At 36.4% G+C, this 288,358-nt stretch overlaps 1 protein-coding gene and 4 long non-coding RNA genes across 6 annotated transcripts in view; 3 read left to right on the forward strand and 2 right to left on the reverse strand.

The window, feature by feature from the left end:
- Positions 1-11,419, reverse strand: part of LOC134199823 (uncharacterized) — a 22,065-nt gene extending 10,646 nt beyond the window's left edge. The window contains exon 1 of the long non-coding RNA XR_009974463.1: positions 11,268-11,419. This is a non-coding gene — a long non-coding RNA (uncharacterized LOC134199823). The remainder of the gene's footprint in view (positions 1-11,267) is intronic.
- A 41,694-nt stretch (positions 11,420-53,113) lies between these two features.
- LOC101745596 (uncharacterized) lies at positions 53,114-53,769 on the reverse strand. The gene is made up of 2 exons (XR_005245329.2): positions 53,638-53,769; positions 53,114-53,401 (listed from the first exon to the last, which is right to left on the reverse strand). It is a non-coding gene; the product is annotated as an uncharacterized LOC101745596 (long non-coding RNA).
- A 24,919-nt stretch (positions 53,770-78,688) lies between these two features.
- Positions 78,689-216,720, forward strand: LOC101738491 (cadherin-86C). 2 transcript variants are annotated; one of them, XM_038014421.2, is made up of 15 exons: positions 78,689-78,951; positions 132,912-133,005; positions 192,403-192,590; positions 194,217-194,461; positions 196,072-196,155; positions 198,574-198,699; positions 199,746-200,010; positions 208,710-208,902; positions 209,315-209,558; positions 210,274-210,859; positions 210,940-211,288; positions 211,735-211,915; positions 212,642-212,772; positions 213,350-213,673; positions 213,812-216,720. In XM_038014421.2, the coding sequence occupies exons 2-15, from the start codon at positions 132,965-132,967 to the stop codon at positions 216,276-216,278; spliced, it is 5,424 nt and encodes a 1,807-aa protein (XP_037870349.1). In that variant the 5' UTR covers positions 78,689-78,951; positions 132,912-132,964; the 3' UTR covers positions 216,279-216,720. The 2 variants fall into 2 exon arrangements, with proteins under 2 accessions (XP_037870349.1, XP_004929460.2); XM_004929403.5 differs by having other exon boundaries at positions 78,689-78,913.
- Positions 216,721-237,147: 20,427 nt separating this feature from the next.
- Positions 237,148-238,438, forward strand: LOC134199906 (uncharacterized). Its single transcript, XR_009974567.1, has 2 exons — positions 237,148-237,299; positions 237,882-238,438. It is a non-coding gene; the product is annotated as an uncharacterized LOC134199906 (long non-coding RNA).
- A 7,959-nt stretch (positions 238,439-246,397) lies between these two features.
- LOC134199921 (uncharacterized) lies at positions 246,398-248,283 on the forward strand. The gene is made up of 2 exons (XR_009974585.1): positions 246,398-246,916; positions 248,057-248,283. It is a non-coding gene; the product is annotated as an uncharacterized LOC134199921 (long non-coding RNA).
- Positions 248,284-288,358: the final 40,075 nt, after the last annotated feature.

The following is a 288,358-nucleotide window of genomic DNA, read 5'->3' on the forward strand; positions in this document are numbered from 1 at the left end:
CGTTACGACGTAATAAAATAATAATTTTGCTTGTTTTCTTTTCTTTAACTTTTTTAGGAATACGATTCAATATATAATAAAATTTAGTATAAGCTATTTCTCTAAACGTTGGGGTGTACGAGTTCTGGAGGGCATCTGCCCAGTAAGAAGGTGGACAATATAGGCAATGGATGCCAAAGACCGAGAGGCCAAGGACCGGGTCGCGTGGCGTTCCTTGAATGAGGCGTACGTCCAACAGTGTGCTAAAATAGACTGTTAATGATGATTACGTTTTGTTTTTTAATTTTGTTTGACTGTTAATGATGATGAAACGCGAACAAGCTTATGTACAAGAAAAAAGAAAATTTGATGGCAATTGTAACGATTTGCGTGATAGTACTGAGCAAAATGTATTCTTAAACAAGAAGTTTAAATGCAAAAGGTTGACTATACTAGGACAATAGATATTAAATTTTTTATTGTAACCTTTGATTATTACTGGACGTGGGGAATACTATGAGCTCGCACTGATAGCTACTACTATTCTGCCTACTTAGGGTGCAAAGCGTTCCGATTTATAGATTGGCATAGTCATTGAATTAATTCAAAATTATATCAGCATTCACAACAGCAAGAAGTTTAATAAATACGACAAATATGTTTGGTGTTAATAACTAAAGTGATGCTTCTTTATTTCTCTATATTTCTATATTTTATAAGTTGTAACAAAAAACAAGATAATTTGTGTCTGAAATGGATATCTCCTAAGTTGATTCTCTTTCTAACGTGTATTGTATTTACATATCACGATTCTACCATGATTACATTGTGTAATTATAATTAGTCGTAATATCAGGAACAGTTGTTGTCTAAAGCATGAGACGCCCGGTATATTCGTATCGACTGATGCTATTGGGTCGGTATTCAAATCCGGCAAGCACCAAAGTTCCTAATGAAATACGTACTTGACATAACATAAGAGCAAGATCGAGGGACTGCTGATCAATAGCCTTTGCAGTAGGCACTTGGAAGGAGAAAAAATAAAATAAAAAATGTAATGGTATAAAATGTATATATATAATGATAGTTATGTGTTAGATTTTTTAAGTCACTAACATAGATATAAGTAATTACTACTAACAAAATGTTATGGTTTTAAAAAAAACTGAAATAAAGTATTAATAATAATAATAATAATAACATGACGTTTTCTGTAGGCAGCGGCTAGGCTCTGCCCCTGGCATTGCTGAAGTCCATGGGCGACGGTAACCACTCACCACCACCAAGTATGGTCATCGGCCTACAAAGGAAATAAAAAAAACATAATAGGTTCAGGATTGACTTTCACCATTAAGGCTTAATCATAGCGTAATAAAAATCCACATTTTTTTTTAATTTTTTTTAATTGCGAAGCAGTTATACGTCTTGAGGTTGACTGTAAGCGAGATAGCCGCTATCCAATACATTTAAAACTTCGTTTTCACGAGATAAATGAACGACAGTAATAATTTAAAATCATGTTTTGTCTATGTTTAATTACTTTGAAGGCAGTCGACCATACGACGCATCTAATTACCACTCCGTTAAGCCTTACCGATATTAACGTGAGGTACTTTGTCTATCTACAAATAAAAACTAAAGAAATATTGAAAAGTAGCCGAACTTGAACCAGAAACCTGTCGGATGACGGATACACGGGAGATCTTTAGGATTGGGGTTGAATTTTTAATTGTATCTTAGTGTAAAAATTACATAATAAATAACCATTAGAATGTCTTAGAACGTAATATACTTACTGCTAAAATATCTTGAATTCTCAATAAGCTCTTAATAAATGTTACTCAGTCGATAACACACAGAGAAACTAATTTGAAATTGAATCAGCACTTCACGTGTATAATGGATTGAAACTAATGTCGGGATCAGCAATCTGAGCGTTGAAAACATCAATTTACGTGAGATCGCTATTCCAATATTTCGAGAATTGTGATGATCACAATACAACAAAAATTTCAGCATCAGTTAACATTAAAATTCGAAACTGTCAATCAAATTGAATGCAAACATGCTGTTCGAGATGATACCGGCATCTCGTTTTTACCATCGCACCGCCCGCCACCGGAGTAGAGTTCATCAATACTACTTGGAGCCACTGCGGTCATCCACAGTGCGTTTCTAGAGGTCTTTTTTGCCACGTACCATCCGACTATGGAATGAGCTCCCCTTCAGCGCTTCCCGAGCGCTATGACACGTTCTTCTTCAAACGAGGCTTGTGGAGAGTATTAAGCGGTAGGCAACGGCTTGGCTCTGCCCCTGGCATTGCTGAAGTCCATGGGCGACAGTAACCACTTACCATTAGGTGGGCCGTAAGCTCGTCTGCCTACAAGGCCAAAAAAAAAAAAAACATTTGTGCTGGAATATTGAACGTTACATAATTGTATCGTAAATGTACCGTAAACAAAATAACAACAGCTAAATCGACAAAAAAAATAAATTATCGTGTATACTGAAACTGTTTGAGATCGTGCAATATTTCCGGACCGGTTATTACGTCATTCGGCTTGCGCTTTTTCGGATGGGCGCCGATATTCATAGGAAATTCATCGACTCAGTGAACCGTAGCCGGCGTTTGTATTGTGATAGATTGCCCTTTTAGCTGAACTGCTCTCCGATATAAGATGATGACAAACGAGTTACAAGTTCGGATTAAAGCGATTGAGCTTTTTGAGAACAACACCTGTGCCGAGTTTTCAATTAAATTTAGCCAAACAACGAACCGTCTATGTACACTAAAAATTTTATCATAGACTAGCTGACCCGGCAGACTTCGTAGTGCCTCAATAGATAAATAAAAAACCTGAACTTTTGTATAAAATAAACTTAAAATAAACAAAAGGAATCTTTCCGACGGGGTGGACATCAAAGGAAAAACAAAATTGTTATTTTTATTTAAATCCGAGCATTTTCACTTTTATCTACCTTTTAAACCTTCTCTGGACTTCCACAAATAATTCAAGACCAAAATTAGCCAAATCGGTTCAGCCGTTCTCGAGTTTTAGCGAGACTAACGAACAGCAATTCATTTTTATATATATAAGATAAGATAACGCTTTCATACTTAGCGTTCAATGTAAAGTAAAGTACAGTAAAACCAGAGAGCTTATGAGAATTCACTGTTGATCGAAGTATAGCTTACGCCAATAATATGTTACGTAATTGCGATAAAAATAAGGTCCATTAAATTTTATTTACTGCTTTTTGCTTTTGCTTTTTATATTTAAAAATAAGATTCCATTGCTTACACGTGGTAAGGCGTCTTGCGATCCCGCGAGGGTAGGTACGACCACCCTGCCTATTTTTGTCTTGATATAGTAACGCTTTTCGGTTTGAGGCAGCCGTTGTACCATAAAACTAAAACTTAAGACTGATGTCTCAAGGTGGGTAGCGACATTTACGTTGTGGACGTCAAAAAAATCCACATAAAAATTTATAACTAAAATGAAAAAAGGAAGTACGAACTAAGTTATGACCTTAAACGAAGTTAACGAATAGATCCAAGAGAATCGAAATATTCATTTCATACATTCTGTCGCTGTTATTTATTAAAAACAAACCACGATTTTTGTTATGTAACAGTACATGAACAATGTTTTAGTAATAAACTATTCTGTGCGTAAACTTTCCTAGACGCGGGTATCACAAAGGGCTCGGACCTAACTTTAGGTAATTATTGTTGTTACCGAGTTTGGTACATTCTTCGATTTTTGAATAATATAAAACAATTTTTTATTTATTGCTTAGATGGGTGGAAGAGCTCACAGCCCACCTGGTGTTAAGTGGTTACTGGAGCCCATAGACATCTACAACGTAAACGTGCCACCCACCTCGAGATATAAGTTCTAAGGTCTCAGAATAGTTACAATAAGTTACAATAAGTTTTCTTTGTTAGTTGGTTATTATTTTAAAGTTGGGTAATGTAAGTAACAATTCTAGTTTGTTTGTCAAATGTTGCTCATCGCAAAATTAAGAACTACGGCTTATAATTCCAAAACTAAGATCGTTAACTTTATAGATGGTGACTTGTGTATTAGTCATAAAAAAATCCGTGGTGTAATTTTAGTGTTTTCAATCACATAGCCGCGCTCATTACTTTTAAGATAGTTCATTGTCTTATTTTAGGTTATGTTTCAGTTTATTAAAACTATGTACAACGCCTACCAAAAAATAATGAAGAAAAAAAAACGTATGTCATAAATAAATATTCGCCTAAAGAAATTACCTTAGTTTCAAAACGAATTCGAAATTTCTTTCTCTGCATTTTTCCAATCATTCCAGCATAGCATGAAATAAAAGCGTTTTACCCTTTTGCGAAAATCGTAGGATACACGACATTTAACGTTCAAAGAAGACACGAACGTCTCGAAATGGCTGTACACGAAAAGCAATAAAGTGAGTGAAAATACCACGTAGGCTTTAATGGAGAGTAGTTTTTGTAAAGGAAAATTCGGTGCCAGGCGCGGCCGTGAGCAGTGACGCGGATGTTACACGCGTATAAAATGTATGGATGTATCGAACGATAAAATATTACCGGGATCATTTACACTGTCGTTACTACTACCTACTAACGTTTATGTAAGTGTTATAAAGTATCCTTTACTCTTTGAATGCTAAACACAAAATGAGTACAGTAGTAAAAATAATTTAATATTAAAGCAATAATAAAATAAGGCCACGCTATATTTATAAATATTAACAAAAGTAAAACATTAACTGTCTCCTTCACACTCATAAGCTAGACCGCGAGAAGGAGAGAGATGGGCAGACTTTTCATAATGCGCATCCAGTGCGACGTCACGGCGCAAACACACATTATTCACAAACACTACACAAGCGCAACGTGTGAATGTGTTGAACGCGGGCTACATGGTAGGCGGAGTGGGGGTGTTAGGTTTTATTTTCGTTACGGAATTTCTTGATTCGGTCTCTGCGCTCAAAGCCTGCGATAAAAGCTATGCAATCGCTTAAAAATGAATAACTGCATATTTTGTTAAAATCTGTAAAATTTATTACAGATATATTTGGCGGTAGATAAGAAATTCTCGTTTATTAACAATAATAATAAAATATACAATACATTTTTTTCTACTCCATTTTTGTAGTCGTTGACTTCCTTAATACGTAATCGCTTTGTTAAGTATTGTATCTCGAAATGATAAAAAGTAAAAATAAAAATAAATGATAAAAGTCGCTGCTCCGAATCTGAGGCAACTAAAAACGTGAAAAGCGACGTGGAAAATCTCGTTCTACAAACGGAGATGTTACAATTACGTTTTTGTTGGACGGCTTAAGGGCAGAACCTTTTCGGATACACGGAACGCATTCTGAATTGAGGACTGGAGAACTCATAATTCATTCGATGTACTGATAGACATAAACTTTGCTTTTTTTTAAGAGATATCTTAATTGGATATGTGCTGTTATTTTTAAGTAACTTAAACATTGTATGTGGTTAATAATTACTTGATGAAGTTGTTTTCATAACATTTGGAGAGTACTCAAGTTTTAAAGATTTGTATAAGTAGTTATAAAGCTTTATTTGAATAATGATTTTTATTGATTTGTACCCAATATTTTTTAGGGGTGAATTTGTCATAATTGCATAAGCAGTTATATGCGCCTCAAAATTGAGCTTCCTATTTTTCAATGTACTGAAACTCTATGAAATTAAATGTCTTTAAAGGTAGGCAGGGGTTTGGCCGTCTTCCACGTAGTACCCGATATTCTTGAGCTTTTCTGTTTTGTGAGTTTACGATGTTAATAAAATATAAAGATTAATTTTCTAAATAATATCTGATAATAATAAAAAATTAGACACTCAAAGCTAAATGCTAAATACAAAGACTAAATGTTGAGATGTCGAATGTTTTCGTAAGCGCACGTGTATGCCCAAGGTTGATCCAAGCGTTGGTATACTATTTCCAATTTAATTACTTTCTCGAGATGCTATGAAGGTTTGCCAATTACATTGGGGATAACATTTATTTGGAAAGAACAGCGGGTTGAGCATTTTCTGGTACTGCCCCTCACTCATTCCCTCTGCTATGATTCCTATATCAGGACAGCGTGATAGTTGTCATAACTATATATTTTTCTCAGTCGTTCACTCCTGGCGGAGTGGTCGTGGTTACCTAAGTCTTTATGTTTGGTTGCGGCTTTTAAGAGACTTCTCTATCTTTCTCTATTTGTGGCGGTACGTGTACACTCAGTAAGGGAACACTTCGTAGATAACTTAACCAAGTCTGTCCACCTTGTGGATGATCGGCCGCGAGAGCGTTGACCGTCTACTCTTCCTTGAACCACTAAACGTTCCAATGAGCTTTCATTACGAATGATATGTCCAAACATATTAAGGATTATTATATTATATAAACATATTAACTATATATACATAACTATATATAAACGAAAATACTCTGTATATCCTGTACTCTGTAACAGCAGGTAAGGTTCGGGATAACGGAAAGCTACTTTACCTTGTATATAATAAGAAAAGTACATACAAGTGTAGGAAACATAATTTCACTGCAGTTGAAGCATGCTAAGCAGCTAATGTCTCAAGTGTATTTCACTAATTTCAGCTAATGATATTACGTCATCATCATTTATAGACATCCATACCTGAGGTACATCCGGCTTGTAGCTTACCCTTAAGGTTTACTGATGGTAGGACCTCTTGTGAGTCCGCGAGGGTAGGTACCACCACTATGCCTATTTCTGCCGTGAATCAGTAATGCGTTTCGGTTTGAAGGGTGGGGCAGCCTTTGTAACTATACTTGAGACCTTAGAACTTATTTCAAGGTGAGTGGGTACGTTGTAGATGTCTATGGGCTTCAGTAACCATTAACACCAGGTGGGCCGTGAGCTCGTCCACTCATTTAAGCAACAAAAAAAAGGCGTCCTTTTAAACGTCACGTTAAGGACAAATGCGCTGGGGAAAATTATTAAACCAGCGAACGTGTTATATAACACGTAATTTTAATTACAAGAAAGTATCTTAATTACATAGTACTGAAATTTCTCATTCATTCACTTTATATGTTAAAATATAAATTAGGAAAGTTACGTAAATCAAAAGATAAACAACTTTAAGCAAAAAACTTTTCCGTGTATCGAAATGACATTTCAGAACGAATAATTTTCAAAGCATCTTGAAATCGTCATTGATGTGAAAACTTTGTTGAGACGTTTCTGTTACAAATTTTTTTTGCTAGCATAATCTATCTTTAAGCTATCTGTACTAACTTTTGTCTGTGTGTTGTCGATCTAAAATAACACCGTTTAATTCTCCAATTGAGTGTTCTAAAAAGCTTGTGAGTGATTCGCTGGAGAATGCGCAGCAGTGTCATTTGAGTATTATGCTTACTGCGATTGCTATTTAACATTTTGAACAAACTCACGACCGACCTAGTGTCTTAAGTCGGGTGGAGCCCATATATATCAAAGCATCAGTGCAATCCCACTCACTTAGGTCAATATGTTCAATAACATGACTGTTTGTGTTGTAATATCTCGATCGGCGCGTGCTTCTTGCGGAAGCTCATTATTAAAGATAAATAACCTATGTCTTATACACATTTTCTACATAATATAATACTGTAGGTGCATTTGATATTTTTTTATGTATATAAATTTGATAGATTGACTGAATCATATCAAACAATTTATCAAATTGAAATGAGCAAATTCACATTTATAACAGTTGAATTTATAAAACGCTCGATGGCCGAATGGGCGATTGATATAATCGATTTTGGCTAATGAAATAGAAAACATGTTAATCTCGCACTCTATTTGAAGGGTGGGGCAGCCGTTGTAACTATACTTGAGACCTTAGAACTTATATCTCAAGGTGGGTGGCGCATCTACGTCATAGATGTCTATGGGCTCCAGTAACCACTTAACACCAGGTGGGCTGTGAGCTCGTCCACTCACCTAAGCAATAAAAAAAGAATACGCTACGGAACATTTAATATGTGAATTATACTTTAATCACCATACAACGGGCTAAAAGTAATGTAACTATATACTGTAACAACGGCTGAAATCTCATTTCCGCTAAACGATAATACCTTTGTTGATATACAGCAAGCGGTGGCTTAAAGCTTTAATTAAAACTATTCCTAATCGAATGGCATTTCACATAGACATAGTTGTAGAACTTTATCAGTAACGACTGACAACGCCACGATACATTGACGATAATTTGGGGAATATCACAATGCCAAACGTACAAAGATTACACACATCATAGTGCAACTATAAATTGCCACAATTTTCTCTGTTAACATAAGATAAATACACAAATGTAAATAATATTGTAATACTAGTATTTGCTTATTGGTCAAACTGAAATCAATATTACTGACACCATGAGAAAAAAATAGATGTATGTATTATATTTTCCTTAATGTTTTGTAATTGACATTATTTTTCCGTGGTATGTGAGGAATGTAGATCTTCAGGACGAACTAAACCTAGTACCGATACGTAAGTATTTTAAGGAAGCGTCAGAACGTTACTTCGACAAAACGACGCGATACGAAAACGATCTTATCGTGGCCGCTGCTAATTACTTATCCGATTGCGATCGGCAACGTAAAGCCGCCGTCACCCGAAACATGTCTGTCTTATCGGATCCTCAGGATTCACTCTCGGTACTTTTGGACACTTCAGCACCGGTCACCATCCTCGTCGAGCTCATCGTAATCGACGAACTAACCCATAGACACGGCCCACTGAGTTTCTTGTCGGATTTTCTCAGTGGATCGCGATTCCAAACCGTCGGTAGATTATGCGAAGCACTGCTCTTGGTAGGGCTAGTGTTAGCAAATTCTCTCAAGTTAAACTCGTGAGCTCGTGAGCTCACCCACCCGTCCGGGCGTAGCTGAAATAGCCTCTTAGGCTACCAGCATAATAGAATTATGAGTTTTCAAAAGCTGTAGGTATTTGGAAATTTCTTTTTCGTCGAACTTGATTGCGGCAGAAATAGGCAGGATCGATCGTAAACCCTGCCGCGAAGGCTCACAAATATGGCACTGCAAATAAAAATATAACAGACGTTGATTCCACAAAATACGAAAAAGTCAAGAAAGATATTTAAGAGAATTCCCTTCACGAAATGGAATGCTAACACGCTAAAGGTGAAAGCTTCCGGCGATGTTGTCGAGCTGCTAATGAAATACGTCTCAACATCGATGTCTGTACATCGCAAAACATATTGGGACCCTAAAACAATAATGTCTTGTTTGATTGACATTTTTCCTGTTAGAAAAATCCGTCATATCGTTTTAGTTATTTATTTTCAATAAACAACTAAATTTGGAGTTTTTTGTAACGAATTTTATTGAAATCTAATAATACGTTTTCAACATGTACTTTTATGGTCTTTACATAATACATATTATAATAATACGTAGAAGAATAAATTAGAGAATATATTAAGTATCTGTCAATCTAATCTAATGTACCTAATACTTACTCTCTTGAGAATAATTGACGTTAGTCCCAAAGCCTATCGAAATACTGTCAGCTAAAGTCAATTAGACTACAGACAAACGTTATTGTTACGAAAAAAAAAAAAATTTTTTTAGTTATTGAGGCCCTTTTTTGATTGACTGTAGCTTGATCAAGTTATTTACAATACTATAATATTAACGTAACAGCCAGAATAAGACATTTTTTTTTTCTTAAATTCGCCTTAACTCTTGTACATCTACTATATATTTTATCCATTAAATTCAGTTATTTTTTTTTTCATATATGGGTGGACGAGCCCACAGCTCACCTTGTGTTAAGTGGTTACTGGAGCCCATAGACATCCACAACGTAAATGCGCCACCCACCTTGAGATATAAGTTCTCAGGTCTCAAGTATAGTTACAACGGCTGCCCTACCCTTCAAACCGAAACGCATTACTGCTTCATGGCAGAAATAGGCAGGGCGGTGGTACCCACCTGTGCGGACTCACAAGAGGTCCTACCACCAGTAATTACGCAAATTATAATTTTTTTGCGGGTTTCATTTATTGGAATGTTAATGTAAAAGTCGGTATCCGAAAGTATCTGAGAATAAATTTTAAACAGGTAATATGTATTTTTTACCACAAATACACCTACATATATATACTAATGGTATATATTACAATTTGTGTTCTGACTATTAATAATGAGTAATTTTCCAATTATTTGTACAAAATACGTCGGTTCAAAATTCTGAAAATACAGAGTTTGTTAGACAATTTGCTTATTCACAATGTCTATATGGGAATGCCAATTTTATTTATTGGTTCGGATAATCTAATGAAAACAAATTCGGCGGGTCCAAATTAGAACAGAATTTCTCACCAAAATAGGATTCATTACGCGTGCCTACAGTCTTTGAATATTAATCACATCGAATTATTTAGACCGTCAGGAAAATTGTAATTGTATTTGTGAAGCATAAAATATTAGATAATAGCAAATACTTCAATAGGGAACGTGTTCACTATTGCCAGCGATTCATCATCTGTTCTTAAGTGTCACTCCGGAAGGGTACCTAATGGTTGTGTGAAACCAAGCTTTACCTGCGTCATAAGTAAAATCTGACAGTAAATCAAGCAACTAGAACGCGAGTCGTTGCCATCAAAACTGGTAAAATTATTAAAGTATTAGTTTATATTAAATTATGGTTGGTTTCAATGATTTTCGTATTGACAAATATAAAAACTATATCATTATACTAAGAGTCATCGATGTAATAGTATAATTTGATTAAGTATGACGAATTTCTTTTACACTTACATTAGTTGATAATTTTAATGAAAGTCCATAGACGGAATCACAATATACAGCTAAACGCTTAGTAATAAATAGAACTAATAAAAATATTATAAAAACCAAGTGATCTAGAAAATACTGTAAAATTTATCACCTATTTTACGATAAATGAAAGTTTGTTAGGTGCTAGTAAATTATTTTTCGGTAACCTTTTCAAGAATTAAAACGGTTTTTTTTCCTTGCTTGAAAACCGCTTTTATTTGTCAAATAAACAATTATAATTAAGAGACAATTTCTTTAAATGATATCTAAAGTTGTCGTAAAAGTTGTAATATTAATAATAATATAAATCTAAAGCAATCTTTTTCAAAACTCTCTTAAAAAAAAAAAACTTACGGATCACCTAAATTAATATTATTATACTTACTGAATATATATTTCGAAAAAAGAACATCGACACGGTTAATTTACCTGAATATTTTTAGGAAACTGCACGATTACGCACTTCCATAGTGTTTTGAGGAGGAGCCGGCGGTCGGTTTGTTCACGCGAGCCGGCGACACGAGACTGACGACTGCCCGCCCGCCCAACGCCGCCCTACCGCACTGATTCACGAACACCGATGCGAGTGTGCCTTGCACTGCATGCCGTAAATTACTGTTCCCTTTTAAAGTAATTGGTTCAGAAAACGGTTTTAATGTTTAGTTTGTTATTGCGTGTTTTTTAAAAAGGTTTTCTGTGGGTTTTTTTTTTTTGCTTAGATGGTTGGACGAGCTCACAGCCCACCTTGTCTTAAGTCGTTACTGCAGCCCATAGACATCTACAACGTAAATGCGCCACCCACCTTGAGATACAAGATATAAGGTCCCAGTATAGTTACAACGGCTAAACCGAAACGCATTACTCAGTATAGTTACAACGGCTGTCTCACTTTTCAAACCGAAACGCTTCACGGCAGAAATAGGCAGGGCGGTGGTACCTACTCGTGCGGACTCAAAATAACCTACTATCAGTAAATTAATTTATAATATAATATTATGTTATATAAATATTTAGTATTAATAATAGTTTTGTAATTTATTCGGATGCTTTTTAAATATCCATAGTTATAATATTGATGCACTTCCTCAGTTGCAGCAGACAACGTTTTGGCTGTTCCATTCACATTGCAATTATAATTGTAACTATACTGAGACCTTAGAACTTATACCTCAAGATGGGTGGCGCATTTACGTTGTAGATGTCTATGGGCTCCGGTAACCACTTAATACCAGGTGGGCTGTGAGTTCGTCCACCCACCGAAGCAATAAAAAAAATTGCTGCTCTTTTTTAACGATTGTTACCACTTACTATCAGGCGGGCCACAATTCTGCCACAATCGAGTTAGTAAAATAAGTAAATTTGAGATATGACGAAACGACATCACATTTGTATGATGACTATTCGATGAATGGTAGTGCTTTGATATCTTTGCTTAATCACAATACACGTTATTTTCAGCAATTACATAATTGTCATTGATTGAATATATATTTTAAAATATTATTGCACAAAAGAATTCTTCATTGTGTAATTCATTCATGAAAAAATAACAATTCAGTCTTCATTTTCGTTGACCGTTCTAAAATGTTATGAACACAAACATGCTAGAAATTTATTTTAAGCTTACCATACAAAAACACAGATAAATCTAGCTAGTTCCAAGTAAAACTTCTAGAGCATTCAACACGTTTGTATAACTGTTGAAGTTAATTAAAGTCGATGTCATCTAAGCGTTCCTGATGCTTTCAATTTTGCCCTCGAAAACCGATAATGCTCGTAGGCGGTTTTCTAGTATGCACTGAAGATTGTTTGGTTAGTTTGAAATGGATTGTAATTAAGTTACCCGCTAATCCGATTTGAATATCTACGTAAGTATAAATTTGGGAGTTTTATAACAAAAGTCCTGCTACTTGTATTCCAGATTCTACTGGATTCTAATTGTAACTATACTGAGACCTTAGAACGTATATCTCAAGGTGGGTGGCGCAATTACGTTGTAGATGTCTATGGGCTCCGGTAACCACTTAACACCGGGTGGGTCTTTTTTTTTTAGTTTCGTGAAACTAGTTCCAAACTGTTAAGCTGTTCTCTTATGATGCTGATAAAGATATTATGTTTAACTTAAAATCTATACACTTGTTAGAGGTAGGTTTCCTTAGGTTTTTAAATTTTGTTGAAATAATTCAAGCTTATAAAAACGTCTCTAGGGTAATGAGAACTGAAACTACACTTTTAAAATGTAACTATAATTCGAAATATTGGAAATGAAATGGCAGTTATTCTTTAAATATAGTATTTATATTTTTTTGTTTTTTTTGTTGCCCTTGTAGGCAGACGAGCATACGGCCCATCTGATGGTGAGTGATTACCGTCGCCCATGAACTTCAGCCATGAGCCAAGCCGCTGCCTACCGATCATGCTGCCTGCCTAATCATCATTATAAAATCGATGGAATTAAATGTACATATTTTCGGAAATGTAAGTTATAAAATATGTATGTATGTCCAGTTGTTAGTCATTTATCACAGCTCACGCACACGTTACAACATAAATGTAATTTATTCAAAACAGTGAAGCATTTCCACAATGATTTTCCATGGTCACGCGAAATTTTTTACTGTACAAAAATATTTTCTATGAAAAGAATAAAGTTTGAATTTTGAATTTGAATTTGAATTTGTTTTAATAGCATTAAGCTTTGAATAAACGACTAGGAGATTTTGGTGTTCTTAAGCATGAGTTCCAAGCCTCAAATATATAAGGAAATTAGACTTCCTTGAACAATTACTTTTTTCGCGCTTGCGCTGTTTGAAAAGTAGTTCGAATTAATGTAGAATGTCAATAAAACAGCGGTCACAGAGATGAAGAAGTATGAATTTACAAAATTAATTTCTGTGTAGAATCGTGAAACAGTCTATCTATATTAAATATAAAAATGAATTGCTGTTCGTTAGTTTCGCTAAAACTCAAGAACGGCTGGACCGATTTGGCTAATTTTGGTCTTGAATTATTTGTGTTAGTACAGAGAAGGTTTAAAAAGTAGATAAATATGAAAATGCTCGGAATTAGATAAAAATTACAATTTTGTTTTTCCTTTGATGTGTCCCCCGTCGGAAGGATTCCTTTTGTTTGTTATAAGTTTATTTTATACAAAAGTTTAGGTCTTTTATTTATCGATTGAGGAACTACAAAGTCTGCCGGGTCAGCTAGTTTATTATAAAATAAGTCTGTTTGTCGTTTTATAAGATCTATGAACTTCTAATGGTACTTATGATATGTTCTTAAAAAAGACTTCAGTATGGTTCTTTGTAAAAATAAAGCAGCATAATGAAGTATTTTTTTTAAATTATACCAAGTACAATTAGAAGTTCATAAATCTTATATAATGTATAACGGCTCTTCGAACTTTCAAACCGACTGAAAAGCGGACTTAGAATCCGACTTAATACTTCATTGCTTTTTCTATTTTTTGTTTCAGCTCATTCAAAATCCATGCAATTTCCGATGTTATATTCTGTGAGCAAATAAGTCCCGACACAGTACCGACAGATAAAAAGAAACAGACAATAAAGTTGAGTTCGCGTGACGAGGGTCCTTCATGGGAACTGACCCGACATATTATGCTTTTACCCCATGTCTTTTTTGTTAAGAACTTTGTATGTCTGGGATATAAGACGTCTTATTCAAATTGAGCGAGGGGTATTGCTTTTTAATTCCCTCGGGTTTATTTTTATTGGGAATAGGTTTTTCGTAGTATTTGTGTCAATTCTATTTTATTTAGGAAACGGTATTAGATTTGCGATGTTTTCGAGACTTTGATCAATGGAGTCTTTCGATTTGTTTCACTACTTTTGAGTTCTTTTTGGGTTAAAAGGAAATCTGCGGGCCTCGGCCTACGCGTTGGACGCGATTGGCGAGGCATGTTGAGGTTTAATTGGATAAAACTCCCTGTGTTTTGACATTTCTCGTCCAAACCTCGTTAACGATCGGTAGTGAATGCATCCGTCTCCAAGACAGCCAGCCATATTTCAACTCTTGCTGCCTCAAAGGTTGAATAGCTTGAAGCATGATCGCGGTCGATACAACGATTCTGATGGTGGACCCTAACAGGAGATCTGTGTAGGACCATCAATCGCACCACCAACATGTAGAGACAGCGTGTCCCGTCTGGGTCTCTGTTACGGAAGTGCCCACCTAGTGTTAAGTGGTTACTGGAGCCCATAGACATCTACGACGTAAATGCGCCACCTACCTTGAGATAAGTTCTAAGGTCTCAAGTATAGTTACAACGGTTGCCCCACCCTTCAATCTGAAACGCATTACTGCTTCATGGCCGAAGTAGGCGCGGTGGTGGTACCTACCCGCGCGGACTCACAAGAGATCCTACCACCAGTAATTACGCAAATTAAAATTTGCGGGCTTGATTTTTATTATACGATGTTATTCCTTCACCGTGGAAGTCAATCGAGAACATTTGTTGAGTACGTATTTCATCAGAAAAATTTGTACCCGCCTGGGATTCGAACACCGGTGCATCGCTCAACACGAATGCACCGGACGTCTTATCCTTTAGGGCACGACGACTTCTAATATACGGACTCTGATATACGGAAATACGGGCCTAAAAGTCACCTAATTGTGATTACTTCCCGGAGTGAATGTTGTGGCCGATATGAAACACGAACTCGATGTTTTGATTACAATTTCGCGTAAATCTACTAGTATGAACGATTTTTCGGATTGAATAAGAACGAAAAAATTAACGTATTTAAATTTACAGCTTATGTAACTTCCTTAGGATAACTTCGAATACACATTCCTTTAATAGGGCTGTAAAGTTTTTTTTAACATTTTATTTGTCTATATTAGTGTAGGTTTTCACCAAGATTTGTGATGGAAAAATTAGCATGCGTAGTACACGTCACGTAATTTTGAAGCCATTTGCTTATTATTAAGCTGAGTGTACTCTTAGGACGTGCCTTTCGTTCTGTTCCGAAATTGGGTCATCCCTCCCGATAGACTGTAGGTGCCATTATAAAAGGGCTTACAGATGAATCGATATGGAGTTTTTGTCATCCTGTAAATCCCTGATTTATGAAATGAAATTGAGCGAATGTGGTATTATGATTGAATTATTGGTGGTAGGACCTCTTGTGGGTCCGCACGGGTAGGTACCACCGCCCCGCCTATTTCTGCCGTGAAGCAGTAATGCGTTTCGGTTTCAAGAATGGGGCAAACATTGTAACTATACTGAGACATTAGAACTCACATGTCAAGTTGGGTGGCGGCATTTACGTTGTAAATATCTATAGGCTCCGGTAACCACTTAACACCAGGTGGGCTGTGAGCTCGTCCACCTATCTATGCAATAAAAAAAAAGAATGACATTTAGTGCATTTAATATTTTTTTCTGGACTTGTGACATCCTTATTAATTTATGTACAATAGCTTAGCTCTAAAGTTAGGCCTAGTGGTATACGTCATATGCTTTCGTACTACCTTCCAATCTTATTTCGTTTTAATGGACGTGTCCGTAAATTATAAAAAATTTGAGATTCTTATAAATATTTTGTATATTGCGTAGCACAGATTAAATTGGGTCTGTATCATTTCAATTTATAAACAGATGCCATTGATGTATTTTAGAAAACAGAATATTTTTGTTTTTCGAACAATTAACCTTTAAGATATCAAACGAAAAACCTTTTCTTTGATCAATAGAATCGTCTGTCTGTTTTGTAACAAAGTCTTAAAGCAATTTTTTTGGGGATAAAGGGTCTTAATTTTTCGTTCGATTCCCGGACTTTTGAAGGTTTGTTTTGTTTTAGAATTGAAGAGATTCAGCTCATTGACAACAAAAAAACAAATCGACGTCAAAGCTATAATGATATATGTGGAAAATTTTTACGTCTCATAGTTTATTGAATCGATCAATGGGAATTTAAATTAAGTTTATAAAATTCAACATTTTTGATCTTGTTTTCTCGGAACTTTAATTAGTTACAAAATTTATCAAGTATTATTATTATTCAATATTATCCTCAAGATTCGTGGGTCGTGGACTTGATTAAAAGTACCTTTCTTTACCCAGTCCATTTAGTTTCACGCCGGATCTTGTCAGTGGGTCGCGATTCCGATCCGGTGATAGATTCAGCGAAGTAGGTACTACTCTTGCTAAAAAGTGAAGCTAGTGTAATAAAAAGGTAAATTAAGGAAAAAAAATTACCTTTGAATTTCGCGTTTAATATCGTTGACGTTTAGAATACTAATTGAAATCTATATATTAATACGCGAAGCAAAAACTTTGTATCCCTTTTTACGAAAATTGCGCGGACGGAGGAGTATGAAATTTTCCACATTTATAGAGAATATAGAGAAGAAGTGCACAGTGCTAATATTTTTTTTAAATAATGCATAAAAGATATCTTAAATCAATAAAGAAAACATTACACACACTACATACCATGTATTTGACGCACACACGCATGCATACTATTTATTGTCAAACTTTTGTTCTTGACGTCTGTTGTCAAATTGAGAATAGATTAAATATTGTTTGTCTTTGTTAATATTTTTTATAGTGTAGTCTTGGCGAAATTTGTGATTATAGACGTATAAAATACAATCATAATAGTGTACAAACTTACAATTCCAATTAATTATAGTCGAATTTCGACTACTGCGGGATCTCTAGTTATGAAAGATTTATGAAAATAATAATCTCATAATAACGCTCTCTTCCCCGAGTGTCTTATCGTATGGCGCTACTAGGTTTTGAGTAGCAGATTTTACATCGGCCCTTGGTATTTTTAATGTGCCCAACTCTCTAATCCTAGCACCTTTGTTTGTATCTAGATGTCGATATCTGCCGCGAAGTACCCAAGAATTCCAATTTGTTGGATAGAAAGCTTCATTTTGTTTTTCATTCGAGAAGCAGCTGCCCTTGAGTTGTTAGGTCTCCTTCTGGAAACTGGAAGGGCCACCAGTAATACTTCAATCATAAAAAAAGCTTTTATAAGTGTTTTACTCTTCATATCAATACACATTACTACTTCGCCAAGACCATGGGTTCACACTGAGCCTCCTATTCGTCAAATAAAAAAAAATCACACATTCTAAATCGAACTGCGAGAGCTGTGCATCGAAACTATGTTGTTGCTCTAGACCTTTGATAGATTCAGTTTAAAAAAGGCTATTTTAGGGTTTTCCATAGGTTTCCTAAATTGACCACCGTTGTGATTCCACGGGACCCATTCACTTCGATGTACAGGTGGCAAGTGAGTTTGTCTGTCCAACTTACCTGATAATAAAGGCTAATGAATTTCACAAGGTTAAAGTCTGAAGATATATTCCCTTGAAGAGTTCGGGCACGATTCTCTTAATCAACGTCTTCATAAATTTCCGCAAATATTTTAATTGAAAATTAGCGGGCCTTTATGACCGGGCAGGTTGTGCAAGTATTCCAGTTTAATGAAAGGAATTCCTATACCTGCACCAACACCAACGGGGCTACGAGTCGGGACAAAAGAGTGTGTCACGTTTCAGAACAGGAGTCTTCTTTATGAAGGTCAAGTTTAAAATTGATTAATATTGAAACGTAATATTCTAAATTTAAATTACAAAAATTAACGCCTCACTGAACGTTAAACGGATACCACATCTAATAGGCATTACAAAGAGAATTCCGAAACCTTAGGGTTAATACGGTTAATTAATACATGGGGTTAAATTAATATTATCCATTGTAACTATAACCGCTGTTTTTTTTTTTTATTGCTTATTTGGATGGACGAGCTCACAGCCCACCTGATGTTAAGTGGTTACTGCAGCCCAAAGACATCTATAACGTAAATGCGCCACCCACCTCGAGATATAAGTTCTAAGGTCTCAGTATGTTGCAACGGCTACCCCTTTTTGTTTTTTGCCTACCTATGCTGATAGCCTTGAGAGGCTATTTCAGCGTAACCCTAACGTTTGTAGGTGAGCTCGCGGGGCTCAACCGGAGAGTTGCTAACACTGACCCTAGCAAGAGCAGTGCTTCGCAGAATCTACCACCGGATCGGAAACGCGACCCACTGAGAAGATCCGGCGAGAAACTCAGTGGGCTGGGGCTACCCCACCTTTCGAACCGAAACGGATTACTGCTTCACGGCGGAAATAGGCGGGGTGGTGGTACCTACCCGTGTGGACACTCCCAAGAGGTCCTACCACCAGTGTTACAATTAGAAGCGAACCGAATGAGTATCTCGCGGCAGAAATAGACAAAACGATGGTACTTTGCGTTAGCTTCCAACAGTTTCCATTCCAGCATTACTACTAGGCAGACACGTCCATTAATTTCAAAATTCTTTGAGTTGAAATGTTTGTTACCTTGTATGTATGTATGTCGACCTTAAAACAATGGCTTAGAGAATGCTATACCCGTTCTAGCTGCTTCTGTAGGCAATATAAAGGTTTTTTTTGCCAACCTAATCGCTGGTAGCCCAATGGGTTATTCCAGTTACGTTCGGACATGTAGATGAGTTCATGGGTTCAATCTGAGAGAATTGCTAATATTTATCCTAGAAATCCTAGAAAGAGCAGTGCTTCGCGGAATCTACCACCGGATCGGAATCGCGACCCGTTGAGAAGATCCGCTAGGAAACCCAGTGGGTTAAAATATTTGTTTTCAAAATTACCAATCGCATTAAAATCAAAATGAAATCAAAGCCAAAGGCTTATTCAGTTACAATTATCGAGACTCAATCTAATTTATGTTTATTGGTAGGATTTTTTATTCTACAAATAACGAATTGTACTTGTAGGTTAGTTACGTTTTTACTGGTGGTAGGACCTCTTGTGAGTCCGCACGGGTAGGTACCACCACCCCGCCTATTTCTGCCGTGAAGCAGTAATGCGTTTCGGTTTGAAGGGTGCGGCAGCCGTTGTAACTTTATTTGAGACCTTAGAACTGATATCTCAAGGTGGGTGGCGCATTTACATTGTAGATGTCTTTGGGCTCCAGTAACCACTTAACACCAGGTGGGCTGTGTGAGCTCGTCCACCCATCTAAGCAATAAAAAAAAAAGATCAAGGGCATCCTCCACGTTAGTAATATGTTAGTAGTGTAATTGTTGTATTGTTTAATTTTATATTGTGAATAAAATTATTTCCTTACATTATAAGTAAGATTAGTTTTCGTTGTCGTGTTGTTTAGTCGTATAAGTAAGGAATGTTGTTATACAAATTCAGCACTATGTCTTGTTTTGTCGTGCGCACATAACTTATGTTTGCAAGCCAGATTTTGTTTCTTTTTACTTATGTTTTTTATGTATCTTCTTAGCTTGTAATGTGTATTGTGAGCCTAATAAATAAATAAATAAAAGGAATTAAAATCAAGTAAGTACTATTTGTATATTTTGAATGATAACAAGAAATGCTTTTAGTGTGATTATGTCGTTGAATCTTTTGCTTTTCGCTCAGCGAGAGCATTATTAGAAGTCATTCCAGGATGAAGCTTGTGATAGGGTTGCAATGTAATGAAAAAAGAAATTCTAAACGATATCTGTTGAATATATTTTCTAAAGATTATTCTATTGATGAATCAAGAAGGAAGAAGCTTTTTGTTTTTAATCCAATAAATCATATTTGAGGTAATAATAAATCATTTGTAACGCCTAAAGTTTTAACTGATCGAAACCAACCAAACAAGAATTATTATGCGTTTTCAATCCAATTATCATAACCAGGGATTTACATGAAATCGTTTGTTGATGAGTAAACTCAAGAAATATAGGAAAAAGAAAGAGAATAGATACAAAATCGTATTAAGTACTAGCTGACCTGATAGACTTCGTAGTGCCTCAATCGATAAATAAAAGACCTAAGCTTTTGTATAAAATAAACTTAAAACAAATAAAAGGAACCCGTCCGACATGGGGGGGACATCAAAGGAAAAACAAAATTGTTATTTTTATTTAATTCAGAGCATTTTCATATTTATTTACCTTTTAAACCTTCTCTGGACTTCCACAAATAATTCAAGACCAAAATTAGCCAAATCGGTCCAGCCGCTCTCGAGTTTTAGCGAAACTAACGAACAGCAATTTATTTTTATATATATAGATTAAGAGCGTTAGTATAGTTAATCCCTGAATTTACGTTCTTTGGAAGCATCCCGGAAAACTTCACTCAAGGAAAAGGCGCTATTAATACGCTTTTATTAGCTTCAGACGTATGTATGTTTGTAACGGAATCTTTGAACATGATTTTGACCCCCTTCAAAACGTCGGATTAACTCGAAATTTGGTACTTGGATACTTATTAATGACCGATTACAACTCAATATTTAAAAAAAAAATTGAAAAAAATTTAAATTCCCACTATAACATAGAAAATATATTTTAATAAATTTGAATTAAAAATACTGTAACAAAAATGATTTTATAGTAAAAACTAAAAATAAAACTTTTATTTAGTTGAGTTTTCTATAAAAGCGTATTTTGTTAGTTTTTTTAAACTATTATTTATTTTACATACTAAATGCTATCTATATTATATACGTAATGTCTTTTTAGAACGTTAACGAGTTTTTGTCACTTAATGAAGCACTATATTAAATATGCTTTTTGAATTTCATGAAAAATCCTGGCAACACTCATTAGGAGTAGGGAGAAATTGCACAGTAATGACAGCCTCACGAAACGCGTACCCCGTACCTATTCGCGTAATGAGACCATTGCCGGGATTGTTAGGTGCACGACCTAATACTTTTTAATTCTAGTAATTTTGTGTTTTTCAAAACTTGTGGATAATTTTCCGAACGAATAAAAACCTTATTTGTTTTATTTTCTTTCGAAAAAAAAAATCAAAACAAATAGGTTTTTGAAGTGAAAACTTCTTTAGCATCGTTATGATTCGAAAGCCGATGAAACGAAAAAAACGACAGTAAAAAGAGACAGACATCTAAATAAGATTTAACGTGGGAGAAAATGAGATAGGAAGCATTATAGTATTTCTTATATTCGTGGTTCTCTTTGTACTCTGCTTCGTATCTATTATTCATACTTAATACATTCTGAATAAATCTCTATAATAAATAAAAATAAAATGTAAAATAATTATCTAGCTCTATGAACATTACTAAAACCTGCAATTATTCTCTTCCCAAAATTTTACACTCGTCTTATTATCTTGAAGCCAAAACTGCTGAAAGTTTTGCACACCGTGTGAATTGCACATATTTTTTTTATATTCGGAAAAGTATCCTAGATTATTGATTTTAATTGCTATATCTATTTACATTCATTTATATTAAATAAGCAGCGATACTTGAGAGCCATTGAAAATCACGAGAAAACCTAAATTTCTTTGTATTTTTTGCTTAGACGGGTGAATGACCTCACGCCCAACCTGATGCCAAGTGGTTACCAGAGCCTTGAGCACACCCTGAGGCATGAGTCTAAGTCTCAGATCTATAGCGAATATCTATAGGAATGCATTAATGCTTCGCGGCGGAAATAAGCAGAGTGCTGACACCCGTAGGGTCTTACGAGATGCTCAACCAACAAAAATTACGAAAATTATAATTATGCGAGTTTGATTTTAACTACACGATGTCACTATGCCTTCACCGTGGAAGTCATACGCAAACATTTGTTAAGTAAGTATTCCATTAGGAAAATTGGTAGGTACCTGTCTGCGGGATTCGAACACCGGCACAATCGCATTGCTTGAAGCGAATTTATCGGGCGTCTTATCCTCTAGGCCACAACGACTTTAGAACTAGTGTTTTCTTCCCTCGTAGACCTGAAGGCACCAGAAAGATGTTTCTACCAATATGAAACACGTAAAAGAAAGTATTTACAACAGTCGTTATGCAAAAAAATGCTGATAACACTTGAATGGACAAGAAGGAATAATTAGATCCGGAAAAAACATAAAGATCCAACAAGGTTTATTAATTAAACTATTATTTTAAGCGCGTCAAGCCATCATATGGAATTCAAAGCCTCGACTTATCGACATTCCAAGCATTCGACATTGATAATTTGGAAACATAAAGCGCCTTACATTGAATGTAAGCAAGACATTGTGAAGTATATTTGCTTTAATATTGACGTAGGCGCTCGTTTTAGTGGCATTACAATAAAGGTGGCTTACATTAAATGTAGCAACAGATGGTAACAAATTTACATTTTACTGCTTTATTTCACGTTCCGACGAGTCTCGCGCAAATATAAATGATTTAGGCATTTCAATGTAATGTTTTCAGCTTTTGGATAATTTTAAATTGGTTTCTTTTATTTCAAAAATAATTGTTACGTGTGCGTGTATTGTGTACGGTACATAAATATTATAAAATCAATGAATTCATCACATTTTTAAATTTTTTTTTATTTTATTTAATTATAACAACCTATAATAAAATAAAATAAAAAGTTTCTAAAAATCCTAGGTCTTTTATAAAATTATTATTAATGATATAAAATGAATCATGCATTAATATACAATGACGTCTGAGGTCTAAACTACAACTACCTATATAATAATACCTATTTTAAAAAAAATTAAATGTGTGCAATTCACACGTGGTAGAAGTGAAAACTTCCAAAATTAAAATACAATTATCCTAAACGTCTTAAGTATATGTAAAATTTTGTGATTAGTAAATAATTGTAAGGTAGCGCCCTCTGTGAATTGATATTTTAATTTCACGTATAATCCTAAATTAAAATTCACTACAAGAGCTTTCATACACACGTTACTATTAAAAAATCTCACAGATGGCGCTGTATTAAATAGTATGTATATTTCTGTGTCATTCTTTGCTGGCTTCATCCTACACATTTATAAATTTGTGTCTCTTGTCGTTTTTTCGGTTGCATCCGGTTTGAAATCACAACGATTCTAAAGAAGTTTTCACTTCAAAAACTACATGTATCTATAGGTATGTTAATTTATGCCCCTCTGCAACCTTGCACATGAGATATTACAGGAGAATCAAAATTTACTGGAAAACCTTTCATTAAAAGCACGTTTAATTGCAACTTAAAGCACATAATTGGACACGAATTGTATTGATGTCTGATGACATCGAAAACTCAATGGACAATACTTAATTATTTTTCCCCTAATTTGTACCTTGTGAATAGGTACGTGACTAATTGTCAAATCTATTCACTCACTTATTAGGATACAATATTTCTCATTTTATGTTTTTTTTTCAAAATAAATATTATCTATACTTAGACAAATAAAAGAATCATTAGAGAAGCATTCTAAGGTAGCACATAGTCTTGATTAATTAAACGACCAACAAGCGGTAACAATTACGAATTCAATCAGTGCAAATCAGCGAATGGCTGGGAATTATGGCGCCAAAGATACAGATCAAACATGGCGGCGGGTCGAATGACCGTCGACCGCTTAGCTGCAATGTCGACCTCTATTGCTTAGTTTATGCGTACTAGAGAGGTGCGTGAAATAGCTTCCATACTAGGTGACTATAAAAATAAAACGAAATTTCACCAATATAAAAGGTTGTCAATTAAATCGAGCTCAAGAAAAGCAGGCTCATTGAGACAATGTCGATTTCTTTCACATGCAACCGATTATATCGGATATTGTGATTTTTCTAGAAATATTTTTAAGCGTCCTCAACTTGATTTGATACATATTTTTGGTAAAAAAGTTACATTTTTTCGCGTGAAATATTTTTCTGTAATGTTATCCTGTTTATTTTTGTGCGATTGAATAATAATTTAAATTACATTTCAACGCAAATATCACTGACCGTAGGTCTGGTCCGTAAGTTCAAAGTCGCTCAGCGTGCTATGGAAAGGTGTATGCTCGGAGTTTCTTTGATGGATCGAGTCAGAAATGAGGAAATCCGTCTAAAAACCAAAGTAACCGACATAGCCTTTAAGATTAGCAAGCTGAAATGGCAATGGGCCGGACATAGGTACGTGTCGCAGAACCGATGGCCGTTGGAGCAGACGTGTTCTGGATTGGAGACCAAGTACCGGTAAGTGCGGCGTTGGGCTTCCCCTTGTCCGTTGGACCGATGGCTTGCGGCGATATGCTGGGAGAGATTGGATGCAGAAGGCGGAGAATCGTTCATTGTGGCGGACTATGGGAGAGGCCTACATCCAGCAGTAGAGAGATACAGGCTGATGATGAAACGCAAATATTATGTACTTATTTTAGATTTTTTTCATGACTTCTTTGTCATGCGAGGTTTTTTTTTCCTACCTATGCTGAAAGCCTTGAGAGGCTATATCAGCGTCGCCTTAACTAGTGGGTGAGCTCACGGGGCTCAAACCTGATGACGTTGCTAACACGAACCCTAGCAAGAGCCGTGCTTCACAGAATCTACCACCGGATCGGAAACGCGACCCACTGAGAAGATCTGGCGAGAAACTCAGTGGGCTGTGTCTGAGGGCTATGCGAGGTTCGGACGTGGGTTGTTGATATAGTCAGTACGACTCCGACATGCCCCGCCCTCCATCCCCAATAGAGGGCGGAAAAAACCTATGCTGATAGTCTTGAGGGGCTATATCAGCTTTACTAGGGTACTACAGTGGCTAGATCCAGTGCAGGAGTGGATACAGGCGCTGGATCGGAAACGCGGCTGTAGATTCTGCGAAGCACTGTTCTTGCTAGGGCCAGTGTTAGCAGCATCTCCGTTTTGAGCCCCGAGAGCTCACCTACACGCTAGGGTAAAGATGATATAGCCTCACAATGCTATCAGCACAGGAAGGAAAAAAAAGTTAGCTGCTGTTAACCCAAATATTGATTAAGTATTATCAACGTCTACTATCGCCTGTAATTCGTCGTCGTTGACTAAGTTTTCGGGCGACCACAGCGTCGGAAGCATTCAGACCAATAACGAGTCGTGCGTTCGTTTGTAGTGTATATACTCTGTACACGTCATTAATGTTGTGAGTCGTTTGATCGGAATTGCTACCGCGACGAAGCTCATGTTTTATAATTACTCGTATTTTTGGCGTTTTCGAATGTGGTGAAAACAAAACACTAATCAACAAACAAATAACTGCATATTTTGATAATTCCATAATCTCTATATATAAAAATGAAATGAAACTCGAGAACGGCTGGACCAATTTGGTCTTGAATTATTCGTGGAAGTCCAGGGAAGGTTTAAAAGGTGAGAAAATATAAAAAAACTCGGAATAATATAAAACAAACAATTTTGTTTTTCCTTTGATGTGTCCCCTTGATGTGTCTTTTATTTATCGATTGAGGTACTACGAAGTCTGCCGGGTCAGGTAGTTTTAAAATAAAATTCATTTTAATTTAGAATTTATTAGCAGTCATACATAAATTACAATTCCAATGGCCAACATTGTGGAATGGTAACGTCATAGGTAAAGAGATCTTTTATTTTAACCACTTAAATCAATCAAAACTTTACAATATCCCACACGAATCGAAGCTCACACAACAGAATGCTTAACCCCGACTCAACTTTGCTCCGCGCTCGCCAATACTAGGCATTCCTGCGCCCTGTGCGAGCAATAAAGGCGGTAATTACGGAATAACTCCGCACTACAACACCGGTACTATTTATTTAATCACTTTGACGGGATAATAATGCTGCCGTCCCCTTCCATGTGGAATAGAGGCCAATCTATCGTCGCAGCGTGTCGGTTTTGATGGAGGCCCGTACGTTACCGTACGAGATTAAATAATTTTCGTGCTTAGCAATAATGACGGAGTGACCCTAGAAGCTTCGTTGTTGTGTTACCGTACTGTATAACGGGACATATAGTTTTACGTTGTGTAAATATTGTAAAGAAATTTATGTATTTATTAGATTTTTAATGCGAGAACCAATCAGGAGATTCGCAGGAGAACCATTATAACCGACCTAGGCAGAAAGCTTGCGAAGTTGAAGTGGCAGAGAGCAAGGCACTTGTCTAATAGATGGTCGCTGAAATTGGAAATGGCCTTCCGGTGGGTCGGCGATCTGCAGGATATAGGCAGCTCATGTCTTCTACTCCGAAGAAAGACATAGGATTTAAGATGAACAACACCAAAATTAAGAGAATAAATTAACAGATACCTCTGAAATAACTGGGAACAAATCACGCACGGTCATTCGGCCCCATATTACGATTCCCTGTGTTATGGGTACCAAAGGCTGATATAAATACTTAAATACATTCAAATATTAAATGAAACATATACATAAATAAATTTTAAATATCCAGACAAAGAGCAAACAAACCTGTTCATCACACGAATGTTTGTCCAATGTGGGAATCGAATCCACGACCCTTGGCGCAACAGTCAGCGACGCTAAGTACCTACTGTACCACCGAGTCCGTCAGAGAATACCGTCTCAAGCTCCTCTAAAACCCTATACTTTTTCACTTTTACTTTTGAAGTTTAGACGGAAATGTATCTAGGAAGTAATCAGTAGTCGGCAATGATCCATCTAGCTATAACCGTCATGTAAAAAAAACTCATAAATAATAGTTGAATTAGATTATATTTGATGGAAAAGGTAGCAAGAATAATTCTAATAAAAGATGCATTAACTAGATATTCTTTTTTTTTATTTTATTGCTTAGATGGGTGGACGAGCTCACAGCCCACCTGGTGTTAAGTGGTTACTGGAGCCCATAGACATCCACAACGTAAATGCGCCACCCACCATGAGATACAAGTTCTAAGGTCTCAAGTATAGTTACAACGGCTGCCCCACCCTTCAAACCGAAACGCATTACTGCTTCACGGCAGAAATAGGCAGGGTGGTGGTACCCACCCGCGCGGACTCACAAGAAGTCCTACCACCAGTAAATTCGATATAATGTCTGCTTGTGTTGAGAGCGTTTAAGCGTTCCGGTTTCAATTTAGTATTTTTATAAACTTAGAATGTAGATGAGTCCATTTATAGTCCAACTGGTCGTTGTCTTCCTGTCAATGTCATCCTCCAGCTATCGATAAAATAATTTTTTTTTTTTTTTAATTCTTAGATAGGTGGACGATCTCACAGTCTACCTGGTCTTAAGTGGTTACTGGAGCCCGTAGACATCTATAACGTAAATGCGTCACCCACCTTGAGATATAAGTTCTAAGGTCTCAGTATAGTTACAACGGCTGTCCCACCCTTCAAACCGAAACGCATTACTGCTTCACGGCAGAAATAGGCAGGGTGGTGGTACTTACCCGTGCGGACTCAAGAGGTCCTCTACCACCAGTAAAACGCATACGGATCCACCAATATTTTTTTATTAAATGGTAGAATATTCATCAAAATCTGTCTATAATTTGGTCATTGTGTTTCACCAAGCCCAGCTGACATGAAGCGACAACCCATCATCACGCATGCTGACTCGCTATAGATAGCAATAACAAAAATATCTTTATTTTAGTTTAACGTCGAAAAATCAAGGTTTTCTATATTAAGAAACATATTTAGAGTTTGACGTAACTCTGAGAAATGGCCAAACCGCCCTTTGGTTGTCCTTGACAATACTGACCTGGTATCTAAAATCTACCTGTGAGACCCGCGGCCCTATTATTTGCGTTTTACGTCTGGCCTTCAGACGAAAAGAACAAAACGCCTAACGTTCATTATAATGTAGACTGATAAAAAAAATGAAGACTTGATTCTCAAGAAAAAAAAAATGTTTGACTTTTTTGAATTTGATATTTTTTTCAGTTTTCTTTTATATGCTCACAAGAGATAGCATCTTCTTTAAAAGAAACCACTACTAACTTCATTAGCAATACTGTATAATATTTCACGTTGCGTAAAATATGCTAAAAATATGATTTTTAGAAAAAAACTGTAGGTAAATTGTAATGTTTGATGTCTCAAGGTGGATGGCGGGATTTACGTTGTTGATGTCTATGGGCTCCTGTAACCACTTATCACCATGTGGACTGTGAGCTCGTCTACCATTCTAGCAATAAAAAATAAGAGCAAATATGGAGTAGGTACAGAGTACCCTATGAACTGACTATACGCTCTAATATCACTGTTTCCGTAGATCTTTTGTGAATGTTTCGAATAGAAGAACTAATACCGAAAAGACAAGTATACTTCGTAGATATACATACACTTGGTGTAATAACAACTGAGCGACGAACTCTTCGACATTTAAACTCTTTTTTTATTTATTGCTCAGATGGGTGGAGGAGCTCACAGCCCACCTGGTGTTAAGTGGTTACTGGAGCCCATAGACATCTACAACGTAAATGCGCCACCCACCTTGAGATATAAGTTCTAATGTCTCAAGTATAGTTAGAACGGCTACCCCGCCCTTCAAACCGAAACGCATTACTGCTTCACGGCAGTAATAGGCAGGGTGGCGGTACCCACCCGCGCGGACTCGAACCTAAAGTCTTTGATAATATTTAACAATAACTTAACGGAACTTAAATTTGACCTCTGTTAATTTACAAGCATGTCACATTTAACTTGACGCATTTTGTGTTACGAATCCTTCGTTCATTACATTGTGGTTCGAAAAAAAAAAAGGTATAGTCATATTTTTAGACCGCAATCTCGGAAATATTTAAAGGTCAGGGACGAACGAGTATTAGGGTAAATTAAGCGTGGCCGTTCCTTCAATTTTCATGTTATAACGTTTTTATTGCGATTCGCAAGATAAGAGATTTTCGACAGCCGATTTTTTTAGCGTTTGTTTTTTCCTTTATTTATCTATATATGTATATACAAGAATGAATTGCTGTTCGTTAGTCTCGCTAAAACTCGAGAACGGCTGGACCGATTTGGCTAATTTGGGTCTTGAATTATTTGTGGAAGTCCAGAGAAGGTTTGAAAGGTAGATAAATATGAAATTGCTCGGAATTACATAAAAATAACAATTTTGTTTTTCCTTTTTTTATTGTGTTGTGAACGGAGTGGCATCTCCTTCTTGCCTATTGCATTCGTGAAACAACTATTACTATGATTTTTAGTTCAAATGTTGTAATGTTTAGTGATAGAGAAGTACTTGTAGCTATCATAGAATGGTGGTAGGACCTCTTTTGAGTCCGCGCGGGTAGGTACCACCGCCCTGCCTATTTCTGCCGTGAAGCAGTAATGTGTTTCGGTCTGAAGGGTAGGGCAGTCGTTGTAACTATACTGAGATCTTAGAACGTATATCTTAAGGTGCGTGGGGCATTTACGTTGTAGATGTCTATGGGCTCAGGTAACCACTTAACCCCAGGTGGGCTGTGAGCTCGTCCATCCATCTAAGCAATAAAAAAAAAACAGAAATCCTGAAAAGAGACGAATCGGGCTACCTACATTTTCAAGGTAAGATTGCAAATGCTTACATATTCTGAGCAACGGCATTCGAAACATTGAACGTCGACTTCTTTGTCGAAGATCTTTCTTGTGTCATTTCTTATAAGCCAGTCACTTGCGACAGATCAACTTCACACTAAAACTAGCAATGCGACATCAACGTCGACCGACACGGACACTTTGAAGGGCTTCGCACGATAACTAAGAGAAAGTCATTACTAAAACTGTTTATAATAGCCGGCAAACTTCTTGAGCATTTGTTGACGTAGTGGGGGTAAGTTTGCGCATGGTACACTCACGTGCAAAAACATTATTTACTCTGCGTCATAATGCAATTAAATTATTAAAATCAACATATGTATTTATTTATATATTTATTAGAACATCAACAAAAAATATAGGTTAATAATTATAATAATTTAATCTTGGGGTAAAATAGATATTCCTTCTATTAAGTCAAAACTAGAGCTGTTGCCAGGTCTTCGTTCAGTTGAAGCGAAGCTGGTATTTGTAATTTTTTTTCGTTATCATAATCTTGACCATTATCATCATCACTGTTTTCATCACCCGAGTCGCCATCATCGTGATAAGTCGACATAGGGCTCATCGGTGTAGTTTACGACTCGGTCGGTTCGATCTTCTTTTTTGTCTATAATTAATTATTTTTTGAAGACATTCGATTCGTAGTAATCGAATGTTACTTTTTTCAATTACCAGCTTCCGATTATTTTCTGTTTTTTTTTTCCATCTGAAGCCTAGCTCTTTCATAATTCGTCGTAAACTTCATTCCGAGCCATTAAAATGTATATCTTCTTTAAAATTTTCGAAGCCTTTCTACGGTACGGAGTTTCGCTGCTTGTTATGTAGTTATTATGATTACATCTTTTTATTACAGATTGAACGAAACTATCCATTCCGGTAACTTTCTTCTTCCCTGATCTTTTCTTACCCGGAGTCCCAAGCACGATGAGCAAGCCAGAGCCTTTAGCTTCGTTAATAATGCACCTAACAGTACTCACTGATGTTTTTGTTGCTTCCGAAGTCTGTTTTACTTTTTCCATAATATCATTCTTCCCCTGTTTTATAATGAAGCAATATACGTCGTACACAATTTTTCTACCCTTTCTTTTGAATACTACACCAGTTTGTCGCGGCATAGTGTATTTTTTATAAAAAATCAACAAACACTCAACAAATAGCAATGGCAACAAAGTCAACAAGCAATTATAACAAAATATAACTTAACGATTAGTAACGATAGACTTTTCACTGTACGCTAGCGTACTTTTGGGAGCAAGCGGAACGAAGGCGCGGTGCGGGACGCAAGGTTCGACTGATCTACCAATAACGCGCTCGATACGATTTCCCCTGCCGTCGCGCCTCACCCTCACCACCAAAGTGATCTAAAATTCGGTTCTGCGCAGTCAAGGTCATTTGCTCACGATGTTTATCGGTTACTATACCTAACTTACTTAGAATGAGAGAAAAAAGAGATGTGTGGTGTCGTGGGACACCGCATAGGAACGAAGTTCCTTGTTATAAAAATATTAATTTTAAGTTCAATTCGAGGTATAAAGAAAATAATTATTCGGGTATAAATTTTTTATTAAGATTTTTTTATTGATAAAAAAAAACTACATTACAAAGCTATCAACTTTATTTTATTTACAATGATTTATAAAAATATATATGTATAATAATAATATACAAAGAAACAGCTATTTATATGAATAATAATAATAACCGTCATCGCGTAGACTATAACAATACATTAGACACTGTATAGCCATCGTATTAAGACTATACATAAATAATAAAAATCTTACGTTACGGACGTTTTTTCCCGGTTAGGGTACCCCTCCTCATCGCCCCATAAAGAACTTCGTTCCAAAAACTCACATTTAAAATGTCAAAGTGTTGAAAGTCCCGTTTCTTGTTAATAGTTCGTACCTCGTTAATGGTTCACAGGAGTAAGCCCTAAGGCGCAAACCTTATAAGGATAGACATCTCCGGATTGCGAACTAGTTCTAATCGCATACACGTTCCTGTTATCTCGGACTGTTATTTATTCAATTATAGGATGATTGGAATATGTTTCTGCATTTCCGGATTGTAAGACGAATAGCCTTATGAATTTGTGTAGGTAGATTTAAGATTTATTAGCCGGTCCATTTGTTTGGTTTTCTGTATGTAGATTTTGAGGACTGTCAAGTATTTTGGAACGAAGTTCCTTATGGGACGATGCGGAGGAGTACCATAACCGGGAAAAAACGTCCGTAACGTAAGATTTTTATTAGTAATGCACACAGTGTACGAATTAACTTTGTAATAACGTACAAAAAATAACATATTTTTTTATCATTAATTGACCACGATCTCAGAGCGTTCGTTTGCGCAATACATTAACTCTTATGCAAACAACCGTGAATGAAGTGTACCACAATAAGTTCGCACGTTACCGAATGACCGTGGGTTGTTGCGAAACCTCCAGTTTTATTTTCTTTATACCTCGAATAGACCTTAAAATTAATATTTTTATAATAAGGAACTTCGTTCCTATCCGGTGTCTCACCACACATCTTTTTTTAAAAGGCTTAGGTTGTTAAAGAACCCACGTCACTTTGTGATGTCATTATCATCATGATCAGCTTATAAGCATCCACTGCTGGACAGACATCTCGCCTAAGGCGGGGCTACTGCCCACATCCAGTGGAATCCCGCGACCTTCAAATTTCGCTTCAGTGTTTCTCATTCCCTGTTCTATCGTTTAAGGCAATTTTCTTTTTTATTGCCGTATAAGCAGACAACCCACCTGATGGTGAGTTGTTACCGTCGCTCATGGACGTCAGCAATCCCAGAGGCAGAGGCAAGCCGCTGCCTACCGTGTAATACTCTCCACAAGTCTCGTTTGAAGAAGGACATCTCATAGCACTCGGGAAACACCGTGGAGGGGAGTTCATTCTAAAGTGGTGGTACGTGGCAAAAAATATCTCGCGTTATATAACGCGAAAATGTAGCTAACATACCTTTTTGAATCACAAACTGATTGCGTGAAACCGCGGGGCCGTCTAATCTGCGTAAATATGTATTTTAATTTGTTGATATTAGCGAATCGTAGGCATAATTAATATGACTTGTAAAGCTTAATCTCGTGTTTAATTATTTGTCATTATTTCCTAATTTTACGGGTGGTAGGACCTCTTTTTTACTGGTGGTAGGACCTCTTGTAAGTCCGCACGGGAAGGTACCACCGCCCTGCCTATTTCTGCCGTGAAGCAGTAATGCGTTTCGGTTTGAAGGGTGGGGCAGCCGTTGTAACTATACTTGAGACCTTCGAACTTATATCTCAAGGTGGGTGGCGCATTCACGTCGTTGATGTCTATGGGCTCCAGTAACCACTTAACACATCTAAGCAATAAAAAAAAATAAAAAAAAATCCATCGCTTCGAATACTCTACAATTTTCGTGGTCACTGTTCACTGAGCGTACTAAAAGCTGCTTTATTAATGTTTTATTTACCATAAATTGAAAGAAAGCAAACCGAAAAAGCTCTAGAGTAGCACGAGCCTGTCAGAAATACATTATAGGGATGTAACCCGCCCCCCGAGCTTCAAACCCGTCCATCAAAACGTTTTGTATAAGTAATTGATTACTCAGCATCCATCGTACAAATGAGATGTAAATGTTCAGAAAATTGCTTATCACAAATTTATTAATCGAAGGATCACTCAAGCTATATCCGTTCTAAAATATACATTTTGTTAAATTACTAAGTGATGTGAATAAAACTTTTCAATTTATTTTTCGTTAGCATTTTTATAGAGAGCTGTCGAGTATTCGAAAAAATTAAATCAAAACCTAAAATGAAATTGTGGAATCAGACCTGCTTGTGCACTGAAGAAGAAAAAAAGGGAAAACCTAAGAGCTTAAACTTAAGTTGGCAATTTGTAAAATTCCCTTCTGTCTGTTTGTGTGTTCGTTCACATCTCCAGAAGTACATTTGCTATTAATTTGGAGTAGAATATATTTTGGTTTTATTACAATCGGTTGCAAATACTGAAATACAAAATTTAACGGTATTTAAAATTTTTGGAATCAACATTATACTGTTATATGAAAGCAAGTACGTAACAATTATTGAGAAAGATAATGTCTGTCTGTTCTTTTTCACACCTAAACTACTGAACCGATTTTATATAGTAATAGTTTAGTTTAGTTTTATTGCTTAGGTTGGTAGACGAGCTCACGGCCCACCTGGTGTTAAGTGGTTACCGGAGCCCATAGACATCTACAACGTAAATGTGCCACCCACCCTGAGATATAAGTTCTAAGATCTCAGTATAGTTACAACGACTGCCCTACCCTTCAGACCGAAACACATTACTGCTTCACGTCAGAAATAGGCAGGGCGGTGGTACCTACCTATTCGGTATAATGTCTGCTTGGGTTGAGAGCGTTTAAGCGTTTCGGTTTCAATTAAGTATTTTTATAAACTTAGAATGTAGATGAGTCCATTTATAGTCCAATTAGTCGTTGTCTTCCTGTCAATGTCATCCTCCAGCTATCGATAAACTAATTTTTTATTCTTTTTTATTTCTAAGATGGGTGGACGATCTCACAGCCAACCTGGTGTTAAATGGTTACTGGAGCCCATAGACATCTACAACGTAAATGCGCCACTCACCTTGAGATATAAGTTCTAAGGTCCTAGTATAGTTACAACGACTGCCCCACCCTTCAAACCGAAACGCATTACTGCTTCACGGCAGAAAAAGGCAATCATTCTACTACTGAGCTCGGGATTGCGCCCAAGCTACTTAAAGTATAGTCCTCGCAGACGAAGCCGCAGATGGAAAGCTAGTGAAATAATAAAATGAGTTTAAGCCGTTAAAGTTGTTTTAATTATGCCGACGACTCTTATGACGTTGATTTGCTTTGAAATGAAGCTAGACGATCGTAAAGCACATTTAATGGTGCTTTTTTGTGTTTTTTTTTACACGCTTTATATTAGCTTCACTAGTATGTATGTTTGTAACTGACTCCTTTAGACGCGATTTTGACCCACTTTAAACGGCCAGATTTCATTCAAACTTTGTAGATTTGTCGAGGACCGATGACAATACACTAATTTGATAAGATTATTCCATTATTCAATTTGCAAAATAAGATTTTTGCCATTTATATCATTTTTATCTATAGCCGATAAGGCAGGAATTGATGTTAAAGTACTTAATAGCTTTAAAAATACGCTTTTATAGAAAATTTAACTAAAAAATGAAAAATAGATAATAGTTTAAAAAAGCTAAAAAACACGCTTTATATAAAATTCATTAAAAATAATTTTAATTTTAAATTGAAAATAGTGTAAAATATATATTATTTAAAAAAAAGCGAGGGGTGCTTTTTAAGATATTATTGAAATAATAATTCTACTACGCATATCTATTTCAGAAAAATATTTATAACTAATAACACCATGCACCCCACACTTTTTTTTACAATAAAATACATTTTACACTTATTTCAATTTAAATTTATTAAAATTTATTTTCTATTTCTTTAGTTGAATTTTATATAAAGCGTGTTTTTTAGTTTTCTTAAACTATTACTTATTTTTCATTTTTTTAACTTTGTAGGTAGAATAACTCACAGCCCGCGGAGTAGCTACTGTGGCTCATAGACGTAACTGATGCCAGGGGCACAATGAACTGCTGCCTCCCGTAGCGATAAATTATCAACGAAATTGTCGCCTTTCCTCTTAACACATTGAGGTCAAAATATCTTTTTAATACGCTTTTATTAGCTTATGTATGTTAGTATGTAACGGAATCTTTGAACATGGTTTTGACCCCCTTCAAAACGTCGGATTAACTCGAAATTTGGTATACCTACTTATTAAGGACAGATGACAATTCAATGTTAAAAAAATTTGAAAAATAAATAAATAAAAATTGAAATTCAACTAAAAAATGATAAATAAATAATAGTTTAAAAAAAACTAACAAAATACGCTTTCATAAAAAATCCAACTAAAAATAGAAAATAAATTTTATTAAATTACTATCAGTAGTTATAAATATTTTATATAACAGATATGAGTAGAAGGGTTATTTTGATAATATCCTGAAAAGCACCCCACGCCTTTTTTTACAATAAAATCATTTTTGCTTACACTATTTTTAATTCAAATTTATTAAAATTTATTTTTTATTTTTTTAGTGGGATTTTCTATAAAAGCGTATTTTGTTAGATTTTGTTAAACTATTATTTATTTAATATTCACGGCATAAACAAGTGAAAAAATCTTGAGTACTTCCTACCTACTGAGCGTAAGGTATGAACGGGTTGAATGAAACGATCGTCTTATCAATTTAAGGCGTTTAGCAATCAAAAGTTCCGATTTTTTTACGACACCTGGTCATCATCATTATTCATCTGGGGCTTCAGTAATTGTTTTTCACTAAGTATATTATCCATCAAAAGTGATTGGTAAATTGATTGATTGATTGATAAAAAGATTGACGCCCTTGAGACGTGGTGCTGGAGACGCTTGCTGAGGATAAAATGGACTGCTCACCGCACCAATGTATCCATTCTGAAAGAGTTCCAAATCAAACAAAGGCTTTCGTCAATTGTGCAATGGTGAAGCCTTAATATGTTTGAACATATTATTATGATCCGTAATGAAAGCTCATTGGAACGATTAGTGGTTCAAGGAAGAGTAGACGGTCAACGCTCTCGCGGCCGATCACCCATGTGGTGGACAGACTTGATTAAGTCATCTACTAATTGTTCCCTTACTGAGGGTACACGTACCGCCACAAATAGAGAGAGATGGAGAAGTCTCTCAAAAACCGCAATCAAGCAATAAGACATACTTAACCACGACCACTCCATCAGGGAAGGTATATTATATTCTCGTCTGCCAGCTCCATATACCGAAAAAATTCCGATATCTCATAAACTAAACCAACTAATCAAACAGACAAACACTGAACAGTTTGAACTCAAATTCGAATTATTATCAAGATTTGCGTACCTTTGTTTGCTTCTCAATTATATCCGAGATGTTTGTCTACCTAACTATTGTTTGAATTCTCGTACTTCGTGAAAACAAACTAAGCTCGACTTGAGCTGTTGGTAATTGAACCAGAAAAGCGAGTGGTTTTATTAGCTAAAACCCATATTTTGCTAGAATCTATACTAATATTATAAAGAGGAAAGATTTGTTTGTTTGTTTGTATTGAATAGGCTCCGAAAGTACTGAACCGATTTGAAAATTTCTTTCACTGTTTGGAAGCTTCACTATTCCCAAGTGACATAGACTATAATCTTTTTTGAAAAAAATTAGGTTTCCTTACTAAAACTCCAATAATGTAACCCAAGTTGTAAAAAAATTACCTAAAATAATCTTTACATCGCGTGCTCTGTGAAAACTATTGATGATAGCATATCTAACTATTATAGCTATGCCGCGATAAGTGTTCTTTTATTTTAAAAAAATAAAACAACGTCAAATATCGTTGAAATTTTTGTTAGACCCGAGCGGAGCCAGAGCCGCTAGTATCTGATAATTAGATCGATTTAAGAAAATGCCTTAAGTATTGTATCACTGTTTATGTATGATTATGTTGATTGAATAGAAGAATGTAGGTATTATATCTTTAAGTTCTGTTATGTAGGTTGTTAATTTCATGAATCACATAAACACAATAACAAGGTATGAATGATTTTTCGTTGCGGATCGAAACTATTTAAGAAAGTGTTCCAGTATAATATGAGGACTATACTCAATTCCATTGCTTATATGAGGAAAATATTAGACGCACAAAAACTTTCGCGTCACGTTTTTCTCATAAGCCCACGCTTTAAGAACTATGAAACACTCTTGGGGCCATCAATTTGGCTTAGGATTTTCTTGACAGGACGTGTGAAATATTTAAGTCGATCGACACTCATTGTCAAACTACATTCAGTATTCGATTTATTATTGAAGTCAATTTATTATCCTGTATTTAACCCACAGACACAGCCCACTGAGTTTCTCGCCGGATCTTCTCAGTGGGTCGCGTTGCCGATTTGGTGGTAGATTCTGCGAAGCACGGCTCTTGCAAGGGCTAGTGTTAACAACTCCTCCGGTTTGAGCCCCGTGAGCTCACTTACACGCTAGGGTAACGCTGATATAGCCTCTTAAGGCTATCAGAATAGGTAGGAAAAAAAACTTACCATAGAATCCACATTACCCTCTATTTTGATATTTTACATAACTATCACTTAGAATATGTACCATCAAACCTAACGCTACTTACATAACATGACATGGCTTTAATTAAAAAATCCAGTATCCAATTTGTTACTTTAATGGTCAGCCGGTAGTCGCATTTCTCACTACTCAGTGCAACAGGCTCGTTTCATACTAATCTCTCGGTGTGATCGTGTTCTGTTCACTGCTAATAAATGTCGTACTTGATGAGGCTCTTAAGATGTAAGAATATTAAGGAGTTTCGTCAGCATTTCCGACTTTATCCGAAAAAATTATCAGTAAAAGTTTGATATATAAAAAAAGTGTTTTGTTAAAGATATTGAAAAGCATCGTCGTTATTATTGAATTTATATTATCAAAGATGAGTCCTATTTTCAATGAATCTTTGATAGTTCATCATTCTCGTCACGCACGTTCACGACGACGAGTGAATTAGCCCATAGACACAACCCATCAAGTTTCTCGTCGAATTTTCTCAGTGGGTTGCGATTCCGACCCGGTCGTAGGTATACGAAGCACTGCTCTAGGGCCAGTGTTAGCGAACTCTCAGGTTGAGCCTCGTGAGATCACCTAGCAGCCATGGTGTAGCTGGAATCTGGTAGTAGATTCAGCGAAGAACTGCCCTTGGTAGGGCCAGTGCTAGTAAGTCTCTCAGGTTGAGCCCGGGAGCTCATCTACCGGTACGTTCGAAGTTGAAATAGCCCCTTAGGCTACCAGTCAATAGGTAGGGAAAAAAGCTTTGTAGACATCTCACTCTCGTTACGTCTCATTTACGCGTTCGATATATTTTGAATGCAGTTTCAATACTTTGTGATACTATTCAGCAAGTAGCTGTTAGCTTAAGAATTCGTTTTCTAAATGGAAATACCGTATTCAGACGGGTAACTGTGGTTAAAGTAGATTAATAAGATTAGAAATATTAAAGCGTTTATGATGATTTGTTGAATTAAGTTTACGAGATGAAAAAAATTAACAGCAACCATAGATCTATGTCAAGCTTACAAATATCTGGGAAATTAGATGACGCGATGAAGGCTGAAAGAACAAAGGTTTCATCTGCTAATTGCAGCAAATATTTTTTAATAAACTTTATAGTGTGCAAAATAAAACAAGACCAAATTCCTTGGTTTTGCGATCAAACTTACGTAACGTGAGGATTTTGAAACTAAAACAAGTCCACGTCACTTCTGGACCATTAATATATGAAATGACAAATGAAAGTCGACAATCGATTAAATCAGTACTGTCCATTGTTTAATATCGGTCACGCGCAAATATACCTATATTAGGCGCTATGGTTCTGTACATTTAAAATTGAGAAGACTTTATTTATTTATTTTTATTGCTTAGATGGATAGACGAGCTCACAGCCCACCTGGTGTTAAGTGGTTACTGGAGCCCATAGACATCTACAACGTAAATGCGCCACCCACCGCGAGATATAAGTTCTAAGATCTCAGTATAGTTACAACGGCTACCCCACCCTTCGAACCGAAGCGCATTACTGCTTCACGGCGGAAATAGGCGGGAATAGGCGGGGTGGTGGTACCTACTCGTACGGACTCCCAAGTGGTCCTACCACCAGTAAATTCGGGACGATTTAATTGGGGTGGGTGGCGCATTTACGTTGTAGATGTCTATGGGCTCCAGTAACTACTTAACACCAGGTGGGCTGTAAGCTCGTCCACCCATCTAAATAATAAATTTTTTTTTACTTCAATTGCCATGTTCATTAAAAAAAAAATTGAATTGCGTTTTCTAATTTATTGTGTCCGTTGTTTAATTACCAAAGAGGTCGCGTGCTTTAAGTGAGAGTGAAAATATAGTGGAAACCGATCATGTCCGACTGATCCCTAATTGCTGTCTATTAATGTAACTTAAAAATTATTATGTAACTAAGACAAGTTAGTGGTTTAATCTCTTTTTATTTATTAGTATAAGTAAAGATTAAATACCATTGTACGTTAATAGATACATAGATGGATATTTCATGGTGTTCGCGATATAATGGGTAAAAGGCCGATGCATTTCTATCGGGTTATGCGACTGTGCTTGGGATTCAATCATTTTTTGTCTCTACCATTGTTACTAAGCAAATATGTGCCTCTCACGGGTGACTTCCTTGTTGGGTAAATACAAATAACAAAATATTGGAAGTCTGTTAATTTTTTCGGCAAATCCATTCGATTTGTAGAATAGATAGCACTCATTAAGGGACTTGGGACTTCGATATAATCTCTTAAGATAACCGTATTAATTTTTGGGCTAGGTATTTAGGTACTTGAGGCGCGGTGGACAAAACATACACATTTTTATTAATTTATGCGACCTATTAATGCTTAACTTAAAAGATTTTTTTAATTTTTTTCTATTGCTTAGATGTGTGGACGAGCTCACAGCCCACCTGGTGTTAAGTGGTTACTGGAGCCCATAGTCATCTACAACGTAAATGCGTCACCCGCCTTGAGATACCTAATATAAGTTCTAAGGTCTCAGTATAGTTACAACGGCTGCCCCTCCCTACAAACCGAAACGCATTACTGCTTCACGGCAAAAATGGGCAGGGTGGTGGTACCTACACGCGCGGACACACAAGAGGCCCTACGACCAATAATTACACAAATTATAATTTTCACATAGAAAACAGAAATAAACTACAAATCTTGGGTAGTTTAATATCGAATTTCCAAAGTATGACCTCTCCCATGAGAGTTACAGAGAATATTTTATAGTTACGCTGTATCACGATTCCCAGAAATTTTTATTTAGTGTGCGACATATTTTCTCGTTTTTTAAATATTCTTCTTGCTTATAGTTTATATGAGACAATTAATTAAAACTTATTTTTGTGCTGTTCCGCGCTTAATGTGAATACATATTTATAAAATTTCAAACTAATTTATTGCCAATCAATGAAAACGGTTTGAAAGGTTGGACCACACACCGAATTCCGTGATTACGGTGCCTTCATCAACACTTGGAAATAGTTTTAGATCAACGTTTTTTTTTTTAGTCTGTGTTTAAACAAAAGGGCCAACACGTTTCAAGATCTGTTATCGTATTAAAGTGCTAAAAATCGATTGAAATCGAAACATCGTAAGCCCGCCGACTAAAATAGATTAGGTTGGTATCCGAGCGAGATAGGTTCAATGCGGGAAGCAGTTTTTTGTTGCAGGATGGCTTGTTAATTTACATGGGAGGGCTGAATAGCTAGTGACGTGGAAGACTCAATAAATTACTATTTATTTGAAATAATAAACACCAGAGACACGAATGAAATTGTCCATTATATGAAATATATACAGATCGTATTAATTGGGGTAATTTAGCAAGTAAATGAATATCCAACAACGGAGAGTCCCACAATATAAATTTCTCCTATTTCATAGGTACTGAAAATAAAATATTAACAGATACGTGACAAAAATGAGAACGCTTAAACTCCAAAGAAAAATAACGCGCTGTAATCGAATCCAAATCAGTGGTAACGTAGACAACTTCATGAGTAGTTCATCCAAGACTATCACGTGTAAAATATATTTAATTAAATATTTGATTATACCAATAAAATTCTGTATAATTCTGAGAGCTGGAACTTTTTTCTATTATTTTTTTTTGTTTGGATAGGTGGACGATCTCACGGTCCACCTGGTAATAAGTGGTTATCGGAGCTCATAGACATCAATAACGTAAGCCACCACCCTTCAAGCGGAAAGACTGGCTCATGGTGGAAATAAGCAGGGTGGTGGTACCTACCCGTACGGGCTAACAAGACGCCCTACCACCACTTATAGAAACTGTGTCATAAACTTTTGACTATAGTTACCAAAAAATAAACAGATCAACACGATAAACAGTATCGTTGGATAAAACAGCTTGACAAAATCTCCTCACTATTTCATACCGAAATCAGTATCGGATTGTCCACACCACTCGTGCTTGACGTCCGTGAACGATGACTATTGTATTCCGAACGCAACTCGAATCGGATTCATTCGAGGATCGTGTTGAAAAAACCCGATAAAAACTGTGAGACTCGTTCAGGCTTCACTGTTTGGGTGACACTCTTTAGCGGCCTTGTTACGAATTGTTCGACAAATGGGTGTTCGAATGTTGTTATTTCTGTGATTACTTTATATTGTAAGATTGTGAATAAAAACTATCGTTTATGTCATAACATATTACTAAGGTAGATAATGTCATACTGGTGGTAGGATCGCTTGTAAGTCCGCACGGGTAGTACCACCATCCTACCTATTTCTGCCGTGAAGCAACAATGCGTTTCGGTTTGAAGGGTGGGGCTGCCGTTGTAACTAACTATACTTGAGACCTTAGAAGCTTAGAACTTATATCTCAAGGTGGGTGTCGCATTTACGTCGTAGATGTCTATGGGCTCCAGTAACCACTTAACACCAGGTGAGCTGTAAGCTCGTCCACACATCTAAGCAATAAAAAAAAAGAAAAAAAAAACTATAAGACTTCCGGATGTACGCAAGGTACAGAAAAGTTACATAAGCATCTTCAGTTCTTTAAATTTTTGTCATCAGATTTGACACTCTCCTCTTATTCCAAATATAAATGTAGCATATACGCAGCATATGATCAGTGGTCATGTGAAACAAAATAGTGTAATAAAATCTAAGTTGCAAAATTCGAATTTTGTGCAATACTAAAAGCTAGTAGGGACAAAGAGAGATCTGAGTTGTGGGCCTCTGGAGACATTGCCATCACATTGCGCGTTTTTGCTACTTTCTGGATATTTTAACTCGATGCTTATTCTCCGGTGAATTCCTTAGGCGCGGGAAAGAGATTCTAGGCTAGTCTTCACGCAGCAAATATATGAAGTCTATGAACCAAAAGCTACAAAACATTACGTGCACCATTAATTAGGTCGTTCACTGAACGTAATTAAAAAATACAGAGCATATATCATGATAAGATTAATAGGAACAAAAGAAAACGACAACATTAATATGTGTGTGCACCTTACGCGGTTCTAATTGCAGAACCATTAGAAACTTTGTGTCGGGTGATTAGCCGCAGTAATCACACAAGTTTTGTAATGCACCTTTGTCGTCGATATTTTCAATTTGGAAAGTAAACAAAAGCTATATAGTTTAAGAAGACACAGTAAAATTATTAAATGCAGATATTACATAATCTACAGATATGTACAATTATTATTCTTAATCTACTTTGCTATATTGTTTACTCTATATTTACATATATGTATCTACATTTGATATTTGTATGATTTTGAAAACTAAGACGTCTGGTGTGTTTGAATTGAGCGATACGACTATGTCATATATTCAAACTCCACAAGCTAACCCGCCATCAATTTTTCTAATGAAATACGACCTTAACTTATGTTCACGAAATACTTCCACAATTAAGCATCGTGTAATAAAATAATCAATAACCGAGGCTACAAAGACCGCCGAGGACAGGAAGACGTGGAGAAGCATGTCTGATCAACACTTTAAGCCAGACGCTACCTTCAGCAATGAAGAGACTGATCAAGGTGAAGAAGAATAAAATTGAACTGGCAAAAAATATAATTTGCGTAATGACTATACAATTGAGACATACCTTAACTCTTAAAATGGTTAGCGGTATTCATGTTGTTATGTCTATGGGCTTCGATAACCATTTAACACTGGGTGATCTCATTTACCCGTAGGTATAAGCAAAAAAAGGTAACAAGATAATCTTGATCCTCTGTATCCAATTTTTTATTTCTGATGAAATCCATACTGAACTCCGTCAAGTAGTGTACAATTTAACCTATCGTACGGCAGGAAATTGCCTCTTTGTTAAACATTGTTAAAACTTTAGTATTACGTTTCATCGACTTACCACCACATACATATCAGTGTTTATTTAAACAACGCAATTATTATTCACGTTGTATTCAACGCAAAATCACAATTTACCATACAACATTTACAATTAGATTATTAGGTGTGTAATTTTAAATATTTTAGTTTTGGCGGGCTTTCCGTTTTTCTGCCACAGACTATATCAATGTATGTAGAAAATGCTGCCAGTGGCTGTATGTACACTTATAATACGCCATACCCTTTTGATCAACTATCCATAAATAATTTTACAGTCGTCAAAATTCTTTTTAAATTTAAAAAACACTTGTTTCATAAGTAGCAATTTTGCAATAAAATTTTAAAACTTTTAATTTCTAAAATTTTCGTAATATGGTAAGAAGACTTATTTGTCAAATTAGTCGTAGTTTGGCTGCCTAATTTAATTCACTGGCTCAATGTGTGCGATTAATAATATTATTCCGCGTGAACGATGAAATAGGGTAAGCTAATTAAAGAGAAGTTAGGCAAGACTGTTTTCGTGAATTTCCTGCTCACCTTGATTTAATTGTGGTTTTGATCACGTATTCTTGGATAATAGAGTGAGGCAAAGATTTTGTGCCACTTCGAAATAATTTACCGAATTGATTCTGGAGGTTTCTTGTTTGAGAAAGCGTGAAGAAGGTTTACTTCCAAATTCGAATACTAAAAATAAAAACTTGCGTTTAATTTTCACCAGCTATAGTTTTGCCCCTCGAATTAATAACATTATAACATAATATCTAAAACTGAATATGTGCGCGAGCGTATACTTAAGTGATATTTCACAAAAGTTTAATCTAGCGCATGGTTCATTCATCAATTTGGCTTAGTGCCTTAATTAACGTTATACCTATACTAAGATAGACTCTTTACTATGTTAGTATAAAAACCGATGCGGAAGTAATTCATGGTGATGATACCTTTCCTGTAAGCAAACACCTTGTAGAGAAATAGTTGCAACAGTTTTACGCCTATTACGATGGAGCGGTGAGTGATGTAGTCAGCAATACCAGTGACTTAGGGTTGTGCAATGTGATTTTTTTTTTATCATCGGAAAACAAAATGGTAGCGATTTCTGACGGAGAGTGACTCCACTTATTGAAGCTTGCATCAATCAAATTAACCTAAACATAATGTTTAATCATAAACGCATTGCTTTGTTTCTTTATAAAACATATTTGTAAAACACACAAAGAAATAAGGAGATGTATGGAAATGGTAGTGCAAGGTAGAGGGGGAAGAGGTCGACCGAAGAAGACATGGATGGAGTGTGTGAATGACGATATGAGAGAGAGAGGAGTGAGTGTTGAGATGACGGCTGATAGAAGAGAATGGAAGAGAAAAATTAGCTGTGCCGACCCCACCTAGTGGGATAAGGTGGTGAAAAAGAAGAGACACAAATAAAGAAATAAGTTGACAACAAGGAAACTAACAGAAAGGTTTTGTGCTTACTTGACTTACACGTTAAAAAGCGAACGCTATCATTAGCTGTATTAAGCTTAACGCTTAATATTATTTTAATTGGATTATACTGCTCTTTAGTCAGTGACACAAATGTTTTGCGGTAGAAATAGGTTGGTTCGTGGTGACATCCATAACCGCAGATTAACTCCATACCATAAAACGTAGTAGACCTAATATACCTACTAGATTTTTATCTGGTATGAAGGGATTGCTAGTTTGCTACCGCCCTGCCTGATTCTGTCGTGAAACAGTAATATATTTCGATTTGGAGGGTGGGGCAGCCGTTGAACTGCAAATCTAAGACTTAGTACTCATGTCTCAAGATGGGTGGCGGTATTTATATACGTTGTTCATATTTATGGTCTCCGATTACTACTTGGTACTTAGCACCAGATGGGGCGTTAGCTCGTTACCCAAGAAAGCAAGAAAACCAGTTGGACGGTCGTTGGAGCTCGTCCGTGATCCCGTGAATTTGGTTGAAAATAATATTAATATAATAAAAGATGATAGTTACTTTTATGTTGATTAATAATACTAGCCATTGAAAAATTAAGTTTTTTTTCTCCTACTTAAACTTATAGCCTTGAGAGGCTATTTCAGCTTCGCCTTGACGTGTAGGTGAGCTCACGAGGATCAAACCGGAGTGTTGCTAACACTGGCAAGAGAATCGCGACCCTCTAAGAAGATCCGGCGAGAAACTCATTGGGCTGTGTCTATGGATTAATAATATCGTGCGCAGCCCTAACTGTAGTTGCATTCTGACAACATTCATTTGTCGATGGTCTACAGAGGAGCTGTGCGAAAGCGAGAGTCCGGCCCGACCGGGTAATTAACCTGGTAATTAACGAATGCCTATGAATAGAGGCAATCGATTTACATCCGCACTTTGCTACTGTACTTGAACACTTGAAGTACTTAGATCATTACGTGTATTCAATATTTTCGTAGCTCGTTTAGATGTTGATAAAATGATTGAATTCAGGACGATGACCTTAGTATTAATGAACAATTCATTTGTCACTACTCGGGAGTAAATGTGAGTTACAAAAATCTACTGTAGGGATATATTATTTACCTTATCTTATTTTCGATTCTCGCATCGGGCAAACATTTGTGGACAAACAGGTTTGTTTGTTCTTTGTCTGGACGCTTAGTACCTAAATATATATTTAATATTTGTATATATTTAATTGTCTAGGGACTCTCAGATCATTATTAGACACTGGTCGCATATCAGGAACGTAATAGGCCATGTCAAGCGCCTACAAGCCCTGTAATAACACTTTTAAATATGTATGCGTTAGAAGTCACGTGATTTTATTTAAAAAAAAAACTGTATTTAATTTGTGAATAAAACAATTTTATTTTTTCCTAAATTGTAATCTATCTACATAAATAAAAAGGAATTGCTGTTCGTTAGTCTCGCTAAAACTCGAGAACGGCAGGACCGATTTGGCTAATTTTGGTCTTGAATTATTTGTGGAAGTCCAGAGAAGGTTTAAAAGGTAAAGATAAATATGATATGGTAAATGAAATGGATAAATATGGTAATTGCCAAGGCGAAGTTGGAGCACGTCGCTAGAGTTGGCGAGCGATTGAAGAGCTATCCCTCCGGGAGCCGTGCTTTTTGGTCGCTCGCCAAAGCTGCAGAAGGAAACTTCTGCAGGTCTAGTCTCCCACCACTGCGCAAGTCCGATGACAATCTGGCCCACAGCGCGAAAGAGAAGGCTGACCTTCTGGTCAAACTCTTCGCCTCGAACTCGACTGTGGACGACGGGGGTGCCACACCACCGAACATCCCCCGGTGTGATAGCTCCCTGCCGGAAATCTGCTTCACACAGTGTGCAGTCAGGCGGGAGCTCAGACTCCTGGACGTCCATAAGTCGAGTGGGCCAGACGGCATCCCCGCAGTGGTTTTGAAAACGTGCGCCCCTGAGCTGACACCTGCGCTAACGCGTTTGTATCGCCTCTCTTATTGCACTAACAGGGTTCCGTCTTCATGGAAGACCGCCCACGTCCACCCTATCCCCAAGAAGGGTGACCGGTCGGACCCATCGAGCTACAGGCCTATCGCGATAACTTCCTTGCTTTCCAAGGTGATGGAGCGAATTATAAATACACAACTCCTGAAGTATCTTGAAGATCGCCAGCTGATCAGTGACCGACAGTACGGTTTCCGTCACGGTCGCTCAGCTGGCGATCTTCTTGTATACCTTACTCACAGGTGGGCTGAAGCCTTGGAGAGCAAGGGCGAGGCTCTTGCTGTGAGCCTTGATATCGCGAAGGCCTTCGACAGGGTCTGGCATAGGGCACTTCTATCGAAGTTACCATCTTACGGAATCCCCGAGGGTCTCTGCAAGTGGATCGCTAGCTTTTTGGATGGGCGGAGCATCACGGTCGTTGTAGACGGTGACTGTTCTGATACCATGACCATTAACGCTGGCGTTCCACAAGGTTCGGTGCTCTCCCCCACGCTTTTCATCCTGTATATCAATGACATGCTGTCTATTGATGGCATGCATTGCTATGCAGATGATAGCACGGGGGATGCGCGATATATCGGCCATCAGAGTCTCTCTCGGAGCGTGGTGCAAGAGAGACGATCAAAACTTGTGTCTGAAGTGGAGAACTCTCTGGGGCGAGTCTCCAAATGGGGTAAATCGAACTTAGTTCAATTCAACCCGTTGAAGACACAGGTTTGCGCGTTCACTGCGAAGAAGGACCCCTTTGTCATGGCGCCGCAATTCCAAGGAGTATCCCTGCAACCTTCCGAGAGTATCGGGATACTTGGGGTCGACATTTCGAGCGATGTCCAGTTTCGGAGTCATTTGGAAGGCAAAGCCAAGTTGGCGTCCAAAATGCTGGGAGTCCTCAACAGAGCGAAGCGGTACTTCACGCCTGGACAAAGACTTTTGCTTTATAAAGCACAAGTCCGGCCTCGCGTGGAGTACTGCTCCCATCTCTGGGCCGGGGCTCCCAAATACCAGCTTCTTCCATTTGACTCCATACAGAGGAGGGCCGTTCGGATTGTCGATAATCCCATTCTCTCGGATCGTTTGGAGCCTCTGGGTCTGCGGAGGGACTTCGGTTCCCTCTGTATTTTGTACCGTATGTTCCATGGGGAGTGCTCTGAGGAATTGTTCGAGATGATACCAGCATCTCGTTTTTACCATCGCACCGCCCGCCACCGGAGTAGAGTTCATCCATACTACCTGGAGCCACTGCGGTCATCCACAGTGCGTTTCCAGAGATCTTTTTTGCCACGTACCATCCGGCTATGGAATGAGCTCCCCTCCACGGTGTTTCCCGAGCGCTATGACATGTCCTTCTTCAAACGAGGCTTATGGAGAGTATTAAGCGGTAGGCAGCGGCTTGGCTCTGCCCCTGGCATTGCTGAAGTCCATGGGCGACGGTAACCACTCACCATCAGGTGGGCCGTATGCCCGTCTGCCTACAAAGGCAATAAAAAAAAAAAAAAAAAAAAAAATGAAAATGCTCGGAATTAAATAAAAATAACAATTTTGTTTTTCCTTTGATGTGTCCCCCGTCGGACGGATTCCTTTTGTTTGTTTTATGTTTATTTTATACAAAAGTTTAGGTATTTTATTTATTGATTGAGGCACTACGAAGTCTGCCGGGTCAGCTAGTATAGTATAAATATTATTTTCGCCATTTAATCGCCATCGTCATTTAAATTCACGATAGCGCGTTGCCACCCATTGCAAGTACGCGACCAATATCCCCGTTTTAGTCAGACCATTAAGAGGAAGTGACGGAAATGAAACGGAAATGCGTTAAATTTCGAATTTGAAATGAAACGAAACGATACGCACGCTACTTAATTTTCTTTGAGAACGTTTTGATGTTTTCAACTTAATTTAAAAACAAACATATAGTCTAAGCTGCGGTGAGGTTTTGATATTTGATAAAAATATTATGGTGTACTGGTGGTAGGACCTCTTGGAGTCCGCGCGGGTGGGTACCACTACCCTGCCTATTTCTGCCGTGAAGCAGTAGTGCGTTTCGGTTTGAAGAGTGGGGCAGCCGTTGTAACTATACTTGAGACCTTAGAACTTGTATCTCAAGGTGGGTGGTGCATTTACGTTGTGGATGTCTATGGGCTCCAGTAACCACTTAACACCAGGTGGGCTGTGAGCTCGTCCACCCATCTGAGCAATAAATAAAAAAAATATCGAGAAAGAAATTACTTATCAGTATTGAACAAAGGGACCGAAAATTTTGAGTATTATTTCCCGTTCAAATACTCGAATGAAATCACAAATATGATATTGGAATAAAATCTCGTATTTAATTTACACTATATTTTCCGTGAAGCACTTAGCGTACTTGCTTGACGACCTCTGGAAACCCATCGCAACAAGGAAATTGAACCAGATCAGCACAAAATCGCTTTGACGTAATATTGGAGTGTCTATAGTTAGAATTTATTTATTTATTTAATTTTTAAGCTGGGAACGAATCACGCACGGTCAGCCAGCTCCAATTTAGGATTCCCTGTGTTATGGGTACCAGAGACTGATATACATACTTATATACGTTTAAATATATACATATATAGATAATAAACACCCAGATGAAGGGCAAACAAACCTGTTCATCACACGAATGTTTGCCCGATGCGGGAATCGAACCCACGACCCTCGGCGCAACAGTCAGGGCCGCTAACTACAGCACCACCGAGTCAGTCAATATACCAAACATTTAGTGCATTTTTAGATTTTTGTGTAAAAATCTCTCTGATTTTGAAAATTTCGATTCTCTTATGGATTGAATCGATAGTTGACTAAAGAAAGTTTCGCAGCTAAGCCGTATGAGAATATTACGCTAAATATACGTGTATTTTTGACTGTAGCACGAAATTTTCAAGTGTTAAACATCTTTGTTACTACTGGTTTAAGTATTATTAACTTCGAACAATTATCTTTAGGTGCCTTCGCTCAGCAGATATTACTTCAGAGATAATTTCGCCTACGTGTGAGCGTGTGTTACTACGTAAAGTTAATTTGACGTTAAAATTATCCCTCAGACACGTGCAAGATGAACATTAAAGGGATATTACGTGCCGTTTTGACATAAAAATAGTTGGGTAATTTCATGCTGAGTATCTTTAGGGAAAATAAATTTCTAGACACTTTACGGTTTGATCTCGCTCTGATTGTTTCCGATGTTTTGAATACTATACAGTTTTCGTGGTCGGGGAAAGTGTTATATAACTTATATTAACTTATATTACGTCGTTGCCTGCGTATTCCGTTTTCAATTAAAATTTAAGGGTAGTCGTCGCAGTATTTTAGCAGAATTACTTTAAATTAATTTTTTTTTTATGTAAAAAAATAAAAACATAAATCTATATGGGTGGACGAGCTTACAGCCCACCTGGTGTTAAATGGTAACTGGAGCCCATAGACATCTTTTTTTATGTATTGTACTTTATGTTTTTGTATTGTATAGGCTATGTTCCATTCTTCAAACTAAAACATGACACTGTTTCGCGGCAATAATGGGCAGTATATCCTTCGTGCAGCTCATCGCTTGCTCAGGTATCATCCTTTATTTTTGAAGTACTACTGGTGGCCGGGAGACCTTTTCACTTTAACCGGGACAGGTGGGCGAGCACGGATTCACTTGGAAAGCTACCTTTAATACCTGTAAGGCTACTTACTATTAAAACTCTTGTTTTTTTATTTTATTTTTTTATTGCTTAAATGAGCCCACAGACATCCACAACGCAAATGTCGCCAGGCACCTTTGAGATATGAGTTCTAAGGTCTCCGTATAGCTACTACGGTTGCCCCACCCTACATATCGAAACGCATTACTGCTTCACAGCAGAAATAGGCAGGGTGGTGGCCTACGCGTGCGGACTCACAAGAGGTCCTACAACCAGTAATTATTCAGATTAATACGCAAAAGTAGTTTTAATTATGTTCACTACTACAAAGAAAATACTATTACACATCGTCACGGTACGAAGAAGCCTTTCGAAGTTGATAAATTAAATTAAATCGTTTTATTGTATTAATAATTAAAATCAACTTGTGTTACCCTGGCAACTCAAGGTACTAAAAGTGTTATGATTAATCGATGATAAAATTTACAGTGAGGAAAACTGTGACATAATCGATTTTTAAAACGGCGGCATATAAATTTTACTAAATCATTAAGTAAAAATGGAATTGAACCAGGTTTTTTTTGTAATTAAATCTTTGAATATAGTTTATGATCGATCCGAATCAGGAATTATATCACAAAATCAAATATACAATTGAACTCACTTGAAGAGATACCTTTTAACTTTTCGCGTTCGACAATGCCAAGTTAGATATGATATATTACTGGAATAAAGCGTTTATGGTTACAATTTTGTGTTTCAAATATAACTATAGTACTTTGTACTCAAGCGATTCATCTATGCCAGTTCAACAGCTTGGCGCCAGATAGCCGCGTGAGTGATGTATCAAAAACAAAACCTGGGAGCAAGTAATATTTTTTTTTTAAACTTATCTGTAATGATATGTGTAAACGTTACAATAAATTTATTTGTATAAATTCATAACCAATGGTAAATTGTATAGACTGACTAGAAGTGAAGGTAATAGCATCCTGCTCATTTCTGATTTCTGACACGAAGCGTAGAAGGATTGGATGGTAAATATTTAAACAAAAATCTACTATTTGTATTGTATTGCTTAGAATAAGGCTGGGCATTCAATTGTATATTAAACAACAGCAGCTAAAATACTACATACATCTTTGTCAAATTAAATTTCAGAATGCGTAATTTTTTTTCTCGATTACAAATCATACTCATCCACTCACGGTACCTAGAATCATCTGAAACAGGCAAGTTCTCTTCCAGAGATAATATTTCTCACGCTCCCGTGAGCTTAGCTGGGAACTTTCCTCCGGTGTTTATTCACAGTATTCTGACCAGTATCGATGCTCATATAAAAACTAATATGAGTAAAAGAATACAGAGCACTATTGGATAGTAAGCAAGAACGAATATTCTAAAATTGATAATTTTACGGGAACGTCAAAAAAAAGTAATGATTTTATGCAGAAAAGTCTAAATTCCTGCCTTTACTACGACTGTAAATTTTGCACAGACAAAATGACGGCACACCGTCCATAAATGAATGGTTGATATCAATGATGTTATAGTAAAAAGAGGTAGATACGTTATATTAGTACTAATACGAAGTCAAGCTTGTCCGCGGCGTATGTACCTATATATATTTATAAACACACTAAACTATACGATATTATGCGGACGAATTAAATCGACAATTAGTTGATGATAATATCATATAGCCGCGTGAGCAGAGTTAACTTGACAAGGTTGTAATGTGTGAAAAAGATAGCATGCTAACTAGCAAGACCGTAAACAAGACGAATATATATTACGCAGTGTCGTTGCGATGTCACGACTTACTTCATAGATTAACAATTAAAATGTCACAGAACTAACATAAAATTATTTGATGCCTACGGTTTAGTAAGCAGAATTGATATATTTAAAATGAACTCCTGACTCTTCTTTTAAGAAATAAAACAGCAAAGGACAAATAATTTAATTTTTTTATTTTCATTTAGTTCATTATTATTTGGCCGCCAATCCGCTTCATGTCTTTGTCTACGTACAATATTTATCCATTGGTTACATCTTAATACATTTGCCGGAAACCTTTAAAAATAATATCAAATTTGTTAATTCATTTCTCGGTTGTTGTGAGCTAATGTGTAGGCAATATCATGGAAATGTCCTTTCTGTTACATTACTCTTTTTAATCTTGACAGACATCTCTCTTACACTCGGTGACCGGAGTATATGCCGTCGCACTCGAGCCTTTTTTAATAAATTTAAGCTAATATTTTGGATTTCTTAAACAATATAAAAGCAAATCAATTTAAAATTAATACTTTCGCATGACATGTCATCCCTAGACTTTTGGGAGTCTTTCTTGTATAGTTTCTACAGTGTCGCATAACACAGGACGGCATTATAAAGAAATTTCGCGGAACAAAAAACACAGTCAACGTTACCAATGCTTTCACGAGACTAAGCTTGAGTGCGCTAATTAGCTCAGTTTTACGGCGCCACTTTACGAACTCAAGTAACTTATCTACCTCTTTTTACTATAACATCATTGGTTGATATGCAGTACAAAAGCGACATTCGCATCAGAGTTCTCAGATCAAATTCGATGGTGACCAAAAAGCTTCTCTTTGCTATAAGCAATAAATACTGTAATCCAACGAATAGGAGATTGTTTCAAAGCTTGACAGGTAAAGTGACGATGATGCGGAGAATCCATTACTTAAGAACTCGTTTTGATGACGTCCTTCTCTTGGATTAACAAGACCTTTTGTCCGTGAGAACCTCGAAATAGATGGTCAGTAAATAAAGGATTTCGATAATAACCTCTAGCTCATAATACTTTTTACTTTAAAATATTTGTAGTACTAAGGTGGGTGCTTAACATTAAAGTGTATTTAAAGCACTATTTACAAACGCACTGCCATATTGCGATATAGTACCTTTTGCACGGATAATTAGTTCCAAATTGGATCGAAGAAGACAAAGTACAGGGACTTGAAATTACTGACACTGAGCTCATTAACTACAAAGATATCGTTTTAGTTAAAAATTAATACTACATTATATTACTAAACTAGATCCCTAACTATGTTTTTACTTTTAATGTTTTTATGTAACTAGCAACTATTTCTTAAAATGCTAAATTACTAAATAATTGAATTAAAAAAATGTACAAGTCTATACTAATATATAAATCTACAGTGGTTTTTACGGATGTTCCGTTATAGCTACTGAACCATGTATCCGATTGACTTGAAACTTGGTATCCATGTAGAAAATACATGTACTTAATGGATAGGCTAATATTTATATGAGGGTTGGAGTCCCTAATAATAATGACAATAAATAATAATGTTAATTTTAAATGCGCAGCGAAGCGGGCGCGAGCACGGCTAGTACGAAGTTACGCTTTTGAAGTCGTCGTGGCCTAAAGGATAAGACGTCCGGTGCTTTCGTATGAAGCGATGCACAGGTGTTCGAATCCCGCAGGCGGGTACCAATTTTTCTAATGAAATACGTACTCAACAAATGTTCACGAATGACTTCCACGGTGAAGGAATAACATCGTGTAATAAAAATCAAACCCGCAAAATTATAATTTGCATAATCACTGGTTGTAGGACCTCTTGGGAGTCCGCACGGGTAGATACCACCACCTCGTCTATTTCTGCCGTGAAGCAGTAATGCGTTTCGGTTCGAAGGGTGGGGCAGCAGTTGTAACTATACTTGAGACCTTAGAACTTATATCTCGAGGTGGGTGGCGCATTTACGTTGTGAATGTCTTTGGGCTCCAGTAACCACTTAACACCAGGTGGGCTACGAGCTCGTAGACTCAGTAAAGCAATAAAAAAAAAAAAAAAAACAGTACGCTGACAACACGTTCTATAATTGAAGTACATTGCGTTTTAAACACGAAATGTTATCCAACCGTTGTTTATTAGGTTCGATAAACTATCGATTGGACCGATCGCACAGCAGGAAGAAACCGTAAGTTGTCGTAAGTAGAAATCCAGCAAAATCTGTACATTACGGAACAGATTCTAACTAAAACAGTCAACTCCGAATACGGCGTTGTGCGTTGTCGTTTCAATAGCATTATGTTTGTTTGTTGTCGCTGAGCACGGCGCCGATTCTGACTGACGGACGCCAAGCGTGAGCTTGTGGCAAAACGTGGTACCGTATCTTCATTCTTTCGATAAATTAACAAATTAAAAATACTTTCTTAGTTTGATTGATTTTTTTATGCTATTGCATAGCTTTTATCGCGGGACTTGAGCGCGGCGACCGAATCATGAAATTCCGTAACGAAAAAAACCTAACAACCCTCACCCCGCCCACCATGTAGCTCGCGTTCAACACATTCACACGTTGCGCTTGTGCAGTGTTTGTGAATAAGCGCGTGGCGTGACGTCACACTGCATGCGCATCATGAAAAGTCTGCCCATCTCTCTCTCGCGCGGTCTAGCTTATGAGTGTGAAGGGGACAGTTAATGTTTTGCTTTTATTAATGTTTAATATAGCGTGGTCTTGTTTTATTATTGTTTTATGATTAAATTATCATTGTCTAATTATAATTGCATAAGTTGATAAAAAATGCTATGCAATAGCTTTATCGCGGCAGTTCCCGAGTGCCACACGTTTTTTTTTTATTTCTTAGATGGGTGGACGAGCTCACAGCCCACCTGGTGTTAAGTGGTTAATGGAGCCCATAGACGTCTACAACGTAAATGCGCCACCCACCTTGAGATATAATTTCTAAAGTCTCAGTATAGTTACAACGAATGCCCCACCCTTCAAACCGAAACGCATTACTGCTTTACGACAGAAATAGGTAGGGCGGTGGTACCTAACCGTGCGAAGTGGTCCTACCAACAGTAAAAAATATAATTCTATAACTTTTGTTCTGTTTTACGTTCATTCCACATGACGTAACTTGATAACAAGCTATGAAAAATAATACCTTCATTATGTAATTGTATCATTTTTATATTGTACCATCAGATACTCCTATAAACTCCGCCACATAATAATCCGAGTGCGCTATAATATGTCAAATGAGATTTGAAAATATTATAATATATCTGTCACCATAGCATTTTTGATAACAACAAGAGTCGCAATGTAATGTGGGCCAGTCTACTTTTCAAAAAAAAAAAAAAATATATTTTATTAATTCAAATTTCAACTTTCAACCTTCTTAATACAGTTTTAAGTAATTTCGTGAAGTGGCACATCAACGGAAAAAACATTGTTTTTTGTATGTTTTGAAAGGTAAAGCCGTATTTACTAAAACTTATTCATCATATTTTTGCATTATGTTTGTAATTGCGTTCGGTCAACCACCAACACTTACTGCAATTTTATCTGTAAAACTGTCTACTGTGCAATCGGTTGTATTTGAATTGGACACGACTTGGTTGGTTCGTTTTAAAAGCATTCGTTTATTTGTTTATTTTCGAGTACGTGTTTTCTTTGATTGCTGAACTAAACGTGAAGGAATGAATCTTAATACTTATTTTCTGAGGTTTCGCGAATCAACATAATAAGTCTCTACATATGAAGTTGCCGTTTTACAATACTGGTCATCATTTGAATCGCAATCTATTTGTGGTTACCCGCCGTAGATTCTAATTTCAAATGAATTGTCATTTCAATCGCAACTTATCTGTGGCTGCCCGCTACATATTATAGATTCCGACTTTTTGGCGGGAACGCGAGGAGTTAAGTTATGTGAATTGTTTTATTTTGTCTATTTGTGTTTCTTCGGGTTTAAATGTGTAATAATGGTGTAATAAATTAACTGTTTAATATCTGTGAAAGTGCACAAATGTGGGAAAATGAAACAAAGCCACTGGACGTAACTTCTCGGGATCCTCCAAAAAGTCCACTGAAAAAATCTTAGTAAATGACCACCATTTTACTGAGATTATATTTCATCCTATTTCATTTCATTTAATTTCATCCCAGTTGATTAATGTCTCAAATTAATCATCTTCATATCATTCACTCCATAATATCATTTTTCATAAAAATATGATTATAAATTAAAATAAGTCATGACTTAAAGGTTTCAGTTACCAGGTCATAAAATCTTTTAAAAAAAATTATAGATTCCAATTTCAAATGAATTTTATTTAAAAAATATGGAATCGTATTTAAAAATTTAGTCCCTAGTTTATTGATTAGTGTTTTTTTTTCATTACATTTGCATCTATTCAGTGATATAGACAAGATAAAAATACGAGTAAATATGGAACACAAGTTCCGTCGTGGTAGCAATGTCGCACAAACGACTCACAATATTAATGACGTGTACAGAGTGAACACTATTAACGAACGCACGACTCGTTATTGGTGTGAACGCTTCCGACATGTAAATTTTGATTTAGAAAGAGAACCCCGTGGTCGCTCGAAAACTAAAGTCTACAACGATAGTGGATACTGACGGTACTCAATTTACCACTAAGTCAGCACTAGCTTTCATCGTTAGCATCAAATCTATATTGGTCCATTTGCGTTAAATAGGCAAGATAAAAAAAGACGATCGCGACGAATGCGTTAAGGTATGTCCTTGCCTTCCGCGGAGACCGACGTCGTTGGTCGTCGACTATTGCCGGGTGGCGCCGCGTGTCTGGTTGTTGTGTTGACCGCGGGAACCCCCCTACTCTGACCGAGTTTTGACCCCGGACGGAGATCGGACGTCGGGTGTAAGAGTGCAGGGGAGTCGTTTAGTGGGTAGGGCCCTAAAATTCTTTGGGCCCGCTGTCTGCTCCCAACACCTTGCAGATCGTCGAGTCCCACATACACCGCGCGCCCCCAGGCACGGGGACCTCGTAGGAAGTTCAGCCCCAAGTCCGAAAAAAAAAATTCCTTGCCTTGCTTAACAGACACAGAAATGAAGGGATGGATGTTGAATCGAATGTCACTTGCCATGAAAAATGGTTTCTGCTTATCATTCGCGAAGTAGCTGCTCTTGATTTGTTAGGTCTTCTTCGGAGGCGCTCGGGCAGCGGTTAGGTTACCCCTCCTGGCTGAGCCTTTACTCGCCCACCTTTCCTGGTGAAACTGGAAAGGCTTCATATAAGGCACAGTAGACGATATCTAGGCTACAAGAACTAGGGTTGGAAATTTTGGATTATCCACCTAATTGAACCGACCTTGCAGCGACAGACTTCTACATTTTCCAAAGTTTGGACAATTTCTTGGCTGAGAAAAAATTACAAACCCAAGAGGCAGTACAAATTCCTTTGAAGAGTTTCTAAGCTCTCCTACACTTTACTCCTTCAAGAAGGGCTTTGAAAGACTATCGTTGCGCTGGCAGAGATGCATCGATATGGGTGCATATTTTGATGAATGGAAATAAAGAGTATTTATTAAAAAATACGACGACGACTGAAATTATTAGAGAACCAATTACACTCCACCAACATGATTGTGATAAACTTTTTACTTTATACAAAAACTTGAAAAGTAAAAGGAGTTTGATACTGTTTTTCTCAGCGTTTGAAAGAATATTTTATTTTGTTACCGACTGTAACAAACGAATACGGCATCTTTATCATAGAAAGCACTCAGAAATCTCATTTAAAAGCTTTTTTCTTCAGTGTAATGTTCATTATAAATCTGATTCCATAATAGTCCCCCAGATTTCAATATCAGCCGGCTTGTTTGCCTATCATGTTTACATTCGTTGTGAGCTTTTTGCCAGCAATCGGCTTGTCACCTTAGGGCATAAATCTGACCTATCCACTGACGGGACCACTCTACATTGTCATTTGCTCATGCAAGCCTTTATTACTGCAGCGATATTAAATTTTAAATTAGGTTCAATAATTTTTTTGTATTTTTTGTATTGTACAGCTTTCAGTTACGTTTTCTTTATTGTATTCATTTGATATTTAACATAAATTAAAGTTTATGGTTTTGTTCGAAATTCGATTAGCCAGGCAGAGAATGAACTTTTGATTCTATGGAATTTTTAACGTATCTGATAATTACGTAAAACTAATTAATTGCATATCATTAAGCGAATAGTAGTTCTTGTAATTAGAACTAAATTTGATTATACGTATTATATTGTGTTATATTATTATTATTATTATATTATATTATGTCCAGCAGTGGACGTCTGTGGGCTGATAGAAGAAGAAGAAGAAGAAGATTATACGATGTGTTCATTCATCTTTGAAATCGGGTGAACGTCATCGGCGAGGCTGCCTTGTCTACCGCCTCTAATCGTCATCACACCTGAGCCGCTAGAAGTCTGTTCATGTCTCCTATTAAGAATTATTCCCAAAACATTAAAGCCCTAGTTTCGACTAGATCGTAAAACAGTTTAAAGTTAAGGAAAAAATAATCATTTTAATTTTATTATTGCTTAGATGGTTGGACGAGCTCACAACCCACCTGGTTAAGAGGTTACTGGAGCCCATAGACATCTGCAACGTAAATGCGCCACCCATCTTGAGATATAAGTTCTAAAGTCTCAAGTATAGCTACAACTGCTGCCCCACCCTTCAAACTGAAACGCATTACTGCTTCCGGCAGAGATAGGCAGGGTGATGGTACCTACCCGTGCAGACTCACAAGAGGTCCCTACCACCAGTAAATCTAATCTCACGCTCTCAATTTAGTTTTCTATCACAGTTCTGTTGAGCATTCTCCGTAAAGATCGTATAGTAGTTGATTTGTTGATAATTGCGTATCTGATGACAAAACGGGCTAATGGCCCTACAAACTCATTTTAACGGACCATTGTCTCATTGAAAAGAAACAGAGTGAAAATTTATTAATGTCGCTCTTGGTGCTAATCTGATCTTAGAATAGATCCCGTTAAAGAAATAAAACTGTCTCTTTATTATTTCAATTTTAACCGCGTAATTGTACCGTTGGTAATGACTTTGAACAGATATGATTTTGTGCGTTATACTTAGAAAAGTTTTTCTTTTACGCTTAATATTTAACTGTGTATAAGTTAACATTTAAGTTTGTGAACTCTGATACGAATGCACAGCATGGGCCATGGAGTAAATATTCAAAGGTTTTCCTCAATAAACTCCTGTTTCAAAACAAGTTTTATTAAAGCAAATTTGAAAAGCAGAACAAATTTAACATCAAGTATAATATTAAAATGGATTTGGATGAAATTTTCTCATAAACATGATGTAGCTTGGTATAACAGAATGCATACAATATTTATCTTGAATGCCGACACTTGGCTCATGACATGAAATCCAAGCCTCAAATGTATTGTATAGCCCATGTTCCATTCTTCAAACTGAAACGTGACACTGTTTCGTGGCAATAATGGGGAGTATATCCATTCGTGCAGCTCATCACTTGCTCAGGTATCATCCGTTATTTTATTTTATTTTTGAAGTAGGTACTACTGGTGGCCGGGAGACCTTTCCACTTTAACCAGGACAGGTGGGTGAGCACGGATTCACTTGGAAAGCTACCTTTAATACCTGTAAGGCTACTTAATTGTAAAATTCTCTTGTAAATTTTTGTCTATTCTATAATATTTCTACGACAATTGATTAGCGGTTTTATAGTCGGATACAATAAGCACAACGCCGACACTTATCATAAATCGCTAAAATAAGGATTCGTGTGTAGTTTTACGAGTTGATTTTTTTATTTAGAAAACATTAAACACGTCCTAATTTCTTGAGTGTAAAGAGGTGATTGTGACCTTCTGTGGTCTATGAACTACGAGCCGATCTAGCTTACACTCTGTCCAATAAATTGTAGTTCATATTCCGGAGGCAACTACTGATATTTACAATTACTAAAAGTATATTTTCTATTTAACACCAAGAAGGACCAACTAATCTACCTACTATTTATGTCTACCTACTCCTCTTCCTTGCGACGATAACCCTCAGTGCTGAGGGTCTTGGCCTCCTGTAATAACTTTCTCCTGGATTATCCTGCGCCAGTCCTATCTATCTTACTATATTTCACTAAATAATTTCATGTGAACTTTGCTCAATCGCATCAAGTAAGACAAAAGAAGATGGATCTCAATTTGAAGCCTATGTTCTTGACAATTTACAGGGTAATAAAAAGACAGGCCTAGATGGAGTTACTTCACTTCGCCCTCAAAAGGTAATTCAAGATCCTGGAACGAACAATCAATCAAATAGACGCTGTCCTCGCTTTCTGATTCAAACGAAATGCAAAATGATCTTTGAATAGCCGTTTGGTAATATACACGAAACGTGTACATTAATAACAACAGTTTATCGAAATGAGAATGTCTCTGTACCCAAGCAGTGACACTGCAGTGACAACACAACATTATCAGTGGCAGTGTTCCCACGGGAGATAAATTGTTATGTAGTTGTATTTGTACACAAATTGAATTATGACACAGGGTAGAATACCGTTACGCTCCACGTCACCTATGGAACTCGAGAGAGCACTAACTCAAGTACTCTAAGTACATTTCATATTGCGTGTCCAGTCACCGCCCACGGCGGGCCAGATTCAACATGAAGCCAAATAAGTGGTTATAAAAACCTATATCATAACTACAGGCGTTCCAAATACAGCTCTGGGGTCACTGGCGTTAGGCTGTTTTTCCTGTAAAATTGAATACGGTCTTAAAGCATTTCATAAATAACTGTCATAGGGCTTAGTACAAAAATATGGAACAATTGCATAAACATCAAGCGGATGGGTATACCACGACTTTCCTTGAGTAGATGACCTCTTCTGTCTTCCGAGAGACAATGGGATAAGTAGTGAGTGCTTGTAATTTTCTTCTAGCTTTTGTGGAACAAAAGGAAACTAATGGACTTGTGGTACTCTTGTTATTTATTCTCACGAACGTTCATCAACATGACGCGGAGGTTAAAATTCTATTAACTTTTTGCGTTAATATCGTGACACCATTCATGTGTTACTCTGTGTTTTTTTTTTAAGTTTTTTCGACATTTTATTTCAATCAATATGGATGAAATAATTACACTCCCTAAACATTTCAATTATTCAATTAGAGCTACGTGTCTAAATCAGACTTTTCAATGGTATGTTTCGATGAATTCCAAAACATCCAGTAGTTGCATTCAATTACATTTTACTTATTTACAAAGACTAAGCACCTAAGTATTTGTTAATGGTAAACTATGTATACAGAGCTTGGTCCGTTGTCCATGCTATCTCAGAACGGATAGCTAGTTTACAAATGTGAGGAGTCACGCAACAAAACATAAGCTAGTTTTAAGACAAAACGGCAGTAGCGGTGTTCTAAAATATATCCCGCGGGATAGCCAGCTTTGGCGGTTTGCAATGGTAATTTATAATCGACGCCACGGGATGTTTGGAACGGAATACCTTAGTTAGGTTGTGCTCGTATAAGGCGAGTGAACTAGTGGATTTTCGTGTTTGTTATAAACAATTTACGGTATTTTGGTTTTGGAAAAGAAATAAAACATCCAGTCAAATTACAAGGTATATAAATATTACATTATAATATGTAATAGTATTTCAAAAGTGTTTAAGATTTACGCTTCTTGAGGCCACAACGCAGCAAAGCTTTATTCAAATTCTTGGATGAATAGCTTTAATCCCTTAACGTCTTCACTCGCGTTAAACCAGAAATACAAATCTATCCCTCTGTAACAGTTTTTTTTTTAATGCTTAGATGGGTGGACGAGCTCACAGCCCACCTGGTGTTAAGTGGTTACTGGAGCCCATAGACATTCACAACGTAAATGCGCCACCCACCTTGAGATATAAGTTCTAAGATCTCAAGTATAGTTACAACGGCTGCCCCACCCTTCAAACCGAAACGCATTACTGCTTCACGGCAGAAATAGGCAGAGTAGTGGTACCCACCCGCGCGGACTCACAAGAGGTCCTACCACCAGTTTTGTTTAGGATGAATGATACTAGGTTCTTTAAAACGTGAAATAAGCAAAAAACAAGCTTTTGCATTCATAATATTGGTATGAAAATTGATCAAATGAAATTGGACCGACAAACATTCAATAGTTTTCAAAGATATGAATTAGTTACTAAAATGATGTAGGTTCTTTTCACTGTGGCTCATTCCTTTATTTCATTTATTAATGTTAGATTGAGCTTGTCTATAACATGCTTTTTTTGCTTCGCCTGTATGTAACAAAATACTAAAAAACGTTAGATTAAATTGAAATTTAGCAGAATTAACAAGAAACAATCATAATGGATAAAAAAAAATTAGTTCGTTCAGTAGTATAACATTCACTTTTTTACAATTAAATCATACATTTTGTTGATGACCATATTCGTATATAAAAAAAATAAATACGAATATATCCGTGCTTAAAAATAGACTTTTAGTTCGGCTACTTATATAAGCGTGTTCCTTGTTTTTTTAGAACTAATCTCAATAATATGTAAATATCTCTATTAAACAGATATGTGGTAACGGTGTTAATATTGTAATAACCCATCCCAATTAAGACACAAAACAACTAGGAATGGTGCAGCTTTCTTTGCTTGCTTGTCATTCGATGTAGCTTGCCGAGGATGAACGCGGCATGATCACGAATTCACTTTACGTAAAGTCGGAAGGTCATGTTGCCATCTTTTCCTAAACGAATGAGACAGCTCACGGCCCACAGACTTGACAAGTTGAATGCCGCACCCATCTTGAGGTATATGTCTCAATTGTTCAGTAAATATGCATACGGTATACAGTAGACAAGCTAAAACGGAGTCACGATCCTCAGTAATGAGGGAGCGATGGAGAAGAAGAAGAAGAAGAAAGAATGCATACGGTATATTTCTGGCCGAAAAAGGTGATTGGGATTTACTAATGCACGTGTGCAACTTTTTATATGAAATGTGCGCGCTTAGAGCCCCGGAAACGGATTTGCTGATTTGAAATATCAATATTGAATTTGAATCAAAAATGTGTAGTAGTACTCTTTCGTTTATACAAAAAAAAGGCTCACGTCATTTCGGATCCTCCTGGTCTACTAACAGTGCTTTTAAGTACCCCAAGCACCGGTCATCGTTCTCGTCGAACCAGTTGCTTGCGACGAAGGGCTCGACGAGTAAATTAACCCTCAGACACACCCCACTGAGTTTCTCGCCGGATCCTCTTAGTGGGTCGCGTTTCCGATCTGGTGGTAGATTCTGCGAAGCACGGTTCTTGCTAGGGTTCGTGTTAGCAACGTCGTCAGGTTTGAGCCTCGTGAGCTCACCTACTAGTTAAGGTTACGCTGAAATAGCCTCTCAAGGCTCTCAGCTACGTAGGAAAAAAAAAGCAATACACAATTAGTATGTTCTGTGCTCGCTTTATGCATGTTGTGGTTGTCAGATGTTCGGTAACCCAATATCCAATTTTATTATATCTGTATATTAATAAGTGAAGTAAAAACTTTGTATCCCTTTTTACGAAAATTGCGCGGACGGAGGAGTATGAAATTTTTCACACATATAGAGAATATAGAGAAGAAGTGCACAATGGTAATATTTTTTTAAAATAATGCATAAAAGATACATTGAATCAATAAAGAAAACATTACACACACTACATACTATGTATTTGACGCACACACGCATGCATACTATTTATTGTGAAACTTTTGTTCTTGATGTCTGTTGTCGAATTGAGAATAGATTAAATATTATTTGTCTTTGTTAATATTATATATTATCAGACACTATTATAAATAAACTCTGATTACATTTATGAATGTTTCTATATCATGTATAAGCTCTTAAATCCATTTAGAATACCATACTAAGTGTACTGATGTTGTGATAATTTCATCTAGGTTACATTTAATTTTGTTTCAGTGTGTAATTCGTTTAATATGCAAATTAATTTAATACATGAATGAATCTAAACTCTGTCCAATACATTATAATAAATAAATAAAATTAAAAATCCATTGTAACTAAAACTGTTTTATGCATGTCTATAAAAGCGTGGTTGAAGTCTTAATGACCCAATAATATGTATCATAAATTTTAAAGACAAGTAATGTATACCACTTAAAGTTTCTGAAAAGTGGTGATTTACCTTTCTGAATAAAATCGACGATAGTAATAACACTTCCACAGAAATGCTTCGTTTACATTTTGGATCAACACTGCTTAGTTTGGTTTCAAGTTAAGCTAATAGTTTGTAAATTTAATTTCCATTGAGAGCAATTAAACTATTTACACTGGTTTATTTTAGTTTTTTTTTATTGTATATTCTTATCCTAAATAATCAGTAATTAGTATGCGATAGTAGTAATAGTCGTCGTTGTCATCGTAGCACTAGTGGCTGTAGTAATCGTGCATTTGACTTTCTTAATAAATGTATTGGAAGAAAATCCATGTGATTTTGTCTGTATTTCATGAGTTTATCGTATTAAAGGTCTCCTAGTTAAAAAGTCTTTTGAATCTAATTGGAGTCATTGTCTTTTGAATTTAATTGGAGTCATTGTCTTAGTTTAGGATATTTGATATTCGCTCTTTTTTTAATAACTAGATTAACGAATTCACGTCCCATCTGTTGTTAAGAATTGAAATCATGTACATTACAACTTTAAGCCGTTAACCCCCTTGAGACATAAGCATTAGAAGATCCAATTTAATTGCATAACGGCTGTTTCAGCTTTCAAATTGAAAAGCATTTGTACCCTAAATGAGAAAGAATAAAAATTAATAAACAGTCAATTAAATTCTGTAATTTACCAAAATCTTCGTTACTGCAAGGTATCTCATAATTTAATTCTTATCGCCATTTCATAAGACTTATTACATCAAGATTATAAAAATTAATTGCTGTTCGTTAGTCTCGCTAAAACTCGAGAACGGCTGGACCGATTTGACTAATTTTGGTCTTGAATTTGTAGAAGTCCAGAGAAGGTTTAAAAGGTAGATAAATATGAAAATGCTCGGAATTAAATAAAAATAACAATTTTGTTTTTCCTTTGATGTGTCCCCCGTCGGACGGATTCCTTTTGTTTGTTTTAGTTTATTTTATACAAAAGCTTAGGTCTTTTAATTATCGATTGAGGCACTACGAAGTCTGCCGGTTCAGCTAGTTATCTAATAAACTTTGTAGTTTTTTCACTGTATGTAATATATTGATTAAAATTACGACTTGCAAACGAGGCTTCAAAATTACTAAGCGGTTGAAACGGTACACCTCCTCTCGAATAATGGTTATTGACAAAGTTTTGGTGTTATTAAGATTTTAATGCAGCGATAAGTGTGAAATGTTAGAGGACAAAGAAATTTGATATGGGAAAACAATGTGTGTCGTTGCCTCAAAGTGTTTTAAGCACGAATTTAAATATACTGTATTGTTTTTTTATTAACAGTTAGTTTAATACTAACTTAGGTTAGTTTTGTTTATATTTGAAAAGTACCTCTTTGTTTTATTTTATTCAGTCTCTTACAATTAAATCAATCATGATTTGTATACGTGCGTGTATATTTAGTGTTAGTTACTTACTGGTGGTAGGAACTCTTGAGAGTCCACACGGGTAGGTACCACCACCCCGCCTATTTCCGCCGTGAAGCAGTAATGCGTTTCGGTTCGAAGGGTGGGGTAGCCGTTGTAACTATACTGAGATCTTAGAACTTATATCTCAAGGTGGGTGGCGCATTTACGTTGTAGATGTCTATGGGTTTCAGTAACCACTTAACATCAGGTGGGCTGTGAGATCGTCCATCCATCTAAGCAATAAAAAAAAAAAGTTGATACAATGCTATTAAAATTAAGAATTAACGTGTATATATGTAGAGGTGCGTTATATTGTTTTTTTCGTAATTTATTTTATCAAAACTCCAACGGTTATTTTATAGAACAACATGTTAATCTTTCAAAGCACAAACTCATTGGCATCAACATTGTGAATTTTAAATTGTACTCAATAAGGATTAAATTGTGTGATTTATCAAATCGCCATTTTCGGTGTGCCGTAATTGAATTAATAGAGCAGCTTAGTTTTACGATCCTTGACAACGTTCACCCGAGCAACGTTAAAATACATTTTAACTAATTCATTTCGTAAAGTTTTTTTTTTTTTCTTATCCCCAAAACTTATTACGTGCACCTTAATTTCATCCACTACACGTGCGGTATCGTAACTTCCACTCGCTTTTATTAAATTTATTCAAATTTTTATATCCAAAGATAAAATTTACGGCTAAACCAGTAAAGTAAATATTTACAACGTTACGACGAATGTCTTCCTTATGTCAATTTTCTGTTGAGTCTCAGTACCGTCTTTGATGCAGGCCGCCGGTATGATATTCTGATAAGAGATCGTGCGGGAAAAAACGCGTGTTTTGTCAAACCTGCACTAAAAGGTACCGACAGTCGTAACATTTTGAAGTCACAGGTCAAGAGTGCAATTAGAAAAATATGTATGAGCAAAATTGTTACACATATAAATAGAGCCATTTCTGAGAAACTTCAATCAAAAAGTAACATGGCACGCATTGTTGTAATTACTATTTTTTTTTTATTGCTTAGATGGGAGCTCACAGCCCACCTGGTGTTAAGTGGTTACTGGAGCCCATAGACATCTACAACAAAAATGCGCCACCCACCTTCAGATATAAGTTCTAAGGTCTCAGTATAGTTACAACGGCTGCCCCATCCTTCAAGCCGAAACGCATTACTGCATAACGCAGAAATAGACAGGAAATAATTATATTTTTTTAAATAGGCATTCTCGTTGTGATGTCTATGGGCATCTATGGGCATTTCTGATAGACAATAAAAAGCTGTAATTCGACACTAAAAACGTTCATCAATGTACTGCAATATAAAAATTAAGTTTGACAAAAGTTTAGCAAGCATCAAAATAAATAAATAAATAGGTTTTTACATTTTCCAAAATGTGTTTTTTTCCATACTTATTCGTTGGTGGCCTAAGAGGCTATTCCCGGACGGGTAGGTCACGGGCTCAAGCCGGAGTGATGCTAACACTAGCCCTAGCCAGAGCAGTGCTTCGCAGAATCTACCAGCGGATCGGAATCGCGACCCACTGAGAAGATCCGCCGAGAAACTCAGAAGGCTGTGTCTATGGGTTAGTTGGCTAAGGAGGACGGTGACCGGTGCTTGAGGATCCTTAAAACACTGAGAGTGATTCCGGGGGATCCGACAAGATATGTTTCGGGCGACGCCGGTTTTGCGTTGCCCTGCTGCGGTCGGATAACAACAATATGTTAGAATTCAGTCTCGGTTTATAATCCCGTATTATCTGTGCTAATTATATTTCATCGAATACTTTTAAAGTAAATTCAAAGCGAATGCAAACGCAAGAATTTTAAAGAAATTAAATAGACAGGTTTATAAAGAAAAAACACACTACTACTAACTTTCAACATTTTTAGAGATATCCAAACTAGTGAAATGTTGTTACGGTACCACCACACTGCCTATTTCTGCCGTGAAGTGGTAATGGGTTTCGGTTGGAAGGGTAGGGCCGTTGTATTGTAAAAACTGAGACGTCATACCTCAAAACGGGTGGCGGCACTTAGGTTTTTATCCCCCTACCTAATCACTGGTAGCTTGAGGGGCTATTCCAGTTATGCTTTGGCTGATAGGTGAGCTCACGGACTCAACTTGAATGAGTTTGCTACTGAGCTTAGCTAGAGCAGTGCTTCGCAGAACTAGCACCGGATCGGAATCGCAACCCACTGAGAGAATTCAGCGGGTAATATCATTTACATTGACGCTGGCTTGAAATCGTAAGACAACTCCGACTTATTTTTTTCTATTAAGAGTTAAAATTTCGAGTTTTCTATTAGCAACACCTACAAGAACAAAAACTTAGCTCCTAATCTCACTTCTCTTTTGCTTAACAATATGTGACTGTTTAGGTATGTTTCGCAGAGTAGAATTCCAAAGCCGTATCGCTTAACCTATCTTAATGGATTCTACTTCGTTATAGACATCGGAAAGTTGGAATAATGTACAAAAAATGTGCAGCCATTTATCGCTTGAATGTAGCTGATTTGAGCTTTTTACCTCACCTTTACCTCAATAACTGTTCAATATAACCTCAAATTATAGGGTCTGTGCCACAAAATCATGATGTTCACTTAAGTTTTGATTTTAATACAATTTTCTTAACTAAAACATCGCTTAATTCACTTTTTAACGTGACAGAAAATTCTGTTATCTAAGCGTTTTTGTGACAAACATTATTTTGAAATATCCTTTTTACCCTAGCAACAACCCCTATCTGAGCACAGTTAATCCACGCTACCTAGAACTACTTCGTTTATCCATAGAGCGCTTCCATGTTTTTTTTGTACTTACCTTACTGGTTTGGAATGAACTACCCTTCACGGTGTTTCCTGAGCCCCATGACCTGCTCTTCTTCAAACGAGAGCACTCCCGGGTGGGTAGAGGCTTGACTGTGCCTCTGGCATTGCTAGCTTCCATGACTGGCGGTGATCACTCATCATCAATTGGACTATATGGTCGTCTGCCTACAAAGGTGATAAAAAATATTGAAGCGCTCCGCACTGTAATGTTCAATTCCAAATTTCTACCTGGTTTTATTTCCAATACAATAGAAGGATGCTCAACTATTAGAAACTCGTAAAATTTAAATCTAAAACGTTTAGCTGAGATAAAAGTCATAGCATTCACACCCGACCCATAAAATATCGTTGGAACTCGCCAGAAAGGGCACATAACGTTTATTATTCGATCCCACAAAATCTCCATAGACATCGACAACGGAACATGTTATAATAAAAAAACAAATTCTCGAATCTTTCAATGCTTAAATCTACATATAATAAACGAAATTTATATTTAACGAGATGTTATTACATTTACGAATCATAGAGGCGTATTGAATTTTTGTAATTTTGATATGTCGCTTTGTTGAAATTTTACATAATCAAATAAGTTACAAGACGTTACATATGGGATAAGTAAGTAACTATTTCCATAGACGTAAACTTCAAAGAATCTACTGTATCGTGACATGCCAAAACGATATGCACTTACAAACGTATGCATAAAACTACACTTCATTTTAATAAGCTCACTCTTTGATAATATTTTTTGATAGTGTCAAATCAGAACGAAGTATCTAAATGTTTTCGTTTCTTTTTAGATATTGTTCTGTAAGTTATTTTTTGTTCGCTGCATTCAGTGACTCGCCTTACACTGTATTGGCTTTTATAACAAGCATCCATAGTAAAGCTATTCATATCTCATATGCAAATAAATACGTAGTTCGTGAGCATGCAAGCAGAGTTCGTCCACAGTGCGTTTCCAGAGATCTTTTCTGTCACGAACCATCTGGCTTTGGAATGTATTTACCTCCTCAGTATTTCTTGAAACCTATAACAATATGAATACTTCGGTCACATTGCACGGAAGGATGGTAGCAATCTCGAGAGGCTCATCGTGACCAGTAAGGTAGATGGGAGAAGACCTCGGGGATGCAGCCCAATACGTTGGTCCGACCAGATCCGCACCGCTCTTGATTCCACATTTCGCAACGCCCTCCAGACCGCTAGAGACAAGAATAGATGGAGAAAGATCGTTAGTGCGAAGGTGATACAAAAGATCACGACCCGCAGCAGTGAGGAATACGACGCAAGGAGGATAACAATATGTCTTTCTTCATACGAAGTTTACGGAGAGTACTGAACTGTAGGCTGCGGTTTGGCTGTATCCCTGGCATTGTTGAGGTCCATGAACCACCACTCACTTTAAGTGACCGGTATGGTTGTCTGTAAACAAAGGCAATAAAAAAAAGTGTGTGTGTCCGCTCCGACGCACGACTGGAGTTTACTGGATATAAATATAAATTTGTGTCAGTTGAATACAGTAAAATATGGAAGTTACGTATTCTAGTGAGAATGATCCGGGAGTTGCGGAACACGTGGATGCGGTAATTAAGTAAGTCTATATAATTCACTTTTACAATTAATATATAAGTTGTCCATTCACTGATAGAAGGAATTGTTTATATTTAATAAGCTTTATTAATAAATGATTTGTAGCGGGTTATATTCGGGTATCAACCCACTAACAGTTGATACGTTCAGGAATCGAACCCGAACGGCGTCCGGCCACAAGCAAAACGATGTCGGTAAATTAAACGAAACAATACGAGAAATAGTTCTATATTACGACAACACGATACACTACAGATTATTAACAAATTAACGAGACACAAAACAAACGACTAACAAATATATGAAAATACAATAATGAGAGAAACGCGCGATCAGTACGAGGCTTTGTGGCGGACTGCCGGCGCAGCAGCCCGGCGTCACCTGCGATAACGCGGCCGCGCGTTGGCTCCTGATTGGCCAATCAGGAGCCAATCAGGCGCATAACGCATTTCGTGTGACATGCTATACTCTCTAGTACGATTTTGGTCCCCATAATTTTCATACCCCGGGCCTATATATGTAAATCGATTCTTAAGGAGTAAACTCCAAAAACCTTATGCTAAAATCGCAATAGGCTTAGTTTCTCATTTTGTAAATTATCAGCAAACTAGTCATCGTATTTAGGAATGGTCTTCTTTATAAACGGAATTTATTGCAAAAATTTTCATCGTTTAAAAAAATAATCGTACATTCTCTGGAAGAGATCAGATGCAAGAATAAGGTCATCCATATTAACGATGTTGATATTCATGTCTCTGTTTGAAATGCATAATAATAGTAATTTATGCTTTGTTATCGAATATGTCGTCGAATTTGAAGTCGTCGTGGCCTAAGCAATAAGACGTCCGGTGCATTCGTGTTGATCGATGCACCGGTGTTCGAATCCCAGACGGGTACCAATTTTTCTAATGCAATACGTACTCAGCAAATGGTCACGATTGACTTCCACAGTGAAGGAATAGCATCGTGTAATAAAAATCAAACCCACAAAATTATAATTTGCGTAATTGCTGGTGGTAGGACCTCTTGTGAGTCCGCGCGGGTAGGTACCACCACCCTGCCTATTTCTGCCGTGAAGCAGTAATGCGTTTCGGCTTGAAGGGTGGGGCAGCCGTTGTAACTATACTGGAGACCTTAGAACATATCACAAGGTACGTGGCGCATTTACGTTGTAGATGTCTATAGGCTCCAGTAACCACTTAACACCAGGTGGGCCGTGAGCTCGTCCACCCATCTAAGCAATAAAAAAAAAAAATGTGTACACTGCGCTTCGGAGTCATTTTTGTCGCATACCTAATTTTGCCTGTTTTGTCAATGATGGAAACGCGTGTGTTTTGAAATACGTGACAAAATAAAGTATATCTCGAAATGATCCCCAAAAAACATTAACAAGGATATCACGGGAATAGAACCCAGATCCCGTCCGGTTTTATTAGACAAGGGCTGGGCTAAACACATTCACATTTCTCATGAAATCAATCAGAGAATTCGAACCCAAATGGACCAATGGCATCGAACATATCGTTTTACGGTCGTATCTATGTGGGCCCTCGATAAATCCTCAGTATCGTGAGTTCACCGATAGCCAATCGTACAAGTATAATAAAAGCGCTGAGCTGTGGCACAGCCGTTTATGGATTCGCGTGGGAAACTTTATTTGTAGCACTCAGACTTCACGGATTAGTTTATCGAGTGTCAAACGAAAGATTCTCTATCTGTTCTCCTCTGTAATGTCCCTGACTAATGTTTCAATTCTTATGGCGTAGTATAATTTTCGGCCAATAAATCAAGCGAGCTAAACCATCTAAGTTCTCATTTCAAACTCTTTCGAGACCGATCAAAAATAGTTAGAATACAATGTTGAGTTTACTAAAAACATGTATGAAAAGAAATTTTTATAAGAAAACTAGCTGACCCGGCAGACTTTGTAGGGCCTCAATCGATAATAAAAGACCTAAACTTTTGTATAAAATAAACTTAAAACAAACAAAAGCAATCCGTCCGACGGGGGACATATCAAAGAAAAAACAAAACTGTTATTTTTATTTAACTCAGATCATTTTCATATTTATCTACCTTTTAAACCTTCTCTGGACTTCCACAAATAATTCAAGACCAAAATTAGCCAAATCGGTCCAGCCGTTCTCAAGTTTTAGCGAGACTAACGAACAGCAATTCATTTTTATATACATAAAAATTTGAAGACGAATTTCATGTAAAATTCTTCTTTTTATTATTAAATACGATATCACACTAAGTGCTACTTCCTCGAACACTAAAGTCACATTCCGATTTACAATACGTTCCGTCGTCAAGAAAGAATCCCATGACATCTACAGAAGTCATATGATTGCTTCATAAAAGTTTTTCTGCGTTATATACACGAGAAGCAATTCCACGAATGACATCCCGGTTACTTCACGCTTTGCTATCTCGATACTGCTGACATTTGGCTTGCATTTCGTTCCCGGTAACGAAGTGTGAAACTCTCCTGCCACTGATTTAATACATAAAGTATAGGAGATCACGATGACGACTGTAACAAGAACGAATGCAATATCTATTAATACGTGAAGCAAAAACTTTGTACCCCTTTTTACGAAAATTACGTGGACGGAGCAGTATGAAATTTCCCACACTTATAGAGAATATAGAGAAGGAGTACAGAATGTTAATATTTTCTTTAAAAATTTGGCATTAATAATACATTAAATCAATTAAAAAAAACTTTACACACACACTACCATGTATTTGACACACACACAAATATATATTATATACTCTATCTTTATTGTCAAACTTTTGTTATTGCTTAAAGTCTGTGGTCAAATTGAGAATAGATTAATATTATTTATCTTTAAAATTATTTATCTATAGAGTAGTCTTGACCAAATCTGGGATTATAGAAGTCTTTGACAATAGAAACATAATAATGTTCAAACTTCTAATTTTAATTAATTATACTCGAATTTCGACTACTGCCGGACCACTAGTTTAATTAATTTCTTATAATCAAGAAGGTATCTAAAATTATTGTATTTGTTTACGTTTGGTCGTGACATGACCTTATTCGCTAAAAAAATAATACTTTAATAATTTATAAATAATCATTTCTGACGACCGCAAGGTCTTCAAAGTCGAATGCTTACAATAAAACAAAACAATGTTCCGGCATACCTATGTAAGCCCTATAAAATGGCCATAGTGTTAAATTCTTCACGGATTTAAAGAGCCATTCTACCGTTTTTGCATTAAAATTGCTCAGCGGGACTTCGCGGTTACAGCGAGAAATCTGGTATTAAATCTGTTATAAAATCATCCGAAGAAAATTGTCAATGAGGTATGTTAACTTTTCAAAAAGTTAAAGTGAGACTAATCAAGTTTTGAATATATTTATATGTGACTCTTTCACATCTAAAAGAAAAGAAGCTTTATTGATTTTTCATCTTAAACCTTTTCAGGCGAATATCTTGGCAGGCCGCGATTAATTCTTCATTGAGCGCAACTTTTCGATTACTATCTTAATTACGTCACATTAAGTTGTGTTACGATGATTGTAAACGTCTTAATTATGAGAGTTCATATAATATTATTGCTCTATAATTATGTCTACACATAATGTATATTGTGTAATAAAATTCGTGTTTTATGACGTAGTAAGAACGCGTTGGTGTCGAGGTGACTAGCATTTTAGTGCCTTCGATCAATGCGTGGCCTAAAGCAGGGGAGATTTGAAGTATTCAGATATTTATCCCGAGCTCTATTATATGCTCTTCTTCAAATGAACTATAAAATTCCTAAACAGTAAGCAACAGCTCAGTTATTACCTTCGACCACTGTGCCTGCATTAGTGCGAGTTTTTTAATTTCCTCGATAGCGTAAAAGCTAACTCCAATTTGTATGGAATTCGAACAGCGGCTAACGTAAGCATACGTTCAAACTGCATACAAATTTGAGTTAACTTTTACGCTATCGAGAACGTTAAAAAACTCACACTGAGCACACTGTAACCACTCACGACGAGACTAGCCGTATGCTCGTTGATATTCTAATTTTTAAAATCGAAAAAAGGGTATGCGGCCCAATTATACTACTATAATCCATCCACAGTAGCAGCATACAAAACAAGTTTAATTACGGGTACCAGAGTTCAACTTTAATTTCACACGTGCCCCAGGTTGTATTCTGATGCTTTTATTTATTTATTAGGTTCACATAACTGGATAATAATAAAATAATAAATAAAATAAAAAGCCTTTTATTTCCTGCTAAAATACAAAGTAAATAGGTATACATATAATAATTTTAATTTTCTTCACTTATGTTTGGCAGGAACCCGTTAAACATGGTGAAGGCCTCCTCCAAGTCCTTCCATTTGGTTCTATTTTGGGCTACCTGTATCCATCGAGGGCCAGCGATAGCTTTTATATCATCCTCCCATTTTGATATCGGGCGACCCTTTTTTCTTTTCCCTTGTGGCCCTTCCCATGCAGTTATTCTTGCTGGATACTATCTGGACTACTAACTGGATAATATCTACACTTAATGAACTCTTCAGACCGGCTATCGGTGAAAAATAAAACATTGCATGATGTTTTATTAAAGTTCTTTAAATTTGAACAAATGAATTCAGAATATGTTTTTATCATTTAAATGAATTCAATGCATTCTTTGAGGCCGTCAACGCAAAAGTGGCCTAAGCTTACCATAGTTATTATGGAGCAATGAGGTTTAAGTTCATGGGTTTGAATTTGAGTAGGTAAAAAAAACAATACACGCAAAAATAATGTTTACAAAGCCATCTGTAATCTATGAGTGAAGCTATGGATAGGCCGGTTTTGCATTTTTTTTTATTGCTTCGATGGCTGGACGAGCTCACAGCGCACCTGGTGTTAAGTGGTTACTGGAGCCCATAGACATTCACAACATAAATGCGCCACCCATCATGAGATAAAGTTCTAAGTTCTCAAGTATAGTTACAACGGCTACCCCACCCTTCAAACCGAAACGCATGACTGCTTCACGGTAGAAATAGGCAGGGTGGTTGCATCAAAATTTATTAAATTTCAAATAAATTGTAATACTATAATACGTTTGATTATTATTATTTATTATGAACAATTGTGGGCTGGGCCACTTTTGCGCTGATGGCCTCATTTATTGTGCGTTTTTATGTTTTAAAAAGTTCTCGTCTTTCGTGACTTAAAAGCATATTAATCTGAAACGTACTCGCGTCCCTTCACGCCGTTCTATCTCTTCACACCTAAGAATTCAATTAATCTCATCGCGCAACCGCATCACTACCCACCGGATTCGTGACTGGTAATTACTTCTTTTTTTTTTCAACAAAAAGAAAATAGATCCTTAGCCCTCAGCGAGCGTGCTAACGAAAAAAAAAAAAACATAAAAATTCCATCTAACGGGCTATTCACAATGAGCGATGATGCATTACATTTTCCCGACCGACACGTCCCAGATAAAAAGGGCTTTAAACGTACACTCTCGGTTTGGTAATCAAATGTGAACGAGGGTGATAATTAATGGTAAACAACGCACGAGATATACGTCCGCAATTCGATATTCTAGCATCCTGTCCGTTTCTACAGCCAAACAATCACACATTCTGGCTTGAGAGGATGAGACAGCCATTATACAATACAATTAAGGCTTCGACCTAATCTTTTTACCGAGCTATGATAAAAAAAGTGCTGCCATCCGTGACTACTGGTGGTAGGACCTCTTGTGAGTCCGCACGGGTAGGTACCACCACCCCGCCTATTTCTGTCGTGAAGCAGTAATGCGTTAGAACTGATATCTCAAGGTGGGTGGCGCATTTACGTCGTAGATGTCTATGGGCTCCAGTAACCACTTAACACCAGGTGGGCTGTGAGCTCGTCCACCCATCTAAGCAATAAAAACTAAAAAAATGACGAAGAGAATCGTAAAGTATTTGAAACTTCGGAAATAATTAACAACAAATTAAAAAAAGCGCGAGATTAAACCGGAAAAGTAATTTTAATTGTGTTTACGGACTCGCGAAAATCGAATTTACAACTAAAGAAATAATATTAAGATTCCCTATTTCACGAATCACCTCAGCATAATCTATCTCGTTTGTACGTATACCGAATTGACTTCTAGTCATATTTCTTTAGAATAACAAAGGCCTCGCGGAATAAAGGCATGACCTGTGGACGAGCTGCAGCAAACAAAACGTAAAAAACTTCGCGCACGAACACGCAAATGAAATCGAAATAACGTAAAGTCCAGAGCGGGCATGGCCTCGCCGAATGAGATACGGCCTTTTGATTAACCATTGTCGGGACCGGCTCATGGAGTCGGCATTTCTAAAGCTACGAATTTATAAAACAAAGATTCCATCGTAAAAAAAAAAAATACAACTATTAAGAATGCTATTATAAACTGACAGGTAGTTTGCATAAATTTGCATAATTTTCACGGTAATATTATTTTATTGCTATACAATTTCGTGTAATGATTATTAATATGTTAATGTTCCGTCAGTTATTTTCTCTTATGCCTATATCTTTGGAGTGGCTTTGATTCAATTTTGATGATGATGATGATGATTATTCCAGGATTATAATGTTATTTCCCTTTTAAGGTCTCTGTAATGAAATTTTAGGCCTATAAGTCTCGCTATGACCCCAAAAACTGGCAACCTTCCTTCCTTCTTTCTTAAGGTAATTATGTAAGCTGTGGCCGCGAAGGGTTCACCCCCGTACATCACGCAATTTATAACTTTCGTTGTAGAAAACGCGTAAAAGCAACTTAGCTAGCACCAATCGATATACACATTTAACTTTGTTTTAAGTCTCCGAACACCTATTGCGACTGTCTTCTTTGAGTTCGAACAAATTGTTTGAACATTAACGTCAGTTTCATCTCTGAGGTTAATTTTTTGCATACTTTATGTCGCTGGCTTTCACAATTGAACTGTAAAAATCGACTTTATTCAATTTAATTCTACTCTAAAGGTTTCAAGTATAGTCTAGTGTGTACAAAAACTCAGCCCACTGATTTTCTCGCCGGATCTTCTCAGAGGGTCGCGTTTCCGATTCGGTGGTAGATTTTACGAAACACTGCTCTTGTTAGGACCAGTGTTAGCAACACTCCCGGTTTGAGCCCCAAGAGCTCACCTACACGTCAAGGAGAAGTTGAAATAGACTCTCAAGGCTATCAGCATAGGTAGGAAAAAATCTCTGAGGTTAATTTTTAGCATACTTTATGTCATTCGCTTTCAAAATTGAACTGTAAAAATCAGCTATATTAAATTTAAGTCTACTCTAAAGGTTTCGAGAATAGTCTAGTCGGTACAAAAAGTCGATGTATGCGATAAAACGTGCGGTAAGGGCCGTATTATACAGGTATATTTTTCGAGCGGTAAGGGAGACGCTGGGACTGGCCGGCGGGTGGCTGGTGGCCGATAGCCGCGGCCGGTTCTCTGCCCGAGTCCGTGGTGGCTTTAGTCTGCTGTAGTTCTGTAGTACCGCACGGGCGTAGTCACACGGCGGACGCATGCCGCGGTCCCGCGCGATCACTTCCAATAAAACATTTTGAGTGTCTGTAGACTTCGTGCAGTGTACTTTGGGGTTCACTCGGAAGGGGTGAGGGGGAGTCTGGAGAAAGTGCGAGGCGAGCGCCCTCTATTACATAACATTTGATAACTGGATCTATCGTTTTTGTTGCGTGATAACAGTGAGTACGAGCTTTTGTTGTTTATCGAACTTTTTCATGTAAGAGCTTTTCAATTAGTTTATTTTTGCTGAATTAAAATCTACTCTGTTTTTCAATAAAAAAAAAAAAAACATTTTATCAATGTATTTATTTTGTGAAAATATACAATTTTTTTTCAAATTTAATTTCATTCAAATTTAATCTTCTAATTATCATTCCAGTTAGCTTACGGCGTATTTTTCTTTCGTCCAAGTGTATTGTGTCATTAAGTTATCTAAAGTTATATCTGAAGGTCGCATTGCGCATGCCTTATCTATTACTATATCCTTATCATGTAAACAAAAGCTTTGTAGATGATGAAATACCGATAAAGGAATTCTTACAAAGCATGCTTAGAGAGAATTTCTTATTTTTTTAAGTCCGTGTATCGTGTTTTTAATTCGTTGTACTTCTATGTATTTTTTCTTGTACATTGCTAATGTGATTTTAATAAGAACTTCACGTCCCTCACTATAAATGCAATATCATTTTTATAAAATATGGACATAATTGTTTATTTTCTAAAATAATCTCGAATGCTATTATCAGACTTTCTGTTTGAAATTCTACAACAAAATTGGATCAAATACAGAATGACGTGCAAGATATTCAACCAAGGCAATTGCCAAGAGTAGTCGAGATCGTGCCGGACACTCTCCTTATCTTAGCTATAATCTCTGCTTACTTCCAACTATCGGACACAGAGAAGTAGTTAGTACATTTAGTATTTGCTCGAGTTTCGGCGGGTGGTTAATGTGACCTATAAAATATCCTCGTTTTTTTTAAATCAATTAATTTGTTCTTCAGCTGTTAATAGGGCGTATTGTTAGCCCGCATTGATATGTATCGTCTTGCCTATTGCTGTGCAAGGCAGTTATGTGGTCCGTGAATAAGGGTATGACAGCCGTTTTACAATACAATTAAGGCTTTTGGAACGAAGTTCCTTATGGGACAATGCGGAGAGGTATCCTAATCGGGAAAAAACGTCCGTAACGTAATATTTTTTCATCATGTCTCAAAGTGTTGGCTTTGATGTTGTGTTCTGCTCATGTTCCATTAACCCCAACACCAGATAAAACATTGGCTCATTCACCTATCTACCTACAAAATTTCGTAAATTTCTTAACATGACTTAATTGTACTGAACAGAGTTCTTGTTTAAGAGTTAGCGTCCGCAACCGTGTTAGTATCGATTTACAAACAACCTTAATTTTGTTGTCATCTTCTTTAATTAGAATATTTTGATTTGCATATCAGTGGCTAGAACGTTGAAAGAAAAACTAATTAAGATATTTCACAATCAACGGTTTCAAGCTAAGAATAACATTTTCCTCCAATTTCCAATTCCTATGTTATGTTACGAACAAATATCAAACCTTTCATGACACTTTTAAGTCAGACCCAGAGGTATAGAAGACATCACTCACAACAATACTAACGAGGAGATCAAAAATACAAGTTGAATTGAAATAAAACAACTCCATTTTCATATTCAATTCTTCTACCATAAACTGAAAATTACTGTACATTGCGAAAAGAAATATACTAAGCTGGGCATGACTCACGATTTCATTGGCGTTCTAATATGTAATTTATAATGTAACTTATATGTACATATATTTATATATATACAGTCAAACCTGGATAAGCGAGAACTGGATAAGTGAGAAAACTCTATAAGTGAGAGTAATAGCCAGGACCCGTCATTTTAAGCTCCTAAAACCTCTATTAGAGAGAAACAGAAACCTCTGTAAGAGAGAGTCGTTTTTCCCTCATGGACCTCCATAAGTGAGACTGCTACTTATCTACCTCTATAAGCGACAGTCGAGCTTTATTTATTTATATTATTTAGGAGGAACAAATGAAAAAACCAATTACAAATTTAACATCTGCTATTTTATGACTCATTCTTAACTTTTGTGGAACTTCCTTCTATTGTTTTTGAATTGTTTTCTCGTCAATATTGAACATATTCTATTTCGTGGAACTAAATAACGTTGTTATTTTATCGCATTCTTTTCGAATGGACACGTGTCCCTGTGTACCGTCCTATTTGTCGGACTTACTCAGTTTATCGTTAATCAATTGCGAAGGAAAGTTCTGTTCTGCATCATGCCAAAACGGAAAATTAAAGTACTGTCATTAAGTGAATAGTGAATGCGTTTGAAGCCGGAAAATCGCGAAATGAAATTCAGAGGGAGCATTAGCGAGAAACTCGGGTTAGTGAGAAACCTCTATAAGCGAGAATGAGATTGTGCTCCCTTGAACTCTCACTTATCCAGGTTTGACTGTAATATGTAATTTTTGCTTTTTCGCAAATTCTGTTGTCTGAAATTTTCCTTTACAAAAGAACAATTCAAAAATTTACATTTCTAATCGGATTCGTATATCTATTTTTAAAGATAGATTTTCGTAGCTCAACTACTTCTTTCCCAAAATTGAACATAGTTTTTTAATCAGTTCGATCCTAACATTATTTTATTCATTTAAATTTGTCGAATAGCTTACAGTTTATCCGACATCTAAAACTGTAGCTGACATCTTTCTTTCATCATTTAACTTGTAAATTTTAAGCCCGTATTATGCATTAATCTATACTAATATTATACAGAGGAAAGATTTGTTTGTTTGTTTGTATTGAATAGGCTCCGAAGCCACTGAACCGATTTGAAAAATTCTTTCACTGTTTGGAAGCTACACTATTCCCGAGTTATAATATTATTTTGAAAAAAATTTAGGGATCCTTACTAAAACTTCAATAATGTAACCCAAGGTGTAAAAAAATTACATAAAATATTCTTTACATATCGCGTGCCCTGCGAAAACTATTGATGATAGAATAAAATAATGTGCTACGAATTTATAGAACACGTCATTATTATATTTACAAAAAGTGTCGCGACAACATATTATGTCTAACTATTATAGTTATGCAATAAGTGTTATTTTATTTAAAAAAATAAACCAACGTCAAACATCGTTAAAATTTTTGTTAAATACCCGAGCGGAGCCGGAGCGGGCCGCTAGTGTTTTAATACAGAGATGAAGTGGTACGACATAGAAAATAATATAAATTTTCCGTAATAAGATTTAATAGCTAATAATACACCCTTCCTGTTAAATCATTCTGCATAAGATTAAGCCGGCCTTGTGAAGATACTAGTTTGTTCCCAGTTCCCGTTTCATCTTGATCGTAATCTGTTCACCTCGGTCGATCGTTTATACGGGCTTTACCAAAATAGTTAAAGTTTAGCTTTGGCCATTTAAGCTGCTTTCAGACTACGCTATAATATAACAGCATATCGTCGTTGTCAAACCAAACAAATCTGCTATGTGCTGTTATAAATGTATCTGGTATAATTTATTTTATTTGATATAATTTATTTTTTTACTGGTGGTAGGACCTCTTGTGAGCCCATGCGGGTGAGTAACACCACCCTGCCTATTTCTGCCGTGAAGCAGTAATGCGTTTCGGTTTGAAGGGTGGGGCAGCCGTTGTAACTATACTTGAGACCTTAGAACTTGTATCTCAAGGTGGGTGGCGCATTTGCGTTGTGGATGTCTATGGGCTCCAGTAACCACTTAACACCAGGTGGGCTGTGAGCTCGTCCACCCATCTAAGCAATTAAAAAAAAATGTATGTCTTATCTATGTATCTTTGTATGTATCTATGTACATATTTGTTTAGGCCATGTAATTTATAACATAGTGTTAATTTTACTCATATCTACTGTAATTCTTTAAATTATCGCCATGTATATTATCTTCATCACAGCTACGTACTTCTTGAATCTTTCACTTCATCAATGGGGGTTAACTGGAGAATGCCTGCATGGCGTTAAGTTCGCCTTTGTACACTATTTTGAGCAATAAACAATTTTCATTCATTCATTCATTATGTGCACTTTTTTAGATTTTTACTTTTGGTGTAGTTCACAGCCCTATCTACCGTATAAAAAAAATCTGTTATGTGTCTATATATATATCTATAGCTTTCATTTGATATTTTTCTTAAAATTTAAACCTTCATATAAAATTTTATACGAAAATCTTTTTACTTGTTAATTCAAAATATAGTTTTTGCATATAGCAGATTTTGGTTTGACAGCGACGATATAGTATATAGCTCATAGCACAACAATATCGCGCAACATACATTGTTAAGGACACGTTCACACTGTACTGTACTATATATTATTGGCTTACTATACGGCTTACTTACTACGCTATACTATATGGCACTATAGCATAGCGTAGTTTGAAAGCAGCTTTAATATTGTAAATTATATTGAAACATTTTATCTTCTTCTTTTTACTCTTGATAAAATATAGAATATAACAAGCAGGCATCACCTTCGGCCGAAAAACGTCTATACTTTTCGCATAGCAGTTTTGCGGATAGCTTGTCGGTGCAAAAAGAAAAAAATTACGTACTAAGACACAAATACAAAAAAAATTGATTATAAACTATAAAGAAGAAGAATATATAGATAATGTATTTGAGTAATGTATTTTTTTCGATTTACCCGAATTTTAGACACAATTAAAACTCCTATAATGGCTCATACAGAAGTAGACAATAGTTGGCACAATCTTCTTACGTCGACGAATACCAACTTAGTCGTCTGTGACCAACGACAGCTGTAAAGTAATAAAACTCGTTTCTAATATACATTATGAAACATCTAATATATAAAATTCTCGTGTCACAATGTTCGTTCCCATACTCCTTCGAAACCGCTTGACCGATTCTCATGAAATTTTTTATGCATATTCAGTAAGCCTGAGAATCGGCTACTATCTATTTTTCATACCCCTAAGTGATTAGGGTTGTCCACCCCTAACATATTTTTTTTTATTTGGACATTTTTTTTTGTTATAATGAGGTATTATGTGGGTGAACGAGGTTTTGTTATTTTTATTATATATTCCCTCATCGTTCACAGCACTAAATATCTCTTTCACTCATTTACCACATCCTTACACACTTACAATAAGTTACTTTTTTTTTCTACACTAGAAATTCCCTAGAAATCTTATATATGGCAAAACAATGTTTGCCGGGTCAGCTAGTAGCATATAAAAAGATTAAAAACTGTAATCGCCCGATTAAGTCGTAAAATTAGTTTTAAAAACTAAAATTACAATTCTAATAATGGCTCATTTGTGATTGATGTAAACATTTCGTAAGTAGGTATATAGTTTAATCAGACGTTACAAATATTGAATTTACTCGTGTACCAATTCAATGTCTGAAACATTAATATTAACTAAACAAATATTTTATAGTTTATTGTCATATTTATTGTATACGTTTCGTGAATTTTATTCGCTAATGTCAATGTATGTTATCTGTAGACAGTCCACCACACATCTGACTTTGATGTTAAGCTGTTTTTTAAGCTTAAAGATGAGTCTTCAATTATGCCCTATCGGTTTTACTTATGTTAAAAACCACTTTGTTACAAAATCTTTCTATATTATTAACTGACTTCAAGCAAGAAGGTGGCTCGCAATTCAACCGTATTTTTCACGTGTGGTTTTTCAAGTTTCAAGAAACAACTCAGAACTTTTTTCTAGGTCAACCGATTTTGATGAATATTTTTGTTTGAAAGCTGGTGCTTCTCATGTGGTGGGCCCATTTAAATTTTATCAACTTTCGACAAGTAGTTTATGAATTAATCCTAGCAAAAGATATATAATTGACTTTGACTAAATTGAAGACGTCCTCACTTCGATTTGACGAAGTTGGTTTTCTTTCATTAAAAATTTGTGTAATTATTTTTGGAACGAAATTCCTTATGGGACGATGCGGAGGGGTACCCTAGCCGGGAAAAAACGTCAGTAACGTAAGATTAGTAATGCACACAGTATACGACTTAATTTTGAAATAACGTACAAATTAGTAATGCACACAGTGTACGACTTAACTTTGTAATAACGTACAAAAAATAACATATTTTTTTATCATTCATTGACCACGATCTCAGAGCGTTCGTTTGCGCAATACAATTGTGAATGAAGTGTACCACAATAAGCTCGCACGTTACCGAATGACCGTGGGTTGTTGCGAAACCTCCAGTTTTATCTTCTTTATACCTCGACGAGAACTTAAAATTAATATTTTAATAATAAGGAACTTCGTTCCTATCCGGTGTGCCACGCACGACACCACACATCTTTTTTTTAATTTGTTTACTAGGTTCACACAACTAGATAAAATCTACACGCATTAGTATTTAATTTAAATAGAAATATATACATTATTCAGATTTAGAATCAATTAAATGAAACGTGATATTTAAGCGTCGTACAAGCGAATATAAAACGATACTAATAACTAAATTCTAAACAATACGTAGCATTATTTCAGTAAGCGACAACTGTAACTCGTTAAGGAAACGCAACGGGCCTCTAGAGCAGTCGCGGCACTAATGGTGTGTCGTGCTGCCAATTTGAAAGCCTAAACCCTATCAAAGCGTATCCGCTTCGGACGCATCTATGTGCATTCGTAAATGTAAACGACATTTTGTTTGTTTGTGAACGACGCTTGGGCTGTATTGCTTTATTTTTTTCGAATTTCATTTCTTATTCCATATTTAGTGCTGGAAAGTGAAAATGCTTCGGAGTTTTATGTTTTCAAAGTTTATTTTCGATATTCGTGTCGATAAGCAAAAGAGCTTACGTCCCACGTAATGAGTTGCTCGCTCCGGGCATTTCGATATTGCATTAATTGTTACGTCATAATACATCTTGTAAAAATAAACATTTAAAAAAAAAAACATATTTAAAAAAAAAAGACATGCCCGCTGAGTTTCTTGCCAGTTCTTCTCGGCTAGTTTTTGTGAATTGGCGGTAGTTCTTTTTGACGTTCAACAATTATGTACTTTCATTTATGTTAAATAATTTTCGGTAAGTGTTGATAGGAGTTCACAGGCATCGTCATGACAATGCCGTCGTCTATCTTAAACCAAAATCATAAAACGCATGACTGATTCGCGACGGCATAGGGCAGAATGATTTTGTCAACACACACGAGTTAAAAAAAAACATATGACAGAATTACATTAATTTGAGGTTTTTGATTTAGTGTTTGCAAATTTATATGGAAGCTACGGAACGCATAGGGAAAACAAGTATTTGAAATTATTTTTGATACTCCTAAGCCTCTTTTTAACGGTCTTAACCAAACCATCTTCAAACTACATACATTGCTCGACGTTCGTTCAATAATATGGTTTATCAATATTTTCTCATCTTTTCTATTTGATCCTTTCACTATTTGGCTGCTAATGCATGGTCGCAGATAATGTTATTGTTTACATACAAAGCAATGAATAAAAAATATCCATGAACTGTTAATAATCAGCTGTTCAAACATGAAAAACAAACAAAACTTTGAATGAAATGAGAAATGCGTTTTACAAGAGAATTTTATTAGGTACACAAAAAATATATTTTTTTACAGCAACTGTAGGCACAAAGCAGGTGTGATTTTGCAAGAAATAGCGCAGGGTTCAATAATCACATCATAAATACCTATACAGCGGTCTCACTATGCGTTTATTTAATTGTTTCATGTGCTTTACATTGGTTTGTTAGGGTCAAAATGATACAACATAACTAAAAAAATATTAGAGAATTATTTAATTCATTTATTATTTATTAAATATTATTATAAAGAGAAACAATGAAATATATTGGATATTCAGTTACGTGCTTTTAAATTTACTTCATAAATACTAATTGCACTAAGGAACGTACAAAAGCAATTTTCTAAATTAGAAAATTTACATCAGGGAACCGTGTATAAGGTTTAATTGTGTCGTAACTTACACGGACCGACTTCTAACTACTGGCATAAACAATGCAACAAAACCCTTAGGCTGCAAGTTATGGAATACTTAAAACATCTATGAAAGCATGTATCTTATTAGCTTAGATAAGGATAATCTAATATGTATTTAAGGTTAAGGTTAAATAATATAAACTAAAGAGGACCCGAGGATCAACTTTGTTTAGCCTAAGGAATTTTAATTAACGTCTAAACAAAGTGTTGGTTTATGTTTGTTTGTACACTAAAAATGGCATTGGTGTAGCCATTTTGGATTATATTGACCGGGAACTTATTCAGCTATCTACGGAAGAATAACAATAATAAGAAAATCTAAGCTGTTTGCTACTCAATAGAAATAGTTAAAATGTTTATACGCACCCGTATAAGGAGTAATTAACTTTTGACTTTAAAATTTAAGTTGGAATTAGTTTTGATTATTAAAACAGTTTTGTCGAAATGAGTTTTGACTATTATTGCCGCGACCTTCCTTTGGACGCCGACCTTGGGAAATTACAATGCAATTGTTATGAAATTCGGTTAATACAATGTTTACACAATTGGTTAAAAAAAATACTAAAATTATTAATGTGGCAGTGCAACATTTTAATTTCAATTTAAGTGTCTTAATAATGTGGCATGTTGATTCAACCATCATTGTTCAATAGTTGTGACGGTACACGGTTTGATATCGAAAAGTTTTGATCAACACCTTAAGAAACTTTCGTTATTGGGTTAGGGGCCTGCTACAGAACGCAGTTATCTTCGATACTGCGCATATTGTGAGGAGGTTTCTCATCCTGGAGTCCTAACTACTGGTGGTTTGTGTCGTAGACATCGCCATCAGAGGTAATCTATTTATATAGTATAGTGTTTTTAAAAAATAGTATGTTTAGTATCTCTTTAAAAAATAGTGTATAATATATATAATAAATATTTATAATAAGATTTAAAAAAAAAGATGTGCGGTGTTGTGGCACACCGGATAGGAACGAAGATTTTAAGTTCTATTCGAGGTATAAAGAATGTAAAACTGGAGGTTTCGCAACAACCCACGGTCATTCGGTAACGTGCGAACTTATTGTGGTACACTTCATTCACGGTTGTTTGCATAAGAGTTAGTGTATTGCGCAAACGAACGCTCTGGGATCGTCGTCAATGAATGATAAAAAAATATGTTATTTTTTGTGCGTTATTACAAAGTTAAGTCGTACACTGTGCGCATTACTAATTTGTACGTTATTACAAAGCTAAGTCGTACACTGTGTGCATTACTAATAAAAATCTTACGTTACGGACGTTTTTATATACATTAAAAAAAGAATGTTTAAATATTGTAGGCAATACAGGAGGGCCATCAGTCCATACTCGCTCGTTTACCAGTGATTGGATCAGACATATTTTATCATCAACAGTCCAGTCCCACGCTCCGTAAATCCAACCAAAGATCTATTAAGCGATTGGCTCAATCAGAGCACTTCATATTCGATTGGTAACGTAGCAGATTCACATAAATTGTTGAAACGATAACGCCGGGTGGCATTCACCTCATCTATCTTTCGAGGCGGTCGCGTAGATTAGTTAGTGCCAACGCGTCGTTGGTATACCTGAGATTCGAGCCGAAATCAACGATGACGCTTAATAGATGATACTGCGAAGAAGAACGATCACAATAAAAATACTTAATTTATTTAGGTGTCATAAAATAAAAAGTCGTATTATATATAGTACTAGCCATACTCGCCAGCTTCGCTGGGCATTTAAAATTAACATTATTATTTATTGTCATTATTATTATTAGGGAGTCCAACACTCATATAAATATTAGCCTATCCATTAAGTACATGTATTTTCAAGTCAATCGGTTGTATGGTTCAGTAGTTATAACGGAACATCCGTAAAAACCACTGTAGATTGATATATTAGTATAGATATATATAGTAATAAATTCGCAGTTAAGAAATTGTGTTCATAAAAGAGGCAAGTAAATTGTCCTGGCACTGTAACGTGCTCGTAAGATATTGGGATCACTAAAAATATTTATGAGTTTTTTGACAGCTAATGTTTTTCAATTTGAGTTATAGCAATATCGATTAAAGTTAACTTTATTGAAACATTGTAAGAAATAATTTTAATAAATCAATCGATCTATATCAAGCTCGACAGTAAATAACTCTCAGTTCCGAAAAAGGAACGATAAGTATTGACGTGTCGCTAGCAAACTTATAACTCGAGGAAAAAATAATCTTACAGTTAGAATAAAGAAAGAAGGTGATTTTTTTAATTTCTTGGTAACACAACATTGACATAAAAATAATTAAATTCAAACGTCGAAATATTGAATTCCATAGCTTAATTTAAAGCATTGAACAGCTTTCCGTGGATATTCAAATCATTCTTAAAATAGATAATTATGTAAATAAATACTCGTGTACAGTACCTAAAGTTAATATTAGCATAACACGTTTTTCTTGCTCCAGTTTTTTTTAAAGTACGAACTACGTGGTTTGACATAATAAAGATTAATACTTCGATTGTGGTCAGTTCTTTTGCTCCAATTTTTTTAGTGTTATTATTATTAGCCATTAAGACGTGGCGTTTTAGGGATGCCGAGGTAGTTTAATTTTCAAGAGAATACTTTCTTACATTTGTTATTTTTTATATTTTGCCATGTCAAAAAATTATAATAAAAGTAGTATTTTCTTCCTCGCGAATGGTATACACGGTAAAACGGTATTTATATACGGTATATACGGTATTTATACATTATCAAAGTTTTAATAATTAATGAAAGGGAGATTTGGCCTTATAATAGTTTTAATTATGATACTCTAAGAGTAGGAAATATTATGGTTATTTTTTTTACTTTAGCCTGTGCAATGAATTGATTAAATAATCATTTACCCCGTCCGCGCGTTGTTAGATAGCCCCGAGGGCAATCAATATTTAGGTAGGGACAAAAAAACATTTAAGAATTTGGGTTTAATTGGAGTTCGCATAGTAAGGTAAGCTTGAAAAAGGAAGGGCTTATGTGAAATAAAGGATTTTGTAATAGTAAAAAAATTATTAAATAGCAAAATTTACCTGCGGTCAAAGCAATCCAGATTTAGGTCGGCCGTTGCTAGTCTACATGCTTTCCATTATTCATGTCCAATTGTTTCGGTGACGGAAAATCGTTAGTCCCCGGTGACTCATTAAAGAAATTCGAGTGGCTTTTAATACCACCGATTTCGAGATTTCGCTCACCGATAACAAGTTTTATCAGCAGTACCTAAGTAATAAGAGAACAATTATTTTCAAGGAGGAAATTTGTCGGATTTGTTATTTCGTTGAGCACATTTATTAGGGTGCGTTTCACTTATTCCGAATAAAGTTTTTATTTTTTATTTTATTGAATTTTATTTATTATGTTATATTTAAATTAATTGAAATAATAATGCTATTTTAACAATGATCCCTTCTAGTCGGAACGCCAAACAGCTAGACCCTTACACAAGGTCATCATAATTGCTATTGTAAAATTCACTATTCTATACGAAATAAAACGACCTATTATTTATCGACAAAGTGAAATCAGTTCAGTTTTTCTATCATTATATAAAAAAAAAACAATACCATTGAAACACCTCGGTCATTGAATTATTGACTTTTCCATTGAAATGTCCAATGTTAGCGGGTCACGTGTCAATAAGGTTGTCCTTGGGTTACTATGCTTTTGAAATGGATTGTTGCATTTGTATATTAACATATCGATTACGTGCGACCGTTTAAGTGTTTGTTGAAATACTGTGAATGAAAACGCTGCAAATGGTGTTCGTGTCATGGTGTTTCTTATACAATAGTTTTTGTTGTTCATGTGACCACTGTAACATTTTCTCTTAAAATATTATAACAACATGAAAAAATGCAACGCAATCAAACAAAGGTGAATCTGCTGAAACGACCAGTACTAAGCCATAAGTATGATGGACGCCTGAGCTCATTTATTGTTATTCGTCATTGAAACTCACAGACTTTACAAACGTGACATCCCTCTTGAGGAATCTCTACGAATCCTCAATTTTAAAATTCATCACCCACCGATTTTCGCATACTTAGCCAGCGTACGATCTCACCCCTGCCCAATAATCGTAGGGGGCCCACGCCCGGAAAGAGGAGTTCGCCCTAAGGTCCGCACGACACCCCCTTTCTTCTATGATTCAAACGAGAACGCACGACATCTTTGCGGCCATAATATGCAGAATGACGTTACCTATTCGAGGTAGCTCAGAATTCAGTGCAATCCAGAAAATAAATATTCATTTTGGGTTTTTGGTAGAATCAATTACACTTTCGGCTTCAAGAACTGTTCCCTTAAGCCTTGTTCGGATTAGGCGAGTATTTTAGTCGAGTATCGAGTAATTTAGTGGTTAAACTATCGCTACTCGCCCGAAAAAATAGAACAAAATGGATTGACTTTACTAAATTATTAACTAACCTACTCGACAAAATTTTTGGTGCTCAGACACATTTAGCTACTAAATTACTTGGTACTCGACTAAAATACTTGCCTAGTCCGAACAAGGCTTTACAGCCTGAATGTATTATTTGTTCACGGAAACCAAATCTAGAACCAATTTCAAATCTAAAATGAAAAATACTCAAAAAAAAAGGTGAACAATAAATAAACAGAATGTAAGAGCTGTTAAAGTTTCAATTTGCGAATGTTATGTCACATCGACGGTGGTTTTCAGCAGAGTTTTCACCCGAAACTACTATGAGTGAATTATCAGTGGGATTTGTCACGCGATCTTGAACTTTATCGTAAAGTCGTCACGTCTGAAATCACGAACACTAAACTTGAATTAAGTTGGTCAACTTGAATATGTATATTTCACCGAATTAAACAAGCGCAACAATGACAAATTTATGGCTAATTAGTTAATTTTTGTCGCTTATGTGGTTCAAGTCTAGAATTTTTTAAATAATTCATTACGATTCATTATTTATTTCGAAAGATATGTTAAGATTAAGTGTTCGACCTTATAACTCAAGGTGGGTGTGGGAAATTTCATTATGAAATTTAAGGCCCATCTATCGATGAAAAAATATTTGTTTAAAGTCCTTTAAAAATAATAATACATATATGTATCTACAATACTACCCATTAAGAAAGATATGACAATTTAATTTAATTTAAATGTTAAGAAACAATGCTGCTTATTAATGTTCGAATTATACAATGTCCATTATTCGTCAACGCGATATTTATGTATGACGTCATTATTTGAATTATTCATCGGGGTGATTTTAGTTGATTCAAAAGAATTGATGACAAATTCCTAATTTACGTATATTGTTTGTTATTGTTTTCATCGTATTCGTCTACACGCAGTAGTTCAGTAGAAAATGGGGTTATCGGTGCTGTAATCTAGAACTTCTTAAGTGGTCGTGTTTTTGTCAAATAAATACTCCTGGAAAACGTAACCTAATTTAATGTTTTTCGTTTTCCATTAATATTTTTAAAACAGTAAAACGAATAACCAAACGAGTAATTACTCTGTAAATAAAAAGTTTGGTCCGGAAAGTTTTAATTATCGATTTAATCTCCAAAATATGACACATTTTATTTCACTAGGCACACGGGGCATAGCTGGTAAACATAATAAATAAACGTTCTTAAACAGTTCGATGATATCAAACAAAGATCACCATAAAAATCCAAGAATCGTGAGAAAAAAGGATCCATTAAAAGTTCGAGCACATTGAATTCGATCGAAAAAATTCCGATGAATCGATCGGCGTCCTCAGATATCTTCATCAAAATGCGCAGCGCATGTGTGTACGTTTGGCTAAGCGTGACTTTTAAAATCTTTTGGTTTTACTTACGTATTGATAAAGTGAAATGTCGTTTCATTTAAATCGAAAACGTTTTTTTTGGAACGATGTTCCTTATGGGACGATGCGGAGGGGTACCGGGCAAAAAACGTCCGTAACGTGAGATTTTTATTAGTAATGCATACAGTATACGACTTAACTTTGTAATAACGTACAAATTAGTAATGCACACAGTGTACGACTTAACTTTGTAATAACGTACAAAAAATAACATTTTTTTATCATTCATTGACCACGATCTCAGAGCGTTCGTTTGCGCAATACTAACTCTTATGCAAACAACCGTGAATGAAGTGTACCACGATAAGTTCGCACGCTACCGAATGACCGTGGGTTGTTGCGAATCCTCCAGTTTTATGTTCTTTATACCTCGAATAGAACTTAAAATTAATATTTTTATAATAAGGAACTTCGTTCCTATCCGGTGTCCCACGACACCACACATTTTTTTTATTACTTTTTTAGATGTTTACAGAATCTGTAATGACAAATCTATGGTAGAATCTGCTCTCTCTATCTCTCTTCAATCGGTCCCTCATTGCTGTGGATCGTGACTCCGTTTGATTCCGTCAACTAGCTGTCTCCATCGATCCCGTTCAGTAGCTTGCTGGAGTGCCTCGCTGACAGGTATTTATAGTTCCTCCGCTATTTGGTCTGACGATCGTTTGGGACCTCTACCCCTAGGCCTTTTTCCCTCGATTTACCGTCTCTGCACTTTATAGAGCAATGGAGAATCTGCTTAGCGTTGCTCTTTCAGGTTGAACCCATAAGTTAACCTACCCATCCGCGTGAAGCTAGAATAGCCCCTTAGGCTACCAGTGAATAGGTAGGGATAAAAAAAAGTGAATCTTTATGATTACACATTGACATTGCTCGTTTCTATAGATGACGGTGACAACTCACTATCAGAGGCTGGACGCTTGTCTACCATGCTTGGCCTAATATTTTAAATGCAGATCTTTAGATCTTTGATTTAGAATATAAGACAGCTTCAAAACACATTTATACACATCACATTCAATCGAGTTATACTCAGGTATCAATATAATATTGTGTTAATTAAAACAAAATTCTTGAAGTACCTATGTCTAACCAAAACATTAAAACCCACCAAATAAGTAAGTACAAAATCATTTTTCTCGACAATTTCATAAGCATTAACGTATAAATTAATAGCGGTATAAATAATACAGCAGACAGTCTGAACATATTTCACTCGGGCGACCATAAATGGTCGGGTAGAGATTGCGAACAAGCCCGAGAGTATGCGGATGCATTTCATATTTTTGTGTTCGATAAAAAAATCAAACGCCGGTTTTATATTACGTATATCGTACGTGAGCAGCGTTCAAAGCCCGGGAAATCCCAGTGAATATTGACGGGAGTAGCTTTTAGGTAATATGTTAGGAATTTGTGTATGTATACGTATGTGTGTATATATATATTATACACAATTCAATTGATTGGTACACCGCGAGTAATAAGTTTCCAAACGATTCTTTTCCACCTGGTGGTTGTCTGGAAGAGTTCGCTCTTAGCGATAGGGCCGCCAATTGTAATTTTTTTTGGTGTACAGTAAAGAATAATCTCCCTCTCTCTGTACTAAAGAACTTTATAAAATAAAATACGATTGATTGCGGAGACGCTGTAGGCTCTTGTTCGTTTTATGGAAATGTGATTGTTGTCGATTATTATATAAATTTTGTTTTTATTTTACATGTTATATTTAACATAATGTTCAGACGACAAATTCGTTTTGCTTTTAGAAGACATATTACTTTACGAATTTTATTTATTTCAAACATAATGAGCAATAACAATTTGATTAAGCGTACATTTATAGTACATGTTTATGTCGAAGTGACTATATTATCATGCTTCTCAGCCTCAATTGCTTAAGGGGCTCAAACATCGGAATCCTGGCGAGAAAGCAATGTTGGTGATATTTGAAGTTTTATAAATGATCACGACGTAGAATACAGTCTTCAGACTAATTACGAACAACTCAGTAATAGGGCAGAGCGCTGTCTATTTGTCACCTTTCTTTTATTCTACCTAATTAAATTCCGTATACAATCGACAATACTACATAGTATAAAACAAAGTCGCTTTCTCTGTCCCTATATCCCTATGTATGCTTAAATCTTTAAAACTACGCAACGGATTTTGATGCGTTTTTTTTTTAATAGATAGAGTGATTAAAGAGGATGGTTTATATGTATAATAACATTCATTAAATAGTGGATAAATCAATAATAAATTAAAGTTTCCGAAGCGAAGCGAGGGCGGATCGCTAGTATACAATATTCTCCAAACTACACAGTACAGATAGAGTTAAAAAAAAAGGTAAGTATATTTCAACTACGACCCTTTTTGTTTAACTTAAAATAGATAATTCTTGACCCTCACCGTTGAATAATAAATGATTTTAAAGTACATTTTTTATTAAAAATTTATGGTAAATAATTCTCACGAACAATTCCGATTGATTGAGGCGAGTATCGAGTTTACGGCGAAACATTCGTGTTTGCGTTAATCGTGAATCAGTCGTGGAGTCCTGGAGGCGACACTCGATAGCGCCGGCTATACAGCAACTGAATTGTGACCACGCTATTGCAAACATGTCAGAACCATCCGAAGCAGTTACTCGCAAAATCAGATAAATACAGTAATGGTGTTGTCTTCATATATGCTTGCGGAATATTCGCCGACTCGCCGGAAAATTATATTTTAATGTATTTTAGGAGTTAAGTTTCCATGTTTGTTTCATGGATTCGATTGAGCTTAGACTTACCTATTCGATTCATTAAATATCATATGGGTTCAAATTTTGTATGCTCTGTATTACAGTAGGGGTCGGTATTGGGACATACTACATATCAAACACAATCTAGAAGGTCCCAGTTATAGATCGTGGTTGTACGTAGAGTCTTTCGACCACATTGTCATAGTAAAATTGGTGATAATTATACGAAATTCGTCACTTATCAGGATATCCTAATTTGGGGCCAAGTTATCATGTGTTCTATTCTTATTTATTTATTTAGTCAAAATGCTATAAAATAACAGGTAATACATATTACATGCGGTACCTTCGAAGGAATTCATGGTAACCATTTTGGAAATGGACTCACAAGGATCTAGAATTACTAAATCTATTTTTTGATTACATTTTACTGGTGGTAGGACCTCTTGTGAGTCCGCACGGGTAGGTACCTGCCTATTTCTGCCTTGAAGTAGTAATGCGTTTCGGTTTGAAGGGTGTGGCAGCCGTTGTAACTATACTGAGACCTTAGAACATACAGCTTAAGTTGGGTGGCGCATTTATGTTGTAGATGTCTATGAGCTCCAGTAACCACTTAACACCAGGTGAGCTGTGAGCTCGTTCACCCATCTAAAGAATAAAAAATAATCAAGTTATTTAGCAGCAATGGCGATCAATAAATAAGTCTGAAAATATCGGTGTAGTCTCTCGTTCAATACAAGCGCATTTAATTTATTCTGTAAGTAGTTTTTATTTAATTTCCATGAACTAATAAACCGTCGCCAGGGTTAAAATAAAACATCTGAACTTATTCACTATGTGTACTCGAAGGTAAGCAATGAAAACGTACTACCTATAAAGTGCACGCGGCTTTATAACGCTGTCGTGTGTGGTCCCTGGTTGCCACGGTAACGAAGGCACACACCTTAACTGATGGCCACCGCTAATTGTTAGAACTGAGACGGCGCCTGTGTCACCATACGCTTCTAAATGTCACCAAGAAGCCGTTACTTCGATTGTTTATCTGATTTTCCGACCAATTAAAACCGAGTAACGTATTCTAATACTAAGAATCGAGTGGAGGCCGGATTCGCTCGTTTTAAATTATACTTTTATATTGCTTAGCGACCGTAATGTTCAACTATAACCATTACTGAGATAATTATTGGCATGTTTAAATATTAACATCGGTAAATTATTTTTGTATTATTAGTATCGTAATGTTTACATCAAAATTAAAATCTAGACGCTCAATGAAAGTGTAAAATATTACAAAACATAATTGTGTAAGAGAAAATCTCGCAACGAATAGTATTACAAATTAATCTGCGCACCATAAAACGTCTAGTAGATATAACTCACCGTTTCTATTTGAAATAAATTAATTTTAATATATTTAAAAAAAAATCTAAAGAATTGTATACCATTGTATACAATGAAAAACTGCTTTTCGCAATTAATGTCGGATTCTTAAAATTTACAGGCAAATTTATTTATTAAAAGTACCCGCACTACCGGCTCTTAACTTTTTGTAATGCTTTTAAAGGGCTTATGATATTAAATCGTGTAAAAGTTAATCAACAGAAGAAGTAGACTGGACGTAATTGCGCGTGATACTTTAAGACATAAAAATCAGAACCGAAAAATAGTATTTGGATTTTACTACACTACACGCAATGGAACTCGAAATTATGAATCAGCTGACGCGTGAGTCATGAGTTGCGTGAGGAAAGTGGGGGTCTCTGCCTGCTCTATTTGTTCTACGTAGCACTGAGTCATTACTATTTTGGCTTCTTTTATTTTACATACTGGTTTTATTTTTATTTAATGGTGGTAGGACATTTTGTGAGTCCACATGGGCAGGCACCACCACCGCGCCTATATCTGCCGTAAAACAGTAATGCGTTTCGGCTGGAAGGGTGAGGCAGCCGTTATAACTATACTTGAGACCTTAAGGCTGGAAGGGTGAGGCAGCCGTTATAACTATACTTGAGACCTTAAAACTTATATCTTAGGGTGGGTGGCGCATTTACGTTGTAGATGTCTATGGGCTTCAGTTACCACTTAACACCATGTGGGCTGTGAGCTCGTCCACCCATTGAAGCAATAAAAAAATTTATTAAACTGTAAATTTAGGAATTTAAAGGGGATGAAAGAATTTAGCAAACATCCACTGTTTTTGTGCTACTAGATAAACCACACGCTGGGGTCGCTGTCTTGAGACTAAGCGACAGTTCAGTCTTGAAGCAAGTTAAATTAATGCGAGTCATTATACCTAACATCGAATCGCGACCAACTATAGCAATAAAAGGATTGTGAGCTTCGGTTACTGCCCAGCTGTGTTGCAGGCTTTCTGAGCTTCACATCAGCATGTGGGCAAACTCAAGAGCTTAGAAAGGATGAAAAGATAGGTCCAACGTCTAGATTGTACTTTTTTTTTAAATTTCCTTTCTTATCTCCAATACTTGTCTTTGTTCATAATTGCATTTTTTTTTGGTTTCGCCAATCGGAAAGTTAATCAAAACTACATATAATTAAAAAGATTGAAATATGCTAATCTTGATAATTACTACCGACATTTCTAATACTTTACATGTTTAGGTTTGTTTTCGTTAAGGCGTAGTAGGTCCCTAGTTCCTACGCCATATAGTTTTCTTGTAAATCCAATAGTAGAATAGTCGACATTTTAGCTAAATTCGTCATTTAAATTTCTTTAGGAACTATCCAAGAAAAACTGTCGTATTGAAAGAAAATTAAGGTTTTTATAAATTTTCCCGATACTAAACTCAATAAACTAAGTTTTGTGTGCCATTGGAATACATGAAAAGCGCGCTTCGTTTCTCAGTTTTAAGATTAACTTGTAAGGTACAATTTGAAATTTATTCTCACTTTAAGCATTTGTTAACGAATCCCGTTTAATTCCATTAATCTAATACTGTTAGTACAGGATCCCTGGTACACTTTTCATCATTTATTACTAACAAGCTGATTTTTCGTTAGTAGCTTCCTTTTGACTAGACGCCCAACTTTTTTCTTACAGTAACGTTGGTAAATGGTAGCTTACTGGGGTAGCAAGGATAAAATATATTAATTTCACGAATTTAAAATTTTTTTTTAAATTTTAAATTTTACACGAACCGAATTTTTCTTTGTTAATTTCTATCCTTGTTACCCCTAGTAAGCTATCATTTACCAACGTTACTGTAATGAAAAAAGTTGGGCGTCTAATCAAAAATCAGCTTGTTATTAATAAATGATGAAAAGTGTACCAGGGATCCTGTACTATGTTAGTGACCTTCATTACCGAATTAAGATCAGTTGAAATTTTAACGAAACATGCAAACATCGAACCGCTTATAAAAGCTTTACTTTATCTATTTAGGTCAGTGTGACTAATTAAAACTTTTGTTTCACACGCAAAATAAGTGGGCCTTCTATATCGGTCAGGTTGCTACGGTTGGCGGAGTGGTCCATAGATGTGGCTGTGGTCGCCGAGCCGTACTTCGTTCCCCCAGCAAATGATTGCTGGTTTGGGGACGACGGTGGCCCGGCGGCCATAGTCATAAGAAGAGACGCGGCGATCCCCCCCCTGGCGATGGTGACCAGGGGTCAAGGGTTCGTCGCGGTGCAACTGGAAGGGACCGTCGTGATCGGGGCGTACTTCTCTCCGAACAGGCCTACCGTCGAGTTCGGGCATTTCCTGGGCGGGATCGGGGCGATTGCTCGCCGCCTCGCTCCTCGTCCAGTGATTCTCGCGGGGGACCTCAATGCGAAGTCTGTCGCATGGGGCTCCCCCCGCTCGGACGCTCGTGGTAGGCTACTGGAGAGGTGGGCGCACGCGGCCGGCCTCTGTTTGTTAAATAGAGGTTCGGTTGCGACGTGCGTGCGGTGGCAGGGCGAGTCTATTGTGGACGTTACGTTCGCAAGCCCGGCCATCGCACGCCGTATCCGCGACTGGAGAGTTTTGGAGGGGGCGGAGACACTGTCAGATCACCGATATATTCGGTTTGATCTCTCCGCCCGTTCCGCAGTCGCGGACGTCCACGGGGACTACCCCCGTGGTGCGTCCCGGTCATTCCCCAAATGGGCACTGAAGCGCCTGAATAAGGAGCTCCTGATGGAAGCCTCTACGGTGGCGGCGTGGGCGCCCATGCGTCCACACCCGGTCGAGGTCGAGGGAGAGGCAGGATGGTTCCGGGACACGATGCGTCGCATCTGTGATGCGTCGATGCCCCGGATCGGCCCTCGACTTCCTAATCGCCAGGCGTACTGGTGGTCGCCCGAAATTGCGCAACTCCGCGTGGAGTGCGTTCGGGCGAGGCGCGAGTGCGCCAGGCATCGCCGCCGCCGCCTGCCGCGACGCAATGATCCGGTTGCATTCGCGGCGGAAGAGGTCCGGCTGCACGGCGCATTTCGCGTCGCGCAGAGGGCATTGCAGCTGGCCATCAGAAGAGCCAAGAACCAACACATGGAGGGTCTCTTGGAGACGCTGGATGAGGATCCGTGGGGGCGGCCCTATCATATGGTACGCAATAAAATGCGCCCATGGGCCCCCCCGATCACGGAGCGTCTCCAGCCTCAGCAGCTGCGGGACATCGTCTCGGCGCTGTTCCCGCAGGAGCGGGAGGGATTTATCGCTCCCGCTATGGACGCGCCGCCGGAATACGACGGTGAAGTCCCTGCTGAGGTGCCCCATATAACGGGGGCGGAGCTCCGTGTGGCCGTGCGCAAAATGTGTGCGAAGGACACTGCACCCGGCCCGGACGGCGTCCATGGCCGGGTTTGGGCCTTGGCTCTTGGTGCCCTAGGGGACCGACTCTTAAGGCTTTACAACTCCTGCCTCGAGTCGGGACGGTTTCCTTCATCGTGGAGGACGGGCAGACTCGTGCTGTTGAGAAAGGAAGGACGCCCGGCGGATACTGCCGCCGGGTACCGTCCCATCGTGTTGCTGGATGAGGTGGGCAAGCTGCTGGAACGCATTCTGACGGCCCGCATCATCCAGCATCTGGTCAGGGTGGGACCCAATCTGTCGGCGGAGCAGTATGGCTTCCGAGAGGGCCGCTCAACGGTAGACGCGATCCTTCGCGTGCGGGCCCTCTCGGAGGAGGCCGTCTCCAGGGGTGGGGTGGCTTTGGCGGTGTCGCTCGACATCGCCAATGCGTTTAACACCCTGCCCTGGTCCGTGATAAGGGGGGCGCTGGAACGACATGGAGTGCCTCCCTACCTTCGCCGGCTGGTGGGTTCCTACTTGGAGGACAGATCGGTCACGTGTACCGGACACGGTGGGATCCTGCACCGGTTCCCGGTCGTGCGCGGTGTTCCACAGGGGTCGGTGCTCGGCCCCCTTTTGTGGAATATCGGGTATGACTGGGTGCTGAGAGGTGCCCTCCTCCCGGGCCTGAGCGTAATCTGTTACGCAGACGACACGTTGGTCGTGGCCCGGGGGGGTAGTTTTGGCGAGTCTGCCCGTCTTGCTACCGCTGGGGTGGCGCATGTCGTCGGCAAAATCAGGAGATTGGGCCTCGACGTGGCGCTCAGTAAATCCGAGGCCATGTGGTTCCACAGGCCCCGGAGAGTGCCACCTGTCGATGCCCATATCGTGGTTGGAGGCGTCCGTATCGGGGTCGGGGTGCAGTTGAAGTACCTCGGCCTCATTCTGGACAGTCGTTGGACCTTTCGTGCTCACTTTCAGAGCCTGGTCCCTCGTTTGTTGGGGGTGGCCGGCGCGTTAAGCCGGCTTCTGCCCAACGTCGGGGGGCCTGACCAGGTGACGCGCCGTCTCTATACGGGGGTGGTGCGATCAATGGCCCTATACGGGGCACCTGTGTGGGGCCAGTCCCTGGCCGCGGGGGTGGCGAAGCTGCTGCAACGGCCGCAACGCACCATCGCGGTCAGGGTCATCCGTGGTTATCGCACCATCTCCTTTGAGGCGGCGTGTGTACTGGCTGGGACGCCGCCTTGGGTTCTGGAAGCGGAGGCGCTCGCCGCTGACTATCAGTGGCGGGCTGACCTTCGTGCCCGGGACGTGGCGCGTCCCAGCCCCAGTGTGGTCAGAGCGCGGAGGGCCCAATCTCGGCGGTCCGTGCTGGAGTCATGGTCCAGACGGCTGGCTGATCCTTCGGCTGGTCGTAGGACCGTCGAGGCGATTCGCCCGGTCCTTGTGGATTGGGTGAATCGTGACAGAGGACGCCTCACTTTCCGGCTCACGCAGGTGCTCACTGGGCATGGTTGCTTCGGTGAGTTCCTGCACCGGATCACAGCCGAGCCGACGGCAGAGTGCCACCATTGTGGTTGCGACTTGGACACGGCAGAGCATACGCTCGTCGCCTGCCCCGCATGGGAGGGGTGGCGCCGTGTCCTCGTCGCAAAAATAGGAAACGACTTGTCGTTGCCGAGTGTTGTGGCATCGATGCTCGGCGACGACGAGTCGTGGAAGGCGATGCTCGACTTCTGCGAGTGCACCATCTCGCAGAAGGAGGCGGCGGGGCGCGTGAGAGACGCGCAAGCCCGCCGCCGTCGGGCGGGGGCCAGGGAGGCGGATCTCGCCCAAGCCCTGGCCCTCTAAGGGTTTCGGGTCCCCTTCACATGTCGGTCTGGGGACCGGCGAAGGGGGCCTAAGAAGACGACGTGCAAGCTGCTCTGCACGCGTTTTACGCAAGAGCATCCGGGTGATGGAAGGCCGACTATCCTCGACCCACGCTGGTTCTGACCCAGCGGGGTATTCCGTAGGATAACCCATTCTAACCGGCGCCATCTAGGCGGGCTCCGGATAGCCTGCCGACCGAGAGGGCTGGTGGTCGTGGCGCCGACGACCGCCAGTCCGGCGTCCCGAGGGGGAGGGTGATGGGAGAGATGTGCTCCGCACTAAACGCTTCACTTTCCCCCCTTTGCCTTTTCATGGGTTCTGTCTCATGCGAGGTTCGGACGCGGGTTGTTGAGCGACAGGAGGTTTTAGTCAGTTCGACTCCGACATGCCCCGCCCTTCATCCCCAGGGGAGGGCGGAAGTCCGGCGATTTCCTCCTGACCAAAAAAAAAAAAAAAAAAAAAAGGTTGCTACGGTATTTTATGTGTTTCACTAAACAAAATTATCGTTTTGCTTTGTATTTTGTTTTCTGTTTCGTTCAATGTGTCCTGTGATTTAAAAGAGGGGGCAAAATTAATTGTAGACAAGATAATTTTTAATAAAAAAAAAATGTTCTACTCTATGCTCTTGATACCTTCAACGAAATCTGCTTTCAATCTCTTGAGTTTTGTCTGTGTCAACTATTTTTCTAACGACTTCTAGTGAAACACGTGATGGTTACACATAAAAAATGACATAAGGATATATGCCAGCTAACAGACACTCGAACTCTATTTTTTACTGCATGAAAAGTTATAAGCTAGTTTTTTTTGTTGGCTAGATGGGTGGACGAGCTCACAGCCCACCTGGTGTTAAGTGGTCACCGGAGCTCATAGACATCTACAATGTAAATGCCGCCCGCCACCTACCTTGAGATATAAGTTTAAGGTCTTAATATAGTTCTAACGGCTGCCTCACCCTTCAAACTGAAAAGCATTACTGCTTCACGGCCTCACTCGATACACATATATGGAGTGTCTTATCCTTAAGGCCACAAAGTTTTCGATTTGTAGTTATATTAGGTTGGTGTGCGTACAAAACAACATCCATTTTTATCTAAGTTTTTATTTATTTATAGTTATAATAAACATTGAAATTCAGCCACGCCATCACTAATGAAAATTTACGATATTTTGATTTTGTTGATAAGCTTGTGGTCATTCATTTCAACGAAACCTTAATAGGTTAGTGTTTTAAGAAAAGTCGAATTATTTAACACGACATTAAAAACTGGTCACTAATTTACAGATAGACGTCTTCAATGGGTCCTTGTTTTATAATTTAACCAAAATATTTTTAACAAGTTATTAAATACCGGTTTTTCGATCAACAAAATCAATTTAAATCCGCTTTTAAATTCACTTTACGAGTTGTCCTCTGATAATTAATTATGTAAAATTGCTTTAATCATCTAGTATGCCAACGCTGACGTTACGTACGTGTTTTATATTAATTGTATACTGTCATGTCAAGTGAAGGCCATAGCCATTAAAATAGCTGTAACAATAGCAATCGATTTGTTATAGACAAATGCCAAAGTTCTATAAAATTTTAGGTAAAAAAACAAATTTGCTTACAAAAAGTTTAATAGTTAAAAAAAACAAATGATGATTCTCGAAATATGAAACGTTTTGTTTTTTAAGAAAAACCCGATAAATAATTAGTTTTAAAGGAGCGAAAAAATATAATAGGAAAAACAGGAAGTATTTTTTTCAACTCCATACAATAAAAGCCGTAAACTATACTGAGATCTTAGAACTCGTATTTCAAGGTGTGTGGCGGCATTTACGTTGTAGATGTCTATGAGCTCCGGTTACTACTTAACACCAGGTGGGCTGTGAGCTCGTCCACCCATCTAGGCAACAAAAAAAATTAGCTTATTTCGAAATAATCAAATATATAGGTATGTACGAACCCTCTAAAAACTTCGCGACCTCCTACATTACATACACTTATTATTTAACGGGTTCTTGCCACGATGTTCATTTTTAATGAATTTCCGATATTTCAGCGATGTTGTGCCATGATCACATGTAGACCGAGAGCTGTGGATAGTGATCCCATTTAAAAACCCTTTAAATAATAGTATGTGTAATTACATGTACACTAGTTTTATGGATTAAAATGTAGGCGGTCTCATTCTCAGCTTTAGATACACAATCTACTTGTAAGAAAAATCAATGTCGTCCATTGCTTTGTTTACTTGAACGAAGGAAAAATTAACGAAAATTCACGCACTCAAGCATTTATTGTGTTTAATCTTACAATTTATATACACTTATATACTTACAATTGATATACAACTTAGTATCTCTTATTGTGTTAAAATATCTTACCAAAGAGGTGAGGTAATAATTTTTATTCTTTAAAAAAAAAAAATATACTGTTTTTGTTTCTGTTCTTCCAAAGAATTTACATTCCGAGCCTGGTGGCCTGAATCGTGAAGATTCTTAACTAGTCCGTTTCATGAAGCCTTCTGCAATGAAAGACACATTTTGGTAATCGAAGTAGAATAACTTATCGCATCTTCTGATTGCCTTTTTTTATTGCCCTTTTAGGCAGACAAGCATACGGCCCACCTGATGGTGAGTGGTTACCGTCGCCCATGGACTTCAGCAATGCTAGGGGCAGAACCAAGCCGCTGCCTACCACTTAATACTCTCCACAAGCCTCGTTTGAAGAAGGACATGTCATAGCGCTCGGGAAACACCGTGGAGGGGAGCTCATTCCATAGCCGGATGGTACGGGGCAAAAAAAGACCTCTGGAAACGCACTGTGGATGACCGCAGTGGCTCCAGGTAGTATGGATGAACTTTACTCCGGTGGCGGGCGGTGCGATGGTAAAAACGAGATGACGGTATCATCTCGAACAATTCCTCAGAGCACTATGCCTATAAGAGCAATAGTTATTTATTTTATCCTAAATAATTATCGCATTCATCGCATATTGGAATCTATACGTAGTATTTATGAGTCAGTTCGAAAGCGTGGGTGTTATTAATTTCCCCCTTACAACAATCGCAGCTGTGGCTACCATGATCGTGTAAATAATAGCTTATTTTCTTCTTATTAAAGCAAATTATATGCAAATTATTTGTAAGTGGCGGCTTTGAATGTATTCAACCGCTTTAAGTAGAAGTAACAAAACTTGAACTTAATAAATCGACTTTTATACTAAAAGGTTTCGTTATTATAGTAACTTTTTTTGTAGTCTTGACTAACACGAGCCATTAGGAATTCTTCAAACCTAAAATTTCTTTGCACAAATTAATCTTAAATTAGTTTACTATACGATTTCGTTTTCATAATTCACGTCTGAAGGTCCTCCTTCCTCTTATTCCGTATCATAATCATAAGAAAGTCGACAATTTCAGAAAACACTATCACAAATATATTAATACTATTAAATAACTTGTCTTAGCCTAAAGTATGATCTTTCTATGAAAATGCATTATTTGTACTGTCAATTTAATTTAAGTAGGTACATTGATTTAGAGAAATTCATAAACATATTATAACTATAAGTGAGTACTATAGGTATAACTTAAGAAAATTCATAAATATTTATAACTTATATTGGATGAATGGCATATTGTTATATATTAGTACATATTATATTATGTAAACGGTGTATCTGTTTATTATATGTTATTATATTTTCTATAATAATGTATTGTATATGGTACACCGCAACATACCTGCTATATTTTTTATATTTTACAGAATTTCTGTAAATTAAACGGTTGTCTGGAAGAGATCGATTTTAGCGATAAGACCGCCTATTGTACATATGTGCTTTTTGACTGTTTTTGTTTTTGAATGTAAATTGTGTTGGTGTGCAATAAAGTGTATTCTCTCTCTCTCTCTCTCTCTCTCTATTGTTATTTTTTATTAATCTCGCAAGCGTCGCATCTGTTTGTGTGGTTGTCGACCGTGAATAAGACAGTAACAAATTAACATCAGATGTGTCTTGTAGATTTGACTTTTCAATTTTGTCTAGAATAAGTCAAGGAGCATTGTGTTTTATTTATTATGACTTTCAATATATAACGCGTTGCTTCTTCCATTTTGATAGTAATATGATAGGCGTGGCAGTCACTGTTTATTCATTCAATACAATTGAGAATTTGACATTACAGTTTGAAATGAGTGGCGGTGTTTATCTTTAGTGACCTCTTAACAGATGAAACTTAGTACACTAGTTTCATCACTAGTGGTAGGACCTCTTGTGAGTCCGCGCGGGTAGGTACCACCGCCCTGCCGTGTTTCTGCCGTGAAGCAGTAATGCGTTTCGGTTTGAAGGATGGGGCAGCCGTTGTAACTATACTTGAGACCTTAGAACTTATATCTCAAGGTAGGTGGCGCATTTACGTTGTAGATGTCTATGGGCTCCAGTAACCACTTAACACCAGGTGGGCTGTGAGCTCGTCCACCCATCTAAGCAATAAAAATAAAAATAAAACCTGCTCATTGGTATCCAAAAAATGAGCTCTGCAAACTACGTACTATAAATATTTATTAATTTCATTTTTATCATACATTAACAATTATGTATTTACCAATTAACAAGTATGTGATTACTTATAATAAAATTGTTCAATTGAAAATTGTAATCATTTTTTATGATCAAATAAAAATATGTACACATAATTTTATAAATCAATTAAATTACTATATCAGGTTTATCGTATTATAGGAAGTTTTTAGTGACAAATTTTTAGATAAGATTAATAGTAATTTAGTAAGTAATCACAATTCGAAGCTGTACGGAGCACTTTCATGCTATTTAACTTTACAGGTATGAATAGGGTAAACTATAAAGCTGTATTAGAACGAAGACAGACTTCGCACGTTCCGAAGGAAGAGCATTTCGATTTGCATACTTTTACAATTACACGCCACATTCACCCGTTAGTGTTCTCATCTAGATATCATTCGTTTAAAAGTAAGAATGATTGTACTGTCTTATTTGCCACAAGTAGAATTATACGTCCGGTAACCCAACCTGAGGTAACCTGAAAAAATGTTGCGGCTTTTTAGCCGGCAGGTTGCCGGGTTCTAGATCAAATACCTACAGAAGAAGTTCCGTAGGGATGATCAAGAATATATATAGCAGATAGCATCTCTCCTAATTGTTTTGGTTGATTACCCAACTTAGAGATCCGGGAAGGGAGAAGTAGAAACAAATAATCGCATGTATTTTTGATTTAGATCTTATTAAATAGAAAAAGATTAGGTAATTAAGTGTATAATAAGCCGTTACGAAATTTCCGTATGTATAGTATGTATGATAGTATGGATGATAGTGTGGATGAACTTTACTCCGGTGGCGGGCAGTGCGATGGTAAAAACGAGACGATGGAATCATATCAAGCAATTCCTCAGGGCATTCCCCATGGACATACGGTACAAAATACAGAGGGAAGCGAAGTCTCTCCGCAGACCCAGAGGTTCCAAACAATCCGTGAGAATGGGATTATCGACAATCCGAACGTTATGAAACAAGGGTGTGAATAAAACGTCATCAGGTTTGAGCCCCGTGAGCTCATCTAGTAATTCGGAAAATCTAGATTTTCCCTCGAGGTTATTAGAATAGGTAGAAAAAAAAGGGAATAAATAATCACGTTGCAAATTTCCATGAGCTCGTAGAGCCATTAAACACCAAATCGCTCGTGTGCCTATGATAGAAAAATATTACACATAGCTCTAAACGAAAAAAACTCGCATCGTGCCTTAAATTTCTTTTTCACACTTCTATGTATTTAACGCGTTAAGATAAGTCATTGGTATTACAGAATTGCAAAGAACTCGATTTTGTAGTACCTTATCTTTCATTCTTAATTACCGTTACGACTTGAAACATTGAGACTGTACAACGTATACTGTGATTGAATTTTAATTAGACAGATTACTTGGTTTACAGATACAGCGATACGAAAGCAGTGTAAAGTATCTAGATTACTGTCTTAACAATTTAGAACCCAATTAATGTCTATTTTAAGCGATATTGCATCATTTTGTAAGACATCGATTGAAACATAATATTATTATTCTATGCAAATTTTGTTACTTATATCCTTTTAAGGTAAATCGTTATGCCTATTTAAAAAAAGGTTGCGTGTACTTATGTACGCGCATAAGAAGTTATACTTTATTTTTGTTAAATTTATTTCTTTTTTTATTTATTTAAATTTTAATCAATTTGAACATAAATTGATTAAACAACATCCTCAAACACGGATATTGGACATCCCTTTTCTTGACATCGTATAAATTCGGTAATTCTCGGTACGGTTCGGAAAGTTCACCTGCGGCTATATTCAGACTCGCCAAGTTACGTCGGTCGTATTGTAATGAGCGATTTAGTGGGCAACTTCATTCTGTTAATTTTGTGTCACGGTGCGCGCGCATCGTAAAATTTCACTCTCATCAATTTTTCATAACGCACCTAAAGAAGTATAACTTCGAAAAATTAAAATTGCAAGCTCTTTAAGTTTACTGGATTTATTTCCATTGTATTTAGAACTCTGTTTATTAGAAAAGGTTCTGAATTTCATTGCAATATTTCACCACCCATCACCGTAACAGAGCTACTTGGGACTACCACTAACTAATCACTGCCTACACCATACACTCGACGGCCAGAAAAAAACCCGAAACAGCGTTCCATTAACTAGCCCAACTCTGCCTTCGTCGGTAATAAAAATAAAGCTATATTTTAATATCGGGTAAGTTTATGATCATAATAGTAAATATAAGCTTACTAGTAGTGACCTCGCGGTAGGAGGCTGTCCTACCACACATTTAATAGTTGCCACACTATTTGATGGCAAAAGACATCTATCAAAACCAGATCGTTCTGTTACGTTGAACGCCTTATAGATATTTTATTTCCAATTTATGACAATTTTAATCTGATAATTCGTTCAAGTGGTGTGTTTACTGGTGGTAGAACGTGTTGTGAGTCCGCACGGATAGGTACCACCACCCTGCCTATTTCTGCCGTGAAGCAGTAATGCGTTTCGGCTTGAAGGGCGGGGCAGCCATTGTAACTATACTGAGACCTTAGAACTGACATCTCAAGATGGGTGACGCATTTACGTCGTAGATGTCTAAGGGCTTCAGTAACCACTTAACACCAGGTAGGCTGTGAGCTCGTACACCCATCTAAACAATAAAAAAAAAGTTTCTTTCTAATTTATGACGATTTTAATCTGATAATTCGTTCAAGTGACCACACGTCAAAAAACCAAACGTATAGGTACTTCGCAATGTAAACAAACTTATGGATTTTCCGAATAAAAGCCTATTTCTGTAGGGAACAAATCACGATTCCTATTTGGCAATAATAATTCAACAGCCACAATATTTCTGTGTCTATATTTCAGTGATATTGCATTCGGTATATAGAAACCGTGAACTTTACGGTCATTTATAAATTAATCTTGAATTCATTTACTTACATTTTACGTCAATACGTAATGCTGTTGTCAGACTTTCGACAATCTTATCTGCTCTTGTGCCGCGATTTAGTCATACAAAGTACGAAATTATGTGAATATGACGTGAATTGTGACATGAATAAGTAAATTGTCGGAACAATAGACAGGGAAACATGTGGGCGCTGACACAGAACTATTATGGACTGTACCATTAGTTTAAGTTATTGTTAATGGTACTCCATTAATTGTGCATGACTTAGACGTGTACTGGGATGTCTTATAAAATTCACGATTCCTCTGTGTTTAATATGTTAGACGTTGACTTTGAAATTCACTGTTCGTGACATTGATGTTGAATGACCTTTACAATAATTTAGCACTGGTATTATTTAGTATAATTAAAGGTGATGAGTGATGTATTAGGATACGGGAAAACAAATTAAAAGTGATTTTTTTATCCTTTAAATATTTGAAAAACCAAAATTTTTGTATACCCATTTATAACAATAAAATGCAAATCATAGAACCAAAAACGGATGAAGTAAATGAAACACCAAAAGCAAATACAGTAAAAGTCATGGCATGATATCGATGCTGTGTGATACTTCCTACGTATAAGAGGACTTATGCTTAGAATTTATGCCTAGATTTTTTTTATATACTTTTTTGTTTACTATTCAGGTATATACTTTACACTACAGACTTTAGGGATTTTTTTACGGTTTTCCTTCATCATAGAAGTCGTCCAAGAACACGTCCTTACCGATCCATTAGATCCATTAACATTTTCATAAGACTTTAGCTCTAAGACTAAGTGTAGAGACTCCGGTAACCGTACTCGTCGAACTCGGCAAAGAGTTCGACGTGCAACTTAACCTAAGCATTAGTCCGCTCAGTTTCTCGCCGGATCTTCTCAGCGGGGCGCGATTCCGGTCCGGTAGTAGATTCATTCGCGAAGCAGCTACTCTTGAGTTGTTAGGTGTCCTTTAGAGGCGCTCGGGTAGCTGTTAGCAATTCCCATCCCTCTTGGCTGAGCCCTTGCTCGCCCACCTGTCCTGGTAAAACTGTAAAGGCCTCCAAGCCACCAGTAATCCTTCAACCATAAAAAAAAACATGTGATCGATGGCATTGGTGTGGTGGCATCGATAGGGTTTTACAACCTCTCAAGACCAGACGGACGAGTTTTATTTTTATTACCCGATGTTTATATTCTTATGTCATGGAAGTGGTTTATAAAGGTTTTAAAAACTATTTTTTAGAATAATTGTTGTCGTTAGCATCACAACGTGGATGTCGTCCCCACCTTCAAACCTGAAGTTGTAACTGAGACTATCATATTCTTTTTACCAGAATGCATGCAGGAAGAGGCAGGAAAACCATACACACAACAATTCACATAACACCCTCTACGAGCAATTTATACCCCAAATCAAAATAAACTTAGTACAATATGGAAATTGTTAAAAAAAACACATAGTAGGTCATCCCTATTACAATGACATATTACAATCAACATAGCTATGTTTTAGCTTACAGGAAAGTCAATTTACGCGTCAATGGTATGTCGACAAATTTAACAAATTTTTGAAATTTTTTAATAGATAAAGGGTTTTTCGGAAATGTAATTTACTAATAACCGCTATGCGCTCTGATAGTTACTAAGCTGTAAATCATTGAACTTCGAAAAAACAAAATGTATCGCGTATCTTATGGTCAGCTATCACTGATGCTATTGGACACTACCAGGTACAAGTGCTTAGGACTGTTTTGAAATTTTGCACGCTCATAAAGTATTTGAGAAAACCAAAAACAATTCGTCGATGGGAACTATTTGTCAAATATCTTAAATTTACTTGTTTTTCAATTAAAATCAGTTACTATTCTCGAAAATTAGTAGTGCTAATCGCATGCTATTTGTACGCGGTATTTGTAAGTAATTTTAGTGTAGACAAAGAAAAATGGTTGAATTTTCGTAAATTATCGTCATCATATTATATATACTATAACTGAGTAAAGTGCCAGAAGTATAGCTCAGTTTCTTACAATCTACGTTGGAACATTTTACCGTAATGAATGATGCTAACGCATTTCATCACGGAGCTTTTCTACCTACACGTATTTTTCGTTCACAATTACAGAGAAAACAGACGCTCATTTTGTGATACCAAAATATAAGGAACATTTTCTTATTTTGAATAATTTACCCCTTGTCTACATCTACGGAAAAATGTTAGACCCTTAAAAAGGCAATATAAAGTTCGTTTTACTATATTTCGGTTTTCGAAATATTATAAATATTGACGTGTTATAAACATTATGACCACTTTAAAAATACCGAACGGGACTGATGTCATGGAGCATGTTTGATCAAGTAGTAGGTAACTAATATAGCAGCCACCAAGGACTGCTGAAAAGTACATTAAATCAATAAAAAAAAACATTACACACACTACCATATTTTTTTTATGATTGAAAGAAGAAGGTGGCCCGAAGGCCTTTCCAGTTTCACCAGGACAGGTGGGCGAGCAAAGGCTCAGCCAAGAGGGGTGGGATTTGCCAACAGCTGCCCGAGCGCCTCCGAAGGAGACCTAACAACTCAAGAGCAATTGCTTCGCGAATGAAACTACTACCGAATCGGAATTGCGACCCGCTGAGAAGATCCGGCGAGAAACTTAGCGGGCTAATGCATGGGTTAGATTGCATGTCGACCTCTTTGTCGAGTTCGACGAGTACGGTAACACTACGATGTATTTGACACAACACGCATGCATACTATTTGTTTATTGTTAAACTTTTCTTATTGCTTATGTCTGTGGTCAAATTGAGAATATATTAAATATTGTTAGTATTTATTAATATTTGTCTATAGTGTAGTCTGTGTAGTGTAGAAGTGATTATAAATAGTCTTTGATAATAAAACCTTAATAACTTTCAAACTTATAATTTCAATTATTTATAGTCGAATTTCGGCTACTGCGGGACCACTAGTATATAGTATTACTTTAAACACGAAATGCAAAATTCTAAAAAAACATGAACGTATAAAACGTGTGGTGGGCGGTCTGTTTACTCAAGACTGTGAAACGGCCTAGTACTAAACTAGATTTATATGGTTCCTAGGTTATAACTCAGGTCGATACGTGACCGATGCTCACGCCTACGCTTACACTGAGATTATCCACGAAACTTTATCACGAAGAAATTCTGTCTTTTGTATGAGTAAATATTGAACAAAAAAGATATTATGTACGTGTGTAGTCAACCTAAATCTATTCAAATTTATCGAAAATGATTATACCGAAACTGAACCTAAAAGGTGTATTTTAAATATGCTGACTTAGTTAAAAAATAAGAGCTCATTAAAAATCTAAATTGTGAAACAATCTACACGAATTTCCCAATGTATTAAGATCATGTATGTGTAAAATAAAGTACATAGATTTTTAAAGGGTTCTTATGTATATAAATATAAATATTAAACCCTATTTACAGTAGAAGTAACATGTAGAGGGGCAGCAGAATACGAACAACATAGCTTAAAGTTCAATCGAGAAATATTTATTTATTTTTATTTATTTATTACACTTCATGTAAAATTTACATTGGCGGACTTAATGCCTAAGACATTCTCTACCAGTCAACCAAAGGTAGTGCAGAATGAATAGTAATATAACTTCTTTATGCAATTAAATTATGTCACCTTTTTCCAACCTATGCTGTTAACATCGAAAGGTTATCCTAACTTCACCAGACGTGTAGCTGAGCTCACGGGGCTCAGCCTAGCGACTTTACTAACACCAGTCTTAGCAAGATCAGTGCTTCGTTGAATCTACCACCGGATTAGAACGGAACCCACTGAGAATACCCAGCGAGAAACTCAGTGGGCTATCGCATTTAGTATTCCGTCAACTATTTTATTTAGTTAGTTAGTTAGTTTTTGCATACTAGTGTTATGTAAGTTAGTATTTTGAATACTATACATTTTTCTCGAACCTGATAAACAGAGCAAAAAAAATGTCTAAAAGCTGAAAATTAATAATTCAATTAGAAAAAAGACAGCTACAGAAACGCTCAGGAGGTAATTTCGTTTTAGATCCAAAATTGTTTTTTTTTCATCGAACCGCGGGAGAGATCTTGAGTTGAAAAACACGCATGGAGTCTGCTTCAACGACTCGTGACGTCAATGAATTAACCAGTTGAGAATGTTGTAATGACTAACCAAAACGCTAACTAATCCGTGAATAATATGAAACCATTAAACAGATTTATTACGATCGTGTAATAATTTAATGGTCGTCGTATTTACATACGCCGCGAGATAAAACCAAATCTACATGGACTTAATCGGCCAGTTTTGTTGCCACTTTGTTAGTGCGAGTGTAGTAATTAATTTTCGGGAGAAAAAAAAATACATTTTCGTTATGACCTTACAAACGACACGCCGGTTTTTATTACTGTCGTCAGCCCGAGAGGTCATTGCCGCTAATAAATATGGGAAGTGTCATTGATGCAGAGATGCCGTAACGTCCATAATTTAGTTATATCAAATAACAGAATTCGCTTTCTTTTATCTTTTGTATTCGTTTGTACATTTAAATTTAAAAATAGAAAATGAAAAGATAATACTTAAGCTTTGGAAGGAACGGGTATTTGGATGAAAAAGTTTCCGATCATGTTTCTTAAATTACTAGAGGTCCCACGGTAGTCGAAATTCGACTATAATTAATTGGAATTGTAAGTTTGTACACATTCTATAATCACAAATTTCGCCAATGCTACACTATAAAAAAATATTAATAAAGACAAACAATATTTAATCTATTCTCAATTTGACAACAGACGTCAAGAACAAAAGTTTGACAATAAATAGTATGCATGCGTGTGTGCGTCAAATACATGGTATGTGGTGTGTGTAATGTTTTCTTTATTGATTTAATGTATCTTTTATGCATTATTTTAAAAAAATATTAGCATTGTGCACTTATTCTCTATATTCTTTATAAGTGTGGAAAATTTCATATTCTTCCGTCCGCGCAATTTTCGTAAAAAGGGATACAAAGTTCTTGCTTCACGTATTAATATATAGATACTTCAAGTAAATTACAATTAATCATTAGAATGATTAAGGAAATTTGACATTAAAACTAACTTCTTATTATAATTGAATGAATAAAAACTACAATTTAATAAACCTGGATGAGAGACATTAATAATGAAATAGATTACTTAACTTAACTGCTTTATACAGTCCAGCCATTCCTACAACTAATTACTGTCAGTTTTTGTATCAATCAACAGCCATATTAGTTCTAACAAAGTGATAAATGTGTTATAAAAATGTATTAGTCGGCTGAGAACCTCCGCTGTATTTACGCTGTTTTGTCCGATGAGAAGTCTTGAGTTTCCCGTATCTACATTTCATAAGCAAATAGGGATGGAGTAACAACTGTAACGCGATTCGATGAAACAATATATTTTTATATAAACAGTTTTTTTTATTGCTTAGATGGGTGGACGAGCTCACAGCCTACCTGGTGTTAAGTGGTTACTGGAGCCCATAGACATCTACAACGTAAACACGCCACAGTGGGGCAGCCGTTGTGACTATACTCTGAGACCTTAGAACTATATCTCAAGGTGTGTGGCGCATTTACGTTGTAGATGTCTATGGGCTCCAGTAACCACTTAACACCAGGTGGGCTGTGAGCTCGTCCACACATGTAAGCAATAAAAAAAATAAAAAAACCCTTCAAACCGAAACGCATTACTGCTTTACGGCAAAAATAGGCGGGGTGGCGGTACCTACCCACGCGGACTCACATCACAAGTGGTCCTACCACCAGTAATTACGCAAATTATAATTTTGCGGGTTTGATTTTTATTACACGATGTTATTCCTTCACCGTGGAAGTCAATCGTGAACATTTGTTGAGTACATATTTCATTAGAAAAATTGGTACCCACCAGAGATTCGAACACCGGTGCATCGCTTCAACACGAATACACCGGACGTCTTCTTATCCTTTAGGCCATAACGACTTATATATGAACAGTAAAAAATACATTTAAAATGTTCACTTTAGAAATAAATTTACTTAGTACGATTTTTCGGCAAATAACAAACTTGATCTTTATATCGTACAACACAAGCACGATTCGATAAAACAAACAAATCTTAAGAGGCATGTAAACTAAAATAAACTATTTAAATAAAAAAGATCTTTAGATAATTCAATAATCTATCTATATACATATATAAAAATGAATTACTGTTCGTTAGTCTCGCTAAAACTTGAGAACGGCTGGACCGATTTGGCTAATTTTGGTCTTAAATTATTTGTAGAGATCCAGAGAAGGTTTAAAAGTTAGACAAATATGAAAATGCTCAGAATGAAATAAAAATAACAATTTTGTTTTTCCCTTGATGTGTCCCCCGTCGAACGGATTCCTTTTCTTTAAATTTAAGTTTATTTTATACAAAGTTTAGTTCTTTTATTTATCGATTGAGGCACTACGAAATTTGCCGGGTCAGCTAGTTTAAAATAAAAAACGATGCAAGTTTTTATATAGATCTAGACCGGTAGGTAATAAAAAAATTAATGTTTTTTTTAAAATGCAATTGTTGATAAAGCAATCCTGACGAACAAACATATTAAAAAAGGATTTTGTTAAAAAAAAAAAAACATATTCACATGACATCTCTCCGGCTACCGCATCGCTATGAAATATCATAACAACCTTAAGAATTGCATTCGAAATTAACTTGCTTTCCCTTAAAAGGACCATTTTTATTGCTATTACGTATTGCAGTAGAGAATTTCGCTCTCTGAATAGACTTGTGTAAATAGGAACGTTATTATTCATTTCATTTATGTACGTAACAAGTTTCAAACTGCTTTTTCTATTATAATTTCAATAATGACAGCCAAATTTGTCACGTACAAGCTGGCTTGATTGACAATTTTATTCTAGCTAAAACATATCTACTTTACGTATCTATTTTATCCGATTTCCATTTATTGCTTTTGTTTTATCAGTATCTTTTATTTACGGCTGTAGATGGATAAAAGACTTGACCGGCCGATTGTAGCAACTATGCATCGAATATAGACACCACAATATTATATAGACACCAAATATTGTTATATAGACCAAATATTATTATGTAGACACCGCAATTTACAAAATGTTGTCTATATAAAGGTGAGGTCGAAGGGTTAGTTGTATTGTAACAACGGGGCAAATAAGCTGACGGTTCGGTTATGCCTCGTCACGTAAATGCAACCCACCTTGAAAAATTAAGTCGAATATTAATTGCATTTGTATAATAACATTCCTAATTATATCCCAATAATCATTCAAGTCCGCATAAATATTAAGAATCGCATTAAGCTGAATGTTGGCATCATTACACAATACTGAATGAAGCGTGTACGAAAACAACGAATATTGATGTGGTAACACTACCAAAATGAAAGTCACTGTGCATTCTGACATCATAAAAAGAGCTCTTATTATTTGAATGTACACTAACAAAAAAATATGCGAGTTCTAACGAAATCACTTAATATCGACTTTTTAATGGGTATAATAGGTGAATGAGCTCGCAAACCACCTGATGTGTGATAACTGGAGCCCAAAAAAATTTACCTAATATCTGAGGTCGAAATTCCAATCGTATTGCATAACCGATGTGCTCTTCAGACTAGAATCAGGTGTCTTCGCGGCAGAAATAGACAGGATATAAACGTGGACAATACGAAGGTATGGTGCCATTCTACGCTATTTCAATATGATGTCAATAAACTTGAAACTTCAAGCTTCAATACGGTGGATGGCATAGGTATCGGTCTTTACTTCATGACACATACTTTTTTTTCCTACCTATGCTGATAGCCTTGAGGGACTATTTCAGCTTCACCCTAAAGTATAGGTGAGCTCACGGGGCTCAAATCGGAGTGTTGCTAACACTGGCCCTAGTAAGAGCAGTGCTTCACAGAATCTACCACCGGATCGTAAACGCGACCAACTGAGAAATCCGGCGAGAAAGTCAGTGAGCTGTGTCTATGGGTTAATTCGCTCGTCGAGCCCTTCGTCGCAAGCTACGGGTTCGACGAGGACGGTGACCGGTACTTGTGGTACCTAAAAGCACCGTTAATGGATCGGGAGGATCCGAATGACGTGTTTTGGGCGAAGTCGACTGTTTACCATTCGGTCTACAGGATCTGGTATCATACAATAAACACACGCACACACGAAACATGAATTGACATTAAATAATCAATTAAAACGGTTAATGGCCATTCGAACACACGTTTTACACGTAAAGACACATTGCCACGGAAAGCGGATTACCTTCACGAGCCGGCTGCGATGCCGAACGTAAATACCGAACTCAATTATGTACTTACTCTTTTCTTTTTGCGACTCGCCAAGGCCGTCTGGAATCCGTCCGAGTTCATCGTATAGCATTCCTGAGTTTTTGCCTTTATTAATTGACTAGCGGCCCGCTCCGGCTCCGCTCGGGTCTTTAACAAAAAATTCAACGACGATGTTTTATTTTTTAGAACGAAGTTCCTTATGGGACGATGCGGAGGGGTACCCTAACCGGGAAAAATGTCCGTAACGTAAGATTTTTATTATTTGTGTATAATCTTAGTATGATGGTTGTACAGTGTCTAATATATAGTCTACGTGATGATGGTTATTATTATTATTATTCATATAAATGATTGTTTCTTTGTATATTATTATATATTTTTTATAAATCATATATGCTGTCCCGACACTTTTTGTAAATAATAATGTGTTCTACAAAGTCATAGTACATTATTTTATTCTATCATCAATAGTTTTCGCAGAGCACGCGATGTAAATAATATTTTAGGAATTTTTTTTACATCTTGCATTATATTGTTGGAATTTTAGTAAGGATCCTTAATTTTTTTCAAAAAAGATTATAATCTATGTCACTCCGGAATAGTGTAGCTTCCAAACAGTGAAATATTTTTTCAAATCGGTTCATTAGTTTCGGAGCCTATTCAATACGAACAAACAAACAAATCTTTCCTCTTTATAATATTAGTATAGATTATTCGGTCGCTTTAAGATTAAGTGCTCGGGTCTTAATAATAAGATGTTTCTAGAAAGATATCTAATCAATCTTGGCAGGTGCAGATTGTTTTCATTTTTGTATTATTGTTGTATTAGGATGTAAGCTGATTTTTACCGCATAGCGATTATGCGTTCCGGTTCGAAGCCAGCCGTTATATTTAATTCAGACTTCGACTTCACGTATTAAGGTAGCTGCGTTTACACTTATGGGTTCCGGAAACCACTGGAAACCAAAAGAACCATGAGTTCGTTCAGTCATTTCAGTAATAATACTAATATATAAATCTACAGTGGTTTTTACGCATGTTCCGTTATAACTACTGAACCATGCATCGGATTGACTTGAAACTTGGTATCCATGTAGAAAATACATGTACTTAATGGATAGGCTAATATGTATATGAGTGTTAGACTCCCAACACCAGTTGCGGGGGCATTTTTTTTTATTGCCCTTGTAGGCAGACGAGCATACGGCCCACCTGATGGTGAGTGGTTACCGTCGCCCATGGACTTTAGCAATGTCAGGGGCAGAGCCAAGCCGCTGCCTATCGCTAATGATGAAAATTTTTGTGGAGGTGAGAAATAATAATGTTAATTTTAAATGCCCAGCGAAGCGAACGGGTATAGCTAATTTAGTATAAATATAATATAGGCTTCGGTAATATGTGTGTGTCAAATGTCAAAAATGATAAATAGAGATAGTATTTACATATAGTACTATAAAAGATATGAGTAGAATATTGTTGGTGATTTTCAATGATTCATCAGCATGATGGTTGCGTCTCCTCGTGATTGGATTTCTTAACCGAGGCCATAGCAGATTCTTATTTGCTTCAACGATTACTTGCTTTTTTAATTCGTTTTAAATTAGTTGCCCATACTCCTAAAGTTTTTGCGGAGTTTTTTATCATCAACCGTGAATCTTATAACACTTAGGCAGGTATATCATCTTACACTTCAAGGCTTCATATCATCTCACATCTATTGAGGTCATAATAATTCGATAAAAAGATAAATAAGTTACGGATATGTTAATGTTGTTTATTTGAATGTTATATTTTTTTAATTGGTCTGAATATTTGTGTAGGAAACAGTTAAATGTGTTCCATAAGCAATGGTTCGAAGGTAGGATTTTGTTTTTGGTTATCCATAAACAATATACTAGCTGGTGGTAGGACCTGTTGTGAGTCCGCACGGGTAGGTACCACCGCCCTGCCTATTTCTACCGTGGAGCAGTAATGCGTTTCGATTTGAAGGATGGGACAGCTGTTGTAGCTATATTGAGACCTTAGAACTTAAATCTCAAGGTGGGTGGCGCATTTACGTTGTAGATGTCTATGGGCTCCAGTAACAACTTAACAACCAGGTGGGCTTTGAGCTCGTCCACCCATCTAAGCAATAAAAAAAAAGTGAAACTCCAGCTACCGAATATTGGATTGAACTATACGTTAGTCCGAAAAAGCTGTTAGTACAAGCGCGATAGATAACAAAAACTGTTTCTGCAGCTTTAAATCTAATCGATAGTAAGTATTGTATTTAAATTCCAAGGATGTTGAAATTCAACAATAAATTATAATAATATATAAATAAATATAATAATAATGCGCATCACTATGCCCGTCCATAACATAAGGCTCGTGAGTGGAAAAGAGAGCGAAATATTCGCTTCACCGCTCCGACTTTTTATGACCCAAACTGCAGCGACAAAATAACTCTACTATAGGTTCGAATTTCAATGAAAAACTTGGTCATAACAAATTACTCCGCAAACTAAATGTCTGAAAGAAATAGTACACTTTACGATAATTATGCAACCTGTGATTACAGTGTATTACATAATAACTGGCTCGAAACGTCTGCCACTAAATGCTTCCCACAATTTTAAATCTCGGACTAAACATGTTTTCAAATAAAACCTCAAATTCACACAATAACGTTAAATATACGATAATATGTTTACGAAAACCAATTCTATTGGATGAAAATATCAAGTTCCTAACGCGTTTCGATAGATTTTTATTGTAGAAGATTTTACGAAACACTTTTTGTGTTTTTTATTTCATGCCTTAAGCGCCTTTCTGTGAGCAATGTGTGAATGATAGGCAGCTTTGGTCAGATTCACTTTTTTATGTATTTACTAGCGATCCCCCTCGCTTCGCTTCGGAAACTGTAATTTATTATTGATTTCTTCACTATTTAATGGATGTTATTATACATATGAACCTTCCTCTTCAATCACTCTATCTATTAAAAAAAACTGCATCAAAATCCGTTGCGTAGTTTTAAAGATTTAAGCATACATAGGGATATAGGGACAGAGAAAGCGACTTGTGACGATGTAGTGATTTGACGAAAACTCCAAAAATATTTGGAACAATGTTTCTTAACGAAATACATACTTTAGGTTACTTTGCTTATAATCTATCAATATTAAAATAGTAGTACCTTAAAGTTTCATAAATAAATATATATATTTTTTTAATTCGTTGTGATACCCGGACACAATCTGCTGTGAGTTGGCACTAAGCCCAATTTTCAACATGAATTTATTGAAACTAATCATACGACGCCTGTTACTTGTTAATGGTACAATGTCGTAGTGCTAAAATCGACTATACGATAATCGAACAAGCACATGCATTGGTTACAAATACATCACAAACAATGATACACAAAAAAAATAGTGATCACGTTCCGCTGACACTAGAATATCGCTAAATATTGGAAAAAACACACATGAGTTAAAACTTCTCGTGTCTTGCCTGTCATTGTAATGCATAATATTCTAATGTCAATGGATAACGGATAACGATCGTTCGTGAGAGCACGAAAACTATAAAGAATTCGAAACATCTGAAATAATAAAATAAATAAATAAATATTTACTAGCAATCACGCCACCTTAACTGGTCCCGTGGTAAGTTCGTAAAGAACTTGTGTTACAGGTACCAGATAACGGAAATAAATGTAATATTTTTATTATACATATAAATATATTTAATATACATCCATAACCGTGGAAAAGACATTTTTATATTTATCATGCAAATATCTTCCCTTGGCGGGATTCGAACCCGCGACCCCCTTGTGTAGTGACCATGTCACTTACCACTGCACCAGACGGAAAAGAATATACGCGATAGTAAATCGAAAAGCATTTTTTTTAAATTACGACCTGTGTAAACCGACGAACAAACAAGATTTAATGATGCGTATGACTCAAATCCATTTCTCAATCGGACCAGAGTCAAGGAAAGTTTTGTTATATTAATTGGAAGTGTAGACGCGGAGTCCGTATATTAGAAACACATTGGAAGTTGGACAGTAAGAATGCACTTTAGATAAACATTATAACAAAAAAAAACCTTTTAAATATTGGAAAAAATATTAACATAAAAATACTCCGGAATAAAAAGAATGCACATACTTTATGTAAATATTATAACAAAAAAATAATCTTTTAAATATCGAAAAAAATATTATCATAAAAATACTCCGGAATAAAATTGAATCTTTATAGTTTATAGGTACTAGGTATAATATCAAAAGAGCCTACAGAATTTATCCTGATTGATAAACCCATTGATCGTAGCTTAGTAAACTACAATCAAGGAGAAATTTAAACGCAATCCGACGTGGGCTCATAATTCTGTTTATTGTTCCGTGAATTGTGTATTTGCTTTGCTCGCGCCCAAACGAAAGTAAACATAACGGTACGTACAGAAACAAAGAAATCTTATCTTAAGTTTTAACTAAATAGTTAAATAAGTGCTTAACACAAACGTGAGTGAGATCGCGCAATCTGTACGTGAACATTAGAACGAGGAGTGTCAATGTTCATTCTTTTAGAACTGGATCACATACAGCAAGTCAAATATCCTGCTCGTATCTAAAGAGAGTAAGTTTACGATGAAGCAGTCAGAAAATTTTGACTTGACGTAACAAGATTAGAGAGCGGGTTTAAATACGAAGTCGGCGACAATGGACTTTCAAATTGTAGCTCTTTGATCGATGAAATGATTTAAAGTTACTAACGCGGTTGTCTTAAACGGTTATTGGCCTTTTAGTTCATTCAGTTCATTCGTTTGCCATTATAGGTATTATGGAACGAGTTAGTAATTCATATTCAAGTCGTCGTGGCCTAAATGATAAGAGGCCCGGTGCATTTGTATCGGCCGATGCGTCTGTGCCAGAGTTCGAATCCCGCAGGCAGGTACGTTTTTTTTTAACGTAATACATCTTTAACGAATGTTCACGAATGACTACCACGGTGAAGGAACCGCAAAAGCTGGGGCGTCTTGTGAACTTGCTCGCGCAGGCATCGCCACTCTACCAGCTTCTGTGATGAAGCAAAAATGCGTTTCGGTTTGAAGGATGGGACAGTCGTCATCCTATTAAATTGAGACTTAGAACTCATATCTCAAGGCGGGCGGCGGCATTTACATTCTTGTTGTCTATATGACCCGGCCGTAAGCTCATCTAAATTTTAAGGAATAAAAACGTGTTATTTTACTAATTTTCATAACATTTATTCACAAGCGATCTCCATATCAAAGAAATAACAAAAAAGGGTGCGTTATACTATTTTTTTATTTTTTTTATTTAAATTTTAATCAATTTGAAAAAAAAACGATTAAACAACATTCTCAAACACGCATATTGGACATCCCTTTTCTTGATATCGTATAAATTCGGTAATTCTCGGTACGGTTCGGAAAGTTCACCTGCGGCTATATTCAGACTCGCCAAGTTACGTCGGTCGTATTGTAATAAGCGATTTAGTGGGCAACTTCATTCTGTAAATTTTGTGTCACAGTGCGCGCGCATCGTAAAATTTCACTCTCATCAATTTTTCATAACGCGCCTAAAGATGTATAACTTCAATATAACTTCAAAAAATGAAAAAGATGTTTATGTTTCTAAGATATTTATGTCTTTTGCAAAACTAGAAGACAACATAGGCACTGAATCAAGAACTGTTACTCTCGCTTTGTTAATGAAAATTTGTATCCCTGAATCGCCAACACACTTCACACGCTAAAATGAAATCTTTCAAATCGATTTGACACAGCTTCGACGAATCAGTCAGTTAATTACATTCTTGGTTTACGCCTCGTGTTGCAACAATAGACTTTCGTCTAAATAAGTATGTGGCCCACTTAAAGCAACGATATACTTAGATATCTACATCTACTTAATATGTGAAATTGTTGTTCGCCTGTTTTTATGTTAAAGTAGCTACTTTAAAGTATACAAACTATAACTACGTTATATCATTCCATATCAACGAGAATTCTATCGCATGTCTCAGGTTTTTAGGGATTCACTGAACGTTTTGAGATAATAGAGATACTGCAAGTCCTTTTGACTCTATATTGATACAACACAGTTATCACTGAGTTAAGTAATTACACAGGATTGGTTTTATAATTCTAAATCGTATCGACTTTAAAGCAGAAAAATGACATCAAAGTTCTATATCTGTCATTGTGTCACTCTATCTGCCTTGAATGCGTGTGTGGTTTGGTCATAGACTAAGCAGTCATTTCTTATAGTGGTGCCAATGTTGCCACCGGTTGGATGGTGTCCTATGGCTTCCGCTAATAACTGAAAACCCGTTCAGTTTTAGTTATATCTAAGAGTATAATACTATACCATGTACCGTAAATATGTATAAATGACGCTAGCGCATATGTTTATTTGACACGAGACCACATTATTGGTACCACTTTCATGTAAAAGAAATGGTTTTACTGTTAAGTGAATGTTTGTAAGCATTTATAAGTAAGTACTATATGTGGAAATCCGTAAAACTATTTTTTTAAACAGCATTAGCTATTAATTAGCTAAGTATAAAAAAATAAAAGCTATATATTATATATTAATACGTGAAGCAAAAACTTTGTATCCCTTTTTACGAAAATTGCGGGGACGGAGGAGTATGAAATTTTCCACACTTATAGAGAATATGGAGAAGAAGTGCACAATGCTAATATTTTTTTTAAATAATGCATAAAAGATGCATTAAATCAATAACGAAAACATTATACACACTGCATACCATGTATTTGACGCACACACGCATGCATACTATTTATTGTCAAACTTTTGTTCTTGACGTCTGTGGTCAAATTGAGAATAGATTAAATATTGTTTGTCTTTATTTAAAAAAAAAACTAGTGTAGCCTTGGCGAAATTTGTGATTATAGAAGTATAAAATACAATCATAATAGTGTACAAACTTACATATATAGTCGAATTTCGACTACTGCGGGACCACTAGTATTATTTATAGTGCGATACAGTTTGATTCCAGTGGACGCCCAACTTAATTTACCGCTAATGCTTGACTTATTTCTGTTTAGATAGCGCAACCATTATTCGGTTTCGCAACTAACAACAAAACTGACTTTCTTGATGTCATTGATACTATAACGTAATCGTTTTTCACTATGTTTTTTGAAGTCGTCGTGGCCTAAAGGATAAGACGTCCGGTGCATTCGTATCTAGCGATATAACCGGTGTTCGAATCCCGCAGGCGGGGTACCAAGCTTCTAATGAAATACGTGCTCGACAAATCTCTCGATTGACTTCCACGGTGAAGGAATAACATAGTGTAATAAAAATTAAAACCCGCAAAATTATAATAACGTAATTACTGGTGGTAGGACCTCTTGTGAGTCCGCATGGGTAGGGTACCACCACCCTGCCTATTTCTGCCGTGAAGCAGTAATGCGTTTCGGCTTGAAAGGCCGGGCAGTCGTTGAACTGTTACAACTGAGACCCCTAGAACTGTGGTCTCAAGGGGAGTAGCGGCATTTACGTTGTAGTTGTCTATGGGCTCCGGTAACCACTTAACACAAGGTGGGAAGAAAGCTCGTACCATCTAAGCAATAAAAAGTCTATCAGCCATCTTAGATACACATCAGCATTTAACTTATTCCACAGCGTCCGTTAAAATGTTTAGCTACGATCTAAGGAAGACTTCTAAGCTCACTCAGGTAAATTGTCCAACACTCAATATGGCAGTTTAAAATTTGCCCTATTAATTAACGTTATATTAAGCTGGTGTGTGTTTATCCGCAATTCTTAGTAACTGTTTTATTTATTTTAATAAAAAAGCGGACGGAAACCAAATTTCGGTGATAATTAAGTTTTGAAGCACCTTCGCGCTTAAGTAGTAAAAAGATACAAACACCAAACAGTTTTAAAAAAACATTACATATCTATACTAATAGACTATCTATTATAGGAATTTATTTTTGTAGGTACTCAAACCCACAACAATTTAGTAAAGGAAACAATAACGTAAAATTAGACATCTATATATTAATACGTGAAGCAAAAACTTTGTATCCCTTTTTACGAAAATTGCGCGGACGGAGGAGTATAAAATTTTCCACACTTATAGAGAATACAGAGAAGAAGTGCACAATGCTAATATTTTTTTTAAATAATTCATAAAATATACATTAAATCAATAAAGAAAACATTACGCACACTACATACCATGTATTTGACGCACACACGCATGCATAATACTATTTATTGTCAAACTGTTGTTCTTGGCGTCTGTTGAGTTCAAATTGAGAATAATAGATTAAATATTGTTTGTTAATATTTTTTATAGTGTAGTCTTGGCGAAATTTGTGATTATATAAGTATAAAATACAATCATAATAGTGTACAAACTTACAATTCCAATAAATTATAGTCGAATTTCGACTACTGCGGGACCACTAGTATTTAGAAAATCATGTCAATTCGAATCTGTTGAAATTGGTAATGTGAATTAAGTCGTGATTCATTTCACAAATGCTTCAGTCTAAATTCTACATAATTTCGCTGTATGTATTAATTCTTCGAGTAGGTGGTTTAAACAATTAATGAAATTACCGCTTAAGTGACTTGTTGAGTTAGGATGATTATTTACTTTAGTCGTCTTGGGGTTGTAATATAATGTCTTTCCAAACACAAATGGAGACAAAGAAAGTTTTTATTTAAGACGAACACAATATATAGAAAGAAGGAGAAAGTACACAAGAAATAGATAGTCCAAGCAACACAAGCAGGTACACGAAACAAAAAGCAAAAATTATAAAAGGCGTAGAACAGAAAAGATAATACGGGATGCGCGCTCGCAAGTCAGATTTCGACTGGTGGCGGTGGATCGGTAAAAATGCGACCGATGTACTAGCGAAATAATATATCGCCGCCGCTATACTGCAGTTATCGCCTGACTTTGCGTGTGAATTAAATTTTGTTTAGTGTAAATAATGTTTTGTATGATTGTGTGATAAATGAATGTTTTGATATAAAATAAAGTATGTAGTGTTGTTGTGTAGTGTAATTATAATAAAATATTATAATATAAATAAATACATGTGAGTCACCCACATCACTCCCCTCCGGAGACCGTGCCTACGGGCGATAGTAATCAGGAAAGTGTACTCTCCTCCCTGATCGTGTTGTTCTTACTGGGAGGTGTTGGTGTGGTGGAGTGGGTGGTGTATCTGGTACAGTGGGTGGTGTATTTGGTGGAGATGTGTGGTTTGAGGTCGTGCCGGTGTCATTGCACAGTATATATGCCGGCTTAAGGCGATCTATACTTACCGTCACAGCTTTGTTTTTGACAAGAATAGAAAAATATTTATCGCCTCTTTTAAGCACTTCATGCGGCCCTGTATATGTAGGTTGAAGTGAGCCACGTAACAAGTCTTCTCGGAGGAATACATGACTACAAGTGGCGAGGTCTTTAAAAACGAATGTTTTTTGTGTCGAATGGTGTTGAGGAGGGACTGGGCGTATCTTCTCTGCAAAGGACCTCATACGAGCTAAGAAGTCGGTAACGTCGGTAGTGTGGTGAGTGACACTATGGCCGAAGAATTCGCCGGGTAGGCGAAGAGGCTCACCATACACCAGCTCTGCCGATGACGTTTGGAGGTCTTCCTTGAAAGCAGTCCTAATACCGAGAAGGACGAGTGGCAAGGTCTCAGTCCAGTTTGCGTCTGCGTGGCAAGTTATCGCAGCTTTCAGCTGCCGGTGAAAACGTTCAAATTTTACCACATCCTGAGTACCTTAGACAGGCACAGACACAGACTTACCTTACCTTGTGTTCGTCTTAAATAAAAACTTTATTGTCTCCATTTGTGTTTGGAAAGACATTATAATACAACCCAAGACGACTAAACTGGTGACCTGCGACGTGATGTGAACACGCAACCTTCTGATTCATCATCAGCGCATCAAGAACTTCGGCTACCACAATCCCCGCATTCTCGCAGATAAAAGCAAGTCATCGACAGTCGTCCCACAGCAAGCCAGCATCGCAGCCTCAACAGGACCATCGCAGCCGACTCACCGCGCTTCCTGGTCCTACGGCACGCACCTGCACTGCCTCATCACGTCGGGGTCACCAGTTTAGTCGTCTTGGGTTGTATTATAATGTCTTTCCAAACACAAATGGAGACAATAAAGTTTTTATTTAAGACGAACACAATATATAGAAAGAAGGAGAAAGTAACAAGAAATAGATAGTCCAAGCAACACAAGCAGGTACACGAAACAAAAAGCAAAAATTATAAAAGGCGTAGAACAGAAAAGATAATACGGGATGCGCGCTCGCAAGTCAGATTTCGACTGTGACCGGCGGCGAGATGAAGATCTGCTGCGCTGCTTCGGTCGCCGTTGTGCTCTGCTTGGGCGATGGTTGACTTGCGCGGTCAGTGCACTTACTTGTTTTGTCAACTCTGCTACCTGTCGTGTCAACTCGTCGATATGTGTAGACGTGGTAGCGCTTGCTACCTGCGGTACCGGGGTCGCGATCTCATTGACCCGGTCGGCAAGTTCCGCCAGTGCGTCGAGAGACAACGATGGCTGCGAAGCGATGATTGGCTGCAATCCAGTGGGTAGACGGCTTGTCCAAATTGTTTTGACAAAGTCCTCGGGTATTCCGGGACCAGCGAGATGTTGCAGATGCCGTAGGAATTGTGAAGGCTTGCGGCTTCCGAGCTGTTCGTGCATGAGCAACTGCTTCACCTTATTCTCCTGCGACACTGACAGTCTCTTGATGAGCTCATCTTTAAGTCGATTGTAGTCAGGTGGGCCGGTAAGAATGTCTTCAACTTCGGCTGCATACTGCCTGTCTAAGGTACTCAGGATGTGGTAAAATTTGGACGCATCATCGGTAATACGCATTACTGCAAACTGTGCTTCAATTTGAGCGAACCATATAGCCGGTTTTTCAGGCCAAAAAGGTGGGATACGTAAATGTGAGGGTGGCGACGAAAAAGTTGTTAAGTCTGTCGCTGCGACTGGAGACGCCATTTTTACGTGTCGCCGTGGCCGCGTGTTAACTTGCGATTTAACTGTATCACTTTCACTCGAACTGGACATCTCTTGAATGTGTTCTCCGGGGTCACCAGTTTAGTCGTCTTGGGGTTGTAATATAATGTCTTTCCAAACACAAATGGAGACAAAGAAAGTTTTTATTTAAGACGAACACAATATATAGAAAGAAGGAGAAAGTACACAAGAAATAGATAGTCCAAGCAACACAAGCAGGTACACGAAACAAAAAGCAAAAATTATAAAAGGCGTAGAACAGAAAAGATAATACGGGATGCGCGCTCGCAAGTCAGATTTCGACTGGTGGCGGTGGATCGGTAAAAATGCGACCGATGTACTAGCGAAATAATATATCGCCGCCGCTATACTGCAGTTATCGCCTGACTTTGCGTGTGAATTAAATTTTGTTTAGTGTAAATAATGTTTTGTATGATTGTGTGATAAATGAATGTTTTGATATAAAATAAAGTATGTAGTGTTGTTGTGTAGTGTAATTATAATAAAATATTATAATATAAATAAATACATGTGAGTCACCCACATTTACTAAGTTTAAATATTGAATACACATAATTTTAATACACTGTGTAACTTCAGTGGATTCTGAGCAATAGCCCGGCAGGTGTGCAGTGAGGTAGACGGCTCGTTTGCCAAATTGTCAAAATGAAGTCATTTATTTGACTTCGTAATTTACGAAACTCTACATTAAAAAACACATTTTCTCAAAGTAGGTACTTAAGAAAAATTATTCTTATCTAAACAAAAGTAAACACATAAACAAATAGAGAACCCTTAAATAGCCCAATACTAATTATCACTTCTCAAAACAACCCTTACATTAATCATTAAAATAGTTATTGCAAGCACTTATCGTATCATTAACTATTAAAATACTCCGAATTCTCGGTTCGGTCACTCCCCAATTACCCTTTCTATATTAGTACCTGTTTCTAGTTTTAAACTAGACTTAGGTAGGTATGCGACCACAGCTGATAACCATAGACCAACAAAACAAATAGACGTTTCATCTAACTTAAAACTAAAGTTTAGTTGTTTGTATTCATTGTATTAAATAACTCTATTTGATCGAAATAATTTTACAGTATATGAACCTAAAAAAATAAAGCATGCTTAAAATGTTAAAAATATTTTTGAATGAAAATGAACTAAAATTTTATTATCATTTAAAAAAAAAAAAATTCTATTTGAATCTAAAATCAATGACACAAATTGTTGTTTACACATGTACATTTTCGATATTTATAACATTAATAATTATATATATGTTCAAACATTTGTTTTACTAATTACCACTACTATTTTTACTAAATCGGACAAATTACTTCAGATATTTATCTACATACACGAAAAAAATGCAATTATCTAATCGGAAAACGTAAAACCATATCTTCTTTTGTTACATTATGCAATAGAAAAAATAGCTATAATAATGCCCAACTATTTAGAGAACCCTTTTACTTAAACTATGCTACTGATAAATTTGTTACAATGTAACATTACCACTCGGAAATACGAGTCTACAAATTATCGTTATTCTTTGATAACAACAGTTGCATGCACCCGGCTAACGCGGCACGTGCGCTTGCTTGCCACCTCACAATAAGAAACATTATGCTAACTATTAGCATAAAATTGTATATGCTAATTTAAAAGTTCACTCGGAAAACAACGGTCCGTATACCCTTTATTTAGGTTGGTGGTTAAGTGAGATTTAATGCCGTCAGGCACTTTAAAATTTTAAAATTTATTAATTTATTCCTTTTAATGCTGTATAAACTATTATATGTATGTATGTGTGTGTGTATGTATTTGTAACTTAATATAAATTTCATTGCACCGACCAGTAATTACTCTGCACTACCTTTGGTTGACTGGTAGAGAATGCCATAGGCGTTAAGACCGAAAATGTAAATTTTACATGAAGTGTAATAAAAACAAAAAAAACACGTAAAAATATCTACCGTAATTATTATGCTGATAAGGGCACAGCATAGCCCCTGGAATTAAGACAATTGGGCTATTGCACCGTGCACAATTAGGTGGCACCGATTCGTCATTAGGTGGGCCGTATGCTCGGCTGCATAAAGTGCTTTTTAAAAAAAAACAACGAAACAATATACGAAGCGGCACGTGTACTGTTGAACTAATCCTACCAATTTGTATCGCTGCTAGATATATATATATATATATATATATATATTAGAAATGAAACCACCGACTAATTCTTGAAGCAGTCAGTAATGTGTTCATCCAAATTTCAACTTAATGTCCCAAAATAGGGGGTTAAATTCACGTTGTCTGTAGATTTCGGCAAGAAATAAATACAAGACAGGCTATATGCCCGTCTGTTAATTAAAAAAAACGAAAAAAAACGATTGCCCTGCCAATAAAAAAACGAAAAATTCACTCAGGCTGATTTAAGTATTCAAACGGCACGATAAATCTGTTCAAGTAATTAAAAGTTCTTATGGAATAAAGAAATAAAGAAGCTCATACATTATATTAGATACAAATATGAACCCAAAACCTTCCACTCTTTTTTTGTTCAGTCGTGTGAAAAAACATGAATAATGCAACTGAAAATTCTCATTTTAAATGCAAAAATACCATAATGTTAAAGATCCATAAACTTTGAGACTGATACTATCGAACAATAAACAAATCCTAGGAGAAGACACACTTGATTGTTATCAAGCTACCTATGTCAAGAACCTGTAATACAAATGCCCCGAGTTAATATTAACAATATAATATAATGTTATGATCAAAAAGAATAGATCAGAATATTTTATAAATAAAATCGTAAAACACCAAAAGCGTATTTGAAAAAGTACGCCAATTTGCCTATTTTCAAGCAAAAAATTCGTGATTTCTCCTTTTTTTTTTCTGATAACAAATTTTCTTTTTTTTTGTTTCTTTAATGGTTATTGACGAACTTTAGTTTAGTGAATATAAAAAATGAAGAGTCAATTTATTTTCTTTTAAAATGGCAATAGTAAAATGAAATAGAAAATGCTATACATAAAATGAATTTGTAAAAAAAAATTATGTGCTTACGGTCGAATTATTTTTAAATTGAAAAATGATTACATGTATATGTCTCTCATTTAAATTATTTAAATTCAGCATGTTTGCTCATTTTGGCGCCAAGTGTTTTTAAATAGGATTAGACGCTTCGAAATAAGTTCGAAAGCTTCGAAACGATAAATAAAATAATATCATATTTTTGTTGTTTATATTTGAAACTATTCAATAGTGAAGAAATTCCATTCCAAATTATGAAGTCCAGGCATCAATCCCTCATTCGTAAGACTCAAGCCATAAAACGCAGCTAAAAGCTCTCAGCGGTGTTTAGCTTTCGCCGCATTATCTTAGCATCTGGCGCGAAAACAATGGACCGCGCATGCGTAATGCGTTATCTGACATCTACCTCTTGCCACACTGCGCTCTCCTAATGAGGAGCTCTGTTCTACATCCCGGCCTATGTGCTAATTGAAGACGAACTGAAGTCGATACTAGGGTTGGTCAATATAAAACAATAAAAGTTATTGCAAATAATATAAACGAAACTTCCACTTTTTAATTACATTTATTTAAATTCCACATCCTGTCTCACAAATTCGACATACATAATTGAAAAAGGTAGATTGGCTAGGGTTGGTGAACTGATTTATATCGTGCCACTTACTTTTTATGATCTCGAATCTATACAAAAAATTAAGGCTTAATTTTCTAATTAAAAGCTATGTTTTTTTTTATTATAAAAGATGGTGTAAATTATAAGCTTTGTAGTATGCAAAGCCAAACAATAATTGAACAACATTAATCAAACAACTGTCAACCCTATCTCAAAAACGGGAAGTCTCTTGGAGAAATTTCGCCTGCGCTAATTATTCTTAATTGAAATTCTGTTTACATTTGTTTAGAATGTGAACTACAGAGTGTTTCATTGTTACAGGTAAACATTATACAGCGGTTACCTTGCTACTAAAGGATGAGGAGTAAACAAAGATGGGAATCACGCTTTGGCCCGGACTTACTCAAATCAACAGGTGAGTGCTGACAAATTTATTTTATGTGTCTTTTCACAAGAATAATCATAATTATTTATATGTACGTTGTGACTTCTAAATTTAGCTTAAGAGACCGTGGTGAAACAGTTCCTTCCGAAAAAATTATGGAATTAACTCTTCTGCAATTTTCTCATGATGAAAATGTCTAAAAGCTGTACTCTGTGTATTGTATTCTGTGCATTTTAACAGTGCATAAAAAATATATTTCTAAACCTGTTTCCGTCAGATCCCAACTGATGCCCATAATGTATAATCAAGAGAACAATGATAAATATAACGAACTTGTTAACTGAATTATTTAAGTATAAGCTATATATTATTTACGAAGAGAAATTGTCGGCCTGCTAGCCCTGCATTAATACAATCCATTTATTATTCACGCATTGTCAAATCACGCGGACGTGGGCGCGTGTATAATTTCACGATTTAACTCTACCGCCCTTCAAGAGACACACGAGGTACTAAGGCGATAAATAAACAACAAATTACTCGTTTCTCGATCCGAAACACACTACACGTGCGCTGTGACATTTGCATGCCTGAGAAATGTTTACAGCTTGTCGGATCTGCGGTGCGTACGACTCGATCGCACTGAATTACGACTGTAACTCACGTGAAGAAAAATTTTGGGCAGCACGTAATACGTTTCGATGCTATTAAATTCAAAGATTTTTAAGCTATTGCATAGATTTTATCGCGGGCTTTGAGCGCGGCGACTGAATCAAGAAATTCCGTTACGAAAATAACCTAACACCCCCACTACGCCTACTATGTAGCTCGCGTTCAACACATTCACACGTTGCGCTTGTGTAGTGTTTGTGAATAAGCGCGTGGCGTGACGTCACACTACATGCGCATCATGAAAAGTCTGCCCATCTCTCTCTCTCGCGCGATCTAGCTTATGAGTGTGAAGGGGACACTTAATGTTTATAAATATAGCTTGGTCTTATTTTATTATTGTTTTAATATTAAATTATGAAAAATTCCATGCAATAGCTTTACCGCGGCAGTCCCCGAGTGCCACACGTGTTTTTTTTACGTTTACCGTGTACCAGATGGAGAAGGAGATTCTTACGCGGAAGTGGCATTGGATTGGTCACATATTAAGAAAGCCCGACACCCACCTATTAAAAAGAGCACTGACCTGGAAAGTGTCTGGCAAAAGGAAGAGAGGCCGCCCCAGAACAACTTGGCGTCGCTCGGTGGAGCGGAAGCTAGGTGTCTTGGGCATGACGTAGGAGAAGCTAGAACAGATTGTCCAAGACCGATGTAAATGGAAGGATTTGATTCGAGCGCTACACCCCAGCAGAGGGTAATAGGAAAGAATGATGATGATGATGATGATATTGTGTATCAGATCTTAAACCATAATAGCGTCATAATTTAGGATTAAAATCACGAGAGAATAGATAATAGATTTATGCTGTCTTGTTTATAAAGACATATTTTTATTGCTCTTATTAACGCTGCTCCTTATTAAGCAACGACAATAGATACTTTATTATAAATTATCTAGTATCTATACATTGTTACATACATACAAAGCGCTGATTACTAAATTGATAACATAATTTTGTTTACGCTTATGAGATTAAGAACTTAACTTCGAACGTGATTACTCAATAACTTTTGTGATTATATTAAGATATAAAAAAAATAATGTAAAACTGTGTGTTTCTCATAATTTAAATAACAAGCGTGAAACAACTAAATTAATTCGCTGCATAAACTTCATTACGAGCAGCTGAAGCACGTAAACTTGTTATATTAAATCCCTTGAAAATGTACTTTTAATCTTCTAAATTGTTTCGAACGCCTTCGAACGAGCCCAGCAACTCGCCGACTATTGAATTATAACTAGTAATTTCAACTGGCTGTGCTTCGTGAATCGGAATGAAACGCGAAACATTTCGTTAGCAAATAGCTTTCTCAGAGCGTCTCGTTTGAGCTCGCAACTCGAAAAAGGAATCGGCCGCAAAAATTTCAATTGTACTGTTAGTAATTACGTTTAGCTTCCAACTCGTGTTGTGTGGTTTTAGACAAGTGATAATAGCTATGTTTTTGTGCGCTCTGTTGTGGTTTAGCGGTAAAGTGGATGACCCGACACTCAGGGGAAACGATTTATACATTTATTAAGTACCTTATTTTTAGTTTCTCTAGAATCCTTATTATCTAGACATAATGTGGAGTACATGTACTTAAGTAACAACAATAATGTTTTAAAAATTGTATCCACGTCACCTGAAGTATGCATGTGTTGATTAATATTTTGAAATTTCATTTAGTCGAACAAATGTATTGTGATTTATAAATATTTTATACTTTTTAATGATACTACTTCTCTTTTACAAATATAGACTAGTCTATTATTTATTTAATTTGAATATTGTTTTTTTTATAATTCTTTGTTTTTAATGTTCTTGTGCTTACAATGAATAAACGTCTATGGCAATTACAAAGATCCTAATATTTATCGCATCAGCAGCCTGACGCAAAAGGCAGTTAATTATTTTAATTAACACAAAATTTACCTGAATACCGTTGGCCTTCACTGTCGTACCTATTTTGTATATTATTTTTAATGAATATAAATGAAGAGATTTTAATGTGAAGTATTCTTTTGATTTGATACACAAAGCCTTTTAAAATATAAGCTGTAAGCTTGCCATCGCTGATGGGAATAACAATAGGTAAAGAGTCATCATCAGATAGGCTATATTCAGGTATTTAAGCTAAACAAAATTGGTGCGACATTAATAATCAAATTTCGACGAAATTTAAAATCTATTTTGACTATGAAAACCTCAAAAAATGTAATCTATATTAAATACAATATAGAAAGAATTAGAATACATACCCAGGTCACGGCTGGCAACGACGAAACAAGTAAAAGTAAAACATCCAAAGCAAAACGTTTGCATTAATATGTGGGCGTTTTAAAAACAATTTACCATCATGTTTCGTAAGAATCTAACCCGATTATTACATTTATGACACGGATTAACGTTAAACAAGCTAGTTTACTGCCTGTTTATCATAAGAAGCTTAAAATATGTAGCCTTTTCAATACCTCGTCATAAAATGTCAGTAACGGTTCGATAGTGATGTAATTTATTACTTAGTTTGTTGATTTTAATCATATTCAAATTACTACTTGCACAAGAATGACTTTGCGGTAATTGATTTAAATGTTATTGAAAGCTACAATTTCATATTGATATGCAAGATCGACGATGTAACTTAAGAATGGTCTGCAAAAAGATAAACATTAGAATTTGTCTTGGTTTTGCTAATTCGTGATACGTTTTCAGAACTCAATACATAAATATTGTATTTTACTCCTTTTGGAATCGAAATACGGATTCAAGTTTAAGATGTTAAATGCTACGAAAGGAATAGCTTTCCAATTTCGAAAGATCCCATTTTGGGTTTCTATCGCTCTCATTTCAGAACGTACTGAATCACGTTGCATCCTTGATCATCTAAAAGGTTGTTCAATATAAGAATGTATACTTAATTCAAGAGGAATGAGCTACATAAAGTGTTCAGAAACAAATTAATATCTATTCTTAACGTCCACTATGTAATTACCGAGACTGCAACGGGTTGCTATTTCTGATAGACTATTAAAAAGGCAAATAGAAATAAAAATACTACCTGAGGGCACGGCAATTAACGTTGAACAAAATTAGCTAATAAATTTACGTCTGAGTAGAGCGTTCGGATCGAAATTAAGCGGAGTTGCCTTTAAAAGCGTTGAGATGAAATTCTAAAAGAGATTAATAGATCATAAATACTGTCAAAGTTATTGACGAGAATATATGGAAGAGCCTAACGTGGGTTTTTGAATCGTTCTTTGAACAGTCTCAGAAATAAATAATTATTGCTATTGGAACTTCAAGGATGATTCCTAACGTAGTTTGTATATTACACGTATTGCCTTTGGCCGTCAGGCACGTCTGCCTATATAGAGCAAAAATGGCAACGGGTAATAGTTTTAACAATTACTTAGACGTTTTTTTTACATTCTGTTAAAAATCTTGATACTACAACAATATGCTAATTTCTTTGATCTTAGGTAAGGGTGACGAAGAAAATATACTAACGGCGAACATTGTTGAATTCAATGCGCATTTATTAAACCGCCAACCTACCAATTGACCAAACTCCTTTGATATTGATACCAAATCCTAAGCCCTTAGAAATTCTTCTCAGGCATTATATCTGTATAGTAATTTTTCCTTCACATTGATTAGTGAGTGGGATATTAAAAAAAATATACTAATACTAATAATTCTTTTCAACCAAAGCTGAAGACGGTCTCCAATGATCGATTATTCCTGTCTGTCCCATTACCGTTCTATTTCCATTCTTGCGGTCTTATCTAAAGCATTTGGCACAGAGTTAATTGTCTTTTTACCTCGTTTTCATCACAATATTTTTTGTTACCCTTTTCTTCTACTTGCGCTCTATTTGATTACGATTATTTTTTTCTTAGATGCAATTAATCATCTTTGGATAAACTCGTACTACATCCGGACGTATGACCACTTCAGATCACCGACATCAAGAGACCCACATTCTTTCTTTTGTCTATTCTCTTCTTCACAATCTCAAATCCCCGATGTGCTTAACCGCTTCTGAACCCAAACCAGTAAAGAAGTCACTTCTTTTATTCTAAAAACTTATTACATAGCTGCAATAGGGTTGTTTCGCAATACAAAGTGTGTATTGATGGTGTATAAAAAAGATTTTATTTTATACCATGACAATTTACCTTTGACTATCGTTTTGAAGTGTTACTAATATTATATACTAAAAGAAAATGATTTGTTTTTCTTATTCTCTTGTTTTCTTCGCAGACAATGATGCTGGTATGAATATTTTTCTACCATTTTTCTAGCACTGCCATATTGTCACATTACTTTTAGCATACGAGAGGTATTTTGTTACATACGAAACTTTCTCATTCAACTTATGGTTTTATTTAAAAAATAAATTTTCTACCAATTGATCGATTTCAAGAATCATGGGAAATCAAATTGTTATACATCGCCAATGCGCTAGGGATCACAGAGTTCACCCGCTCAGTATAATGTAGCATAATCGCTGACATCCTCCACGGAACCTTTGAGACATTCAAAGCTATTTTTACGCACGTTTAAGAAGGAAAAAAGTTTAAGAACAAAAATGGACCTTATATTAATTACAAAAACCTAATTGTAGGCTTACGTAAATCATGTCTTTAAAAGTTTAATTAAATGTTTTAGCAACGCTTATAATGGATTCGATTTCAGACAGCGATATAAATAAAAGCAAAAACGCAAATCTGCTTCATTGTAGAAAATTCACAAACAATTTATTTAGAAGTTTTGGTTCGCACAAGGTTTATGTTTTTGTTGAGACTGTTTCGGACGTAACGTTTGCATAACCAAAATGAATTAAAAGTCGGAATTTCACAGTTTGCAGTTTCTGTTTGTTTTGTTTTCCTTAAAGAATATTCTATATATTATATAAAAATGAATTGCTCTTCGTTAGTCTCGCTAAAACTCGAGAACGGCTGGACCGATTTAGCTAATTTTGGTCTTGAATTATTTGTGGAAGTCCAGAGAAGGTTTAAAAGGTAGATAAATATGAAAATGCTCGGAATTAAATAAAAATAACAATTTTGTTTTTCCTTTGATGTGTCCCCCGTCAGACGGATCCCTTTTGTTTGTTTTAAGTTTATTTTATACAAAAGTTTAGGTCTTTTATTTATCTATTGAGGCACTACGAAGTCTGCCGGGTCAGCTAGTGCATAATAAATGCTATCTGTGGCTAACCAAAAATATGTTCTCCGTTTCAAGATTTATAATAAATAAGCCAAAATATGCGCGAGGACTCATTTGGTATTTACTTTTAATTTTCATTGTTATAATTCGGAGTGTATCGTGAATTTAAAAAATCAGAAATATTTCAGTAAGTTTCAATCTTTATTAATTTAAATACTACTATACATATATGTAGAATTATCCAGCAGCTTAATTAAATTTAGTAATATTGAGTGATGTTTTGCTGAGACCTCTTTTGATCTTGTGATCAATTACAGTTTTTGCGTAATCCCAACATTTTCCATGTGCAGTCATGGTCGTGACAGGCCTAATTGACCACGGTATCTGAAGGCGAAGCGGAACGCATGCAAAGGCTCGCTTGTCACATCGATTTGCCGCATAAAGCTCGCCATGGGCTGCCTAAAAAGTCCTTCCGTGTAAACTGGTTGCGCTCGTTAGGGCTGCCTCGGTCAGATAACGGTTGGATTCTATTGATATGCTGCGAATCTTATCTCGTGTTCCGATGTCCTTTAAGTTGAACTTTGCGATTTTCTATGCTATACCTATTGCTTGAAAATTGTACGTAACACATATTATAGCATAAAATAAACTAATTTTTCCTGCAGATCATCCTAAAAACTACATTTCTTTTATTGCTTAGATGGGTGGACGAGCTCACAGCCCACCTGGTCTTAAGTAGTTACTGGAGCCCATAGACATCTACAACATAAATGCGCCACCCACCTTGAGATATAAGTTCTATGGTCTCAGTATAGTTACAGCGGCTGCCCCACCCTTAAAACCGAAACGCATTACTGCTTCATGGCAGAAATAGGCAGGGTGGTGGTACCTACCCGTGTGGACTCACAAGAGGTCCTACCACCAGTAATTACGCAAATTATAATTTTGCGGGTTTGATTTTTATTACACAATGTTATTCCTTCACCGTTGAAGTCAATCGTAAAAATTTGTTGAATGCGTATTTCATTAGAAAAATTGGTACCCGCCAGAGATTCGAACGCCGGTGCATCGCTCAACACGTATGCACCGGACGTCTTATCCTTTAGGCCACGACGACATGTTATAATTTAATTTTTCAATCCTGCTATGTTTAGCTGTAACCAAATATTCTTAGTCGTTAATATTAATCGAGCCGATTGGTGATATAATCCAAGCCGCAATCAATGGCTCACATTATAGAAATTAATCAATCGAACAATGAGCATGCTTTCTCTTTTGCCGTAGCTCTATTTAATATTGTATGCTAAAACTGAACCCTACACATTATTAAACTGTGATCATACAATGCTTCGGCGCATCGTTCCCTTTCGCTCGCTTTTTCTCATAATAAACCTGTGTTACACAACATACGTTCAATTTCAACATGCTTGTCAAGATTTTATGGCGTTTGTCTAATGGTTTGAAATTACGCAGATTTTTAAAATAGCACGCTACTGCTGTTTTTCTAAAGCGTTTTAACGATTATAAAATTCGAATTGGCGACGCTTTTTTGCGATATACAAAATTATGGGCAATTTTAGTTTGGCACCGTACGTTGGTAGTCATCTGTAACAGCTTTTTATTTGTTATTTATGCTCACCAAAAATTATTTTATTGGTCGCTCGTTGACATATAAAAGTAAGCAGTACAAGTAATATTTATATATATTTTTATATGTATATAGATATTGTATCTATAAATATTATATATGTTAAATATAAATACTTATGATTAAGTAATATCACTATCACACTACACCTACCAAGATTCATCTCTGCACTCCCCTAAGGTAGACTGTTAGAGAATGCCTATGGCATTAAGTCCGCCTTTATACTGTCAAGTACATAAAGTTATAAATTAATAAATAATAGCGCGCGCAGAATTTTTTAATCAATATTTTACTGGTCGCAGGCATAATATGTAGTCCGTAAGACTATGTTCCATGTAAAGTTGAGATATCGTCTCTCAATGTGGCTAGTGGCATTCACGTTATGATATCATTGGATACCACAATTTAACAAGGGAACTAAAGAGCGGGTGTTTTATCAAACGTACTTAGAAATTTATATTAATTTTGAAGTACATTTGAGTTCCCGATTTACTTTCGTATCTTAATAAATATTTATGTTAAGGATTCTCGTGAATAAGTTATAAAATACTATCTATATCTATAGGTATGTACTTTGCTAGCGTCTCTATATATAGCTCTTGTTCCTAAAGAACTGAAAGGTTAATGGCTTCGAACACGTTTCAACAACGTTATGAATACATCATTACGTTCAATATTGATAAGTTTTTGTAGGTTAACCTCATGAATATTAAGGCTATATTTATTGCGTTATTATGTACATTAGATACATTTGCTGGGTATCCGTCAAGTTGTTTTAATGTCAAATGTTCATGAATCCAAATAAATATCTATAATGTTTCACACGTCCAAAAATGTGAATACATACTTCTTAACATCATTACTAGTATATGGTTACGCCAAAACATATAACATAATCAAGTATTTGTTTTAACTGGTGGTTCCGCAGTAGTTGAAATTCGACTACAATTAATTGTAATTATAAGTTTGAACATTATTATGGTTCTATTGTCAAAGACTACTATACTTCTATAATCACAGACTTCGTCAAGAATACACTATAGAAAAATAATCAATATTAACCTATTCTCAATTTGACCACAGACTTTAAGCAACAAAAGTTTGATAATAAACATAGAGTATACCTATGTGTGTGTGTGTAATGTTTTTTTGTTGATTTAATGTATTGTTAACGCATCATTTAACGCAAAAAAAATAATAGCATTCTGCACTCCTTCACTATATTCTCTATAAGTGTGGGAAATTTCATACTCCTCCGTCCGCGCAATTTTCGTAAAAAGGGGTACAAAGTTTTTGCTTCACGTATTAATATATAGATAAATAAGTTTGAGTTTCGCCTAAATCCATTTAGTTAGATGTACTTATAAGAAAACGATCCAGCTTCGATTATATCAACGCACATAATAAGATTTATACTAATAATATAATCAATCCAAAAAAATTGTAAAATATTCAATCTATTCTGCATTTTATAATTGGTAGGCAATCCTGTCACAGTGAAAACTCTAACAAATAACAAACCCTTCTTTTTAACTTGATCACCAGTTTTCTAAAGTGCAAATTGAGCGTTTATCATAACATTTCTGGTAACCGCTGATACTTAATATATGGAAGCATAAATTGAATATAAGAAAATTTATTATTTGTAATGGAATTCGTGTTGCACATTTCTGTTACAAAATAATAATGCGTTTAAGTTTAACACCAGGAGAGCTGTTATTACAAAACAATAGAGGTTTGAATGAAATGTCCAATTTGGGGCTTGGCAATTGAAAAATTTAATCTATTATGTATGCGTATTATAAAAGAAAAATGCTTAGTTATTTTAATTCAAAACACCACAGAGTATATACATAATAAAACTATTACATGTCAAATTCAATTATTGGTTAAAGGGCTCACTGCGAATATTGATTGTTCATAACAGTATGCTGTGGAGCATTTGAAATGTCTACGACAGTGCAGCTGTCAGAGAACGGTTCGACAACGGGGCACGTCCTGCAAACTAAAACGCCCATGGAATTATAATAAGTTTTGTACGTTGGTATTATATCTTGGATTAACTTAGAGGACACTAAAACGGAAATTGTTTTCAATGCACTCAAACTTTTCTGTCACGAAGTTTTTTATTTATTTAACTTTTTACGGAATTTGGTAACCGAGCTTTTGCGTTCAATATTTTTTAGTTTTAATTACTCTTTCGAGATTGAATTTTGCGGGTTTGATTTGAAATGAAGTTTGAGTAACAAAGTGCTTAATGTATGACGTATTTATGGTCCTTCGAGTCATGAGATGTGATTTCTGCATTCGGTTTTTGTGAGAATTCTCAGTTCATCTTCTTAGGGTATTTGTAATGCAACCAGCGTTGCTAAGCATCCAGGAACTGGATAGCCCTTACGGATTATTGATTCGTTCCCATCCGTTCCCGCACCTTTCACACAATGATCCTTTATGCTAGTTGCTTACAAACACTTCCGATTTAATTACTCACATCCGTACATCATGCTGTGCTGCTACTCATGTTAATCCTTTTTATTGTAATTAATAAGAATGTATTTTTTTAAGCTAACACTTATAATACGCGTATACTTATAGTTCTTTCAGAACATCCAATTTATGAAATCATCGTTTTATTAACCGAAAGGTATGAAATGGAGATATTGTACCTTTTTATACCGATTAAATTTCCACCCATAGTGGATGGTTATGATTTGTATTTTTTTATGATTTGACAGTTGATACAATTATACATAAATCAATTAAAAACAATTTAATGTTAGGACTGGATTAGAACAGCGGTAGATAGAGGTTTTTATTGTTTTTTCTATTGCTAACGTCCAAGAGCGAGTTTGACCACCCACCGTCTGTGAAAAAAAGCAATTGTAAAAAAATATGGCTGATACTGGCATTTTCGTTAAGCATCCAAATTAAATTCCTTATGGGCACTCTTTAAAACTCAACTCCATGTTATAGTAAGTCAACGCGCCAAACTATAGCTAAAGTAACTATGAAATAAATTTTGTATTTTAGAAATTTAGTTCATTATAAAACTACTTCATTATATTCGCTTAGCGTATTTTGAATTCACGCGCATACCAAACCTTTGAGTTGGTACGTGATGTAACCATAACCAACTAATGCTTTTTAACACTACGAACAGACCGCTAACCGCAACATTGCTGGGCAGAGAGTAGGTACAATTGTTGAATTAAAAAACCAGATGCACAACGAAATGAGAAAAAATAACACGGAATCTACCATCATGCTCTTCCACAACGCCGGTTCACTGAACTATGGAACCACATTAAAAATTCCTTCTCTGAATTCTATTAATGACATATAGTAAACGTCCAATGAATCGTTTCTACGAATTTTAATGTGCCACCTACGTTTACTGAAGAATTTCGATGAAAGACGCCGACGTTATACTACCCTCATTGTTCTCTTTTTAACCTTTAAACGCCTCAGTAAAAATGCAGTCAGAGGCTTAGGAAAAGCTTTAATTAGTGAACGTAATAATAGTGAATTCTATCTAGACGTTATCATCGCACTGTATTTAATATTTTCTGTAATAATACACTAAAGCCTTTTTTATCAAATAACCAATTAAAATATTAACAACGAATTTAATAAAGTTTTTATTTGCAACTCTTTATAAGGCTGTAAATGTACATACATAGATATTTACAAGATAACGTGTCACAATTTTTACGGCTCATTCGTTACACATTCCGTTCGCTGATTTTTGTAGTTTGTTTGTTCATTGAACTTTGAAGGTTGTTTCCCATGTTTAATTGGACACTTCAAAACCAATTGTTCATTAATGTAGTTTATTATTAACTTGTACTCTAAAAATTAGTTAGCTGTTTTCTGTATAAATTATCACTAACTTAATGTATTTGCGTGTGCATAAAAAGAGATAATAAGATAATGTGCCTAAATCCCAATTGTGTAGCTTATTGGCTTTTAAACCCTCACAACCTGCTTTGCAGCCAAAATAAGCGGGTGGTGGCACCTCCCCGCGAGGACTTACAATACTTTAAACTAGGATGAGCAACACGCGGGCCGCTAAGCATTTCTAGTATTGAATTTATTTTATCGACTTCTTTATTTTGTTTAGTTTTATATTTTTTTAATTCTAATTTTTATTATAAATAGAGTTTCGTAAATTACTAATAAGAGTTAATTTATGTGCGGACCACCAAAAATTTTTTAAATTGAAATTGGCCCATTTCTTAAAGAGAGGTTGCTCACCCCTGCTCTAAACTAAACTCCAGCCGATACCATTACTACCAGTAAAAACAAAAAAAAAACATGCCCGCTGAGTTTCTTGCCAATTCTTCTCAGGACGGAGGCTAGTTCTTGTGAATTGGCGGTAGTTCTTTTGACGTTCAACAAGTATGTACTTTCATTTATGTCGAATATTTTTTTTTTGATTAGATTTGATTTGAGTATTCGGTTATTTGACGATGTTTAAAAAATAGTAATAGCTGTAGAATCATTTCAAGAGCAACAAATAACGCCTCAACAAGGTTTTTAAATAATCTACAATGTGGCCTTTTGATTTTATTCTCCTTCTTAATTTCTATATGCTTTTACGACATTCAATTTTAATTAAATATTTTTTATTAGTTGAACCTTCATTAAAGTTATATCCAACAAAATATTTTTCCAAGAAGTTCGTTCAGGAATGCAAAACTAAAGCGACTTAATAATATCGTGAATACTTTATAGTGATTAAAAATTATTGCATGCAGCACACATTCGTATCTTGATACAATATATATGTGGCACAACATTTAATTGGTTTAAACATTTGCGCATGAACATTTCGTAACAATACCTAAATCCGGTGAATGGATCCGCAAAATTATGTGAGTAAGATTTAGATATCATAAAACATTGAACCTATCGTTCGCAACGCTACTTCGGAATTGACTTTAACTAAGAATTGAAATTGGTTAGCGTATAGATACTCTGTACTTTAATGAAATATATATTTACATAAATCAAATTGTTTTTATTTTTATCTTCAGTTTTTTTTTTAATTATCATTATAATATTACCGACCCTTCAAATAGTTTGAACTTTATAAAAACTATATAATATAAACAATAATAAACGTGATATCAAATCGCATAAGTAGTTTTAATTATATCTACGACTTAAACTGTAGAAATAATACTGTTTTTATTTTATTTTTTATTGCTTAGTTGGGTGGACGAGCTCACAGCCCACCTGGTGTTAAGTGGTTACTGGAGCCCATAGACATCTACAACGTAAATGCGCTACCCACCTTGAGATACAAGTTCTAAAGTCTCAGTATAGTTACAACGGCTGCCCCACCCTTCAAACCGAAACGCATTACTGCTTCACGGCAGAAATAGGCAGGGCGGTGGTACCTACCCGCGCGGACTCTCAATTTATTTTCTTAAATGATTTTTTTTGTCGCTTAGATTACTAGTATTGCTCTCGGCACAGTCGGTGATAATTGAGTAGTGAAGCTCAGAAACATCACACATGTCCCAAAACAGCCTAACTTGAGTCTAAATTTTAATGTTATAATAACTGCTCTTCAAGCCTTCAAACTGAGCCGCATGAATAATAATTCCCGGCAGATAATATGCAATAAGTTTTTCAAGGAAGTACTAAGTCAGACGATACACTGAAGATAAATTTGAAATATGAATATTTGTATTTAAGAACGATAAATTAATTATGACGCAAGATAGAAAATAGTGTGATATGTTTAAATTGTATTTAATAAACCGATATTCTCGGGAATCAATATTATTTATTTCATTAATTAATTCACCCACAATCGCTGGTTTAATCATACAGTCTTTAAGCACAAAACCAGTTAGTAGTTGTAAAGTTCTTGCCATATTCTAATGCAAAACCGTAATTCCCGTTACTGAACTACAGGTCCAAGGACAGGTTCGGATAGAAATGACGGGAAGCGAATTCAAACACCTTACATCCGGTTAATAGAGGAGCCATGTTGTGCGAAGAAAGACGAATGGGGTTGTTAATAGAGGTGAAGACAGCCTGACCGCATTTTACCAGCAGCATCAAGCGAAAAGGATTGCTCTCATTAAATTCCGTCCCCAGCTACCTTCCTCCTACACATATAAAGCCGAGCAATTAATATCTCTAGCCAAAACAGCTTCATATTGAAATGTTGAACAATAACTTTTGTCTACCATATTAATACAATAGATTAACTTCAATGATTTTGGTTACATCACGAAAATTACGTATTACAAAAGCAGTGGCTTATATAAGGTTTAGTCGAGCCGACATTGTCTCGACGACCGGTAGAACGTGTTGTTGCAGTGTTCTACTCATATAAACAGATTAACAATGATAAAAACAGACATAGACACATGGATATTGTAGACAAGTAAAAAAAGTAAGCTAATGAGAGAGTAAGAATTACATTTTTATTTTTTATTGCTTAGATGGGTGGACGAGCTCACAGCCCACCTGGTGTTAAGTGGTAACTGGAGCCCATAGACATCTACAACGTAAATGCGCCACCCGCCTCGAGATATAAGTTCTAAGGTCTCAGTATAGTTACATCGGCTGCCCCATCCTTCAAACCGAAACGCATTACTGTTTCATCGCAGTAATAGGCAGGGTGGTGGTACCTACCTGCGCGGACTCACAGGTGGTCCTACCACCAGTACTACCAGAACTGCTTTGTCTGATTTTTCATGGTTCTTTAATGAAATTGGTATTTCCTAAATTAATTAAATACGATTTATAACATTTGATTTGATATATTTATGTCTGTTCTTGTCTCACGATCATTTTAACCTGTCCTGACGCCTATCGCCTGAACTGTATGTGTCTATGTAACAAAATGGTTTAATATAATTTTCACCGACTTTGAGACGTCTGAATGACTTCAATATTGAACACAAAAAATCACAAACTTACACACGTATCAAAGACCGATACAAATATAACAGAATAAGTATTATATTTAACTTTGATTTGCTCGCTATTTTTATATGTTAGTAAAAAAAATTTATACGACAATCCTTATTCATTTATTATTTAAAAAAAACAGCATAAATAATATTATATTTGTAGTCATTCGCTCATTATTAGGTATCACAAATCCGTTAGCGTATTTTTCATCAATGTAATCGTAAAAGAAAATGAACTAAAATATCAAGTTAATATTCAATCGTAATCCCTTAACTCAATAAATTACATAGTCAGCAACAATCTAATCTCAATTCAGTCTCAATACAATAGAAATCCATAAACTTCGTCAGTAAATATACAAACAGTTAGGAAAGCAAACAATTGAGAATCGAACGAAACAGTTATGAAAATTACCTTTGATTGAATCCATAATACTAGTACTACGAAATTCAATTGTGACGGACATGCAATCGATTTGAAACAAAATGCATTGTTCGCTAAGATTTCGATACAAAATTCGGGAAGACTGCCTTATAATTAAAACAATAAAATATAAAGGCGCGTTTAGGTCAGAGTATCTTTCAATAAACTATTTGGATTAAAATAGTGTTTTCGGCTTTGAGTTGGATGAATGATAATGTGACGTAACCCTATTCGATATCCTAATAGCATTTTACTAGCATCAATAGTAACAGTACCCACGGCTATTTTCTGTTTTTTGCCGAAAATTACTCTACGAATCCTAGGTCTCTAGATCCTACCACGTAATTGGGTAGTGCTATTGCAACTCGGTCTGCTACCAAGCATTTGTGCTTGCAGTTTTGTATATAAGAAAGGCATATGACAAAATAATCGAGACTTCCACCTAATGACTCAAGGCAGACCGCGGATTCCCGTTGCGGTCTATAAGGGGTCCAATAACAGTTTCGTAATAATATTAATTAGGCGTTCTTCTTTGGCTAGAGCAATAAATAGAAATATTTAAATGCACATAACCAGTTACAGGACCACACAGATCTCTCCAGAATTTAATTAATATATACCTATAGCTGAACAAATATGGTTGAATTGAGTGAATTCATTCCAAAAACTAAGTACAAGTTCGACTTAAATTCCACAATCAGATCTCCAGGAATATGAGTCAAAATAGGAAGCTAATAAACGGTAATTGGTATTCCACTTCCACGTTCATGAAACGTGGCTCTCAAATGTAATATTACACAATACGGGCACGCGCCTTTTGGTCATATGTGTGGGAATGGAAACAACGCGGACCTACCGTTGTTATGGGAGACTTTATGACCGAGGTATCATGTGTAATTTCGTTTGGCTCGCAGACATAGTTGGCTAAATCTGAGGCATTACGCAAAATGAGGTGCAGGTATGCGACAACATTTCCTTGATATTTTCATTTTGGTAAACGTGTATGATGTACATACACTGTGTTTTTAAATTTAATATAACTGTTGTACTTTTTTTTATTGCTTAGATGGGTGGACGAGCTCACAGCCCACCTGATGTTAAGTGGTTACTGGAGCCCAAAGACATCTACGACGTAAATGCCCCACCTACCTTGAGATATAAGTTCTAAGATCTCAAGTATAGTTACAACGGCTGTCCCCCCCTTCAAACCGAAACTCATTACTGCTTCACGGCAGAAATAGGCAGGGCGGTGGTACCTACCCGCGCGGACTCACAAGAGGTCCTACCACCAGTAATTACGCAAATTATAATTTTGCGGGTTTGATTTTTATTACACGATGTTATTCCTTCACCGTGGAAGTCAATCGTGAACATTTGTTGAGTACCTATTTCATTAGAAAAATTGGTACCCGCCTGGGATTCGAACACCGGTGCATCGCTCAACACGAATGCACTGGACGTCTTAACCTTTAGGCCACGACGACGACAAAATTATATGTTATATGTTAAAATTATATTTAAAATATTTATTTAAATCATTCAGAAAATATTGATTAGCGAAGTACAAATAAACATTGAACGCTGTTACGATCCAGTAACGCAACTGCAAAAATGGCTTATGATAATGCATAACGCCATTTTACAGGCGTCTCATTGAAATGCGAATAAATTATCATAAACGCTGCGACGACGACTCACAGGAGCTTTTGCGGAACAACCCAACGCAATAAATTTCTGAGTAATGACCGCGCACTCAGTTTCTTCGCGTCTCCAAGATGCCACAATTTTCAGAAGGAACACACAAATTAAGATTTACTCCAAACAGCTGACTACGCCCATACCTTCAGTCTCTTTGACTACATTATTTCGATATCGAACATGAGTTACGAGTTCGGGTCTTCTAATAGGCATCGAATACACCTGTACTTATCATCTTAACGGGCAAGAGCCATTTTGTGGAGCACGACAATACCAATTTTTTTTGTTGGGTTTCTTTGCTGCGATGTAACTAAGATACCGATATAACTGTGCATGCACTCGTGACCGGCGATTTGTGGGAAATTGATAAGTAAACACACGCGGCAAGGTTGTCGGAAGTTTATTTAACCGTGTTCGTTCATGTTACGAAACGCTCAACGTAATGCGACAATTTATCGAAAGATTATGGTGTATGGGAAGAGTTTACGGCATCTCGTCTTACAGTTAGCTGTCGTTGGGCATGCGTGGTGTGTCCCGGGCTGATACCTGCCGGCTATCTGCCGCAGCGCCCGCGCATTGTTAGTTACGTGATCCGCATAGAAACATCATAAAAATCTATAGTAAATATGAGACCTCCAGTGATCGGGTATTTATGAGATTTAAAAAAAAAACAGTACATTCCGTTTACATTCGAACCAAATCGAATTTGGTCAAATGCAATTTATCCTCAGATAAATGCCGTTAATCTCATAGTTCCATAGAAGGGAGATTTTACGTTTGAAGCATACCGAAGCATTCTAATAACGTTAGTACGTAGCGAACGTTGTGTGATGTCTCATTAGTTGCACACGTCTGTTTTTTTTTTTTTGTATCAGTCGCGTGAGAAATACGATCGTCGGCTACTTGGATGGAACGATTGCGTGCATCGGTGTGGCAAATGGCGAATGCGAATTTTACACAGTACCGCGAGTGATCGCCTACGACTGTTCGGAACGTATTACCTCGTATTTGTGAGTGAGTGGCTCGAGGCGAACGTGACGCCGCACTGTTCCGCCACATATTTTATGCTCTGGAGTAGAACCGTTGTCTTGTTTGTAGCATTCGATCATGAAAATAACAAATTGATTTCATATGGGAAACATGACATACTGTTCGATGCGATGGCTTTAAATCAATACATCTAGTTAGCTAGATGGATTGAATGCAAAACGACCTTAACAAATAGGTATTAAATTTCGTTGTGGTATACGATCGATCTGACATTGTACAGCCGGAACAATGTTTTTTTATAGAAAAAGATGTGTGGTGTCGTGGGACACCGCATAGGAACGAAGTTTCTTATTATAAAAATATTAATTTAACGTTCTATTCGAGATATAAAGAAAATAAAACTGGAGGTTTCGCAACAACCCACGGTCATTCAGTAACGTGCAAACTTATTGTGGTGCACTTCATTCACGGTTGTTTGCATAAGAGTTAGTGTATTGCGCAAACGAACGCTCTGAGATCGTGGTCAATGATTGACAAAAAATAAGTTATTTTTTGTACGTTATTACAAAGTTAAGTCGTACACTGTGTGCATTACTAATAAAAATCTTACGTTACGGACGTTTTTTCCCCGTTAGGGTCCCTTATGGAACTTCATTGCAAAAAATGCGTAATGACATTTTTTTTGCGGATTTGTCGTGTCGCTTAATACGATAGCACCGAGCGTCTTATCTTTTCAACAAAACCTATTAATAAATACAATCATTTTGGCATCACTTTTCCCGTTATCAACATTCAACTCCCACGGTCTATTGTAAACTGTTCATATTGATGTTTGAATGAATACCGTTGCACTCAACCTTGTAAACATTTAACATACACGCATTAATGGTAGGCAAATAGAAGTCGGTGCTTTTTAACTTCTAATAAAAATGATGGAGGTTCTCAATTCGGCGAGCATCAATCTGCCTATGCTTACTCATCAAGCGGGTTGCAAGATTGTTAGTTTTCGACAACTATGAATGCAAATCGGGCTGTATGTTAGTTTTGTGGAAAATAATGACAATATTTGATGAATTAAAAAAAACTGCTATATTTTGTCTTTTTAGATTTCATTAACTGTATTATTATTTAAATTCAAGACTAATTACAGGTCAAGATAGAAATTTTAGAAGTCGTATCGTGGCCTAAAGTATAAGACGTCCGGTGCATTCAGATCCCGCAGGCAGGTACCAATTTTTCTAATGAAATACGTACTTAAGAAATGTTCATGATTGACTTCCACGGTGAAGGAATAACATCTTGTAATAAAAATCAAACCCGCAAAATTATAATTTGCGTAATTACGGGTGGTAGGACCTCTTGTGAGTCCGCGCGGGTAGGTACCACCATCCCGCCTATTTCTGCCGTGAAGCAGTAATGCGTTTCGGTTTGAAGGGTAGGGCAGCCGTTGTAACTATACTGAGACCTTAGAACCTATATCTCAAGGTGGGTGGCGCATTTACGTTGTAGTAGTCTATGGGCTCCAGTAACCACTTAACACCAGGTGAGCTCTGAGCTCGTCCACTCATCTAAGCAATTTAAAAATAAAAAGATAGAAAAGCAATAGCATTTTCTAATACCAAGAGCATTTAGATTTAAAATCTATCAAAATTAATTAATCATTAAGATTGAGTTATTAAAATAAATTATACCCGTAAATTGTTGTCCAAGATGCATGTAAACAAAACCAAACCGAGGCGCTAGTACAGCACAACTTATAATTAATAACCCAAAAGTTAGGAGTTCAGTAGCGTTGATCTTACGTAACACCACGGTTCACTGGGGAACAATACTGCCCACCATTAACCGTTGCGGTAAATGATTAGCTAGTGACGTAAATCGGTCACAGAGTGCCTTGTTAGCTACCAGAGATGAACAATGAGTGTGGTCAAGCGGGTATAGTATCTTTGATCGAGAGGACATGCCACCGTGCTCATTCGACACCTTTTGAGGTTTGTAACAACATTTGTTTCTGTATTGTATTATAAATATAAATTCGGGAAAATCAGTAGTGAATTTTTAAATAAAATAAAATTAATAAAAAATGTTTAATTTTGAACGAAAAAACAAACACTTTATGATGTATATATGCTATTTAAATAAAGATGTATTGAATTGAGACCAGTTCTCTAAAATTAATATCTGATTATATCTATATTTGAATGCAAACAAAAAAATTAAACACTACTAAACAAATTTATTCTGAGTTAATAGTTGTACGCTTTTGATAAAACCCTTCTCATTGTTTTTGACTGTACGTGCCAGAAGATTATTTTCAATATTAAGCAACGCACTTAACCACCTTGATGTAACATTTGGTCACGACTGTACTCAATTAAAAATGAATGTTCCATCAAACTGGCCCACAAATGGTGCTGGAGTCTTCAATTGCGGTCACTTAAACGAGTTTAATTGATTTGATATATCAAAACTGGGCTATAGCGTATTCTGTAATTGAAATTTATTGGGATAAAGAAACAAAAATGTTATTCAGTATATTCGTTTTGGTATTTTTCCATGCATAGACAGTTTGTCGCTTCTTACATGCTTAAAAGTAAAATGCTAGTGAGCTTTTGAAGACTTTTCTGGTATAAATCAAAGTTCATAGACACAACAGATATACAAGACTCTTAATGCTAAATGACTTTTTTATTTTTATTGATTAGATGGGTGGACGAGCTCACTCACCACCTGGTATTAAGTGGTTACTGGAGCCCATAGACGTCCACAACGTAAATGCGCCACCCACCTTGAGATATAAGTTCTAAGGTCTCAAGTATAGTTACAACGGCTGCCCCACCTTTCAAGCCGAAACGCATTACTGCTTCACGGCAGAAATAGGCAGAGCGGTGGTACCTACCCACGCGAACTCACAAGAGGTTCTACCACCAGTAATTACGCAAATTATAATTTTACGGGTTTCATTTTTATTACACGATCACCTTCCTTCACCATAGAAATCAATCGTGAACATTTGTGGAGTGCGTATTTCATTAGAAATTAGAAATTATTCATCGCTCAACACGAATGTACCAGACGTCTTATCTGTTAGGCCACGACGAATTTCTACTTTTTAACAGACAGTGAAATCAGAAAATAACTTAGTTTCCACGAAGCGATTAAGATAGAAATTTTCTTCAACCCGTGAAAATTCTCTCACATTTCATTATGTCAATTTTCAACTATGTGCCTACAATGTGAACAAATCCTATTTAAAATGTCAAACGGAGCTCAAAGAAAATAAGTTCATGACCTTTTGCAAATTGGTTTACGAGGTCGTATGTATGTAAAGTGGTCGGGAAAATTATCAGATTAGGAACGTTCAGAGGGCGGGTAAGCTCCTTACTTATAGTGTGGCACTTGACCGCAATTGTGTTAGACTTAAGAACTATAGATGTATGAGTTGCTACCGCGGTTCCCCTTGCAATCGTTACTGTGGTCAATTTATTTATGGATCTAAGCTAATATTTATAAACTTTACCACTACTTCCAAGGTTCTTTGAACAGATTGCAATCATTATTCTGAATATTTTACCGCAAAATCTTTTGAAACGACCATAGTGAATGGTTTGATGTAGTTTAGTTTAAAAAATAAACAACATTCTAGTGTGGTTGGAAATGTAATCTAATAGATTAATTTAAGTGTCGTTCAGTGTTTGTCTTTGCATTTTGAAACAAGCTTCAAGGTTCTTTCTATCACGCCCATTATTTACTTAGCACAATATTTTGATGAGGATCAATTATAAAACCACTAAAAATACCGTCACAATTCATTAGCATAATATACTATTTACTAGCTCGTTGTTGCATTGTTCTGATCTCTTTATGTGCTAGCCGACTGACTTCCTTTTTTTTCTTTTTCTTACCTAAGCTGATGGTCTTGAGAGACCATATCAGCGTAACCGGGCGATTGGGTGAGTTCACGGGGCTCAAACCTGACGTTGTTGCTAACACGAGCCCTAGTCAGAGCCGTTCTTCGCAGAATCTACCACCGAATCGGAAAATCAACCCACTGAGAAGATCCGGCGAGAAACTCAGTGGGCTGTGTCTGTGGGTTAATTTACTCGCCGAGCCCTTCGTCGCAAACGACGGGTTCGACGAGAACGACGACGTGATGGCTTTCAAAGACTATTAGAGACTCCAGGTTGATTTTTTGGGCTAATGCCCAATTGAAGTTCTTCAAGCTGTCCAAAGATATAAAACTATTTTAATGTAATTATTTTGATCAGTCTGGGTTGCCTGATCTAGCTGTTCGCAGTAATGGCAAAAAAGTTGTAAGTTACTAGAAACATACACAAGTTACACGTAATATAATGACAATAATAATAAAAAATTGAACACAAGTCGTAAAAGTAATTTTAATTTTATTTACGAAACGATTTTAGAAACCCAAAAAAATCTATAATCATTCATAAATTTTAATCTTTACTTACTGTCAAAACTCTACAGTAAAACGCAACTGTCTCTTGAACCTCCGTTCAAATATTAGACCACACAAAATCTCTTCATATTTCATAATATTGTTAAGATTATAATAATTATTCGAATTTTATTTTGAACAAAAACACGATACACACGAAAGCGGAAGACACGCGGTTTCTAAAAGGGTTTAAAGGGATTTTTCTACAATGGCTTCTAATCCGCTTAGGTATGTTTTGATTCATTTAAGCTTCTCAATGTGGATTATTTTCCGTAATGAAGTATTTGTAGCCATAAGTGTGGATTACTGCCTCAGTTCAAAAGAAACGACTGAGTTTAAATCAATAATTGTATGTGATTTTAATGAACAAACTGATATTATTATTTTAATATGCTATTTATAAAATCGATTCAATTTAGTTTCACTCTATAAAGACAGGAATATTTACTTTAGTATTTTCGTCGGCTTATTTTTTCGGAGTTTTGTCGGAGTTTTTTATTGTCGTTATATTATTTCCGACTTTTCGACCATGAACCATAATAAATAAGTCCTATTTAGTATTATAATATAGTATAAAAATATTTCTAGACTTTTATGTTTTGTTTAACACAAATTTTCTCAATGTTCACTTTTTTAAAATCATTTTAATATAATGTTTATAAATATGTTTATTAATTAATTTTTTAAATATTATGCCTTGTTAACTATTATTAACCCTTTTCCTTATTATTTGAGGTGTAAAATAAATTAGAATAAAAAAAAACTCAAGTTATCTGCATACCTATAATAATATACGTATCTACTAAGTCGTCATCGCCTAACGTGAGATTCAATTGACATTCAATTTGATCATAATCTGGTCGAAAAATGCACGTGTTACAATTTAGGTCCGCACGGATAGGTACCACCACCCTGCCTATTTCTGCCGTGAAGCAGTAATGCGTTTCGGTTTGAAGGGTGGGGCCGTTGTAATTATAATTGAGACCTTAGAACTTATATCTCAAGATGGGTGGCGCATTTACGTTGTAGATGTCTATGGGCTCCAGTAACCACTTAACACCAGGTGGGCTGTGAGCTCGTCCACTCAACTAAGCAATAAAAAAAAAATAAAAAAAAATATAGGTCAGTAGATTTTTCTTTTTTACCATTTATTGTGTGAATATAGAAGCATATTATGATACGTTTACCATATGCAAGATGAAATCCAAAAAATAAATCGTTAATTAAATATCTCAATCGTTATCACTGTTACTAAATAATAAAAATTCTCGGCAACAACAAATTCATACAAATTTACAAGAGTCGTGTTACGAAGCGAAGTTAACTCGGTGAAAATAAAAAGTAACAATATGTTTGTGTATAACTCTTGTCGAACAGATAGACGGGTCGCCATCCGTCGGTTAAGCTGATTTACCGACGTCCGACAAAGCGTTTGCTAACAATAAAAGATCCAACCGCATTGGATTTATATAATTCTTTACCTGTACTATGACCATGAGAAAATGACCCGAAAGAACTATGATTCTAGAACCGGCAATAAATCCAATGCTGTTACGATTCCAGAAAAAATAAATATGCAAGTATTCTGTTTTAAATATTTAACTTTTTTAATTAACTGATTGATTTTCACGATTTTTCACTGGAATCCAGATGCACTACAAGTCTTTTAGAATAAACAGAACATAACGGCGACATTGAAAAAAAAAAACAATAAATGAATGACGTCACCCTATTTCATCCTGGTATTAGCTGGAGAATGAGCGGCAATGATAGGTTATCTAGTAATAAAGCTTAGCAGAAAAAAAGAGAAGATCACTACTTTAAATTTAAAATCATGCATGTGCAAGAAACTTTTTGAATCCCAAGTAATCCTGGATTTATTAAGCAAACGTGCGTTCTGTGAGGGTGCTGGTGATTAAATATAAGCCTTTAGAGATTTATAAGTGCTTAAGCCTAGGATGTGAAGCGTCTCCGTGCAGCATCTCCTTTGTGTTCAACCTTAATAAATGTTGTTTGTAACTGAATGTATTGTTACGTGAGATGTGAATGCCTTGTATGAAAAATTTATAGCCATCGTCCAGATAGAATAATCGCATTACTCGACTTACAAATAGGTGCGCATGAAAGGGGAGGACGTCATATTGTTGTTGTAATAAATACAGAAAGGAAGGAACGCAATAATACGATGAGGAGTTTCTGTATTTTCAATCGGATTCTCCTGATTATTTGCTGTTATGTCATTTTATTGGTTTACCTTACGACTTACGGCACCTGACTTTTGAATTACATTATGTACGTATGCATGATAAAGTGAATTGCGTCTTTTTTATTGCTTAGGTGGGTGGATGATCTCACGGCCCTGATGTTAAGTGGTTACCGGAACCTACAGACACCTGCAACCTAAATACCGCCACCCACCTTGAGACATGAGTTCTTAGGTCTCACTTTTAATTACGGCTGTCCTGCCCTTTAAACCGAAACGCATTACTGCTTCACGGCAGAAGTAGGCAGGGTGATGATGCCTACCATTGCAGACTTGCAAGACATTCTAGCTCCCAGTAATTACGCAAATTATAATTTTGCGGGTTTGATTTTTATTACACGAAGTTATTCCTTCACCGTGGAAGTCAATCGTGAAAAATTGATACCTGCCGGCGGGAATCGAACACTGGTGTATCGCAACATACGAATGCACCGGACGTCTTATCCTTTAGACCACGACGACTTCATAAGTCTTTATAGACAAATTTCAAAACGAACTTTACTATTTTGGAATTAACTGAAAAGTTAGACGAAACGTTATCACAACTATTGTAATTCATTTAAGGTACAAAACTAGCGCCACGCAAAAGTAAATGGTAGCCGCATAATTTGTCATTGATTACAAAGAGTTCAATCTGCGGCAAGGGCTGGACAACCATAAATCATCGCCGCAGTTGTGTTATGGGCGGACAAACGACAGAACATTACGAAACTACAAGTTTGCTACAATGCTCGGAACAAGGCTGCGCCCGCCTGAATGGCAGGCCCTAATTAACTGTCAAGTAATTCGATGTTATTGCCATTCGTATAGTATCTCGAATTTCAGCACAATTAGGTGGATAGTAATCGATAGTAAAGCATGACCTTCTGGTTTGCACGCATGCATTGCTAATCGAAGCGCTTAGTTACGCTACGGTTGTTAGTGCACTAGTCGGGTTTGTGCTTCCAGCGTAGCTCGGAGAAGGTTGGCGACGATCGAATCGCATTCGCAGTGTTCGCACGCGCATTACTGCAGTAAGGCATTTTCGGCCTTAGGCGGTCTAAGTTCAGGGCCGCTGCATCTTTCGAACTAGAGTGCTTTGTGAGCCTGACTATATTAAGACTTGGTTCGGATTAGAGGAACTTGCTAAAGTCATCTAGTTATACAAAATGTGTATTTGTGATACTTTCATGTGCCTCCTTCCTAAACCTCTATATAACACAGGAGAAGCGTCTAGTGTAGAAAATAGAACATTTTTTTTTTTTATTATGACGTTAATAGATACGGTAAGTTAAAGTAATCATAACTTATAATGCTATGTCACACGTAAAACGTACAATCTATACTAATATATAAATCTACAGTGGTTTTTACGAATGTTCCGTTATAACTACTGAATCATGCATCCGATTCATTTGAAACTTGGTATCCGTGTAGAAAATAAATGTACTTAATGGATAGGCTAATATTTATATGAATGTTGGACTCCCTAAAAATAATAATGACAATAAATAATAATGTTATAATTTTAAATATCCAGCTAAGCGGGCGAGTACGGCTAGTCACTTATAAAAAAGCATTAATTTTTCACAAAAAAATCACGATGATACCTTTTGAATGCAAATCGTAACTAAATTATTTCAATACACCAATAATAGTTTAGTGGTCAACCCTGTCCCACAACTAGCTAACAGTACAACGACCTGTGATTAGACGCCACACGATAGTACCTATTGTCGGAACACGATCGCCTCGTGTACGTCTGGAAATTGCGGAAATAGACACAGCTCGCACCCACTTCGCTCGGGACGTTTCAATTGCTAGCCTGTTGGGCAAATACATATATTCTCGGGATCGCGAAGCGTCCTTGCAACAAACAAATACAAGCTATACAGTTGTAAAATATTTTTTGGAAGTTACAAAATTGTTTTGTAAACATCATTGGTATCTTAAAGAGGTACAGTTTTAGATTTGTCAGAATGAACTGAATGAATAGAATTATGTATTCGTAAATTAAATTATCATGTTTTCGTCAACAAATATAGACGCTTAAAAATTAAGTAACTTTTTATTCTTTGTTTTTCAAACGCTTTTCTGATTTTTATAGGAGCTATTGATGATCACTTTCAAACTTTTTTAGGAAATATTCGAGAATTTTTTGAAAACCTAATGTTTTAGCATTAAACTGTTAAGTTTAATAGTACCTTTACCTCTTACTTTGTACCAAAGTAAATGAAAATATAGATTAAGACACGTTCGCCTTGATTTATTCACTGATCAGCGCAAAAGCCCTACTTCATCATAAATAGTCACATAAATCACACGTCTATAGGTGATAAATTCCCAGAGAACACGTTTTAAAAACCCTATAGTCATAAAACTGTGACGTGTGGACATTAGTAATAGTCCACGTGTCCTTGTTTACGATCCTACTAATGAGAAGTACCATCATTGGGAAACGTGCGTGACTGAACTGGATCCCAGGCATCACGTTTTGATTAAAATATTTATTTATTTAAAACTCACCGTGCGTTTTAAGTAGGTCATATATTTTGGCTCTGTTACCTGATTCGGGTTATTTATAATATTTGACGAATCGAAAGCGCACCAAAAATTATATTATCACATCATTTGATAAATAAATAAATGATATCATCACTTGGTTATAATCGAGTTCTTTTTAACTTGAAATAAAAAATAAAAATCAACACCACAACCCATCGCCACCAACGCCAGACATTGTAATTTGAAACGATAAAAATAAAACTAAAATATTTACACTTCAGAGCAGTCAACAAAAACTCTCGGGCATCGAGAACAATCAATCTTCGTACACTCTGAAAGAAGCCTCAATCAAAACAGAAAAGTTAGAAGCAGAGACCGGATAAAGGGCCCTATAAATCATAAAATCAAGCATCCATTCAAAGCGGTTTATTTGGGCGAGAGAGAAAAAAGAATGACCCCACTATCCGCTATGTATTGTTAAGGCCGGAGGGTGCATCTCCAATTTGTCCGTTATTGGAACAATCCGAGCCCAAGAGTTATTTACGGGCTCATTAAAATATCTATAATCATGATTTTTTTTATGCATAGTAACGTATTTCATTTTTCGAATCTACACACTGCATCGAAATTAGTTGTAGTTCGTTTAATCCGTAGCGTAGGATGTTTTTAAAATGAGAATCATTTTTATTCCGTAAGAACGACATTAAATTTTATTACGCTCGTTAGATTGGTACAAATCTAACGCCTATTTAAATAATTAGGAAAGTTTAAAGTTTATGCATGATTTGGTTAATACCGAATGACGTAGCGACTGTTAATAGATTAAGCACAGTTTTTTGTTATCGTCACGTTGGTCAGTTGTTTTTTTAAAACTCAATTCAATATACACAATTTAAATTTATGAGAATAGGTGTTTGTCAACAAATGAAAATCGAACACACAATATTCGGTTGGTGTTTTTTTTTTATATTTTTACACTAAGCTTAGGAAACTTTAAAGCTTACTTTATGCATGATTTGGTTAATGACGTAGCGACTGTTAAAATATTAAGCACAGCTATTTCTTATCGTCACGTTGGTCAGTTGTTTTTTTAAAACTCAATTCAATATACACGATTTGAATTTATGAGAGTAGGTGTTTGTCAACAAATGGAAATCGAACACACAATGTTCAATTGGTGTTTTTTTTTTTTAATATTTTTACACTAAGCTCGATCATTTACAGCAATATAAAAATCAGCATAAAACCCTTAGTAGCGCGTCTTCAAACAATGCCCGATGCGTTGTGCGATGTCAGGCGATCGTTCAACTTGTAAGTGCATTCTTAAACTATTTGTTATTACTAACAAGACCCATTCAGGGCTAACCTCGTAACAATATATCATAGGTCGTTACGATGCTCTTAAATTTCAATGAAAAAGGCATGCACCACAAGCTTGCGATCAACAAACCGAGCATTGTTTTTATGGTGCTGCATAGTTATCAAAAGCGGTGTACTGCAAAACGCTTCCGCGTCAATCAAACTGCGTCCATATTATTGTAGAGATAGCGATTTATGATAATCAAAACAAAATGTAAGAATCTATACTAATATATAAATCTACAGTGGTTGTTACAGATGTTCCGTTATAACTACTGAACCATGCATCCGATTGACTTGAAACTTGGTATCCATGTAGAAAATACATGTACTTAATGGATAGGCTAATATTTATATGAGTGTTGGACTCCCTACACCAGTTGCGGGGGCGTTAATGATGAGAATGTTTGTGGGGGTGAGAAATAATAATGTTAATTTTAAAAGGCCCAGCGAAGCAGTCGGGTACAGCTCGTATAATCTAATATTACAGATTTTCATTTTAATCACTTCACAATTAGTCACTTTATTTGGTCGCTTTTTAATAAGAATATATACAATATGGTGGATGACGTAATTTTTTAGGTATATTAAATATCACGCATACATTTTCAGGCAGTAATTTTTAATTACTAGGATACCTCTTAAGTGTTTTAGTTTTTTAGTGTATGCGTAGAACTATAAAGACGTGAAAACAATTGAACTCGCAGAAAAAGACAGAAAGACGTTAACATAATTTAAAGTCAATCTCAAGTACTAAATTTCATCACGCTATCACTTGTTTGGTATGATCATGGTCTCGGCGGGCGCACACTCGATTAACCTCTGCTCCCGCGCCGATCGGAGCATCGCTCCACCTGACCCTACTCGATTACATTCTACTTTTTACTCAACGGACATATTGATTGATCCTTAAAGACTTCGTAGTACTAGCTATAATACAATATACATTCCATCCCAATTGTTAGGAATGAAATTTTATTTTTATTTTAGAACTAGAATCCTCTTTTCGACACGTCGTTTTAATATCTTCATATTATTATCTTGTCCGGAATTATGATAATATATTTTTTTGTTTCAATGTTCAAATCGTAAACTAACTAGTATGACTTCATAGACGTAGTTTAGTGCGTTCCGGAACATTAAATAACAATTAAGTTATTTAATGAAGAAGAAGAAAACGTTAAGCATAGTTTTTTCACATTGATTGCTACTGCGCTTCATTTGCTCTCTTATAAAGAAACATTAGTGGAGAATAGTATTGTTTTTTAGGCTATACCAAAGAAATTATGCGTACCATAATACGGAGTTGTAATTTTTTGCATCCTCCTATTAAAGTTGCTTATTAATCTAGATTTATGGGCTGCGGTGATCGACTAACACCAGACGGGCCGTGAGCTTGTTTACCCATCGAAGCTATAAAGATAATAAGGTGTACTCTTCATCTGCCATATATAAATACTGTATACAAATTGTTGTAGATCACAAAAATATTATTTATCGTAATTCAAGTGATAATATTAATATATTTTGTAATGAATGGTAGTTTTCTTTTTAATTTCAATAGATTTTTAACTGATCTTACACGGTCTCCCTAGTTTTGAACTACAAGAGCCCATGGACAGCTGTTGTTCTTTCTCTGCTGTTGGCGGTATTGGTGTGGTAGCAGTATGCTTGTTAACGTTATAAGACAAGAAAAAAATTATAAAGCTACAGCCAATTATGTAAAGTAATTACTTGTAGCTTACGACTCACCTGATGTTAAGTGATTACCAGAGGCCATACACAACAACGTACAGCCAACTACCTTGAGACATGAGTTCTAACATTTAGTTCTATAGTACAACGGCTACTCCAGCTTGAAAATAGAACGCTGTAATGCTTCGTGGCAGAAATAGGCGAGCAGACTTTTAATAAACTTTGCTTTTTCTTTATACATGACAATCTATATATTAATAGGTGAAGCAAAAACTTTGTACACCTTTTTACGAAAATGACGCAACGGAGAAATATGAAATTTCCCACACTTCTAGAGAATATAGAGAAGGAGTACAGAATGCAAATTTTTTTTTTAAGTATGCATTATTAATGCATTAAATCAATAAAAAAACATTACACACACTACCATGTATTTGACAGACACACACATATATAAACTCTTTATTTATTGTCAAACGTTTGTTATTTCTTAATGTTATCTTTAATAGTATTTGTCTATAGTGTAATTTTGGCGAAATCTGTTAATATAGAAGTATAATATAATATAGTCTTTGACAATAGAACCATAATAATGTTCAAATTAATTGCAATTAATTATAGTCGAATTTCGACTACTGCGGGACCACTAGTTATTAATAAACACATGGTTGGTTAATAATTAATCACATAACTTGCTACCGGTGCGTAAAGTCAATCTACATAAGTACAATCGATCCACATAAGTAAGTTAGTATATTCAAAAACGGACTTTTGTGAGGCCTATCAGGTCTCATACGCATCGTAAAGAAACGCCTGGAAGAGACCTCATACGCACTAGTTGAAATTCCCACAAAAATATCTAGTATCCCAGTCGATGTGTTTAAAAAAAATATCAAATAAAAAATGACATGCCTTACAAGGCGAAGTATGTATTTAAAATGTTTCATTACAAAATACTACCAGTGTGATAAGGCTTACCAAGATATTTATTTACGTTCAAAATATTTATTGGAACGAAGTTCCTTAAGGGACGATGCGGAGGGGCACCCTAACCGCGAAAAAACGTCCGTAACGTAAGATTTTTATTAGTAACGTACAAAGTGTACGACTTAACTTTGTAATAACGTACAAAAATAACATATTTTTTTATTATATATATTTTTATAAATCATTGTGAATAAAATAAAGTTGATAACTTTGTAAAGTAGTTTTTTTTTTATCAATAAAAAATCCTAATAAAAAATGTATACCCGAATAATTATTTTATTTATACCTCGATTAGAATTTAAAATTAATATTTTTATAATAAGGAACTTCGTTCCTATCTGGTGTCCCACGACACCACACATCTTTTTACTTTACATAAGTAAATGACTACAATTATTAATGTACGGGCACTGCAAAATGTATAAGTTGAGCATTTACAGAATTTCGAATTCATCCCGTGACTTTACGTCATAAGGTCAAAGTGTGGTCATATTGTTCCGAGAAGGTAACAGTTGACCGTTACTTCGTGCGCTCCATATTGAGTTTAGCAGATAGCTTTATGGTGATTTGATACCATTCTCTGCGATATTGCTCTTTAACATTCGCAAGTGAGGGTATTAGGGCTCGTTCATCGTGGCAGCTATTTTATAGTAAGTAAATGAACAATGAATGTATCGAACTTTTATTTATTTATTGCTTAGATGCGTGGACGAGCTCACAGCCCACCTGGTGTTAAATGGTTACTGGAGCCCATAGACATCTACAACGTAAATGCGTCACCCACCTTGAGATATAAGTACTAAGATCTCAGTATAGTTACAACGGTTGCCCCACCCTTCAAACCGAAACGCATTACTGCTTCACGGCAGAATACGCAGGGTGGTGGTACCTACCCACGTGGACTCACAAGAGGTCTTACCATCACTTTGACGGGGGAGGGAGTTCGTATAATGAGTATACACGAGCTTGGGATAGCCGTCATACAATAAAAGTGAGATTTCGACCTTAAGTGCGGCTTTGATGAAGTCTATGGGCTCCGATAACTACGCAACACCGGCTGTGAACTTGTTGGCATATAAAACACAATACAACCTGTAAGCAATACACGCGAGTGAAACTCTTTTAACTAACATCGTGCTTTATCTGTTTCGACCTAACTTAAAGACTGACCTAGCCTAAACCGTATTAATAAAACTTTTTTTTTAATTGTTATTTGGGTGGACGAGCTCACAGCCCACCTGATGTTAAGTGGTTACTGGAGCTCATAGACATTTACGACGTAAATGCACCACTCACCTTGAGATATAAGTTCAAAGGTCTCAAGTATAGTTACAACGGCTGCCCCACCCTTCAAACCGAAACGCATTACTGCTTCACGGCAGAAATAGGCAGGGTGATGGTACCCACCCGCGCGAACTCACAAGAGGTCCTACCACCAGTAGATTTCATTGTTTTCAGATTTTAGATTGTAGAATTTAATTGTCAACATAAATAAATACATACACAATACACTACTACACAGACTTTGTTAAAGTAAGAATTAACGTATGTTTTAAATATATGGAATAATCAGATTTGATTGTATATTTGCCTAATACGATAATGCTAAGCTATAATATATAATATGTCTTAACTGTGAACGTAGCTTTGGGAATTTCTGCGTAGGTATGGGATGAATCACTTAACTCAACCTGCATCGATATTATCGATCGGTATACCTAGTATACCTAGTATTGTGTATTTACTGAGTAAATTTTGAGGTTTCATTCAATATATTAGAGTAATTGTCGAAAATTAATGAAGCAGCGCATTTTGTTAAATATTGTATAATAAATTGATGGAGCCGCCATTGTACTGTAAAAACTGAGACTTATAAGTCACGTCTCTCATATCTGGCTTCATTAACGTGATTTATGTGTATGGGCTCTGGTAACCACTTAGCACCAGGTGGGTCGTGAGCTCGTCCACCGATCTTAGCAATAAAATATAGTATAAGTAAACATAATTATTCTAAATGCGATACTAGCTGTGAATAGATTTTATAGTAAGTATACATATACTTCCTTTTTTTATAACTCCTCATTACTATAAGCCCGATTACTTTTTCATGAGGTTTAGGTACTATTTCCAGTCGATGTTAATTTTATTATATTTGTTGACAATGATTATCTTTATATATATAAATGGATTACTGTTTGTTAGTCTCGCTAAAACTCGAGAACGGCTGGACTGATTTGGCTAATTTTGGTCTTAAATTATTTGTGGAAGTCCAGAGAAGGCTTAAAAGTATAGGTAAATACGAAAATGCTCTGAATTAAATAAAAATAACCATTTTGCTTTTCCTTTGTAGTGTCCCCCGTCCGACGCATTCCTTTTGTTTGTTTTAAGTTTATTTTATACAAAAGCTTAGGTCTTTTATTTATCGATTGAGACACTACGAAGTCTGCCACGTCAGCTATTTTTCAAGAAATTGAGGAATGCCTACTCCTTTGTACACAGAATTAGATCCTTTATTTATGTTTGTGTCCAAACAAAGAACTCGTGAATTTTTTGAGTATGCTTAAAAGTCTTAACAAAGCAGTTATATTCATTTGTAATTTTTAATACAGATTACAAAACACATAAAAAAAATAGGTGCTAGTTTGAGCACGTAACGTCTCGTATCGAAAAGACGAAGTAACAAGCGAATTTAAACAAAATATTAACCTTGTCGCGTCTTCTTCCCGTCGCGTCGTCTCACGAGTAAAAACATTCAATATAGAATAACAATGAAGTGTTTACATGCAATATTCCACGTAACGTATCCGTTGAAGGAAACATCTATTTACGCGTTGCATAAATGCAATCTCCGACCCCAACCTTAGTTCGTCGACCTCGGGCGTGACACTACGATTTTCTATCGATCACGACTAAGATCGCTGCGATGTATCGATATTTTTGTGGTCGTTTATCTGATCGAGTGACTATCGAATTCCACGAGTAAGCGTGATCGGAGTTTCCCGACCACTTGCCGAAATCGATCACAATAACTAACAGTTAACTCTTTTTGTTGTTTAGTACCGTTCGCGTCTTATTGGCAGGTGCGCTGATAATATCTGATGCCACGATAGTCCATAAAAGGGTGCGTTGTTTAAATTACGCTAGCATTTTCTTTGTAACGGAGTTATGGTGGAAATAAGTCACAACGGACTATCAAAAGTAACTTTGAAACTAACGAATGTTCCTATTTTGAATTAAGTACACATTTTCACTTAACCTATTATGGATCTAAAGTTATAAGTTTTAATGGAATCAAATTAATTAAGATATTATATAAAATCAATTTGCGAAAGTACATAATTAATATTCTCCGAAATCCACCATTTTGAAACTTTCCTGATTATAATTTCATTTAACTTGCTTAGTAGTTTAAATTAAAGCTAGACACAATTAGCTGTTGTTGACTTGCCAATAATTGTTTTCTACTCACGTAACGAGTTGGAAATTAATCAAAACAAATCTGTGCAATAGGATGAGGTCACGGACAGACTAAAATTTTCTCCTTTACTGTACTAAAAATACCCCAGACACTAAAATATTCAAGGCTTGAACGGCGCAAAGGTTAATATAGGATTTTGTTTTGAGGTTTTGCCTACACGTAACCGCGCTTGACCTTTCGCAAAATAGATAGTTCAATGGCAAAACGAGCATCGCATGCCTCACAATAGCCAAAAAGCGGCTGCAAATCGGACTAGGACAAGTAAAATATGTACTGAACTTAATCATCCAAAAATCTTGAAAACCCTGTAAATTATTTGTCTATTTTTGAATATCGGCTGTGTAATGTTGGTTATAAAGAGTGATTAGTTAATAACTTTAGTAGGGTTGCGCATTGAACTTTGACATTGACCGCATATTTTTAAAGCAGTATTTTAGTCCTGTTTGCAGCCGCTTTTTGGCTATTGTGAGGCATGCGATGTTCGTTGTACTCACCGTTTGTCAAATACTACGAGTACAATAATACAATTTGAAAATAAATCATTACACCGACCTTCAAGATTATTCATAAAAACTCCACATGTTTGATTTATTTACTTCCTTGTAGGCCTATGTTATTTGTTATTTAAATTCAATTACACCATCACTTTGTGCCTTTTGTAAAATTTAAGTAGTTAATAGTGATTGATGGAGACAATTACAGATACATTATACATTGAAAAGGTTATTTTTTTCATGTAATTGAATTATTAGATACTGATGTTATGTTGTTAAAGAAATTAAGGTTCCGTAGCCGAACCGTGTTAGGTACTGGTAAGTTTTATTACAATAAAAAATTTCAATTGAATTTATTATTTACGTTGAATTTTAACTCCAATCGCTCATCGTAATTACGGATTCCTTCACTATTCGATGTCCCGCACTAACCCTATTATTTTTTTCTAATAATTATGTACTTATGTGTTATTATCAGAAATTTATCTTTATTCATTAAATTCGAATCCATCACGATCAATAGTACTATTATTGATCGAAGCGTTAACTATAATATTTTTTATCACAATCAAAATGCGCTCTTTTAAGATCTAAATGGTGGAAAAATTCTATCATTGTGACATTTTCATAAAAGCCGGACAAGAAAATGTTAAGCAATACTTCATCAACTTAAAGTCGCGTTTAACTCAATTTTCTTACACATATTCGTGTGCTCGCAATGATAATACGACTCAATTATTTTAAATAGAGTTTTCTTAAGTTTTTATATTGCAGTGATCCTTTACTTGTATGTACAAATTCATTGTATTCTTAAACCAATGGTAGTTGTATGCACGCGACGGTCATAGGTTCGAGATATATACTCCTATTTTTCTGCAATTTTGCGCGTTATTTTTTATGTAACTAAAAGCTGTATATTTGAATTATAAAATCATGAGACATCTATACTAATATTATAAAGAGGAAAGATTTGTTTGTTTGTTTGTTTCGAATAGGCTCCGAAACTACTGGACCGATTTGAAAAATTCTTTTTCCATTAGAAGCCGACATTGTCCCTGATGAACATAGGCTACTTTTTTAATTTTTTTTTAATTTTTTTTTTGGTTTCATGTGTGTTTTAATGTTTCCGAAACGAAGCTAGGGCGGGTCGCTAGTCTGATATAAGAGGTAACCAGACATCGAAACGTTTTAGGTAAAGAAAGAGATGGAGCTCAAGATATAAGTGTGATAAGTCTTATTTCCGTATAAATGGCCGGCCTAAATAGGTAGCGATGGTGTCAACACATGCTTTCGTAGAGCAGCAAAATAAAAAAAAAACACTTTTATTATTCGAAAACCATCTTGCACTAGTTCATATTAATTTTTGGATGTTTCCGCTTTTTCCTTTAGCCCCGGTACTGAATATATTATTCTTAGATCAAAAAAATACATGCACGACGTCGGCTGTACTAAAAAGGATCATATCGGTCATCTGATGTACCTTTCGGGACGTAAGGTTAGGTTTTGACTAAAGCTTAGATAAGAAACGGCGAGTTCAATGCTCCCATAGCGGTGGATGGAATTTTTCAAATTGTAATTTTGGGTTCAGCGATATTTTACATTTTGCTTTGACTGTAAGTACCATGAGCGTGATTATTTTTAATTAATTTTACAATACACGACTTGACTTCCTAAGCAGCAATGAAACTGTTATAGGTGTCGCAGACTGCTGGTAATGCTAGTAATACTTGATATGATTACGTGACTTGCCTGACAGTACCACGCAAGTCTTTATTCGGTTTTCAGCAGCCACAAAAAACCGAACTTACCTTATAATGATTTTTTGAGACACACTATATGTAATTGTGACCGCAATCCAAAGCGCTGGTCCGAACAAATCAGGACCACTCGGGATATCACACTATACGATGCCATACACACTGCCGAGAAGAGGGCAAGATGGTGAAACATCATCCAGAGAAAGATATATCCGGTCACCGTCCTTGTCGAATCCGTCGCTTGCGACGAAGGGCTCAACGAGTGAATTAACTCATAGACACAGCCCACTGAGTTTCTCGCCGGATCTTCTCAGTGGGTTGCGTCTTCGATCTGGTGGTAGATTCTGCGAAGCACTACCCTAGCTGCGGCTAGAGCTAGTGTTTTTTTTCTCAGATTAAGCCGTGAACTCAGCTACCCGTCCAGGCGTAGCTGGAATGAAAAACATAATGGAAGAAGATGGTTACGACACTCAGACATGAGGAATGCAACTCAGGGAGGTGGATATGTGATGCTCCCTTTAATAGTATCTCTTATCAGATACCTGTGTTGCAATCAGAGAGGCAATTTATGAAATCGAATCAGGATCATTTAGTTTTACGCAGCACGCAATGTAATGACCGATAAAAACGCAGGCAACAACCGCGTGCAACGCGTTTGGCATTTGTCGACTACCTTACCGACAGATGAAAGCTCACTAAAAGCTTTATGCTCTTAGTAAATTTGTTTACCATTGCTTCCTTTTGACTTCAGAACGATTTCTTAACATTCTGTTAAACACAAACAACGATTTAAATATTAACAATTTCAATTCACATTTGCGCTTCAAGTTTGTATTATTCATTTCTGACTAATTCAGCACATTGTAATTCGACTGTATCATTAAGTATTAACAGTGATACAAACAATGCATGTCGCCATTCACACCGTCAGCTATCCAAGCGATGTACCAGTTCTGCCCACACGTTCGCTTTCGACACTCGAACAACTCATAAATAATAATATTAAACGTTCGCCTGTTTCTTACATGCGCGTAATAAACGGGTTTGTTGTGACCCTACGAGTTACGTCTGCTCGTAAGTTTCAAATCAAGATATTTTTGACTGCGATTGTATTTTATTTGAAGCTAACAATGAAAGAAAGTTTAATTTGCAATTGAACCATATTTAAAACTCATTTTGCGGTTAATTTTTCATTTTTTGTTATCGCTATGCTATATCCGACCTTTCGAATATTTCGTTATCACAAACTAAAGAGATGTACGTCGACATTACATATTGTTCTAAAAAGCATTTCTAGTTTACTATAAAATACATTTCTAGACGTTTCCATTTCATTTAACACAGAACTAACTAATACTATCTTGAAATATGGCACTTTGTTTGATTTAGGTGTTGATGTTCACGATAAATGGATCCAAGATATTTCTGCTATTAATGAAACAAAATTAACATTAATACAACAGACTCTATTTTCGTATAAATCTAATATTCGACCATATGTTTATTACACACGATATCAATTACGATAATGCTTAGCCGTAATTATGCCACCGATAAACGGCTCATACTCATCAATCAAAGCTACCAACTATCTGACCTTTGCAGTGAAATGTTCAAGCTTGTTAGAATAACGTCTAATGAGTTGTGTGAAACCGTTTTGTGTAAACGGGTAAATTAATTCGTAACTTTCATACTCTATTAACTACTATAGTATACTATTATAATATAAATATATGCTAATATACTACAATATACTTTACTAATCTTATAATAATTACTAATAATCGATAATGTTTTAATTGAAGCTTAATGAATATGAACTAACTGATGCTTCTAACTGATGATTAATGCTTCAAAATTGATTGATACAGATTACCCGGTTTCAGATGTTCTCAAATTCTGACTTGCTGGATCCTCGTTTCCTCTCTCGGGATTCGGGTCTCAGAGTGATCCCCTCTGCTTGAGCATGTCAGGGGTGATGCATGGCTTTGCTGGTAATAAAAATAGTGGTATGACGGAATGATGTTGTTGATTGTGGTGGGGATTGCACGATGATAATGATGAGAATGATTTGAACAGCGTATAACGACTGTCCCATCGTTTTAAATCGGAGCCTGTGATTTTCGTCACATAAAAGAAATACGCATCGTCCTGGCTCACTATTAAAACTAGTGGTGGGGACCCCCAGTAGTCGAAATTCGACTATAATTAATTGAAATTAAAAATTTTGTACACGATCATAATTCTATTGTCAAAGACTAATTATATTTCTAGAATCACAGATTTCGCCAAGACTAGAAGTAAAGTGTACTTTAGACAAATATTAATAAAGACACACAATATTTAATCTATTCTCAATTTGAGCACAGATATAAGCAATAAGAATAGTTTGACAATAAATAGTATGCATAGTGTGTGTAATGTTCTTTTTTGGTGAATTAACATATTTATTATGCATCATTTAAAAAAATATTAACATTCTGCACTCCTTCACTATATTCTCTATAAATGTGGGAAATTTCATACTCTCCTCCGTCCGCGCAATTTTCGTGAAAAGGGTTACAAAGTTTTAGCTTCACGTATTAATAAATAGATGTTAAATTTCCAAATCGAATATCAATGACTTACTCAGATTTCGGTATTGCATAATGAACTTTATCGCGGGTTGGTTAAGAGGAAAATAGAGCAGCGAGTGTCTAATAAATATAATTCGCATTATCACGAGCTGTCATCGTAACACACAATCAACGATTATGGACCGGTGTGTCCGCCTCGAGCATTGTTCTCACTGCAGCGATCCTACGTTATTTGTTTATGATTGAAACTATCAATTTAACATACGATAAGAATACGAATTGAACATCTCTTATAATTATGTGCTGTTAACGCGGTCAGAATCGAACGAGCGCTGCTATTTTTATTGATAAGAATCAACGGCTACATTTCGTTTCAGTTAGATTTGTGTTTTAAGAAAATTTATACGGACAAACAATCTTACATCGCGATATATCTATTCGGTGTCTTACTATCTCTTTTATTAGTTATTGGAACGGAGTTCCTTACGGCAGGCTTGGAGGAGATATCGATTTTGCTGCGCGACCGAACTGAAAAAAATGTGATAATAAAACCGTAAGAAAAAGTCCGTGGAATAAAGCCGTTAAATGAGACGTGCGCAGGCGTGACAGTCGTATACACAAGCGAGTAGTGTATTATAATACCTTTCTCTTTCTCCTTCTTTCTTTTCGTTCTCTCATCCCTTCTCCCTCTATTTTGTAATTATTTCTATTTCTATGTAATTTTATGTTGTCAAACAAAAATAAAGAGACATTTTTTGTTATTTTAATTGATAATTTGAAATACGTTTTATATTTTTATTTTACGTAATTTATTATTTCCTAAAATACTGAATTTCCTAAATACTTTCCTGTACTTAAATAAAAAGGAATCAGCAAAATTTAAGAGAAAAATCAAGAAAACCTACATAAAATTGAGCACGATTTTTTTTTTGCAAATTGTGTCGATCCTACATTAGCCGAAGGAACTTCGTTCCTACCTGGTGTCCCACGACACCACATCTTTTATTACTGGTGGTAGGGCGTCTTTGAGACCGCATAGGAAGGTCCACTATTTCTGCCGTGAAGCAGTAATATATTTCGGTTTAAAGGGCCAACCGTTGTACTGTAAAAACGGAGACTTAGAACTCATGCCTCAAGATAGATGGTCGTATTTATGTTTTTGATGTTTGTGGGCTCCGATGACCACTGAATACCAGGTAAGCCGTGAGCTCATTCACCTATCTTAGCCATAAAAAGATAAGGTAATAATAATACTAAGCGTAAACTGTAAAGTCGTGCGTCCCCAAAGCTGATTCTTACGTAATAGTATCATCAATTACGATAAATTTACAAGGTACTAAGTACTACTTAAATATTGTGGTATCAAGAGGATTTTACATTGATATATATCTAACAAATTCCAATAGCGAAACTAGTAGTTCGAGTTCGCTTGTAACTACTGCTGACGCTGACGCTGACGCTGACTGTGATACAACTCATCAGGCTCATCACAACTTGTTGCGTCGAATTACAACATGTATCTCGGATGAAACAAAGAAATCTGCTGCATCATTTGAGTGTACAACAGAGCAACAATAATCTCACCAAATAGGGTTGTAAGACACGAGATATTACCGGGCCATAGGTCAGAGATTCGTATCGATAACTGCCTGCCCATTCCGTGATTCGATTAATAGCGATGCTATGGTAAAAAAAGAATTTATATTTGATATAACGACCTATAGAATCGAGCCTTGGAAGTGCATTGAAATTTTCAATCAGTACTTTAACTTGTTGTTATGAATGTGTAACTTAAAAGGAAATTATGTATCGACTCTGGTCAGTGTTTGACACTGTGTGGAGCCTAAAAGTGTTTATCCATTTACGGCAACAAATTCGATGGGTGATGGGGCTCACCGATACTTTAATACCGGTGGTAAGTGGTCTTCTCCTTGCATCAATAATCTTCAATGCTTAGGGTCGTGGCCCCATGAGGCTTTCATGGGGAAATACAAATGGTGGGTTCCCGCGTCCTTCCACGACATTGCTTTTGGAAGAGATTTAGTTCTTCGAGGCGCTAAAGCCTTGTTTGCGTCCGGATATTTAACCGCCAGATATTCGGCGTTGACTTTGTTACGGTGGAAAGGTTGAACTTCAACTTAACCCTCATTTTTCCTCAAGTGGTCATTGATATCCAAATACATCACCACCGCCCACCTAGCGAAATGAAGACGAAGTATTCTATTGTAAATCCTATTATGTAACGACTATCCGATAGAAAAGCTTAAAGGCGGCTTTGAAACGACATGTATAACAACTGTCTTGCTCTTTTTCTATTGCCCCAACTAAATCAATTTAAAAATCCTGCCCAACAATCGTTTCTGAATAAATATTACGTTCGTATATGTGATTTATACGATACGTATATAAAAATTCTTAAACCGATTAAAATGTCGAATCTCCTCTGGAAAGTACATAAGAAAAAATTCTAAAGAATTATAATATGTTAATCTGATCACAGTATATCCGGTGCAGTGTCCCATTGTGATACATCGTTGACAACGGTACCAACTAAATTGGGTTATTAAAATTATTTATAGTTCCATTCCGAGCATGGTCAAGAGTAATTTGAAAGCGTGGGAGGGAGAAATTGAACTTTAATTAAAGATCTAAATGCTTTTTTTTTCGATGCTAGGGTAATGTTCATAGTTCATTATTTAAAATACAATTGTTATGGAATATACTAATTAGAAGAATATGGCTGACGGCTATCTTCATACCGTGTAATATACATGGTAAAAGAAACAAACTGTCAGAGCTGAAGATTCATTCAAATAAAATAATTCAAAAGTAAGCCAAATTATGCTTCCACTTCCTAATAATTAGCAACATATTAATTTTACATACTTGTTTCTTTTCATCATCACCATCATCATCAACAGCCCACAGTCTTCCACTGCTGGCCATAAGTCTCTCCCAATCCCCACCACTGAGCCCGGTCTACGGCTCTCTTTATCTCCTTCTTGCCGGCCACCGTTCGGAGGTCATCACACCACCTAGCCAGGGGGCGTCCCACGCTACGTCTTCCGTTGCGCGGTCTCCACTCGAGGACCCATCTGCTCCAGCAATCGTCAGTTCTACGGCATATATGGCCAGCCCACTGCCATATATTATTGCCATTTGTTTATTTACGAAGCCCCATTCTTATGGCCTAATAATCTCAACAAAAAACCAAAAATATGCGTCTCCTATCGATGCAATAAAACAATTTTGATTTCAATAGCTCTATATTCTGTTTCACTTCGCTTTATTTAATTGATTCATTTGAAGCAAAAAGTTAATTTGTCAACTATATTAACCGTGAAATAGACCAAAATAAAGATAACAAGTATGTTGTGATAAATTAAAAAAATCGAATGAGGAAAATGTTTATTTTTTGTATACACTGCCTACTTTATTCAATTAGCACTCTATTATAATTTTAACGAACAGCAACTAAGGTGTCAGTGGCCAAAAGAATATTAAAGTATTCGTAACGTTACAAATAAATTTATTTGGGCTAGTGCGTCTCTATATTGCCCCAAAGCAATTGTCGATATTCACTGTGCCGATAAAGATGAAACTGCGCTGTTATGGCAGATATGGGTAGAAACATGATGTCTATGAACCTTAGTAACTGCTTAACTTTGTGTTGTGAACTCATATGCCAACTTAAGTCTAGGTGTTATTAGTGAATAAGGCGAAGCAGTAATGCGTTTCGGTTTGAAGGGCGGGGCAGCCGTTGTAACTATAATTGAGACCTTAGAACTTACATCTCAAGGTGGGTTGCGCATTTACGCTGTAGATGTCTATGGGCTCCAGTAACTACTTAACACCAGGTGGGCTGTGAGCTCGTCCACCCATCTAAGCTATAAAAAAAAACACAGAGCACAGAGGAACAAAGTCCGAATCGTACTAAAGATATTTTCAAGATTAATTTGAATAAACTCAAGCTTTGAACATAAATGCTTAGACCGTCGGTCTACCGAACCAAAAAAAACTGCTTGATGGTGGATCTTCTGTTTATCGATCACTCTTCAAACGCCAGTAAAAATCAATAACCTCTAGTCAGGAACATCAAACGAATAAATATAAAAAATACAGCATTCTAAATATCATCTGTCACTGCTTACTGATAATATAATAACTTCATCGAAATCAAGTTACTTTGTAAATGTCTTACATTTTACTATTTACCTTTACGAAATATACTGAACTACAGCGTAAGTAAAGCCAATGAATAAATTTACTCTTCAATCTTATCGTGGTATAATAGTTATTCGATACTGCTCGAATATACATATAACTAAGCTAAGTGTTAAAAGTTTTTTAAATTTTAACTAGCGTTGCCGCGGTGATAAATTACAAATGGAATGTTTGATTAACTGTGGGGACGAAGTCGATAGTATTGTTTATGGTTTTCTCTTTAACACACACTTAATCTTAATTGAGCCACATATTTCATTCTATTGTGTGATAGTGTCGATTTTGAATCGTACACTGGTTTTTTATTGTTTTGTTTTGTAGCATAATATAATTAACATATTTTGTACGACATATAGTATAAATAAGTAGCCGCTTCGCTTTACCTCTGGCATTGCTTTCTTCTATGAAATATTCATCTTCAGTCAGCAACGCGTGGACTATATTATATTGCTCTTTCCGCCAATAATTGCAAAAACAAATTTAGAGAAATCAACGTTTTAAAACATTTACATTATTAGGTCAGAAAAACGAGAGGTCTAAATGGACTTTGAAAACATCTTTAACTAAACACGTATTTATTGAACGTAGAACTAAATTGAAATTTTTAAATCGGTCACATTTTTTGCTGGCTACGTGATTCGTGTCTAACGGTAACTACAAATCAGGTCCAAACGTACAATAAGATACAATAAGACTTGCCTCGTTAGCGTCCAGTAATTGAACAAATCAAAGATGTGCAACACACCGCACTTATAATGACCTAACTGTCCCTAGTTTTCCCGACACCTAGTGCCGATCAAGACCAACTAACAAATGAGACCATTATTCGGTACGTTAAGGCAAAAACTCTGCAATAGGCTTAACGAATCAGTGAATTGTGCCGCAAATTATGATACTGTAATGTTGATTTCCATTGTAACGCCAGTTAAGATAGTTCGTGTATGAAAATAAAGACGTTAGACAATGATGTCGTTTTTTGCTACCGCTCTCTAAACGTGGGGCAATATCGGTTTATTTATAACGACTTTCAGTGCGATGATTTATCACGGTTGGAGCAAAAAAAACGTAAAGGAAAAAGAATGTCCATGACGATGAGTTACATCATTACAAACATCCCATAAAATCGAACAACGGTGCTTGCTTGTAATACATTCTTATGTCTATTAGAACGATGCGCAGGAACCCGGCATTCAATCGATAAAAAGAAACACAAACACTCGAAGAGCACTCATTGTTTGCTACCTTGAATAAAGCTCAACCTCAAGTGGGCAGTACCCAGCAAAAATGCTAACATTGTGTAACGAGATGGACTAGCCGATTGTGCAATATGACTTACATAGTGTACCAGAACAACAAGACCTCTGCAAACAGTCTCGAACTTTCTTAATCCCTTTTGTGCGTGGCTCATTATAAACTGGATATTACTCTCAAAGCTATTGACAGAGAGTTGAAAGTGAGACGTTATTAAGAAATTAATTTAGATCATGAACAATAAATTTAAACTTGCCGAATTAGTGCCAGTTAAATCGAAGTTTGAACGTTACGTTCAAAATAAGGCGTATTATGTCCTTGTTATATATAATATAAATGTAATCCAATCTTGAAGTCGTGGCCTATTGATAGATATCATCATTTTGCCTGTCGCAAAGCAACCTAAGCCTTCTATTAATACGCTTTTATTAGCTTTAGACGTATGTATGTTAGTATGTAACGGATTCTTTGAACATGATTTTGGCCCCCTCCAAAACGTCGGATTAACTCGACATTTGGTATACTTATTAAGAACCGATGACAATTAAATATTAAAAAAAAAAAAATTCTTATACTATTTTTAATTCAAATTTATTAAAATTAATTTTCTATTTTTTTAGTTGGATTTTCTATAAAATAATATTTTGTTGGTTTTTTTAAACTATTATTTTTTTGAAGAGAAATACAGTATATTGTCTCGAAGGGTTATTGTGTTTGCGCAGAGGTCTCGACGGGCCTGGCTAGCTACTGAAAAATTGGCCCTGAACTAGTTTGCATTAGTTCGAGACAAAAAGTAGAAAGCGCTCCTATATCGTAAAATTATGCAGTATGCTAATAGTTCAGTAACATAATTGATCTTCGCAGCAGGAAATTCTCTTGCACACACACACACTTCAGTAATCCAGAAACGTGACCGGAGAAAGCGGCTTAAAGTGCGAATATTTCGAAGTATACTGTGACCTACCACCGCGTTACATAATTTCTCATAGCTATTTTATATAGAACTGTCGCTCCACTTAACCGTATTCGCGGTAATTATTTAACTATTATCCGAGTAAAAATCAGTGGTTCGTGTTTAATACAAATGTAATATTAAAAAGTGTATTTATATTTTGTATATACTACCTCAGTTATTTTATTTATATAATTCGCGAGTCGAAAACATAACTTCAACTGCTGTTACGATTAAATTTCAAGTTTATTAATTACATTATTTCTGAGATTTTGTATACTTAACAGCTTTAGGCGACTAAATTGTTATTCGTCGACATTTTTATATTGTTGTCCTAACTACCATTTAATTTTCTATAAAAATATATTTCTTGAATACGTTACTTTGCACTCAGAAATGAACGATATAATAATATTAAAGTTTTACAGTTTATTTAACTTTGCTTTTCGTCTTCATTATAAGACGATCCTGGGTGTTAGACAAATAATAAAAGAACAATACCTATTAACGGTGACATTAAATCTTAAAAGAAATTTAAATTATGTATAATTTTAATTTTTAATAAATAAATTTATCGTGAATAAATCATAAGGGTTTGTGACCCAAAACTAACATTTTTTTTTTTTTATTGCTTAGGTGGGTAGACGAGCTCACAGCCTACCTGGTGTTTAAGTGGTTACTGGAGCCCATAGACATCTACAACGTAAATGCGCCACCCACCTCGAGATATAAGTTCTAAGGTGTCAGTATAGTTACAACGGCTACCCCACCCTTCGAACCGAAACGCATTACTGCTTCACGGCGGAAATAGGCGGGATGGTGGTACCTACCCGTGCGTACTCACAAGAGGTCCTACCACCAGTGATTACGGAAATTATAATTTTGCGGGTTTGGTTTTTATTACACGATGTTATTCCTTCACCGTGGAAGTCAATCGTGAACATTTTTTGGGTACGTATTTCATTAGAAAAATTAGTACCCGCATGCGGGATTCGAACACCGGTGAATCGCTACATACGAATGCACCGGACGTCTTATCCTTTAGGGCACGACGTCTGCGAAAATTATGAAGCGACAGCAAAAGTAAATTTTATTAAATTTAATACATACTCTTTTTTAAAGTTATTCAGGAAACTATCGATTTATTAGTTCAAACGGTGGTGACGCGTGTTCTGGGAGGCGGAACTGAAGACATCGCTTTACATTAAAAAAAACAAAACTCAAAGCAATTCTAACGAAATAAAAACCGAACTAAGTCATGATCACAAAGCAATAATAGATTATAAAGATCGTATCAGCGCAGATTACAGGCGTCGTTAAAATAAAACCGGCATAAATCGAATGGGGCATTAATCAACATTAAAATGGAGCATTTTATACGTGCATCGTTACCTACACCGCCCCGTGTTACGCAATATAATAAAAAAAAAAAAACTTCAAGCTCTCTCGATTCAAACACAAACACTTCATTGAATGCACTATTATATGAAACTGGATATTGAGTTCAGTTTCGTTTAGTTGAGTTGTGCAATGGACATCATTAACTCCGAGAAGCTGTTAGCGAGATTAATAGCTTATACTCTAACGTCAAAATGGAATAAATTTTGTTATAAACTTACACCTAAAACATAAGAAGCATTGTCTTGGACATTTTCTTGAAATGTTTGTTTATTTGTTTTGAAGTTATACTTCTTTAGGCACGTTATGAAAAATTGATGAGAGTGAAATTTTACGATGCGCGCGCACCGTGACACAAAATTAACAGAATGAAGTTGCCCACTAAATCGCTCATTACAATACGACCGACGTAACTTGGCGAGTCTGAATATAACCGCAGGTGAACTTTCCGAACCGTACCGAGAATTACCGAATTTATACGATGTCAAGAAAAGGGATGTCCGATATGCGTGTTTGAGGATATTGTTTAATCGATTTTTTTCAAATTAATTAAAATTTAAATAAAAAAAAAGATATTTTTTTATAAAAATAAAGTATAACTTCTTACGGACCTACATAAGTACACGCACCCTCTTTTTAATTCGCATATACCATACGTTCTTAAATTCCGAAAAAAAAGAGAAATTTAGAAATTTAAGTTTACACAAAAAAACAAAAGCAACACAATACGCACATATTATTATGTACATCAACTTACATTATAAAACTAAGTAGTACTCACCGGACTTAATCACCTTATAAATATTCCAAAATAGCATGTCTATATGCTACAAGTGACAAGCAAAAGATGTCAGCATTAGATAACTTAGTATCATATAATCTACAAGATCTACGGACAAAAAAAGAGTTAGAAGCATATTTCGTTCGAACCGTGGACATGTGGAAGGTCTGTTTAGAACGCGCGGAAATACGATTATATTACAATGAAATTTTAGAAAGAAGATAGCTCGAATCAGTCTCATTATTTATTATTTTATATTAGAAGGATTTCTAGTTTGGGACCAATTAACGGTGAATGATTTGACCCCGATTATTTAGTTATTTATACGTGGTAGCTCGATCGGGTGCGGAAGCTCTGTTATATAAGCTTAGTGTGAGTGATGAATTTAGTCTAAGCTTCCTCGTACTGAGGCGAATTGTTGGTCTACTTTTATTTATCTATTCTACTTGTGTTCTAGCACTATTAAATCATTTTTTTTTCCTACCTAAGCTGAGAGCCTTGAGAGGATATATCAGCTTAACCTTAACTAGTAGGTGAGCTCACGGGGCTCAAACCTGACGACGTTGCTAACACGAACCCTAGAAGAGCCGTGCTTCGCAGAATCTACCACCGGATCGAAAACGCGACAAACTGAGAAGATCCGGCGAGAAACTCAGTGAGCTGTGTCTGAGGGTTAATTTACTCGTCGAGCCCAGCTACGGGTTCGACGAGAACGATGACCGGTGCTTGAGGTACCTAAAAGCACCGTTAGCGGATCGGAAGGATCCGAAATGACGTGTTTGGGGCGACGTCGACTGCTTTCCGTTCTGTCCGCAGGATCGGGAATGTAGTAGCGGCGGCAACGATTAGGGGGTTCTCGTGTCGTGCCGCTTTATCGAAGTGGGAATCAATTGGCGATTGACAACAAGTTTCATATTGTAAACCTGATCGAGCTGCAGGTACTTTCAAGTTAAAAACAGTTATTACAGCTTACGCTGTTTTTTTGTTTAAGAATATTTTATTGAATCTTTTAAATTGTATTTTCAAAGTCATGTCACAAATAGGTAGCACGTTAATAAATTAATAACGTTTGTACTGACCCCGAAATGATTAATTTAATGGGCAATCAGTGGCTGGAAACGCTCGACCTCACAGTACTAGCTCAGCCACCATAACTTCTAATGAGGTCAGAGGTCAGCTCGCGTGGTCCTCGCCATAAAGTTACGTTTTTGCCCGAATATCAGAAAGAATATGATTTTTTCGTTTACTGATTATAATGTAACCCAAAAAATAAATTGTTTTATGGTTTATTTCTTTGTTTTATTGCATAGATGGAACGAGCTTAACGTTAAACTACACTTTATGTGAAGTAGTTATTGGACCCCATAATAGAGTACATACAAGACAACGTGAATGCCGCTTCCCATTTTGGGATATGAGACCTAATCCCGACTGTACTGTGGATGGTGTGTCCCAACCTTCAAATCGGACCGTGTGATTGATTCGCGGCAGATATGGGCAAGGCGATACCTGCCCGTACAGACAACACGTGCTAAATGAATATTGACAATTTATTCGGTTGCTTAGGCTAATTAATATTTGCATTAGAAAACTTGGATTAGTATAGTGTGCCCTAAGAAGTGGACATGTTACGTCCGATACAATGGCGTGAATTGATATTTGCCAAACATTAATGCTTCCTATGTCAACATAGATAACAAAAATGGACAATGATAATATTGCGAAACTTAGAGATCGAATATATTCTGTGAGAGTAAAATGAAATGGCCAGGTGAAACCCAGGACTGAGGGTGTGAGGATGAGAAACTGAACAATAGTAGCACAAGCGAAAAACACAAGAATATATTTGGTTGAGGACGATACCCTCACAGCTATTCTTGTAGATAAATCTAATTAACTGTAGCAATTTCGTCATAGACTTAAATAAAATTTAATGAATTGAAAATAAAAAACGCGTGATTAAACCATAAAGGTTATTTTAATTACTACTGATGTCAATTATTACTCATAATACTTTATAACCGAAAACTGCTCTCAGATATAAATTTTGAAAAATGATAGTTTTTTTTATATAATAAAATGCGGCAAATATAGACCAAAGTTTTGTTTGTTTACAAAATAAGACCTTATTTTTTTATCTCTCACGATAGTTCTCATTCGGAATTCTGTCCCTAGCAACTCGAAGTAACAGCAAAGCTATTGATATTCAGAAAAACAAAATGATTTATTAGTTGGAGTTCGATCTTAAATCTGCGACCTCTTGCATGAGGAGTACGCTTGAATTATCGCGAGCTAGGTCACGAGCGATATCACCTACCAACAGTCGACCGAATGCAACACATTACTCAATAAACCTACTTGTTTGGATCTTTTACTTAATCCTTAGCTTAGTTGTGCACGATTCACGCCCTCGCTCCTTATATAAATAGCCATGATTAACTTCAGTACCATTAATAAGGTTCCGTACCATTTCCAATTACTGTTACTCCATTTGTGTAGTTATCTTATCCAATATCTCCATTAACTGACTGAGAATTATGCGAAATTGGCTACTGGAGTTCCTGGTGCAATCTCATACTTCCAGTAATAGTACGGTGACCGAACTGAATTTAGTTTTGTGTTCAAATTTGATTTGACGATTAATGTCTCGTCTGTTTCAATTACTTATGTATATACTCAATTACATTTTGTAATTTCTATATTACGTCTTTAACATTCTTTATGGAGTCCTGATCTACACTATCCTTTTCATTCTTTAAATGTTGAGCTGCTATTACTGCGAATTAAGCAGAAGTACATGTCTCTAATTTGGAAATCAACGTACACGTCTGTGGACTTGGGTTGGCTTCGTCTCCAAAAAAACTTAAATGATTCTGACTAAAATTTCTTAACGAATTTCTCAATTTTATACTGGATATATTCAGGGCTCCTATGTAAAAGTCTAAAAAGCTGTACAAATGGCTTTAAATTGCAGTGAAGAATTTGAAATGAATGAAAATGAACTCGAAAATGTGACGGAGCACTAATAACGAAACGGAATCTAATTGGCAGAGGGAGGATCCGAGAATAAATTTCCTGATATTATTATATGAACGTTCCTATGAAATAGCAAGTTTTACAAAACAACAAATGCATATAAAGTTGACTTTACTGCAAACACACATCTACTATAATATACTTCATGTATCATATACATAATTCAGTATAGATTGAATCCCGGAATTGTCTATTTATCTAGAAGAGATATTCTTAGTATTCCTATCTCAATCCAACGATTGTAAATCAAGCAGTAACAAATTCACAATATTATTACTTTTTAGAATAAATATTTGAATGTTTCATATAAGCAATTCATATCACCAACAACTGATTGTTAAATACATATATATTTACCATTTTTCGGACCGGGTTCCGATCCTTCTACGAGGTCCCCGCGCCTAGGGGGCGCGCGGGGTATGTGGAACTGGTCCGCGACTGCGAAAGGAAGGATCCGCTGTCCCAAGGATGTTTTCAGGACCCTACCCAATAAACGACTCCCCTGCAATCTTTGCCCAAGAGTCCAATACCCTCCGAGGTCAGAAGTTGGTTGAGGTAAGGGAGTTATCGTGGTAAACACTATAACCAGGCGGTGCAGAGCACTCCAAGAACGCGCGGCTGACGCAGCCTTCGAGACGAATCGAATGCTCTGAAACGTCGGCTGTCTCGGTACGGCAGCCCGTCGGGACACCCAGACGGTGCCGCTGGTGTCCCGGAATACCTCGCTGGACCAGAACCAGTTTGCCGGGTTGGGACGGGATACACCGCCAACCTCTTTTTATCTAAAATATATTACTCCATGGCAGCGCGCTAGAGTGCTGGTAGTGCTGGAGTCATGGTCCAGACGGCTGGCCGATTCTTCGGCTGGTCGTAGGACCGTCGAGGCGGTTCGCCCGGTTCTTGTGAACTGGGTGAATCGTGACAGAGGACGCCTCACTTTCCGGCTCACGCAGGTGCTCACTGGGCATGGTTGCTTCGGTGAGTTCCTGCACCGGATCGGAGCCGAGCCGACGGTAGAGTGCCACCATTGTGGTTGCGACTTGGACAGGGCGGAGCACACGCTCGTCGCCTGCCCCGCATGGGAGGAGTGGCGCCGTGTCCTCGTCGCAAAAATAGGAATGCCACAACACTCGGCACTTGTCGTTGCCGAGTGTTGTGGCATCGATGCTTGGTGACGACGAGTCGTGGAAGGCGATGCTCGACTTCTGCGAGTGCACCATCTCGCAGAAGGAGGCGGCGGGGCGCGTGAGAGACGCACAGGCCCGCCGCCGTCGAGCGGGGGTCAGGGAAGCGGATATCGCCCAAGCCCTGGCCCTCTAAGTGTTTCGGGTCCCCTCACATGTCGGCCTGGGGACCGGCGAAGGGGGCCTAAGAAGACGACGTGCAAGCTGCTCTGCACGCGTTTTATGCATGAGCATCCGGGTGATGGAAGGCCGGCTATCCTCAACCCACGCTGGTTCTGACCCAGCGGGGTATTCCGTAGGAAAGACCATTCTAACCAGCGCCATCTAGGCGGGCTTCGGATAGCCTGCCGACCGAGAGGGCTGGTGGTCGTGGCGCCGACGACCGCCAGTCCGGCGTCCCGAGGGGGAGGGTGATGTGAGAGACGTGCTCCGCACTAAACGCTTCACTTTCCCCCCTTTGCCTTTTCATGAGTTTTGTCTCATGCGAGGTTTGGACGTTGGTTGTTGCGAGACAGGAGGTTTTAGTCGGTTCGACTCCGACATGCCCCGCCCTCCATCCCCAGTGAAGGGCGGAAGTCCGGCGATTTCCTCCTGACAAAAAAAAAAAAAGAGTGCTGGTAGTGCACCGCGCGGCCTCAACCCCTCAGGTCGCCCTACCTTCACCGGGGGGTATATATTTTTACCAAATGCGACTTTTTTCTTATTGTATTTTGTTTGTATAACGTAGAATAACAATACTTTGAGCTAGGTTATAGCTACACCTCCGCCCTTACCGCTCTCTCTTCCATCATACATTAGGAATAATAAAACTGTAGTAGTTAGGACTGCGGGGTTTCTGATTATATTATTAGTACCACACAGTAACACAGTACATAAACGATGACCAAGGATTGTATTTGCTCACGGCTATATCATTAAGTTAGGTCCTGAGAACGTGTGCATAAATAAGCTCAAGCCAAAAAAAGATAAATTACAACAATACCCATTATTTCTATCACCTTTGTAGTTCTAATCCGAAGTCAATATTAACTTTCCAATATGGGATTAGCTTAATCCCGTTTAAGAACTTAACAGACTTCCCATCAGTTTTAGTAAAGTGATTCTAAAGCCGTATTATTCACGCAATAAAATATGTCGTATCGATTCTGATATGGAGTGAATTTATATTAAGCTTTTCCATAAATAACTCAATTGGTGGATGGTAATTTTTACGATCGGATCGTTTATTACAATGAAATGGAATGTTAGAATCGTATTTTAGGAATCGATCAGTCAGGAACAATAAAATTATACTGGTGCTGTCCAATCGCGATTTGAATTGAGTTCAACACTCGCTCGCCTCCCTTAGTTAATAATCACATTTCATATATACACAGCTGTATCTGAGGTGAATTGCAGCTCTGGAGTAGTTTTGGTGAGTTAAATAAATCCAAATCTAAAATTTAATAAAAATAATAATTACTTTTAATCTTATAACAAACACTTTTTTTTTCCTACCTATTCTGAAAGCCTTGAGAGGCTATTTCAGCGGAACCTTAACTAGTAGGTGAGCTCACGGGGCTCAAACAGTGAAAATATGTTGTAGTAGCTAAACTTTTTCGAGTACTTTGATGTCAGCGCGTTGTTACGTATGAATTTTTTCCAATTTTAATTTTCAATTAAAATTACTACAATTTACTTTTCGAAAATAATAATATTAAAAAATAACAATAAGAAGCAATAAAAAAAAATGTTTTCGCAAGAGAGAAAATGATATGTATTCGGTAGGCAGCAGTTTGGCTCTGCCCCTGGCATTGCTCACGTCCATGAGCGACGGTAACCGCTCACAATCAGGTGGGCAGTATGATCGACTGCCTACAAGGGCAATAAAAAAATTATAAATACTTAATTGAACTGGTACAACTGTACAACTAAATTGAGTTTATCTCTTCTGTATGTATATGTACTGAGTGTATATGCATTGACCATTAGATATTATAATTAAAATGAATGAAACTAAATTATAGAATTTAGTTGCATTTATTTTGCGATTAAATAAACATCACCCTTATATAATATATGAACATTATGAGAGATATATAAATAGTAAAGATAAAAAAAATGGATCCTTTACAATTCAGTTGAAGAGACGTAGCTCACGTCAGTCGAACACATATGCTCACGTCTCACGCTCACGTCTGTTGAACACATATGCTTAGTTATGATCATGCTAACCGTGACCAAAGCCGACCAGAGTTTATTACGTGCGGTCGGGGTCGCCAGCGGTGACATCGTGCGCTCGCCATTTTTGCCGCTTATCTAAGCCTGCCCTAGACTGTTCCACACTCCGAGATCGAGCTCGCTTCCTTATACCAAACTCATAAATAATAATGACAAATGTTACACTATCGTCGTATTCGTGACATTTGTTTCGACTTTTAATGTCACGAGATATATTATGAGCTAGCCGTACTCGCCCGCTTTACTGGACATTTAAAATTAACATTACTATTTATTGTCATTATTATTAGGGAGTCCAACACTCATATAAATATTAGCCTATCCCTATAACCTATTAAGTACATGTATGGATACCAAGCTTCAAGTCAATCGAATGCATGGAGTAGTTATAACGGAACATCCGTAAAAACCACTGTAGATTTATATATTAGTTTAGATTTAATAACATTTCGTGGTTGGCGGAGACGAATAATAATATATATCTTCACGAACTAACGCTATTCAATAATACTAGATGTTGACCGGTTTTTTTTTTTTGATAACGCCATCTTGTTGTGTCTTTAAAGCGATTAGTTGCCCTCAATTAAGAAAAATAGTATTATTATTCGCCAATAGATGTCGGGAAGAGTTGATTATTGAAAACACGAATAAAACAACATTTTCTGAAAATAAATCGTAGCTAGATCGATTTATCGCCCCCGAAATCCCCTGTATAGGTACTAAATTTTATGAAAATCGTTGGAGCCGTTTCCGAGATTCGTATATATTAATATACAAGAATTGCTCGTTTAAAGGTATAAGATTTGCATATAACAAAATGGACATAAAACTCACGCGAATAAACGTATACAGCCCTCGAATGATTTTAGCGCCCAAATCCTCGAACCAAGAGATAATAGTCCCTTAATTGCGTTCTTGCGCTTTTCTGTATAATCGAATGGCAGTAATTGCTTTTCTGTCGAAGAAAAAGTACTCTCACGTAATTGACGCGGCAAACAATAATATGGTAAAATTGCGATGAAGGGATCTCGATTATCGTATTACTGAGGATTATTATAATTTATTAAGCTCCAATAAATTAGTTCAATGCTGATCATAAAATTGCGTTCTTAACGGAATACATAGAGACGTGAGCAGAAATGTGCTGTGAAAATAATGTTGTATTTAGTTCTGTCGATGGCTGGAATTATCATGTAGTTTATAGATTCGCACGCAACAAGATTTAGAGTCTGCAGCGTCGAGTGTTGGCCGTGGACAAATAATTTACCATTACTTTTGGTGCATACACGAGGTCACAGTATCTTGATACTAAACTACACAGAATTCTAACAAATTCGTTTCTCAACTTTGTCTTCAATTTCAAGGGTTATTACTTAAACAGTGTCTTAATGACAAGCAATAAGTATAGGTCCAACTAAGTGCCTTTCCAACAATATTAATTGTTTAAGTTCAGTCTATTTGTTCGTGTTTATGTAATTGATGTTAATCTGTTTTGCCTTGTCCACTGTTTTTAAGTGAACTGTTTTTTTTTAAATTTCATTTTATGAGCATTTTGTATTTTTTTAAAAATATTCAAATAATTTTCAATTAGGTTGTAATCATAAAATACTTTCTTTTTTTTTAAGTTAAAAATAAATTTCTACGCATTGTCACTTCGATGGATTCAAATAATTAGGTATATTAAATAATGACGATCACTTAAAAACAAAGGTCGTGTTAATACGAAAGTTCTAAAGCACTAAAGCACTAGTGAACTTGTTTGATACAACTGCACCGAAGTAGATAAGGCTGTACACAGGACACGCCGAGAACGGATTTAGTCTAGTTTGCAATTCGACATTACAGCGCGCATTTCAACTAACCCTGTGTTTATATTTAACACAGCAGGCTAGAAAATAATCAGTCGCGATAATTAGATGTTGGAAAAGTTTCGCGAATAGCGCCTGATGTTATTTGAATTTGTATACAAATATATAATATTGTTATTTGATGAACGTCATCGACGAAGTGAAAACATTTTGGAACAAAAATCAACCCTATGTAAAGACTACTAGTCTACGCATACGACCTACCTCATGATATGTGTGTCAAAATGATTTATGGTATTCAAGTGTCTATACTCTATTTTTATTTTTATGTCATCTTTATATCATATTTAAACTTACGAGTAATTAACTGTTTTTTTTTTTTGTTTTTTTTTTTAACATTCACGCCACGTTAACTTGTCCCGTGATAAGTTCGTAAAGAACTTGTGTTACAGGTACCAGATAACGGAAATAAATATAAGATTTTTATTATACACATACACATATTTAATATACATCCATAACCCTGGAAAAGACATTTATATTTATCATACAAATATCTTCCCTTGGCGGGATTCGAACCCGCGACCCCTTGTGTAGTGACCATGTCACTTACCACTACACCAGACGGCCGTTGACTATTCATATTTGACTATTTAATACCAGGTGTCTATCTACCCATTTAAAGCAAGCAAGCAGTAGTTACTAAGTCGAAGTAATGAATACTAAGTTAACCTGCGCTTTAAAACTACATTTAGATTTTTAAAGTATATTAATATATATATTTATATACAGGGTGTCCCAGAAAGAATGGATAATCCTGAAACACCTCATAGTAGAGCTATTGGGGACACAAAATAAAATTCTACACGGACTATATAAGAAATATGCTGGAAATCTTATGAGTAGCTAGTGTATTTTTTTGTAAAAGTTAATCTGAACTTAAAGTTTAATCATGAAATTTGGTATCTTTTCTGTATTTTTAATTTGGGTACAACCAAAGAAATATGTTTTTTATTTTTTTTTTTCATTTCCCAATAGCTCTACTATGAGGTGTTTTAGGATTATCCATTTTTTCTGGGACAACCTGTATATATATGTATATATTTATTTGAATTTTCGTGATGTGAAACCCCAATTGATTACATTTCTGTTTTACCACTAAAACCATAAATAGTCGTTTCCCGGTCGTTACGCAGAAGCGACAGTGAGTTTCATAGATTTCAAAACAGTTTTCCCTTTTGCGGTTTGACGCTTACCGCACGCACCAAGTAATCTTCATTATTTAACTGTTACGGTAAAGATCAGTTTTTTATAACACTACACATTCAACTGTTAGTATCTAGGATTTTCTCCAGGGTAACTGGAAACCCAACTGGAAATCTACATAACACAAAATAGCAAGTCTCAAGCAAATAGTAAGCATCTATTACAAAGATACATCGACCAGAAATCGAACCCAGATTCCGTGGTCATTGCCTCTCTCTCCTGTTACAAAGAAATAACATGATAAATTAATTTGATTCTATGATCCTATTCTATATTAATTTGATAATATAATTTGTTTCGTTATAAATTTCAAATTTCATACGTATTTTGCATTGAGTAATTAATTAACCACATTTGTATATGAACCCTTAATTCCATTTTTGCATTATTGGAGAAATTCACTTACCTTGATGAGCGGCCCTGTACGGTGCGCCTGTATGGGCTGAGCCACGCAACCGGGCCGCTATGGCTCGGTTCCTGCGCCGGCCGCAGCGCACCGTTACTATCAGGGTCATCCGTGGATATCACACCGTCTCCTTCGAGGCGGCGTGTGTGTTGGCGGGGACGCCACCATGGGAGCTGGAGGCGGAGTCGCTCGCTGCCGACTATCGGTAGCGCAGCGAGCTTCGTGCTCTGGGCGTGGTGCGTCCCTCCAAAAGTGAGCTGCGGGCGCGGAAGGTCCATTCTCGGCGGTCCGTGCTCGAATCGTGGTCGAGGCGGTTGGCCAACCCCACGTGGGGTCTACGGACCGTCGAGGCAGTTTACCCAGTCTTTTATGACTGGGTGAATCGTGGCCGAGGATGCCTCACCTTCCGTCTGGTGCAGGTGCTGACTGGGCACGGATGCTTCGGAAAGTACCTGCACCGGATAGGAGCTGAGCCGACGACGAGGTGCCACCATTGTGGACACGACCTGGACACGGCGGAGCATACGCTCGCTGTCTGCCCCGCTTGGGAGGTGCAGCGCCGTGTCCTGGTCCGCAAAGATAGGACCGGACTTGTCGCTGCCTGGCGTCGTGGCGTCGATGCTTGGCGGTGACGAGTCCTGGAAGGCTATGCTCGACTTCTGCGAGTGCATCATCTCGCAGAAGGAGGCGGCGGGGCAAGTGAGGCAAAGCTCTCCTCACTACGCAGAAATCCGCCGCCGCCGAGCAGAGGGTCGGGACCAGGGTCTCATCCGTAACCCGGCCCCCTAAGAGCTTCGGGCTCCACCCGTTTTGTGCGGGAAGGAGCCTAGGCGTGGGGCGGCGTGGTAAGCCGCGTTTCCCCGACCTCTCCGGGGGAAGGTGTAGCGCGGCGCCATCAATGCGGGCTCTTGGCCCGTCGACCGAGGGAACCGGCGGTCGTGTCGCTGGCGGCCGCCGGTCCGGCGTCTGGGGGACGGCGGGATGGATGTAATATGCTCTGCGTAAACCCTGTCCCGCCGTCTCAATAGCTCCGTCTGGGTTCCCACCCGGTCCGGGGTAGGGCGCCGGCTGTGAGCGGCAGGAGTTTTTAGTGAGGTTCAACTACCACATACCCCACCCGCCGTGCGGGTGGGGATCCGGCGATTTTCTCCTGTGGAAAAAAAAAAAAACCTTGATGAGCACCTGTATTTCAAGGTTTACCTCGACCTTAACCAAATTATATGTCACTCAAACACGTTACGAGTGAGGACAAATAAACCGAAAAATACGCGAATTATTTTCTCTGGCAAGAATGGTTCTCTGAAATAATGAAATAAGCTTCATCAAAACAATTTCGCTACAGAATATTCTTCCTGGCAAACGTATCTTTTGTTTCTTTGAAACATTCAGACCAATTTGAATCGTTAAACTTGATTACAGGATTTCTTTCGAATAGGCACAATGGCTCCAAAAACCGTTGCTTTCGAAAACAATGCAAAGGCATTACACGAAATTAGAATACATTTATTTGAATAAGGTTTTAACAGTAACTTTATATCGATTAATTCGTTTGCCTGTTTGTAAAGATTTCGATTTAGTAATATATTTTTATAATATATACTTTCGAATCAAGGAAAAACAAAAACAATACGTTCGTCTAGAGTTTAATTTATATCGTACGTTGGGAATTGTTTACATATATCCTATTGTCAGGCAAAAAAATCGCGCTAGCTGGTTGTACATATATATTCAAAATACACACAATATACTTTTAACATCAAGTAATATTGTTTACAAAAATAGACTACATAATAAAAATAACACAAATTTATATGTTCATTTCGTTGTTCCAGGATGACGTTCGCTTTAGCACTGGTAGTGGTGTTCGCTTGGAGTGTCCATGCTGGCGAGCCTGTTTTCGATCCAAGCACTCTCATGCGGCTAGTGCTGGTACCAGCAGACGCGGCCGTCGGCTCAGTCATTTACCGCGTCAGGGCCTCCGATCCTGATTTTGATTATCCATTGCATTTCGAGCTCATTGGTAAGTTTCAAAGGAGCATTCGACAGAGAAAAGATTTCGAAAAATTTCTATGCGCAATATAAAATTTATTAATATATTCCTTTTAATACTGTATAAACTATTATATGTATGTATGTATGTAGGTATATGTATATGTGATTGTAGATATATGTATATATAATATATACTTGTTTGTGTATGTATTTGTAACTTAATATAAATTTCATTGCACCTACCACTATTTACTCTGCACTGCCTTTGGTTGAGTGGTAGAGAATGCCTTAGGCATTTAGTCCGACAGTGTAAATTTTACATGAAGTGTTAAAAAAATATATGTTAATCTTTTTTATTACTGTAATATAGTCAATCAATACTTGTAGAAGAAAAGCTATTGGTAATTGAAAAAGGGCTAGACCTGTGCTACTCACCGATTCTTCTCGGTGGAGTAATGAGTGTGACAAATTTGAAAAGCATATCGCGGTAACAACAATTTTTATTTTTATTGCGTAGATGGGTGGACGAGCTCACAGCCCACCTAGTGTTAAGTGGTTACTGGAGCCCATAGACAACTACAACGTAAATGCGCCACCCACCCTGAGATATAAGTTATAAGGTCTCAGTATAGTTACAACGACTGCCCCACCCTTCAAACCGAAACGCATTACTAAATTAATTCTGTTTATGACGTAGAGATGGCAAATTTATTAACCGTTTCATTTTCTAATCGATTTATAAAAATATACCTTCTGTTCCTTTTTGTTCTAATATCACGCAATAATAGATGGCAAAAAAAATTAAAATTTTCTTAAAAACATATTTTAAGTAGTTCTTATAAATTTCCCGTAAATTAGAAAAACAAACATTAAATCTATGACTAAATTTTCTCAAAGTACTTTAAACTCAGATTCCTTATTTTCGAAATGAATCTAATGTTTGATGTGCACTAAAGTCGTAAATGCACGTTGCGGTGCATCAGAAACAAATCACAGTGTGCTGCGCTGCTCATTTAATTCCGCAGCAGGTTTATCCGGTGAGAAAATTAACAGCATCACTAAACATAAACATTATAATCCAACCCGATAATATTGAACGACAATTGCTTTATTATTACGCAATTTAACGCATGATTTTCTCAGACATCATTCAATATCATAAACTACTGTCAATCTGGTGAAATATTAAATAACTCAATTATTTGAAAATCAATTTTGTTCTATGTTGCGAACTATTCGATCCGAAATCCTTTATAATCAGAATTGATTAATAAAGAATAAGGCCGACTAGACAAATGAGGAAAAACAAATGAGTGTATTGTTTTTTATTTTTTTATTGCATCGATGGATGCACGAGCTCACAGCGCACCTGGTGTTAAGTGGTTAGCAGAGCTCATAGACATCTACAACGCATTTAGTGCCACCCACCTTGAGATATGTGTTTTAAGGTCTCAGTATAGTTACAACGGCTGCCCCACCCTTCAAACCGAAACGCATTACTGCTTCACGGCAGAAATAGGCAGGGTGGTGGTCCCTACCTGTGCGGACTCGCAAGACGTCCTACCATCAGTAATAGAACGGTGTGATTTAAACCGTCCGAACATTGATTGATATTTAAACGTAAAACATTTTAATCGTAATCATTTATGTCTAGGTCAAATGGGTCGCTTAGACATCGGCATCGAGACACTCCCTTGCACACGTTACAACTCCGTGTGCCAAGCCAACGTGATCCTCCTCCGGAGATTGGAGCCAGGACGCTACGTGGACTTCAGGTTGTCGGTCAGAAATACCAGAGGACGAAGCAATCGCATCGCCTGTTCCATAACCGGCACTAATGCGACAACACCAAGGGACACGATTTTCCCTCATCAACCCAGCATAGTGCTAGTACCTGAGGTGAAATTCGAATACCAATTATTCTTTTAAAATTTAAACACTATAGTGTCTAATAGTGCTTACCGGTAACAACTATATTTTCTAGCTAATTAAAAACGAAAGGGTTAAAGTTAGTATTGGTAAAATTCATTTCATTCATTCTATATTGGTAATTGATACAACTATTCCGTGGTTCCTATCTTGTTAAGATAGGCAGTTACCACTTTATCACCATTTACAGCTTTTGCCATTTTATTACCAGAATACACGTGTACGAACGTCTTCCACGATCAAGGAGTAATATCGTTAATTAAAATGAAATCTGCAAAATGTATTACGTTGTTTCTGATGAGTCCGAACCAGTATTAGAGCAGCAAAATAACCAAAGCCCTGGTTTGAAAAGCTGTTACTAAATACAAGTCAAACATCCAGCTAGTGTGTCAAGTGGGTGCCGGCATTTGCTATGAATTGTTTAATGGACTCCAATAATTATACCCTAAATTCTCTAAGCTGTAATGCTTCGCTGCAAACATAGGCAGGATGCTGGTATCTACCCGTGGGGACTTACAATACGTCCTACCACCAGTAATATGGTAGTTATCATTTTCGCGGATTTTATTTTAATACCCGATTTTAGAAATGAGTCTTCGACCTCATGTCACAAGGTCGGTGGTGCGATTCGTGTTGTGATTGTCCATGGGCTCCGATAACTCGTTAACAGCAGAACTGTAAGATCCTTAAACTCTGTGGGCACGTAAAAAAAAATCCACACTTAAACTAAATAAACCGTTGCATCTACATTATGCAACTAGAGCTACATGGAAAAAACCAGTTTAACTCACACTTGAACAGATAAATTGCATCCGGCATCGTTAAAACTATAATTCGATTCATATTTTCTTGATGACAGTCATCGTCGGACAACTTATGCATTTCATGGGACACTCAAATGACATCTGCATGTGATCGTTATCCAAAAATGGGATCAGAAAAATTTGTTGTTATTTATGATTAGTCTTATGAAAGAACTGTTCAGTTTTTTCTTTTTAATTATGACTTTTAACGTTACTAGCTTGATATTATCGCGAATATTTTAAAAGCTTTTCGTCTTTGCTGGAGATAGCGCGTTTTTTTTTCTAGACCAGTTAATATTCGTCACTACTTCTAAGTCGTGCTAAATAGTATAAGCATTTAGGCGAGTTGTAGACATGATTAAAAATAATTTCAATTTTGCAGTCAAACTACGTCTATTAAAGCACATTATGCGATTTTATTAAGCACTAGCTGACCCGTTAGACTAGTGCCTCAATCGATAAATAAAATACCTTAAATTTATTTAATTCCGAGCATTTTCATATTTATCTACCTTTTGAACCTTCTCTGGACTTCGACAAATAATTCAAGACCAAAATTAGCCAAATCGGTCCAGCCGTTCTCGAGTTTTAGCGAGACTAACGAACAGCAATTCATTTTTATATAGAAGAAGATTAATCTTCCTGTTTTTAACATTCTAGAACACGCTATTTCCAAAGACTACACATATCGCGTCACTAGTCGTCTAATCTATAAAACTTCAAACATTACATTACCCCATATAGCATTTCCATTTAAAAACCATTTTTTGTTTGCAGGATGCGAAGCGTGGTACAGAACTCGAGATTGTTATTGCAAGGAAGAACCCCCTGTCACCAAAACCTTTGGAATTGGAGCTCTGGGTGAGCAATTAATTTGCATTTTAATCGCGTGATACGTTAGACTACATACCTACATGGTATCAATTAATATTAAAAATCAATTCACATTTCACTTACATTATGTCAAGAAACGCAAAAATAAAATCATTAATTGTCAAACATTTTAGGAGAGGCTCTCAGTTTATGCTGAATCGTTTTTTGTCATAAATATAATTTAGAAAATATAATGCAGAACCTGAAAAGGGAGATTTTTGTTGTTAAATTCATTATAAATTTGATATTACGTTATATTGTCACGATCCATTGAAATTCAATTAACAGCTGTGGAAATTTTATTTTAATATGTGACTGAATGATGTAACTGAATCCTTTCAAATATTCCACTAAATTTAATATAATACATTTAAGAAACCAAGTGAGATAATTAAATTAACTTCATAAAGTGGTTTTAGATGAGATGCGTGAAGTATGAACCACGTTTAGGGTCACCTAATGATATTTTCAAACGCCGCCGCTTGTTTGGCGCGAGTTTCATCGCAACCACATAATGAAGTTTTGTCTGTGCGTTAATGGCTTATCATTTTCACGGCGATGCAACCCTAACACGGGAAAAGTAATTTTACATGGCTTCTCGCGGATAAAGGAAGTTGTGTATTATAGAGAAAATAGGCTGTTAAGGGAAGGCGGGATGCGTAATGAACTGTAAATTACAATAATCAAGTATAGTATTGAGTTAAAACGAATTTTGCTTTCCAATGCATGTTAATTATTGAGTTCTTGTGTCAGTCTAGTGAAATGAAAATAACTGGTTTTTATTACTTACTATTTAATGAGTTAACATATTTGAAAAACCGAAATTAAAATATATTTACTTTAATATCTGTAATAACTAAAATTTTAACACACAGGCCTATACATAAATTGTATGTAATATATGTAAATGTATCGGCTGCGCTGTATCCAATTATTAAGATCTTGGTAATTAATAGTATAAATGTCAATTTCTATCTTCTTTCTAAAGTGCAGATCACGGGACCTAAAGACGACTATGTCAGAGTTTAATTTTTTTTAAAAAAATACCAAACTGATATGAGTTTACGAAATATTTCCACCGTCGACATTATTTAAGAGGAAACAAACTCAAAAAATATTGAAATTCGTACAACAAGGCAGAATTTACTCCTTATCTTTATAGTATTTATCCTTCAGATAAAGTAGCCAGAATTAAAGATCTATGACCGCTGTCTATGGTAGCCGCTAAGCAATAGAGAATTCCTGATTTTTCCGTCGGAACTATAGCGATTAAAAGCGAAACAAATCCAAAAAGGCTTCGAGTTTTAAATACGCCATTATTGTATATTAGACTTGAGGCGTTAAAAGTCCTGTAGTAACCGGAGAGTAGGCTGATTGCGTCCCGAGGCCATAGACTAACAGGCTAATGGAGTTCATGTTTCACTTTTTTATACAAATATTCATGTCTTTTTAGCACATCATTTATTTTATTCTCATAATTTAACATTATACTTTTGGATATAGCTTTAGATTATATTTCCTTAGCAATTACATATTCATTTAATCTGTATCACCGAGTTTGCGGTTTTATCGAATCTTTTTTTTTTTTTTTTATTGCTTTCGATAGGCAGACGAGCTTACGGCTCATCTGATGGGAAATGATAACCGTCGCCCATAGACATCCAAATTACATCAGAGACTCAGATGCGCTGCCTATCCTGGCCTGGATGGGCAGCCTTATGTATGTTACACCGGCTATCCTGTCCTTCAGACCGGAACACAGTATTACTGTTTTGCGGCAGAAATAGACAGGACGGTGGTACCAACCCGGGCGGGCTTCTACACAGAACCCTACCACCAGTAAAATCATGACAATTTAAATAAGATACAATATTTTACTTAAGCAAATAAGAATATAAATAGCAATACAGTCGCTATGACGGTACGCATACCCGATCCTGTGAACCGAATGGTAAACAGTCGACGTCGCCCTAAACACGTCATTACGGATCGTCCCGATCCATTAACGGTGCTTTTAGGTACCTCAAGCACCGGCCATCGTCCTCGTCGAACCCGTCGCTTGCGACGAAGGGCTCGAAGAGTAAATTAACCCATAGACACAGAGCACTGAGTTTCTTGCCGGATCTTCTCAGTGGGTCGCGTTCTGCGAAGCACTGCTCTTGCTAGGGCCACTGTTAGCAACTCTTCCGGCTTGAGGCCCGTGAGCTCGCCTACACATCAAGGAGAAGTTGAAATAGCAAGGCTATCAGCATAGGTAGGATAAAAAAAAATACGTTACGTATCATACAGGTGATTTAAACTAAATTAACAACAAAACTTTCCCTCATTTGATTTAGTGTGCTCTTTAAAACAACAAGAACAATTCAACAAATTTAAATTAAGCGTGGTGTTTTATTTTTTTCCCAGGGTTCGCCTTTATTCGCCATACGCCAACGCAGAGTTTCAACAGAAAACACCGAGGGAACGATATTTCTGATTGGACCGCTCGACTTCGAAGCGCAATCGATGTACCATTTGACACTCCTGGCCGTGGTACGCTGTGTTTATTCAAATTAATTGAACTTATTTGCATAATTAGGACTAATTATGCCAGAGTCGAAACACCCTAGTTTAACATGTATCGGAATGAACTGCGATCGTGCTTGCAAAATACACTCAAAACGATCTTAATTGGATTTTATCGAACGACATTTAATTTTGTCCTTGTAGCTCACTGAAGTATTCTTCACGAAATCTCAAACTAAGATTATAAAAATTACATTATATGTTTTAATTTATTCGTTAAGACAATTTCAATTTTGTTACGGAAATTTCGAACACAAAATTTAAATAAAACAACAATATGAATAAAAATCATCATAATAATATATCTATTTATTAACATCAACAGCATATTGAATCTACTAATTTCCTGAAGGGCAGTTTGCCAAGCCCATGTCAAACACTGTTTGAACCAAAATATGATTCCCTTATTGTTAGTTACTCAATACTAGTAATTTCAATTATTCAAGATTGGTGGATTTTAAGTTTTCTTTTAATATATTACTTTGTTTTCTTTCTTTGCAACTAAAGAATTCGAAAAATTTAAATCAGGCTTTCCTACAAAAGAAATGCTTTTATAATAACAATTTAGCGGCTTGGCTATGCCCCTGGCATTGCGGATGACCATGAGTGATGGTATCTACTTACCATCGCTAGGCCATATTTTCGACATTTTCGCATTTGTTTACTGGTGGTAAGGCGTCTTATCAGACGCGCGGTAGGTACCACCACTCTGCCTATTTCTGCCTTGATGCAGTAATGCGTTTCGGTTTGAAGGGCGGCGCAGCCGTTGTACTGTTAAAAGCGAGACCTGAGAACTCATGACCAGGGAGCGTGGCGGCATTCACGTTGTAGAAGTCCGATAACCACTTAACGCCAGGTGGGCCGTGAGCTCGTCCATCCATCTAAGCTATAAAAAAAGCCTAAAAACCCAAAGTTTGTCATAACTAGCATCGATTGATTATCTTATAAGCGGCATTTTACGAATTATAAACATGATTCGAACATTATTAAATCAGCCATGTTTCTTCCATCAGGACCCATACATCGAAGTGGGGAAGGATACGCGGAATATTGCCGGCCTAGAAGTAGTCGTCGTAGTTCAAGACGTACAAGATATGCCGCCAGTATTTACTTCAGCACCTCCAATAACACATTTACCCAAACAAGTTGGTCCGGGTGATATGATAGTGAAAGTTCGAGCTGAAGACGGAGACAAGGGCGCACCTAGGCAGATCAGATACGGCTTAGTGTCTGAAGGGAACCCATTTACGCCATTCTTTAACATCAATGAAACTTCAGGTATTAAATTAAAGACATTTTACGAATGAAAAAAACAGTTAAATTTGTTCTACTTTTCTAGTGGTGATCTCATAAATTCTCGTGATGAAGTAGATCGACTAAAAAAATAATTAAAAATTTAATTTGGATTCAGACACATCTCGTATCACTATATTATTAACGTTTTTAAATTAAACTAAATAGCCCAGTAATTATTTGTTACATTTTATAATTTAAATGATTTTAATAGTCCTAGCTTTCTCGGTTTTTAAAGAGCTGCTACCTTCATTATGCATTAAAGTAAACTGTTATATTTACGACTGCATAATTATTACATTAATGCTGGTGCGTATAGTAATTTTCAATGATGACCTTGCGGTGAATAGTTAAAGAGAAATGACTATCTATTAAAGAAGACATAAAACTACTGACTAGATAGCAAAGAGTATTTTCAGTTCTAGAAGAATTTCTCCGTAAAACTACATTTAGGTGCAAATCGCAGGGTCAGCGACTTTATAATGACTCTTGTTCCATACCTTGACATTCGTTATTTACGATTGGTCAAGTTCCAGGAATTGCTTTTATAATTTATAAGAAACACCTTCCCGCTGGGGTTAAAGGGATTGCAAACAATAATTAATCTTGTTCAATTTTATCGTGTACTTCGGAATAGTATTCATTTGATATAAACTGTTTAACTTGGATTCTAAATTCAATAACACTGAAAGATTTCTTGATTCACTTGGTTTTCAACGGCCATTGAAGCCCATAGATACAAAACATAAATAATACCGGTGACCTTAATTAAGTCAAAATCACCATTTCATAGGCGTAACGGAATATAATAGCATTATTAAACCTTACCTAGCTAATAACGTTTTTACTTTACGATTCCTATATTGTGAAAATCATTTTGGGCACGTACAAACATAAAAACGTTGGTGCCAGCCGTAAAATTTGATATTTTTTTATTGCTTAGATGTGTGGACGATCTCACAGCCCACCTGGTGTTAAGTGGTTACTGGAGCCACACACCTTGAGATATAGTTCTAAGGTCTCAGTATAGTCACAACGGCTGCCCCACCCTTCAAACGCATTACTGCTTCACGGCAGAAATATGCGGGGCGGTGGTACCTACCCGTGCGGACTCACAAGAGGTCCTACCACCAGTAAAAAATCTGGTATATTCACTTTACTCCATATTATAAATGCAGTGAGCATTTAACGAAATTGCACCTCGATGGTTCTGAGTCTTCTACTAATACATTTTGTATAGCTTGCGTCAATATACCGAGGACTACGATTGAACGAAAATCTTCAGGAAATTATTTGAGCTGTTTTTACATCATCAAACCAGAGAGCTCGCAAAGTATCAAAATTTATATAAATACCGCATCAAGTTCTCCAAGGGATAATTAATGTGTTAACTATCCCAAAACAGACAACGTTGCGAAAACTTTTGGGTCACATAAAGTCTGTTGTGTGCTTTACGGTAACAAACTTAGAGTTCCAGCTCCAAGTGAGACCCTAGCATAATCCCTAGTTTCTTAATAAACTTTGCCAAATTTACGAAACTCAAAAAGAAAAATCATAATAAATAAACTGCTACTAACTACTGCATCGCCGAGCCAGTCTCTAGTAATGATTTCGTTTAATTTCAAAATAAACACCATGTTTTGGTTAGAAAGAGACCTTATTTCTATTACTTTCTGGAAACACATTCAAATCAATTCATCAGTCTCGCTGGTGACACTTATGATGAACATACGAACCTTATCATCATTTTTGTAAATTAAAACTACGTACCTACATACCAAAAAAACCGAGCCAATTTCCTTTCCTGATTTATACCTACCCTACATTTTGTGTTTAATTGCTTTTTCCACTCCACGGAATACTCGTGGTCAACAGTAGGTCAGAGCTATATATTTTTTGTTTGATACCATCGCTACGTAGTTCCGACGTCTCGCTTCCGTGGTATATCCTACTTACTTATCGCTCACCCGCACACTCGCCCTACTCTTCGTTGACTAAGCACCAGAGTATAAGGACGCTATTTTTTGTGAATAAAAAAATTACTGGTTTGTGCCCTAAATTAAATAAAACCCACCTTCAGATATGTCGAATTGAAACTTTTCAAGTTTATCCGCACTTCAAGCTAATATATAATTTATTTGGATCTAATATCCTGTGAGACAGCTAAGATTTTGGTTTGTACACAATACACTATAGCAGCCTTTCCCAAAGTAAGCGATAACGCCCCCTTGTGGTTACTGCAAGCCTACAGGGGAGCGGTAAGAGACCCAGAAAAAAGAGGCGTTGTCTAGAAACTTGGAAGACGATTTGGAATTTCATCTAAGAGGACTCTTAGACATCGACTGAGCTCTCGTATATTGGTTTTTAAGTACGTGAAAAAATGGTGGGGCTAAAAATAATTTATTCTCAAAGTGGGCATTCCCAAAGTTTAGAAGCCCCTGCACTATAATATTAGTTTCTCCTATGGTATTTTTACAAGTTAACCCTTTCTTGTAGTATCGTTGACAAAGTTGTAGTAGTCTCGACTGCTAATCATTGACAGCCCTATTTAAAGGTTTGTAGCTTGCGTGCGCCACGTACAACAAAACACTATCAGATTTTGTTGGTAGCAATTTTCGATTGAACTTTGAATTTAACAGCTACAACTTTAGCGGTGAAACTTTTGTCATTTCGCTAGACAATTAACATGTTCGCTGTAGTATTAATTTCGTTGAACACTTAGCGGTTGGTCTCGATTGTGATAACCCGAGAAAACTGGCCCGTAAATTTATTTATTAAATCTACATCGTAACGAATTTGTATTAATAAATTAAATTATGTAGTTTAATCATTCTGTATTCTGGAAACAGAAATTGTGTATTTGAATATCGAAACACAATTGAATTAATTTGATATTGTTCAAATATATAATATGATTTTGAAAATTTGCAATTTCTCACCTCTTAGCACTTTATCCGATTAATTTAAGTAAAATACATTATATCCTAGGATAGGACCACCGCAGAGATACCAAATGATGTTTGGATATTTTTTACAAATGTCTTTTTCTATTTGTTTTTAATTTTTAACTTTATACGATTAATTTGAGTTTAATAGTCGTCGTGGCCTAAGAGATAAGACGTCCGGTGCATTCGTGTTGAAGCGATGCACCGGTGTTCGAATCCCACAGGCGGCTACCAATTTTTCTAATGAAATACGTACTCAACAAATGTTCACGATTGACTTCCACGGTGAAAGAATAACATCGTGTAATAAAAGTGAAACCCGCAAAATCATAATTTGCGTAATTACTGGTGGTAGGACCTCTTGGGAGTCCGTACGGATAGGTACCACCGCCTAGCCTATTTCGGTTTGAAGGGTAGGGCAGCCGTTGTAACTATACTGAGATCTTAGAACTTATATCTCAAGGTGGGTGGCGCATTTACGTCGTAGATGTCTATGGGCTCCAGTAAACACTTAACATCAGGTGGACTGTGAGCTCGTCCACCCATCTAAGCAATGAAAAAAAAAACTTCAGTGCATAGTTAATAGTATAACCAAGTCATGAAGCTTGACTTTTCTTTCTATTGCTATAGTTTCACTGATTAGACTCCTAAAGCTAAAATTTAAATACTTTGTTGCTTCAGATGTACTTAGTTTAAAATCTAAGCACGATCTCTGACGCGTCCCTTGTTACGAGTTCGAATTAAACATTTATGGAGCTATAGGAATGCTCTAACGATATTCTAACAAAGCTACAAACAGCGGTACAGACACTAACAGCTTTAATACAAGCTAGCGTTCTCCTGACCAGAGCTATAATAGCTCATTAGGCCTTACCGGGCGCTGCGGCGTCTTTGTTTGTGAACTAGTGTTCAACAAAGGCACTTCCTTTGATATTGGAAACTAGTGTCCCTCTGTTTCGGAATTTTTAATCTTTTCTTTGAAATGTTAATTTTCTGCATTGTTAATCTTTTCAAGGTAACGCTATTCTATTCATTGATTTTTTTAATAACAAAGTATCATGCACAAAATATTCAATCATAGTATTATTCAAGCTTTTCATGTTCAATACCAAGCTGATACCTACTGACTTATGAGTGTCAGAAATTTATACATACAAGTCAAGAGTAAATACGTATATCCCGAACGAACAGATTTCCAAATATATTTAACATAGATACTCTAGTAGCCATGTTCACATATTAAACAAACGAAGCTCTCATAGTATTTAACATTATTGGAGTAATCATTGGCGTAGATTTAAAAAATTAAGTAGAATTATTTTTATAAAGTCAATACACGAATACTCTTATTCGATTAATTGATAATATTTTGTAGTATGTAGGTCAATACTCATTATTGAATGATATATATTGATATAGCTTCATAATCTAAATAGAAATTTAAAAATCGAGTGAGAAAGTCTCCTAAAATATAAACAATTAGAAACACATTCATTATAAAATAATTTAATGGTGAACTTAAACTTATCTAAACCTCATACAGATTTGGAAAATATTCCTACGTATACCTCCCACGCGATACGACAATAATTAGATTATCTAAGATAACGCAAATAAAGACCTCAGAGAAATGCCCATTATATCGAAGCGTGGGTCTTACGGGGGCGTGTTATCCCATTAATTTCTTAGTTAAAGGCCGTAAAACTCCGTAAAATACATTAAAGAGCTATTCCTGCCAATTTATATAGTTGTCGGGGTGTCGTGAAATTCATATCGTCAATAAGTCTTCAATCATAATCATTTCTTAACTCAAAAAATTTCCGTAGTCCAATTTCACCTTTATCAAATTTTAGTAGCTTTGCCTCATAACAACAGTATTTTAAAAACAAATGAATTAAGATTGATGTGAAACAAAGAAAAAGGTCGCTCCCTAGATTGTTATCTTACTTTAGCCTCTTGCCTATTCCAGAACTTTCTTAGCTATTTAACATAAACCTAAGAATATTCAGACATGTACTAGGGGAACAAAGAAATCTAAATCAAGACTACACGTGTATTCCAGTTCGTTTCATATACATACATGTGTATGTATTTATCATAATTTCAAGCCTTAACTAATTTGATTGCAAAAAATTCAATTTTATTTGCTTGTAAGAAAAGACAAATGATATTGTTTGCAAACATTTAAATAAGACTTTTAAGCATCGTCACTACTTACTTCATGTTTTAAATTACTTTTTCTTTTAATTTACTCTAGTGCGTGTTTAAATTAAAATATTTAGTGAACATTATTTAACTCGTCAAGTAATGGGCTGTCTAATTAGACAACTAACCTTGAAATAATATTCTAGAATTGTACTAATAGAGAAAATTCTCCACGTTAGGTACATATTTACATGGTGGATCTATTAAGATCTTAGCGAAGGACATAAATAACTACTTAATACAGAAAAATGTGTGAAGTTTAATTTAAATTTAGTTTAATTAGAGTTTAATTTGTGTAATTTAACAGAAATATTGAAAGCAGCAGCGGTTTGTTTTTCGAAGCTTATAATCACTGAGATTGTATGGGCAGACGAGTCAATACAACTACTACCTAATTATAAATATTAGTGATTACTTACTCCCAGCGTACGAGATAGCAAAAAATGTGAAATCACCAGTGTTTTCACAAAACAATTAAATTATAGTTTTAAGTTTTAACGTAAATGCCGCCACCCACCTTGAGACATATGTTCTAAGTCCCAGTTTTTACAGTACCACTTCAAAACGCATTACTGTTTCACTGCAGAAATAGGCATGGTGGTACCTACTCGCGCGAGCTCACAAGATACCCCACCACCAGTAATTAACACAAATGGTACTAAATAAGTTTTCACTTTAAAAGGCAGTCGTGAATGTGCCAAGACAGATGGCGACAGGCATATCAATTTTTCTATGGTTACTTCATCGGCCCCTCTACTCACAAGTCATAAAGAAATGTATTATTTATGAGAACGCAGCTTATATAATGTTCATAGATGACAGCTGAGATCTTTATTCATTCACAATATGTTAATCGGAACAATACTTTTGTATGCTAATTACTCGTGTGTCGAGACGAATATTTCCTCTGAAATTATGCATAATAAACCTTTCTATAACACCGAGACATGTACGGAGATTAGGTTTGTTTCAGATTTGAGCATTGTTTAAAAATATTGGTGTTGTGTTGATTAACTTTTGCTAATTCTCAAACATGAGTAACCAAAAATTTAATGTTCAAAAACAACACTGGTGGTAGGACCTCTTGGGAGTCCGCACGGGTAGGTACCACCACCCCGCCTATTTCCGCCGTGAAGCAGTAATGCGTTTCGGTTCGAAGGGTGGGGTAGCCGTTGTAACTATACTGAGATCTTAGAACTTATATCTCGAGGTAGGTGGCGCATTTACGTTGTAGATGTCTATGGGCTCCAGTAACCACTTAACACCAGGTGGGCTGTGAGCTCGTCCATCCATCTAAGCAATAATAAAAAATAAAAAAAACAACTACCCGCATTAAAATATATCACAATAAAATGGAAAGATAGAACTAGTTATGTGAATTAAATTCATCAGCTTAGGTACTAGGAGATAAACTAAAATAATAAATTCAAAAGTTCATACGTACTTTTATTAGACAGGCTGTAATATTTTTGACGTTATTGAGTTTAGTTAATAAAATATGCCAACAAATTGTTCTAAACAAAAACTGATGGTATCGTGAGGGTATAATATCGAGGTCTCGAAAGCGGGCTAGAAAGTGTAGAAAAATTTGTCTACTACATCCTACCCGCAGTCATCACCATAGATCAATAATACACTTAAATTTTTCACTCTGCAGTATACTTGTTTTTTGAAGTGAAAACTTTTGAAGTGAAAACTTCTTTAGAATCGTTGTGATTTCAAACCGGATGCAACGGAAAAAACGACAGGTAAGAAACACAAATACAAAAATGTGTAGGATGAAGCCAGCAAAGAATGAGACAGAAATATACATACTATTTAATACAGCGCCATCTGTGAGATTTTTTAATACTAACGTGTGTATGAAAGCTCTTGTAGTGAATTTTAATTTAGGATTATACGTGAAATTAAAATATCAATTCACAGAGGGCGCTACCTTACAATTATTTACTAATGACAAAATTTTACATAATATACTTAAGACGTTTAGGATAATAATTGTATTTTAATTTTGGAAGGTTTCACTTCTACCACGTGTGAATTGCACACATGTAATTTTTTTTTCTACCTTTTATTTTTTATTTTTTTATTGCTTAGATTTTGTGCCTTGAGAGGCTATTTTAGCTTCTCCTTGACGTGTAGGTGAGCTTTCTGGCCTCAAACCGGAGGTGTTGCTAACACTGACCCTAGCAAGAGCAGTGCTTCGCTTTGCATTCGCTTAATTTACTCGTCGAGCCCTTCGTCGCAAGCAAAGGGTTCGGCGAGGACGGTGGCCGGACATACCTGTGATCACGGCGCCCGCAACGACGCTACAGTTGCATTGATTTTCTTTAAAATTTTATAAATTCTGTTTTATACTTGAACTGGGTACATAATTTTATTCTATTTTAATAGCATCATCTTCTTCTTTTCAAGGTCTGCTTGAAAAAATAATAATAGTGTAAATTTTTTTTTATTTTTTTTTTTTTTTTTTATGATTGAAGGATTACTGGTGGCCCAGAGGCCTTTCCAGTTTCACCAGGACAGGTGGGCGAGCAAAGACTCAGCCAGGAGGGGTGGGATTTGCTAACAGCTACCCGAGCGCCTCCGAAGGAGACCTAACAGCTCAAGAGCAGCTGCTTCGCGAATGAATCTACTACGGATCGGAATCGCGACCCGCTGAGAAGATCCGGCGAGAAACTCAGCGAGCTGATTCATGGGTTAGGTTGCACGGCGAACTCTTTGTCGAGTTCGACGAGTACGGTTACCGGGGTCCCTAAGCCTGCTCCTCGTGTTAGAGCTGAAGGCGTCTAGTGCAAAGGTTATTGGATCTGATGAATCCGTAAGGACGTGTCTAGGGCGTCGACGGTGACTGGCTCCTGCGTGATCAGGATTCGGGGAAATAGTGTAAATCTACGAGTATGTTAAGTTCTGTTAAAATTTAACATTCCAAAAGCTTTGCTTAGGAAGTCTAAACCTATTATTAAAACTTTTAAATAAGAAATCGTGGACTTTATGTAATAAAAACTTAAGTACCATGTTATAAAATGTTTGGTAGCAGAACTAGCAGGGCTTTAACAGTAAAAATTACGAAATCACACAAAGGATTCAATATTTTGATTTTAGCGCCATCTTGCGCTTTTTTGTCTAACTGACTGTCCATGCCAAATGTAAATTACGCTAAGCACTGAATTTGTTAGTATCTATTCAAATTGGAGTATAGAGGTCGCTACAATGTGAAACTATTTCTTAATCAAGGCACTAGGCAGTCTCATTTTGTAAAAAATATATTAAGGGCATATAAAGCTCTCTCTTCGAAAAATAAATCGTGGCGACGCATTTCCTTGTTGCTCTTTGAAAGAAGGATAAATCAATTTCGGATTTATTTCGTGGTCCTGGTGAATGCCATCACCATGTCTCAAGACATGAGTTCTAAGTCTCAATTTTATATATAGCATAAGAGCTAACCTATCCTTCAAACTCAATTTAAAAATAAATAAGGAATTTTTATCATATTATAACGATATAAAAATTCATTTATTTTTTCCTTTCCAGGCGAAGTGACTCTTGAACGCCCAATTGAGGAGATAGCGGCGATTTCTCATGCCGGTGCACCAATCTTATTAACAGTGGTCGCCGAAGAAGTAAGGCTGTCTCGAGAGGAACCCGAAGCGATGTCTTCCACTGTACAGCTTGCCTTCATTCTACCTGAACGAGATAATTCTCCTCCGTACTTTGAAAATCAATTGTAAGTTACTTCATCTGATTCGATTGCTATCTTATTTCGAATTACTATCGATTTTTTATCGAATATATTATAATATTTATTATTATCGAATTTTTTTTGAAACCATTATGTGAATGCTTTTACCTTGCAAAACCATGACACAAGAATAAAGTCACAAAACCATTAAAATAATTACTATAATGCAATACAATGGATTCACGACAATAGGTACTGAGCAGGATCGATTCTTGAAGATTCGCTACAAACCAAGCCGAATTAAGTACCAACGCAAACACATAGAAGCTTGATACTTACTTTCAATCGAACCATCGTATCCATGGTGCATAGACATTACGCGGTTTATCTGATAAGCTACTACTTGGTAATTGTTACTTTTTGGATGTTTCAAAATGATTTTTTTTATTTATTCCAGTTATATAACTTACCTGGATGAGAACGCACCCCAGGGAACGGCACTTGTATTCAACGACCCCTACATTCCGCAAGTTAACGACAACGATGCCGGTAAGAATGGTGTCTTCGCACTATCTCTCGTCGGCAATAATGGGACCTTCGAAATATCACCGACCGTTGCAGAGAGACACGCGCAATTCCTCATCAAAGTACGAGACAATACAATGCTGGACTATGAAGCACGGAAGTCTGTCATATTTCAGGTAGGCTAAGGTTGTTTTTACAACGTTACATCAAAATTTTTAAACTACTGGCCGTACTCGCCCGCTTCGCTGGACATTTAAAATTAACATTACTAGTGGTCCCTCTGTAGTCGAAATTTGACTATAATTAATTTAAATTATAAGTTTGAACATTATTAATGTTCTATTGTCAAAGACTATCATACTTCTATAATCACAGATTTCGCCAAGACTACAGAAATATTAATAAAGATAAACAATATTAATCTATTCTCAATTTGACCACAGCAAAGTCTGTGCAGCAAATGCAGTGACAAAGGTTTGACAGTAAATAAAGGGTATATATATATGTGTGTGTCAAATACATGGTAGTGTGTGTAATGTTTTTTTATTGAGTTAATGTATTATTAGTAAAAAAATATTAGGATTCTGCAGTCCTTCTCTATATCCTCTATAGGTGTGCGAAATTTCTTACTCCTCCGTCCGCGCAATTTGCGTAAAAAGGGGTACAAAGTTTTTGCTTATTGATATATTGATTATTTATTGTCATTATTATTAAGGAGTCCAACACTCATATAAATATTAGCCTATCCATTACGATCAAAGATGCCAAGTTTCAAGTCAATCGGATGCATGGTTCAGTAGTTATAACGGAACATCCGTAAAAACCACTGTAGATTTATATATTAGTATAGATAGATGTAATATTAATCGCTGGTCAATATTATCATTTCAGATCACGGCTCAAGAATTGGGTCCAGCTACAAATTTATCGGCGACGGCCAATGTAACGGTTTACTTAAATGACGTAAACGATAATCCGCCCGTATTCTTGGCACAATCTTACGACGTGGAACTGCCTGAGAATGTTACTGCGGGAACTAGAGTCGTCCAAGTAGCGGCAGACGATGTAGACACGGGAGCTTTTGGAAAGATCCAATTCACTGCCATATTAGGGTACTTGAACACGTCGCTACATTTGGACCCTTTGTCTGGGTTGATCACCGTTGCGACCAATAATCATGGCTTCGATAGAGAAGCAATGCCAGATTTGCATTTTTTAGTAGAGGCTAGAGACAATGACGGAGTAGGTTTAAGAGTTACTGTGCCATTAATTATTAAGCTATTAGATGTAAACGATAACCCACCAGAATTCGAAAGATCGCTGTACGAGTTTGTCTTATCTCCGACTTTGAACAACTTTACGTCTCAAGCGTTCGTCAAGGCTATAGATAAAGACGCTGAGCCACCAAATAATGTAGTAAGATACGAAATCATTAATGGAAACCTCAACGGTCAGTTTGCTGTCAATGAAGAAACCGGTAAACAATTAGTTATTATTGTATTAAGTGTTGAATACTTTTTAAATTACTATAAATTCAAATTTTATTTTATTCAACAGGTGAACTGTACTTACTGCAAAAACTAAAAAGAACAAAGAAACAAAATGTAAATAGAAGAAGACGTCAAGCAGACTCTCAACAGGAGAGCGACGTTTACGTTCTGAATGTGCGAGCTTACGACCTCGGAGTTCCGAGATTATTCTCTTCGACTTTGGTGAAAATCTATCCTCCGGAAAGCAAAACAAGGACAATGTCATTTATAGTGCCCGGGGCTGATCCCGATAGAAAAAAATTAGAAGAGGTTCTCAGTACTCTGTCCGGAGGAAAAGTCACGATAATCGATATCAAACCATATACAGGAGGCGATGGTGCTGCGACAGATTTAAGCGGCCGAGAATCTCAAGAGAAGTATGTCCATTAAACATTGTTTATTTAAGCAGAATTAATATTATTATTATACTTTATATGAACAGATTAAGTCTTGGTCAACTTGGTATTTATTTGTATGAAAGCACATATACGTCAAAAAGTGCCACCGTCTCCTTCGAGAGGTGAGGTATAACGCCCGCAACCAAGTTTTTTTTAAAAATGAAAATCCAATTGAATTGGAAAATAACAATTTAACTTAAATTTACTTAATATATAGAAGTAACAGTATTATAATACGGCCATCTTACCATTCAAACCGGGATAGAGTGTACTGCTATGACATATGTGTTAATGTGGCCCGTGTCGCGTATCCGCTTCAACTCTTCTGATTAATAGACGTACAGTTTATTATTAATGTACAATTGTCTGACCTCAATGTGCAACTATTAATTCCTATATCTAATGATGCCTTCAAAAAATTCTAGAAGTGAAGTGGTGGCCATAGTACATACAACCGGAAGTACTGCAATCAATGTCGCAAAACTCCAAGAGCAGTTAGCAAAAAATATGACAATATACACAACTGGCACTAGTTCTAGTAACGGTATTACCAATACAGGAAGTAATAATGAAAACGGTCAAGCATCCGATGATAGTGCAGATTCGGTGAGAAAAAAAAACATTTTACTTTTTTTTGGCGCTAATTGGTAATAACAGAGTCGTGGTACTTCGAGCTGACTCTATAGTCCTATAATCAGTATTATTTCCCTACCTATTCGGTGGTAGCCCAGAGGGCTATGACATGCCCTTCTTCAAACGAGGCTTGTGGAGAGTATTAAACGGTAGGCAGCGGCTTGGTTCTGCCCCTGGCATTGCTGACGTCCATGAGCGACGGTAACCACTCACCATTAGGTGGGCTGTATGCTCGTCTGCATATACGGCAGTAAAAAAATAAAAAGAAGCTACGCCCGGACGCGTAGGTGAGCTCAGGTACTCAAGCTGAGAGAGTTTGCTTACACTAGCAAGAGCAGTGCTTCGCAGAATCTGCTACCGGGTCGGAATCGCGACACATTGAGAATATCCGGCGAGAAACTCAGTGAGCTGTGTCTGTAGGTTAGTTTACTCGTCGAACTCTGCGTCGTAATCGATGAGTTCGATGAGGACAGTGACCGGTGCTTGAGGAGCTTAAAAGCACCGAGAGAGGATCCGGGGGATCCGACAAGACATGCTTCGGGCGACGGTGGCTTTGCGTTGCCCCGTCTCTCCTGGGTCGGATATGTAATCAGTGTCACCCCGTTTCTAAGTTTAGAAGTTAAATGATTTTCCTATAGTTCCTTTTCTTAAATATTATCTATTTCCAGTGTCATTGTTACATGTAATTTTTCTTTTCAGAGTATATACAAAGCAGAGAGCCGCCTACTTTTCTGGCTCTTGATACTTTTAGCTATACTAGTAGCTCTGGTACTATTACTATTAATATGCTGCTGCATTTGTGAAGGATGCCCACTTTATATGCCTCCTAGGTAAATATACTATTTATTAACTATTTCAAAGTATGCAAGCTTATAAATTATCGCACTTTGTAGCTGCATATTTTCAACATTAGGTCCTTAAATATTGTAAGGAATTTATGAAACTTTCTAAATTTTTATAGCACGGAAAATTATTGGTGTAGGTGTTCTGGCTCTACCTGCAATTTCGTTTGAACGTCTTGCTGACTATTTTCAACTAACACAATTTATTTTTATTAACAGACTAAGCACCAACTAATACCACAGCACAGCTTTGTCACAGTTTATTAGGTAATCAGTTAAATATTATCATTTTATCTTGGCCTAATGTGATCATCAATTATATCATCATCATGATATGATCATCAATAACATTAAATATACCACAAAAAAGTAGATGTTGAATTCCGTAGTGATGTTACTTTTCATGAAAATTAGTTATTAAATAAGAATAACTGAATACTAACAGTAGCGTAGTAATAATATAAAATTGCACTTTGATTGCTTTTGGTACACCAAAGAAATACAATCAATATATATACGTATCATAACAAAGATAGGTACATAGATATCCATTAATAAATTCTAGGAAAAGAGTGATACGTGTCAACTCCACAGAAGACGACGTGCGTTTAGTGGTCCGGGACAAGGGACTTGGGAGGGAAAACAAGAACCAAAACATAGAGAATAAATCAATTCAAGCAACAGAATGGAGAAAGAGGGAAGCGTGGAGTGCAGAACAAGCAGACTTGAGGACTAAACCAACACAATGGAAATTCAATAAAAGAAATTATCGTGCAAAAGGACCGTCTAAGCCGTCTTCGACTCCTGGTGGTGATATACGTCAAGAATTTGTTCACGCTGCAGCTGACAATGATTACAAATACGACGGACAGCAATCGTTTCGTATGAGGTAATTAAAATAATTCATGAAAACAAGGCCAATTTTAGGCTAACTAATCCCGCGAGCATCCTTCTATTATTATTTTTTTTAATATTTTCGTAACGACAATGTGACAGTATGTTAAAATATGCTTTATTAATATTTCAGAGAGGGACCAAACATTATCTACACAAAAGAGATGCAGATCGAACAAGCTTTCACAAATAAACACAAAGAGTATATAGATGATCTAGAAAATGGCTACGATAGAATTGCTACTTTACATCACAACAGAAGGGATCAAGATAACGATTCAATGCGTAGGCATGAAATAGATAGAGGTTCTGAAGTCGACGTTTATCTTAAAGATGGTGAAGAAAGAGAAAAAAATGAAAAACAAAAGCAAAGTTTTCAAGACAAAGCACATGCTCAATCCTCAATGGGTCGAGATCAATATTTTATAAAAGAAGGTAACACTGAAATTCTTCGTTTAGTGACTAGAGGTAAAAATGAAGAAGAAACATATGTTAATTTACCAGGTCATCAACAAAGACCGGTTACGTTAATACCTCACACTCAATATGTTGTGGTAGATAGTGGTAAAAATTTACTATTAGAAAGATTCATTAGAGAACAAGGCGAGGAAGCAAAAAGCATGAGAGAAAGAATGGAAAAGGTAACGGATTTAGATAATGTATCTATGGGAAGAGATGCCAAAAGTATCGGTCATGTTTCGGGAGCAGCTGAGGTTACTCATCACTTTCATGACTATTCAAATATACCTCCTGATGTCCCTGGCGCGGTCCCAAAAGATAATTATTTCCAGTCAGCTCTACTTCAAATGCAAAACAAATCAACAATTCATCAAGAGCTCTTAGAGTCATCGCTTCGAAAGCAAAATGAACTATTACATCAAATTTTAATCGAACGCGAAAGAATTTTACAGAATCATGAAACCGCTTCCCAAGTTGAAAATAAATTAGAAACTCAGAGCTTACCGGGCCACTCCGTAATGGCAACCCAAACTGAATGTCATATTGGAACGCAAACTGAACCACAACTTCTACAATCAACCAGGCGAAAAGCTAGAAGTGACAACGATTCCTACAGTGAAGATGAGTCACAGATAGCATTACAAGATGATCCTAAAAGTATAGCTTGGGTTAAAAGAAAAAAACCTAAAAAAAAGCTACGACATAAAGACCCAAGACGAAGTATACGAATCTATGATTTAAGGAGAAAAATTAAAACGCCGATTTACGAAGAAAGTGAAATATCTCCGTCATTAGAAAGTGAGAAATTCGTTAAAATAAGTAAAACTAATGAAAGAGAAGAACACATTAAAAATTACGGCGACGTTACCAAAAGCTTTATAACAACCTCGAAAAATGAAACAGTTTGTTCTACACAAATCAAAATCTCTGATATTGATAAAAAACCGAATTTAAGAAAAGAAGTTTTAATGGAAATTTCAGACTCGTTGGATGAGAAAATCGATTCGGATTTAAGCGAAAAACGTCTGCGATTGCAAAGACAGGCAGCGCAGCATGAAGATGATACTGGTAGTTCAAAGCTCAAGCTTTCACTCAGTCCCGAGGAAAACAATAAAAGTAGAAGCAGTTCTGCCTCTAAAGATGAAAGAAACAAAGTTTTTTCAAGACAAGGTTCATCGACCGAAGCTCGCGAAGAAGCAGAGCTCTCGGCAAGAATTAAAACACCAGAACTTGGTGAATCGTCGTCACAGAGAAAAACTACAAACAGCAATGAGTCTGGTATAAATGACAAAAAGAAAGCAGTGGAAGAAACAAGTAAAACATCCGACAGCAAAACTTCACAAAAAAGTTTACCTCGCTATATGCAATGGTACGGGAAAAAGTCCAGCGCCACATCCAAAGCCACTGCCCCTGAAAAAGTAATACCGAACAAACCAAAAAGAATATCGAAAATTAAGACTGACCAAGATGAAAAAGATCGTTCCGGTAGGTACGGAAAAATTTTAAGCAAAGAAACCCACAGTGACAACGCAGAGCTAAAAAAAAACTCCAAAGGAAAAGAAAGTGAATTCATTCATCCGCGAATCTTAAAAGAAGGTAAGGTGACTCCTGTGCCTGAAGGTCCGCTTCCAGATGCGCACCCACTCTTACAACATTCCGAACACAGATATGAACGTCAATACGAAAACCAGAATCCACTGTGTCACGTTCAACAAACACACATTCCAAAATACTTCGGACAACACAACGTTCCAATATTACCTCCAAGACAATCTGTAGAACAGCCGATATACGTGAATCAAGACGACGTCAAAACAAAGGTGATTAACCAAGACATTGCAGAAAGTGCGTTAACTCACAGTATTTCAATATCTACGAACTATGACGAAGATCGAAAAATTTCTTCCGAAGTACATGTATCTAAAGTTAACATTGGAGGAGATTTGGATCTCCAGCCAAGAAATATTACTGCCTTGGACGACAATGACTCTGGGATCGCAATGAACACATTAGTTCAACACGCTGGTAATTTCAAAAGACTACCCATCACTGAGAAAAAAAGCGTTTTTACTATAGCCTATGACGATGTTCAAACCAACAATAAACAACTAAGACCAGATAGCAGCTCCACGTCTTACTGAAGAATAATTGATTTATATTTTATATAATATGATCCTACCAAATGTGATTAGTGCCTTATTGTTACTAAGCTTACCTAAAACTGAGAGAAACGAATACATTCCATTCCGTCCAGTATTTTAGCTGATTAATAATAACAAACTCTTAAAATGTAAATAGTATTATTACATAAATATTTTTAATTAGGGTAATATTTTTGTGAATTCTGTTTAACCTGACTGTCCATATAAGTAATAATAGTTTCTTTGTGTAAATATGATTGTTATTGTAATAAGATTACCATAGTAATATTTATATGTTAAAGATATTGTAGTTTTAATATATTTGTAACAACAACATAATTTTTGTAAATATTTTTTTATCTCTCCTAGTGAACACTGACACAGTCGTTTGATTATTTGTTACAAAACATGAAATTATATATACTTATTTAAAATGGCAAAATGTTTTATTGGTATTTAGTACATAATGCGATAGAATTTTCATTCGACTTTGTTTACTAAAAAAAACAAAGCGTTATGAATATTTGTACTACAGCATTTTAAGTTTAGTTACGCTCTTATTCATAATAAACTGATAGTAAAGGATATGTTGATTGAAATCCAAAATGAATGTTATTATAACCCTGAAAGTGTCAATACCACTTTTTGACAATATTCTTATAATGGTCATTATAACCGGCAATATGTCGTTAAGAATAAGACCGCAAGACAAAGAATAAAAAATGTTAACCAAGCTTGTTGAATTCAATAACACCATTACGAATTTAAAAAAAAATACAAAATAAAACCGACCATTGCAGCTAGTTCTTGGTAAAGTAATTTTTACTTAATAAAAGATAATTTGAAAGGAACAAGGGTTGAGTGTCTCTAATAAAAACTGTGATTCAAATGAAGTGAGTGAGCTTCTTGATAAAAACGATTTGTTTTAAAAAAAAAAACCTTTATAATCTTCCAACAATCATACGAGGTCACCGAGGATCGCGCAAGTGCAAAAATATAGATAAGATTAAAATTGAGTCGTCTATTATCAAAGGCGGCAATCTGTACATTTGGACAAAAAAAAATTATTGATATGTCAATACAGATTTATTTGAATATAATCGTCTCCTTCAAAGAATACGGTTCAAAACCTGCATTAAATAAAGGTTAATAGTTAACCTGTTATTTATCTAAGATGTCGTTCCGAAGAGTTTTGTGACTGCCAATGGAATACAAAGTCAATAATTCGTTTTTCTGATTTACCAATCATTGTCCAAAAGTCAGATTTGATAATAGTCGACTCAATTAAATAACCTCATTTATGAAGTAATATTTCAAACAAATAAAATAAAATACACTTTCGCGACGTGTTTTGTTTGGGCAGTGAGTGCGACGAGGCAGCGTGTGTGCGGTTTCCGAGTGGAAAATCTCGCGGTTCCTTCCTAATACTTTTACAGGTACTAAGATCGCATAGGCAAAAGGAGATCGTAAATAATTTGTCTGTGTCAATGTTGCTTCATCTACTCATCGCTAGATGTCAGTATAAAGCCTTTTTAAGCGTTCAATAGGTGGCGTTAAACACCTTGAAACTTTTCAGACCAAAAATACATTAATTTATTTTTAGTTTGAAAAGTGTACGTGTGCTTGTTTGGAACGTTTTAGTTATATCTTCATGAATTTAAGGCATGATCAAAAGAAGTATTTCTTGTTTTGAAATGAAATTAATGCACAGTTGTTTTACATTTCTGCTTATTTCTATATATAGACCACTAGACCACCAATGGTAAAATTTAGAAAAGAACACAATTTAATAAAAAAAGTTTACTTTCATCTTTTAATAAATACACCTGAGATTGAGCCCTTTGTTCTTTTTTTGTAGTTGGTACATTTTTTAATTGTCTTGTTACAATGGGAATAATTATCTTGAAAGTTAAATCATATCTATCACATGGTAAAAAACGGCAACTCAAAACATTTTTCTTCTTCCTTAAATGGGCGGATGTGCTCACGGCCCAATTGTGGTAACAAAATAAATGCTGCCATCTACCTTGATACATAAATTCTGATTCTCATTTTTATGGACCAACGGTTGTCTTAGCCTTCAAACCGAAAAATACTACTGCAGAAATCACGGCAGAAATAGGCAGGGTGGTGGTATCTACCTGTGCGGACTCACAATACGCCCTACGGAAAGTGATTACGTAAATTTTTAATTTTTCGGAATTAATTTCTATTACGTGGTATTATTTTCTCATCGTGGAAGTTGTTACTGAACATTTAGCACATTTATTTCATTAGGAAAATTGGTACCCGCCTGCGGGATTCGATCACCGGCACAGTCGCATTCCTCGATACGAATGTACTGGGCGTCTTATCCTTTATATCTTTTCCGTCAAAACTTTTTCTTCCTACCTATGCGCTGGTAAGGGCTATTGAAGTTACGCGCGGACGGGTAGGTGATCTCACGGGCTTGATCTGATCGAATTTGATAACATACACATAGACATCTACAACGTAAATACGCCACCCACCTTGAGATATAAGTTCTAAGGTCTCAAGCATAGTTACGACGGCTACTTCAAAACGAAACGCATTACTGCTGCACGGCAGAAATAGGCAGGGTGGGGGTACGTACCCGCGCGGACTCACAAGAGGTCCTACCACCAGTAAGAAGATTCTGAGAAGATTCGGCGAGAAACTCATTGGGTTGTGTCTATGGTTTAGTTCGCACTTCGAACTTTTCGACGAGGACGGCGACCGGTGCTACTTAAAACTGTATCCATGATTTTATTCATTAGGTGTTAGAAATTGTACTATGTGAATTGTTTTTGGTAATGTCAAGGTAATTGCCACACATTTGAACCACTTTGACATTAAATTGCAGAGTTCGTAATCTTTTAGAAATAACATCAACATTATTGACATTGTTATGCAAATAATAATTTTAAGCGTTGTTTCATTTCGTTCGCTTAATCATTCGCATGAACAGTTTTTCATTCCACCCATTTGCAAACGCGAGTCGCGCGTAAAATTATTTCTTTTCACATTCTCATTTTTCATGTCTTACTTTAAGTTTTCTCAATATAAAGATGTTTTTTTTTTCATTTTCTCTTATTATTTCGGCGCTAATTTACCTAGGTTCGATATATTCACTCGACGACTCGTTTTTGGTAGTAATTAATGAAAAGAACTACTTTTACAAAAATAAAATCAAATATGAAATCGTACACACGCTACTTGAACTAGGTGAGTGAACTGAAGCCAAGATAACTTTGAAATGAATTTTCTTTTATAAAATAAATTATCTGAATGAACTACTGCAACTTTTATTAAGAAAGTACCAGGGAGACAGAAACAGACATGAGGTATGGAAATTACGGTTCCCCGTGGCAACTTGCTTTCACGGTCCACTGAACTGATCATAATAAAAACTCGGCCGTCGCCTTCGCGCCAAAGTTTGACCATAAATTCCGTGGTCGGTCCCAGTAATCGTGCGACGCTCGCCGACGGCGAAATTCTCCCTAAGATCTGTTTTATAATAATAAATATCACCAAGTATAACACTACTTTTTTTCAAAGTTTTTTCTCTTTCCTTGTTTTCCCGGGGGCGAGCTGTAGCCATTAAAAAGGTTAGGGCGAGCGATATTTTATGCGTTTTTAAGTGTGTAACGGTTCTAATGTCCATTTTATTGTACGTTGAATTATGAGGGCACAATCTCCACCACAGCATAATATAATACATAGACAATAAGATCCCAATTCTTTCAGGTATTTGATTATTTATTTTTTTAAGGGATTTTATGACCTGGTAACTATGACCTTTAAGTCTTCTGGTATTTCAACTTCAGGTCGTACTAGTGTTGTCAGATTATAGTTTCAAGTCAGTTTCTGTCGTAAAGTAATCATACATTCCCTTTTTAAAGATAAAAATAATAATATATAAAATAGTCCATATTTCCGTGCTGGTCTATGACTCTATTCACATTTTATATTTATATATCTTACTCATTGAACTCCGAAGGGATCTTCGTGAAACATTGATCATAGGTTCAATCCGTTGAGTTTCTCTCCGGATCTTTTCAGATCACGATTCTGATCGGGTAGTAGCTGTACTCGCCAAGCAGCTGCCCTTGAGCTTCTTCTAAGGACGTTCAGGCAGTTTTTAGCAGCCCTTACCGTCCTAGCTGAAGGCTGGAGTTCACCCACTCTTCTTCGAAAATCTGGAAAGACCACCAGATATCCTTTCATCCCAAAAAAAGCAAACATTGCTTTCTGCTAATATCAGCTGGTTATTATTGACCTATACCAATCTGCGGGAGGAAAACAATTATATACTAGTAAGGTAATATATACAAACGCTCTGATGTTGATTGAAAAGAAAACAAATTTTCTGGCAAGCTTATCGTTGCTTCCTCAGATTTGATTTCACCGATGTGAAATAGAATGGCGTCTAATATCTCTTATTATTCCCCGCCGGAGAGGGTTAACTCTGAAGTATCATTGCGATTTATTAATGGTCAAGTTTAACCCCACTACAGCCCGTGGTGCCGTCCAAATTAGGACTGATTGCTGTTACTGAATTATTAAATTGGCGCCATTTGTTCTGAAATGTTTTAATATCTTGAAGATTTATTTTGAGGCGAATTCAATTATGTTATTTCTGCTCTGTTTTATTTCAAGATAAATGTTTAGAGATTGTGTATTTTATGATTTTTTTTAATTTTTATGGTCCTTTTAGGCAGACACGAGCACACGGCCTACCTGATGGTGAGTGGTTACCGTCACCCATAGACTTCAGCAATGCCAATGCCAATGATTGTATACAGGGTTTTTTTTTGGTCTAAAATTTTCTCGTACAGAGAGGAAGTATTTACATTATTTGTTTACGATACGACTCCCTTGACGGTAAGTGATCACCGTCCGCTGTGAAGATTAGCAACGTCAGGGTCATAGCCAACAACGGGGTATTCTGGGACACAAACAGCACCTACTGGAGCGATCTGATGAGCTGCCGTGACGGCTGACGGAGAGTCATCGCTGATCGAATTAACGACTGCGTCGGCAAGGCGTTCTCGAGGAAAGCTACGTGTCTGTTTGTGGTATATACCTACCTTTCTCGGGTTTTACTTTAAGCGATGATCGTGTGTCGGACGAAAGTGCTGAGAAGTCATTCTGTAACATCTTTTTTTTTACTTAGATGGGTGGACGAGCTCACAGTCTACCTGGTGTTAAGGGGTTACTGGAGCCCATAGACATTTACAACGCAACTGCGCCGCCCACCTTGAGATATAAGTTCTAAAGTCTCAGTATAGTTACAACGGCTGCCCCACTCTTCAAACGCATTACTGCTTCACGGCAGAAATAGGCGGGGTGGTGGTACCTACCCGTGCGGACTCACATGTGATTATAGACTACTTTTATAATCACAGTGAACCAACTTATAATTTCAATTAATTATAGTCAAATTTCGATTACCGGGGGAAAACTAGTACATATAATAATTAATAGATAATGCTGAAATTACACGCGCGTATATGGCGTATACTGATGACACTAAAGCGTTCCCTACGAACCTAAGCAAAGCAACCTTTTTAAATTAAATACTGCGTGGATTTCCGACTTGATGATGGAATTGCGATAATGTATTTTTAAAGCCAAAAAAAAAAAACATTCATTAGAAGAAATCGTAATTCATTAATTTCTCCAATGAATTACGCTGCGACTAAAATTGACACTTATTGCTTTTTCCGAAAATTTTCACTAGAAAGAAACCAATTAATCACATCGCCTCTGTCCAATAAATCCCCTTACGGGCTTTAATTATTTTCTTATGATTTTAATTTTTAGTCTCGCCACCCCAGTTCGTGTCTCGGATTGAACAACTGTCTCCACTCTGATTTTTTCAAGCCGAGTTTGAGACTTTTATTAAGAACAAAGATAATTAATACTACTTAAATTTTGTTTAAGAAAATCGTGAAACTTAATTAGGGAATCTATTAGATTCGTGAAACCAAACAGCCGGTGCTGATGATTTTTTCTTTTTTTTTGTTACATTCTTTTTTCGTTATTCATATTATACATACATTTTGAAGTGAACTCATCTGAATATTCTATGCAGATATTAATGAAATGGTATAAATATGTAACTCCTTGCTTCCACCAGCTCTTCTTGCTTCGTGTACATAACTGAAGCTCGTACCGTCCAATCATTTTCACACTAAAGAGGTTTTTCTTTTATTTATTGCTTAGATGAGAGATTAGACGAGCTTACAGCCCACCTGGTGTTAAGTGGTTACTGGAGCCTATAGACATCTACAAAGTAAATGCGCCACCCACCTTGAGATATAATTTCTAAGGTCTCAAGTATAGTTACAAGGGCTGCCCCATCCTTCAAACCGAAATGCATTACTACTTCACGGCAGAAATAGGCAGGGTGGTGGTACCTTCCCGCGCGGACTCATAAGAGGCACTACCACCAGGATTTAAGTATTTTTAGGTTGAATTACCTGCGATTTTTAACGTCATAGAGTATATTCAATTTAAATTGTTGTAAAATTGTTAATTAGGACTGTGGATTGAATAGCTTGATGTTTGAAATAAAATACGTGTAGTTTGTGTATGTAGTAGCACTTTCTATAACACTGCCAAATATACTTAGTCTGGCCATAAATACTGTTACAATTAAAAATAAACAAAATATTACATTTGAATTTGGAATCTGTCATTTTTATATGATTGCTCATTGAGTTTTCTCATTTTGGCGCTAATACATTGTACAATATTTTGTGATATTAAAATGGAGTGGGGTGATAAAGAGAACCGAATCGCTGTGATTGCATTACACAAAGTAGGTATGGAGCCAAATGCAATTTTTAAAACTCTCCATACGCTTGGTATTAGTAAAATGTTTGTGTACCGGGCTATTAATAGGTGCAATGAGACCTCCTCTGTTTGTGACAGAAAAAGATCTGTCCGTCCACGTAGTGTTCGTACGAAAAAGGTGGTCAAAGCAGTAAGGGAAAGAATTCGAAGAAATCCTGTCCGAAAGCAAAAGATTTTATCCCGGGAGATGAAGATAGCACAAGTGTATCAAGATACCATTCTTGAGAAGGTAGTGAAGCCCCTTAACAACACCATGTTCAATAATCAGGAATGGTCCTTCCAGCAAGACTCGGCGTCAGGTCATAAAGCTCGGTCTACGCAGTCTTGGTTGGAAACGAACGTTTCGGACTTCATCAGAGCTGAAGACTGGCCGTCTAGTCCCGATCATAATCTGCTGGATTATGATTTATGGTCAGCTTTAGAGAGTACGTCTTGCTGTAAATGCCATGATAATTTGGAGTCCCTAAAACAATCCGTACGATTGGCAGTGAAAAATCTTCCCATGGAAAGAGTGCGTGCTTCTATTGATAACTGGCCTCAACGTTTAAAGGACTGTATTGCAGCCAATGGAGACCACTTCGAATAAGCTTTTTATACTTTAAATTGTTTTATATTTATGTATTAAACTAACACACTGTAAAAGTAATAAATGTTATTTGCAATAGATTTTTTTTTCCTTTGTCTCAGTATTTATGGCAAGACTAGGTATAGATTAATACAAAAATATTATTGTAGTACTTTGCAGAGATTAAATATAGTGTCCATCTGTGTATACTGTTTAGATTTAATTTAGAAGAGAGTTTTTTAATTTAATTACAAACTTTATTTGGACCGCATTTTAAGGATGTCATGAATACTTGATACAGCACTACGTAATCGAAAGGTACGCAATCGATTCCACTTTTTACTTCAGTAGATAAAAATGATCGTTAAGTATATATTATAATGATTTACCATTGATAATGGATCTAAAACCACGCAATTAGACCGCCATTTGTCCACAACAATGGAACGATTCACGGTCCCTTCTCCGAAATTAGTGATGACTTCAATAAAAATAATTCTTGTCTTTTAGGCAAATTGCATCGCGGAAAGCCCAAAAGCCTTTAATTAAGGTCCCCCCCCCCCCCTCCTCGGACCGTAAACATCTTCGAAGCCGTCACCTTTTATTTTTGTTAATTCTTGGGGCTCTTTCCTCGCCGCATAAGTTACTTCACCCCTTCTGCCGCGATTCTTAACGCCTTTTTGTCACCGTTTTGAATTCTTTTGAAGAAACCCTTTTGTGCCCATCTGCTACGCCCGTCAATATTAACTCCGGAGCGAGTTAAACTTTTTAATATCCGTTAAATTTCGTTACGTTGAGCGTGATGCCCTTTCAACTCATTCGGGTGAAGGAATCCGAAGTTTTTTTTTCTCTGTATTGTATTGATATTGTATGTTGTGTTTCAAGCGAAACTTATTTGCATCTTATGTTTTGTTAACAAAGAAATTTTCCTTACGCAAACGAAGCCATGTTTCTTGAGTTTCATTAAATTATTCACAGGGGAACGGTAAAAAAGAATGTAAATCAGAATCGGAATGTTTAAAAAAGTTGTTTTTACACAAGAGATCGTGCCGGCAACGTCTCGGGGACATGGAATTTTTAATCCATTTCCCTCAGTCGATTAATATTCAAGGCCCGGCCGGTCTGGTTCATCTCCTCCTCCATTATTGCTTGGACGTCTCCGGCTTACTTTCGCTTTGATTTCCAAACTAATTACGTTCCTTTTGTGGTTAATTACCTTGAGGTGCGAACCTACCTGAATGAAATTTATATTGTTTTCCAATGTAGAACTCAGTTAGAAATTAAACAAAAAAGTTATATGACTCGAATTTTTATATCGCATTTCTTGTCGATATATTAATACGTGAAGCAAAAACTTTGTACCCCTTTTTACGAAAATTGCGCGGACGGAGGAGTATGAAATTTCCCACACTTATAGAGGATATAGAGAAGGAGTGCAGAATGCCAATATATTTTTTAAATTGTGCATAAAAAATACATTAAATCAATTTATAAAAAACATTACACACACTGTCTTGTATTTGATACACACACGCATGCATACTACTTGTTTATTGTGAAACTTTTCTTAATTAATTGCAGTCTGTCAGTTATAGGCTGTGGTCGAATTGAGAATAGATTAAATATTATTTCGTCTTTATTAATATTTGTCTACAGAGTAGTGGCAAAATCTGTGATTAAAGAAGTATAATAGTCTTTGACAATAGAATCATAATAGTTAACAAAGTTATCATTTCAACTCATTATAGTCGAATTTCGACTACCGGGGACCACTAGTTTATTTCAAAATTAAAATTCTATTCGTAACTAATATCCTGACGGTACTTTAATTATCAGCAGCTAACTGTTAATTTTAATCTGACCGTATGTCTTCAAAATTTTTTCTTTAAATAATTAATTATAAATATTACAAATTTGTGTTTACCAGTTTAAATATCTCTCACACTGCTCGACTAAGTTCGTTATACCGTAACTGTTCGTTGATCCTTAGATTTATCGGATAGACAATTACACAAATACATTACCTATTTTGCATGTTGAGGCAATATTGCCTTAATATATTCAATATCCGGGAAAATGATAATTTACCGCGTTGGGCGGAATCCATTATGGGTGTTTACTTGACCTGCGCTTAGTGCTTACTAAGACAACAGGGGTGACCGCTTACTACTTCTGCGCTCCTAGTACTAAGGGATCAAGTGGTAAAGGTTTTCCTTTGGGATTTTGTTGAAAAGTGTTTATTGTTTTGAAAGTCAATGTGAGTCTGTTAGTTCATTGAAATTCTTAAAAGGAATTGTGTCTGAACTTTAAATTAAGAAAAAGTTTGGTAAATTTATATTTTTTTTCTTGTGTTGCATTTGTTTGTAACATCATTTTCGTTTTCTATTATTTTCAAATGTGTAGGTAGAACAGATAAAAATGTTTTCAAAAAAGAAATGGGTAGAATAAACAAAACTTAAAGACTTTCTGGCTGCCTTCGATAACAAAATAAAAAGAACGAAGATAAACAATGTCAAGAAAAACAAAGGTGAATCGAAATAACCGCGAGTTCGAATTTGGAATTCAAATCTCGAACGTTGACTTGCGACGCGCCACACGGAGTCTCGCTGCGAGAGGTGGCAATCGAGAATATTCGGTGTGTCAGAATAATTTTTAAAATTTTTGTACCGATTGTAACCATGCTGAAATGATTAGCAAAAATAGCATGTAATAATTCGATATAATATCGATTTTTTTTTAATCAAACCTTAATTTTACGTTAGTAGGTGGCAGTTAAATTTCTTGATCAATAACGGAAGTCATAAGATCCTCATTCAATAAACATATACGCATGTATGATCAAGACTTGTAACACGGAATTGTTTTTTTTTCCGTTGGTATTCTCACTATGATTAAAATAAGACGCTAGAAAATATTTGGTACGATTTCCGAACGACGAAAATCGTGTAGATGCAGCATATTTTATAACCTTACATGGCATACTGGAGAAAATCCATGATAATTTATAAAATATCGCCCCCGACACTCACGGCGCGCCGAATTCTAAAGTGACAATATTCCTTATTGTGTCCCGCGAAGTGAAAAATGTATGCACGCCCCACTCTCGGCAACGGCCATAGCGTAATATACGGTGAGCGTAGGGAGTTATTAAAATTATAAACAAATAAAATTATTCAGAATTCACCCCTTATGTGTGTTGTCGTGGCCTGAATATTTCGTACGTATTATTTGCGTTACGTATTGCTCGATATTTGTATGTATAACACAAAAGTTTGCTATTATTTCATACCTACTAAAGTGTACACAAAAATTACAGGTTAATAGCAAAGTTTTTGCTATCGAGATATTTGCATTTATGTAACTACAAAATCAGGGAAGTCAAGTTTTGTACCGCATGTTCCATGGGGAGTGCTCTGAGGAATTGTTCGAGATGATACCAACGTCTCGTTTTTACCATCGCACCGCCCGCCACCGGAGTAGAGTTCATCCATACTATCTGGAGCCACTGCGGTCATCCACAGTGCGTTTCCAGAGGTCTTTTTTGCCACGTACCATCTGGCTATGGAATGAGATCCCCTCCACGGTGTTTCACGAGCGCTATGACATGTCCTTCTTCAAAAGAGGCTTGGCTTGGCTTCAAGAGAGTAACAAGTGGTAGGCAGCGGCTTGGCTCTGCCCTTGGCATAGCTGAAGTCCATGGGCGACGATAATCACTCACCATCGGGTGGACCGTACGCTCGTCTGCTTACAAAGGCAATAAAAAAAAAAGTCAATAGGACAAACTTAAAAAGATTTTAGCACCAAAATCTCAATTTCCCGTCACCAAATCACATTTGAAACTTTTTCATCTATTCTCGTGTAGATACCCTTTATTTTATATTAAAGCGATAAACATGTCGATGGAAGAATCACGCGTGGTCGCGCTCCCTCACACTTAGGGATGACACTTTAGTATTTTTTTTATCCTACAAAATATTTTTACTTTTAAGTTTGAAAGATTTTTTTTTTATTTTTTTTTTATTGGTTATATGAGTGGACGAACACACGGCCCACCTGGTGTTAAGTGGTGACCGGAGGCCCATAAACATCTACAACGTAAATGCCGCCACCCACCCTGAAATGTATTCTAAGGTCTCACCTTTAACAGTACAACGGCTGCCCCGCCCTTCAAACCGAAACGCATTACTGCTTCACGGCAGAAATAGGTAGGCTGGTGTTACCTACCTGAGCGAACTCACAAGCAGTCTTACCACTAGTAATTACGCAAATTATCATTTTGCGGTTTTCATTTTTATTACACGATGTTATTCCTTCACCGTGGAAGTCAGTCGTGAACATTTGTTGAGTACGTATTTCATTTGAAAAATTGGTACCCGCCTGAGATTCGAACATCGGTGCATCGCTCAACACGAATGCACCGGACGTTTTATTATGTTGTAACTATACTGAGACCTTAGAACTTATATCTCAAGGTGGGTGATGCATTTACGTTGTGGATGTCTATGGGCTCCAGTAACACCAGGTGGGCTGTGAGCTCGTCCACATATCTAAGCAAAAAAATAATAATTATAGCTTAAAAATCAAACTTTAAACAATTTTATTTTAGTCAACCCTAGCGATGTTATAGTTCGCGTAGATTCGATATGCAAGTCATGAGAATACGCTTATCGCGAGGTTTAGGTATCGCTTCGATAGGTACCAGAGATGAGTTATGATGTAACATATTGCAAAATCTATAAATACATTTAAGAACCAATTTGTTTAATTCGCCTAGTGATTTAAATGAGGTATGTCTTATCTCGAAATCAATATTTCAAATTGCAATTATTAATTAGAAACACGCAGAAAAATACAAAGAACCTACTTACATAGGAATTCCTATAACCGCATTTTTTATAAAACTAGGTCTAATGACCTTATACATACCATTATTACTGTAATATTTGATATTGTTTCATTTATCGATCCTGTCACATCAAAGGAATGCTAAAATGCATTACTTAATTTATATGTAGGTACTGTTTTTGTTTGGACGATACTGTCGTGACATGCAACCTCTTTGACAGTATATATAACCTACAATGACTAGACATAGACTAAGACAGAGACTTGACAGAGTGTGACTTTCCTAAACTAAATAAAAACAAAGGAACGAAGACGACCGTTGACTGGCAGTAAGACTTTTTGGCGGGAACGCGTGGAGTGAAGTTGTGTGATTTGTTTTATTTTGTCTATTTAGTGTTTCTTCAGGTTTAAATGTGTAATAAATGAAAGCTTATCTGTTTAGTATCTGTGAAAGTACACAAATGTGGGAAAATAAAGCAAAGCCGCTGGACGTAACTTTTCGGGGACTTCAGCAATGCCAGGGGCAGAGCCAAGCCGCTGCCTACCGCTTAATACTCTCCACAAGTCTCGTTTGAAGAAGGACATATTATAGCGCTCGGGAAACACCGTGGAGGGAAGCTTATTCCATAGCCGGATGGTACGTGGCAAAAAATACCTCTAGGAACGCACTGTCGATGAACGCAGCGGTTCCAGATAATATGGATAAACTCTGTTCCTATGGCAGGAGGTGCGATGATGAAAAGCAGATGAGGGGATCATTTCAAACAATTCCTCAGAGCACTCCTCATGGAACACCTTTGGAATAGAACGCCTTCCAGTTGGTTACTAGTTACTACCGATTGGCACTGATTTTTTTCAATGCCCTTCTTAAAAAGAAACAAAATAGACCGCAAACAACGAACCAACCATTCAGACACAGTCAGCGAGTATCAGATAAGAAACGGTCACTATAACAAAACCATAATAATAACGGCCGTCTGGTGTAGTGGTAAGTGACATGGTCACTACACAAGGGGGTCGCGGGTTCGAATCCCGCCAAGGGAAGATATTTGTATGATAAATATAAATGTCTTTTCCAGGGTTATGGATGTATATTAAATATATGATGTGTATAATAAAAATCTTACATTTATATCTTTTATCTGGTACCTGTAACACAAGTTCTTTACGAACTTATCACGGGACCAGTTAACGTGGCGTGTATAAAAAAACAATTTGTTGTTATTTTATTTTAATCTACAATCTCCAACAGACGTCGAAACAGCTTCAAACCAAAACTTAATGCTATAATAAATTAAGTTTGGATTGACCAGTCCCTCCCTAAGGAGCGACCCTCGCTCTGTATCCTGATGGACACATCGACAATGTAGTTAAAAATGATCTCGACCACCAGCTGTCGGCAATGATGAATCGCTTCACCGGATTCGGAAGAAGGATCGGATAAGTAGCGGTTATTTGCACATTTTTATTTTCAATCAATCTCCAGAATTCGAAAAGTTTCTCGCTATATTAGACTGATTTAAAACATTTTCTGAATGTCTAACGAAGGTCTCGACTAACAATCTCAATTCAATTCAAAAAGTTCAATTTAGTTTTAAAAAACCTACCTAACTAATAGACGTACTTTACCTCAATAATTATTTGAAGGTAAGGACCGTGAGCACCTATTTCTTAAACATAAACATTGGCATCGGATTTCGGAAACATTTCAAACGTTAAATTAAAAATTAATATCGTAACAGCGTTCCACCGAAAGGGTTTTACTACACCGTTATTAGCAATAACACAACACGCCGCATCTCAGAGGTATTTCCTTGAATGGTTGTAGACTCATAAAGCCAATGTTGAACAAGCAATTGTGTGAACAAGCGGCCGCTTGGGACGGGAAACTTCCAGAATTCCCCGTTGCCTTGTCGCGAGCAGAGTTTTACGGCCAAATTAATATGGCAAATTAATGCGTTCTGCTACCGTATAATTTTCGCATATGGGAGGGTGTTTCCTGCAAATCGACACATTGCGCGCTTACATTAGATGGTACCGGAGTTTCGTATCATTTTTACATATGGTAATGTAACGAACCGAGCGAATAAGACAACAGTGAAATGCTAATTAAAGGAAAACATACGGAACGAGTGGCCTGTTTGTTTTCGGTCGACGACGAAACTGAGACAGTACGGTTTGCTTTTTTTAATTGTATTTTAAACGGTTTCTGGAAATTTCGATGACTAGAAAAACCTGTGAATGTTCTGAATTGGACAACGAAGCGATGTTACAATATCTGCTTTTTGTCTATACGCAATCATTCATGGCATAAATAACCGTTAAAACGAGTGAATTTTACAAGAAGAATGTTGAGTTGTTCGTTTAATTACAGCAAAAAGTAAGAGGAAACTCGCTCTCCAGATATTAAGGAAGTACATGTGAGTTTATGAGTGCGATTTGTCACGACAATTGAACACGTGGGAGGGTCTCCGGTAATGAGAACACCTCCTCGTGCCATCAGCAACCCTTGATAAGCAATAAAAAGACGAGCGTCTTGAGAATCGTGGTTTTGTTTTTCGCGTTCGCTCACCTAACTAACACACAATGCAATGAAAATTTTATTTACCATTTAAAATTTTCAAATAGCTTATCATACTGACATAATAATACATCAATATTTAGTTCATTACAAAATAACTTTTTACTGTTTTTTTTTGGTAAAAATTACTCATAAACATAAGATTGGAACGTAAAATATATTTTTTCGGTATTGCGTTAATATAAGTATGAAGTTTTGATCAAAAGGACGAGTAGGTATATTCCTAAATTAGTTTTCGTATTTTTTGCGAGTAAATCTAGTCAATATTTTAATTATTTATTAACTTTATATGATAGGTACCACATCAGATAAAATTCTACACTGAAAATAGATTAATAACAACATAATAGAGGCATTGAGAGCGAATATAATACACGACCAACAATATCGAGAGCAAACAATTAAAGGCGAGTTGAAGGGAGGCAAAGGGATGCCGATTAAGTTATACACATACGGGCAAAGGGTAACCTGAGTCAGGAAGATTAAGATTCATCGGGAGGCAAAGGCAAACATTGTATTACAGCCAGTGTCTTGATGTTTGGCGAAGGTAGCTAATGTTAATTGTGTGTTTCACGTACCCTCATCTTACGTTTACTATATCAAGACAAAAACAAAAGGATTTGTTTATTCAACAATTGAATTTGTACATATATGAACCTTTTTAATTAGCTGAAATGGACATTCAAGCTCATAGATCACCCAATGTTACATTGTTATCGGAGTTAATAGATAAGACGGTGGCTAACCACGATCGACTAATCTAGTCTAAATATAAATTAACAAAATCAGTAAGTGCACCTGATTGGATAGAAATGTAGTATTAAGTATTTTATTCTCTATAATGACCGCATTTCTAGGCCCACCTATATGTGTAAGTAACATGCAGATAACATTATCAACAAGTTTGATTTCCTCTTTAATCTTGTAGCTGTACTCTGCACTGGCAATGAGTACGTTTCTCAAGCATTTGTCTAAGTGTATATGTCGTAAATGCAATACATACAAAAGTACTGATAAAACCAGCTTATAAAGAAACTTTAGTGTCCTCATCAATAGAGCAATACGTTGCTTGAGTCACTAAGTTGTTATTTGTATAAGTGTCAAAGAAAGCAAAACATACAGTGCACGATTACGTTTTCTTATTGCTCGGTGGACTAATTTGCGGCTACAAACAAGGGGAGGTGTCGGGACGTCGTTAATGCTCCCGGAACGCCTCTGGCCCGTCCACACTGACCGTCGGGACTTACACTATTAAAGTGCTAAGAGGGACATTAGTGCACCCTCCCGGGCACTGTCATCTGCTTATTTAGCCTCTTGATTGTGGCCGATTTAATGGGGCGCATTGTTTTTAAGGAAAATAGTTTTTAATTTCCGTATTCTTCTTGTATGGTTATGGTCTTTCTTATGTCAGAGGTCGGTATTTGGTAAAATAAGGGTTTTTTTTTCCATCTACTATGTATAATGCAATATTGATTCAATTTTATAATTTTATTATTGGATACATTTCTAAGGAGTTTCTTGTTGGATCATCTTATTGTCGCAATTCCTACCCAGTGGTAGATTCAACCATGCACTGCTCAAGTAAGGCAAGTATTAGCAAATTCACACATAACAAACCGGTGAAGCTGGAATACCCCTTCGAGTCTACCAGTGACTAGGTAAGAAAAAAGTCTTATGCCTCTGGGTACTGATACGCTATCAAACATTTTAAATACCAAACTCAAGTGTTCTAATTTTGAAATGAATTTTCCAATAAAATCAGAATGAGAATCAAAATAATTCTCAATACAAATAGCTGGTCATTGTTCAGGGTAGCGACGATATAGATTCTTTTGTCTCGTTCCGGTCAGCATCGGAGACAATGTAAGGAAGAGAAGGTTAGTGCGTCAGCAATCCGCAGAGGTCTTCGAATATTTATTGCCTGAGAATACGAACTTATAGAAGTGAAGTATTCCCAATTTTATCCTAAATTAAATAATATTCAATATCTTGCTACCAGATAGGTCCAAATTATTCTATCTAATAAAAAACAACATTGAATTGGTTTTTTAATTATATTTAGATATTAAAGAATGAAGCATTAGCAAGATTCCGTTAAAATAATTCCTGGTAGTTGCAAAACCCTTATAATGGTTACTGAAATGGTTTACAAATAAAATTAAAAGCTATACATAAATGAGCTTATAAGCTTTTTGCTGCCCACGTTTGGGTACCTATTCTACCCATCCCAGCTGAAAGTGCTAGAATCTATGAGCCGTTCTACTAATTTAATTGGGACTTATTCGGGCAAACCTATTAAACCAGAAATACTTCATCTATCTTAAAATATCAATATAATAAATGAATAAAAATCAACGTGACGTTTTACATAAGATTCTTTAATTTTATTTTTGCGTTTGAATATTTATTATTGTGATTATATATGTATATGGGTCTTATATATGCATACCTTAAAGATTCAAGCCAAGCCGGATAATAACATTACCAATTTTCTTACGCATTTCGAAAACATCGTATGTCATTAGCCAAAAAGAGTGAGAGAGACTGATCTATCAATTTATTTTAAGGCACCTTGTAAAAAATAAATTAAATTGACCTGTCTCAATTTCGTTTATTCTATGAAAATCTCACAAACGTCTGAATTCTGAATGTCCGGCACATTAACTACAGACCACAAGGCGAGAGGGTCCGTTTGTCAATCGGGGGTGGCTTTATTTAAAATCACCACCCATTGTGTCTTAGAATGGAACCCTCACTATAGAGCTACTATCTATTACTGATACAGCTAAATTTATTGGTATCGTGGTGGATTAAAATTTGATTAAAAGAATTAAATGTTCCTTATTATTGTGTTGCAAATGAAATCACGCAATAGCCCTGGATAATTAAACATATGGTTTAAAATTGGCCTATATATGAGGAGTTCAAATCCTAGAAGCTATGTCTTGTTCATCATTGATAATTATTATCTCTTCAGTCAGCACTGTAAATTATTTTGCGAATTTCAAAGTCGAACATCAACAATAAAACTTTTCCTTGCGGTAAATACACGTTTTCTCAGATACGATCACCAGAAAACTGTGCGGAACTTGTAACACCGAAAATCCCCTGTTTTATTTCTTGGGCAGTTTCGAGTATTATCGGCAAATCTACCAGGCAAACATGATTCGTAGGATACACAGAGATTTTCGAACAACGTACGGGATATCCGATAAATTGACCGGTAATAATAAAATGTAAGGGGGTAAGAATGTAGATAGCTATTTAGATAATTGTAAGCTGTGTCGGCAGCGACCGAATAGCCAGTGTATCGGAAAAGTCTGATAGTGGGCGGTTTTATTGCCACCCCTAGGTGGTCATTTATGGGAAAACTATCAACGAAACGGCCAGCCGGACTGATGACCGCGCATTTCTTTGTTTCCGTTCCAGAGGCGAGAAATTGATGTGTGTGACGTTTGATGTATTGAAACGACACGTTTGGGCAAGCGATAAGCGAATGAAACGTCTTTTTCGCGGTCGTGGCGAAAAACCGACGAAGAAACACAAATTAATCATTAATAGTGGCCCCGCAGTAGTCGAGATTCGACTATAATTAATTGAAATTATAAGTTTAAACATTATCATGATTCTATTGTCAAACACTATTATATTTCGATAATATAATCACAGTATTCGCCAAAACTGCACTATAGATCAATAATATTAAAAACAAACAATATTAATCTATTTTCAATTCGACCACAGACTTTAAGCAATAACAGAAGTTTCCCAATTGACAGTAAACAAAGAGTATATTTTTATGTATGGGTTGTGTCAAATACATGGTAGTGTGTGTAATATTTTCTTTATTGATTTAAGGTATCTTTTATGCATTATTTAAAAAAAATATTAACATTGTGCACTCCTTCTCTATATTCTCTATAAGTGTGAGACATTTCATAGTTCTCCGTCCGCGCAATTTTCGTAAAAAGCGGTACAAAGTTTTTGCTTCACGTATTAATATATAGATGTCGGCTTAAGATAAAGTAACGATTCATTATTATGAATACTTTCTGAGGTTCTTGCAAAACACCTGACTAAAAATACATTATGGCTTAAAATACATAATAACGTCTGTTAGCCGTAGAAGTAATTTCTATCAAGATACTCTTATAATAACAAACACCAAACATTTTTTATTTAAAAATAAAGCTTGATGTATAATTGTATGAAACGATAACTAATTCCAGTGACAGATCATGTGGTTTTAAAGAAGTCGTATAATTTTAATGAAAAATGTTATTGTACGTGTGTGTTATGCTACATCAAAAATTAAAGACCCCTAATTACGCAACAACAATAATTGTATTTTGGAATTATTCCCACATCTACCTTCCATGTATTCGTTCCTTTCTTCAGTTGAAGTTTTTCAATAAACAAATAAAGTTCGCGTACGATACGAATTTCTTAAATTCAATTTTAGAAGCTGTTACTTTGAAAAGTACTCATATAAAAAACATACATATTAAAAATATTTATCTCGATCCAATTCTTCGTTCAAAGTAATCTTGTGTTTTAGAAAAGTTGACAAAAACGTTGAAATGAATTAGTAAATTTCGAGCCTAGGTGAGTATCTAGTTCGGGTGTTAGTGCATTTTTGGAACGAAGTTCCTTATCGCGCGTTGTGAAAGGGGGCTAGACGGAAAAAATTCTTACGAAAAGTTGTCACGACACTTTTTGCTATAGTATCATTTATGTATAGTCTTAGTATGATGGCTATACAGTGTCTAATGTATAGTCTACGTAATGACGGTTATTATTATTCATATAAATAGCTGTTTCTTTGTATATTATTATAATATATTTTTTTATAAATCCTTGTGAATAAAATAAAATTGATAACTTTGTAAAATAGTTTTTATCAATAAAAAAATCATAATAAAAATGTATACCCGAATAATTATTTATTTTCTTTATACCTTGAATAGAACTTAAAATTAATTTTTATAATAAGGAACTTCGTTCCTATCCGGTGTCCCACGACACCACACTTTTTAGCTTTTTTTTTTAAATATTTCTTTTTATTGATTTTATTCAATAAAGGACTTTAAAAGCAAGTACATTACTATAATGGAAAACACTTTAATGAACATTTTTGGAATGAATTTTATTTACATGTAAACTGAACTGAATATGACAGAGCTTATTATTTAATTAAAAGCTTATAAGACACCGTTTATCAAGAGTTGATGGTGTTGAGAGTCCGCATGGGTAGGTACCACAACCCTGCCTATTTCTGTCACTTAGAACTCATATCTCAAGGTGATTGGAGGCATTTACGTTGTTGATGTCTATGGGCTCCGGTAACCATTTAACAACAGGTGGACCAGGAACTCCTCCACTAGTAAGATTGTTTGTAAAGTCGGTTTACGGGCGATAGTTTTACGTGATAATGTCAGTAGCAGAGCTATTCGAGCTTCTAGTTCTGACGTCACGCCAGAAGAGAGATAAATGTGTCACAAACCAACCTTGGGCCGATCGTGCCTCTCTATCGCTTGGGCCGCGCTCTCGCTTGCCCGCTCAGGCTCAGGCGGAACGTGACACCTTTTCGTGCGTGCAGACGAGTTTTCATCGATTTATAAGACATTCTCACGTCAAAAAACAATTCAAATATAATTAATATTACTCTTACTTAATCTAGCGTTTTACCTCGCAGTTTTCATTGTCCCAAAGATGACGCAGTCGTCTTCGACGAAAATAATATAAAAACAATAAAAAAACGTGAGATTAAACCGTACTAGTAGTTTTAAAAATATCTCCGACTCGTGCAAAAGCAAAGAAAACGATTTTTTCAAATACATAGATTATGGATATGGACAACATTTTTTATATATGGCAACATGTTTAAAAAAATACACATCGCGTACTCGCTCAAATGGATTCGAACATGCTAAGCCGAATATTATGAGCAGATGGTGGACACAGGTGCGGGTAAACGGCGAACTTGCAAATTTGACGTCATTACACGTGCCGCCACGTCAGTCACGTACACGCAACTTTGATACTACACACTTAAAGAAACGGAACTCATAGGAATTCTTAAGAAGTTTTAGTTTTAGCTACGACAATTATTTTATTTAGACTATTCTGAAATTGGCAAGCTTTCAAATTCCTCGAACGGAAAAAAAAGGTATTTGCTTTTTTAATCACGGAGTTCAATTAGAAATAAAAAAAAAATTAGAATATATTCTTTCTTCTCTTGTTTGACCACGGAAATATGATAATCATTTTGTTAATGCCCTAACGTTTTCAATTTAGTCCAATTAAATTTTGATGTACATCAGAATTTATAATTTTCATTGCAATTGTAGTTAGCTCGAGCTCAGGATCCACTTCACGTAAAGAGGTTACGAGAACCCTAGATATTGTAAAGCGAAAGCCGCCTATCAAGAGATGAGGTTAAAGTTTGATTTCAGTTGGATCACGGTTACATCAAACTACAAATCGGAACGCCTGACTACTTCGAAATTCGAAATAGGCTTCATGGTGCCTTCCCGGTATAACACACTGCTATCATACAGCCCGGGTTACTGACCAGTGTCTTCTGATCAATAGCCAAATACATATCGACGCTTGAAAGGCAAACTTGACTAAGCGATAATAACTGCTTTATACATAAATGATAGGCAATAACCATATTCGATGCGCAAAAAATATATATTTCTATGTCTATTAAAATCATTTCAAATTATTCAAATATATTTTTTTTCAGGTATTTCAACTTTAAATTAGTCTACTGTAAAGTTCACGCATTGTCGCTTTGTCACGTTTGCCTTTCAAGCGTCGATATACTAATGCCGTGACAACGAAAGAATTTCGATATTAACCGGCATTCCTGCAAAACAGCTTGATACGGCTTTCGCTTGTCAAGATATTCAATCCGTTATCTTACCTTGACCGGAATACGCGTAAATAGAACAAAAGACGATAACACCGTTGCGATAGCGTTAAACAAAGACAAATCAAGGGGATGTTTGTGGATCTGATTGCCCGTAACACTGGAATCAGTTGACCGTACTAATTCGGTCAGCGGAATGCGTTCAGTGGTGCATAAAATATCCCGAGTCCCGACCGGCTGGAAGCGAGGAAAGCGCACGTGAAAATCGCGTGCCATTACACACATCACCTGCTTCGTGTTTCGAAGAAACACGCTCAGTTAATAATATACTGGGTCGAATGTTTTCGAAAATAGAAGATCGTGTTCGAATTCCGAGTTTGTAATTAAGTTGCCAGGTTTTAAATTTGTCAACAAATAAACTTGTTAAATACGAATGTGTTCTATTTTACATCGAAAAGAAAATAATACATTTTTAGAGTAATAATTACATACAAAGACAATCAGAGTTTTTACTTGGCGAGCACGTAGGCTTGCCTGTAAGTGCAATTTTTGTATAGTCGGGAGAAAATTACGAAAATCTGAAGTGTCATGTTAATATGCACTAGTTAAAAAATCTGGGACGAATTCTAAGATTTTCAACAGCGTTATTATTATACTTTAAAAAATAATCAACTACAAATTTTGTAGAGCGTATTTATTTTAATAAAATTATATTTCAGCTATTCTAAAGTTAGCTGAGTTTGAAATCAAATTATATATTCTAAGTACCTTCTAAGTAAGACTCGACTGAACACAAACCCTTATTATTGCTCAGTTATTTAATTATAGACGACGGAATGCCGCGGCAAAACACTACACGTGCGTAATAACAACAAAACTTAACAAAGAAATAAAACAGTGAGCGCAGGAGAGCGGTGATGCATGGGGCTGTTGAAATAATATTATCGTTACCGAGTACGCACTTACTCGTACGAAAATCAACATAAAGTGAATAAAAGAAAATTATGAATCGCACGAAAATAAATTACCCCGTGTTGGCGGCAAAATAACATCACATTTGAATGCCTTTTATGCTTTATGGGCCCGTAACTATATGAAATAAGTACGGAAGAAGGTTTATGGGACATGAGAGCACGTACGCGGCATAATTTTTGAGTTGTTTGTTGCGAATACTTCGAATTTATTTTAAGTTTCCGTAGTCGTTATATGTAGAGTATTACAAAAGTTTTGAATAAACATAAATCTATTTTAAAATGAAATATTGGCTAACCTGATATAATAAGTACTCTAAAATAATATGAAATTTAAAGTAGGTTGAAAGTTTCAAATCAATTAGATTTCTGTGTGTGAGTCCTTTATTATTCCCGTCTGCCTTATTTAATATGTCCATAGTCGCAGGCTAGTTTGCAGATATTCAAAATTGTACTGGCTATTTCCGAGGGATAGAGTTTATTTTTGTAATAATGCGAGTTAGCGTGTTAAAGCAAGCTTAAAATAAATAAGGGGAAACTTTTACTGGTGGTAGGACCTCTTGTGAGTCCGCGCGGGTAGGTACCACCACTCCGCCTATTTCTGCCGTGAAGCAGTAATGCGTTTCGGTTTGAAGGATGGGGCAGCCGTTGTAACTATACTAAGACCTTAGAACTTATATCTCAAGGTGGGTGGCGCATTTACGTCGTAGATGTCTATGGGCTCCAGTAACCACTTAACACCAGGTGGGCTGTGAGCTCGTCCATTCAGCTATGCAATAAAATATTATAAATAGTCTGTTATAGAATAGTATCATTACTAAAAATGACTCCATAGAGCGCCTTGTCGTTCAGGGCAAAGTAGAAAGCGCCATACTGCAAGGTTTCCCATACATTGGACCGACCAAGTCAAGCCGGCAGTTGGCGGTTGCTTGCACGAGTGTACCAAATTCACCACAAACCTAGAGAAGTGGCGATTGCTCGTGAGGCGCATAACGTCTGCCCACATACTGAATGACGACCACGACCGCACTGACAAGAGTGATACGACAGAGGAAAGGAAATCATTACTTAGGGATGATTTTAACGTTTTAACACAGATTGTTTTAACGTAGAACGTGGCCTGATTTTGCGTCTTGGTTGTAGCCAGGCGTCAATCATCAATTACCGTTAGTTGGGTCTCATCTGTGATCCACAGAAATAATGTATGAAGTATTGATAGTTACTTATTTCACTAATGCTACCCATGTATCTATATATACAACAAAAGTTTTAAACAATAAGAAAAATACATTATTAATTAAAATTGCATAACGATTAAAAGCCATACGTAAACGTGCATATTTCAAGTGACAAAATAACCAAACGTAACGATAATTTAGGAAAAAAAAACCTTATCCGGATTTTAGTCATAAAACGATTTGCTTATTATTTATAAATGGATAATATACCCAAACATCACAACCAATATAGAACGATCAAAAAAATTGTCGACCACTTAAAAGATGCAGAATAAATTTCCAATAATTACATTATCGGGGAAAACTGTGAGCGTCACCTCACCTCCGACAAATTTTTCTCCGCCGTGCCACGGAAGCCCATAATTCCTAATGACATGCAATAACCGTACCCCCAATTTTCGACATAAACCCGCCATAACAATATCGACATCAGCGAATTTTTTCCTCGCGGTATATTTTATTTGAGAATAAGTAACACTTTTTCGGTGTAATCAAAAATTTGGCGGAGCCCCGAACGCCGGGTGTTTATCGGCCACTCAATTTGATTTTTACCACCGCACTGATTCCGGGATACACTAAACACGCGCGGAATTTCAATGAGTTCATATTTGATGTACGTACATTAGATTCCTGCTCTACGATCGTGAAAATTTTATCTACTAATTCACATTTCCTATTTGCTTAGCTCATTAAATTTCGGTTTCAAGTATATTAATAATTGGAAAGTCATTAAAACTGCTTTCACGGGTTTTTTATTTTCATTTAATTTCCCATGCTTCGAATGCTTCCTGTAACACAAGTTCTTTACGAACTTATCACGGGACCAGTTAACGTGGTGTGATTGTTAGTAAATATTAGTAAATGCTTTTATAGTTTTTGTGGTCACCGGAAGACGGAAACCGTAAGCGGTAAGTTGAATGAAGAACGTATGCATATGAAAGTCTAGTATATTATAAAAGTCTTAATAAAATCAAAACTACACAAAAACTACACATGTACAATACCAGTACAATATTCTCAGTATGCCCATGATTTTTTACTGTCGTATAAATAAGTTTGTCAGTGCCCAGTGTAGTGGAACATCGTATATTTAAATTCAGTACGGTCCAGTTTTACGTTTCAATTGTCACCTACTCCTCCTTCCTAATCCGGTTGTTAGGGTTACCCTTTTTACGAATTTATTTTTCAAATCCAATTCGTTTTGTTTTTTTTTTTATTTGAGTTGAATATTCAATCAAAAAGTTTGAGTTTTAATTGGAACACTGAATAGGTGTTTGACTAACAAAATCATGTAGTTCCATGATGTAATATTTCACAGCCAGAGACCGAAATAATGTTTTTACTAAGCAGAAATAACTTTATTTCATTATACAAAAAAGTAATAAAGTAATGAAATGGAAAAAAAGTAAAAAAGTAATGGATGTAAAATGAGTCCCAAAATTCATATTAGAAAGATAAAATTCACGTGAAAATAATTTTTAGGACAAAAAATTATTGAAAACATATTTCTCTGGACGTATGCTTGCGTGACATTTCACTATTGACATCTGACATATTACGTTAGTTATCTATGAAAACTAACAATGAGTAAACTCCACCTTAAGCTGAAAAACGATCCACATAAGTCTAAGTATAAATTCCTGTACCCCGATAAGAGATGCAATTGAGTCTCCAGATCACGTCTTCGCTCCAAGTGGGTCTCTTTCGTTTATGACTAATGACGGGCTCACACGCCTCGCCTCACACCTCATACTCGCTTTATATTCAAATCATACTGTTTCCTGACCCTGATTAATGCTGTTTTCTTTATGAGCATTTGTAAACGTCTCCTAAGATGTCGTATGTATAATGTTCTCATAAGAGATCATGATTGATAGATGTTTCCTTGTATAGAATGAAGTAAGTTACTGTCTCAAAGATGTACAGGTAACCCTCCTATAGCACGCTACTTTATAACATGGTTCCACTTTAACAAGAAAAGAAAATTTCCCGAAAACCTACTCATAACACGATACTTCTACAACATGATAACGAGATTTTTATTTAAAAGTAGCTGACTTGGCAGACTTCGCAGTGCCTCAATCGATAAATAAAAGACCTAGAACAAACAAAAGGAATCCGTCCGACGGGGGACACATCAAAGGAAAAACAAAATTGTTATTTTTACTTAATTCCGCGCATTTTCATATTTATCTACTTTTTAAACCTTCTCTGAACTTCCACAAATAATTCAAGACCAAAATTAGCCAAATCGGTCCAGCCGTTCTCGAGTTTTAGTGAGACTAACGAACAGCAATTCATTTTTATACATAGAGATTATTTAGAAAATGTCATTATGCACTATGAATCCACAATATATGGGAATGACTAAAATTTTACTGCTTATTTATGTGTGTTATATATCTTAGATAAAAAAATTACATACAGGCATATAGTCGAGATGTTTCTTTCACAAAAATTACTTTCCTTTTTGTACTGGTCTCTAGTGTCATGTGACACGGTTTCACACAACACGGAACTTTGTAGGACCCTATCTACCGTGCTATAGGAGGGTTACCAGGAAGGAGGGTATTCAGGAAGTTTTAAAATATCTGAAGACTGCTTCTTCTTTTCTGAACATTATAGCGTCAACAACACTGCTCCTTGGAACGTGAGATTGCTATATCGAAAATAGAGTAATAATGTATGTTCTACTCTTCTTCTTCTTCTCAGTCGCATGCACTCTTGGCAGAGTGGTTGTGGTCATCACTTCGGGTGGTCGTGTGCTTCACCAGACGTCGCCATTCCTCGCGTACCACGGCCCTTCTTGTGCACTCGTTAACGGGACCGTTTAGAGCTGCAAGCGCTGAGCTGAGTTGCGTTCTACTCTTACTACCTTTTAATATTATGATGACGAGGAATTAGTGATGTAGGTCGAAGAAGCCCCAAACCCGTGTTCCCTTTCATAAATAGCCCCCGCGCGGCCGCGTCTGAAATAATTCGTTGTTTTTAAAAAAAAAAAACTTTTAATACAAATTATCAATCCAAATATGTTTGAACATTAATATTTGTCAGGCTATTCGAATATTCATTAAACGACTTCATATCATAAAATATGTCGTAACGATTAACAGACACTTGCTATGTTATGTAAATGCTAAAAACATCTGTGATCAGTATGAGACATCCTGATTGTTGTTCTGTTATAACGCGGTTCGGCTTCAAGTGCAATATTAATCGGACTTTTTGGCGGGAACGCGAAGAGTGAAGTTGTGTGATTTATTTTATTTTGTCTATTTAGTGTATCTTCAGGCTTAAATCTGAAATAACGGTGGTTTATTAACTGTTTAATATCTGTGAAAGTGCACAAATGTGGAAAAATGAAACTCCAAAAAGTCCATTGTAATAATCTCAGTAAATGATCACCATTTTACTGAGATTATATTTCATCCCATTTCATTTCATTACATACATAAATTAAATTTTCATAAAAATGAGAATATAAATTAAAATAAAACATGACCTAAAGGTCTTAGTTACCAGGTCATAAAATCCCTATAAAAAAAAAAAGCAATATTAATCTGTCATTGACATGACATTTCCATACATTTATTATGTATGTACAGTGCACACATAAGTAACAGCAACATACCTCTGAATTCATATTCATGACAATACCACTCGAAAAGTTTCATTATTCCATTAAGCTAAGTAAATCCTTTCGTTTGGAGGCTTGCAAATATTTGCTTTAGTCTCATTTGTAAGACGTCTACGCTCGCCTTAGATAAATTAATAACAAGATAAAGAAACTCGGTGGGTCTTAATTCATTAATTAACCTAATTGTATTTACCGCGGCTCCCGTTATATTGTGATTTCATTGTGAAGGGCTACCAAAGTTTTTTAACTAAAAGTGAACTTTACACTGAACTTTCTAACTTTCATACGTACATATTTTACATACAAATTATAGTATTGTCAGAATGTTGGTGTACGGAAGTTTTAAATATAGAAGCTTGTTTTGTAAATGTTGCTCTACCCGATGATATGTAGGCGAAGTAAAATGTCCCTTATAAATAAGGTGACACTCTACAAAACTTGCATACGCCCCGTCATGACCTATGCAAGTGTAGTGTTCGCTCACGCGGCCCGCACTCACTTAAAATCCTTCCAAATTATTCAATCCCGTTTTTGCAGGATAGCCGTCGGAGCCCCGTGGTTCGTCAGGAACGTCGCCCTCCATGACGACCTGGACTTAGAGTCCATCAGTAAGTATCTTCAGTCGGCGTCGATGCGCCACTTCGATAAAGAGGCACGACACGAGAACCCTCTCATCGTGGCCGCCGGTAACTACATTCCCGATCCTGCGGACAGAATGGAAAGCAGTCGACGTCGCCCAAAACACGTCATCTCGGATCCTCCCGATCCACTAACGGTGCTTTTAGGTACTTCAAGCACCGGTCAGCGTTCTCGTCGAACCCGTCGCTTGCGATGAAGGGCTCGACGAGTAAATTAACTCTTAGACACAGCCCACTGAGTTTCTCGCCGGATCTTCTCAGTGGGTCGCGTTTCCGATCCGGTGGTAGATTCTGCGAAGCACGGCTCTTGCTAGGGTTCGTGTTAGCATCGTCATCGGGTTTGAGCCCCGTGAGCTCACCTACTAGCCACGGTTACGCTGAAATAGCCCCTAAGGCTATCAGCTTAGATAGGAAAAAAAAAAAAGTAAATGTTGTTAGCGCGATTGAGAGTTTTACTGGAATTTTTCTATTGAATGATAGCTACTCCTATAGGTCATACCTAACAGATCACAGAGCCTGCTAGTGGCTGCGCTTAGCGCTAGATTATATATAGTTAGATATACATAGAATAGTGGTACCTTTGTGCTATTTTCATTACAATTGCAGTGTAAATTTTTTTTTATTGCTTACATTGGTGGACGAGCTCATTGCCCACCTGGTGTTAAGTGGTTAATGGAGTCCATAGACATCCACAACGTAAAATGCGCCACCCACCTTGAGATACAAGTTCTAAGGTCTCAAGTTAGTTACAACGGCTGCCCCACCCTTCAAACCGAAACGCATTACTGCTTCACGGCAGAAATAGGCAGAGTGGCGGTGCCCACCCGCGCGGACTCATTTCAGGTTCTACCACCAGTAATTACGCAAATTATATTTTTTTATTTAATTTTATATAATTATATATTATAATCAATCAATCATAAACTATCTTGAAATCGGCCCTAGTTCAGACTTTTGTAACTGATAAAAGCAATAGCATCCAACGTATCATCACAAATACTTGAGCACCCAAAAAAGGGGTCGAAATCAAAAGTTGTCCTAAGAAAAATTTGCTCAATTTAAAGAAAGGGAATAAAACTCTATAGCCCCAGCGCTCGCGAAGTTTCCAAAGATTTTTCACTTTCGTCGTTAATTGCACTGAAAAGTAAAATAAATCTTTGCTACTTTGCTTTTCCCGAGGCTTGTTTCTCGGCAAAATCTTAAGCTAATCAATTAATTTAATTGTTGATATTTTAGAAAGTTGGTCCTTTTTTTTTGCGGAGCACGAAATATTTTTATCGACAAATCGAATAGGGTTTGAGATTGCCTTTCTGGTAGTAATGTAGTATCGATATAGGAGAAGTTTCCAAATAAAATACATACAAAATATCGAAACGCTTCCCCGTGCGGAGTCGTAACATTTTATCATAGGTGTAATGGAAATATCAGACGATAGTAAAAAAAGTTTCGATACTGTTGTCATTCCGAGTTTTGTTTTTTTATATTTATGATTGATGTTATTGAAATGCCAAACTCATTTATTGTAAAAAGGACAAGCTATTTAAATCACTAGATTTCAATCGTTTTCGTATATTTATTTATTTAATCAACTTTTTGCACAAAATTACAGATGCGAACTTCATGCCTAAGGCATTCTCTACCACTCAAACAAGGTAGAGTAGAGAGTCCTGTGGTAGGTAAACTGTTTATTATACATATAATTTAAGACACAACTTGTGGTGTAGACGTCCATAATTCCCGGATCCTTTTGCGTTCTGCCTAATTTCATCAGCCATGGAAAACTATGCACTTTATCTCCTCAGCTTCCGTTTGTTTTCTTTCCTGATGGAATGAGCTCCCCTCCTAGAAGAAAAGAAAAACTTAAAAACACACACACACACACACACACACACACACACACACACAAACACACACACACACACACAACAAGGAAAAAATGTATATATACATATATAACTCAAGGTAAATATTCCGACGTGTAATGTAAATAAAACCGTACCACTCTATTCCAAAGTTCACGCAAAGTAGATATTCTGCAAAGAAAATATTAACTTGGGACGCAGGTACCCAATGCACGAGTTGAAAAGATCAACATGTCGCCAACACTTCGCGGACACTCAATTTAAAAAGTTTTTCTCTCTTTGTTTTATCCTGAACAAACTCGATTAAGTTCCTTTGGTCTTTGAATTATTTAATTTTATGTACACGTACCTCCTTGGGTTGTTTTAGGGACTGTTTTCAGGAAATTGAGAATTAAGCATATTTTTTTTAATTTTACGCCCGGTAAAAAGACCTTTAAGCCAAGTCTTATATTCTGTTATAACATAAAAAATGATATGAAGTTGATTAATTTGAAACTTTAATCAAGTGGGATGGAATTAAATGAAACAAAATGAGATAGTCATAATACAGTCTCAGTAAAATGGTGGGTATTTTGAAACTTTTTCAGTGTACTTTTTTGAAGAGTCCGTGAAGCTAAATCAAACGACTTTGTTTTATTTACATACATTTAAGCACTTTCACAGATAGAGTGATTCACTTAGTAGTAATCACTTCAAAGTAGACCCGGACTACAAGGTTTTTTTTTATTAAATTTTACTTAAATTATTTCCTACTACCGTCTACGTTAGGTGATACAGACAGATCTCAAAGTCCAATTACATTTAAAACACAAAACGTTTCATACAAAATTCGTTTTGTATTCTTTATTTGTTGCTCGAAGGAAATCTTCCAAGAAACAACGAACAAACTTAAAATATTAGTAAATTCGATCTTATTCACCTTACTGTTATGGCTTAATAAATATAGCAAGTAATACTTGGGATATATTAATAAAAAAGTCTGTAGCAGCACTGTAAATTCAGCATAATTCAATTTATTGTTATAAAATCAAATTTACTTTGTTTTTAAAGAAGAGCAAAAGTCCATTACTGTTTGAGACATTAAAAACATCAAGGTTTCCAACGTTTATCCAACATGACTGACTGCGGTAGCTAAACATGTAAAAGGCATTTTAATCAACGTATACAACTATGCAATCAGAACTGAGTAGGAGTGGTCCCGAAATTAGAATTGAATGTAAATGTGCGGGCTTTATCGGGGATTATAGTGCTCGTGTCTGCGAGTGGAAGATAGTTGAGGTCCCGCGCTGGCCCGTCCGATGTTCCAAATACATGTTCTTATCCACCAAATAACTTTGGTCTACCGCGCCCCGCGTTTTCACATTTGAATAAAACACTTTCGGGGTGATTACGATATTACTTACAGCTCCGAGTAATCTGGCACGGGTAGCTACCCGCGAGGCACCCGCATCTGAAATTCTCTTTAACAAATTTTACTGCGTACTAATCCGGCCTCTTCCGTACATGGCGGACCCCACCCTAACATGTCTTGTTCTCGACTGTTGCCGGTTATGACGTTATTATCCTTTAATAAATCTAGGTTACACGGACCGGCTTAACTCGGTTTCGTAGTTATATTAATGTGGAGATATTAGTTTATAAATGAGTCTACGGACTACCGTTAAATACTATCAAAATCTATAGTAAAACATTTTTTGATTCAGGTTGAGTTGAATGTAGCCTGAGTCTAACAGAAATCACGATCTTCACAATTACGATCTTTAAACAGTTTTTTAATAAACTAAAGAGCCTGATTGAAGGAAAATTATTAATAATATTAAAATATATAATAATATTAAATATTAACCTATTGTACAAATGTATCTGCTTTTTTTTATTGTTTTTTGAATGCAAATTGTGTTTTGGTGTGCAATAAAGTGTATTCTCTCTCTCTCTCTCTCTAAACTAATGACGGATATTCAAACAAAAAAAATGCCTTTAGACTCTCAAAACACGATAGGAAGCGAACGGAGGAAAATTTTCGAATAGCCTATTTTAGGAATGTAAAAAAATTTTTTTTGCTCGTGTAGGCTGCGAGCATACGGCCCACCTGATGGTGAGTGATTACCTTCGCCCATGGACTTCAGCAATGCCTGGGGCAGAGCCAGGCCACTGCCTACCGTTAAGTACTCTCCACAAGCCTCGTTTAAAGAAGGATAATATATAATAGCGCTTGAGAAACACCGTAGAGGGGAGCTCATTTCAAAGCCGGATGGTACGTGGCAAAAAAATATCTCTGGAAGCGCAATGTGGATGAACGGCAATGGCTAAAGGTAGTATGGATGAACTCTACTCCGATGGCGGGCGGTGCGATGGTATAAACGAGATGATGGTAATTTCAAAATATTTAACGTAACTGACAATTTACGTAATGCATTCGATTTACAATTCGAACACAAGTAAGGCACAGCTGTCAATCCGTGCTAACCGCGCATTAAGGCAAATGAGACGCGTAACCGGATAGAATATCCGACTAGGGGAAATAGTGATAGTTACGCGAATATATATACGAAAGGATGTGGAACGTTTATGGACAATAAAGCAATGTAACATCACGACCGGACTCGGGAAATGGGCCTTGTTATTGTCATGAGCATTTAAATGTTTTAGTGAAATTAGAATAACCAGATGTTTGCTTTTTATTTATTTATTTTTTATTGCATGGATGGGTGGTCGAGCTCACGGCCCACCTGGTGTTAGGTGGTTACCGGAGCCCATAGACATCTACAGCGTAAATGCCGCCGTCCACCTTGAGATATGAGTTCTAAGATCTCAGTATAGTACACCGGCCTACCCTTCAAACCGCAGGATGGTGGTACTCACCCGTACGGACTCCCAAGAGGTCCTACCACCAGTAATTACGCAAATTATAATTTTGCGGGTTTGATTTATATTACACGATGTAATTCCTTCACCGTGGACAGGATTCGAACACCGGCGCATCGCTACACAGGACGTCTTATCCTTTAGGCCACGACGACTTTCTTTATTGCTTTATAAATATAGGCAGACAAATTCGCAGACTAAAGATATAGAGACTTAAGTTATCTATTGCATTGTAATAGTGGCTCTTCTATCCTTTAAAAGGAAAACTTTGACTTGATATCATGAAAACAGTAGAAAAAATGGTGACACCCATTCTGGCAGGTTTGTAATATTCTTAACCACCAATGAATGGAAGGTAAAGTTAGTTTTATTAGTTTACTAGCTGACCCGGCAGACTTCGTAGTGCCTCAATCGATAAATAAAAGACACATCAAGGGGACTCATCAAAGGAAAAACAAAATTGTTTCTTTTTATGTAATTCCGAGCTTTTTTATATTTTCTCCTTCTTTTACCTTTTAAACCTTCTCTGGACTTCCACGAATAATTCAAGACCAAAATTAGCCAAATCGATCAAGCCGTTCTCGAGTTTTAGCGAGACTAACGAACAGCAATTTAATTTTTTATATAAGTATAGAGATTAAGGTTTAGTTAAGGTAAAAGGCCGGATCTGAAAAGCTTACTGAAGTCTTAAATTTGAATAATCATATTCATAACAGTATTTAATATTTATCGTGTAATTTTTCCTATTGAAATTTTATTAAAACTTTTTTTCATTTTACAAAGAAAGCAACAAAAGATTTGAGCAACGAATAAAACACGCATGCCTCAACGCACCCCAAATAAAAGACTTCATTTAAATTTGAAATCTTAAACAACAAACACGGAACTCGGAAAAATATTCAGTCTGGATACGCATTATCGCCGTTTGACTTCACATTAAATCTTAGACGCGGCCCATAAATAACGAAAACTTTTATCCGGCCTCGAAATAAGCACTCAAAAATGCAAAGAGCAGAACGGTATAGAGCACGTTCGCTAAATTTATTTTGTTTCGTACAATTCAAATAACCATAACTCACCAAACCGACCACCTAAGCCTATCTAACGATATAATGAAACGCCATTAAGTTAGGAGCGAAGCTTAAGTTTGGAGAGGCAGCTCGTATTTACCTTCTTAACGATAAAGATGTACCACGTTTTCGATTTATCGATCTTGACACGCTAAAGACGGGAAAGTTTAATTTCATCGATATAAAGGAGATTAGAATACGCACCGGCAATTAAATTGTCTGGTAATTGCAGTTTCTTTTACTTATACAACTTTGAGAATTAAAACGTATTGTCTTAAGCAATCTCAGTGAATGTAGAAATGCGTGAACAATTCAGTTGCTTTGAAAATTGTAACGGTTTCTGAGAAAAAGAAAATATAAAATTTAGTTTCAAAAGTTTTAACGTCCATTTCTAAGCTTTAGTTATTGGTAATCATATGTTACATTGCTAAAATTAAATCGAAACCTTCATTTGAATACAACAACTTTGAAAAGTTCCCAAAAAAAAACACCTACACATTAATAATAAACTCGCTTGCTTCTAACCATCTCAAGTTGTTTAAAAATATTTTAAATGGAAAATTTACGAAGTCAATTTATTAAATTCAAAGAACCGTGAAAAGCTGAGTTAAAAGTACATTCGTAAGGCGGAAGCTCCGCCATCTTGCAGAGCTTATAATTAGGCTGTTTGCATTCACAACCGTTTACCTACCTCGTATGAATTCTACCTATTGTCTGACATTGGACCTTCGGATCTATATCATTTAACACCTACCCTCACCCTTGAGGGTGGTCATAAAATGTGAATTTAAAATTGTCCATAAGTCTATTTTATTTCCCTTTTTAGAATTAGTTTTAGTTTTGCACTACTATTTTTACTAGTTTGAATAGAATAGAACTAAAATTAACTACAAACCTCTAGCAACCCGGGGTGGGCCTCTTACGGCTGAATCAGAATATTTTGCTGAAAATACAATAACGTAATTTGATGTCAATTGTTTTAAATAATTTCAGTAACCTTTATGTAAGAAGCTTTAATGTTAAATTTAACTCTTTAACTCTCTTAGAGTTTTGTTTCATTCGCTGATTTGCATATTCTTTTATTTCTAACCAGAAATCGCAATATGAAAATTTGTTCCTCTACACACTAAAAACACTTGCGAGCTTTCATACAACAGCAATTCTACCTGTGTGAATTCTTCTTAGTCGTTTGCACTCTTGGCAGACGTCAGTTCGAGGGGGGTTTCACAAGACGTCGCCTTTCCTCGTATACCGCGGCCTCTCTTGTGCACTCGACACTTATTTGGTCGGTCCATCGTAACGGTAATCAGTCGTACGGTAACAGGGTATCTGTGTGAATACACACAACATAAAAGCCATCAAAATTTCACATTCCAAAATTTCAAGCTTGTAGCCGCAGCGGCTAAGACTCTGCATCTATGAATCATTCAATAAGAACAAGTAGATATGTATGTACAGAGATTTGTGGGTGTTTTCCCAATAATTGGAATTCGATCAAAATTGCTGACATTGATAGATTTAGACTCCTTTTTTACGTATTACATGACATTTTTTGTCTGTTATCAAAAAGAAAGGTGCCCACATCGTAATGTAAATCCAAAGAATGTGTTGAGTTAAAGACTGCGACATGTAGGAAATACAATAATTTATTTTCAACCTCTCATTGTTGCGAAATTTAACCCGTGATATTTTAAGCATTTTCTTCTAGAAACACACCTCGAGAACGTCTGTGCGTTTTTATCATTATCGCACAGAGTCCAGGCTTCTATGGCATATTGTAATACAAGCAGAACCAAATTTATGTACAATCTAGTCTTGATATCTTCTTTTTTTCTTATTTATTCTGTCAAATATTACCCAAGCTTGTTTATAGCTGACCTTGTTTTTACCATTCCTTTTTATTTCATCTGTACAGTCTCTATATAAATACTAAAACCTATACAGATATTTATTTACAACCCGAAAACAAAATAACACAAACTGTTTATTAAACATTCGCTCATAAAACACTTTATTTCATAAAAGAAAAATACATAACATCAATTTAGTATCCACCTCGTCACAACCCTTGTTTGTTAACATCCCCATTTGTTCTCAGACTTTTGTATAAAAATATTAATCTATGTACCGCTTAATAGATATTTATGCATCGTTGGAAGCAATCTCGTTGAAGGATCGCAGTCTACGGGATATATTTTATACGTGCATCGTTAAGTTAATGAGATGTTTACTGCTTGTACAATTTTACACTTCAATTATTCTCGAAAAAACTTCATCAAGCTTAATGAAGTTCAATAATACAAGTAACAGTCATGTAACGTCATTATATGTAGGAAATGGATAACACAGAACAGTGAATATTAGATAGATAGATTAGATTAATCGTTTAGCTGAATGTTGATCGAGAATAACCACGATAATTGGCATCAAATTGTGGATAGATTGAGATCTATGTAGTCTTCTTTTGAGCAGCACTAGTTCCACTAAAGGTAAATTATCTTTACCTACTTATTACTATTGCGGTATATCTATACCTATAACTAGTCAGGTCATAAGTATTGTCACACAGTAAAAACTTTTCTTTTAGAATGCTGGCCACAAAAAAGTTTATTGAATTCGAATTTCGAATTGTTCATGAAAATAAAAATGTATACTTTTAGAATTTTACTCATTTTTAAATATGGAGTGGACGCTTAAAGAAGACCGTGTTGCAGTTATTGCGTTGCTTCGTTGCGGTTACGCGCCAATTCAAATTTTTAACATACTGAAAAATTTGAATATAACCAAAAGATTCGTTTATTCGTACCATCAAACGATACAATGAAGACTCTAGTGTAGATGACAGGTCAAGAAGTGGTCGGCCTCGGTCTGTTAGGACTCCAGCAGTGATAAAAGCTGTGAAGGCGCGAATTCAAAGAAATCCCAAACGTAAGCAGAAACTGTTGGCCCTTCAGATGGGGTTAAGCAGAACCACGGTGAAAAGGGTGTTAAATGAAGACTTAGGGCTTCGGTCATATCGAAGAAAAACAGGACATCGTTTGAATGCTCGTCTAATGGACCTGAGACTGAAGAGATGTTGAAGCGGTACGCGGGAAAAAAATATCGGGAAATTCTTTTTTCAGATGAAAAAATTTTTACCGTAGAAGAGAGCTACAAGAAACAAAATGATAAGGTGTACGCATACAGTAGTGAAGAAGCGAGCAACCGTATTCCGCGTGTCCAAAGAGGTCATTTTCCATCCTCGCTCATGGTATGGTTGGGAGTTTCTTATTGGGGCTTAACAGAGGTACATTTTTGTGAGAAAGGTGTAAAAACGAATGCAGTTGTGTATCAAAATACAGTCCTGACGAACCTTGTGGAACCTGTTTCTCATACCATGTTCAATAACAGGCACTGGGTATTCCAACAAGATTCGGCGCCAGCTCATAGAGCGAAGAGCACACAAGACTGGCTGGCGGCGCGTGAAATCGACTTCATCCGGCACGAAGACTGGCCCTCCTCCAGTTTTTTTTTTTTCTTTCCCTACCTATGCTGATAGCCTTGAGAGGCTATTTCAGCTTCGCCCTAACGTTAGTAGGTGAGCTCGCGGGGCTCAACCGGAGGTTGCTAACACTGACCCTAGCAAGAGCAGTGCTTCGCACAATCTACCACCGGATCGGAAACGCGACCCACTGAGAAGATCCGGCGAGAAACTCAATGGGCTGTGTCTATGGGTTAGTTCGCTCGTCGAGCCCTTCGTCGCAAGCGACGGGTTCGACGAGGACGGTGACCGGTGCTTGTGGTGCCTAAAAGCACCGTTAATGGATCAGGAGGATCCGTAATGACGTGCTTTGGGCGACGTCGACGGTTTACCATTAGGTCGGGTATGTAATTTCCAGCGGCTACGATGAGAGGGTTCTCATGTCGTGCCGCCTTCTCAAAATGGCGTAGCGATGCCGACTGCAGATACTTACTAACTGAATCGAGCTCCAGGTCATCGTGGAGATCCACGTTCCTAAGGAACCAAGGCGCTCCGACGGCTATCCTGCAGAATCGGGATTGAATAACCTGAAGGGATTTCAAGTGGGTGCGGGCTGCGTGAGCGAATACTACGCTTGCATACGTCATGACGGGGCGTATACAAGTTTTGTAGAGAGTTACCTTATTGCGGAGGGACAGTTTGCTTCGACTACAAAGCATTGGATAGAGTCGTCCTAGTATAAACGCGGCGCAGTCGCGTACCGTTTTTATATGGCCCTCCTCCAGTCCAGATTTGAATCCGTTAGATTACAAGATATGGCAACACTTGGAGGAAAAGGCGTGCTCAAAGCCTCATCCCAATTTGGAGTCACTCAAAACATCCTTGATTAAGGCAGCCGCCGATATTGACATGGACCTCGTTCGTGCTGCGATAGACGACTGGCCGCGCAGATTGAAGGCCTGTATTCAAAATCACGGAGGTCATTTTGAATAAACTTTAGTGTCATAAGAATCTATGTTTTGTTAAGTTCATTTTGGTATATGAATGGTTACATAATGAATAAACTTGTTTCAATTATTTTACATTAAACATGTGACAGAATTTATGACCTGACTAGGTATAAATAAATTGCTGTTCGTTAGTCTCGCTAAAACTCGAGAACGGCTGGACCGATTTGGCTAATTTTGGTCTTGAATTATTTGTTGAAGTCCAAAGAAGGTTTAAAACGTGAATAAATATAAAAATGCTCTCAATTATATAAAAACAAACAATTTTGTTTTTCCTTTGATGTGTCCCCCGTAGGACAGATTCCTGTTGTTTTTTTAAGTTTATTTTATACAAAAGTTTAAGTCTTTTACTTATCGACTGAGGCACTACGAAGTCTGCTGGATCAGTTAGTCTTATAATAAAAGCAATTACAATGGATTCATTGCTTATATATCAATATCAATACGCAATACAAAAAATACAACCGCAGAGTTTGTGGAAAACTGAACCCTTTTCAAGGTTCAGACATTCTTTCAACGACACTTTGGGCAATTACGTGCGCTTTTCACAAAACGAAATAAAAAAATATTAGAACAACCCAAATTAAAAATGTGTGAAAAAGGACACTCGAGATACAGGGGACTCGAGCAGGTTATGACAAATATGTGAGCCGATGTCGCTAATGAAAACGTACCTTTTTGTAAAGGAACGAAATTCACATGGAGTACGCCTTACTATATAATCAAAACCGAAAATTAAATTGTTATGAAGATATGTATATCTGTAACATAAGTACTTTCCAATTGTGTATATTGTTTTAGATGAAATACCATTAGAGGGAAAACCTAAAATCTATATACTGATTTTCGTGAGTTATATACGTAATTTAAAACTTAAAAAAAAACATGTTTTCTTTTAGAGAAACTGAAATTTTGAAATAAGTTTTTTTTGTTTTTTAATATAATTACACCCCTTTATGTTGCTTTTTATAATATGTTAATATGTTGTACATTATACGTTTCCAGAGATCGTATTATCTACCTCATTCCATCTAGCTCAATAATAAAGCATCCGCTACGGCATTCCTTCAGCCCTTTAACATGTCCCTCTTTAACCTTTACGATATGCCCGGTTAGTCTGTGTCCTCGTCCCGACTATTCTACTATATCACGAACGTCAGTAGGCATAAAAAATTACTAGCTTGAGCAAAGCAAACGTCATGCCTATAACAATAGTACTTTAAAGCTTGAAGACAACAAGCCTTGAGCACTCGGCGCTAATTATCAGAAAACTAAAAGAACATGTAGGTAATGCATCAAGTAAGTGTTACACTGATTAATAATCACCTGCAATTTTATAACTAATTTCTGAACGGTAACAGCGTTTTGGCAGATTTATGATTTAATTAAAATTATAGTTCTGTGACTGATCGTTTTGGATTTGAGAAATTTCAACACAATTAGAAACACTTGCAAATCTCATATCAATTAGGCAGCGGCCCAAATAGCACCCTCGTAATTGTTTTTGAATGCGTTAACGTAATTTGTGCTGTTAGTGATTTATTTCCTGTAAATACGATGCTTAAATAAATCAACTTTGCAACAACGGTACTGTAATATTTTATTTATTAGATTAGATCCTAAGCGAAATCTTCATTTGGTTAATAAATACACATACATACATTGTATTGTATAAAGCTTACGTCATGTCTGTTATATGGAAAGTGAAATTAAGTTGTATTGGATGAAATGAAGTGAAATAATGTCTTAGTGAAATGGTGGGATTTGCTTTCAATGGATTTTCTGAGGAACATGAGAAGTCACGTTAAATATTTTTGTTTCAATTATATTTGTACACTTTGGCAGATGCCTGAGCTTAATAAGGCACGATTATTACAAGTATGCGAAGAATGGCAACGTCTTGTAAAGCGCACCAACACCCGAAATGATGACCTCGACCACTCTGCCAAGACTGCAAACGACTGAGAAAAAGAAGAATTTCACTCTTTTTTTAGTAGACTAGCTCAGAGCCCACCTTATGTTAAGTAGTTGCCGTAGCCCATAGACATCTACAACGTAAATGCCGCCACCAATCTAGAGAAATGAGTTGTAAGGTCTCACTTTTAACAGTACAACGGCTGCCCCGCTCTTCAATCCGAAACGCATTACTGCTTCAAGGCAAGAAATGGGCAGAATATAGACATATAGGTAGAAATAGGCACACCTACCCGTGCAGACTCGCAAGACGCTCTACCACCAGTAAAAAAGCTAGGTAGGACTTTTTGTTTGATCGCAGAGGCAGGTGGTACCTTGGCCAAGTCTGCCGCGAACCAATCATTTGCTGTTAAGGGTGTTACAACTATATATAAATTTTATTGTACTGTATTGTACCGTATACAGCATACCTCAATAAGTCTGAGATTTCATATTCTAAGTTAAGCAACAAAAGGGGTGATGAACATATTATAAGAATAAGTACCATAGTTCATTTTAAAGATGCTGATGTTCTCTTAATGCTATGGGACAACATAATTGAATATGAAAAGCGCAGGAAAATAGAATACTGGTTTCCAAAATTACTTTACTAAAAACTTATTCTTATGGCTTAAGAAAATAATAGAAGCGCTTTACAAATACAAATAAAACACTACACACTGTACTACATAAACTTTGATTACACTATAGAATGCCTCGATATTATCTTCAATACACCATTCTGTGATGATGACATCAATTTATTATAACACTTGAATTTGGAGAAATTAATAATGTATCAACGTACGAAAAAAAAAACACAGTAATTGTCTGTAAGTACAAATTGAAGTCTTTCTCCACATCGACTGAAAATAATGGAAGAAGAGATGTGTCAAACAATAGAACAAAACAATCTATATGATATCCAATGCAGACGTTTCCGAAATAAAACGAAAGAAATCAGGGGAGACATCTGAATAATTCGTATTTCTAGGACAGACAATCGGACTCACGTCGACGGCCTGGAGTCTACAGCCTTGACAGCTAATTAGAGCCTCATTGTTAAACGAATCTTACCGTGCACCGTCTAAAAAATAATCTAAAGAATACCTGGAATAGAGTCAGAATTCCAAAAGCAAATCAGTAAGATTCATTAATGCGTTTCTTAAATATTTCGAGTGGTTCAAATATACAATAATCCAGTGTGAATAGCGTATTGTGTTAAGTCAGTGTCCAGGAAGTGTGTTTTGTCGGGGTGTCCTTTTTATTGTCAAATTTGCGTTTTATGGGCTGTCACAAAGGGAGCGTTGAGGGAATGTGACAACTCTACGCCGTTGTCGTGTCTGTTATTTTTAATCATATTAGGTCCTAATTGTTTTATTTAGATCGTTTACTCAAAAAAGTGTCTTAAGGAGGATTAGTATTGGTTGAAAATTTACTAAGAATAATCCTTAACATGACATCCCTAAGAATGATCCCTAACAATATGTACTAGCAACACCAATTGTTACTGATCGAACAATTTCGTACTTTTCGTCAATCTTGCTGTTGGATTTGAGGTGGTGATGTATTTATTATTTTTTATTTGGAAAATTCACAAATATCCACTACTTGATGTATTGTTTGCTATATTGTATTTAACGTAATTTATTACTCTTTTATTATTTGTTATTTGTCGACGTTTTTCATTGTTAAACTTTTTCGAAGAAAGACCTTCGTTCCAGTAATATAAACAAAACACGAGATTAAGCTGTAACGGTTATAATAATAACAACACGTTAAAATCGAGCAAAATACTATATAAATCTAAATTTCTTTTACATTTTTCCCGCTGAACTTGCAATTGATAAACATTAAACAATTAGTATTTCTGAGCAACTCCCCTCGCGTCTCAATAGCCAGAGTCCAGATGCAAATGACTTTGACATATGAAAGGTATTTATAACACCTAGTCTCCAACGTTTTAGAAATGGTCAATTTGTCTTCAATCTCTTGTTTTTATTAGGGTGTTCCTGCGTGCCGAATTCGTATTCAAATATAAGATACATTTTTGATAAAATAGAGAGGGGCCTTAGAGTTCGTTTGATCTTATCACCCATATACCTAGTCAGGTCATAAGTATTGTCACACAGTAAAAACTTTTCTTTTAGAATGCTGGCCACAAAAAAGTTTATTGAATTCGAATTTCGAATTGTTCATGAAAATAAAAATGTATACTTTTAGAATTTTACTCATTTTTAAATATGGAGTGGACGCTTAAAGAAGACCGTGTTGCAGTTATTGCGTTGCATCGTTGCGGTTATGCGCCAATTCCAATTTTTAACATACTGAAAAATTTGAATATAACCAAAAGATTCGTTTATCGTACCGTCAAACGATACAATGAAGACTCTAGTGTAGATGACAGGTCATGAAGTGGTCGCCCTCGGTCTGTTAGGACTCCAGCAGTGATAAAAGCTGTGAAGGCAACACTTGGAGGAAAAGGCGTGCTCAAAGCCTCATCCCAATTTGGAGTCACTCAAGACATCCTTGATTAAGGCAGCCGCCGATATTGACATGGACCTCGTTCGTGCTGCGATAGACGACTGGCCGCGCAGATTGAAGGCCTGTATTCAACATCACGGAGGTCATTTTGAATAAACTTTAGTGTCATAAGAATCTATGTTTTGTTAAGTTCATTTTGGTATATGAATGGTTATATTATAATGTGGTTGCGCTGGTTTAAAACTGTTAGTTTTAAGTTTCGAAAAATAGCAACATTTTAATTTGGTTTTGCAAATCCTGTCCCATCCCTCTCCGGCACTTTACCTACGGACGCGTGCGAGCGAGATCGTGTGGTGACAACAAAGACGAAAAAATATGGCTGAACAACCGCGCGCGCGCTTCGTGTCTTTGTTATGTTAAATACGTAAATAAGTGAAATCGTTGGTGTTTCTCATCGCGAAGTGGTACGAGTCTGCAGCAAGGACTACATAAAGGTATTGTGCATCCTTCCTTTAACGCAGAACTGCCGCTTCTTATCGTTTCTTCCCGCAGTCTGTGGTCCTTCATTTGCAACGACCAAATTTAAAATATTTCGTAGTTTGCTTATCTCGCGTCTACATTTTTTGGTCCAAACGAGCCGGATTCGTATTAAAACAGCGCCAACCATTGCCTAGGTTACCTAATTTACCTAATATCATTAGAACCGCGTACCAAGTAGGTACTTCGAAAAAATATCGCTTTTCTTGCTTTCGTCTTTAATATCGTTTTCGTTCACATTATTTCTTACAATTCACTTATTTACTATATCAAATTAGGTAGATAGAAAACCCGCGTTCTCGTTTCTTATATTTATCGGTTATTGCAAATAGTAGTTTCTTTGTTAGATCACCGGTCGAGCGTACGCCTCGAGCCGGCCGCATACATTTAGTTTTAAGTATTCAGTGTAGGTTCCCCGTGTGGTGTCGGGCACCTTACGTAGAATAGCACCACTCCCGCCTCTTCCTGGGATATCGTAAAAGGCGATAGATAGGAAACGCCAGGCGACGGGTAGTAGCGTATTCCTGTGTGCTAATAACACCCGCCGCTTCGAATATTATCTTTAGTTTTTACTATAAAATATTTATTAACATTTGTACTATTCGCATAAATTTGTACTCGTAGGTAGGTGTTTACCTTTCCCGCCGCTTCGAATATCGTTAGTTTGTTAATTTGAAATATTTATTTTACGTTTATCTTAAAATGGCACCTTCAGATACTAATTTAAAGATGTTATATGCCAAAAGAGATAGGATATTCTCCCGCATGCAAAGCATTTCTAGCCAAGTTAGAGATATGAATTCAAAGTCATTCAACGCTGACGCTTTTTTGTGCGACTTTGAAACAGTAGATTCATTGCGTGAAGATTTTGAAGGTGTGCTCGATAAAATAATCTTGTTGGAGTTAAAGGCTAATCCCGATTATTTAGTTAATTATCAACCTCTTACGGCGTTTGAAGATCTCTTAGGCTGCGTGAAACGAGCTGCCAAAAGGTTACAATCGCAATCGCAAACGGGGGATCACGTTACGATGGCTGGTCAACATAGGATTCCAAAACTACCCCCAATAGAAATTCCTGAATTCAATGGCGATATAAAAAACTGGCCTTTGTTTATCTCTAGCTTTCGGAATGTCGTACATAATAATACATCGTTAACGGACTCTGAGAAACTTTATTATTTGATAGGCAAATTAACCGGCAGGGCTCGTTCCATATGCGCGGGAATTACTCCAAGCGCCGAAAACTATTCGTTAATTTTTGATTTATTAAATAGCAAATACGAAGATAAACGTCTATCTGCTACTGCGTATTTAGATCAATTATTTGAATTCAAACCTATCTCTTCTGCAAAGCCTAGTAATTTAGAATTATTTTTGGACAAGTTCGCATCGTCGGTAGCCGCTTTAAAAAACTTGAAGGTCAATGACCTATCTGATTTTACATTTTTGCATGTTGCGCTTAAAAAATTAGACACAGACACTGCCCGTGCGTTTGAATCCTATCAGCGCTTAAATAAAAAGGGATGCGAAATACCATTGTTTGTAGATCTAGTGTCTTTTGTTCGTGATCACATAAAAGTATTAGAACGCACGTCATCAGTTCCCAAGGCTGCCAACAAAGGGCAGTTTGACTCTAAGTTATCATCTACACAGGCTTATACATCTAGTTCTGAGTCAACGGTATGTAGTCTGTGTCGTGACAAACATGATCAAATTTATAAATGTAGGGTTTTTAATAGTTATAAACCGAATGAGCGGTTTCAATTCGTCAAATCGAACAATTTATGTATAAATTGTTTAAGTAGCGGTCATCGTGTTTCCGCGTGTAGGTCGGCCTCTTTATGTAAAAAATGTAATTCTAAGCATCACACTTTATTATGTTTCGGAAATGAACCCGTCGCGAGTAAAGCGCATTCGAATGCTAGACGCACGCAGTCACCAGGTACACGAACATCGGCTGTCGCACGGCCCTCCATGCCTTCTTCGGTAGGCTTAAATGATATTGCTCCAGCTCGCGTCAGCACGGATGACGTAACGCTGTGCACTTTATCGAAAGGTTATAACCGCATCTTACGCAGTCCTACTACGGTACTAATTGCGACCGCACGTGTAGTTATTATTGATTCACGTGGTAGGGAGCATTGTGTACGCGCGTTGTTGGATGGCGCGTCTCAAAGCAATTTTGTCACTCGTGATTGTTGTCGACGATTGGGTTTGAACATAAATAATAGACCTGCTTGTTCCGTAGTAAAGGGAATAGGAGGTTCTAGCAAAACAATTGAAGGTTCTGTAGAAATAAAATTTTATTCTCGTTTCGATCGTAACGTAAATTATACTATGGAGTCGTTAGTAGTAGATAAAATTACTGAACGTTTACCGACTACCACAGTTGATGCCTCTCTTTTATCGAATTTCGAAGACATAGCATTGGCAGACGATACTTACTTTAACCCAGGCCCGGTCCAACTGTTGATTGGAGCTTCGATTTTCCCGCATCTGCTCTTATCGAACAAGGTTCGAGGACGGCCTTCGCATGCCTCGCCGATCGCGTTAGAGACTATCCTCGGTTATGTTATTGTTGGTGACGCTCCCGTTCGTGTAGCTAGCAACGAGAGCGTTTCATATTGCTGTACCGGAGACCCGTTAGACTCCACAATTCGGAAGTTTTGGGAATTAGAGGAGGTAGACGTGCCGTCTGTACTCAGCCCCGAAGACAAAATGTCTGAGGAGTTTTATACCAGTACTACCACACGAGATAGTGACGGACGATACGTGGTGGCTTTGCCCTTTAAAGGTGATGTTAACACTCTCGGTAATTCGCGGCAAGCAAGTGAAAATCGATTTTACTGCTTAGAAAGAAAGATGCAAGCTTCTCCGCAACTAAAATTAGCGTACGACAACATCATTCTCGAATATTTAGAGAAGAACTATCTCTCAGCTGTAGATTGTGACAGTTCAGATATTTCTTATTTTATTCCGCATCATGGTGTAATCAGACAAGATAAGGTCACAACCAAATTAAGAGTCGTACTCGATGGTAGTTGTAAGACTACTACTAATGTTTCGCTCAATGATCTGTTATATCGTGGACAAAATTTCCAAGGAAATTTATTTAGTATTATTATTAATTTTCGTTTGTTTCCGGTTGTCCTTTCCGCTGACATTCGTCAGATGTTTCTGAGTATTGGAGTCAGAGAATCTGACAGGCGTTTTCAACGCATTCTATATCGTTTTTCTCCTCAACAACCATTACAAGTTTACGAATTTAATCGTGTAGTTTTCGGGCTTAAGTCTAGTCCTTTTCATGCGTTGCGTACTATTAAACAGCTGGCAGCTGATGAAGGTGTCGCTTACCCGCGGGCCAGAGAAATTATTGATACTAGCCTGTATATGGACGATTTTGTTTATTCAATTCCAACTGAAGACGTCGGCATATCGACCGCTTCTGAGATGATAGGTCTCATGAAGGCCGGTCAGTTCGAGCTGGTGAAGTGGACGAGTAACTCACAAGTAGTGTTAGATTCGATCCCGCCGTCGCATCGCCTGCCAGGTGTCAAGGAGTTCGATGAGTCGAACCAGCATAAAGTACTCGGCTTGTGTTGGTCTCCTACGTCGGACAATTTTTGTATAAAAATTGACACTCCGATTGAAATTTGTACTAAACGTACAATACTGTCATGTGTTGCTAAAATATGGGACGTCATGGGATTTGTCGCACCGGTCGTCCTGTTCGTTAAACTTATTATTAAGCAGTTGTGGCTGAGCAATTGTGACTGGGATGACACTCCATCCCAAGATATAGTAAAAATGTGGAGCCGATTCAAAGAAGAACTTCCTTTGCTTTCTCATATAAAGATCCCACGTCACGTAGGTATGAACGTCGACAGCATCGCGACTATCTTAGGTTTCGCGGACGCCAGTGAGAAAGCATATGGGGGGGTGATATATTTTCACGTTCAAAATAACAATGATAGTACAATACGTTTGATAACAGCAAAATCAAAGGTTTCTCCTAAAAGGGTTGTGTCGCTCGCCAGACTTGAGCTTTGCGCGATTCTCATACTCGCTCAGCTCATAAAAAATGTAGTAGTCGCTTGTCAAAATCGCATTGTTTTTCGCAATATATTCGCGTTTTCAGACTCAACAGTCGCACTTTGTTGGACACATTCATCGCCTCATCGATGGAGCACCTTTGTGGCTAACAGAGTGACGAAGATACAAAGCTATTTATCTCCACAAAATCTATATCACGTGTCTGGTAAAGACAATCCCGCTGATTGTTTGTCGCGTGGCCTCACTCCTTCCCAAATAATTAATCACCCGCTTTGGTTTAGTGGCCCCTCTTGGGCACATTTGGATGTCGCGCAGTGGCCTGCTGTTCCTTTTAATCCTTCCGTAGAGCCTGAGGCGCCGGAAGAAAAGAAACAGACTTTTCTCGCCGCTACTTTAAATGAAAAATCTCCTATATTATCACTAGGAGATCGTATCTCATCTTGGTCTAAACTATTGCGCAGTGTAGTTTTCGTTTGTCGATTTGTAAAATTGTTACCTCACAGATATCGCATGTCAGCATCGGATTATGAGTTCGCTGAGTTATTAATTCTTCGTGAACTTCAGCGGTTTTATTTTCGCGCTGAGATCGCGAAGCTCGAGGAAGGTCAAGTTTGTAGCCCTGCATTTCGACACTTAAAACCATTTCTTAAAGATGGAGTAATTAGAGTAGGGGGACGTTTAAGAAACTCTGACTTGAGCTACAACGAGAAATATCCCATTTTGCTTCCGAGAAAAGATCCGATCTTGAATTTACTTGTCGAATATCATCATAAATTAAATTGTCACGCCGGTCCTGACCTGCTGATGGCGCTCTTACGTCAGAAGTATTGGATACTTTCTGCTCGTAATTTAATTAGGAATAGGATACACAAATGCATGCCTTGCTTTCGACTTCGTCCTAAGCCAACATTCCCTGAAATGGCGGATCATCGTTCTTGTCGTGTCGTTCAATCCGCTAAACCCTTCATTCACACGGGTACAGATTATGCTGGCCCTTTCAAGGTTACCATAACACGTGGGCGAGGTATTCGTTCTACCAAAGCTTACGTCTGTTTATTTGTTTGCATGACTACGCGCGCAGTACATATAGAACTGGCTGGTGATTTAAGCACAGCTAGTTTCATGGGAGCCTTCAAGCGGTTCATATCTAGACGAGGCCCAGTGGGTAGAATTTATTCGGACAATGGAACGAATTATATAGGTGCTAAACGCAAGCTTTCAGAACTTCATGAATTTCTTTGTTCAAAGTATCATAATACAGAGTTTAGTCACGTCTTAGCTGAAAATCGCATTGATTGGTCCCTAAATGTACCGACAGCTAGCCATTTTGGCGGGAATTGGGAGGCTAATATCAAAAGCTTAAAGTCTCATCTATATCGCGTTATAGGTGATACAATTCTTTCATTTGAAGAGCTATGTACTGTTCTCACTCAGATCGAATCGGTAATGAATACACGACCTTTATGTAGAACACTCTCTAGTGATCCTTCAGAACCGCTTGCCTTAACTCCTGCGCATTTTTTGAATCTCACGCCTTTGAAATGCTTGCCTGCGGAAGAAATCGATGAAAATTTAACTACTCTTGCTAGACACGATATGCTAGACAAATTAGTTCAATCGTTTTGGAAGCGCTGGAGACGGGAATACCTTCATACGTTGCAATCGCGCCGCAAATGGAACACGCCGGTCGATCCAGTCGTCGTCGGCTCGGTGGTGATTCTGATTAACGATAATTCGCCTCCTCTACACTGGCCTTTGGGTGTCGTGGAAGAAGTGTTTCCGGACTCCACGGGAGTTACACGCATTGCACGGGTTAAGACAGCGATCGGATCGTATTTGCGTCCCGTGGTGCGACTCTGCCCACTACCCAGCCAGTAGCTCATTTAGATTTTTCATATTATTTAGGTTAGTTGTATATAGATTTAGTATAAATTCTTAATTCTTGTAGGAACATAGCGTAATAGTAGATAAACGTAGCGTACTTATTTGAATTTATTGTTATTCGTTTGTTAGATAATACACTTTTTAGTTTTAGTTAGATAATACACGTTTTAGTTAGATAATACTTTGAAGGCGTCCCTTCAAGCCCGGGGGAATGGTTGCGCTGGTTTAAAACTGTTAGTTTTAAGTTTCGAAAAATAGCAACATTTTAATTTGGTTTTGCAAATCCTGTCCCATCCCTCTCCGGCACTTTACCTACGGACGCGTGCGAGCGAGATCGTGTGGTGACAACAAAGACGAAAAAATATGGCTGAACAACCGCGCGCGCGCTTCGTGTCTTTGTTATGTTAAATACGTAAATAAGTGAAATCGTTGGTGTTTCTCATCGCGAAGTGGTACGAGTCTGCAGCAAGGACTACATAAAGGTATTGTGCATCCTTCCTTTAACGCAGAACTGCCGCTTCTTATCGTTTCTTCCCGCAGTCTGTGGTCCTTCATTTGCAACGACCAAATTTAAAATATTTCGTAGTTTGCTTATCTCGCGTCTACATAATGAATAAACTTGTTTCAATTATTTTACATTAAACATGTGACAGAATTTATGACCTGACTAGGTATACTATATATTTTTCATCGTTCATTATTACCTGTGAATTTTCCGTTTAATAATCCCAAATATTATGTTATTTTATCTATCTCTATATATAAAAATGAATTGCTGTTCGTTAGTCTCGCTAAAACTCGAGAACGGCTGGACCTATTTGGCTAATTTTGGTCTTGAATTATTTGTGTAAGTCCAGAGAAGGTTTAAAAGATAGATAAATATGAAAATGCTCGGAATTACATAAAAATAAAATAAAAAAATTCCTTTGATGTGTGGGGGACACATTCGGACAGATTCCTTTTTCTTGTTTTAAGTTTATTTTATACAAAAATTAAGGTCTTTTATTTATCGACTGAGGCACTACAAAGTCTGCCGGGTCAGCTATTTGTGAATAAAATATTACTATCAATTAAAATATGCACCCATGGTATCAATGCAGTTCTGCCAGCGCAGTGGTTCTGTTCCAAGGCCCTTCTTGAAGAAACGAGCTGTAAGGGGAGAGCCAACAAACTCTTCAAATGATTTTTTACTGTGGAAAAAGCAGGAGTCGCTCGGGGTAAGGTCTGGACCAGACCTTACCGCGAGTCTGGTCTGGTCAGTACCATGGATATCGTACTAATCAGATTGGCTGGATTGTAGCTAAGAGACCGACTGTTGTGCCGTATGAGGTTGAGGGTTCTCGTATAGTGGAAGCAGAGACGAGCCTTAGTTAAACGCTGGCTGGAGATTCGCGAGTTGAGTTCTCCATTATTGACTCCAGTTGCTTCCTATACAACACCATTAAAAACGGGTGAGTTGCTCATTTTCTCGTTTGACATACTTTCGTAATTCAACTTAAATTCAACACTATTTTTATTAATAGCAAATTAGATTGATATTTCATTTCCGTATTTGATGACTCTAAATATGATTCTAGATTCTATCCAAATAAGACAAGCTCGTTTTCACTTTCGATAAAACGAAATGTCACCAGGCGCACATAAACCGCAGGAGTCAATAAAATCGCGGCGTGAGCAAAACGAGGGCACGCAGGCCATCGTCGCGGTTCGTGGTCGGACGTGACGCAGCGTTGACGAAGGTCGCTTTATTGCTGACCTCTGTCTGCTTCTGGGTTCCTAATCAAAAACGTCGATGTTTTCGGTTGATTGTTTTTTAAACGTTCCTCTATGTTTCCAAATCGGCCTTTATGAACGCAATCTTTCTATCTGTCCCACTATTATCAAAAAGATACGAACTGAGTTTCGAAAGGTAACGTCTATCTCAGCAGTCAGTAATCATAAAATAATAAACAACACCCATACAGGAGGATCATTTACTTATTTTAACCATTTTACAGATTTCACTTTCCTAAAATAAATGGGTTATTTCGTGGAGAATATTACAATTGAGCGGAACAAATAACAAAACGACACGGTAAATGAGATTAACACCAACTTTTATCCTTAATATTATAATTAATTAACGCAATGTATGCAGGACATATCGCTCCATTAGAGAAAAGACAAACACGAGGGACTAACGCACAGTTATAATAATCTGTCGTCAAATTTGTTTGACCCAAAACGGTCAACTTTAAAACGCGGGGGACGATAATCTCTAAACTCCGAAATAAATTGGAATACATAGCTTTATACCAATTAGTTTAAATCGATAACATAAATATATCGCTATGTAGAAAAAGAAATTTAGCAATAAAATATTCTCTACTTTTGCAAAGAGATACATATTTCAACAGTCTAGGCTGAGTGCGTATTAGCTTTCAAAACTATCAGTACAATCTTTTGTACATTTTTTAGTCTGGACATCCACAGTCCATTTATACACGTATAAGCGGCGCGGTCCGCCAATTTAAACATTTCTAACAACTGAGCTCGGGCCGATCTCGTTACCGCCGGATTATTAAATATTAAAACAGTATTAAGAGATGAAAGCAGACTCCTAGACAACCGGCGAATAAATCCTGCAGTTGAATACAATTTGCTTAGCCGATTTCATTTCAATTACGACGTTTGATCCGTGCAAACACCGAGATGGGAGGCATCGTATGGTTTTGTTTTGAAATCCGACTAAATATTCATCGACACGTACTGTCCATTGCGTCTCTATGAAATACGGAGTTTAAGTTTACTCTTTCTGGCTGTTGAATTAAGGGAAAGATCCGATGACGGTGGATATTTATGAAAAATCACACGATTTGGTTTTTTTATTAAGCTATTGCATAGATTTTATCACGGGCCTTGAGCGCGGCGACCGAATCATGAAATTCCGTAACGAAAAAAACCTTACACCCCTCACTCCGCCTACCATGTAGCTCGCGTTCAACACATTCACACGTTGCGCTTGTGTAGTGTTTGTGAATAAGCGCGTGGCGTGATGTCACACTGCAAGCGCATCATGAAAAGTCTGCCCATCTCTCTCTCGCGCGGTCTAGCTTATGAGTGTGGAGGGGACAGTCAAGGTTTTGCTTTTATTAATGTTTAATATAGCGTGGTCTTGTTTTATTATTGTTTTAATATTAAATTATCATTGTCTAATTATAATTGCATAAGTTGATAAAAAATGCTATGCAATAGCTTTACCGCGGCAGTTCCCGAGTTCCACACGTTTTTTTATTAGACCATAACGTTATTACCAAGGGATGAATTTATGTGAGTTGGTAATAAGCATATACGTGGGCATTGGAAAAGTAGCTAATATAGCCTCTTAGACTACCAGCGAATAGGTAGGAAAAATAAACTCACTTTCATTCTATCGCGTTAACCGTGGCCTCGTTCGTAGTTAAAAATGAAAATTTAAGCATTTGAATTAATTCAATAACTGTAAATATATGATTGTCGCGTCTTGCCGCGTGAGCGCAGGTATGTATTAAAATAGTTGTATCGTAGAATAAACAATTACATTTCCATAAGGTACTTAATGACCAATGGCCAACACTTCTGAATTTCAGAAAGAATTGGAAAATTAAATACTATACATAATTCGTTTCCAAATGATTCTTGTCCACCTGATGGTTGTCTGGAAGAGATCGCTCTTAGCTATAAGATCGCCAATTGTACTTTTTTTGTATTTATTTTGAGATTCATCTATGAATGAATATGTAGATAAAAAAATATATTTGACCAGTCAAAGTGCCAATGAAATAAATGTAGGCCACAAAATGCGATGCAAAAAAAAATCAATACGAATCGTCAGTTATCCCCAAAACTGGTACGGTTTATCATCTCCCGACACCCGTTGGGTGGTTAATTGTGAAAAGAAATCTTTGCTCTTTGTCAGCCACGTTCGCGAGGGGACACTATTGATTTCTTTTGTTTTATGCTGATTGAGACACCTTCGGAATCCGCGGTGCCGCCACCCCAGCTACACGCCTCACGAAGCACTTTATACTCAAACGGATTGAGAAAAAAATTTGCAGTATGAATGTTATTAACTGCTTTTGTAAACGCTTTTCTATTTGCATACAGTTGAGAGGAACTTTAAAGAAATTAACGCTAAATAAAGACTCAATCTATACCTACTAATATTATAAAGCTGAAGAGTTTGTTTGTTTGAACGCGCTAATCTCAGAAACTACTGGACCGATTTGAAAAATTATTGCAGTATCAGATAGCTCGTTTATTGAGGAAGGCTATAGGCTATATAACATCACGCTAAGACCAATAGGACCAAGTGTAGCACCAATAAAGCATGTTTCAAAATCGGGGTATTTTCCCTTTTGAGAGCTCACGCTATATATAGATATACGCCAAAGTAACTATTCCTAGCGAACGAAGTCGCGGGCAAAAGCTAGTAGGAAATATAATTCTGAACGGTGTGTAAATGATTTTTTTTTATTGCCCTTGTAGGCAGACGAGCATACGGCCCACCTGATGGTGAGTGGTTACCGTCGCCCATGGACTTCAGCAATGCCAGGGGCAGAGCCAAGCCGCTGCCTACCGCTGAACTATGTATCAAGTAATTTGGCCAATATCAAGAAGTTTATTCATTCGAAACGACTCCAGTTTTCCACATCTTCTGTGATTGTTAAATATTTTATTAAACATCTTAATTATTTGAAACAAAATAATATGGAATATATTATGGAAACTAAGCTCTAACTAAATTAAGAAATTATTAGAAACTATTTATCTTACATATATTTGAACTACTTTTTCAAACATATCCTTGCATATATAAGAACAATATCTCTACGAATACTTTCACGCCATTGCCACTATTCTTGACTGACACTGATACTCCAACGACTGAGTCGATAAGTTATGAAACACATAAATCTTATTCATTCGATACAAATCCGACCGGTGTCAAAGTTCGATCAAAGCGATTAGTAGGAAAAATCCGCTTAAAAGAACCTTATGGCACAGTCCATAAGGTATGTTATCGATAATTAGCCTCGTGCAAAGAAGAGTAACATAAGGCTCATACATACAAAAGCAAAACGCTAAAAATGTTTTCAGAAGATTTTAGTCTGTTAGCAATATTTTTTGGCTTAATATAAAAGAGCGTGAAATCGAAGTTTAAAAGTATCGTGGTTACAGTGTATATTGTTTTCAATCCTTTAAAATGTTCACAGTTATGTCCTAAAAATTATTAAAACTGATATTTATATTCATATTTTTATAATAAATACATCTAAGCTTAAAACCAAAAATAAATTTGCAAAGCAGAATATAGGCTATCTTGCCTTGAAAAGGAAATAAATTGTGGCAAAGTTTATTACGATAGTGTGAAGTGGTCTTTAATGTCTGACGTTTTCTAAGCTCATTTCTCTTGTGATTGAGTGCGTGTTAAAAAAATTAGATTGCCGTTGCCACCTCGACAGGCCCGATACTATCGAAGGATTTTTTCGGTCGAGAATTCGCTAATGGGGGCCTGTTTTATCTCGAGCCCCTTAATGTTCTTATGCGGGTGACAATAATAAGATTTTGACACGTTAATGATGAAGCTAAGCCTCTAATGGGATCAATTTTGGAGAAACAGAAATACAAAATAGAAGATAAAATTTTCGGATAAATTTTAAATACCAATAATTTCTGGTGTAATTTCATATATTTTTTTCTAGCGTATATGGGACTAGCGAACTCCTGACCCACAAATGGTTAAGAACAGAAACAGGCAAAGGAAAGCTGATCCTATAATTTTGTTTTTAATCTTAGCGGCTATCTACATTATAACGACTATTGTAATGACTAGACTAGACTAAGCTAAACAGCTTACCGTGGTACAAGCCCGATGAATAACAGAATTTTTAATGTTTAGTAAAACATTAGTAAAAGCTCAAGGAAGAGCCAATTTATAGAAGCCATATGACCTACATGACAAACAAAAACTCAAATAAATCATAATGACGACTGAACCGTTTCGTAAATACCAATGGCATATTCATAAATTCATCGATCGGGCGTCAATTTTTCAATTCGTCTCAAGGTGTCCTTTTAGTTCAAAGAGGTCGTCGGAGAGCACTTGAGGAGGGTGTGACGTCAGCGGCGACTTTAATTGCGCACCACTTCGTTAACGGCCGACTTGATGGCATTTTTAATGAACACCCCGAATTAATGTAGTGGGCGAAATCGACAATCGAAGTGTGGTCCCCGGTGGAGAGAGAGCACGCAATTCTGAATTTGTTTGCTTAGGATTGGACGCCTATTATCTATGCGGAGTGGTGTCTTGATGTATACAGCTAAGATTTGTAGCCAATGCAATTTATTTTCAAACGTATTCCTTTGGTATCTAAGAAGAAAAATCTCTGAATCAATATTCATTAATTTGGAATTGAACTTTTATCACGACAAACAAGTATCCGATTGCTTTGTTCTTGTCCTACCTAATAATTAATACAATACTAATTGTACTGTTGATTTCCAAAATAAACTCATGAACACAAACTTAATGTCATTAAGGTTCAAATTTCCACGAGTAATGAGATTTTTGTTTTCAAACCAATCAACTTTTTCAATTGATAAAAATTCGAATTGTTCTATAGGTCGGATCCTAAATAAATATTTTAGCGAAATACGAATCGGAATGACGGCGCAATACCAACACTTGAGATGAGGAGGGTAGGAATAAAAATTGTTCTTTGTAGAAGATTGACAGGTGCGTCTTAATAAGGCCGGCGGCAGCTGCTCTTTGAAATGAGAAAAGGTAAATTGCTGATTTTATGAAATCAACCAAATGACTTGGGTAAAATATTTATTACGTAGCATTATTTTTTATTAATCTAACAGTAAATACTTTCTGAGTTACACACGTCTTTCATTATTTTTCTAGTCTTTCATTATTATTAAAATTCATATAGATATTAGATGGGCCAATGGAACAATTAACAAGGTAAACAACAACACGGATGCCGCCACTGCATGCGAAATGCAATTGTATGTAAGATTCTATTGATATTATGGTCGTCTTACAGTTCAAACCAGCAAATGCATATTTGCGTCGTACCAGAAATAAGCAGGTGGGTTAAAAAACTTACACTCGCTACTTGGCTTACCACTGATGACAGAAGGCTTCAATTCACTAACGACGGAAAACGAAGAAAATATATCAATTATTATACTAAAAATACCTTTTTATGTCAATGATACGCTGTTAAAATTTCTATTAAAACAATTTATTACTGGTGGTAGGACCTCTTGTGAGTCCGGACGGGTAGGTACCACCGCCTTGCTTATTTCTGCCGTGAAGCAGTAATGCGTTTCGGTTTGAAGGGTGGGGCAGCCGTTGTAACTATACTGAGACCTTAGAACTTATATCTCAAGGTGGGTGGCGCATTTACGTTGTAGATGTCTATGGGCTCCAGTAACCACTTAACATCAGGTGGGCTGTGAGCTCGTCCACCCATCTAAGCAATAAAAAAAAAGTATAAAATAATCATTTCACCATGAAATTATTAATAATTCTTCAATTACCGCATTGAATTAATTATTTGAGCCCACATATTAATGCAGTCTCGTCTCGGTATAATCTCCTCTCTCGAAGCAGACAATGCTCGGACCAACCCCAGTCTCGGTTTATCAGACCACTTATTCCGCTGGCCTAAGCAAATTTTCGGCTGGCTCTGTTGATTTTTCGTCGGATTCCTATTTCTTCACTTCTGATTATATTATTCTATACTTTGTATAAACAATGGTCCGGTATCCTCAACCCTTCCGCACTATTGCCGTTTCGCTTCGTCTGGTGTTAGATTGTATAGAGAAGTACATTTTCTCTTACAAAATTATTGTTCTTTTAACGACTATCGAATGCCATAAAATTTTGGAATTTTTTTGTATTCTGTTGATCGAAAAATATCTATTTTTATAGATTAAAAAATAACCAACGATGACCTATTTTTGGTTTTACATGATGAAAAATATTAAATAATCGGTATCAGTAATCAAAACTTAAGAAAAACGGGAAAAATCAATTATGACGGTAGTTTTTAATGTAATCAGTTCCAGATTTAATTTTCAACAATTTCTTAGATTTTACTTTTAGATGCCTTCCAAAAAGTAAGTTATAGTTAAAACTGAAATGTCAAATAATTTATTGACAACAGGTAAACAAAGCTAGATGTGATCTGAAATTGTGATTGTACAAAAATAAACATAACAATAATTGCCATATGTTCGTGATACAATACGAAGGATCAGTGTAATTCGACTGATATGTTTATTAATATCACTAGTAACGAAAAAGAAAAAAATGTTGCGTAACGCAAACATTAAAGAAGCTCTCTCCACCGTTATCTAGCATTTTATAAATATTTTTCCAGTACTGTAGCCGCTGTAAAAGGTTTTTGTATACGTTGCTTTTCAGCTCCTTTTGGTTGCTAATCCAATATTGACCATCCCGGCAGGCTATTGACTCATGCTTGTGCTACTCATAATAATTTGTTGGGAAACGCTCTCATTTTATTATTCAAAATATCTATTTGAACAATTCTCCTTCCGAGCGGCGGTTTAGTTGGCGCTCACTTTTAATCTCGTCATTTGCTCGGGCAAAATTACCCTTATTAAACTTAAAAAAAGCACCTCATAAATATGAATGTCCTTTTCAAATTCTCATAAAATACCGTCCTAAATTTCATATGAATAACCAATTTATTATTATGTGAATTCGGTAATAAATTAAAAACTTTTTTTTTTGTGACCACAAAAACTATAAAGTATTCAAAAGGTCTAAAAATAATAATATAAAGACAATAATAAAAGTGAGATTAAACCGTAAAAGCAGTTGTAACTGTGTCTACGACTCACACAGAACAGATCACTTTAAGTTTCATTTATACACACGTCTGGTGTAGTGGTAAGTGACATGGTCACTACACAAGGGGGTCGCGGGTTCGAATCCCGCCAAGGGAAGATATTTGTATGATAAATATAAATGTCTTTTCCAGGGATATGGATGTATATTAAATATATGTATGTGTATAATAAAAATCTTACATTTATATCCGTTATCTGGTACCTGTAACACAAGTTCTTTACGAACTTATCACGGGACCAGTTAACGTGGCGTGATTGTTAGTAAATATTTATTTATTATTTATTTATACATTAGTGACATCAACTAAGGTAATGAACAAAAAAAACCCTGCTTAGAATTCTGACTGTTGATAATTTTTGGGCAAAATTCATCCTCAGATATAATTCAATTTTGGGATAAGGGAGGAAAGACGTATCCGTAGCGAACAAAGAGACCGCTGCGGTATCTAAATGTTAATCTTTGGTTGGACACGCAAAAATTATGTTTTTCGGACTCGACCAAAAGGCAGTCAAATGGAAAAAACCATATAAGCTTCATTTAATTTGCTCAACTGCTATCTATTTAATACACAAAAGCCATTATTGGGTAATGGAGTAACTGTTGGTAATACATTCTCTTTTTATTTATATTCTAACATGCTTTTTTCAAAATAAATATTCTTCGGCTGTGCATTTGAGTTTTTTACCATTCATCCGGGTAATGATAATTACTATAATTAATCCATCAGTGATGAATTTTGTACAGTTGTTGTAGGTACTCAAAAAGGAATATTATTTTAGAAGACATTTTTAAATGCTATTCATCTAGGCTAATACTTTTGTCTGTTTCAATTTAATACTTGTTGATATCAAATGAAACGTTTTCGCGCCGTTTCAAAACCCCTGTATGCGATTACTCGCCGTAAGGTCCTAAACGGCCTACTAACTAATTCCTTCAGCTGCGTGAATTTATTTTTAAATAACAAGATAACTTGCAACTTCCACTCGAAGGACATCATGAAAATTAAAATACTAAAACAACCATATCCGATTGCAACTAAAGGTCTATCTTATTGTAATGATGTTTGAACTCAATTTTTTTTTTCACACATCGACAACTTTAATGTCACTTAAAAGCGTCATTACTAGTTACCACCACTCTACAACGGAAAATGCAATGAAAGGCTTCGTTTTATTTCGCGTCAATTTCAACAAAACGAAATGACTCCAATTTGAATATGTAACGACGGCTTAAGATAATCGTCTCTGGCTTACACTAATAAAGGCGCCGCGGCTTTAAAATGGAACTCGTATCAAAAGAATCGAAGAATCGAAGTATTCCGTTGGGGTGGTATAATTTATTCGAGTGTGGACTGCCATTTTGCGGCGGGCGCTCTTCGCTATCGCGCGTACGAAGGCTCTTTAAGACATTGATGCTGATTCTTTTTTTATTATGCTCCCCTGGTTTCCTTTAAGACGCTAATATAAAGCACCCATATATAAATAATCCTCCTTTGTGAGTATTCCTCGATTTCGTAAAGACAGGAAACCGGCAGACCCCTCGCCGACGGAAAACAATCTAAATTACATTTTCACGCAACTTTAAATGTCTTATTAATTGCGTACGACTTTTCAATGCAATAAATTTTCTTTTAACGCTTCCTCCTCGAAATCGGCTTAATACACAACGCTAGCTTTGCATACTGATCGCTCAATTGTGTTTAAGATAAGTGCCTTTTTCATTGTTGTTTGAAATGAGAATCATTAATGTTCGTGAAATCTCACGGAACTAAACAAACGAAGTATTATTTAAATAAACTCTGAAAGTCACGTATGAAACTATTCTAATTCTGTATTTCAAATCCTCGCGTATCAATAACACAAATCCGCACTATTTGTTTCAGCCCCTCTTCAGTCAACACTACCTGGTCATGATTTAGAGGTACCTTTAGACAGCTCACGATACCGCCTTCATCACCTCGACAATGACCTGCCATCCCTCAAGCTCGAGCAGATAATACAGGGGATAGTGTCGCATATTCCTGGGGGATTTGTCAAACAAATGTATCGGGAAAAAAATCGCCAGCTCACTAGTAGCCGTTAGCGCTATTTATGGGTGATTTTCGGAAGCTTTTTTTATTAATAAAACGTATATTATGCGCGCAAGTGCGTTTTATAACGCAGACCTTTTCTTCGCGGATATTACCGTCCATCTTCGGACATCCAATAACATCGATAATGTGTAGGGGAGCTAAAACTGTTTCCTATTCATACTTGTATATAACTGACAATTGTTAGTTTTATTACTGTTATTGTTAGTTTTATTATGCAATTCGTTTAAAAAGGCTTTATGAATAAATATCTCTAGTTCGAAAAAAACTACTTAAAACACGCCAGCGTAACAATGAAAACAAAGAAATCGAAAACAATATCGTAACAAAGTATGCTCATTGATATTTCTCATCACGGCTCACGTCAAAACACGTTGTGTTCGAACGTGTATTTATATAAATGTGACTTTTGTTTTTCTTACGTATCACGAATTCGACGTACCAATATCGTGTGTTTGCATAACTACTTTGTATTACCGCTGAGGGTGAGCTTGCTCGATACCTGACATTTCTCGCAAACATGTCAAAACTGTACTGATTGATTTAAGTATCTACACTAAACTTGTCCGTAATACATATGAAAAAGATCTTTATTACAGAAATTTTTGGAAATTCATAGTTTTTATTTATTTATTTTGATATTATTACCTTTATTACTGCTTTTGGGGGTTAAAGAGCTCCTAGTTCAATTGTGTCTCAATACGGACACCGGAATTTCCACACATATAACATAAACATAATACAAGGGCGGGATGATAAGTACTTAGCCTAATAATGAAACACTTAACTTTCCATGATAAAATTAATTTTATTTTTCGACACAGTCTCCGTGAACCTCTACGCACTTATTCCATCTTCGTTCTAAACCAGTAATGCCTTCCATAAAATAATTTCTTTCGAGGCCTGTAAAATACTCCTCTACAGCGGCTATGACTTCATCATTTGTGGCAAATTTCTGTCCGCCCAAAAAAGTTTTGAGCTTAGGGAATAAGTGGAAGTCTGATGGCGCTATATCAGGCGAATAAGGTGGGTGGGGCAGCAAATCTTACTTCAATTCGTTGATTTTTGCCATAGCTTTAACACATGTGTGACCCTAGGGTGGAAAATGTTTTTTTTTCCGCCAAATCTGGTCGTTTTTACTGAATACATTGATGAAGATTATCTAGAAGATTAGTGTAGTATTATCTGTTAATTGTTTGACCTTTAGAAAGGTAATCTATCATCAAGATCCCAACTGCATCCCAAAAGACGGAAGCCATGACTTATCCAGCCGACTTTACAGCCATGACCTTTATTGGAGCCGACCATCCCGATTGCGTCCACTGTTTTGATTGAATTTTGGATTCTGGCGTGTAATAATGAACCCATGTTTCATCTGCTGTTACAAATCGACGTAAAAAATCGGCTTTATTACTCTGAAACGGTCGAAACATTCTTTTGAGTTTTGCACTCGAATCCTTTTTTGATCGTGCGTAAGCAATCGCGGCACCCAACGGGCCGATGACTTTTTCATATTTAATTCCTCACTTAGGATATGATGTACCCGGTCTTTTGAGATACCTGTAGTGTCAGCTATTTCAGATAACTTCAATCGTCGATCTGTTAACACCATATCATGTACTTTCACGACCATTTCCGGTGTCGTGACGCTTTTTGGACGTCCGGAGTGGGCTTCATCTTGGACACATGTACGACCGCGTTTAAACTAATCCACCCAGTTTTTTACTGTGGCATAAGAAGGAGCACATTTACCCAAAACATTCTTTAACTCGTCATAGATATCTTTCCCCTTCATGCCCTACATATGAAGAAACTTTATCACCGATCTTTGTTCAAATTTATCCATTTTGAAAACACTTGACGAAATATATTTTCAAATGACAAAAAATCAATAAAATTTTCACGCCACCAAATTGAAATTTAGAACACAGGTGGCCAGAGAGACGAATTTACAAATGACATATTTAATTTTTGAATTTTAACTTTTTAAATAGCAGAGGCTAGTTACTTATCATCCCGCCCTCGTATGAATGTCGGCATCCGCCATGAGGTAGGTTGAATTTGCAATGACTATTTTGATTAATCTAAATGACAACTCTCTCAAAAACTACAAACCTATAAATCCTATTTAGGATCATTTAGAATTATGCGAACATTACTGTGATGTCATTATGTGAAAATTATAACTACATAAAAAACTGCTGTATAAAATAAAACAATTAATCTGCAAGCTTAATGACCCCGAACGCACAAATTCTATTTACATATTCTCCAATCTAAGTGTGTTTCAGGATCACCTTCGTCTCCAAAGAACTGTTGAGTGATAAAGAGCGGTCGTCCACAGAATTGGAGCATACCTCCAACCAAGAAAACCCGTGAACAAATCAGTCCACAGTCATTTCTTATGATATCCACATACGCAATCGCGGAAGATCCATTTGAATTTTAGCATCTTCAATACACTAATGCGAAAATTTTTGTGTACGCGAAAATAATTGTGAGTGAGGACAGAGTGGTAGATGTTAGTAGTGTATTTAATGTAGTCGTTGAGAAACAAATAGAAATCTTGATTTCAGTCGGTGACCGCGCTTACAATAAAAAAGCTGGTTGGTATGTATTTATTTATAGACTGTATTTCAATCGTAACATGATGATTTTTGATCCTAATGAAATAATCGCAATATCTGTTATGCCATACAGATTTTTGAAGCTTCCACTAATTTATAGTATATTATTTAACAATCTGGGAAATAATTTCGATTACAAAAACACTGCATCTACGATATCATTGGGAACCATGAAAGGACTGAATTCTGGTTTTAACACTGTCTCATACAATTAGAAATTTTTAAATAGAATTACAATTGATGTAGTGTCCACATTTTTTCAATTCAAAAGTAATCAACAAAAGTAATGCATCATGCAACGACATTTAGATATATTTTCAAAAAGCTTAATAAGATAAAGTGCATAACAAAATTGTATGAAACAATTTCAGACTCGGAGACCCTTATGCAAATTACGAGATAAGACAACAATAAAATCTAAAACAGCCCTAAACAATTTTGATTAAAAGTTATACTTTCCAAGAATTGTTAACTCCCGCAATCAGTGGTAATTGTCGGGAATAAAATCATTAATTCTAAACTGAATAACGCATTAAAAGTAACAGCTTGCGTACCCGCGGTTGTGTTTGGGTATCGTGAAACGGGTTGTCTCTAGACGACAAGACTTGGTTTGTTTTTCTCTATTAATTGTTTCTTTTTTTCGAAATTTCTTTAAAATAAATAATGATTTCGAATTTCCTAAGCTAGGACTTTCTTTTGTGATATTTATTATGCGCACTCATCAATTACATAATAATATATCCTTCATAAACATATTGACATGACCATGATCCTAATACGAACTTAGTAGTGGGTGGTTAAGGTCATTAACCCTTCGAATATTTTTTTTAAATTAAAATCTATAATTACTTTTATTAAATTTCGACGCTATAGACTACATCGAAATTTAACAAGATGCATATTTAAATATTTGAATATAATTATTATAATGAGAAGTAAATAATATAATATGATAAGGGGGTTTTGAGTAGAACAGTATTTAAATTTAATAACTTTATATGTAAATGAGAGCAAATAAGATGTCATGTGTATAAGTTGTAAAATTGTATATTTGTAAATTTGACGATCTATATGTATATATTATCTCATTATCTTATGTTATAGTTTACGTCTGAAATCTAAAACGTCCTAAAATAATTAGCTAATTGAGTAGAATCACGTGAAAGCAGCGGTCGGCTAGGTAGCCGCCAGTCTGCCTATTTCAGTCGCGAAGCATTCATTCCAATTTGGCAGCCAGACCACACTGACTGACCAGATCCGCACTACCCTCAACACCACAGTTCACGATGCTTTACCCTCGGCGGCAGATACAGGCAAATGGCGTGGAATGATCCGGAATAAACTCTTGTTGCGAGGAGGTGGGCACGATCCTCAGTATTAAGGAAACCGAAGCAAGAAGAAGAAAAACTACAGTAATACCAATAGAAGCGTTAACTCCTCAGCACTTCTAGAAGAAAAAAGTATTACAATTTACAATACCAATGAAACTAAATTTTGAGTTGAAATTATAATTATGATTACCACATCTTTGAATTAAATTTTTCATTATTGTCATAAACTCTTTAAAGTTTCAGACAAAACAACAAAGAAACTTAATTGGGAACAAAACCAATCTAAGCCCCTCAGATCATAACACCTTTAATTCCGCAGGCGTACCTTCCAGCCATATTCTTATAAATTAATTACTTGTAATCTACTCATGAAACGGGACTTACAGAAATGAAGTTACAACAGCGATACTATATAGGGTTGCCACTTAACAGATATCAACATTCAAAAGTAGTTAATACTGTTGTCAAATTTAACAAGATTTTTAATTTACACTAGCTGACCCGGCAGACTTCGTAGTGCCTCAATCTATAAAACATAAAACATAAACTTAAAATATACAAAAGGAATCCGCCCTACGGGGGACACATCAAAGGAAAAATAAAATTGCTATTTTTATTTAATTCCGAGTATTTTCATATTTATCTACTTTTTAAACCTTCTCTGGACTTCCACAAATAATTATAATTCAAGACCAAAATTAGCCAAATCCGTCCAGCCGTTCTCGAGTTTTAGCGAGACTAACGAACAGCAATTCATTTTTGTATAGACTAAGATTTTCAATATAATAATTTTGTTGGTTTTCGTATTTTCTAAAATCTAAAATTCATTGAAGCACACATTTATTTGTAAATTTTTTTTATGAATACAAATAAAAATTTCTAAAAAGTTCTAACCAGCTCTAAATTCTTGTTCATATTTTGAATCAATTGAAATAATAACAGATTAAATATTGCTTTGTCCTTCACACTAAAACTTAAAATTTGGTGTAAGGATGAAAAAACAAACAAATTTATAAAAAAAAAAGATATACAAAGAGCAACCCTGATACCGTGGGCTTAAGGGTTCCATAACGACTTAATGTCGCAAGAGAACAAGCCTGAATTAGAAATGAACCTCCGTAAAGTAGAAGGTTAATAAGGGACACATGTCGCGTCTACGAAACGCTACTTTGTTGTCATTTGTCTCGAGACATTGTTTTCGCAGACAGTGATTACGAAATGAACTGAGGTGACAATCCTTTAAGATTAATTGGCAAATGTTCACCGATTTTGTCGCACAGTAATCCCTGTTCTTATCCATACTAACATTATAAATCTAAAGATATCGTCTTCTCGCATTAAAACTGTATAATCTCAAAACTTACTAATTTTACAGGAGAGTATTTGAAAGGTTCAACATGTGATATTTTTAATATTAATCATCTTTGCAACATTTATTTTTTTATTTTTTACTATTTACATTATCTTTCTTAAATCTATCTGTAAAGTAAGATAAAATTATGTGTTAATTTTGTTTATAGTAGTCAAAACATAGGTAATCTAAGAAATAAAAACTAAAACTAAACTACGCTCTTTTGACAGTATTTATGAGAAAAATACTGGTGATACCAAATGTTTACGCATATTAACTCAACTTCGAATATTTTTGGAAATTGTACACTTTTGATGCGAAAAGGCGATATGTGTCTTTGGATGTTTGCAACTCAACCATAAAACAAAAACGACTCAACTGATTTGAAATTTCGCACACAGATAACTTATAGCCTGGATAAAGCAGGGTACTTGTGATAGTAAATAACATTATCCCAACAATACCTTATATACAGGCTATAATAAATATAACAGTATTTTCTTATTCGTGATGTAACGCGCCAATAAATCGATTGGGAGTTTATAGACCAGAACTTTTTATGTTGGGAAAACACAACGTCGCATTCAACGAAGGTAAAGTTACGGTCCACGTCTAAATTGATTCACTTTTAATATCAAAAATAATTGGGAAGACGCTCATGATGCCGCAACAGAGCTGGTCAACCCTGAGCTGTTTATTAGAATTGTAATAATCGCCACAGTTCTTAGACAGGAATATCCATATGTGTATTGATTTTTCTTTCTTTAATGCAGCATGAAGATTTAAGATGTGTTTATCAGAAATTGTAGGTTAAAACTCTGTATTTTTTAATGATTTATATTTATATATATTCGACCTGGTGAAGAAGTGGAACAACATTTCTAAACAGAAACTACTGCCTATTGCAGTAATGTAACTTAACAAAACATTGAAAAACTTCTTCGACAACAGTTTTTTTATAATGCATTAATTTGACATACAACATAAAGGCGTTATTAAAACTTGCATTGTATTAAAATTGAACATGAATTCATCATGATCGAATCCGAGGGAGGTGTTCCAAGATCGCTTCTTATCCACTACGCAAACACTTCAGGAGGGCTCGTTCTATTCACTCGTACAGAGGTTATCTTTTATTATTTCTCTCGACATCCTCTTTTATTGCCTCTCATATTGACTTTTTATACGGCTCAAGAATAAATACATTTTGATTCTCGCTTGCGTAGTCACTCTTTTATTCAGTCAGTCACACAATTGCGAATTAGCTGGGGGTGTCGCGAAGTGAGGATTTTAATTTTTACGGCGTCAGAATTGTCTGGAACATAAAAGAGCAAAAATGTTACTGTCATTAACATTTCATTTTTGTTCGCAAACACTACATACATATATACATAAAGGCAAGAAATAAAACAATATTAGCAAATTTTGAAATGAAGCTATAACATGCTTGGATAGTGAATTTATATTAGCTTCAGAACTGAAAGAATAACATATATTGTTAATTCAATACACGTAGTAAATAAAAATGTAACTATGTGTAAATAGAAGAAAAATATTTAAAATACAAAATAGGTGACTAAAGTAATGGAAGATTAATCAGATTTTATGGATAGACACAAAATTTCTGTTATTTGTAATGAAAACGCAGCTTTCATACACGACAAACTTCGAAAGACAAACTACAAAAAGAAAATAAACATTTTAAGACTGTCGTTTATTAAGATTTGGGGATGCCTTTGGCAGGTAGCGACTCTTAATTTCGACTAATTATTTTTCTGTTAAATGTAGCGCGAAAACATTTAGGGAAGATTTTCGTTTTAAAAATTTCTGTAACAGAAAAATATCCTTCAATGCAAAATATTAAATGCAAAGCGCTACTTCATCGCAGAGACGCTTGTACATAAATTCAATACTTTATCGCAGCACTATTTTATGCATTCAATGTTTAATCAATTCAAAGCGTTCAATACATAAAATTAATTGTTTGTATGATGTCCCTTATGTTTTCCTAATCGTTTGCGATTGTAATAATAATTTTCGCAGCTTAGTTAGTTTATTACTCTTTTAAGATCTTGTTCGTCAACATTCTAATATGTTTCTAACCAGTGTTAAATTTTGTAAAATTATTTAATGATATTTACGTTTCTTTGGACTCAGAAAAAAAAACTAAAAGAATCTTGACGTCTATAACCTTCATCATATTGGCATCTTGTTTCACTACATTTTCTTATTCTCGATAAATCAATTCAAGGAGTTAGAAAAAGCGAAATCATCATTTTACAATAAATAGTCTTTTGTGAAGTAATATTTATCGAACAGGTGTTCAATTAGTTGTTGCACTCCATGCGATATCGAAGCGACACCTTCATGAAGGACTTAGCAGTTAAGGAAAAGTAAATATAGATCTGCTCTTGTACAACTACGAATATACCAACGGTATACATATGACACTTTCAAGGTATCGCCCAAAAATAAAGTTAACATATTAAAAAAAAACAATAATTTACGCCTTCCTCTAGACACGTACTTATCAGGTCCGAAAATACCAAACATTTTCACCCGGCATACCTCAGTATGCCAGATGCCAATTACGCAGTCTCGTCTCCTACCGTCCCTCGGGAACGATTAAACATGTAAAAGTACGAGGATAACAAAGTAGCTGGGAGAGGTTCCGAGAAAAAGCTCAGCCACTTAGCACGTACGATGTAACGGCGGGACACGTTTGCTGAAACTTAACGATCTCATGAAATAGATGTTCCAAAATTGTCAGTTGGTAACGTACGTTTAGATCCGAGGGTGGGGCAGCCGTTGTAACTATACTGAGACGTTAGAACTCATATCTCAAGGTGGGTGGCGGCATTTACGTTGTAGACGTCTATGGGTTCCGGTGACCACGTAAGACCAGATGGGCTGTAAGCTCGTCCACCCATCTATGCAATAAAAAACTAAAAATCAAAAAAGATGCTAATATGAGGTGCTTTGATTTATGTTATTAAAACTACTTTTACGGCTTAATATTCTATGGTTATAGCTGCCAGACTTCATAATACTATTATTAGCTCTTTCTGTGTAAAAAAAGGTAAGAAATATAGAAAAATAAACTGTAGTTATCATAATAATAATCAAATGCCGATGAATAACATCGTAATCATCCGTGACCATGATAACTTCGGAAATAATAAAATGAAAACAGTAAACTTGCGGTTTAGTAAAAGTAGTTTTAATTAAATAAATCGTAACATTGAAGGGAAGAACAGCTGATAAATAAGACAAATATGACTTCAATCTCGTGTCTGAAGGTGGGTTGCGATATTCATGATATCTATGAGCTCCGCTAACAATGTAACACTAGCGCATTAAAAGGTAGCTGCACTCATAAAGTTTTTATATAATATTTTTTAAAGTATTGAGTTCGATCGGAAGATTTGCCATATGTGGTGTGAAATCATAAAAAAACATTTTGAATTTTATTACCTACCTATGCTGATAGCCTTGAGAGGCTATTTCAGCGTAACCTTAACTAGTAGGCGAGCTCACGGGGCTCAAACCTGACGACGTTGCTAACACGAACCCTGAAAACGAAGAGTCGTGCTTCGCAGGATAGGTGAGGTACCTAAAACCACCGTTAGTGGAACGGGAGGATCCGAGATGACGTATTTTGGGCGACGTCGACTGCTTTCCATTCTGTCCGCAGGATCGGCAATGTAGTTACCGGCGGCCACGATAAGAGGGCTCTCGTGTCGTGCCCAATAAATTACACACATTTATCAATGCTCTGGCTTATCGCTATAAAATAATAAATTAAGCCTATAAATATACCTTATTTTCGTAAATCAGACGAATCATGTAAAGTTTTTAACATTCATAGCAAAACAATTGCTTATACATATTTCTAGAACTTTCTCGTGTATTTTCGTCTTCACATCGTATTACATTACCGAAGATAATAAGATTTAGGTGTTAAACTTCTGGCAACGTCTGGCTCTGTTCCAGGCCATCGCCTCCGCGAAAAGCTAAAAATAATATTTTTTTCGTTACAACGCCGGTCGTTTGCTATTCCGAGACCGTTGCGCGTTATCCGTTACGTTAGTAACGCCCGTTTTATTTTAAGATTACGAACGAACGAAATAAAATTTTATAAATACATATTTTTTAAAACTCCTGCAGCCGTATTATATTACCTCCAACTGTCAGCAGATAAAAATATATACTCTACGAAAAAAAAGAGTTACGTAATGAATTAAAGTAAATGTTGTCTATTACTTTGAGAGTTGAACTCAGCAACTAATTAGTTTAGTTTTCCCTATATTTACTTAATTTAATTTAGCTTAGTGCGGTGATTAAGGACTATTACAAGCAATATGTGTGACTATGCATGAGATTTGATTTGTCGGTGTCTAAAATTTAATATTTAAAAAGTTGCTTTGGGAAATTTAACGACAAAAGGAAGTCAGTTCTATGTTCTCAAAATGCCGCATGCTGATTAAAATGATAATAAACAGCGCCTCGAGACAGCATCGGAGACACACGATTAAAATTTAATTACTTATTGCGTGTAAACAAAATTATACCGATAATAATGAAAAAGATGTAGTGACGAGGACAAAGAGACATTCTTAAAATATAGAAATTTCATGTATTCCGTCTCCACATGACGCAGTAAGGAGCGGCCTGCTGTGCCCCTGGCATTGCTGATGTCCATGAGATACGGTGACTACTCACCATCAAATGGGCGGTATGCTTGTCGTCTATAAGGCAATAAAAAAAACAGTGATAGGGAAACGAAATTACAAGGGTTACGTTTTCGTCACTTATCTACGGAACCCTAAAGGCGACAAACAAACCGCAGTTAGTTCTTTTTAATGAATTAACGACTTTAGTTCAGAAACAACGATTAAAATAATTAAAAGTGTCATTACAAATGCCATTAATACATTCTCCAAGGAGTCGTTGGTGTAGCGATACGATGCAATAATCTATTCGAAACACTTATAAAATAATGTTTTGTACTGTTTTCATTTTATTATTGAGCAGTGTTAGGGGCAACTGTTGCCCATTTTATAAATAAGGTTTTAATTAGTATGGCTAGAAAGCCTTGAGCCATCTGTGAACCTTGGCAACATAATGTTAAAGTGCGAATCTTGAAGAGGTGTTTATACACGTGTTCCATAATGAAGATCGTGTATTTTATGATGAGTTAATTTGGTAAATTCGTCGTAATTTTGCAAATTGTATACCTATATGTAGTAGTTCAGGTAGCTGTAGGCATCCATCTGATAGATTATCCGTAATACCGAGATTAGATGCTAAACAAAGGTTACAAATATTGGTAAGAGTGTAGCAGATCTGTAATGGAACTGGGCTGGATATTTAGCAAGGTGAAGAAGGATAAGATAAAGAATAATTATATCAGAGGAAGTATGAATTAAAGAGCGGACGGTTAGCGCGGTAGGGACATGTGGTTTGTAGAGAGAAGATGCATGTGACTAGGAGAAGTATGCAAAAGGGTAGTGCAAGGTAGAGGGGGAAGTGGTCGACCGAAGAAGACATGGATGGTGTGTGTGAATGACGATATGAGTGAGAGAGAGAGAGAGAGAGAGAGAGAAGTAAATGAGTACATGACGGCTGATAGAAGAGAATGGAATAGAAAAATTTGCTGTGCGGACCCCACCTAGTGGGATAAGACGGAGAAAATGAATCAAGGTGAAATGACAATAAATCCAGTAGGACTGAGTATGGGACCGAGGTTAGGTCATAGAGGTGCTGGAAGACCTATGGCATGATGGATGGATGACATAGTGAGGAGGGTAGGACAGACATGGATGAGAGTGGGGGCGATCGAGAATTATGGCATAAAAGGGGACGCCCACGCTCAGCAGTAGATACTAAAGAGCCGATAACGATGATGATGATAGATACAGCACGTGCACATACCATCATTTGTTTATCTGTGCTGTGGGATTTGTTAATCTGTGCTGTGGATTTGTTTATCTGTGCTGCAATTTGTTTATCTGTGCTGCGGATTTGTTATCTGCAATTTGTTTATCTGTGCTTCAGATGCGGCGTCAGTGCTATTGGTGCTTTAACCACATGTTTCAATGTAACCACCCAGCTGTATTCGTGTTGTGATATTCGATTAAACAAGATAAAAAACTAGTAAGCCCTTTGTGTACTTCATCTGCTTACTTTTGTGACATAGATGTTCTCAGTGTTAACGATTAAGATGACATACCTAATTGTACATTGTTGTTCATCTGAAGTATACTTAGTTTAAGTATTAAGAATATTTTTCTTACAGAGCCTGTAATGTTTTTAGGAGAAGAAAAACTAGCATCTTATAGGTTATTGACCGCTAGAGACAAACATCCAAGAGTTTTTCATAT

This window comes from Bombyx mori, chromosome 12, assembly GCF_030269925.1.
Source record: "Bombyx mori chromosome 12, ASM3026992v2".
Taxonomy (NCBI): Eukaryota; Metazoa; Arthropoda; class Insecta; order Lepidoptera; family Bombycidae; genus Bombyx; species Bombyx mori.

What these genes read in the sequence shown, in the direction of transcription:
- LOC101738491 (XM_038014421.2), top strand. Translation starts at nt 132,965, where the DNA reads ATGGGAATCACGCTTTGGCCCGGACTTACTCAAATCAACAG. An exon ending in GCATAGTGCTAGTACCTGAG is followed by an intron (nt 194,462 to 196,071) that starts GTGAAATTCGAA and finishes TTTTGTTTGCAG; the next exon opens with GATGCGAAGCGTGGTACAGA. An exon ending in CAGCAATCGTTTCGTATGAG is followed by an intron (nt 213,674 to 213,811) that starts GTAATTAAAATA and finishes TTAATATTTCAG; the next exon opens with AGAGGGACCAAACATTATCT.